General features: G+C 43.0%; 5 protein-coding genes and 1 long non-coding RNA gene across 10 annotated transcripts in view; 2 read left to right on the forward strand and 4 right to left on the reverse strand.

Annotated features, from left to right (window-relative positions):
* The first annotated feature begins 6,462 nt into the window (after nt 1-6,462).
* FGGY (FGGY carbohydrate kinase domain containing) lies at nt 6,463-165,199 on the forward strand. 5 transcript variants are annotated; one of them, XM_075181756.1, is made up of 16 exons: nt 6,463-6,544; nt 18,836-19,037; nt 22,696-22,807; nt 34,888-35,039; nt 42,052-42,140; nt 55,218-55,333; nt 83,296-83,424; nt 87,079-87,182; nt 106,841-106,948; nt 112,688-112,749; nt 122,392-122,539; nt 126,165-126,239; nt 127,999-128,119; nt 135,946-136,040; nt 163,084-163,145; nt 164,846-165,199. In XM_075181756.1, exons 4-16 carry the CDS (start codon nt 34,911-34,913, stop codon nt 164,928-164,930), a joined length of 1,323 nt encoding a protein of 440 aa, XP_075037857.1. In that variant the 5' UTR covers nt 6,463-6,544; nt 18,836-19,037; nt 22,696-22,807; nt 34,888-34,910; the 3' UTR covers nt 164,931-165,199. The 5 variants fall into 5 exon arrangements, with proteins under 5 accessions (XP_075037857.1, XP_075037858.1, XP_075037859.1 ...); XM_075181757.1 differs by lacking the exon at nt 127,999-128,119; XM_075181758.1 differs by lacking the exon at nt 106,841-106,948.
* Nucleotides 165,200-175,101: 9,902 nt separating this feature from the next.
* LOC142098882 (E3 ubiquitin-protein ligase RNF170-like) lies at nt 175,102-196,353 on the reverse strand. Its single transcript, XM_075181761.1, has 7 exons — nt 195,561-196,353; nt 190,785-190,885; nt 185,597-185,672; nt 185,250-185,358; nt 177,449-177,522; nt 177,106-177,216; nt 175,102-176,264 (listed from the first exon to the last, which is right to left on the reverse strand). Exons 2-7 carry the CDS (start codon nt 190,820-190,822, stop codon nt 175,959-175,961), a joined length of 714 nt encoding a protein of 237 aa, XP_075037862.1. The 5' UTR covers nt 190,823-190,885; nt 195,561-196,353; the 3' UTR covers nt 175,102-175,958.
* Nucleotides 196,354-198,472: 2,119 nt separating this feature from the next.
* Nucleotides 198,473-237,850, forward strand: HOOK1 (hook microtubule tethering protein 1). Its single transcript, XM_075181762.1, has 22 exons — nt 198,473-198,658; nt 212,402-212,487; nt 212,732-212,804; nt 213,418-213,468; nt 214,875-215,007; nt 215,594-215,661; nt 218,277-218,339; nt 220,056-220,139; nt 223,879-224,036; nt 224,116-224,256; nt 225,489-225,690; nt 226,687-226,797; nt 227,471-227,558; nt 227,746-227,806; nt 228,680-228,820; nt 230,374-230,467; nt 231,245-231,279; nt 231,364-231,446; nt 231,566-231,666; nt 232,117-232,218; nt 232,937-233,005; nt 233,867-237,850. The coding sequence occupies exons 1-22, from the start codon at nt 198,614-198,616 to the stop codon at nt 234,029-234,031; spliced, it is 2,154 nt and encodes a 717-aa protein (XP_075037863.1). The 5' UTR covers nt 198,473-198,613; the 3' UTR covers nt 234,032-237,850.
* A 4,323-nt stretch (nt 237,851-242,173) lies between these two features.
* PSMA4 (proteasome 20S subunit alpha 4) lies at nt 242,174-248,833 on the reverse strand. The gene is made up of 9 exons (XM_075181764.1): nt 248,723-248,833; nt 246,854-246,922; nt 246,218-246,260; nt 244,868-245,030; nt 244,697-244,774; nt 244,376-244,464; nt 243,428-243,558; nt 243,086-243,209; nt 242,174-242,491 (listed from the first exon to the last, which is right to left on the reverse strand). The coding sequence occupies exons 2-9, from the start codon at nt 246,854-246,856 to the stop codon at nt 242,337-242,339; spliced, it is 786 nt and encodes a 261-aa protein (XP_075037865.1). The 5' UTR covers nt 246,857-246,922; nt 248,723-248,833; the 3' UTR covers nt 242,174-242,336.
* Nucleotides 248,834-260,095: 11,262 nt separating this feature from the next.
* LOC142099997 (uncharacterized) lies at nt 260,096-263,013 on the reverse strand. Its single transcript, XR_012678648.1, has 3 exons — nt 262,627-263,013; nt 260,763-261,209; nt 260,096-260,185 (listed from the first exon to the last, which is right to left on the reverse strand). It is a non-coding gene; the product is annotated as an uncharacterized LOC142099997 (long non-coding RNA).
* An 11,929-nt stretch (nt 263,014-274,942) lies between these two features.
* Nucleotides 274,943-288,358, reverse strand: part of LOC142098885 (FRAS1-related extracellular matrix protein 1-like) — a 125,094-nt gene continuing 111,678 nt past the window's right edge. The window contains exons 30-35 of the mRNA XM_075181765.1: nt 284,654-284,803; nt 281,454-281,716; nt 279,810-279,953; nt 277,899-278,014; nt 276,873-276,958; nt 274,943-275,183 (exon numbers count right to left, since the gene is read on the reverse strand). Of these exons, the coding sequence (XP_075037866.1) occupies nt 274,990-275,183; nt 276,873-276,958; nt 277,899-278,014; nt 279,810-279,953; nt 281,454-281,716; nt 284,654-284,803 (953 nt within the window). The 3' untranslated portion in view covers nt 274,943-274,989. The remainder of the gene's footprint in view (nt 275,184-276,872; nt 276,959-277,898; nt 278,015-279,809; nt 279,954-281,453; nt 281,717-284,653; nt 284,804-288,358) is intronic.

Raw genomic sequence — 288,358 nt, forward strand, 5'->3', positions numbered from 1 at the left:
TTAGATCCTCTTCTTGTTGAGTACAGACGTACCTGCGTGCATTTTCCTCATCTGTTTAAAAATAATCCGCAAATTGCGTTCACTTTGCATTCCTTAATGAATCAGACCCATAATGTCTCTTTCTTTGATTACATGTGTTGTTGTAACTTATTATGGAGATTATGGTTAAAATGCGGCTCTTGCAGTGTACCAGTGGCCTATCACTGGTGTAAGTGCTACACCGGGCTGTTTACATGACATTACCTTAGGCTCAGCATAGGAAGCGCAGGGAGGATTTCAGGTGTGTGGAATCGCCCCCCTCTAGGCCAGACGTACCTGTAGAACATACTTGCCAACTCTGCCGGAATGTCCGGGAGACTCCCGAAATTCGGACACCTTGTGGCGCCCTATAAATAAAAATTATTAATAATAATAATAAAATAATAATAGAATGGAAAGCCAAGTCTTGGGCCTTCAGTTCCAGATTCTCCCCCCAAAAAAAGATTAAAAAATTAAATTGCATTTAAATAAAAAGTCAGAAAAAAGCTTTAATTTCTGGTGTTTTCAATCAGAGGACCGCTGTGGTACTTGTAGTTCCACACATGTTGGCGAGCCCCAAGATATTTTTTAGCTATGAATCTGCAGCATTTTATGATGTAAGACATCTATGTTTGTGCAAATGTGCCTGTTTTATATATAAAAGAGAAAGGTGGGGTGGGGTGATTGGAAATATTGGGAGGTTCCCATGTTAGCAGTTGCTGCAGACCTTCTGTATTGATCTGTCCCTGCTCGTCAGGGATGTATAAATTCAGGTGACGGCTTATTCTTCTTCTGTGTTGCCTTTTCCACCAGTCAAGCGCAATTTATGGGGAAAGCGCATTCTGTGATGCAGTTCAACAAATGCAATTAAAAACATTAAAAGCTACAAATGTGCTCCGGCCTAGAAACCTTGGAGGCCCCTTAAACATCTTGCTATAGAGCACCCAAAATTTCTAGTTACACCCTCGTCACTATGTCTAGGCTTACCTGTGTTTATTCTTGGATACTAAATAAGTCTTGCAAGTTGGTGTTTCCCACTTATTTAGTACATACAAGTAGCCAGATGGGTTAGTGCAATGGAAACACATCTTAAAATTTTAAAAACAATTTAGTTTTTGGCGAAGGGAGATAAATTGGAAAAAGATAGGTTCTGTGGACTGTCATCATCATCATCCACTATTCTGCCCACAATATCGAGTTTATTATTTTGACTGTCAGTTATATTATAGGGAATGAAAACGTGCATAAAGAAAAGTAAAAGTGCCACCTTAAAATTTTACTTAAGGCAAAGCGATGGTTTTGCAGCTATGAGTCAAACACATGAAGTTATGGGCTGGCTGCCCGTGTTGGCAGTTCAGATAATAATGACACATGAATCTATCATCCCCTTCATTAAATCTTGACACATAGCTTTCTTCATTAAGACAGAACTTTGTAGACTTTGAGAATATTAGGTCAGGTCATAGTAGTGGTGAAAACAAATTAAATCTGAAACTACAATAATGTCCGACTGATTATTCGCAGCAGTTTGAGTATGAGTGTGATGAGCATTACTGCGATGTGATAGACATGCTTAGATGGATGACAAGGATGAACATATAATCTCATTCTATGATCAAAGGTGGCCAGATGAGGATGAAAACTTACCACCAACTGATAAGCCTAAATCTGGTTTAAGCAAAAAAAAGCCCCCGGCATTGACCAGTACATTGTACAAGGAAAGAAGCAATGCCTGTGTCAGTGGTAATGAAGATATCGGTGCCACACTTTTCGTGTCTTCCTCTTCCCTTTAGGATGTTACCTCTCATGAGCAGGGCCCTCTTGCCTCATGTTCTCCTTCTGCTATCTGGCATCACCTTCTGTACTTAAAGACTCACTTCCCTAGACCAATTTTCTGGAGCCCAGCCTACTTCACGTTGGACATCACCATCACTCACTGTCCCGTAAATAACTTGATCTGCATTACCAAGTTATCTGTGTGTAATCTGTTAATTAGCAGATGTCTGGTCCTTGTACAATTATGTTTAATACTGTATTTTGTTATGTAATGTATTATGGATTGTTGCTATCTGTGTACTGTATACTACTGTGAATTTCATCTAAGGCTGTCTCTTGTGTGTGACGCAAAGCAACTTTTGTGTCCAGAATCTGTTAACAGGCTCACAAAATAAAATGACATTAAACAACCTATTTTCAGAAAATAGCATGCGAAGTTGTACCTATCAGTGATGATGAAGAAGAAACAGTCACACAACTAGATGCAATTGTCAATCGAGAAGTACATACACGTAAAAATAAATGACCTGCCCCACAAATCACTTCTGAGAATCAAAGTTAAACGCCCTCTCAATCCTGTCCTTGAAAAAATATTATACTCTAAAAGATAGTGTCATTTATCACAAGCTAAGTGAAACCAATAATGCAACACCAGACAGTGCCATGGCTGCTAGTTCACCGTCATGTACAACCTTACAAACAAGCACTAAGAAAGTTAGCAATTGAAGAAGTAAAAGTCATACATTATGTTAAAGGGACAGCCACCATTGCGAGCCTAAATTCATTGTTATGGCATTTTGTTTTCCACTTACCAGAATAACATGGCAATGGTCAAGTATGTAGTATGTACGCAAATGGTCACTCGAGGTCACCAGGAAACAAAGCTCGGATTGTCATCCTTGAAAACATATGGAGAAGCATCACAGTTTTCTTTGGAAGAAACACACACGACCTAACAAACCAGGTGGCACATGAACATGTTAATAGCACATTGGAATAGTTGTACTTGTTTATGGTGAGGTCATTGTCACTTAATGTTTGCAAATATTTTACAGTAAAATTCAAAAACTAGCCTCAGCTCCAGGTACTGACCATCACTGCTGTAAGCATTAATCAGAGGGAAAAAGTACAGCAGGACGCATCTTTGAGCACTCTACCTGTAGTACTGTGATTCAAAAACTAGCCTCAGCTCCGGTTACTGACCATCACTGCTGTAAGCATTAATCAGAGGAAAAGGAACAGCAGGACGCATCTTTGAGCACTCTACCTGTAGAACTGTGATAATCTGTTAAAAAAATATCTATATCCACTTTATAAGCCATTGCTAAAAAAAATATATATATATTTTGAATGAAGCTTTAAGCATCATTCCTGCATTGTGTTGCCTGCAGTTTCTACAGAGATTTTAGATGGTTGATAAAAAACGGGCAGGGCGAATTTAAGCTAGGATTCCACTGATCATAATTTGGCAGCGGCATTTAAAAAATTTGGCAGTAATTTTCACACTTTAAGCCAAAATGAATTGATTCAAATCTAACCGATTTTCTGGGCCTTCATATGACCCTGGTGTTAATCCCTGCCTCCAATGTAGCCCATTCTAAGGTTATGTTCATATCAATTGGAGCATGCAGAGGTTTGGAAAATGTTGTTAGCGCGGGCATGGTTGATACACCGCCAAAATATAGTTTTAAATTATCGCGTATGTATACCATTTGTCTGGGTGAGTGCTTAAAGGAGCTATAAAGGCACTAAATGCCAAAAAACCCATTATAAATAGATGGTGGGGCAGCACGGTGGCTCAGTGGTTAGCACTTCTGCTTCCCAGCACTGGGATCATGAGTTCAATTCCCGACCATGGCCTTATCCGTGTGGAGTTTATATGTTCTCCCCATGTTTGCGTGGGTTTCCTCCGGGTGCTCCGGTTTCCTCCCACACTCCAAAAACATACTAGTAGGTTAATTGGCTGCTATCAAAATTGACCCTAGTCTGTCTCTCTGTCTGTCTGTATGTTAGGGAATTTAGACTGTAAGCTCCAATAGGGCAGGGACTGATGTGAGTGGGGTCTCTGTACAGCACTGCGGAATCAGTGGCGCTATATAAATAAATGGTGATGAAGATGATGATGGTAGTAATCCTGTAGGCAGTGTTGTGTGTTTTGGGTTAGAATGCCTGAAAACTACGGCAGACAATTGAGTGACAGAGGGAGCCTAGCCAATAGCAGGTTAAAGGTCGGAGAGCTCTCTCTTCACTGTGATCAAGCTCTTCATCCTTATACAAGGTGCTGTTCCTGCCTGCAGGGTTCCCTGTGTAATGGTGAAGAAACTACTGAGAGAGCACATTTCATTTAGAAACGGAACGATCTGTACTCTCAAAGCATAGTTGGCGCACTGGATTGCACCACAATAATCCCCCACCTTCTTTTTATTTCAGGACACGGGGCAGGGTTAAACATAAATGTTTCATCTGATTAATGCTCGATTGTGTTGTTAGGCTAAAAAGAAACATGATCAATCTGTAAGTAAACAATTTTTCTGTACCCAAAAAAGTCCACTCCCCCATTCAATCTAGGTATTTACTCTGACACTTAGAGCCTGGTTTACTGTTGGACGGGAGTCCCTGTTCGCCGTGTAAAAATGCGACTTTCGCGAAATTGTCAAACTGTGCAAGAAAACAACGTATCTTATACTCACATCCCGTTGTGTTTGGAGAGGTGGATCAGGTCGTTCACGTGTAAGTTCAGCACAGTGGGGGCTTGGAGACAGATGTCAATCACGGCTCTTACAGGTTTTGACTTACACAGAATACACATTTCAGGAAGTGTATCTTTATGTGCCCCGTAGGCCTAGTGAAAGTTTTCTGAATTGATGATGGGCACATGTTTGCGCAGGAGATATATCATACTTACCAACTCTGTAAAGTTGGCTTCCAGGAACCTGCCGTGGGAGGTGTCCGTGAGGGAGGTCGGGGCGCCAAAATCGGCCAAATGCAGCGATTCACGTAGAATTGCGGCATTTTGGACCAAATTCTGCTTACTTCACTAGGAAGTGGGCAAAATTCGGGAGATTGCCATACTATCCCGGGAGTCCGTGAGACTCACCCAAAATGTGGGAGCCTCCTGGACATTCCGTGAGAGTTGGCAAGTATGAGATATATAGACACTAGGTTTAAAGTTGCACGTTTCCTAAATACAGGAATAAAGTCTTAGGGGTATATTTACTAAACTGCAGGTTTGAAAAAGTGGAGATGTTGCCTATAGCAACCAATCAGATTCTAGCTGTCATTCTGTAGAATGCAATAAATAAAGGAAAGCTAGAATCTGATTGGTTGCTATAGGCAACATCTCCACTTTTCCAAACCTGCAGTTTAGTAAATCTAGCCCATAGAAATGTAAGTGTGCGGATGCTTTTTTGCATGTACACAAAAATGTAAAAACGCAAGTACATGGGGCATACGCACGTCCGTATTCAACAAGGAGCGGATGTGAGGATACGTCTGGTGATGAATACGGGTCTAGGTCCGCTCTGCTCTAACAGACAACGCACTACGGTATACGGTCAATACATATGTGGAATATAAAGTCCCAAAAGAATGCACAGAAAAAAAGAAAAACAATTCAATTTATGTCACCTGTTTATAATAATATAGTCATTAATGAGAAATCCTTAAAAAATAAAAAAAGTTTTTTGTACATGAAATATATTTATTAGAATGTGATAAATGTTTACTGTACATAAAATGCATTTTTACAGTTGTTCCTGATAGCAAACACATGTTCTAGCATGAGATACGACTGAAAATCAGGTACCGTTAACAGGCTCAAACCTTGAATCGGACGCTGCTGTGTGCGTTCGAACTTGACACGACTTACTGTACATTGACAACGTGCTCACAATGCGCAACGTATCGGCATTAATACTCCTTAATGAATCAGACCCCAGGGGGTAAATGTATCAAGCTGAGAGTTTTCCGGCGGGTTTGAAAAGTGGAGATGTTGCCTATAGCAACCAATCAGATTCTGTAATTTTGTAGAATGTACTAAATAAATGATAGCTAGAATCTGATTGGTTTTTCAAACCCGCCGGAAAACTCTTAGCTTGATACATTTAACCCCATGTGTTTATTTGATGGAACAACCCTTTTAATATCATTTAAATGATTCAACCAATGATACTCTGTGACACCACATACATCCTAGACAACAGCAGATTTTTCTGTGTGTATAAAAGCAATCAAAGAGCCGTCATGTTTTGATAAACAATTTAATATGTATCACAGTTTGCAGTCTCTGCACCTACACAAAGATAACACAAATATTTTATATTATTATAATGCCTGATAAAAGTGGATAAACACAGGTTTCTCGAGGACACGTCATAAATAAGATAGTCTTATTTATTATTAGCTTACTTATATTAGTTCAGATTACCCCTAGACATGTTTACAAGGCACGTGTTGGTGTATATACAAATCAGACTTTTGCTGTTGAGTGTTTAATACAGGGAGACAATGTACACACAAAAAAACCCTGTTCTGCCTAAAACACAGGAATGAAGCAGGGACAGATTGCAGAGTAACTTCAGACTGCCTGGTACTAAGTACAGGAAAATCCTGAGCCAATGGGTGGTTATGTAAAACTGACCAATCAAAAGCGATCTTACACAACCTGCATTAAGGCAGAAATCCTGGTTTGAGAGGAAGCAGACAGAACATTATTGCATTCTGCTGTGCGAGCAACAATTCTGTGCTGCAAGTAAGTGTTTACTGGGTAACACTCCCACTGATTCATTCAGATTTACTTCCATCAAATGGTACAAACCAAAAACTTAGACTAGGAAGCTCTACACTGTAGCAACTGTAATGCCACTTTTATTTTAAAAGTAAAAATGTATACACTAATTAGTAGATATTTTTTATATATGATATTATGGGTCTGATTTAGAGGAGAACACAGAGATGCCTGGTTTGGTGTGAGCAATGGTGCCTCTGCGCATTTGCGTTTCCACGTCTGTGCTTTGAGTTGCGCCCCCCTTGAGACACGTGCAACCTAGCGTCTAAATGTGTCTGGCGTATAGAAGTGACAATCTCCAACTGCAAACGGTTTCTTTAGGTGCAAAAACTACATCTCGTAGCAGACGTATTTCAAGAACTGTGTTAATAAGTTGCAAAGCGGCGAACTCAGCTTGTGTCTGTCATCCGAGCACCAAAACTCATCTTTATGTTGCGTAAATGCGCCTGTTAATCTGAATCAGGCCCCACATGTACCAGTTACTAACAGACATATTGTTTTCATCATCCTTTATTTATAAAGCGTCAGTATATTTTGCAATGCTGTGCAATAATATCCAATTAATCTGCAAGTGCGTCTCTGGACTGTGGAAGGAAATGGTTAAATTAACAATAATATAATTGTATTTAGGTTTTAATCATTGGAAACTGAATCATGCTTCCCAAAATATAATGCTTAGACTAAGTTAGGTCCCCAGGCTGAAAGAGAATAGTTAGAGTATATAAACAAGGGCAGCACGGTGGCTCAGTGGTTAGCACTTCTGCCACACAGCGCTGTGGTCATGAGTTCAATTCCCAACCATGGCCTTATCTGTGTGGAGTTTGTATGTTCTCCCCGTGTTTGCGTGGGTTTCCTCCAGGTGCTCCGGTTTCCTCCCAGACTCCAAAAACATACTAGTAGGTTAATTGGCTGCAATTAAAATTGACCCTAGTCTCTCTCTCTATCTGTGTGTATGTTAGGGAATTTAGATTGTAAGCTCCAATGGGGCAGGGACTGATGGGAATGAGTTCTCTGTACAGCGCTGCGGAATCAGTGATGCTATATAAATAAATGGTGATGATGATGATATATCCACATTGTCAAACTGAGGAATCTGCAAAATGATAACTTTAGCAAATGATGTGGTGGTGTATTGCTTTTAAATTTAAAATTTGCAGACTTTAGAGTTAGATATCTCTACTAGAGGGTGTATCTTACCAACTACTTCAGGTAGGCAGGGGGTGCATTAAGAATTAAACAAAAAATCTGTAAAAGGTGGTTATATCCTTAATGCCCGGGACAGGCTTGGAACAAAAATTACCTTGATTTTCATGCCTTAAAAAAGTGCTTGGCTACCAGATACTTTACAAGAGCCACGTGTTGTTTACCTCTAACCTTCAGAATGGCCAAACATTACCCTTAATCTCAGAATGAGATCTGGGAACGACAAGGCATAAAGCAGGGATACTCATTGGCGGGACATAAATTGGGGATGAGCTGGGGCCGCAGGTGGAGGCTCGGAGGTCTGACAACTTAATAAAGTAGTGTGATAGGTAGGAGGCCGACTGAGGCCTGGCAGCTCACCTGCAATCTACCAGTCTCTGGTATACCAGCCTTTCTGGAAAATGCAAGGTTGTCAGTCTGTACCTGGTACATTGCAAATCCATACAGATCATTATAGTACGTCCTTCTAAAATGAGGTACAGGGAATTTGGGTCCAAAAATTCTCCAGTCTTCAAAATAACTGGAAACTTGGGCTTTACTCAAGTCGGAGAGCCGCAGGTTTGCGTAAATGAGCCCGAGAATGATCGTCTATAATAGAATCCTGTTCTATGGAATACAGTATTTGATGTTTGTAATAAAATATTGTATTCCAGGCATCGGACAATTTGCTGAACATCTCAATACTACATCTTCTGTCTTCTAACACCACTCTCACCCGCCCCGTGTGTTTGCTGTCACCTGGCCGGCTGCCAGGTTAGACATGTACATATTTAATATTGACTGAGACTTAAAAAGGCCCCGTCAATATTGACTTTTTATTACACCGCTTGACTTAAACTCTTTCAAGGGATTCTTTGTATCTTCTTAGTTGAGAGGCAGATAAACGTACATTTTCAGGAAGAAATTATTATAGGCGGGAATCGAGGTGTGTTTTGGACTAATATGAACCTCTACTACGCACTAGTAGTGACACGCCTGTCCCATAATTCATTTTCTTGCGATACCCCTGTGTTTAAAAATATTTTCCTTTTTGGCGCTGTGACACGGTGTCACACACGGTGCCCTCCCTGTACTCCAGCTCGGACCAATCATTAAGATTGAAGAGGTAAAGGGGAGGAGGAAGATGTGTCATGACCTGTAGGGGCTTTTAACCCTTTGGTGTCTGCTATCATGCGTCGGAAGAGGAAAGAAAAGTCACGGTTAAACATGGTATTAATAACATTTTTCTGTGCTATGTTCTGTGAGTACTTCCATACTGCTTACTACAAGGGAAAAGTACATACTTGCCAACTTATGTGGGCGTGCAGGGGGCGGGGCTCAGAAAATCACATCATTTTGTCCCCGCCCGCGACGTAATGATGCAAAACGCGGCATTTTACAGCGGGGGCGGGGCCAAACATCGCGATACCCGGTGAATCACGGCATTTTGGACCTAAATCTGCCCACTTCACTAGGAAGTGGGCAGATCTAGGCGATTGTCACACTCTCCCGGGAGTCCGTTAGACTCACGCTAAATGCGGGAGTCTCCCGGACATTCCGGGAGAGTTGGCAAGTATGGAAAAGTATGAATATATTCTATTAAAAAATAACCAAAGTGGTATGTGATGGTGATGAAGGGAGTAGCTATAAGCTAAGCCTACTTTTGAAAAAATAATCCCCCCCCCTCACCCACAGACCCCCTTACTCCCCTCTATCTCTCCCTATCCTACCCACCCCCCCCACACACACAATCTTTCTCTCTCACCTCATTCCTCTCTCTTTATCTTTCAGCCCTTCTCCCCTATTGGTCTGCCACACTGGGGAGAAGAATAATTAATGACTTACACACTGTGCTGGAGAGCAGCAGCCATTTTCTTGTAGACAACTCCACGTCTTCCTGTCTCTGGTGCTACAAGAAAATGGCAGTTGCTCTCTAGCAGGAGGATGTGTGCTACAAGGAAATGGCCGCCATTCTCCAGCAAACTCCCCAGTGTTTCCTACATGGCTTCGCCCACCATTTCTCCGGGCAAGTCAGTTTTTGTAGCTTTCATGTTAAATTTATAATTTTATGTATGCACCCCAGTGTTTTGACTACATATTTTGATAGGGAATTTGTACAAGGAATTTTGAGGTTTTTAAAAGGAATTATCGGGAATTTTGAATTTGAAACCAGGAAATCCAGGATTTGAAAGTAGAAACGCTGGAACTGACAAAGGTCAAATAGCTAAATCCGAGTTGGTGTGACATCACTGGCCCCGCCCATGTGTATGAATCAACCAATCCACACAGAGCATTACTTCAAATCAATTCTGCTAAGCTGTCAATCACTGCCATCAATACACTGCTAGTTGAAGACAGAGGGTAAATTGCAGACGATGGTTCACCTTTAAAATGTCCAGATGCTTTCAACCAGCAGGTTCACGTCAAGTGCACATAATTTATGGCTTTTTTCCCCACAGATGTGGCATAGAAACCCATTGTACAAATTTAATGAATTAGCACAAGGACAGATAGAACAGATAAAACAATAATTCTGATAGATAAGTGATCTGTATTGACCGCATCTCCATTTGTGTCAGACTGTGTTTTGCATGCAGACGAGATCGTGTTCCACCATTGCTGTCCTTTAAACAACCTCTGTGGCCCAGAATGCACTTAACATGCACACAAGCCGAACGCAAGAATTGATTAATATTCCCCTGCAGTTTATTCCACTGTTAGAATTTAAGAGTTGCAGCTATGGAAGGCTGACAGGCCAATCTTAATTAAGATTCATTATACAGAGTCTTTCTCTAAATGGAGGTCAGCAAGGCTTGTTTTGATGTCAACGACTGGACCGTTCTTCTCTGGCTTTCAATCAAACTGTAGACGAAAGAGAGTACATTTCCAAATTGATTTTTTTTTTTTTTTTTATAAATTGCTTTCACTGTCCAATGTCTTAAGATGAGAAAAATGAAAGAAGATGTTGAGTGTTTTGCGAATCCTCAAATGCATTGCTCTTTGGGGTGAATGAATTTGAAGGCCCCCTCACCCTCCCTTTTTATTTTAAAACACTCGGCGATAATGCTGTATACACCCCTAGTGTATCTGGCTAGTAATGTATAACCTGAGTATTGTTATTAGAGATGGTCACTGACCCCCGTGTTTTGGTTTTGGATTCGGTTTTGGATCTGGATTACCGTCGTGTTTTGGTTTTGGTTTTGGTTTTGCAAAACCGCCATTGCGTGTTTTGGTTTTGGTTTTGGTTTTGTTTGGTTTTGTTTTGCTATTTTTTGGGAAAATCCATGTTTTTGGGCCTAAATTAACCCAATTTAGTGCTCCAACTGTTTTAGAGACAAGTAATCTAATTGTTGAGGTAATAAATCATCCAAAAAAACAGTTTAATTCTTCGTTGGTAGGCCTATTCTACACACAAAACAGATTGTCTTCCTCTCCATCTATGCATATTGGCAATGCAGCCATCGTCTTTGAATGTATATTACACCCTACACTTATAGTTAAATATGTAAAGAAATGGAAAAAGCCAGTTTGGTTTCTGTCTCTCAAGGCCCCCCTCCACTTGTATAAAATAGCAAAAAATTCAGCCATTATAGACTGTACAATATTAATTGACATGGAGAAAGCCAGTTTGGTTTCTGTCTCTCTAGGCCCCCCTCCACTTGTATAAAATACTAAAAAATTCAGCCATTATAGACTGTACAATATTAATTGACATGGAGAAAGACAGTTTGGGGTCACTCTGTCTCTCTAGGCCCCCCTCCACTTGTATAAAATACTAAAAAATTCAGCCATTATAGACTGTACAATATTAATTGACATGGAGAAAGACAGTTTGGGGTCACTCTGTCTCTCTAGGCCCCCCTCCACTTGTATAAAATACCAAAAAATTCAGCCATTATAGACTGTACAATATTAATTGACATGGAGAAAGCCAGTTTGGTTTCTGTCTCTCTAGGCCCCCCTCCACTTGTATAAAATACTAAAAAATTCAGCCATTATAGACTGTACAATATTAATTGACATGGAGAAAGACAGTTTGGGGTCACTCTGTCTCTCTAGGCCCCCCTCCACTTGTATAAAATACCAAAAAATTCAGCCATTATAGACTGTACAATATTAATTGACATGGAGAAAGCCAGTTTGGTTTCTGTCTCTCTAGGCCCCCCTCCACTTGTATAAAATACTAAAAAATTCAGCCATTATAGACTGTACAATATTAATTGACATGGAGAAAGACAGTTTGGGGTCACTCTGTCTCTCTAGGCCCCCCTCCACTTGTATAAAATACCAAAAAATTCAGCCATTATAGACTGTACAATATTAATTGACATGGAGAAAGCCAGTTTGGTTTCTGTCTCTCTAGGCCCCCCTCCACTTGTATAAAATACTAAAAAATTCAGCCATTATAGACTGTACAATATTAATTGACATGGAGAAAGACAGTTTGGGGTCACTCTGTCTCTCTAGGCCCCCCTCCACTTGTATAAAATACCAAAAAATTCAGCCATTATAGACTGTACAATATTAATTGACATGGAGAAAGCCAGTTTGGTTTCTGTCTCTCTAGGCCCCCCTCCACTTGTATAAAATACTAAAAAATTCAGCCATTATAGACTGTACAATATTAATTGACATGGAGAAAGACAGTTTGGGGTCACTCTGTCTCTCTAGGCCCCCCTCCACTTGTATAAAATACCAAAAAATCCAGCCGATATAGACTGTACAATATTAATTGACATGGAGAAAGCCAGTTTGGTTTCTGTCTCTCTAGGCCCCCCTCCACTTGTATAAAATACTAATAAATTCAGCCGTTATATACTGTACAATATAAATTGAAATGGACAAAGGCAGTTTGGTATCTGTCTGCATCAGATCCTCTCTCCACTAGGAGTAAAATAGAAAACTATTCAGCCGTTATATAATCTAGAATATAAATAGAAATTGAGAAAGGCAATTTGGTATCTGTCTGCATCATAATCATCAACATCATCATTAGCGCCCTCGTCGCCTACACAAATCTCCCCCTCATCCTCTTCTAATTCCAAAGTGGCATCCTCAATTTGGGTATCACCGGCTACACTCGGGCTATTAAGGCACACATCAGCAGAATGCTCACGATTAGACATCCCACTGTTGGATGGACTCTCCACAGGGATTGTTATCATTTGTGAATCAGAGCAAATATTCTCCTGTAATGCCTCACTGTTATCTTGCAGCTCGGCTTTGACGCGTAACAGTAGTTGTGCACCAATTGTAGGCTGGGTAACTTTTTGGGATCTGCCACTAATAGCCAAAGGTGAAGGCCTCATTCTCTCTTTGCCACTGCGTGTGTAGAATGGCATGCTTGCAATTTTTTTTTTATCGTCACTTAACTTTTGCTCAGTTACACTTCTTTTTCGCTTCAATACAGTAAATTTTTTTTTGGTTTTTGTTTTTTGCACTAATTTGAAAACACTCTGTTGTTTGACATCGCCTTGGCCAGATGACGTACTGGGAACACTAACATCAGGACTGGTGACAGAACCTGGTTGCTCATTTAGATCATATGTGGACTGCTTTGAATCCATTCTGAGCGCAAACCACTGAGGAGTGCTAAAAATTATTGAGTAGATACTGCTGACAGATATGACTTTTGACAGCCAGAAATATTAATGCACAATTAGGGAGGACACCCCAAAAACACTGAGGAGTGCTAAAAATTATTGAGTAGATACTGCTGACAGATATGACTTTTGACAGCCAGAAATATTAATGCACAATTAGGGAGGACACCCCAAAAACACTGAGGAGTGCTAAAAATTATTGAGTAGATACTGCTGACAGATATGACTTTTGACAGCCAGAAATATTAATGCACAATTAGGGAGGACACCCCAAAAACACTGAGGAGTGCTAAAAATTATTGAGTAGATACTGCTGACAGATATGACTTTTGACAGCCAGAAATATTAATGCACAATTAGGGAGGACACCCCAAAAACACTGAGGAGTGCTACAAATTATTGAGTAGATACTGCTGACAGATATGACTTTTGACAGCCAGAAATATTAATGCACAATTAGGGAGGACACCCCAAAAACACTGAGGAGTGCTAAAAATTATTGAGTAGATACTGCTGACAGATATGACTTTTGACAGCCAGAAATATTAATGCACAATTAGGGAGGACACCCCAAAAACACTGAGGAGTGCTACAAATTATTGAGTAGATACTGCTGACAGATATGACTTTTGACAGCCAGAAATATTAATGCACAATTAGGGAGGACACCCCAAAAACACTGAGGAGTGCTAAAAATTATTGAGTAGATACTGCTGACAGATATGACTTTTGACAGCCAGAAATATTAATGCACAATTAGGGAGGACACCCCAAAAACACTGAGGAGTGCTAAAAATTATTGAGTAGATACTGCTGACAGATATGACTTTTGACAGCCAGAAATATTAATGCACAATTAGGGAGGACACCCCAAAAACACTGAGGAGTGCTACAAATTATTGAGTAGATACTGCTGACAGATATGACTTTTGACAGCCAGAAATATTAATGCACAATTAGGGAGGACACCCCAAAAACACTGAGGAGTGCTAAAAATTATTGAGTAGATACTGCTGACAGATATGACTTTTGACAGCCAGAAATATTAATGCACAATTAGGGAGGACACCCCAAAAACACTGAGGAGTGCTAAAAATTATTGAGTAGATACTGCTGACAGATATGACTTTTGACAGCCAGAAATATTAATGCACAATTAGGGAGGACACCCCAAAAACACTGAGGAGTGCTACAAATTATTGAGTAGATACTGCTGACAGATATGACTTTTGACAGCCAGAAATATTAATGCACAATTAGGGAGGACACCCCAAAAACACTGAGGAGTGCTAAAAATTATTGAGTAGATACTGCTGACAGATATGACTTTTGACAGCCAGAAATATTAATGCACAATTAGGGAGGACACCCCAAAAACACTGAGGAGTGCTAAAAATTATTGAGTAGATACTGCTGACAGATATGACTTTTGACAGCCAGAAATATTAATGCACAATTAGGGAGGACACCCCAAAAACACTGAGGAGTGCTACAAATTATTGAGTAGATACTGCTGACAGATATGACTTTTGACAGCCAGAAATATTAATGCACAATTAGGGAGGACACCCCAAAAACACTGAGGAGTGCTAAAAATTATTGAGTAGATACTGCTGACAGATATGACTTTTGACAGCCAGAAATATTAATGCACAATTAGGGAGGACACCCCAAAAACACTGAGGTGTGCTACAAATTATTTAGTAGATAATGCTGACAGATATGACTTTTGACAGCCAGAAATATTAATGCACAATTATGGGGGACACCCCAAAAGCGCTGGGGAGTGCCAAATATGAAGAAAAAATAATAAACCTCTATCCTCCTCTCTGCACTAGCGATTTTGGTTAGAGCAATTGCAAGAACAATATGGTATTCTCTGTCCCTGCTCTAATTAGCCTATGACTACACCCTGCTCTCTCCCTCTGTCAAATGGCGATGGATTGCTGTGGAGGCGTGTATTTATAAAGTTGAAGTATCGCGAGAACCGAGTCCCGAGATCCGACGACGTCACAATGACGTTCGGCCTCGATTTGGATTCGGAATGGGCGGGAGAGTACCGAGCTGCTCAGCTCGGTACTCGGATACCCAAAGTTCGGGTGGGTTCGGTTCTCGGAGAACCGGACCCGCCCATCTCTAATTGTTATAGAGCAGAAATGGTCGAAAAAAAAATCTCCCAGCACGCTAGGGGTCTATTTATGAATTGATGGCGATATTGCTGATATAAAAAAATCACTTATCGCTTTCATTTATAAACATCTCAGATGCCTCAGCGATACTGGGCCGTAGCGGTAAGGGTTAAATGACCTCTTCGTCAGGCTAGTCTGAGGGCTTATCTCTCAACCATCTCGATTTACGCGGGACAGTCCCGATTTGAGGGCTCGGTCCCGCCATCCCCATTGGGGCAGCTCAAATAGAGTATACATATAACAAAGCATTTTTAAATTGATTTTCTTCTACCATCCAGAGAAGGCAATAACAGAAGAAGGATTTCAGCACGGTGGCCTAGTGATTAGCACTTCTGCCTCACAGCACTGCGGTCATGAGTTCGATTCCCAACCATGGCCTTATCTGTGCGGAGTTTGTATGTTCTCCCTGTGTTTGCGTGGGTTTCCTCCGGGTGCTCAGGTTTCCTCCCACAATCCAAAAAACATACTGGTAGGTTAATTGGCTGCTATCAATAAAATTGACTCTAGTCACTCTGTGTGTGTGTGTGTGTGTTAGGGAATTTAGACTGTAAGCTCCAATGGGGCAGGGACAGATGTGAGTGAGTTCTCTGTACAGCGCTGCGGAATTAGTGGCGCTATATAAATAAATGATGATGATGATTGCGGCAGAACTTGTACCGGCGTGATCCTTATTAAATAGACTTCTCTATGCAAGGCGAGACCTGAGGATCTTGCCATTGATGGGATCTACCGCCAGCTGATGAACTTTTCAGAACATACTGAAATTTTCTCGGCTTTATGACTTGTCCGAGAATTCTCTTAATGATTTCTTAACTATTTTTAAACCGCAAGGATTTTGTTTATCGCATATGTTTGGTATTATCGATTTGATTATCATAGTAATTGAATTATTTGTCTATAAAGCACCAGGTTTCACGGTGCGTGTAAGGTTTATGACATGATAGGGGTTTTAGTGCTCTGTGGTCCACCGAGACGTGCATTAACACGCTGAGATTCATCGCCTGGAAACTAACGTATTATGTTGCCAGCCAAGCAACTGCATTTAATGAAGATATTGCGCAACCCTTCTGAAAGAAAGGATGAGATAAGATGATAAATGATCATTTGCTTGTTATGGAAGCAGTTTATGTGTCATGCAGCAGCGTATACGAATGTTGTACTACAGGCGGGGGACGTTAGCAAATGCATCGAATGTTTTCACATTTCAGCAAAACAGAATGTTACAATGGAAGGGTTTTATAAATGAAACATAAATATATACATTTACATTAAAGAGGAACTATACAATTTTAAAAACAAAACATTATATTCTGTGTCATTGAAGAGGAAGTAGACTTAAAAAAAATTATTTACAAATATATTATTTTTCATGTGATGAGCATGTGTTTTGTGATGAAATTAATTTAAATATTATATAGTAAATATTGAAATATTTTCCTTCGCTTTCTAATTCATGAGCGAGCGCTCTTCGGGGTTGAGTAAGTCTACAACCTGCTGACGAGTGTGCACTTAGTGCTCTTGCACTAAACAATTTCATGAAAAGTACTGAATTCTGCTACATCCGAGCTGACATCCATGCACAATTGTAAATATAATTGCTCATTTGTTGCTATGGGCTACTGTACATCGGCACTTGTAATAATATCAGAGACTCATAATTGTGAAGAAATAAAACCATCATCCATGCTCTCATCATTTCCCGTCTTGACTGCTGTAACCCTCTTCGCACTGTCCTCCCCCTCTCCCACCCCTCTAAGGGGTATACTCAACGTGGCTGCAAGACTCCTCTTCCTCTCCCGCCGCTCCTCTTCTGCCTCCCCTCTCTGACTCACCCATCAGTGGCTCCCCTTCCCCTACAGAATCCTTTTCAAACTACTTACACTCACCTACAAGGACCTCTCCCACTCCACTGCCCCATACATGTCTAACCACCTCTCCATACACCATACACCCAGTTCCCTGCGATCGACCAATGACCGTCGCCTCTCCTCCACCCTGATCACCTCATCCCACTCCAGAATCCAAAATTTCTCCTGGGCTGCCCCTCTTCATTGGAACGACCTCCCAGGCCCCATTCAACTGTCCCCTAATTTGTGCTCCGTTGAAACGAGCCCTCAAAACTCATCATCATTTATTTATATAGCCCCAACATATTCCGTAGCGCTTTACAATTGGGGACAAACATATAAACTAATAAACAAACTGGGTAAAACAGACAAAGAGGTGAGAAGGCCCTGCTCGCAAGCTTACAATCTATGGGACAATGGGAGTTTGATACATGAGGTTAAGTCTACATTTTGCATTTCGGTCCAGCCAGGCTGCAAAGGTAAAAGTGACTCATAAGCTAAATGATCCTGTCACACAACAATGTTGGTCAGCGGGTTGTTGTCTTGTGTGAAATTGTGTAACGGGTGGTAATAGGGTAATGTAGTGAGGTTAAGAGGGTGGCTGAGGAATATTATAAGCTTGTCTGAAGAGGTGGGTTTGCAGAGAAAGCTTGAAAGTTTGTAGACCAGAGGAAAGTCTTATTGTACAAGGGAGAGAATTCCATAGAGTGGGTGCAGCCCGAAAAAAGTCCTGTAACCGGGAATGGGAGGATGTAATGAGGGTGGATGAGAGACACAGATCTTGTGCAGAACGGAGGTGTCGAGTTGGGAGATATTTTGAGAGAAGAGAGGAGATGTATGTTGGTGCATCTTTGTTAATGGCCTTGTAGGTTTTCCTCAAAGCCTACCAGCCATCCACCTAATCTTCTATCCATATTTGATTACCTTACCCTCACTCTTCCCCCAACTCTTCCCCTTGATCCCCTCATCTGACTCCCTTTGTGCTTCTGGTCTGTTTACCCTCCCTCTAGGATGTAAGCTCTTATGAGCAGAGCCTTCTTCCCTCTTGTTTCTCTACCTCTTCTTCCGCTCCTACGTCACTATACAAGCTATGTTTGGAGTGTTTGAAGTCTTGGTAGTATTTGTTTAATGTTCGGTACTATATTATCCTGTATGGTTTTATGTCTGTCTCTGTACGACGCTGTGGAAATGTTGTGACGCCCTATTAATAAAGGCTAATGATAATAATATATACACATGTAAATCTGTAATCTGGCACCTAATTTGACCCAGTAGCATTACCATGAAACCTCACCCGTACCATTGCTTACTACAAAAGACCTCTAGAAAATTCTTTCATTTAATGCAATCGTTATATTTCATTTGATGATTCATTTGTTACCAGATTAACCACAAATGTTTTGCTTATCAGACCTATTTTTTTGCTTTATTTAGAATGTAGAACGAGAAAAGGGAAGACGCTTCTTACTACATTGGGATAGATGTGGGAACGGCGAGCGTACGTGCGGCTTTGGTGAACCAGTTTGGGGAGGTGGTTGACCAGGCAGAAGAGGCACTGGAGATTTGGGAGCCTCGGCCTGACCACTATGAGCAATCATCAAATAACATTTGGGCCGCTTGCTGTACTGTTTCCAAGGTATTTATAGCGTCTTCACTGTCACAAGCAAACGAAGGGTAGAAGTTGTTGTTATCCAACATAAATAAACGTGGTTACTCCCGAAACTGAGAATGGATTCAGTAATTGTCACCACACATTGTACTGGTAATATATGGCATTATACTGTGGTAGGAAACTACTAGTTCTGCCTGATCAAAAGAATTAGCAATGTGTGCACATCTGTAAAGACTAAGATGCAAATGAGAATTGAAGATAAATATTATTTGGATATAAAAAAAAGCATTTTGGATATTTAGTGACTTAAGTACTCTTAAATAGTGATATTTTGTTGCAGGGTCATTGCTGCACATCAATCTCAGTATTAATACATAGAACACTACGTACACAGTACAACATGAATGCTGGAACTGATAATACGATTCAGTAAACTTCCACTTGTGCAGCATACAGATACCGAGATTTACATACAGAGCAGGAGTAGTGGTACTAGGTAAATGTCCATATTTATAGAAAAAAAGTGCAGTGAGATCTGCATGCAGATAAGGATGAGAAGTTGCACTATTGCAATACGAGCTATTTATGAAAGTGCAAAAGTTTTCTCGTGGCATTGTGGGCCTGATCCCGAGTGGAACAGAAGCAGAAGCATAACTTGCAATTGAATTGTCGCACTCAAGTGTATACGCTGTATTCAGAGTTGAAGATGAGTCCAGGCAGATGCGGCCGCTGGACAACCGACATCCCTCAGAGACTTACTTGCGTACATGTACATATACTAGCTTATACAGCAGGAACAACTATCCGTCGTGTACAAAAAGTATCTTTATTACAACACTTTGGGCTAATTCTAATCTATGGCCGATTGACTACTAAAGTCTCACTAATCATTCGCAAAACCTCTAGTTACATCATCGTCATCATCCGCCTAATCGGCGACAAATAAAAATGCTTTTTCAGTCGTATTTACGACTACGTTCCAGTCTGAATCCGTACGTAATGTATTGAACGCGCCCTTACTGTACATTAGAGCAACCCTTCTCTCCCCCGTCACACCTCTTCAGGCGTAAGGAACCACAGGTAGCAAAAAGTCTCAGGTCTGAATAGCTGCGGTCAGGTACGTTCACTCTGAGTTCGCGCAGCGCAAATAAACCAGCGTACGTCGGCTCCGAAATCCGGCGTACGTCTCTCTTTGAATCGTACCCTGTGTATCAATGTTTGTACAATTGCACCTGATTTTGTAGGTAAAGACGTGGATTTGTGGGCTAAGATTGTGGCAGCTGCAGAGGTCAATGGCCAAAAAGAGACGTCGTTCCTTGGGGGAGGTTTACACATTACGGGTAGTTAAGGCTCCTCCTATATATTCGAGTCATTGTCTTGCTGGGAGCTGATGCTGGTCAGAAGGCGAGACTGCAGTCATTTCTGCTGCTGTGACATCACTGGCCCCACCCCTGTTTATCATGTACACTCTGAGCTTGTGCAAAGCAGGTCTGCCTAGCTGTCAGTCACTCTCTGCACACAGTTAGGGAGACATATTAGGCGCACAGCCTTTTCCTTCCCGCAAACTGACTGAATTCTGCCAGTCAGCCGAAGTGTCATCCAGCCTACACTCATAACGGGACGCACTTTGCACTTTTTCAGGCAGAGCTAGTAGTAGGAGAGTTAAACTCTGATGTGCAAATAAATAGACTTATCCCCCAGTTATAGAATGGTTTCCGAAGACCGTAATATGCACATGCAGCATAAAACGCTCTGTGGATGGTAAATATAAAAAATCGGACATACTTAGGGGTCTATTTGTGAATGACTGAAAGCCCCTAACTCCTGACAAAGCTTTCTACAGATTTAGGGCTTCACCCTATTTAGCAAAGCCCCCTTGGGGGTGACCTCTGTCAGCCGAGGTATCCTTTGCTGCGGCCCCATGAGGTAACATGTCACTGTGATGGCGATGGCCGGGAAACCGAACTGGAAAAAATGCTTATATAATTAAAATAAGAGTTTATATTTAAAGTTTATTTTATTTTATTTTTTTGTACATCTTTATTTTTGTATTTATATTTTGTATCTGGAACAGGAAGCCCAGGCTGGCTCACGCCTGCGCAGATTGACCCGGGATGGCCTGGCCTCTAGCTAGTATCGTTTAGCTGTCCTGGTGAAATATTAATCATAAATTTTGATAAAGAAGCTTTTCTATCACTGCCACAAGCAGATATTTAACACTGGCTCTACATAAATAGACTCTTTGGATTTATTTTATATATTCGCAATTTTTTCTTCACAAGGTTAAAAATGTTCTGTAGAATTAAATGCATAATAGCCATGCAGGCGGAATGTATCCCACTTCTGACCCCATAAACGCCTTACTTACAATGTCACAGATTGACCTCTTCTCCCCTTTGACCCCATTAATATCCAGCTTCCGCTGAGAAACTAGCGGGACTGCGGGGACAGAATTTCCCTGAACTTGTTGGATTTAATTAGTGAGTCCTGGAACTATATAGAGGGCTTGTCACTAACTTAAACATGTTTGAAGCAACTTAACGAGGTAATTGGTATCATTAGCGTAATTGTTTTCTAGCAGACTGTCTAAATAGCCCAGTTCATGTCGAAAACATTTTCCTTGATGGTGAATCTGTCCCCTAATAGACACAAACTTTACACACAAACTACATACAAACTTTTATTTGTTCAAAAACTATAAAAATAGATTAAATACATAGCATTACCTTGTTTGCCAACAAAGACGTATTACACATTTAGTTATAGCAATTTATTGATAAAATATTGCAGGCGTGTCTGAGTAATACTGCCGGGTGCGGTAAGGCATAAAAGTTGTAAATTTAATATAATTTTCTAAATATAAACTATGTGATGAAGTTGATGATGATGATTGACACATATTTGGTCTAGACGTATCTAAATTAAAAGGTGTTGCATATATTAAGGTGATTTCAGGGCAAAGCAAAATGTAAGTACGCTGACGCATGTTTGCACTTACGCAAATGGGCAAGTTTACCACTCAACTCAAAATCACCCCCTATGTGTTTAAAGGACCCATTACACGGAAATGTTCAGATTTGATCCAAAAAGTTGAAATACGCTGTTCGGTGTTACTCTGACATTCTTCTGCAGTTCCTATATGAAGTATTTCCTTACTCCACGCTATTACTGAAGGCTGAAGCTCCTCCCACATCTTGTGTCCTGATAGGATCTTATTCCGATCAAAAATATGTTGCTGTGACATCACAGCCCCCCCCTGTGTATAAATCCACCAATCCGCACAAAGCATTTATGAAAGGCAAGTCTGCCAAGCTGCCAGTCACTCTCTGCCTGCTTAGTTAGAGAAGTCCCTCCCAGAGGGCAGGCGGGAGGAACAGAGACTGTGCAAGCAGTGATTGAGATAAGGATATAATATATCAGTAACTGGATACTCTCAACAGGAAACTAGGGAGGAGCTAAAGGAAAAGAGAAATTTAAACTGAACTTTCTACCTTTATATTAAGTTGTTGTTTTTTTTTATAGGATTATTAATTATATTTAACTATATTTTCTCCTTAGCTTTAATTCCCTTTATTGTTTTATTTTACTCAAACAAGGAATGCGCATCAGATGGGTGGGTGGGATAGAGGGGGGGAATATCTCAAAAAGTTGATATTTGCAGTTTTCTCTGTTTCTTTGACAGAAAGTTGCGCAGTCGGCAGGGACGGGACGGATTCGAGGTCTGGGGTTTGATGCCACCTGCTCTCTCGTAGTCCTGGATAAGCAGTTCCAACCCCTGACAGTGAATGCAGAAGGTATTGTCCCTTTATATTCAGGAGCAGAAGTTATAACTTCATTATAAATATGTAATTAAATACAAAATACAAATTAAGCTAAAACTTTTGTTGTTTTCTTTCTTGAAAACCTAACGGGAATCTTCTCTCCTGCAGTTGTCCAAATGGAAATATCAATTAAGCAATCTGAATATATAGCCGTGACATATCAGTCGTTGTTGTTAACGTTTATTTATAAGGTGCTACAATATTTGCAGCGCTGGGCAGTGGTGGGAGAGCGCTTAGCAAAGACATAGAGGACAACAGACACACGAAGGACATACAGGGAAATAACATCTTAATACAGTATGGGAGATGGAAGGATAAATACAGCACATTAGGTGACATATAGGAGGTGGGGGGGGGGCAAGGAGACGTAGTTGGACAAGGTGGGGACGGATGAAAAGACAAGAGCTTACAATCTAAAAAGGGGGGCATGGGCAGCACAGGGAGGGTGAGACAGAGGGAGGGCAGGGAGGAGTTAGGGGAAGAACAGGTAATCTTTGATGAACAGGTGAGCTTCAATGGAGCGTTCGAAGCTGCGGAGGCTGAGGGGAGAGTCTGATTGGGGGTGAGAGGAGCAGCGCAAGAGATATCTTGGAGGCGGGAGTGAGACGAGGTCATTGGTAAAGGTTTGTGGAGGCACTCCCTAGCAGAGCGGAGAGGGCTCGAGGAGTGTGGAGCCAGGTGAGGTAGGACACCTTGGCTCCCCCCCCCCCCCTTAGAATCCAATCCAGTGTTGGGATTGGCTGAGAGAGAAGACAGAATCAAAGCGGCGAGAAAGGGAAACTAATCTTACCGCGGCATTGAGGATGGATTCTAGAGGGGAGAGGCTGGAGAGATGGAGATCAGAAGGGAGCAGGTTACAGTAGTTGAGGCCGGAGATTGTGAGATAATGAGAGAGAGTGGACGCAGAGGGAAGAGCGGGAGAGATGGAGACCAGAAGGGAGCAGGTTACAATAGTTGAGGCGGGAGATTATGAGATAATGAGAGAGTGGACGCAGAGGGAACAGCGGGAGAAGCTGGAGAGATGGAGGACAGAAGGGAGCAGGTTACAGTAGCTGAGGCGGGAGATTGTGAGATAATGAGAGAGTGGACACAGAGGGAAGAGCTGGAGAGATGGAGGACAGAGGGGAGCAGGTTACAGTAGCTGAGGCGGGAGATTGTGAGATAATGAGAGAGTGGACGCAGAGGGAAGAGCGGGAGAGATGGAGACCAGAGGGGAGCAGGTTACAGTAGCTGAGGCGGGAGATTATGAGATAATGAGAGAGTGGACGCAGAGGGAACAGCGGGAGAAGCTGGAGAGATGGAGGACAGAGGGGAGCAGGTTACAGTAGTTGAGGCGGGAGATTATGAGATAACGAGAGAGTGGACACAGAGGGAACAGCGGGAGAAGCTGGAGAGATGGAGGACAGAAGGGAGCAGGTTACAGTAGCTGAGGCGGGAGATTATGAGATAACAAGAGAGTGGACGCAGAGGGAACAGCAGGAGAAGCTGGAGAGATGGAGGACAGAGGGGAGCAGGTTACAGTAGTTGAGGCGGGAGATTATGAGATAATGAGAGAGTGGACGCAGAGGGAACAGCGGGAGAAGCTGGAGAGATGGAGGACAGAAGGGAGCAGGTTACAGTAGCTGAGGCGGGAGATTATGAGATAATGAGAGAGTGGACACAGAGGGAAGAGCTGGAGAGATGGAGGACAGAAGGGAGCAGGTTACAGTAGCTGAGGCGGGAGATTATGAGATAACGAGAGAGTGGACGCAGAGGGAACAGCGGGAGAAGCTGGAGACATGGAGGACAGAAGGGAGCAGGTTACAGTAGCTGAGGCGGGAGATTATGAGATAATGAGAGAGTGGACGCAGAGGGAAGAGCGGGAGAGATGGAGATCAGAAGGGAGCAGGTTACAGTAGCTGAGGCGGGAGATTATGAGATAATGAGAGAGTGGACGCAGAGGGAAGAGCGGGAGAAGCTGGAGAGATGGAGGACAGAAGGGGAGCAGGTTACAGTAGTTGAGGCGGGAGATTATGAGATAATGAGAGAGTGGACGCAGAGGGAACAGCGGGAGAAGCTGGAGAGATGGAGGACAGAAGGGAGCAGGTTACAGTAGCTGAGGCGGGAGATTATGAGATAACGAGAGAGTGGACACAGAGGGAACAGCGGGAGAAGCTGGAGAGATGGAGATCAGAAGGGAGCAGGTTACAGTAGCTGAGGTGGGAGATTATGAGATAACGAGAGAGTGGACGCAGAGGGAAGAGCGGGAGAAGCTGGAGAGATGGAGGACAGAAGGGAGCAGGTTACAGTAGCTGAGGCGGGAGATTATGAGATAACGAGAGAGTGGACGCAGAGGGAAGAGCGGGAGAGATGGAGGACAGAAGGGAGCAGGTTACAGTAGCTGAGGCGGGAGATTATGAGATAACGAGAGAGTGGACGCAGAGGGAAGAGCGGGAGAAGCTGGAGAGATGGAGGACAGAAGGGAGCAGGTTACAGTAGCTGAGGCGGGAGATTATGAGATAATGAGAGAGTGGACACAGAGGGAAGAGCGGGAGAAGCGGGAGAGATGGAGGACAGAAGGGAGCAGGTTACAGTAGCTGAGGCGGGAGATTATGAGATAACGAGAGAGTGGACGCAGAGGGAACAGCGGGAGAAGCTGGAGAGATGGAGGACAGAGGGGAGCAGGTTACAGTAGTTGAGGCGGGAGATTATGAGATAATGAGAGAGTGGACGCAGAGGGAAGAGCGGGAGAGATGGAGGACAGAAGGGAGCAGGTTACAGTAGCTGAGGCGGGAGATTATGAGATAACGAGAGAGTGGACGCAGAGGGAACAGCGGGAGAAGCTGGAGAGATGGAGGACAGAAGGGAGCAGGTTACAGTAGCTGAGGCGGGAGATTATGAGATAACGAGAGAGTGGACGCAGAGGGAACAGCGGGAGAAGCTGGAGACATGGAGGACAGAAGGGAGCAGGTTACAGTAGCTGAGGCGGGAGATTATGAGATAATGAGAGAGTGGACGCAGAGGGAAGAGCGGGAGAGATGGAGGACAGAAGGGAGCAGGTTACAGTAGCTGAGGCGGGAGATTGTGAGATAATGAGAGAGTGGACGCAGAGGGAACAGCGGGAGAAGCTGGAGAGATGGAGATCAGAAGGGAGCAGGTTACAGTAGTTGAGGCGGGAGATTATGAGATAATGAGAGAGTGGACGCAGAGGGAACAGCGGGAGAAGCTGGAGAGATGGAGGACAGAAGGGAGCAGGTTACAGTAGCTGAGGTGGGAGATTATGAGATAACGAGAGAGTGGACGCAGAGGGAAGAGCGGGAGAAGCTGGAGAGATGGAGAACAGAGGGGAGCAGGTTACAGTAGCTGAGGCGGGAGATTATGAGATAATGAGAGAGTGGACGCAGAGGGAACAGCGGGAGAGATGGAGAGATGGAGGACAGAAGGGAGCAGGTTACAGTAGTTGAGGCGGGAGATTGTGAGATAATGAGAGAGTGGACACAGAGGGAACAGCGGGAGAAGCTGGAGAGATGGAGATCAGAAGGGAGCAGGTTACAGTAGCTGAGGCGGGAGATTATGAGATAATGAGAGAGTGGACGCAGAGGGAACAGCGGGAGAGATGGAGGACAGAGGGGAGCAGGTTACAGTAGCTGAGGCGGGAGATTATGAGATAACAAGAGAGTGGACGCAGAGGGAACAGCAGGAGAAGCTGGAGAGATGGAGGACAGAGGGGAGCAGGTTACAGTAGTTGAGGCGGGAGATTATGAGATAATGAGAGAGTGGACGCAGAGGGAACAGCGGGAGAAGCTGGAGAGATGGAGGACAGAAGGGAGCAGGTTACAGTAGCTGAGGCGGGAGATTATGAGATAATGAGAGAGTGGACACAGAGGGAAGAGCTGGAGAGATGGAGGACAGAAGGGAGCAGGTTACAGTAGCTGAGGCGGGAGATTATGAGATAACGAGAGAGTGGACGCAGAGGGAACAGCGGGAGAAGCTGGAGACATGGAGGACAGAAGGGAGCAGGTTACAGTAGCTGAGGCGGGAGATTATGAGATAATGAGAGAGTGGACGCAGAGGGAACAGCGGGAGAAGCTGGAGAGATGGAGGACAGAGGGGAGCAGGTTACAGTAGTTGAGGCGGGAGATTATGAGATAATGAGAGAGTGGACGCAGAGGGAAGAGCGGGAGAAGCTGGAGAGATGGAGGACAGAAGGGAGCAGGTTACAGTAGCTGAGGCGGGAGATTATGAGATAATGAGAGAGTGGACGCAGAGGGAAGAGCTGGAGAGATGGAGGACAGAAGGGAGCAGGTTACAGTAGCTGAGGCGGGAGATTATGAGATAACGAGAGAGTGGACGCAGAGGGAACAGCGGGAGAAGCTGGAGAGATGGAGGACAGAGGGGAGCAGGTTACAGTAGTTGAGGCGGGAGATTGTGAGATAATGAGAGAGTGGACACAGAGGGAACAGCGGGAGAAGCTGGAGAGATGGAGGACAGAAGGGAGCAGGTTACAGTAGCTGAGGCGGGAGATTATGAGATAATGAGAGAGTGGACGCAGAGGGAAGAGCGGGAGAAGCGGGAGAGATGGAGATCAGAGGGGAGCAGGTTACAGTAGTTGAGGCGGGAGATTATGAGATAACGAGAGAGTGGACGCAGAGGGAACAGCGGGAGAAGCTGGAGAGATGGAGGACAGAAGGGAGCAGGTTACAGTAGCTGAGGCGGGAGATTATGAGATAATGAGAGAGTGGACGCAGAGGGAAGAGCGGGAGAAGCTGGAGAGATGGAGAGATGGAGGACAGAAGGGAGCAGGTTACAGTAGCTGAGGTGGGAGATTGTGAGATAATGAGAGAGTGGACGCAGAGGGAACAGCGGGAGAAGCTGGAGAGATGGAGAGATGGAGATCAGAGGGGAGCAGGTTACAGTAGTTGAGGCGGGAGATTATGAGATAACGAGAGAGTGGACGCAGAGGGAACAGCGGGAGAAGCTGGAGAGATGGAGGACAGAAGGGAGCAGGTTACAGTAGCTGAGGCGGGAGATTATGAGATAATGAGAGAGTGGACGCAGAGGGAAGAGCGGGAGAAGCGGGAGAGATGGAGACCAGAAGGGAGCAGGTTACAGTAGCTGAGGCGGGAGATTGTGAGATAATGAGAGAGTGGACACAGAGGGAAGAGCGGGAGAAGCTGGAGAGATGGAGGACAGAAGGGAGCAGGTTACAGTAGCTGAGGCGGGAGATTATGAGATAACGAGAGAGTGGACGCAGAGGGAAGAGCGGGAGAAGCTGGAGAGATGGAGGACAGAAGGGAGCAGGTTACAGTAGCTGAGGCGGGAGATTATGAGATAATGAGAGAGTGGACGCAGAGGGAAGAGCGGGAGAAGCTGGAGAGATGGAGGACAGAAGGGAGCAGGTTACAGTAGTTGAGGCGGGAGATTATGAGATAACGAGAGAGTGGACACAGAGGGAAGAGCGGGAGAAGCTGGAGAGATGGAGGACAGAAGGGAGCAGGTTACAGTAGTTGAGGCGGGAGATTATGAGATAACGAGAGAGTGGACGCAGAGGGAAGAGCGGGAGAAGCTGGAGAGATGGAGGACAGAGGGGAGCAGGTTACAGTAGTTGAGGCGGGAGATTATGAGATAATGAGAGAGTGGACGCAGAGGGAACAGCGGGAGAAGCTGGAGAGATGGAGGACAGAAGGGAGCAGGTTACAGTAGCTGAGGCGGGAGATTATGAGATAATGAGAGAGTGGACACAGAGGGAAGAGCTGGAGAGATGGAGGACAGAAGGGAGCAGGTTACAGTAGCTGAGGCGGGAGATTATGAGATAACGAGAGAGTGGACGCAGAGGGAACAGCGGGAGAAGCTGGAGACATGGAGGACAGAAGGGAGCAGGTTACAGTAGCTGAGGCGGGAGATTATGAGATAATGAGAGAGTGGACGCAGAGGGAAGAGCGGGAGAGATGGAGGACAGAAGGGAGCAGGTTACAGTAGCTGAGGCGGGAGATTGTGAGATAATGAGAGAGTGGACGCAGAGGGAACAGCGGGAGAAGCTGGAGAGATGGAGATCAGAAGGGAGCAGGTTACAGTAGTTGAGGCGGGAGATTATGAGATAATGAGAGAGTGGACGCAGAGGGAACAGCGGGAGAAGCTGGAGAGATGGAGGACAGAGGGGAGCAGGTTACAGTAGTTGAGGCGGGAGATTATGAGATAATGAGAGAGTGGACGCAGAGGGAAGAGCGGGAGAAGCTGGAGAGATGGAGGACAGAAGGGAGCAGGTTACAGTAGCTGAGGCGGGAGATTATGAGATAATGAGAGAGTGGACGCAGAGGGAAGAGCTGGAGAGATGGAGGACAGAAGGGAGCAGGTTACAGTAGCTGAGGCGGGAGATTATGAGATAACGAGAGAGTGGACGCAGAGGGAACAGCGGGAGAAGCTGGAGAGATGGAGGACAGAGGGGAGCAGGTTACAGTAGTTGAGGCGGGAGATTGTGAGATAATGAGAGAGTGGACACAGAGGGAACAGCGGGAGAAGCTGGAGAGATGGAGGACAGAAGGGAGCAGGTTACAGTAGCTGAGGCGGGAGATTATGAGATAATGAGAGAGTGGACGCAGAGGGAAGAGCGGGAGAAGCGGGAGAGATGGAGATCAGAGGGGAGCAGGTTACAGTAGTTGAGGCGGGAGATTATGAGATAACGAGAGAGTGGACGCAGAGGGAACAGCGGGAGAAGCTGGAGAGATGGAGGACAGAAGGGAGCAGGTTACAGTAGCTGAGGCGGGAGATTATGAGATAATGAGAGAGTGGACGCAGAGGGAAGAGCGGGAGAAGCTGGAGAGATGGAGAGATGGAGGACAGAAGGGAGCAGGTTACAGTAGCTGAGGTGGGAGATTGTGAGATAATGAGAGAGTGGACGCAGAGGGAACAGCGGGAGAAGCTGGAGAGATGGAGAGATGGAGATCAGAGGGGAGCAGGTTACAGTAGTTGAGGCGGGAGATTATGAGATAACGAGAGAGTGGACGCAGAGGGAACAGCGGGAGAAGCTGGAGAGATGGAGGACAGAAGGGAGCAGGTTACAGTAGCTGAGGCGGGAGATTATGAGATAATGAGAGAGTGGACGCAGAGGGAAGAGCGGGAGAAGCGGGAGAGATGGAGACCAGAAGGGAGCAGGTTACAGTAGCTGAGGCGGGAGATTGTGAGATAATGAGAGAGTGGACACAGAGGGAAGAGCGGGAGAAGCTGGAGAGATGGAGGACAGAAGGGAGCAGGTTACAGTAGCTGAGGCGGGAGATTATGAGATAACGAGAGAGTGGACGCAGAGGGAAGAGCGGGAGAAGCTGGAGAGATGGAGGACAGAAGGGAGCAGGTTACAGTAGCTGAGGCGGGAGATTATGAGATAATGAGAGAGTGGACGCAGAGGGAAGAGCGGGAGAAGCTGGAGAGATGGAGGACAGAAGGGAGCAGGTTACAGTAGTTGAGGCGGGAGATTATGAGATAACGAGAGAGTGGACACAGAGGGAAGAGCGGGAGAAGCTGGAGAGATGGAGGACAGAAGGGAGCAGGTTACAGTAGTTGAGGCGGGAGATTATGAGATAACGAGAGAGTGGACGCAGAGGGAAGAGCGGGAGAAGCTGGAGAGATGGAGGACAGAGGGGAGCAGGTTACAGTAGCTGAGGCGGGAGATTATGAGATAACGAGAGAGTGGACACAGAGGGAACAGCGGGAGAAGCTGGAGAGATGGAGGACAGAAGGGAGCAGGTTACAGTAGCTGAGGCGGGAGATTATGAGATAACGAGAGAGTGGACGCAGAGGGAAGAGCGGGAGAGATGGAGGACAGAAGGGAGCAGGTTACAGTAGCTGAGGCGGGAGATTATGAGATAACGAGAGAGTGGACACAGAGGGAAGAGCGGGAGAAGCTGGAGAGATGGAGGACAGAAGGGAGCAGGTTACAGTAGCTGAGGCGGGAGATTATGAGATAATGAGAGAGTGGACACAGAGGGAACAGCGGGAGAAGCTGGAGAGATGGAGGACAGAGGGGAGCAGGTTACAGTAGCTGAGGCGGGAGATTATGAGATAACGAGAGAGTGGACACAGAGGGAAGAACAGATGGATCACACACAATGTAAAGAAACTAAAAAAAATTGAAATGGACACTGGGAAAACATATTGATTATTGAAGTTTTTACTTAAAGGGACTCTAACCTCAAAAACTTTGCTCAATTGTACCTAGTACTATTCTGCCTTGTCTCGCATATTAATCTAACCCACTTTCTGCAATATTATAGGTTCCCTCCTGTACCTGAATAGGCCCTAATGTAATCCCCCCCCCCCCCCCCAAAAGAAATGTTTCCCATATCCCTTGCCACCAGGCCACACCTGTGCTAGATACGTACTGGCCGTTTACTGGCTGTACTCCTTCTGAGGGTCAGAGAAACGGAGCCATCGTACCGGATCACTGGTGTAATCAGATGTCCAGAGTGGACGATGTGTAACACAGGTGTATGTTGGTAAACAAACCCTGACGTTGAATCCTTTTAGATCATAATTTGTAATATAATTTATTAATGTTACAAAATGCACTTACAGTAGAAATCAATATTCACTTCAATATGTCAAACCTCTCATGTACATCTCTCTTAAATAGTTTTTTTTTTCATATCGACCATTTAACATCCCCGTAAAAGGACAAATAGCAGCAACAAATGAAATGTTGTTGGGGAATTTTGCGAAAATTAAATTTCTCGTGGATTGCGTAGTTTTGTAGAGGAGCGAAGTTCCGGAGATAAAACCTTCGAGTTGTTTCACCATTATATTGTATACTCTGCAAAGCTGGTTCATATTTATTCTGCTCAGTTATGTGGCTGATACAAAACTGGGAATTCTGGGTGGAATAAGTATTATAAGGGGAACTCTGCACAGAAGACTAAGATTCTGCAGAAGAAACTTGCAAAGTTCTGCAGCCAAATGTGGTGAATATATTGCAGAACAGTTTTTATAATATTGCATCTAGTTATTGTCCTGAGTTTTCAATACAGCTTTTTTTTAAATTAAAGTGTACTGGAATATGTCCTCCTCCTTTATCACAAACTGCAGAAGACAAGTGCCAGGAACAGAATGTCATTTATTACCTTTAAAATATGCTATTTCTGTCCATTACTAGCCATACCCCTGTCTGCAAATCTACCTATCCGTACAGAGCATTTATGTTACCTAGGACACAGCAAGCCTATTACTGAAACAGGCCTTACACTCCCCAGTGGTTTCAGCTTCAGAAACTCCACCAATCTGTTTGAGTACATATTTTAATACATTTTAATTACCTATTTGTTCAGCTGGCCCCAGTTTTGAAGTGGATAGAAAAACTGTGGCCAATCAGATCATCTGGTCATCTGTCCATTCATGTAATTGTGTTAGTAAGGACAGGGCTGCATGTGACAGGGGCAGTGACATGATGTGAGGAGGGGAATGGAGGCAGCAGGAAGCCATAGACTGACAGTTATATAGTGCAAGGAGCAGGGTCCTCCAATTGCACAGAGTGGTGCTGTGAGGCTCCTGGTGTCAAAAATGTTACAAGTGGTAACAGCCAGCAAATATATCATATGGTGCAGATTTAGAAGTGTCCAGTGAACGGCATTAAGAGTAATTTTGTGTCGCTGAATACCGCAGTCATACAAAATGTCCTGCCACTTGAATTTATAAAGTCAGGGCTCGCTGGCGAGTTTGGTAATAAACAAGATTTTGATATACATTAAAGTGAAATAGTGCAATAATCTGCTCAGTAACGGCTTCAAACAAAAGTACCATATTTTTAATACTAATAATATTGCTAGAACCTGGTTAAATACTAGGGGACTCCTTTAGATTTGGTTGTAAGGCCGTTTGCACCATGCAAAAGCGTGACCTGCATAAGATTTGTTGCGCATTTTAAGCTGAGTATATCTTGCGCCCACTTGCAATTGGAGGCGGATCAGGGGCGTTCGTATAACTAATATAGTAACAGGGCGGAGGCACAAACCAACCACACCCCTTAGAGATGCCTCTGATTTGGAATGACACAAATCTGTAAGATATGACTGACAGGAGGCGTGTCTCTGCCCATCCCATAGGCCTGTGCGAGAATCCGAGGTGATAATGATGATGTAGAACATATCTCTCTGGCGGACATATCAATAGACAAGATTTAAAGTTAAGTGGATCGTAAGATAAATGCAATTTAAATTGTAGCCAAAGAAACGTAAATGGGTGAAAGCATTTTTGCATGAATACAAAAGGGGCATTTTTACTTTTAACTCTCAATTGGCTGACGCAACATCCAATCAGCATTTAGCTTTTCTCTGTCTAGTACAAGGTAACAATGTAATATTTCTGAATGTGAATCACTGCCACACTGTGATGTTTATATGCAGTAGATGGAATCATATTTTGCTGTTTTGTCAGAATTTTTTTGGCACAATTAGAACAGTCATTATTTTGTTAGAAAGATGATCTCTCTTAGAGCTGAGCCTCTGGGCCCACGTCTGGGTTTCTGTAGTCTGGAGAACTTATTTTTACTATCAGATATGTGCCGAGGTGTTGAAAAGTGTTGAGGAATGAGGTGTTGTATCATGTCATTATCTAAACGCACTGATTTCCAGTCTATCAAAATGAAAAATGGATCACTTGTTAACTACTGTTAAAGGACTGATTGGGGTTACTAAAACAATGCAGGCTCTTTCCACCCTCCAGTAAATCTGCTTTATGTACAGTCACAGAACAAGTTCGTACAAGGGGTCACTGATAAGTTTCAGGGGTTATACAAGAGAATATTATTCAGTGCTTCACACATGTATAGTCTACAAGAAACTGACTTCTGAAATGTGGGGGAGTATGGAATGATTAGTTTGTGGTCATATTCTTAAAGCTTCAATTTTATAATTATCGTAACAATTCCAAAGCACTTGTTCATAATTCAGATGGCACTGATTGGCTACTTTGTTTCAGCCAATTAGAGAGGCCCGCTGCTTATGTCTTCAGTTTCCGTCAGTTTCTCATTTTTTTTGCTTTTTTATACTTTATTTAAAAGTTGGAGGAAGGTATAATGTCAGGTTACAGTAAGAAGACTTCATGAATTATTAAGGAGCGTCAATGCCGATACGTCCCGTATTTTACTTAAAATCGCTCTGCGCGTGCCCAGAGCCAGACCATGCACCAGAGAACGCAGCAACGTCCAATTAATCTTTGAACGCAAAGGACCCTTACTACAGGGGCGGAACGGAGAGGCGAATTGGCGTATACACGTAGTCAGTGTACAGTAAGGATGTGCCAAGCTCGATTGCACACAGCAGCGTTCGATTAAAGCTTTGGTCATCTCTAAGGTACATGCTTTTCAGTTGTATCACTGGCACCAGCTACAGGTCATGTGTAAGTGCTGATTACTAGTGAGGACGGCTGTGTATACAGCTAGAACATGTGTTTGGAATCAGGAGCAACTGTAACAATGTATTTTATGTACAGTAGACATTAATAACATCCTAATAAATGTATTTTAGGGAAAAAAACAAAACATTTTGTATGTTTTAATGTTTCTCATTAATGACTATATAATACTAACAGGTGACAACTTCATTGAATAGTTTTTTTTTTTTTCTGTGCGTTCTTTTGTGATTTGATATTCCAGATATGTATTGGCCGTATCCTGCAGTGTGTTGTCTGTTAGAGCAGAGCCGACCTGGACCCGTATTCATCACTAGACATATCTTCACATCCGGTCCTTATTGAATATGGACGTAAATATGTATGTGTGTATATGTATATATTATAACGCGGCAAGGAAATCAATAGATTGTTTCCGGCCTGATATATGTGCATTTTACAAATAATGCACAATACGTTTGTTTTGCGTTCCTTGATGAATCGAGTCGCATATGTGCAAGTATTTTCAGAGTTTAATAAACATAAGAATATATGTACTAAAAGTGCTTATTTGTCATTGTTCATTGAAGTCATGTGACATATCCGTCACCATCATACAGTTGTTGATAATCAATGTTTGCCTTATGGGTTTCACATCTTTGTTGCTCCTGGGATTATATTAGATTCTGTGGTCTCTTAAGGTGACCATAACCGGAATGTTATCATGTGGATGGATCATCGGGCTGGAAGCCAGGTCGATCGGATTAATGGAACCAAGCACGAGGTGTTGAATTACGTTGGTGGTGGGATGTCAGTCGAGATGCAGCCCCCCAAACTCCTCTGGTTAAAGGAAGTAAGTGTCTTAAAGTGGAAATGAATAGAAGCAGCATTGCTCATGTATTATAGGAGAAAATATTTTCTTGTGACTGACTAGAGCGAGGTGGAGCGCGGGATAGACGATTGTAGGGTGCGAGGAAGACATGGGGATGGGTTGTGTAGGCATCCCATTGGCTGAAGGGAGATGAACATTGTAATTACATCCTTTCTGTGCTCTGTCGATAATGGTTTTAATTTGGTTTGTCAATCCTAAGGCTTACGGGGCACATTACGGCCGGAGAGATGACTGATGACCTGAATAGGGCGCTGTGGGCATAAAATATAGAACACTGGAGGACACGTGCATGGTCCTGGGGATAATCATAATTTGCTGGGCATTGAGCGGCATATTGTGTAGGGCTTAATATTTAGGGCACTGCTGGACATAACATGATGGTCATTGCTGAAAGTAATTTTTTTATGTATATCGCCAAGGAAACCACATTCAATGGGACTGATTCATCTCTGTACGCAATGTGAGCACAACTTGCGTTTAAAAAAATACACGTAAATGTTTCCATTTGAATCTGGATGTAAGTACGCTCTGGCTATACGTTACTTGCCGTATGCAGACATACAGAACACAGTGTAGGATACACACAGGTATATGTGTAATCTAAAGTCCCGTCAGAATGCGTGCAAAAAAAAAAAGATTTCATAAAATTAATTTTCAACTCTTATTACTATAATCACAAAAATATCTTTACATCTTCTTAATGTGCACTGTACGTAAAATTGATTTTTATAGTTTCCTTTACTTTCATACATGTTCCAGCATATATACGTGTAGTCATCACTATCACTCGTCATGTACACCTGACCTGTAGCTGGTGCAAGTGATACGGTTAATAAACACGTACCTGAGAGATGCCCAAAGCTTGAATCTGCCACATGTGCATTGCATTGATTAGACAAGAATGGGCGGCCATCAGTCAGTATGTGGCCCTGAAGGTGATTGACAGCTGCCAGGCCGAAATGCAGAAGTCTTCGAAAAGAAGGGTCAACACTGCAAATATTGACTCTTTACATAAACTTAATGTAATTGTCATTAAAGCTTTGACACTTATGAAATGCTTGTAATTTTATTTCAGTATAACATAGCGACATCTGACAAAAAGGTCTAAAAACACTGAAGCAGCAAAACTGTGTGAAAACCAATACTTGTGTCATTCTCAAAACTTTTGGCCATGACTGTAGGTTACTCTGGGATATATGACTAATTTGCTTCTCTCTGTTGGATACTCACATATTTGTACTAATCCCGCGAGAGATCTTACAATACGACATATAGTGACAGACTTCATACCCTAAACACATGCACTTGTCTAAACACTGCCAAGAAGCACTAATTAATAGTAATGACATATTGAATGTGATTATAGATCTAGGATTCACATAGAAAGCAGTAAAACGGTCTATACCCGTGAGGATCTAAATGAAGGACACCAAACAGGAACAACATTTAATTATTGGTTTGTTCTGTTGCTCTTCCTTTGTTTTGTATTGAAAATAAAAATCCATTAAGCCCAGCCTATATTTATATGGACCATTACTATTGTTATATATGTGTAGCTAATACCTAAGAAATGCTATTTCTTGTAAGAGCGATGTCCAATACATTTTTAAATCCATGTAATGGTCATATATGATGTCTTTTATGAACCCATTATGAATTTATTATTAATTTCATATTTCTAAGTCCATAAATATAAGTAATAGTGGTATATCTATTACTGGACTTAATTCCCTTAGCACACTTGGGTGCATGTGTCTGGGCCAGATGATTTCTCTTTCTGAACCTCGTCACATCATCCTAAATAGAACTAATATAGTAATATCTAATGGTGTGAATGACTAATACTTACACAACAAATTTCCTAGCATTTATTGCCATTCAGGGGTCAACTTTTTCTTTATGCTTTTTATTAGTCGTACTTTCTTTAGTAATCCTTTTTACCAATTTTTATTTCTTCTATTTGAATTTTCCACTTTACAGATTTTGCTACCATGTACTATTACACCCCCACTGCTCCTTGCGACAAGGAATCAGCCCTCCCCTGCCTGTACGTTACCATATTCTCCCCATATAAACTGTGCGTACAGTTTTTATAAGCCCTGCCTTAAATGATGCAAAAAAGACCCATACAATTTGCTTGTCATTGCGATATAACTACTTTCCGTCATATAAAGGGGTTAGTCTAGGCCAAGGCAGTGGCTCAACTATTTTTGCAAGGTGACGTCCACAATTGAGCTCTTGGTCGCATCGGCCCTAGTTGCGTAGATGTCGGCTGCATGGCATAGTGCGCACTGTTTCCATTGGCTTATACTGAGTCAGTAAGTGCAGTGTTAGGGCCAGGAAAAGACAAATGCTACACAGCATTCTTCCTGCGCAATGCAAAAAGGGAAGGAATATACAAGACTATAATTCTTTTATGGAGCTTTAATATTCTATAATATTGTGGAGACGCTCAATTCTCTCACAATAGATTAGAATCTGACCTCCCCCCACCTTCTGCGGTTGTAGCAGACGCTAGCGGGCGATGAGTAGACATAAAGTGTGAGTGAGCTTAGTGGCCCAGCCTTCTATCTGCAGCGCGACACAGATAGCAAAATGTACCCTCCAAGAGTGAAACAACCTAACTTAAGCTAGTAAAATTCAATTTCTACGAAAAAATTTGTAGCAGTGTTTAGCAATATTTACTTTAATTTAAAAATGTTAAAAATTTTGAAAAAATTTCAGATGCTTTTATAAATCTCACTTTTTGTATATGTGAAGTGAATTATTGCTCTGGTGGTCGCTTATTTAAACAGAACTGAAAAGATTTTTACAATTATTTTTTTTTTACGGAGTAAGTTTTTTTTCTTTCTTATGCTTGTACTTTTGATCCCATCAAACATCATCTCAGTGAAGGTCAAATGGTAAATAAGTAGCTCCTGCTTTGAACAGAAGTCGTCGTCTCTATAAACAGTGAAATGCGTGACAAGGAGGTGCAGACAGGCTAAGGTCACAAGTAATAACAACACGAAGACACACTTGACAGTTTCATGTTAATGGAGTATAATTAACATTGGTTTAAGAGTGTACATTTTCTAGAAAGGTGGATATCATTTTTTTTTTCCCCCAAGTCCATTTGCTCTCTCCATTACTTAGCCAGAATAAATCAGCTCCTTGCTGCATTCCGGCTGAATGTTAGAGATTTATTACACAAAATGCGTGGTGTAAAGTATACATATATTATGCACTCCCAGCTCTACATTACTAGCAGCTATGAATATCTCTCTTATGTACATTGGCTTTGCAGATGCCGGGGTATAATAATTACTTTGTACAAATGTTTTGCTAAAAATAGGACACACAGTAATTATGATGAGGACAAAGGTTGTAGGATAGTTGATTAATGAGTGATTTAATACACTTAATAACTGTGTCTTGCACATCTGACAATGGTGGTATAAATCTAAACTACTAGTCAAAACATTGAAAGACGTAATGACAACTGGGTTTGATTTCTACACCTCCGAGGCAAACGTCCAGACCTTTAGCCGGCCTGGAAGAGTCACATTACGAGCCTTGTTGAGAGGTCTGGATTAGATCTCCATTCTAGACTAACATCTTGATTCAGGAACATAATACCGCTGGTCTCAGACAGAGGTGTTTTCTATTGTTGATGTTTTATATAATGTGGAAGTGACATTATGTTATTAAATATATTGTATCAGGGGAAGAGTTGCCCTCAATTGTAAAGAGAAACATTATTAAGGATACGTCTATCCAAATATAATTTTATGAGCCGCCAGTACCCCTCCGCTCAGCTAGCAAAACTTTGGGGGTCTCTTGCCAGGGTACCCCACGATCCTGCTATATGGGGGAGGGATTCTGGTGGCTAATTTTACGTGTGGGTTTGTCCATTTTGCAATATTTTTTTGTGCGATATAAAGCTTTCTGAGTGGTTCCTTTAAAAAATATCTGGATTTGGCCAGACTAACTTATCCAGAATTCAGTAAATTCCTGATTAAAGGTAACTGAGTTCTGTGAATATATAAAAGCACGAGATTGTAAGCAAGGGGTTTTTAAACAGGTCATAAGTCTTCTAATATCCGTCATAACTTACAGTAGGAGAGCATTATTTCTTATAATACACAAGTTTTCCTAATGTGATACTAAGGGGTATATTTACTAAACTGCGGGTTTGATAAAGTGGAGATGTTGCCTATAGCAACCAATCAGATTCTAGCTGTCATTTTGCAGCATGTACAAAATAAATGTTAACTGGAATCTGATTGGTTGCTATAGGCAACATCTCCACTTTTTCAAACCCGCAGTTTAGTAAATATACCCCCAAGAGAACTCAGCCATTATCAGCGAGGATGTCAGAACTCACTGTTTATATTCTCTACAGGAGTTTATACAGCTGTGAACAACACTTGAACCATATAATCTACAGCAGATTATTAAAGTTATCCATGTATTATATTTTTACACAATAAATAAGTGTCTCTCCATTTTTCAGAAACGACAGAGGAAAATTAATTTTTAATATTATGATGAAATAGTGAATATCCCTTTTGGGAGTAATGCGATACGTTTCTGGAAAAATATAAATATGTTTTGTGAAAGCGCTGATCTTACACCTCATCTGTCCTGTACGGGTCGGGCTCTCCCCCATAACTGATAGTTTTCTCTGGCAGAGGAACAGAGAAGTCTCAGGATGTATAATAATGTAGCAGACGGAGAGATCTGAAATATTTTAGGTGTGTCGAATTATCTTTAGACCTCGGCAAGGTCCGTTCTCAGGCAGCGTGTAACGCATGAAGCCGCCACATCTCCTCCTCCACGACGGGTATTTTGGCTTAGACAACGCAGAGAGACAGATCTGGAATGGGCCTGATAATGTCCTTCCATCTCACATTCAGCTAATGGGAACTAATATATAAAGATTTAAATACCTGACACTCGTTCCATCACTTTACAAATATATAAAGGCTGTCTGGTTCTCCTCTGCAGCGTGTTTCCAGAGAATTGATGACGATGATAGAGAACAGATTAATGTGCCTCTCCTAATTGCCGCTTCCCCTTACTTTGGCAAAATAAAAAAAATGTGAACAGCGGCTTCAGAGTCTTTCAAAACTCATTGACTATAGTTATAAAACTTTAAAGTAATAAGTGGTGGTTTTAGAACTCTGCTTTCCAATCGAACAATGCCCTGATAGGATTCTGGGGGGTCTCTTTATATTTTAGTTGGGGTACTAGTTGGTTAACTTTACCGCATAGGGACTTAATTCCCTCAGCACACTTGGGTGCATGCGTCCTTTTTAAAAAGCAGAAAAAAGTGGAGTTTGCCATCTGTAATCTTCTTGCCGTTTACCACATCAACCTTGTTTCGCCAAAGTAAAAAGAATTGAAGGTCTTTTCTTCGTATCTTTGACTTGCATCTCCTGATGCCTAGAGGGGTAGAAAGGTGGGCAGGCAAGGGTGGGCACGTTCATGTTATTCGGCTAAAGTAGACCTGGAAGTAGAGGCAGATCATACTTTCCTACTCTTCAAATTGCAGGTAGGTTCTCCCTAACTCCCGGGAAAGTAGACTATTCTCACGTGTCCTGTCCACTTCCTAGTGAACAGACGGGGACCATTGTTGATGCAATTCACAGTGAATCAAATCGTTTAGGTCCCGCTATCGCGGCTTTTGCGCCCCTCCCACAGTTGTCACCCAACCTGTGTTAGATAAAGCGGGCAAGTATGACGCAGATACACCTGTCAAGGGGCGTATTACAGGTGCTGGAAGCTGGTGCAATGATAATGATGACTTTACGCAGAACTATCTAGCCGCTTCTGATTGGCTGATTGCATCTTGACCCCTCCAGTTGACAGCACTTAAATCATTAGCATAAAGTTTATATTATATCAAGTTGTGAACATTTATTCACTTAATTACTTAGTTGAATTTGGACCACTGCAGGAAAGAACATTCCCAATTCAGTTATTAAAGGGGAAAACAATAGATGGTTTTTAATTTAACCTAATTTTATTAATTTAATTTGTGTCTTGTTGTTGTGCTTTTATTTAATTACATTTTATTTTGATTATTAAAAACTGGGCAGACACTTCTCTCTTGTCTATATGTCACACATTACATTATTATATTATAATGTCTTCTCCTCGTGTTTGACAAAATAAACCCCTGTGTGGTAAGGAATTTAGACTGTAAGCTCCAATGGGGCAGAACTGATGTCAATGACAAATATTCTTTGTACAGCGCTGATTAACTGGTGGTGCTATATAGATAAACGTTAATAATACATACAGGCGTCGGCAACGGATATATCATCCAGGGTCGTCTTCCCAGGCCGCAGACCGTGTTTCGGATGCCAAAAGTGTCAACTGCTTCAGAAGCCCCAGTCTTACCCAGGTGTGCTGCCTTATTAAAGCACTGTGTTTTAAAAGATATCCAAATTAATTCACATTGCAAAAATACTGTCCCACAAACCCTCACAGGGCAGGTTTCGGTGACCCGCTTTTGCGTCGCCCTACCACAGAATGCTATTCTGCGCTGTGTTTGTGATTTCACGTTTCTCTGAATTTATAATGTAGGACTAGAGCTGGGGTAATCATCATCATCATCATAACCATTTATTTATATAGCGCCACTGATTCTGCAGCGCTGTACAGAGAACTCACTCACTTCAGTAATGACAGTAGATTAATTCTGCTGTGGGGTGTTGTTAGGGTAAGACCTGGCCCAGCGCTAAGATTTGGTGAAACTAGGCAGTTGCCTATGGCGGCAATAGTTAGGGGGGGCTTAAAACAATGAGTGACATAATGAACATTGAAAACTATTTCTTTACGTAACACCAACATTTTGCATAGTATATATCTTCCAACTGCCAATAGGGTGTTGCTATCTGCTATGAAAACATTCTGCTTTGCAGCGTGTGGGTGTATTTATCTTATGGATTTGAGTTACTTTTTGTCTTATTTTCTTTATTTAAAGAACTTACGGCTGGAATGCTGGGATAAAGCCGGACACTTCTTTGATCTGCCAGATTTCTTAACCTGGAAAGCCACCGGCACCCTCACGAGGTACGTTTGTTCTTTGTTATTTTGGTAATGTCCGTTAAATTCATCCAGTAACTTAATTTGTCCGCTTGCTTTCATATTATTTATTTTTACTATTTATTATTATTATTATTATTGTATTATTTGTCTGTACTTGGCATTTGGAACGTTGTGCGGCTTGTTGTCTTAAAACATAAATTTAGAGGCAGCCTCTGGGGATCTCTCCTGTTCAGGCAGCGTTTATAGGATTATTTGGTTGGACTTTGGTCTTACTCAGGATAAGTGAGCTTGGTTTTGACTGTATTTCAGGTTTATTTAGTGCATGAATGTGAGTGTAGGGATTGTGTACAGTTTCTATAACGCTGTGAAATGCTTTGACGTGGCCCAAAGCGAGCATGTTTTGGCCAAACTATAGTACTAACACCTAATATCTCTACTGTATTCGGTGCATACACCTTCACACAGGTACGGACAAGTTCTGATAATCATTTTTTTCCATCGTTTTCTTCCCAAAGAGTTTCGTGAATATTTTTTCACCCAACAAAACGGCAAAAAGATAATTAGACAATTCTTTGTATTGACCTCAAATGTTTTTATACCATACTTGCCAACTTTTCCTCATTGGCTTCAGGGAGATCCCGGGGGAGGTGGGTGATTGGGGGCGGGGCTTGACGTATCACATCATTTTGGCCCCGCCCCCTAAAGGATTGTCACAATTTTGGCCAATTACAACAGGGGGGGCTAAGATGACATGATACTTGCGTCATTAAGACCCCCCGACACTTATCTATTGCGGGGACGAGAACCGGGAGGCTGTCTTGCTCTTCCAGGAGCCTGGGAGGTCTCCCAGAAATGTGGTAGTAGGCAACTATGCGTTAAAGAAAAGCAGCTAATGAATCTCTAGAGACTGAAATGTCTTTCACATTTGTCTCCGTTACTGAAGTCATATTGTCTTAACTGTCAGTCTTTGATTATATCTTGGTCTCCATGAAAATGGCCACCTCCATAGGCATCAATACATGGACATAGGACACAATTTCCGAACTGTGTCATCATGCCACAGATGGCGAAGCCAACCACGTCTTGTACTGGCTCAGCATCAGGGAGAATGCCAGACTCTTCAGGGGGTGAGGGAGATCACCCCTATTTCAGGGAGTCTCCCTGACATTCAGGGAAAGTTGGCGAGTGTGATTTATACATGTTAGACAAGAACGTAACTGTCATAGTACCAGTGGGTACTATAGAGATTATCGCTGAGGGAGGCCAGCCTACCTTGTCAAAACCCTAGGCGTATAAGAGTTTTTCAGCTTCGAGCAGTATATGGGGGGGAGGGGGGGCATTACAAAACTTTGCTATGGGGCCCCGCATGCGTCTAGTTACTCTTCTGTAATTAGGTTATCTTTTTCCGACGTGAACACACCTAATTTTAACCTATCTTTTATAATTTAACCATACGTACCTACTATTTGGATACTCCGGGAGATCACTTTTGGGGAGGTCCAATGGGCAAGAGATTCGCCTCATCAGGCCACGCCAACAGCCATGATGTTAATGGTGCAAACCATGCCCCACCCACCTTACATGAAAGAGAAGCATGTTCTGGGTGGGTGATCTACTCTGCCAGGAGTCTGGGAGTATCCAGGAGAGTAGGCAAGTACGAATCTAACCCTTAAATTCTCATTAATGAGGTTGTCTGTCTTCACGCCCTCCCGCCAGGGCCGAACCAAAGGTTGTTGGGTCCTCGGGGCGACTCATTGGAGTGGGGAACTTGTAAAAAAAATACTAGGCTGGTTTTTGTAATGTGGTAAATATTGAGAGCAATAATACTATGGCAGTTCATTATTATCAACCAATTGCGCACACTTAAATAGATATATATCAACAATGGGAAAGACGCAGAATGTTTTTATGATATTAGTGTGTTGTCGAGACGGCGCAGCAGCGATAACTGGATGCTATTGTAATATAAACACAGAAATAAATTTGTTGGTACTACCCACTCTCATTGAGTAATGGCCCAAACGCGTGAAACCAGGAGTAACCACACCCAGGATACGGCAGCAGTTCCTAAATTTCTATAAATCGGCCAAATCATTCGATTTCAAACATAAATAACACATATAGTCTAATTTCGCCTACTTGAAAAAATTGTGATTAAAGATTTTAAAATGAGCCTTTTGGTCGGGGGTAGGGGGATTTTGCTTCTAGTGGTCGCCTATGTCCGTCTCATGGTGTTATTTAATAAGTTGTTGTGGCTATTACCATCCATATTGTGCTGTAAAATGTGGTTTAACAATAGGTAATATTGAGTAATTTTACTATTGAGGCAGCACAGTGGCCTAGTGGTTAGCACTTCTACCTCACAGCACTGGGGTCATGAGTTCGATTCCCGACTGTGATCTGTGAGGAGTTTGGTCCGGTTTCCTCCGGGTGCTCCGGTTTCCTCCCACACTCCAAAAACATACTAATTAACTAATTAGATTAATTGGCTGCTGTCAAATTTGACCTTTAGTAGTCTGTCTGTGTGTGTATATTAGGGAATTTAGACTGTAAGCTCCAATGGGGCAGGGACTGGCGTGAGTGAGTTCTCTGTACAGCGCTGCGGAATTAGTGGCGCTATATAAATAACTGATGATGATGATGATTCGCTCTCTTGTATAACTAACTTTTATCTTAGTTTTGTGGTCCATGAAACTCTCCAGACGATGATGAAATTTGATACAAAATACCCGACATTGGATTTAAACTTAGAATCCTGAATTCAGCGTTCCCGAAACTGGACGCACTGTGTTCCAAAATCTGAGATAAATCTCCCATTTATCATGCTATTGATCTTCCTAAAACACTTACCACATGTATTACCAAAAGCTCAGAGATTATAGCATGGAAATCGGAGGTTTCTTGTTATAACAGATGTTTAGAGGTAATAATAAAGCCTCGTACCTCGAATGTCTCGATTCAACCTTTCTCTCCTTGAGACGCCTTAATCAAATTATGAGAATTCTGACAACCGTACGGAATATAAAACCTGCCGCCTCCTTTTTCTTCTAGGTAGATTTCTACCAAGGAATTCCGAGCTGATTAATTTTTCACGTGTGCTGCAATTTTTCCAAGTCATTGTAGGAGGTGAAACTTGTGAGATTTGATTTATACTCAACATGTCTGCGGCCAAGAGAAACATTCATTTCACTGAGGGAAAAGAATCTATAAAACTAAGACTATGTGAAAAATGTTAAAATTAAAACTAAACAGGCGAATTTCATAAAAAAAATCAAAAAAAACTTACAGAGCAAAGTTTCAAAACTATATTTTATTACAAGTGCAGTTATCCATTAATCTGTTGCTTTGTGTAAGCAACCTAGGCTGGCCCCGGGAACAAAAGACATGGCAAAAAAGTAGCTTAAACTACCACTTCGGTCATATCAACGTGTACCCAAGTCAAAGGGGGGATCATCGTCTGATCGCTGTTAGATACAAACTGCGGCAAAAGAAATAAAAAAATGGCATTTCTGATTTTTTTCGGATTTGTATCATGTTTCTCATGGATGATAATTATTTTTCCCTCCTCGAATAACCTAGGCATAGGAACAAGTTATTTTTACAATAAAAAGAAAATGAAAGTTTGTGTTTATGAAGTGTGGAGAGTTGTCGGCTTGTTGGCGATCTAGAAAAGGAAATAGCGGAGAGTTCTTTGTACCCAGGCGGCTACGTAGAGAGTTGAGTATCACAGTACAACTCCAGCACAAGTTATACTTTTCTATACCTTTATTATATCACTGGATACTCTTTACTGACTTGGATCAACGGCATTAAGTACTAAGTACTGTCCCGTGTGCCTCTCTCTATTCTTTAACTTCAAAAGAGGAGTTAAGTCTGTTTTATTAATAACAATAGTTTGACAGACTGACTGTAACTTAATCTGGAGCTGCCCTATCAAACTACAGTCCCATTCCAAGGGAGAGTCAAATCATTATTCACTGACTGTCTGAGCTGTCTCAGGTCTATCTGAGGCCTGGAATTATAATTATACATTTCATTTATTTGTGTATAGGTTTCTGTGTACTTTCAAAGGCAGACCACCACAGGGGCTGTTAAGGTCTAAGGGCCTGATTCATTAAGGATCTTAACTTGAGAAACTTCTTATTTCAGTCTCCTGGACAAAACCATGTTACAATGCAAGGGGTGCAAATTAGTATTCTGTTTTGCACATAAGTTAAATACTGGCTGTTTTTTCATGTAGCACACAAATACTTGATAGCTTATCTGTACACTGAAATTTAAAGTTGATATTTGTGTGCCCGATTTACGCACGTTTTTTTTAAAAAAAAAACACAATATGTTAATTTTCCATTCCTTAATGAATCGGGCCCTTGGTGAGGGTGTTGATGAGGAGAATACCCTGATTTAACCTTTATGTGCTCCTAAGTTGCTTTTCCTATCCCACTTGTTCCGTCCTAGAGATCCGTGGTCCAACCGCCCACTTATATTCTCTGTATTAAATAAATAATGTTAAAGAAAAATAGGTGTATTGTAGTTGTAATGTAAAATGATCGATGTCATTTTTTTTATGGTGGCAGACATGAGATAATATAATAATATAATGAAGGAAGGAGCAGGCTGCCGCCCTGGCAGTTCTGCTACACTAGGCCCCAGCCGGTGTGGTCCTACCAGATATCCTGGCCTGCTGTCAGCCATGACTGCGAACTGCCGGTTTGTGTGGTTATCCGCAAACTACACATACGCGACAGAATGGCGCCTATAAATACGATTCCACGCACTAAGCGATTCTGGAACGCGCTTCATTAACTTCCAATTTATAGCATCTCCGAGGATGTATAAAAAAGTTTTTGTTATGGAATGAAAATTTGTGATGCTGCTAACCTGGAAAGGCTCATGAGAATTCTCACCCCTTACAGCATATTTAATTACCTTGCAAAATGAACTTTTGCTGTTGTACGTGTGCACGGTATGAGACACACCAGTGGTGTTACACTGCTTTAACAAGGCCCTAACGATCCACCCAAAATCTGTGCTTTATGTCACAAAACGGCATTTACGCCGCGGTGCTGCAGCTTTGTAAACTACCCTTCCGGGTTGAGTTGGTCCAGCGCCTGTATTTCGGTGTATACTGTATGTATGATTCCTGTTGTTCTGCTCGTGCAGCCGGACAGGACACGGAGAAGATGGGTAGAGAGGCCGCAGATTACTGGCAGGCGGCCACAAGCACTGCAGCACGAGCCAACGATGAAGTCATTTTCAAATCCGAGTCCCACTAAGCCACGGCAATGAGTCTTAATTTGACAAAGCAAAGGCTACTTGATAAACAGTTAAACAAGGTTCTGTGGGAAATGTTTTCAAGACGAGTTTCGATATCTTGTGAAAGTAATCCGAGCAGTCTTCCTCCTCTCCAACACTCCTCCTCCTCTTTGCAGACTAATGCAGCCCCGTTCAGGCTTTTTCGAGTTGGCCTGTAGAAGCTATGAAACTGGAGAGGGGCTTGTGGTCTTCGTCTATTTTAGAGAAATGATCTCAGGGATTGTGTTTAAAACAAGATCTTGCTTTTTATTCTATTTTATTTGCATTGTGCACAAGACTTTTTATTTTCTTGTAAATGAAATTTAGGGCATGCACAGACAAGTATAGCACAGTATTCCCATTTTAGGAATTTAGGACAACCAGACCATGCGTGGTCTGCCACTAAACCAGAAAGCAACTCCCCTTTCCAACCATGGACATTTCCCAGAATCCTCTCTTGAGAACAAGGGCAAAAATTACCGTTTAATATGCTGTTGTCCGTGGAACTTGCATCAGTTGTATTTTTTAAAATGTTTTCTTACAAAAACTTTAACATACATAAACTATCCTTCTGAATCTTTCATAATATATTAAGCAGTGTTATATTTAGAGAGTTTCATTCCCCCATAACTCCCTTTCACACTATTTTTTATTGAGTAGCAAACAGTGTATATCATTGTCTTTCTTCCAAACAGAATATTGTCAAAAATGTTTTACAGGGTTTATTTTACCAAGAGAACTTGCTGAACTTGTCTAACACTTCATCAGGACGTCAAACTAAACTCTGCTTCATTTAAGGCGTGTTCACCCTGCTGGCAGGATAGAAGGCCAGTCCGCAGCCGGCAGAGACAGGAATCGGCACGGAACACATAATCCTTGTAAAGTCTGTTGCCTTCTATGCTAGGGACGCAATGGAGGTCACTTACAGAGCAGAAAGGTCTGATATGCGGTGGAAAAATCATCATTGGGCGCACATCAATTTGTGCAAGTGTGCCTTGATTTCCGGCAAAACGCGTAGGTTGTGGACCGAGTTGAGAGAGGGGCAAAGTTGAGATTTCATTTTGTGAACTGAGATTATTGAAATGAGATAAAGGGGTAGGAGGGTACATTTTTAAGGGTGTTCCATGCTGTTCGGAGGGGTACGTGGTCTTTTTTACACTGCATTTATATGTTGTTATGGGGATGTATGTTGAGCCTCCATGTTGCACTATGGTGAAACGCGTTTCTAGGTTCACTCTGAGCAGTGTAATAAAAAGACTATGGGCTAGATTTACTAAACTGCGGGTTTGAAAAAGTGGAGATGTTGCCTATAGCAACCAATCAGATTCTAGCTGTCATTTATTTAGTACATTCTACAAAATGACAGCTAGAATCTGATTGGTTGCTATAGGCAACATCTCCACTTTTTCAAACCCGCAGTTTAGTAAATATACCCCTATGTCTTTTCTAAATGAGGCCTTGCATGTATGAGCTTTCATATAGAGGTGCTCTACACATTATGGGGCCTATTTGTTAATGTGAAACGTTAATATCACAACATGGGTCCGTTAATTCATCTTTAGTACAGATCAGTAAGCCTCCTTATTATGGAACCCAATTACAAGTTTGTGATGCAATTTTTAAAGTTAAGCGCAGGAATTTGTAAGTCAAAGTTCTGGGGAGTTGGGGGGTGGGATGATATGACTGGCACGACATAGGTAGCACTGGACGACTACTGGTCCCCCTGGCTGATGGGTACCAGGTAGAAAAAAAAAAGATAAAACATCATGTAAATACTAGTGGCACTACAAGTGCCAGCATGCACTGACAGCCCATGACTGGCATCAGCATGCACATGGATGACAGTGCTAAAATGTGTTGGCCCAATAATAAATTAAATAACTAGTAGTGCACCCTTGATATAAATGAATAATGTTACCACCAATGCAAAATGAGTTAATCTCCTGATAAGCCCCTCTACGTAATGCATGGAGATACATCATCATCATTTTTTTATATAGCGCCACTAATTCCGCAGCGCTGTACAGAGAACTCATTCACATCAGTTCTTGCCCCATTGGGGCTTACAGTCTAAATTCCCTAACATACACACACACAGACACAGACAGGGAGACAGACAGGGAGACAGACAGACAGATAGACACTAGGGTCAATTTGATAGCAGCCAATTAACCTACCAGTATGTTTTTGGAGTGTGGGAGGAAACCGGAGCACCCAGAGGAAACCCACGCAAACACAGGGAGAACATACGAACTCCACACAGATAAGGCCATACATCTCCCCAAGTCCACTGGAACAAACCCCAAGTTCATTTTGTCTCTTTCGAATGGGGAAAGCCCCGTACTACTACCGTGGGCCTAAGGCTACCCCCTAAAATGCCCCTATTGTAATACGCCGATACCTGGTGGTAAGTGAGGATGGTATTATAATGGTACCAGTACTGTATGAAGAATCATTAGTTCTAACAAGTTCCTGAAACGTGAACATTTGTATCTGTGAATGTTAGTAATACGGATGTTCTCCGATATAATGTAACTTGTAGGTTTTGTGTTTTTCTCACACCATAATGCAGAGAGAGAGATATTTATCAACTCATAAACGACTGTAAATATCCCAGCTCAGACTTCAAAGGCAACTCTGCCTGTGTTCTGCAGAGTAATATCATTTAGCCGCCCCCTGACCTCTCCTGGAGCAGATCCCTGTGTTCAGTCTGTCAGGTGCTGGAAACAACCCGCGCAGATCAAGGGGACGGGACTTTAAAGAGCACATCTGAGGCGCTGGTAATTCTCACAGTAACATGGAGGTCACCTGATACCTGAGTTATCTACACGTGTACACCTGAGCCATGCAGATATGATCAATAAAGGTGTCTGGAATCAGTGACACCAGGTTAATGTACAATATCTTGTTCTCTAATAGCTGCTTATTCTATATTCTTCTGTAGCGTTTCCTATAGATAGAACCAACATGACGCACCTGAGCAAGACAATTCTGGGTGTACAACGGTGTGTAAATAAATGATATATTAAACTTGGCGCCATTAATCTGAGATCATTGAAAGTTAGGAGGCTTCTAATAAAAAGTAACATCACCATTAATATTGGGGTATTAGTCTTAAAAATGGTGCATGTCTTACTAGCAATACTGCCACCTGTGGGTCATTCAGAGGTCTGCAGGTACATTGGACCTGATTCATCGAGTATGGCTACGTGCGCTCGAGTTTGGCACACCCCTATTGTAAATTGACCCATTGAGGCTAATTTATGAATCACAAAAAATTGCACATGCGCCCCCACAAGACAGTTTTTGGAAACACCTAAGTAAAATCAGTTTGTTCCTACTTTCGTATGGTTGACAGAAACTGAATGAAAATCTTCAGTTTTTCTCCTAAAACACTACTCTGTTCCTCATTTATGTCTTAAATTAATCATGAGTGTGAGGGTACAGCGGGGCCGTCTGTATTACATGCGACACGTTTTTGTTTAATGGCTTTTTCCTACAGTAGCGTTATTAGAAGGTGGCGGATTCTTGGAGAATAAAATCCTTTTATGGAGAGAAACGGTCTGTGTACTCTGACATCAACCGTCCTGTCTACTACTCTTTTGTTTTATTAATCTCGTCCTGCAAAATAAAAACTCTGTTTTGCAGGTTGGCGTCGAATTAGGCTCACTGACGCGCCTAATCTGTACTCCGCGGAGAGCACCCCTGATCTGCCCAGATCCTCCCATTGGTTGGAGAAAACTTTTGCAACTCCCCACAGATGTCATGATCTTGGCCAACATGGGGGCGTTTGTACAAAGTAGGCGTCTTGAAACTGCATTTGAACTGCAGGATTGATCCATTTGCTTGGTGGTAAATGACCATCATTGTGATCCGGAGAAAGTAATGAAAATATTGTTGGCTCCGAGTAGTTACATTGTAATTAAGAGAACTCCATCATCATCATCATCATCATCATCATCATCATCATCATCATCACCATTTATTTATATAGCGCCACTGATTCCGCAGCGCTGTACAGAGAACTCATTCACATCAGTCCCTGCCACACTGGAGCTTACAGTCTAAATTCCCTAACATACCCACACAGACTCTTTACCTGTGTTTCATATTAATGTGGAACTGCTACTAGCAGGGTCATAAGTCTTTATTTAGAATAAAGTACATGTTCGACAAAATATAAAAAAGCAGGTCATTTTTACATCTACCCAACCACATTTGTCTGCATGGGGAGGATTTGCACTTTAGCGTACTCTACTTATAACGTAGATCGACTGAGTTTCTTGGGATGTGCTGTCTAGCTTAGGACTCCTGGGAGGTATTCAATTATACATTATAAATAAAGCCTGCCCTAGAATTGACTACAAGCCACAGAGTCAAAAAAAACCCAACAATACTGGAAGAGGACAACTGAACATATCCACCCATTCTGTACTCGTTCTAAACATTCTGTGCATTTTAAGGGCATGACCGCTTATCCTGGAGATCAGCATAAATTTCCCTCTATAAAAATAAAAATGTGCAGACTTCGAGAATGATAGAAATTTCGAGGTTGATCCGTTTAGTGATCAACACCCACACGTTATTGAGTAAAATAGAGATTTCTCTATCCCTGGCATCACATATCTCTGTAATTGAAAACTTACAGTGGCTCAAATTCCCCTCCAGCCTGAAAAACCAAATTTCCTCTAAGTGGCAAAGGATTTCTGTCTATTAATCTCCATCTCTTGTCCCTATTTAACTTCGGACGTATCAGTGTATGAACCAGTTATTGGTCGCTCTCAAGATGAAATATATTTGGTGATGTGAGCACATTCCGGGTCATTATAAAACCACAGAGTTGAACAGGCAGCCGCTGCGGAGATTAGTCTGTTCCGTTCAGTACAGTGAATTAAGGGGAAATGTTGTTTTTTTTTCCGCTGACAAGAATTAATGCAATGTATAGCAGTAATCTTAAAGGTTTTCCTAACAAGTACCAGAAGTATTTGAGAACTTGGAAAGTCTTTTAAAACAATTTAATAGGACTTTAAAATACCATTTTTTTATTTATTTGTATTCGTTCTATTCGTTTATATTATCAGTTTATGTTGAATAAAACAACAGCTTTCCAATTTCTGACAAATAATTTATACAAAATATATTGGGGTGTGATTATTCTGAAGCCAGCATAGGATCTCCACTTTTTATTATATACTGTATTTAACGCTCTTTACACTCTTCTCTGTTCCCTGGGCACACTCAGGAAGCAGTCTGGCTCCTCACAGGTGTCACTCAGAGCGAACACCCCTGCGCTCTTCTGATCTTACTCTCTGATACTCACACTGTCTTCTGGCTCCGCCCCTGCGGAACGCTGAACATGATTAATCTCATAGCAGTCGGGCAAAATGTAACATGTTCAGAGTTAAAGGGGTAAAAACTTAGATTGTGACTATGTCTTTCTGTATATTACCCCTCGCATTTACTTCATGTATAATTTCTTATTGCAGCGATAAGAAATAAATTAACGTATCTATTTTGTGGCTCAGTGGTTAGCACTTCTGCCTTACAGCACTGGGGTCATGAGTGCAATTCCTGACCATGGCCTTATCTGTGAGGAGTTTGTATGTTCTCCTTGTGTTTGCGTGGGTTTCCTCCGGGTGCTCCGGTTTCCTCTCACACTTCAGAAACATACTGGTAGGTTAATTGGCTGCTATCAAATTGACCCCTAGTCTGTGTGTCTGTCTGTCTGTGTGTTAGGGAATTTAGACTGTAAGCCCCAATGGGCAGGCACTGATGTGAGTGAGTTCTCTGTACAGCGCTGCGGAATTAGTGGCGCTACATAAATAAATGATGATGATGATTGTCGGATATATAGGTACCCCAAGCTCCTGCCTGAAGAGGGGAGCTAACTTCCCTCCTCGCCCCGCTTTTTCAGCACTCTTGGTTCTGAATATTTTTTTTTATATATATAAATTTTTTAAAATAAATTTGATCCACTTTACTCGGGTAACTTGTAGGAGATAAATAAAGTAAATTAAAATAAATACAGTTACCTGGTTTATTTCCATGCTTGGGTCCAGTCCTTGTCCCTAATAAATTATCCAGTAAGTGTAATCTACAGTCATTTATCACCCTGGTATCATTATTACCCACCTTCTTAAAGAAGCAAAGTCATTCTTGTGTTATAAATGTATACAGCCAAACATACACATACATACATTGTTTAATCTACGGAAGACATCATACTTTTATATAGGATATGTGTATCTTTTTTTTAATTAGTTGTTTGTAAACATATATATTAGGTTGATTTGCAGTAATAGTTACTCAGCGAATTTCTCAAGCCAATACCTGCATCAGTCTGTAAATATGTCTGTCCTGATTTTAGTTTCCCTAATGACTGTAATTTAATTACACATCTCCCATTTATGAATTTCCAGTTACCTATTTGTACAATCTCGGTGGAGCGAGGGGGATGGGATCCTGCAGAGGCTGCAAAATAACCATTAGCTCCTTTTTATGTAAAGACTTTATTCTGATTTTTCTTCATTTGACACTTCGGAACAATGAAAAATGCATGAAGTCAATCTGCCGCTTTGTCTACGCGGCTGTTGTTCATATTATACACAGTCTAGTGAGCGAACTAAATCAGAAATGTTATGAAATGTATAACGTACAGGAATGAAAAGTTAATGTACAGCATATAAGACGAATATACTGTATCTATATTCATAAGAAGGATTGTCACATGTCATCGTATCGTGGGGTCCATTTTTGTCGTTTGCAGACTGTATACTGAAGATATAGGGCCTGATTCATGTCCGAACACAACTTGCAAGAAAGTAAAAAGTGCACGCAACTTGTGCATAGTTTCGACCGTATTCACAACATAATTACACTCTGCCTAAACAGTAGTTGTCGTACGTAGACACACGGAACAAACAGCAGGATATGCAGATGGGTATTTACAGTAAAAGTTCACATCAGAGCGCGTAAAACCTATTTTTATCAAACTTAATAGTATAATATTGTATATAAATATTTTCAAAAATAATTTTCCTTTATTATTGTACTATACATACAATGATTCCTTAAGGCACACAAAACAAATGTATTATGCGGGGTTTTGTTTTTTTAAAAAGGCACATAGATCAGGTATACGTAAACAAGGAGCGGATATGAAGATACGTCTGGTGATGAATACGGGTCTAGGTCCGCTCTGTTTTAACAGACACTGCAGGATACGTCCAATATATATGAGGAATATAAAGTCACAAAAGAACAGGCAGAAAAAAATAAAAGCTATTCAGTTAATGTCACCTGTTAATAATAATAATAATAATAATAATAATAATATAGGGCCTGATTCATTAAGGAACTTAGGCAAGACATTTCTTAAGTCTCCTGGACAAAGCCATGTTACAGTGCAAGGGGTGCAAATTAGTTTATTATTTTGCACATAAGTTAAATACTGCTGTTTTGTCATGTAGCACACAAATCTTTGATAGCTTTATTTTTATACTGAAACTTAAAGTTGATCTAGGACATGTCCTACCCCAACTATAAATCTGTCCCCGCATTTTAAATTTACCTCCCCCTCCAATGCAACATGGTTTTGCCCAGGTGCAAAGTTACTTCTTCTTTTGCCTTACTCTCCTTAATGACTTAAGCAGTATTATCCTGCAAAACCAGACATTGTTTACCTAGTTTTAGACTCAGCTGTTTACTATATAGATATATGTATTACTATGTAGATATTAATGTTTATAAATAAATTATAATAATAGATAAATTACATATATACAATTTTGCATTCCCTTCTGACAGGTCTTTGTGCACGCTAGTATGTAAATGGACGTATTCCCCAGACAGAGGCTGGGACGATAGCTTCTGGAAACAGATTGGACTTGAGGATATTATAGAAGAAAACTTTGCAAAAATAGGTACGAAAAGTCATTTTTTTTAACATTGTCCTGACCTTTTCATACAGTTTCAGAAATGATGTGTAGTCCTATCCCACAAACAGGAAAAAATCATAGGACAGGAAAAAGGGCCATTGTGCACTAAACCGTTATATGACATCACCAAGGGAAAAAATGAAAATTACATTTACGCTCCATCGTGCGAGCAGTATATAGTGTTATACATTAGACAAACGTCTGCAGGAGAGAGCTGGAAACTGGTGTAATTACATTGACATTTGAACGGACATATAGAGATGATGCATTAAGTTATTAATATCATTGCACTGTAGTAAAATTAGGGGGAAAAAGTTGTGCCAGAGGGGAAGGAAGTTGTTAAAGAAAAGGGAAGAAGTGTCTGACCATCTGCTGAGAGCCGCTGCTAAATGTTTAGCTCAGCAATGTCTTGCAGTCTGGTCCGGATTCTGTGATATAAATGTATTATTTCATGGTCTGATTATTTGCAAAGCATTAATTTATTTATTCTGTAGAGATCTGCAGAACATTGCTCTGTTCCCGCTACACCTAGTGTGATGGGCAACGGGCAGCCTCGTTCAGCCTTCACCTGCGGCCCCCAACTCCATCCTACCAAATACTGTCCGGTGTTCACAGAATTTATTTCCATCCTGGTGGACATTCCTATTATTCTCAATATCCCACTGATGCTTTCAGAACTAGTGGTTAAGTTAGTACATTCCAGGGTTGAACGACAAGTAAAAGAATAGCGAGGCCGCGGGGAGCGGAGAGGAGGGGTGGAGTGTGACCACCATATTGTCAGCATAGCGCATTAATGAAAAGGGCCCTAAAATAACTTGGCAACACATTTTGCTCCTCTCAAACAAATGCTATGTGAAGGCGACTCATGTATGCCAGAAAGGAAGTGATTTCATTATATGTTTCCAGTTTATATCATTTAATTGTTTTCAGCTTCTTCTAAACAGTGGATTGCTCTGGTCTGGGAAGTCCCGGAGCCGCTCAGTAACGAGAAATAGATTATTATTGTCAACAATGTATGCAAATTTATTTCCTAATAAATTATTTAAGATTTGTAGGCCCATTTATCTATAGTAATAGGTATAGTAATAGGCACACAGTATGTGACTATAGAATGGAAGGCAGTAGGCTCAGATCTATAGATAAGTTATAGCATACAGTCACTTAATCAGTATTAGTGCAACAGATATAAACTTAACTTATGAAATATAATAAGAAAAACAATATATGTGTGCTCAGAAAATAGTAATAAAGTTAGTTGGTGATGATCCGGAAATAATCATTTTAGTGGTCATATAACTAATTATGTCCTGTATCGTTTTTTGTTTTGTTTCTACTGTTAATCTTAATGAAAGGACATCAGGGGGTAAATGTATCGAGATGAGAGTTTTCCGGCGTGTTTGAAAAGTGGAGATGTTGCCTATAGCAACCAATCAGATTCTAGCTGTCATTTTGTAGAATGTAGTAAATAAATGATAGCTAGAATCTGATTGGTTTAATAAACCCGCCGGAAAACTCTCAGCTTGATACATTTACCCCCAGGGTTCCCTTTCTCTCTTTCACTTACCTCCATTCAACCAGCAGCACAATACACACAACTTTCCCCACTAAAGGCAGTGCAGACCGGGGGCGGGCCGAGACTTTATTTTTATTTTTTTTTGGGGGGGGGGGGGGGGGGGTAATTTAGCATGGTCATGTCACCTTCATTCTGATTGGCTGTTTCTGATTGGCCCCACCCCTTTGAACGCCGTGTTGGCAAATTTAAAAGGTATGATTTTGTGGCTAGCAGGGAAGGGGGGGCAATTGCCCCAAACGGCCCCCCACCCTGGATCCGCCACTAGCGCAGAGAGTAATTCCCCTTTCTATTTATCTGTAGGTCTCCATTTGTAGTCTTAAGGCTGATTTTTTTGTTTTAACCACTTCTTTTTGCAAGTTTAAGAAAATCCTTTTAAAATAATTGCTTAACTTACCGCTTTGCCTTTTCCTCTCTGACCATCATCTGCATTCTCTCCTCTAACTCAACCATGCCAACTCCACCTGAGCGCCTTCTTCTCTGACCTCCGTCACTGCCCAAGATCTTCCTACTTCAAGGACCAGATTGACAAGATCATCATCATCATTTATTTATATAGCGCCACTAATTTCGCAGCGCTGTACAGAGAACTCACATCAGTCCCTGCCCCATTGGAGCTTACAGTCTAATTCCCTAACATACACACACACAAAGACTAAGGTCAATTTGATAGCAGCCAATTAAGCTACTAGTATGTTTTTGGGAGTGTGGGAGGAAACCCACGCAAACATGGGGAGAACATACAAACTCCACACATATAAGACCATGGTCGGGAATTGAACTCATGACCCTAGTGCTGTGAGGCAGAAGTGCTAACCACTGAGCCACAAGACCCGATATGTAACAGTGTCCTCTTTCCCAAACAGTAGGTCATGGTCACTTGCACAGTTGTAGGGAATAGGAAAAGGAAGGATGTAGATATGAGACCTCGGACTAGATCTTATCATATATCCACTTCATACATCTCGCTTCAACTCTAGTAGTTGGAGATACGATTCTTCAACAACAAAAAAAAAATAATTGTGGAGTGTTTGTTGTAGTTTTTTCTTTTGCTCCGTAAACCTTATCTTCAAGCCTTAGAAATATCAGATTTTGTAATAATGACGCTAGAAAGTAAAAAAATTAGAAGTTGCTCTTTGTTGAAACCGAGGTCTTACAGCCTCCCTGCGGCGTAGCGCACATCATGGGCGCTCTCATAGAACTACATTGTATTAACGTAAACGCCTGTGAACGCAGCCGGCAACATTGAATTGGCGCAAGATGAAGAGATCGCTTGTCAGGCGGTGTGTATAGCCCATTCACTTACATAATTTGTTTTACTTTATGTTTAATCACATTTAATAGGCTTTAAAAACACAATGTTGAACTCCTAAGTTTAATGCTTATGTGCACGTGGCCTCAGACTCCCCTCACAGCATTCTGGGATTTTGATTATATACGGCGCAAGTTGCTGCCACAATCGGGCTATTCTGTGGCGTAGGGTCTCTCTGTTTATACTGATTTGTTTGTGTTTTTATAATATGGGGAGAGAGAAGGGAGCCGGGTCAGTCTACCAGCACAGACCTGTGCGCTGCTTTCATCTAAACAGCTGCCAGTCTCCACTTGGAACAGTTTTGAAGTTAATTATTTATGAAGTGTCAGTTAGGGCACAATGCGTTGTTTCTACTACATATTTCAGCTGAATCTGGCGGTCATTGGCTGTGTGTGTTCAACTTTATAATAGCAATGTTAAAATAGAATTTCAGTTTCTTTATAATATAAATTAAGTTATATAGTAATGCTCTGTGTATAATAACACTAGCTGTGGCAGATGGCTGATGGAAAAGCAACTTGGATGTGTAAATGTTTGTATGTATTTATGTTTCATATAGAGATGTTTGACACCCGTATTGTTGTGCACCAGTTTCATATCAGTCTCACAACATTATATGTGCTGCTGGGGATCCTGCTCCTTCCACTTTATAACTCTGTCTGTGGCTTCCTGCTGTCTCCATTCCCCTCCTCACATCATGTCACTGCCCCTGTCACATGCAGCCCTGTCCTCACTAACACGTCACTCATCTCCTGATATACTCTGTGCTGCTGGAGGACCCCGCTCCTTCTACTATATAACTCTCAGTCTGTGGCTTCCTGCTGTCTCCATTCCCCTCCTCACATCATGTCACTGCCCGGTCACATGCAGCCCTGTCCTCACTAACACATCACTCATCTCCTGATATACTCTGTGCTGCTGGGGACCCTGCTCCTTCCACTATATAACTCTGTCCGTGGCTTCCTGCTGCCTCCATTCCCCTCCTTACATCATGTCACTGCCCCTGTCACATACAGCCCTGTCCTCACTAACACATCACTCATCTCCTGATATACTCTGTGCTGCTGGAGGACCCCGCTCCTTCTACTATATAACTCTCAGTCTGTGGCTTCCTGCTGTCTCCATTCCCCTCCTCACATCATGTCACTGCCCCTGTCACATGCAGCCCTGTCCTCACTAACACATCACTCATCTCCTGATATACTCTGTGCTGCTGGAGGACCCCGCTCCTTCTACTATATAACTCTCAGTCTGTGACTTCCTGCTGTCTCCATTCCGCTCCTCACATCATGTCACTGCCCCTGTCACATGCAGCCCTGTCCTCACTAACACATCACTCATCTCCTGATATACTCTGTGCTGCTGGAGGACCCCGCTCCTTCTACTATATAACTCTCAGTCTGTGGCTTCCTGCTGTCTCCATTCCGCTCCTCACATCATGTCACTGCCCCTGGCACATGCAGCCCTGTCCTCACTAACACATCACTCATCTCCTGATATACTCTGTGCTGCTGGAGGACCCCGCTCCTTCTACTATATAACTCTCAGTCTGTGGCTTCCTGCTGTCTCCATTCCCCTCCTCACATCATGTCACTGCCCCTGTCACATGCAGCCCTGTCCTCACTAACACATCATTTATCTCCTGATATACTCTGTGCTGCTGGGTGACCCTGCTCCTCCCACTATATAACCCTCAGTCTGTGGCTTCCTGCTGCCTCCATTCCCCTCCTCACATCATGTCACTGCCCCTGTCACATGCAGCCCTGTCCTCACTAACACATCACTCATCTCCTGATATACTCTGTGCTGCTGGGGATCCTGTTCCTTCCACTATATAACTCTCAGTCTGTAGCTTCCTGCTGCCTCCATTCCCCTCCTCACATCATGTCACTGCCCCTGTCACATGCAGCCCTGTCCTCACTAACACATCACTCATCTCCTGATATACTCTGTGCTGCTGGGGATCCTGCTCCTTCCACTTTATAACTCTCAGTCTGTGGCTTCCTGCTGCCTCCATTCCCCTCCTCACATCATGTCGCTGCCCCTGTCACATGCAGCCCTGTCCTCAGTAAGATCACTGCCTCCCACAAGATCATCTCCTGCTGCTCTGACCATTCTAGTTATGCATTAATATTGCGCTCAGCTTACACTTGCACACCCCTCCCCCATTCCCCCCCTTCAGATGTAAAGGGACGAAAGTAATGGGTGCACGTCCCAGCTGTAAGTGAGGCCCTTTATTCACATTTCCTGTTGATCAATCAGTGTTATTTATATATTCATACTATGAACATTATCATGGACGTCTCCCCCCCCCCCCTCCAGAGTTAAACCCCGGCCTCTGTTTAGTATAGATACAACCACTATTATTACATGACGGATAGGACTACTTTCCAGTAATAAGCTGCGTGTTTGTAGATTACCCCCAAAAACCTACACACATAGAAGGCAGCAATTTTATGTGCTAAACTGATATTTAACCTATCAGTTCACAGAGAACTAGAGACATAAAAATCCAGCGTACAATACGGAGCCCAGACCCCTGGCTGTCAGTGTACAATACGGAGACCAGACCCCTGGCGGTCAGTGTACAATACAGAGCCCAGACCCCTGGCGGTCAGTGTACAATACAGAGCCCAGACCCCTGGCGGTCAGTGTACAATACAGAGCCCAGACCCCTGGCGGTCAGTGTACAATACAGAGCCCAGACCCCTGGCGGTCAGTGTACAATACAGAGCCCAGACCCCTGGCGGTCAGTGTACAATACAGAGCCCCAACCCCTGGCTGTCAGTGTACAATACAGAGCCCAGACCCCTGGCTGTCAGTGTACAATACAGAGCCCAGACCCCTGGCGGTCAGTGTACAATACAGAGCCCCAACCCCTGGCTGTCAGTGTACAATACAGAGCCCAGACCCCTGGCTGTCAGTGTACAATACAGAGCCCAGACCCCTGGCGGTCAGTGTACAATACAGAGCCCCAACCCCTGGCGGTCAGTGTACAATACAGAGCCCCAACCCCTGGCGGTCAGTGTACAATACAGAGCCCAGACCCCTGGCGGTCAGTGTACAATACAGAGCCCAGACCCCTGGCGGTCAGTGTACAATACAGAGCCCAGACCCCTGGCGGTCAGTGTACAATACAGAGCCCAGACCCCTGGCGGTCAGTGTACAGTGCTGAGCCCTGAACCCTGGTGGTCAGTGTACAATACAGAGCCCAGACCCCTGGCGGTCAGTGTACAATACAGAGCCCAGACCCCTGGCGGTCAGTGTACAATACAGAGCCCCAACCCCTGGCGGTCAGTGTACAATACAGAGCCCCAACCCCTGGCGGTCAGTGTACAATACAGAGCCCAGACCCCTGGCGGTCAGTGTACAATACAGAGCCCAGACCCCTGGCGGTCAGTGTACAATACAGAGCCCAGACCCCTGGCGGTCAGTGTACAATACAAAGCCCAGACCCCTGGCGGTCAGTGTACAATACAGAGCCCCGACCCCTGGCGGTCAGTGTACAATACAGAGCCCAGACCCCTGGCTGTCAGTGTACAATACAGAGCCCAGACCCCTGGCGGTCAGTGTACAATACAGAGCCCAGACCCCTGGCGGTCAGTGTACAATACAGAGCCCCAACCCCTGGCTGTCAGTGTACAATACAGAGCCCCGACCCCTGGCGGTCAGTGTACAATACAGAGCCCAGACCCCTGGCGGTCAGTGTACAATACAGAGCCCCAACCCCTGGCGGTCAGTGTACAATACAGAGCCCAGACCCCTGGCGGTCAGTGTACAATACAGAGCCCCAACCCCTGGCAGTCAGTGTACAATACAGAGCCCAGACCCCTGGCGGTCAGTGTACAATACGGAGCCCAGACCCCTGGCGGTCAGTGTACAATACAGAGCCCAGACCCCTGGCGGTCAGTGTACAATACAGAGCCCAGACCCCTGGCGGTCAGTGTACAATACAGAGCCCCGACCCCTGGCGGTCAGTGTACAATACAGAGCCCAGACCCCTGGCGGTCAGTGTACAATACAGAGCCCAGACCCCTGGCGGTCAGTGTACAATACAGAGCCCAGACCCCTGGCGGTCAGTGTACAATACAGAGCCCCAACCCCTGGCGGTCAGTGTACAATACAGAGCCCCAACCCCTGGCGGTCAGTGTACAATACAGAGCCCAGACCCCTGGCTGTCAGTGTACAATACGGAGCCCCGACCCCTGGCGGTCAGTGTACAATACGGAGTCCAGACCCCTGGCTGTCAGTGTACAATACAGAGCCCAGACCCCTGGCGGTCAGTGTACAATACAGAGCCCAGACCCCTGGCTGTCAGTGTACAATACAGAGCCCCAACCCCTGGCGGTCAGTGTACAATACAGAGCCCAGACCCCTGGCGGTCAGTGTACAATACAGAGCCCCAACCCCTGGCTGTCAGTGTACAATACAGAGCCCAGACCCCTGGCGGTCAGTGTACAATACAGAGCCCCGACCCCTGGCGGTCAGTGTACAATACAGAGCCCCGACCCCTGGCGGTCAGTGTACAATACAGAGCCCAGACCCCTGGCTGTCAGTGTACAATACAGAGCCCCGACCCCTGGCGGTCAGTGTACAATACAGAGCCCCGACCCCTGGCGGTCAGTGTACAATACAGAGCCCAGACACCTGGCGGTCAGTGTACAATACAGAGCCCCGACCCCTGGCGGTCAGTGTACAATACAGAGCCCCGACCCCTGGCGGTCAGTGTACAATACAGAGCCCCGACCCCTGGCGGTCAGTGTACAATACAGAGCCCCGACCCCTGGCGGTCAGTGTACAATACAGAGCCCAGACCCCTGGCTGTCAGTGTACAATACAGAGCCCAGACCCCTGGCGGTCAGTGTACAATACAGAGCCCCGACCCCTGGCGGTCAGTGTACAATACAGAGCCCTGACCCCTGGCGGTCAGTGTACAATACAGAGCCCAGACACCTGGCGGTCAGTGTACAATACAGAGCCCCGACCCCTGGCGGTCAGTGTACAATACAGAGCCCCGACCCCTGGCGGTCAGTGTACAATACAGAGCCCCGACCCCTGGCGGTCAGTGTACAATACAGAGCCCAGACACCTGGCGGTCAGTGTACAATACAGAGCCCCGACCCCTGGCGGTCAGTGTACAATACAGAGCCCCGACCCCTGGCGGTCAGTGTACAATACAGAGCCCAGACCCCTGGCGGTCAGTGTACAATACAGAGCCCAGACACCTGGCGGTCAGTGTACAATACAGAGCCCAGACCCCTGGTGGTCAGTGTACAATACAGAGCCCAGACCCCTGGCGGTCAGTGTACAATACAGAGCCCAGACCCCTGGCGGTCAGTGTACAATACAGAGCCCAGACCCCTGGCGGTCAGTGTACAATACAGAGCCCAGACCCCTGGCGGTCAGTGTACAATACAGAGCCCCGACCCCTGGCGGTCAGTGTACAATACAGAGCCCAGACCCCTGGCGGTCAGTGTACAATACAGAGCCCAGACCCCTGGCGGTCAGTGTACAATACGGAGCCCCGACCCCTGGCGGTCAGTGTACAATACGGAGCCCAGACCCCTGGCGGTCAGTGTACAATACGGAGCCCAGACCCCTGGCGGTCAGTGTACAATACGGAGCCCCGACCCCTGGCGGTCAGTGTACAATACGGAGCCCCGACCCCTGGCGGTCAGTGTACAATACAGAGCCCAGACCCCTGGCGGTCAGTGTACAATACGGAGCCCCGACCCCTGGCGGTCAGTGTACAATACGGAGCCCCAACCCCTGGTGGTCAGTGTACAATACAGAGCCCAGACCCCTGGTGGTCAGTGTACAATACAGAGCCCAGACACCTGGCGGTCAGTGTACAATACAGAGCCCAGACCCCTGGCGGTCAGTGTACAATACAGAGCCCAGACCCCTGGCGGTCAGTGTACAATACAGAGCCCAGACCCCTGGCGGTCAGTGTACAATACAGAGCCCCGACCCCTGGCGGTCAGTGTACAATACAGAGCCCAGACCCCTGGCGGTCAGTGTACAATACAGAGCCCCAACCCCTGGCTGTCAGTGTACAATACAGAGCCCCGACCCCTGGCGGTCAGTGTACAATACAGAGCCCAGACCCCTGGCGGTCAGTGTACAATACAGAGCCCCAACCCCTGGCAGTCAGTGTACAATACAGAGCCCAGACCCCTGGCGGTCAGTGTACAATACAGAGCCCAGACCCCTGGCGGTCAGTGTACAATACAGAGCCCCAACCCCTGGCGGTCAGTGTACAATACAGAGCCCCAACCCCTGGCGGTCAGTGTACAATACAGAGCCCAGACCCCTGGCTGTCAGTGTACAATACAGAGCCCCGACCCCTGGCGGTCAGTGTACAATACGGAGTCCAGACCCCTGGCTGTCAGTGTACAATACAGAGCCCAGACCCCTGGCGGTCAGTGTACAATACAGAGCCCAGACCCCTGGCTGTCAGTGTACAATACAGAGCCCCAACCCCTGGCGGTCAGTGTACAATACAGAGCCCAGACCCCTGGCGGTCAGTGTACAATACAGAGCCCCGACCCCTGGCTGTCAGTGTACAATACAGAGCCCAGACCCCTGGCGGTCAGTGTACAATACAGAGCCCCGACCCCTGGCGGTCAGTGTACAATACAGAGCCCCGACCCCTGGCGGTCAGTGTACAATACAGAGCCCAGACCCCTGGCTGTCAGTGTACAATACAGAGCCCCGACCCCTGGCGGTCAGTGTACAATACAGAGCCCCGACCCCTGGCGGTCAGTGTACAATACAGAGCCCAGACACCTGGCGGTCAGTGTACAATACAGAGCCCCGACCCCTGGCGGTCAGTGTACAATACAGAGCCCCGACCCCTGGCGGTCAGTGTACAATACAGAGCCCCGACCCCTGGCGGTCAGTGTACAATACAGAGCCCAGACCCCTGGCTGTCAGTGTACAATACAGAGCCCAGACCCCTGGCGGTCAGTGTACAATACAGAGCCCCGACCCCTGGCGGTCAGTGTACAATACAGAGCCCTGACCCCTGGCGGTCAGTGTACAATACAGAGCCCAGACACCTGGCGGTCAGTGTACAATACAGAGCCCCGACCCCTGGCGGTCAGTGTACAATACAGAGCCCCGACCCCTGGCGGTCAGTGTACAATACAGAGCCCCGACCCCTGGCGGTCAGTGTACAATACAGAGCCCAGACCCCTGGCTGTCAGTGTACAATACAGAGCCCAGACCCCTGGCGGTCAGTGTACAATACAGAGCCCCGACCCCTGGCGGTCAGTGTACAATACAGAGCCCTGACCCCTGGCGGTCAGTGTACAATACAGAGCCCAGACACCTGGCGGTCAGTGTACAATACAGAGCCCCGACCCCTGGCGGTCAGTGTACAATACAGAGCCCCGACCCCTGGCGGTCAGTGTACAATACAGAGCCCAGACACCTGGCGGTCAGTGTACAATACAGAGCCCCGACCCCTGGCGGTCAGTGTACAATACAGAGCCCCGACCCCTGGCGGTCAGTGTACAATACAGAGCCCAGACCCCTGGCGGTCAGTGTACAATACAGAGCCCAGACCCCTGGCGGTCAGTGTACAATACAGAGCCCAGACCCCTGGCGGTCAGTGTACAATACAGAGCCCAGACCCCTGGCGGTCAGTGTACAATACAGAGCCCAGACCCCTGGCGGTCAGTGTACAATACAGAGCCCAGACCCCTGGCGGTCAGTGTACAATACAGAGCCCAGACCCCTGGCGGTCAGTGTACAATACAGAGCCCAGACCCCTGGCGGTCAGTGTACAATACAGAGCCCAGACCCCTGGCGGTCAGTGTACAATACAGAGCCCCGACCCCTGGCGGTCAGTGTACAATACAGAGCCCAGACCCCTGGCGGTCAGTGTACAATACAGAGCCCAGACCCCTGGCGGTCAGTGTACAATACAGAGCCCCGACCCCTGGCGGTCAGTGTACAATACAGAGCCCAGACCCCTGGCGGTCAGTGTACAATACGGAGCCCAGACCCCTGGCGGTCAGTGTACAATACGGAGCCCCGACCCCTGGCGGTCAGTGTACAATACGGAGCCCCAACCCCTGGCGGTCAGTGTACAATACAGAGCCCAGACCCCTGGCGGTCAGTGTACAATACGGAGCCCCGACCCCTGGCGGTCAGTGTACAATACGGAGCCCCAACCCCTGGTGGTCAGTGTACAATACAGAGCCCAGACCCCTGGCGGTCAGTGTACAATACAGAGCCCAGACCCCTGGCGGTCAGTGTACAATACAGAGCCCAGACCCCTGGCGGTCAGTGTACAATACAGAGCCCCGACCCCTGGCGGTCAGTGTACAATACAGAGCCCAGACCCCTGGCGGTCAGTGTACAATACAGAGCCCAGACCCCTGGCGGTCAGTGTACAATACAGAGCCCCGACCCCTGGCGGTCAGTGTACAATACAGAGCCCAGACCCCTGGCGGTCAGTGTACAATACGGAGCCCAGACCCCTGGCGGTCAGTGTACAATACGGAGCCCCGACCCCTGGCGGTCAGTGTACAATACAGAGCCCAGACCCCTGGTGGTCAGTGTACAATACAGAGCCCAGACCCCTGGTGGTCAGTGTACAATACAGAGCCCAGACACCTGGCTGTCAGTGTACAATACGGAGCCCAGACCCCTGGCGGTCAGTGTACAATACGGAGCCCCGACCCCTGGCGGTCAGTGTACAATACAGAGCCCCGACCCCTGGCGGTCAGTGTACAATACAGAGCCCAGACCCCTGGTGGTCAGTGTACAATACAGAGCCCAGACCCCTGGTGGTCAGTGTACAATACAGAGTCCAGACCCCTGGTAATATTACTTCAGTATAACAGAGCAACATCTGACAAAAATGTCTAAAAACACTGAAGCAGCAAACTGTGTGAAAACCAATACTTGTGTCATTCTCAAAACTTTTGGCCATGACTGTACAATACTGAGCGCCATTGTCTTAGTTGGGCCAATCTAATCACAGCAGTCAGTAGTCACTATCTCACTTGCTTCTAAAGTGTAAGTGAAATCTTTCTCTTAGGAGAGCCAATGAACTATATACACCCCAACCAGAGAGCTGCGCGATTCAAAGCTCTGTATAATTTTAAGGTAATATTTTACCTGCAACAGCTAAATGCCACAGCTTGGCCGGAAATGTCTCCATTTATGTGAGCTGTCAACCAGGCCGAAATTGACCTATATTCTTTAACATTGCAGACACTACACACCCACTTTTCCATTACTACTTCTCCTCCTCGGCTTATCAATGTATCATTTTTAAAATGTTAATCCCCAGTGCCTTTTAAACTGTCCGGACTGATATTGTAATATTCCCTTTGGCTATTTGTGGTCAGACTCTTCATACAAAGCTCTGCTGTATGTGTGACCGATCCGCCCCATTCTCTCGTCTCTCCCTGAAAAACACATATTAAACAATCTCCTCTATGCAGCAATATATTCTGCAGGGCGTTAAGGCGCTGCCCGTGGATTTGTTTGTTTTCAATCCAAAAACTTCATTGCAGCAGATGGAACCCTAAATATTCCAGTGTTTGGGCCGGTTCCCAATGATGATATTATACAAATCCGTACTTAAACTAATTCTTTACACTGACTTCCAACATGATGTCATTGGAAGCTGTTACAACTCCACTTGTCGCTATTGAGTCTAATATTAAAAGGAACAGAAAGTATATACTCTCTACATTAACACCTCCGCACAGCCTACAGGTACAATTTGCTTTAACAATCTTCATACATTTCAAATATGATTCACTGTTTATGACCTTTTTTTTATTCAGTGTTTTCTTTGGCTGTTTATTTTAACTGATTTGGAAGAACGTGTTAGTTTACAAGAGGTTTTCCTCTCTGATGAAGCCTAACTTCTTTTCAGGCACTACGGGCTGGGTTCCACTTATTTGGGAGCCTTAATTAAAAATGAATATTCTGCCATCTGGAGGTGAATAGATCTGTTTGTTTTATACATTCGTTTAAGTGATGTTTTCAATGGGGATAGTTTGCAACCTGAAACATAAAAGGTGTAATGTAAAGCGACTCGTCATGTCAGTCGATATTACTTATTACAGGGACACTCCGCTTAACGACAAAAAGAAAATAGTTATGGGCGGAGATGGAGTTAATATAAAACAATTAAAGCATAATCGCACCATTCTCCAGTGTGTCCCCTAATGGTAACGGTCCTGCGCCATACTTAATGCTCGGCCTACTTCAAACAGGGCGAGAGGGTGTCCCAGCACTCCTTAGATCTTGTTAAAAACTTTAATGTATGACTATCGTAGACATAGAAACTAAATATATTAACATTTACTATGGATATTTAGGAGGATTTTTGGGCCCTGGTACAGAAACTTCTTGGGGCCCTTTCATATCCGCCGAAAAGTTGTGGACACACCAGTTTATTGGCTTCTCCCACTAGACTGCATGGCTGCCCGCTGCTTCCTCCTCCAAGTGGCGTAGATCCGAGATTTGGTTTTCCATGTCTACCCCATATTCCCAAAGTATCCCTGGCCTAAAATAACATGTTACATTGTGTCAGCACATAGCGGCATATTCAATCAAGCACGAAGTGCCTCCAGAACAGACTCAAAGGCATTCCGTGGATTTACCCTCACAACCCTGTGGGGATGCAAAGGGAAATCTGTGATGTTGCGGCACTGTATTACGGAAAAAAAATGCACAGCTGCGCGTAGCCCTGATGTTCGGGCCTAATTGAATATGCCCCATAATGTTACATTGTCCTTTTATAGGTAAGAATATAATAGTTATTCAGTAAATCATGGGAAAGCCTGGATGTGGGAACATCTAAGCAGGCGGCAGCTGGACATATATTTCAGTTTAATGCTGGAATATCCAAAAATAAAGAGTATTAAAAGGCTGCTGTAATTCTTATTATTGTTAAAAAGCAGTTGCAATGAGACAGTAACATTTTTAAATAGCAAAATCATTTTTGTGGACCATATCCGTACTTGCCTACATTTTATACATCCCGAAGATCATCATCATCATCACAATTTATTTATATAGCGCCACTAATTCCGCAGCGCTGTACAGAGAACTCACTTGCATCAGTCCCTGCCCCATTGGAGCTTACAGTCTAAATTCCCTAACATACACACTCACAGACAGACAGACTGGGGTCAATTTGCAGACAATTAACCTACCAGTATGTTTTTGGAGTATGGGAGGAAACCCACGCAAACACGGGGAGAACATACAAACTCCTCACAGATAAGGCCATGGTCGGGAGTTGAACTCATGACCCCAGTGCTGTGAGGCAGAAGTGCTAACCACTGAGCCACCGTGCTGCCCAGATGGGAGTTCCCTGCCCACTTCGCAAGAAGATGGCGCAGGATTTGTAAGGGCGGCTTACTCTCCCGGGAGCCCAGAGAATGCCCCAAAATTCAGGAGTCTCCCAGACATTCCGGGAGAGTATGGTTATATCAAGATCCTCTATGTCATTCTACAAGTGATGCATCAAGTTAAACACATTGCCCTAAGGACTTATCCAGATTTGTATTTCCAGTTTGCTTTGTTTTCTGTCCAGACTCCACAAAGTGGAGGACAAAACTTAAAAATCATATCACTGATCCCTATGCTAATTAGCATCATTCAACCACGTGGGCAAATGTGGCACGATAAAGGCTGACGTTAGTGAGCAGGTTACGCTTGGCTGAGGATAAAGTACATGTTGGGCCTGATTCATTAACGATAACACTGAACGTAATGTGCGTTTTAAGAAAAGGAGCGGATGTAACAGACAACACACTGCGGGATACATCCAGTACATATGTGGAATATAAAGTCACAAAAGAAAGCACAGGAAAAAAATATTATTCAATTAATGTCACCTGTTAATAATAATAATATTGTCATTAAGGACAAAACATTAAAAAATAAAGTTGCTTTTTTATAACATACATTTATTAGGATGTTATTAATATCTACAGTGAATACAATACATTGTTACAGTTGCGCCTGATTACAAACACATGTTCTAGCTGTATACACAGCCGTCATCACTAGTAATCGGCATTTACTGGTGTAAGTGTTACGGGTGAAAATCACGTACCTTTGAGATGCCGAAACTTGAATCGGACGCTGCTGCGTGCGCTCGAGCTTGGCACGCCCTTACTGTACACTAACTACAGGCATATGCCCAGTCCCCTCCCCTTTCCACGTCTGAAATGGTAGGATATAGTAAGCGCACTTTGCACTCCAAGATGAATTGGAAGCTGCTTCGTTCTGTGGCGTATGGTCCGGTTCTTGTAATTGTTCGCATTACACGCAATGTATCACCATTTACGCTCCTTAATGCATCAGGCCCTTTAACTCCAGGCTCCAAAGGAACAGTGCCCCCAAGTGGTCACTTTATTCTAAACCTACTATGTGACAAGCGTGGCGTGAAGAGCTGTGATTGGACAGAGCCATGGTTGCTCTGTCCAATCAAGAAGCGACACAGCGACGGTTGTGTCCCAAATCACAGTTGACAATTAAATGGTGTCTGGGGTATCATTGAGGTGCCGTTTCCCTTTAAAAGGAATACTGGGAGAGAAATAGAGGGATGGACAAAAGTGAAATTTTATTTATGCCCAATTTTTTGTTCCACATGAAAAATGTGTGCAACATCGCCAGGCTGTGGTATTACATTAATTTAAAACTTTTATTGCTGTTTGTACAATGGACCTCTGTCTATTGGCAGACAGGTTACTGGGAACAGAACGCTCCCCCTTTTGTCTTTTTTGGCAACATTTTTTTTTCACAGCCTCCCTGCCAACTATAATTATATTACCCATATAGCATCCAAGTTCTGCATTGACAGATAAAGTGCTCTTTCTTAAGCATGTTGTGGAGTTGATTTAGACCCCTACTGCGCCATTTTTTTAAAAAAATATTAGCAAGTTTTAATATCCCACACCTCACTTACATAAAGTAACCAAGACTTGCATTGTTGTCTGTGTTAATGTCTAGTAAATATCTGGTTACTGTGGAAACCACAGGAGAGGTTGAAGATCACGGACACCAAAAAAGTACAGTACGCAGGATGCGCCACATTCACGATTAGACTTCAAGAGATAAAAGAAAATATTTCAGACAGTGCTTTGCCTGGTAAACTGCATCCCCCCTATACGGCTCATTGGAGTTTGATCAAGTTGGAGCTAGTTATTATGAGGTCAGACGGATGAGTCACTTACTTTAAACTCAGTCTGAACTCTGTTACGGTAACGTTCGAAGCATGAGAGAAACTAGTGCACAGGACAAAGGCAGTTTCTCTAAAAAATCATGCCTTTATTTTTACACGCTTGGGCCTTTATTCACGAGTAGACGCATCGCTTGGTGAATCAAGATGGCGGAAACTATGGTACTAGAAACAATAGCTCCTGATGGGAGGGGCATGGTGGATCCTTGTCGAATGCGCGGTAGACAACAATCTGGTTGTGCGCCCAAATGCACAATGAGTTCATTCAATGAACTTCAAAGTTGGGGACTGCACATTTAGTGCTATGTTTCTGGTTTAGCGGCTGTCTGCGGAGACTTTTAGCCCAGCGAAGATACTTGATTTGTACACGTCACCTGTTGGCGATCAAGCGTTGGTGATCAAGCATTGGTCCATTGGTTTCACTCGGACACCTTTTCGCCATTAAGGAGCACTTCATATGATCAAGCGCAATTATATACTTGGAAAAAAAAACAGTGTAATTTAAAGATTAAAATAAAACATTCTGACACATGAAATCTCATCATCATCATCATCACCATTTATTTATATAGCGCCACTGATTCCGCAGCGCTGTACAGAGAACTCACTCACATCAGCCCCTGCCCCATTGGAGCTTACAGTCTAAATTCCCACACATACACACACATACACACACACACACACACACACACACACACACACAGTGAGAGAGAGACTAGGGTCAATTTTTGATAGCAGCCAATTAACCTACTAGTCTGTTTTGGTTCCAATCGTCACACTCTGCCATGCTGATTTAACTCCCCCTTGCTTCCGTTCCTTCACTTACCTTTTCTATCGGCTTCTTTCTTCTCTTCTCTTCTTGTCTTCTGACTTCTTGCTTGCAGACTCCTCTGTGCGCCGCTCGGGTGACGTCACGCCCACCATTCATTGCGGACGGAGCAGGCAGGAGGAGTGCCGATGCCGCGAACAGGTGAGTATTTTTTTTATATTTTTTTTCAAACTACTCTGCTCCCCCCACAAACGAAGAGGGTGGACTCGGTCCGAAGCCACCGGTTCGCCGAACTGACCTTAAAATTAGGTATCCGTTCTGGCGAACCAGTGCGCACTGGCTGAATCCCACCACTGTGTGCGGCCCTTTTGAAGAATTACGCCCATGTGGCCCCTGAGCTGTTTCAGGTTGCCCATGACTGCACCAGACCATACAAAGGGTCCTCGATTGGCAGGCTGATGGTTGACTCTTATCATCAGTAACTGACGTAGTTAAATGACAAGACTACCGAGACCTTTCCACTTTGTTACCGCAGACTGAACTGGCCAGAAGGACGTTGACCTACGATAATGAAAGTATAAAGTTGCCTTAATTGAACTGCACAGTGACAAGTTATTGCCAGAGGTGTCAACAGCTCCCTACACTATGTGGAAGCCGACTCCATAAAAACTGTTAAGATGTCAAAGTGTCAACGACACCTGTCCGCCCCCCAGCAGCTGGGAATCCGCAAGTTCAAGGGCTTCCGTCTGACAGTCTGCGACCTCCCACCGCGAAGCCCACTCAGATCAGGACCCGACCACAGACAGCTGCTATGTAGAATGTGTCTGCTATTTAAACGTGTCTGTGAAAACATAAACACCCTCCTATACATTATGCTACATGGGTCGGCTGTCCCAGAGAGACTCTCTCCTCCACCCGCAGCCACACCAGACAATCAGTAGTCTGCAGACACTTTTAGTAGTTTGCACAAAGCGTCTTGACCTCAATGTCCTTTTCGTCAACTTCTCTTCCCTCCCAGATTACTTTATCTAAGTAAAAAGCAGCAAGGGGCATTTAGGAAGCCACAAGAAGATGCAACCTTGCAGTATGTCATTTTAGGTGTAAATTCGCCTATTTGACCTCCATGTCCACTTCCTACTTTTGGGAAGTGCCTTTGTCCAAACGTTTTGTGTGACCATTGGCGGGATTGGAGGCCGTGATGCAAATGCGCATACCAACAAAATTAAATGTATAATTCCAAAATCCTATTATCACATTTAGGTCATACTTTTAATTTCCCCATTTACATTTTTCTCCTTAAATTCTGCTCATTGGAGTTTATTTCTGTCTTTAATTACACATGAGAGTGAGGCACATTTGTACATTTTCATTTTTTACCGTGGTATTCGTGTATATAAATATAATTTTTCCTATATATTCTGCGCCTTTTTGCCCTGGGGAACCTGTAGAAAGAGGACGACACCCAGTCCCCACCGGCTCAGAAGAAGTTCACAAATTCATTTTTTTTATGGGCCATAAATCCTCTGCGATTGATCGGAGAACTGGGAGCTCCCGCCGTAAATAAGTCGTCTTCACCCCTTGAGGGCTCTTTAAATATCTCATCTCACAACATCATCACATTTATTTATATAGCACCACTGATTCCGCAGCGCTGTACAGAGAACTCACTCACATCAGTCACTGCCCCATTGGAGCTTACAGTCTAAATTCCCTAACATACACACACAGAGAGAGAGAGAGACTAGGGTCAATTTTGATAGCAGCCAATTAGCCTACTAGTATGTTTTTAGAGTGTGGGAGGAAACCGGAGCACCCGGAGGAAACCCACGCAAACACGGGGAGAATATACAAACTCCACACAGATAAGGCCATGGTCGGGAATTGAACTCATGACCCCAGTGCCGCGAGGCAGAAGTGCTAACCACTAAGCCACCGTGCTGCAATATATATATTTGGTTACGATACAATGTGCATTGCTGTGCCCAGTCCACATGCCTCAAGAAAAGCCCCAATTCACCCAGATCCCACATCAGATGAAGCAATATTTAGCCCCCTCCCCTCCATAGGTGCCTCCATCCCGTTACCAATAGAATTGGGAGCCATTGCGAAAAAGACAATACATTGCATTTGCTCCATGGATGCAAATATTTGCAGCTCTGGAAATGACCTTTAGCAGTATTTATGATGTTGTAGCATAGGGTGGAACCACCCTGACTACTCGTCCCTTCATTTAGAAATGTTATACTCCTTTGATCCCCAGATGCACCCTCAGCTCCCATAATGCTCTGGGCTCACAGCCTAGAGGTAAAATCTCAAAAGCCCTCTTAAAGGTTGGACAAGCTACAGTAGGAATGGGTGTCTCCTAAATGGTGGGGCTCCGCAAGTCCAGGGAAGAGGAATCAATGATCGAGACGGCGGGACAGATCCACCACCTAAATTGGGACAATCAGGGGGTATGTTTAAATGGTGGAGATTCCACTTGTGTGCTCCTAGTTTAGCCTTTTCACTCCCACATCCTCAGAGCATACCTGTCTACACAACCGCAATGTCTGGGAGGCTCCTGAGAAGGCACTCTCCCGCATCCTGGGCAGAGGTGGGGCCTACTAACGCCATTCATGTCATTGGGCCACGCCCATACAATGCACGGTTCAGTGACTTGTGACGGGGTGGGGCTACGGTGGTGTAATGGTCTCGTTTTTACGTTCATCCAGGTAGACTTTATATTGGAAAACACCTGCAAATGTTAAATCGTAGACATGTCACACATGAAGCAAAGACTTTTGAAACAAAAATGCGGATCCAACAAGTAGGATTTTTAGGAAAAAAAGTGTGTAAACAAATAATAAAAGTAACAGATATGTAACTATTCAAGCCCAGTGGTGGAAGCGGGAGGTATACGGAGGTATGTCATGCTGCCACTGATTCCACTGCCTTCAATGTAACTAGAGATGCTCAGGCTCGGTTCCTCGAGAACTGAACACACCCGAACTTAGGGGATCCGAGTACTGAGTCGAGCTGGCTCGGTACTTTCGCGCTCCCTCGGAATTGAAAACAAGGCAAAACGTCATTGTTACGTCGTCGATCTCGCAAGTTTTGGATTCCTTTTTATGATACAACATAATGGTGCGTGGGAGGGAGGGCAGACCCCCATTTATCTTTTCTGCCACTGCTGTGTGCCAATGTGTCCTAGATGTGCTAGGAACTGCCGTGTGTTTGTGTCATTGCTCTGTCGCTTATCATCCGGCCAGGTGGCTGCAGTATTTGTCCCAAAGTGTATGAAAGTAATATTGTGACCTGTGAGGTGGTCAAAATTAACTGTAAATGACTTGAAATTAGTGTTATTGAGGTTAATAATAATGTAGGAACAAAAAAAGAGCAAAAAAATACAAAACCATAACACACGAGGGCGGTTTTGCCAAAACCAAAAACACGAAGCTAATCCAGATCCAAAACCAAAATCAGTTCACGGGGGTCAGTGGGTATCTCTAATTGTAACACCATCACATTCCAGTCACTTACATACATACCATAAAACATATATATATAACGTCCATTTCCACCACTGTTTATGGCTGTTGTTCTAAAGTGATAATATGTTGATTTCTGAAGGGAAGTTTAAGGTTTGCCAACTTGTGTAACCCTATCACAGACCGAAATCCCGCAATGCATGTGCGCAAAGGTGGAATCGGACCGATCCTTGTGTACACCCACATCAGGTATATAATCAAAGGTGCCACAACATCACGCTGCGCCCCTGCACTTTCTGCTGTCCATAAATGATCCTCACTGTGTCTGTGTAGACCCGAGACATCTTACTACGTTTATTTTAGTTGTGTAATCGGATGAATTTCAATTTAACGCTTTGTCTGTCTCAGCCAACGTTCCATCGGAAACATTGCAAGGTCTGTACATTAAACTATAGGGTGCGATTTCCATAGACCTCCAAATAATTGCACGGTATAACTTGACCAATGTAACAAAGGCTGGTGATTGGCTGGCTGGCTACCAGGAGGTCGGCCATGATAATAATTAGTATGTTTCTGCTCCACGTTAAGTACACATCCTGTGCTTGGTGTTTACATTCTATGCAGCTGAGTCGAGAATAAATTTGCAGAGGCAGCAGAATGCTGATCCGTCTGTGGAACTCCTTCCAGCTGTGCGGTCGCTTTGAGCATCTCGCTCAAATCCTTCTCTTTCTGGAGATTTCAGTTTGTTGACTGTAAATATTCAGAGCTTATCCCGACTTACAGCAGTGGGTTTATTTCTGAACCCCCCCCCCTGGTCCCCCGGTCGCTTGTGCTGGAAGACCCCAAAGGAGAACCGCACCCGCAGGCATAAGGTGTTAGCTCAGCTCCTACCGCAGGAAGACTAGTGAAACAATGTAACTTAGGCCACAAAACTAAACAGTCTCCTCTTCTCACAGTCAGCATTGCCCCCAGGCCTGCGAGGTTACTGTAGCCCTGGGAAATAGATACTCTGTGTTTTAGTGTGGTTAGTAGGGAAGCATATAAAGATTGCACAATATAGGATGAGAAAATGTTCTGAAATGTGATTCCCAAAGTGGAAATGTACATTAAAGGGCCTATTTAAGATGGTGATGACCTAAATATTCTGTTGTTGCAATAAAATTAGATTTCACCCCAATTCATCAATACATTTTCACCCGGGCAGCTGATTGATTGTCAGCTCCCCAGCCATAGGGGCTAGCAGGCCAGTACAGGTTCCCTCTAAGCATGCCAGCGCACACTGCGCACTGGGCTTCCATTTTCAGAGTCGTGGATTTTTTTTTTATAATAATAAAGTTTCAAATACAAAAAAAATATATATTTAAAATAAATGTAACTTTATTTAAAAAAAAAATGAAAAATACTTTATTTTGCTAATAAACCATTTTTTCCTTGCCCTGATCCCTGACTAACACCATCCTGAGTTGGCATTACTAATCGGAGGACAGCAGTGGCACTTGCATCTTTTGCAAGATCTAAAGGTTTTCTCCTAAAAAGTCCCCAAACTATCATTCAACATTATGGGACGTATGTGCAGAAAACTGGAAATAAAGGAGGCAATGATTGTGTTATTCAGATATCTGTGTATTAAAGTGAAAACATCATCATCATCACCATTTATTTATATAGCGCCACTGATTCCGCAGCGCTGTACAGAGAACTCACTCACATCAGTCCCTGCCCCATTGGAGCTTACAGTCTAAATTCCCTAACATACACACACACACACACACACACACACACAGACAGACAGAGAGAGACTAGGATCAATTTTGATAGCAGCCAATTAACCTACCAGTATGTTTTTTTGGAGTGTGGGAGGAAACCGGAGCACCCGGAGGAAACCCACGCAAACACAGGGAGAACATACAAACTCCACACAGATAAGACCATGGTCGGGAATTGAACTCATGACCCCAGCGCTGTGAGGCAGAAGTGCTAACCAAAACATGTTTGCTTCTAGTAGTTCTGCCAAGTTTTTTAGGCACATTCCTTTGTGGGGGGTGGGAGGGGGGTGTTTTTTCCTCTGGATATCTGTGTGTAAGCTAGAATGAAATGGACCGAGCATTAGAACCTTCAAAGCTAACTGCTAGATGCCTGGTATAGCAATAAGCAAAGATGTTGAAATCTGTTGTTGTACCTGCTCAGACTTAGGTCCCCTTTCACTGGACAATACATTATCATATATAAGAATAAAAACAGAAAATAATATAATAACAAACCACACATCACGGAATATTCACACATTAACCATGTTTGTAATCGCACAATTCCTATATTAAAGGGTCACTTCTTACTTTTATATTAGTGACCCCCTTGATTCCCCCATACCTGACCCTGACTTACGGAGGCCCCTCTAGTAAGTTACCCTACTCTGCGCTGTTATCGTTCTATGATTATGTCAGAACCCCACAGCTGAGGGACCGCTATGTGGGTAGAATTATACAGAACAATAGTGGAAACAGCGTTGGTGATCAGGTGATCGGGAGCCGTGTGGGGATAGAGTGAGTGTGTAATAACCGTTGTATCTTATAATACCTCATGCATAGGCAAACTGAGGGGGGTTTCCCAGTTCCTGGAAACCCCCTCCAAGCCTGGTGCACTGTATAATTGAGGTGGCTGGACCCTGCCCCCACTTCACACGACTCGAAAAGAGAGAGCTGCATGCACCTAACAGTAGTGCACGCAGCATTGCCCATGTATATGATGGGGATAGGAAGAGTTGGAGAGCAGCCAAGCACTGTCTAATATTATAGCCACGCCCCCATGCATGCTGTTCACGCCCACTGGTGGCGTGGTGTGGAAACCTCCCTCTACAAATCCTGCGTTTTCCCCTGTCATGGGCGCTGTTGCTGTGGAAGTACTGAGAGTGCACTGTGGTAGAGTGTCTCAGTGCTACATATTTCGTTGGGATTTTTCTTCTTCTGATCTGTAAACAAGTGTCCTCCATACTGATGGTTCCTAATGGGCTGAATATCAGTCTTCGCACCAGATATGACTCTGCACGTTGCTTTTTGCATCAGATATGGCTTTGTATATTAGACTTGGCATTAGCAGGAGCTGGCTGGGCTGGAGGGCAGGAGGGCATCTGCCCCCTGGTCCGACCCCTTAATGGGCTACTTTGGGCTATGTCACTGGGCTACCTGCTTTTTTTTGCTTTAGAATGCCTCCCGAGCTAAAATTTGCCAGCCAGCCCCTGGGCATTAGATATGACTGCACATTACGTTCTGCAGCTGGTGTGGCTCTATACAATAGTCAATATTGCCAACTCTCCAGGAATATCTAGGAGACTCCCGGATTCCAGGTAGGTATCCCGGACTCCCGGGAGAGTATGGCAATCTCCCGCATCTGCCCACTTCCTAGTGAGGTGGGCAGAATTAGATCCAAAATGCCGTGATTCTCAGGGAATCACCACTGTAAAATGACGCGTTTGCTTCATTACGTCGCGGGGCGGGGGCACAATGGTGTGATTTGTATTGCCCCACCCCCGAAACTCCCACCTCCCCAGGCAGCTCCCGGACTCCAACTTGAGAAAGTCGGCAAGTATGCAATAGCCTTGGCACCAGAAGTGGCTCTGCAGATAGATAATTTTCCATAATTCTCCACATGATTGTACATATTTGAGCAATCTGTGTGGACAAAAATTCAGAAATATGCTGCTGGGTCTTAAATAGGCCCAATTGTGCAAAATACAGTCTGCTGCCTATTATTCAGTAGGTTAATAACCCCTTCTGTTTATGTAACAAATAAGGAAGAAGTCTGGTAAAATTCTACTTTTGTGCTTATTTTACTGGTTTTTATAGGACCATCGCTAATGAGCCGTATGAAATACTCTAGAGGTTTAAGAGATTTTAGATCCTGAAGGTTCAGAAATGACCAGGTCACACGCTGTACTTGCACTTTTTTTTACACTGTAACATTTAGATTAATTTAGATTTTTCTCAGTGACCATTGAGATTGTGCTCAACTGTGAGGATGCTCAACAATGGTACACTTCAATACAAACGGAAAACAGTTAATATAGAACATGACACCATGTTAATATCCAGCCTTCTGCACAAACTATGTTCTTTTGTTTAACTCATAACTTTCAGATGTTTTTCTGGCTCATTCATAGGAAAGGGGGCAAAGCGAAAAAAGTTTTTAAATAATTTTAAAATCCTCACTAAAATCATGTAACCATTCTGTACACGTATGTAAATGCTGATACATTCAGAGCTCTGTTCGCTGGTTCCACAACTCAGTCTGCAAATTTCTGGAAAGCCTACTAACGTACTAAACTGCGAATAATTAGTGGTAAGACCGATAGATGACTTGCAAAAACTGAACTGAGGGTTTGAATGATACATTGATAGGATAATATATTCAGATTCTGAAAGGGAAAAAAAAACATGTATTTGTCGACAAGGACAACAAAGGAAAATCCTAAAGAGATCAGAATTTGTTTCGTTTGATTGGCCCTTCTAAAACCTTTGTGCTATTTCATATGGTGCCAAGCATAATCCTGAATGTATAACTCTTATTTTAACAACACTCTTCTAGAACGTACATTGTAAATAATAGCTGGTGTTTCATCAAAGCTCTGTGTAAAATTACTTTCAGATTTTTCTTTCTTTAACGCTGAAATAATTCTATATCCCTAAGAAACTCCAAATTATAACGCTGGAGAAAATATCTGACACATTATAATCATTATCTGCATATAATCGACAGTATATGTTTGATATTTTATTATTAATTCGTACTCCCCTTATTACTTTTCTCTTATAATGTATCCAGTTATTAATCTGAATTAATAACACCGTTTTTGATACAATATGGCCTAGTTGTTTATTAAATCAGTAATCCTATGACACAATCAGATGTGGTTTGTTTTAATCAGAAATCACTGTGATTAGCTATAAGAAGAATCTTGGTAATTACCCTTTTTCTTTGGTTTGATTCTTCAGGCTGCTATTACAGATTTAAAATCTTGCGGGGCTTGCACAGTGTCTTGTGACTACCATGGCAACCACAGTCACAGGGCGCACCATGTAGTGAGTTGAGAGACTTTGGAACACCCCTCTGAGCTCTGCCTGCACTGTAAAATCCCCCTCCTCCTCCCAAATCTGCCTTCACATGACACCCTGAGAGCTGCGAGTCTGTGTATGTGGCTGGCAGCCATACTTGTCTACAAAGAGATTTTGAAAAGGAAATAATGATTTGTAGGAGGTCAGCTAAGAAAAATGGCGCAATGACTCGGACTTATGCTGTTAAGTAAAAAAAGGATTTAAGGGATTGCTGCGTTAATTGCATTATTTGCAATATTCTAAAATAAAATATTGATAATAAGTTGCTTCATTTATTTTTTCAATTTATATTTAACTAAACCATTTTCCTTTTCTCAGATAAAATGACAAATACAATTCTGGGATACGACAGCTGCAGATGATACTGTTTTAAGATGACAAATTCTGCCGTCCCCTGGACTACAGGGGTCTCCCCATAGACAGGTTAAATTACTACATATCCTTATGTCCCTTTTAACCAGCTGAACTGTATATAATACAAACTGTGTGTACATGATTTATGCTAAAACATCTGGTTCCCAACTGCCTGAGACAGTCTGACCCCATCGTTACACTGAAAGTAATTCATCATTTCAGTACATCAAAAAAAATATGCTGAGTGCTAAAATGTCATTTGTTTTTCATTGGGAAGGAAGGATTATTTCGGTGTATTGAAAGTGATGTTTTATCTGCTCTGCTTTTCTCAATATCATCAAGATCTTGTTTTCTCTTGTGTGTGTCTATGTGTCTATGTGTCTATGCCTTAAAGGGGAATTGTAGTCTGAACCGGTTTAAGGAATAAAAGAAGAGCTTTCAATCTTCATCTTAACATGCAAATTCAACTTTAAAACACTCACTTATACAAATATAATATTAGAATATATGTATTTATTTCCATGTATGGTAGTGGAACGTCTTGGTGGTTTAGGGTGCACTTATAATCAGGGGGGTTGGGGGTAACAGGGCATGGCAAAACAGCAAAATTTGGGTGAGGGATCTACAATGCAGCTCTAGGGGTAGATTTATCAAACTTTCTAAAAAGGAAAAGTGGAGGGGTTGCCCATAGCAACCAATCAGATTGTAGCTATTATTTATCTAGTATATTGTACAGAATGATAGCTAGAACCTGATTGGTTGCTATGGGCAACACCTCCACTTTTTTTTCTTTTTTTTTTTAAAGGTTTGATAAATCTACCCTTTCCTGGGTTCCTGCTCTGCTCTCAAAAGATTGGAGCGTCACTGCTTATAATTATAATTTGATTACCTCAGGTTCTCCAGGGCAAAGTGTTCATCTTAAAATGTGCATTATAGGTCTTCGGGCAATATGACCTATGATCAGCATCTTACATTAGTACAAAACAAAAGTGTAAGATAAGGAAAATATTTAAATAAGTGACTTCGGAATCCATTGTTTTATTTCTGTTAATTTTGTTTTTATAACATTATTAAGGCAGCTTTGTTTCATGGTTTTACTGGGTTTCATTAATGGATGAAGACGATACAGACACCTAAAGTGCTCGTTGGGAGAATATCATTTCTCTGCCTATCCGGATAGAATGCGCCGTGCGACAAATGCTCTGAAAATACTGCAGGCGCAGCGACCATAGTACCTGCTCATCTGGCGATCACTAGAGATGAGAACAATTTTCAAACTGTTTTGCAGGTTATCGGATCATTTTGAATTCAGCTGCAAAATTTGACATGTTTTGCTGGCAGATTATTTAGTGTTTCCCCCACATCACACAGCTGAATGAATTGATGGATTGGATCTTCGTTCCAAGCTCTATTCATAGACTATAAATTCAGCGAAATTCCAATTTATAAATATAGCGCAGAATTGCCATGAAACATCGTAACTTGAAGGTTGGCTAGTCTAGACGTTGCGACTGGACTAGTGATGACCAGGTTTCAAATCCAAGGATCAATAATACTGGTGAAATGGCAGCACGGTGGCTCAGTGGTTAGCACTTCTGCTTCACAGCACTGGGGTCATGAGTTAGATTCCAGACCATGGTCTTATCTGTGTGGAGTTTGTATGTTCTCCCTGTGTTTGCGTGGGTTTCCTCCGGGTGCTCCGGTTTCCTCCCACACTCCAAAAACATACTGGTAGGTTAATTGGCTGCTATCAAAATTGACCCTAGTCTCTCTGTCTGTGTCTGTTAGGGATTTAGACTGTAAACTCCAGTGGGGCAGGGACTGATGTGAGTGAGATCTCTGTACAGCGCTGCGGAATCAGTGGTGCTATATAAATAAATGATGATGATGATGGCATGAAAATACTCTCTAAAATGTAAATAAGCCCTAGGTTGCTTTAATACATTTATTTCCTACACAATGCAATCATTTGACCATGTTTATATATAAGCGTTAGGCATCCTGTTGTTTTTTTTTGCAGCTACTAACGATTACTGCTGTTACTTTCGCCTAGAGAGACCTTAACCAACCTGTTGCAGAGAATGTCTGTTTTATTTCTGGTTATCAGTATGAAGTCGAGTTATTTATCTTCCGTCTGCCCAGGAAACCAAGTCGTGTCTCCAGGATCTTCTGTTGGGAATAACCTGACGTCAGAAGCTGCCAGAGATCTCGGCCTTCCACAGGGGATCGCAGTGGCCGCTTCTCTTATTGACGCTCACGCCGGGGGTCTCGGTAAGTTTTTATGTTAGCCAGAAAGAAGAAATGACACTGAGGTTTGGCAAAAGTAATCCTGGTTATTCCTAAACATGTCAAGATGTGATATGAGGTTGCCAGACATAAGGGGGAACTAAGAACAGATTATTCTATGTGCAGCAAAGTGCGTGGTCTCTGCAACGAAACAAAACTATTTCCAACATTATCCCCAGGATCCAACACTGAGGCTCAAGATGTTTAGGAAGATCTTAGGTTCCTAAATCTCAGGATCTCAGCGTTAAACAGCCACGTCTTACCTGTGGTGCAGGTATAAGTGCGTCTGCTACAATGTAGACACTACCAGAGCACATTGCAGACCCCATTTATCCCTAAGGAAGACGCATCCACCATGCTCTTAAAGCACCTGGATCAATGCTCTCTATAATATCATCATCATTTATTTATATAGCGCCACTGATTCCGCAGCGCTGTACAGAGAACTCACTCACATCAGTCCCTGCCCCATTGGGGCTTACAGTCTAAATTCCCTAACACACACACACACACACACACAGACTAGGGTCAATTTGTTAGCAGCCAATTAACCTACCAGTATGTTTTTGGAGTGTGGGAGGAAACCGGAGCACCCGGAGGAAACCCACGCAAACACGGGGAGAACGTAAAAACTCCTCACAGATAAGGCCATGGTCGGTAATTGAACTCATGACCCCAGTGCTGTGAGGCAGAGGTGGTAACCACTGAGCCACCGTGCTGCATATTTGCTACACGCTAGATTTTAGGTTACGCATATTGTAAGAAGTGTATAACTCTGTTCCTGAGATGCACAATGCTCGCAAAAACAGACACCTTAACTGTGCAAATATTAACTTTATGCAGATATTATTTAACAGTGCCCATTACCCCTTAAGGTCTCCTTGTTCCAATAAAAAAAAAAAAAAAAAAGCAAGTATTAAACTATTCTCACCCCTTGAATAGCTCTAACATTAGCCCATGTCCTAACTCTGCACCTACCCCAAGTTTCTAGGTCTACCATAATTAGTCAGCAAACTGTAAAGTTATTTACAGAGATTGTGTTCTTCACTCCCCAAAACTATAAACCTTCAGCCAGTTAATTCTCCTGAAAACGAGAAGAAGGAATGATTTGTGCATTCTTGAGAAAACTCTGCATTCGGGATAGAATTCATATGGCACCTCATCACCCCCCCTATCCCGCTGGCTGACAGATATAGGGGGCCAGTAATGTGCTCTTTGCCCTGAGCCCAGATATATATCTGCAGTCTCTTTTTATGTTCTAATTTTCTTTCTTTTCCCTCTTCTTTGGAAGGCAGCTATGGTGTGCAGAGGGCGTACCCTGGCACACAGTAATGCCAAGGAGTAAATTATTGCACAAAAAACTGTCTCTGAACCAGCCCTTAGGCAAGTGGATTTCTAGTCGGTAAACTGACATCAACAATTAGGAAATAACTGTTGTGTTTTGCAGTTTAGTCTATACTGGAAAGCAAAGGCCCCTTAGCCCCTAGTATTTTTCTTACTGCTAAGTAACCATGTAAACGACATGGAGGGTACAACCTCATTATCACAATGGCACCATACCCAGTGGGGTGACATTATCTTCTGAATGCTGCATGCTCCGTTTACCTGCGTTCATTGCTAAAAAATACTTGGCGATCAATGGGGTGTCCTGCATTTATCCAGCCGACCGCAAGCGCAATTCCCCCCCGCACGTCAAATGCAAAAACGTTTTGCATGCCACTGGCATTTTCTTAACGCTTAATACTGTACTTTTATGTATGTTTTGGAAACCAGAGTTCTGCAAGAGAACAGAACTAAAATACCATCATAACAGGCTATAAAAACACACCGAATAAAGTCAAACTGTAACAAAGATATTTATAGATCCTTAAGCTTTACAGGCATCGCCTCTCGGCTGAATGGGGTTTGCAGACTTTTCAGCTTCTTTGTGAAGAACTGGGACAGGTTAAAATATACGTGGGAATGCGCTTAAATTATTACAATGTTTTGGGGAATTCATTCCAGAGGGACCTTCAGAAAGTTAGAGGTCTGCTCCGGCTGAGGAGGTGGTGACAGCCTCAGGAAATGCCTAAATTACAATCCTTTTCCAATAACAGAGAGAGGCGAGCAAGCACTATGGTGACTGCAGGTACACACAGGATCCATAGTTTATATAAAGCGGCAGCTTGCAGCTGCGTCTTAGGCCGCGTAGCAGTTAATCAGCTATTTGACCGCAGCTGTTAAACAACTGGTTCTTTTAAATTAATTGGGGGTTATAAAATGCAATGCTTATACAGCTGGTCTCATTAAATCTTAGTTCACTATTGTACGGGCACAATATAATTGTCCAGGCACCGAATTGTGATGGGTTTTTGTAACTGCAATATCCTCCTATGGTTTATACTGGGACAAAATACATTGTGTAAAATATCCAATGGAACGACGGACACAGCCCAACATTAATACCAATATCAAATTGTTTTGTAGGCAACCCGTGGCTCTGAATCTGCTGGGGAACTACAAGACCCAGCATTAGAACGTGGAGCTGGTAGAGCATACTGGGACTTGTAGTTCTACAACAACTGAAAAGCCACAGGTGAAATTACTCCATAACTTTACTATCTACCCTCAACTGCAGACACACAGGGCGCTTGTTTTGCACCCTTGGCAACTTCAGTTTAAGTAGCGGCAGAGGCTGATTTAGATCCATTTGTCAAAAAACAAACAAACACATAAAAAGAGGTTAAAGTAATCTGGGCTCCTCAGTAGAACAAAACAGAACAGAAAACAAGAAATAAAAACAAGTTAAAGTAATCGGGGATTCTCTAGGTCAGGTGTCCTAGGTTGCTTATTAGCTGATCTGATCCCGACTAGCTGTCGTTGTGGCTTGAACGGCTGTAAAAATAATCTCTAGACTGACCTTTACCTAAAACGAATACAACCTTAGCACACAATTAGCAGAGAGGAACTTGATTTCCGCGTCCATTCAAGCTGCAGGGGCCTCAGCTCGAACTGAACTTATCGCAGAATAAGCGCTGGCATGGATCCGGCCATACCGCTTGTGAGAGCAAGTCTCTTTACTCAGAAAATCACTTCTTAGTTGGTCTGCGGATGCTGCCATATTTATATACTGTTCTGTCCCACATCCCAAATCATTGGCGTGAGAATTACATTGTTAACTGTCTTCCGTCATATATATAGCACATAACCTCTCACATCTCTAAGGGCATCATCAGTCAACAAAGATAAGATTGTTTATATAACCCATAGGGGTATATTTACTAAACTGCGGGTTTGAAAATGTGGAGATGTTGCCTATAGCAACCAATCAGATTCTAGCTGTCATTTTGTAGAATGTACTAAATTAATCATAACTAGAATCTGATTGGTTGCTATAGGCAACATCTCCACTTTTTCAAACCCGCAGTTTAGTAAATATACCCCATAGTGTTTTCACATTAGCAAATAATTTGAAGTACATTATTGAATTGTGAACTAAATTCGAAAATGAATATATTTGATATTATTATATATTGTTGAGTACTTCTGTAATGAAACCAATATTAGTGTTTCCCTCAATGTCACTTGTGATAAATCTGTTCTGCATATGTACTTTGTATCTTAGTCTCTCTCCCTGTTTTTTGTTTTTCCTTTGATAAGGAGTGATTGGCGCAGACGTGAGCGGGTATAATCTCCCTTGTGAAAACCAGCCAATCACGTCGCGGCTGGCTCTGATCTGTGGAACCTCATCCTGTCACATGGCGGTCAGTATCCACTAGATAAACTTGTCGCTGCCCCTGTAACTCTGCCGTCCGTGTCCTCAGTTCACCTCTCACAATGCTTTTTACACAGCCGTATCCTGGGTTTATAAAATGTGGTATCTGTGTGTATGTAAAGATCAGCACAGCGGCTGCATTGGACGCTGTCTTAAAACAAACGATCCATGAAGTTCTCTATTTCGATTTCGTGTTATTTTTTTATTTATTATTTATTTATCATCTCTATAAATATCTGGTCAAGTCAGGACATAGAGGGAAACACCGGAAAACCCCAGGACAGTCTGTTTAATTCTGTGTCTTAGGAGTAAACTTGTTTTTAAACATTTAAAAGTACATGTACCTATAGTACAAGTTGGTCTGTTAAACAGGACTTTGTAGCAGCAAGTTGGATGTTTAATGTTTGTATCACTTTGAGGCGTAGTCAACACCACAATCTTCGCGTAGGAGATTGACAAGAGCCTCTCAGCGCTACGCCAACATTTAGCTAGTCGGATTGGCTACATTTTTTGTCACAGGATTCTTCTTAAGGGGAATGGACAGATGTGATTGGCTGTTTTGATAAATGTGATAGATACAATTCTCCAATGGCATACACTTGGGAGTTACATGGGCGCGTTTACAGCTTAAGAGGTGCCCAAGCGTTTTTATGTCGGCTCAAAAAGTCCAGCGCTTTCACAGACTTACAATGATCCCTTTAAACGCTATTTGTGACGTGACCTGTTCAAATATAATGCATTTCAATCAGAGAGTGTTAGAATCCGCGTGACAGCTTCCCCATTTTACTTCTAGAAATAAATGGCTTCAATTTGGAGCATCTAAATGCTGCTTTTCATCTTCATCGTCAGCAGCAGCAGCTCGTTAAACATGGTGGGAAAGATGCCGTGTGACACCACCCTAAGGGAATTAACGAAAGCCACAAAGGGCAAAAATGCGTGTATGCGATTTTTTGTCTGGCTAGCGCGTTCCGTGGCACAGTCCTACACCCAAATATTTGCATGGTTGAAAGAGTAAAATGTTGCTTTATAAAAAAAAAAATCATGAAAATCATGACCAACGATGGAACGATGTCGGGCAAATGTGGAAGTGTGTATGAGGCAACGTAGGCAGATATCTGTACAGTGTACAGAGTCAGGATCTTTTCAGCAGATGGTTATGAGAGATGAAGATCACAGATCTGAAGGTAAATGGTGTAGGTGTGTACACAGGAATCTACATGGTCATCGGGACTTCTGTCGTTGGTAAATTCGTTACAGAAATTACATCTAAAGTAAGATTACATAGGTAGTACCCAGCTTTATATTGTTGCATACATAACTTACTCTGGATTATCACCTTATTAACATCACTCAATTATTTACATTTTTCTAACCTAATAAAATAATAATAAATATATAATATACAATTTTTCAATAGAGTCTGGGATCCTACACGCCGGTGGGGGACAGGTTTAGACGGTCAGCCAGACTTTGTTTGCGTACAGTGCAATAATCAATAGGAGTTCTCACGTCCGTAGGCGTTTGAATGTCAGCTCTGCTTATTTTTGTCTTATTTAAGCTTGGCACAGTAAAGAAGAACACTTGTTCTGCAGAACTTTTCTAGACATGACTGAAACTCACATAAGCATGTCAACTGTTAATGCCTTGCTAATTGTAATTGCTGGTAATACGTGCATCGAGACTGTCTAAATGAGATTTGCGCTACGTCATGCGTAACATTGCAACATTTGCTCCGAGCCATAGACTATTTTTACAGGGCGAACCACGGCGCAGTAACAGTCTGTAGCCGATGGGTTCCAGGATTCTGGGAGAAGTTGCATATTAAGTTCCATGGCTGGTTCTGCAGTTAGTTCCCTCTTCTACAGCTGGATCTATAGGCAGTGATTGCACTTAGTGTAAAGAGCTCTGTTCCAGCGACAGGGATGTTTAATTCATCGTCGTGGCAGTTCCTTGGGATTATAAAGGTTACATCAAATATTATATGTATGTACACATGCTGATGAGTATGTAAAACATGTTTATTATGCAACGTTATACATATTTACTGATTGTGCTGTTGTAGGCTTAGAGCAAAGTGCCAGGTGGCACAGGAAAGTAATACTTAGTGCACAGTTTGTGGTACAGCCTCATTTGCCAGAATAGACCCCCAAAGGTGAGATATATTATACAGCCTCAGTTATAACTCATATATAATATCCCCATTTGTCCAGTATATTTCCATATACCAAGGACGCCCTGTCTCCTGCACCCTCTCCATATGGATACCAAGGACTCCCTGTCTCCTGCACCCTCTCCATATACCAAGGACGCCCTGTCTCCTGCACCCTCTCCATATACCAAGGAAGCCCTGTCTCCTGCACCCTCTCCATATACCAAGGACACCCTGTCTACTGAACCCTCTCCATATACCAAGGACACCCTGTCTACTGAACCCTCTCCATATACCAAGGACACCCTGTCTCCTGAACCCTCTCCTTATACCAAGGACACCCTGTCTCCTAAACCCTCTCCATATACCAAGGATGCCCTGTCTCCTGAACCCTCTCCATATACCAAGGACTCCCTGTCTCCTGAACCCTCTCCTTATACCAAGGACACCCTGTCTCCTAAACCCTCTCCATATACCAAGTATGCCCTGTCTCCTGAACCCTCTCCATATACCAAGGACGCCCTGTCTCCTGAACCCTCTCCATATACCAAGGACACCCTGTCTCCTGAACCCTCTCCATCTACCAAGGACGCCCTGTCTCCTGCACCCTCTCCATATACCAAGGACGCCCTGTCTCCTGCACCCTCTCCATCTACCAAGGACGCCCTGTCTCCTGCACCCTCTCCATATACCAAGGACGCCCTGTCTCCTGAACCCTCTCCATATACCAAGGACTCCCTGTCTCCTGAACCCTCTCCATATACCAAGGACACCCTGTCTCCTGAACCCTCTCCATATACCAAGGACACCCTGTCTCCTGAACCCTCTCCATATACCAAGGACACCCTGTCTCCTGAACCCTCTCCATATACCAAGGACACTCTGTCTCCTGAACCCTCTCCATATACCAAGGACACCCTGTCTCCTGAACCCTCTCCATATACCAAGGACACCCTGTCTCCTGAACCCTCTCCATATACCAAGGACACCCTGTCTCCTGAACCCTCTCCATATACCAAGGACACTCTGTCTCCTGAACCCTCTCCTTATACCAAGGACACCCTGTCTCCTGAACCCTCTCCATATACCAAGGACACCCTGTCTCCTGAACCCTCTCCATATACCAAGGACTCCCTGTCTCCTGAACCCTCTCCTTATACCAAGGACGCCCTGTCTCCTAAACCCTCTCCATATACCAAGGACGCCCTGTCTCCTGAACCCTCTCCATATACCAAGGATATCCTGTCTCCTGAACCCTCTCCATATACCAAGGACACCCTGTCTCCTGAACCCTCTCCATATACCAAGGACGCCCTGTCTCCTGAACCCTCTCCATATACCAAGGACACCCTGTCTCCTGAACCCTCTCCTTATACCAAGGACGCCCTGTCTCCTGAACCCTCTCCATATACCAAGGAAACCCTGTCTCCTGAACCCTCTCCATATACCAAGGACGCTCTGTCTCCTGAACCCTCTCCTTATACCAAGGACACCCTGTCTCCTGAACCCTCTCCATATACCAAGGACGCCCTGTCTCCTGAACCCTCTCCATATACCAAGGACGCCCTGTCTCCTGAACCCTCTCCTTATACCAAGGACGCCCTGTCTCCTGAACCCTCTCCATATACCAAGGACGCCCTGTCTCCTGAACCCTCTCCATATACCAAGGACGCCCTGTCTCCTGAACCCTCTCCTTATACCAAGGACACCCTGTCTCCTGAACCCTCTCCTTATACCAAGGACACCCTGTCTCCTGAACCCTCTCCATATACCAAGGATGCCCTGTCCCCTGAATCCTCTCCATATACCAAGGACGCCCTGTCCCCTGAATCCTCTCCATATACCAAGGACGCCCTGTCTCCTGAACCCTCTCCATATACCAAGGAAACCCTGTCTCCTGAACCCTCTCCATATACCAAGGATGCCCTGTCTCCTGAACCCTCTCCTTATACCAAGGACACCCTGTCTCCTGAACCCTCTCCATATACCAAGGACGCCCTGTCTCCTGAACCCTCTCCATATATCAAGGACATCCTGTCTCCTGAACCCTCTCCATATACCAAGGACACCCTGTGAACCCTCTCCATATACCAATGACGCACTGTCTCCTGAACCCTCTCCATATACCAAGGACACCCTGTCTCCTGAACCCTCTCCATATACCAAGGACACCCTGTCTCCTGAACCCTCTCCATATATCAAGGACATCCTGTCTCCTGAACCCTCTCAATATACCAAGGACATCCTGTTCTTGGGCACCCCTTCCATGGGACCCATTTCTCCTCCATCCCCCCAGCACCTGCTCCTCTCTCCTCTGACTTGTTTAATATAAAAATAAAATAAGCACCAAATTATATAGATTTTATTTTTATAGTAGCCTATATTTATTTATCACTGAAACCCTGATTTTGTTTGCATGTTGAAAAATAAATAAAACATAAACAGAATTGCTCCAAAAAATAAACACTAGCGGTCTGATTTATTAAGGCAGGTAAAACAAACGGAAATTGCGTTGTTTTAAAAAAAAACGCAGATAGTTCGGGCATCCGCATAAAGATGTTGTTGAATACGGGTCTAGGTCCGCTCTGCTCTAACAGACAGTATACTGAAGGGGGCGCCCTATGATTGTCATCTGTTAATAATATAGTCATTAATTATAAAATTGTTTTTATTAAAAAAGTTTATTTTCCCCAGTGTTTTTCACTCCCATACATTTATCAGGATGTTATTAATATCTACTGTACATGAAATATATTTTTAGAGCTGCTCCTGATTACAGACACATGTTCTAGCTGTATACACAGCCGTCATCACTAGTAATCAGCACTTACACCTGACCTGTAGCTGGTGCAGGGGATACGACAGAAAATCACTAATCTGAGCGATGGCCAAAGCTTGAATCAAACGCTGCTGTGTGCGGTCCAGCTTGGCACGTCCTTACTGTACACTGACTACGTTCATACACTAAGTTACCTTCTTGTTCTGCCCCTGAAATCAAAGGTTGTAGTAAGGGTCCTTTGCACTTGATTTGGACGTTGCTGCGTTCTCTGGCGTATTGCCCGGCTCTGGGCATGTGCAGAGTAATTTTACGCAAAATACACTATGTATTGGCATTTACACTCCTTAATTAATCAGGCCCTGAATATTTTCCAGTATATTATAGAGCCCCAATTGCCAAATATATTCTGCATACCAAATTGCCCAGCATATTAGCAATCCATGAACTGCCCAGCATATTATATAAACTCCTTTGTATATCATATTATATCAATTCCAAATATCCATTGGCTTCTATATTCTGCTCTGAAAGGGTTTACAAATCCCCAAAGTCCTGCAAAGAAAAGCCAACAAGAGCCCCTTCTGCAATGCAGGCCATGGATCTGGAAATACATATTTTTAAAGAAGAAAAATTCACCCCAATCCCTGCATATAAATCCATTGTCTTCTGCATTATATTACTGTACTGTGCAGGTTGTGTACTATATTTTCCTAAGCTCTGTAAATAACGTCCAGGCCAGCTCATATGTTTCATACTAAACGTTGGCATTAATTAATTAACAGAATGAGTGGAACGGGGGGGAAGAGGGGTGGCAGAAGTTGAGAGTGAATGTATTTGGTTTGGACTAAACATTGAAGTTTTCAGCCAAAATACAGTCTGGCTAGTTTATAAGAACATAACCTGGTTATGATGTATATGGGAATCATTATAGAGTGGAGGGCAGGAAGGGTAACTGAATGTGAGTTTATTAACCACATCATAGCTTAGAATGGAATGACAAAGTCACATTGAAGTTATTGCTAAACCCTAATTGGGGAATGCTACAATTTCTCTGCTTAATGTCTGATTTAGTCACTAGAAGCTGGACGTGATGAGAAGTCTGATGAGAACCGTGTTGTGTAGTATACTCAAGTAAATGTTGTGTTGTTATTATGTTCACCTATTTTTTAGTAAAGTTTGTAATGTTTCGGTGTTTGTTGTTGCTCTACACTGTAGTGCGCGATGTTATGAGAAACACTGTATAACAAGGTAAAGTATTTGGATCTCTGTGCTGGGAAAGATGTGGAGCTCAGAGGAGATTGCAGAGGTCCTAGGCATGTGGTGTTCTTGTGGGGGGAATGTAGCTATCCCTGGGGTATAGCATAGGTGTGATAGTGGAATAGAGTTTAGTGACAGTGTGCCAGGCTTCCGTGATAGGAATAAAGGACCTCTCACAACACAGCCAGGGTGATGCATGTACAGCCTGGGAGGGGGTGGGGGGGTTTGTAAGATGCCGCAGTGCTGGACAGTGGGGATAACAGGACATACATAATACAGGCACATACAAGGAAGGCAAAATTATGCAGACATGGTATCTCCCCCTAGAGATAATTTCTCTCTTTGCTAAGTGGACCTTCAGTGAACACAGAATTCTTAGACAGTGGATAAAATATCATAAACATTACAACGTGCTACATGCTTCATTTGTCGTCCGTTATTCGTGTAAAAAAAAATCTATAAGTCAGGACATGCAGCTTATAAGAAAAACCTGCTGTCACCACCAAACATAGCTATGGCAGCGAGTCCATGCACAGTAGAGGCAGCCATCTTGTTGTGGCCTGAACCATTATTTATGAGAATCCTATCTCGGTGACATTACAGAGGCATTAGACGTTTTAAACTTATTTGCCTAATCCTCTGCAATGTCTGAAGGCTCATGAATTTCGGGGAGTTCCCCCAGACTTTCGGAAGAGTAGGCCTCTCTCCCGGATCTCGCACCATATTCTTGGGAAGTAGGTGGAGCGGAGCCGTAATGATGTGATTCGCTACAGATCATTTTGTCATGACCCCACCCCAGGCTGCGCAGTGGCGGGAGCAGGGCTGTGAGGACACAGAACGAGCCATCATGCTACCCGCAGTTGCCCCTTGGACCTCTCCTATGGGATCTCCCAGAGAGGAGGTATATAAAAGTAGGTAAGTGTGATTTTAACGTTCCAAACTTTTAACCTATACATTTCTGAACGCTAAAGTGATCTTTCTGGTACAAACATTTCATGTACTAAATTGGTTCCCTTTGAGTGTTGCACAGTCACCTCTTAATCAGCAGGTGACCAACGTTCCCAGAGACTATAAAGAGAGGGAGGGAGATGAATTATGGTCTTACTGTAGCGGCTGAGTCTGTGGTTAGGCTGGTGTTATCCGGGCATTACATTCAGCAGGTACAGTGAGTTCTAGTTAAAGAGCTACAGAAGCACCTTTGTGCGACGCCTGGGAAAGGGGAGCTGTGTGAAAACCTTGGCCCGCCTTTGTTGTGGTTTTGGCATCAGAAAACAGCCGACTGTCAGGAGGAATTTCAGGAACATTAAGCAGAGGAAAAGCTCTTATACCCCGGACTTAAGTGGGGAGAGATCGTACAGCTCTGACTTATGTTAGCAGAAAACCTGGACACCCTTAAATGTGTGCAGCCCGTGCGTCTTTGCTGGAGTGAAAGGCTTGTTTACAAGTAAAAAAGTTTATTCCTATTTATTCTGTTAACATTTGGATCCCAAGAAAATAATGATTGGTAAGGGGATAAGTGCAGTACAGTTTCTGCATATGGGGCCGAAGACATCAACAATTACTATAGGCCATCCAGGTGTCGCAAGTGCCCCTCCAAGGGGTCAAATATGCCCCCCACCCCCGGGACCAGAACATATTCTCATCTGTGGTCATGATTTTGATGTCACAGAGTGAGCGCAGTCACACAGTCTATGTAGCAGGTTAGTGTGTGATTGGGTGGTGATGTCACAGCGCAGTCACACAGTCTATGCAGCAGGTTAGTGTGTGATTGGATGGTGATGTCACAGCACAGTCACACAGTCTATGTAGCAGGTTAGTGTATGATTGGATGGTGATGTCACACAGTGAGCGCAGTCACACAGTCTATGTAGCAGGTTAGTGTGTGATTGGGTGGTGATGTCACAGCGCAGTCACACAGTCTATGTAGCAGGTTAGTGTGTGATTGGGTGGTGATGTCACAGCGCAGTCACACAGTCTATGTAGCAGGTTAGTGTGTGATTGGGTGGTGATGTCACAGCGCAGTCACATGGTCTATGTAGCAGGTTAGAGTGTGATTGGATGGTGATGTCACTCACTATTATATAATGTATATAATGAAGAGATGTTGCCTCTTGACTACACAGAGACAAAAAACAAAAACTGATATGTCAGTCCGGTGCTTCATAATAGCAGTGAAAACATTGAGGGTGATATCCCAACAATTTGCAGTTATCCATAGCAACCAATCACATTTATATTATCATTAATCTAACTTGCACTCTGCAGATGAAAACTAATTGCTGATTGGTTGCTATTACTGCACATTTTTAGTAAATTACCCCCATTGCTTGTATGCTGTAGGGAGACCTTGTCTGCATTTGCTATTTAAGAGAAGTGTCTGCCACCTTTTCTATAGCTGTCATTTTTAACTTGTCTTCAAGTTCTAGTTTTATTAATAGTCTGCAAAGTCTCCACCGTGTTATGTTTTTATTCTTTTTTTTATCTGGGATTTGGAGTCCATGACAAGTTGCTTCGTGTGACTGTGAGAGGCTCAGTCTATGTTTTGACAGCGACAGGGGAACACCATGGCACTACTGCCAACTCTGAAACCTAAGTCCTGGGTATAGTTTGGAGCAAGTGTTGTGTGTGTGCCCCGTGCATTCATCCTGGGGTGTAGACAAGCTGGCTCACGGTGTTCTTGTAATGTGATCTTTTCAGGCTCGTCCTGCCCCTTGGCGTGACACTCTGTCCTCTGCTCGTGCCATCTTAATAACGGAGCCAATATCAGCTGATACATTTACCACATGAGAACCATCTCCACGTACTTTAAACAAAACAAGTAAATAAGTAAACAAAAACAACTGTCAACGTTGGCTAACGACGACGCGTCTTTGATAATGCTACGGTTATTTGGTGCGCCCATTTTGTTTCTGAGCGTGTAATAACTTCAACATCCCATGACAAGTATACTAAAGTTTAGGAGCTGAAACTGAAAACCTGGAATAACAGCCCTGTGTCATTTCTCCTCATCTTCAAAATGTCATTTTCATCATCTGTTCTCATACGCTATATATTAATATTCATTGAAGATGAGCATTTAGAATACAAACAGTGACACTGTAATCATGATGCGTTGTAAGGTACTTGTGCAGGATGTTCCTAGCACAAACTGTGGACGGTTCTAGGCTTCCTATAAGTTAAAGTGGCTCAGTGGTTAGCACTTCTGCCTCACAGCACTGGGGTTATGAGTTCAAATCCCGACCATGACCTTATCTGTGTGGAGTTTGTACGTTCTCCCCGTGTTTGCGTGGGTTTCCTCCGGGTGCTCCGGTTTCCTCCCACACTCCAAAAACATACTGGTAGGTTAATTGGCTGCTATCAAAATTGACCCTAGTCTCTCTCTGTCTCTGTCTCTGTCTCTGTGTGTGTGTGTGTGTGTGTGTGTGTGTTAGGGAATTTAGACTGTAAGCTCCAATGGGGCAGGGACTGACGTTAGTGAGTTCTCTGTACAGCGCTGCGGAATTAGTGGCGCTATATAAATTGATGATGATGATCACTTTGGTTCCCATTATAGGTTTATTTCCTAACCCAGGTGCTATTATAATTACTGTTCCTGGCATTTGTATTGTCCTTGTCGCCCGCCCTGACCTTGTGCTTTGTTTGGACCTTGAACTGTGCTGATTTCGTACCATTTTGTACATAACCTTCCCTACCTGACCTTTCTCGCCCTTCGTTGGTCGCTAGTAAGCTATATTGGTCAGCGACTATAGCTACGTTTACGAGACCTGGTTTTCAATTGAACACATTACATTTTATTGGACAGGAGGCAATGCCTCCTAGTCTGGTGTTAGCGGCTTAATTATTGGTGCCACTGGTGACCATTAGATTAGACAATGTCACGTTGAGGCTTGTAGCGCACCAAGATCTGCCCGGACTGTGCCGTGTGTGACTCGCAGCAAAGCTTCCTTAGAAATAATTGCAAACTGTTGGCCCCATGAATATACAGAGCTTAGTATTTGCTTTAAATGGGAACTGCACACAAAACTTAAAATTTAACTTTGGGAGAAGCTCACAATAATATGGAATTGTACGTAACTGGGCTTTAACTTTCTAATACGGCGGGTCCCCTGGTGTCTGTAAGAGTGACACTCGCTGCTCTCCCGCTGAGCAAGTTGTCAGTTGTCCATCTCATTCAGGTGAATGGGAAATGTTCGGAGGAGGGGCTTTGACAACTCCACTACCTGTTTGAAATGAGCTAGCCAGAAAAGAAGCAAGGAGCGTATCACTGGACGATTCCAGACATCCAGAAACCCGTCAGCCCCGGGCCGGAGGAATATGAAATATCCAGTTTCATCATTTAACTTTAAGAACTCCACCCAAAAATTAATACTCCATTTCTGTTAGAGTTATCCTTTTAATGACTGTTCTCCTAATATTTCAGGCTGCACCACTTATATAATGCTAAGCATCACAGCACCGCAGTCTGCTAATTGGATATAATTGGTTATTCCCCTCAGCTCATGAGTAACCTCTCGCTACTATCATGCACAGAAAGGCAGTTAACATTTTTATATCGAAGCACATTAGGGGAAGTTAATCTATTTATTAGTGTGGAACATACTGTAACTGAACGCAGCAGATAATGATCCCATATTACCGACAAATAGCTTCTGGACAGCTTAAAACCCTGAGACTTACTCCAGGAATCCCGGCTAATTGATCTGCTTAAACTGAGCAACAACCGCCTGAAACGAAACCTTTTATTGAGGTTCTCGCTCCAGCCTCGGATTGATCCATTCGGCCCAGAAATGACTCAGATAGGGTAACTGGAATAGGTCAGCGGACACATTAGGATTGCTGGAAGTGACTCCTGCTCAGCACGTGGCTTTGGCCAAATGTGTTTCTGTAGATTTTATTGCAGATGCCACGTGAATCTCTTGGCAAGATCTCCGACTTCAAAATAAAAACATCTTTTTTTTTTTTTTCGTTTTGGTTTTCTCAGAAAGCTGCAGAGAATTCCCAGCAACGGCTTCTGTACATTTACTGCTGCATCCTGAAGCGTCCACTGTGCTCATTACCTCGTAAACTGAACAAGAAATATTTCTCTTTAAGATGCTGATATTCAGAGATCTGCTTAGGTGAGAGCCTAGACCGGCTGTATACCTTTGTCTGCCAGGACGTGCTGGGACATTTAGTTCCACAACTGCCGGAGAGATACAGGTTTCCCTCCTCTGTTATATACTCATAAAATAATGTCACCTTTTTTAAGAACTATGCAGCATCATAAATAAATACAAATGATTTTAGATTGGGCAGCATGGTGGCTAAGTGGTTATCACTTCTGCCTCACAGCGCTGGGGTCATGAGTTCAATTCCCGACCATGGCCTTATCTGTGTGGAGTTTGTATGTTCTCCCCATGTTTGCGTGGGTTTCCTCCGGGTGCACCGGTTTTCTCCAACATTCCAAAAACATACTGTTAGTTTAATTGGCTGCTATTAAAATTGACCCTAGTCTCTATCTGTGTCTGTGTATTAGGGAATTTAGACTGTAAGCTCCAATGGGGCAGAGACTGATGTGAATGAGTTCTCTGTACAGCGCTGCGGAATCAGTGGCGCTATATAAATAAATGATGATGATGATGATTGTACACATTGGGCCTGATCTTCAAACGTAAGTCTGGTACTTACGCCAATGACCACAATTCCATGTAATTCATGTCCGAAAGCAAATGACGCTGCCTATGAGTTGAAGGGGCGGAACCGGGTTGGAAAGCAGTGGACGGACGTAGGCAATGTATAGATGCGGGCGATCCAAGTTCAGGGTCTCTCTTAAGTACATTCTTTTTAGTCCTATGATTTGCCCCAGCTACGGGGCAGGTGTAAGTGCCGACTGATAGTGATGACTACACGTATCCATACCACATATAACACGTATTTGCAAGTAAGATAAACTATAAAAATGCATTTTATGTACAGTATGCATTAATACCATCCTGATATATGTATTTAGTTTGGTTGAGTTTTTATTTACTTTTTGCATGCATTCTGATGCGACTTTATATTTCATATAAACATGTGCGTTTCATGCACTGTGTTCTGTCTGTCTACATACAGCAAGTAGCGTATACCCAGACCGTGCTTATACCCAGATTCCAATGTAAAATATCATGAGACCCGCTTGTATTTCAATACGGGCGTACGTGCATGCAAGTTATATGCAGGTTTTTTTTAAATGCAAGTTCCATTCAGGTTACGCCCCAAAGTTGAATCAGGCCCATTATCTTAAAAGTAACCATTAATAATAAAAGTGACAGGGGTGTTTTACGTTTCCTTTTGTCCAAACAGTTTGGCAATCTTTGTTGCAGTGATTTAGAAACAACGTGTGCCAATGTCCATTAATGTCTCCCAAGAACCCATCTCCCGGTCTAAAACACAAATATGCTGAACATCAGGAAGACACAGAAAGCCGATTATATTTCCCTCCTGTGTTTCCAAACTATAAATGTTTATATTGCAGACTTGTTTATATTTGTAATATAAAATGTGGCCTACGAAATACATTTTTAATCAGAGGACTTACATACCTAAGACCATCATTCATCATCATCATCATCATCATCATTATCTATTTATATAGCACCACTAATTCTGCAGCGCTGTACAGAGAACTCATTCACATCAGTCCCTGCCCCCATTGGGGCTTACAGTGTGAATTCCCTAACACACACACACACACAGACTAGGGTCAATTTGATAGCAGCCAATTAACCTACCAGTATGTTTTTGGAGTGTGGGAGGAAACCAGAGCACCCGGAGTAAAACCCACGCAGAATTGGAGAGAACATACAAACTCCTCACAAATAAAGCCATGGTTGGGAATTGAACTCATGACCCCAGTGCTGTAAGGCAGAAGTGCTAACCACTGAGCCACCGTGAACATGTAGATACAATGTCACACATATGTACAGCCATGAAAAGACATTAGCCCCTTTCAGATCTTCTGCATAATTGCATATTTTCCGCAGTGAATTCGATCAGGTCGTTCTGTGGACTGTAGCACTAAATAGAGAGGAGAGAAAAAATTACATGAAGGTTTCATGTGACAGTTATTCAAATATACAACCTTCAGGTGTAGAAAAGTTACTGCGGGGAGGATGAGCCGCTGTCTGAGCCGTGCACCTCAGCCTGGACAATAATAATAGTTGGTTGGTCACCCAGGAGCCCAGATTATTAAAAAATCAGTTATCCAAATGCCAGGTTTAGCAGCTCGGTCATGGCCGATTTCTTGAATGACAGGTGGCGGAGTATTTCATGCCAAAGTGACTTCTCCTCAATTGGTGTCTGTCCACCCACCAACCTATATAATTACCAGTCTTATAAGGACAGGGGGAGAGGAGAATAGTGGTCTCTAAAGTGTCTAAATGCCCAAATTATTTTATAAAGCTTTTATAAAGCTGGCCATGCATTGCGATTCTGACAGTTATCTAGAGCATAGACAAACCGAGGGGGGTTTCTAAGTGCCCGGAAACCCCCCTCCATGCCTGGGGCACTGTATAATTGAGGTGGCTGGACCCTGCCCCCGCTTCACACTGAAAAGGGAGAGCTCTGTGCACCTAACAGTAGTGCACGCAGCATTGCCCATGTATATTATGGGGATAGGAAGAGTTGGAGAGCAGCCAATCACTGTCTAATATTATAGCCACGCCCCCATGCATGCTGGTCACGCCCACTGGCGGCATGGTGTGGAAACCCCCCTCTACAAATCCTGCATTTGCCCTTGTATAGAGCCTCGCATCGGGGTCACTGCTCATCACGTCAGTTGCCAGATTGGTCAAGATCCGGCGATCAGCAGTTAGATTCTGAGGCTTCAATGAGGTGCAGTCAGAGACCTATTAGCCAACGTGCAAAAGTTTGGGAGAGTCAGCGGTCAGTTTTTTCAAGAAGAGCTGTCAAGGCATAACATTGCCCATGAATTCACAAAGAGCAAGATCAACGGATCTCCAGGTCAGTGTTCATAACTCAGAAACACACTGGGTCATAAGAAGACCCATGACAGAATATTAAGGTGGAAACACTGACATAGGCACCATTATGTCTGGAGAAGAATGAATACTGCGTTCTATAGGAAGAACCTCATACCGGCGGCCAAGCACGGTGGTGGTGCTGTCATGGTTTGCAGAGGCTTTGTTGCATTGATCCGATTGACTTGCTCTTATTCAAGGATCTATGAATTCTGTTCTGTATCAGCGGATTCTACAACAGAATGTCAGCCCATCGGCCCGTGAGCTAGAGCTGAACTGCAGCTGGTTCATACATCCAGACAATGATCTGAAACACACAAACTAGTCTACATGAGAATGAAGAACAAGAAATGTAAAACTTTGGAATGGTCTAGTTAATGTACGGATTAAGCTCATCCTGCTGTGCAGGACCTCAGATGAGCAATTCATGCTTGAAAACCCAAATATCATGAGTTTGAGCAGTTCTGCTTGGAGGAGTGGTCATAAATTCCTCCGCAGCGCTAGGATGGACTGATCCAGAACTACAGAAAACATCTGTTCGCAGTTATTGCTGAGAAAGGTGTCACAACCAGTTATTAAGTCCAAGAGGGCAATAACTTTTATGTGCTGGATGTTACATAACTTTCTTTAATAAATTAAATAAGTATCAAAATGCTGTGTTATTTTTTACTCCAAGGGGTCAGCTTTATCCAATATTAGGTTTTGGTTGAACATATAATAACATTTACTGTTAAAAAATATGTACTAATATGTACATTAGGATGTAAGCTCTCAGGAACAGGGCCCTCTTTCCTCGTGTTCTCCTTAAATGATTCCATCACCCTCTGTACCTCTTGGCTGCTTCCTTAGCCCTGTTTTCCTGAGCCCAGGCCTACTTCACTTTGGACAATACCATCACTCTGTAATAACTTAATCTGCTTTACCAAGTTATCTGTGTGTAATCTGTTAATTAGTGGATGTCTGGTCTTTGTATAATTATGTTTAGTCTAGTAATATATTATGGATTGTTGCTGTCTGTGTATTGTATATTACTGTAAATGTCATTTACGGCACCGCAGACCTTTTGAGGTGCCCTATAAATAAAAGATGATAATGCTTATGAAGGAGAGCAGTTTTTGACAACATTGTACTTAAAGGAAAGCTCGAGGCACCTGATAAAACCACAACCATCTAGTGCCTGAGACAGTATCCTATCCCCTGGTGTCTTCTCCAAGCACAGTAGCCTGGAAAAGATTAAACGTGCACAATGTGCATTGAATGGCTATCAGTTTACCCGAATGGCCAGTTGCCACTATACGTGTCCGTCAGCTGTGTCAGCGCCTGTTCAATGCCAACGTTATAGTTTCAAACTTCTTCAGACTTTGATTCCTGAAGAAAGAACAGTTACCAACGCCAACCTGGGTGAGTAGCTGCTGACTATCGGGGCATTAGAAAGCCTGGATGTTAGGCGCTGTCCCGTTTTCCTCTCCTGCCATGGGACAGGCACCTTCTTCCAATAATGGCGTGTATTGTTTCCTAGCAGCAGGAATCGACTTACGGATCTTCTATTCCCATTTCTGCGCGTGCGAGTCCCATTGCTAGGCAACGGGGCGAGTCCCATTGCTAGGCAACGGGGCGAGTCCCATTGCTAGGCAACGGGGCGAGTCCCATTGCTAGGCAACGGGGCGAGTCCCATTGCTAGGCAACGGGGCACCTCTTTAATCCTTGTATTGGTAGTCGGTTTGCCGTGACTGACCGCCAGTACCTTTGGACTACCTATTTAAGGAAGGCTCTGGAACTGATCCAGTGCCAGGGTATTAGATCACTTCTCATGTGATCTGGTGTGGTTCCTATGCTTCAGTTCCTTAGTTCTCCATGGAAATGATCCATTGTAAGAAATCCTGGTTCTGACTACAGCTGGTTCCTGACTAACCTTCTGTCAGATGACTTGGCTCTGTTAGGTTCTCCTAGTTCTGACTACAGCCGGTTCCTGACTACTTTCTGCCTCACGTATTGGTTCCATTTGAATTGTCCGGTTCTGACCTCGGCTACCCAGACTGCTCTTCTGTTCTCTCCTTGGTACTTCACTGTCTGTTCTGGTTCTCACCTGGTATGTCCACCACTCTATACTTGTGACTCCAGCTACCTCGCTAGTGACTGGCATTGGGGTCCGCAACCTGCACATTCGATGTAGCTAAGCCCAAAGCCCCTTGCAGAGATTCCTGGTGAGGCGTGTTAGACTACGCTCCTCTTTGTCCAGTTGCGACAACTACTTAGCAGGTACACGTCCAGTCTTCCTAGCGAGTTTGTGACACTGAGTTCTACTTTACCTTTTGTCAACTAGTGAAACTGTAGGTACCCCAGAAGAGCACCTTATTTTCTGTAACTAGTTGTTAAATCGAATGGTCATTTACTGACTTGGTCGACCAATCGTCCTTTGTTCAAGACGATAAAAACATATTTTTATGTGCTGAGCCCATGTTGTGTAATATACACTTCCCAGAATCACATGACTTTGTGTAAATAGAGAATTTGAAAGTTTACATTAAGGACATTGCAGCATTATTAGTCTGACAAGTTAATAATCCATTTACAATCATTGTTTGTAATTGCAACCATCTCTCTTGTTACATCTAATTGTTCTTCTAGTCAAAGGATTTCCAGAACAGCATTGCTAAGCAAAATACTACTGTATCAATTATCCTTGACCCCAAAGAACCCCCTGGAGTACTGGACATGAGGATTTGATGTATTCTGGGAAAGAGCCTAGTTTCTTTTGTTTTCTAGGCATGGATTAAATGAGACTATACTGTTTGCAAGTGAGGGTTCTAGGCCAGCCTTCTGCTCACAATGTTCTGTAAGGGACCTGGTGAGAGTTTGATGGACTTTGTCGGGTAAAGAAAGGCCACCAACAACCGTTGGGTAAATATGGTGGCTTTGTAGTCTCTTACTTTGTATGGTCATCAAAGTATACAGTTTAACATTGCTCACGATCTCAAGAGGAACATGAGGGGGTAAATGTATCAATATGCGGGTTCTCCAACACCCGCGTGTTCAGCCTCTTCCGCGATTAAATTTCAAGCGGCGCTGCATTGTAAAGGGTTAACTTCCCTTTACAATGCAGCGCCGCTTGAAATTTAATCGCGGAAGAGGCTGAACACGCGGGTGTTGAAGAACCCGCATGTTGATACATTTAACCCCAGGAGTGTTTTTAGGGATAAGGTAATACAAACCTTGGGGAGAGGAGTGAGGGGAATTCTAATGAGTCTTTTTAACGTAGGGATGACCTTCCAGAAAATGTGAATAAGCAGCAATATTTAAGGTGGGGAGATATGAAATGACCAGATACTTTGGTGCTTAGAGTATGTGAGGGATAGGAGTTGTTTAGTTAAGAGTTTAGGTTACATCAAAATTAAGTTAGTCCTTCACTGGTTGTCTAGGTCAGTGATGCGGCTTGTTAGAAGGTGATAAGTTTGAAGGAATAAAAGACAATTACATTTATTCTTTCCTCAATGTATCTCGTCAAGAGGGTTGGACAAAACAAAGCAGGATTTTTAATAAAACTGTCAAGGATAAGGGGATAGGAGAAGTACTAGAGGAAAAAGGAGAGGCAGAGGTGCAAAGTGGGGCAGGAGATGGGGAGGGGGGGATTGAGAGTCTGTGTTTACATGTTGCCTGGAACGGAAGAGCCATGAAGTCTGTACCATGGGGTTCCTGTCTCGTGAAATTTATGAAGGGTGTCATTATACTCCATGGACGTAATGAGCCATAGTCTATTTATCAACTCTGCCTTGGTAGGAGCGCCCGTTTCCAAGCTCGGGCTAGTAGTAGTTTACAAGCCTGGCTAACCTGTAGTAACAGATGGTCAGTTGGTCAGCTTACAGATGGGGCTGCTTTGTTGAGGAAAAATATTGCGGGGTCCCTGGGGAGACGAACAGCTGTGAATTGGTGGAGAAGGGTCAGAGCAGTACCCTGTCTGCCACAGCCTCGCCAGCACCTATCCGACGTGGCTGGGAAAATACGGTGGAGCGTGGCCGGGACTAGGTACCATCTCAAGTAACCTTATAAGTCGCGTTAATGGTAGCCTTAGCCACACGTTTCTGAATTGCTGACCATCCCTCACCAACCAGGGCCACCCGGAGGTCCTCGTCCCATGCCTCCTTATGGGGATCTATGCTTAAGTCCAGCGTGAGGAGAAAGCGATAAACGACTGATATACTCCCTCTACGACGTGTTTGGGGATAGATAAAGCTACGAATCTGTGGGTAAGAAAAGTGCAGAGATGATGGGAGGCCATGTCTCACCAATAGGTGTGTTATTTCCAAAACGTATGTGGATAGCACAAGATGCATTCTGAAAAACACAACAAAAGAACAAATGGAACACTACCACAACGCTAGCAAACAATAACAACAGCGGTAGTGGGGGTGTTGACACTAGAAACAATGGTTTCTATTGTCATACCTATTTGCATGCAATTTACTTAATTACTGGCATTAAACATATGCATTTTGCTTCTAAAAATGGTAGTAAAACCCATTTCTTAAAGCTGGTCGAGATCGGACCCCATTAACACCAACAGTTCCCATACACAGAGCTCTGTTCAACATAAAAAAATAAATTGCGCAAATCGGGGCGCACAGCGATTCAAAACCTGTATTTGTGCTACGGAGCAGCCGTTTCGCACTTCATATATGACCTGTGTAACTGAGGTCTCTGTCAGTATAGATATAATGTATTAATGTATTCACAGTGAGTTATTTTTACTTTGTCTGTTACATTGTATCACAGCTCATCATGGGCGGTCTAAGGCTCTCTGCAGCCTGTGTCTGCTACCTAAGGACAGCATTAAATGCTGAAGTGTGTTTAAATTGATCCATTCCAGTGATTGGGGAATGCATTTTCTTTTTAAGAAAGCTTTTAAACATAATTGGGAAAAAGTGTCCAATATAAACACTTACGGATGGCATTAGCCAAACTAAACAATGATTTCAGACTTGGATCTAACTAACCAGGGGCCTTTGTATTGTAGACCAGCAAGGAGTTGGCTTCAGATCATGTCATCCTTATATATTGTAGTTATATAGCTATTTATTACACTGTATATTACAGTATATATATGAACTGAATAACGTGCACAGTGCAGCCTTGCAGAATATTAGAGATCAGTATAGATAGATAGATAGATAGATAGATACAGGTATATATATATGTATCTCTCTCTCTCTCTGTGTGTGTATATATATATATATATATATATATATATATATATATATATATATATATATATATATATATATATATATATATATGTGTGTGTGTGTGTGTCAACATCGTATAGTATTAATAAAAGCATTTAATAACGTAACAAGAGCACATTTTACTTGCTGACTCATATTGAATGTATCTGCTCATTTCAAATCATTTATTACATTAATATCGCATCCATTAATAATGTCATTTTGACTGTTTCACTCTTGCAGATCAGTGAGAATCCCATATTTGTACCTGGTGTCTGGGGTCCGTACTATTCTGCTATGGTTCCAGGCTTCTGGTTGAACGAGGGAGGACAGAGTGCCACCGGAAAACTAGTGAGTGTGTTCAAATGTGTCTTGTATTACCCTGGCAGCTTTTACCACTTCCAAACAGTTGGCACTTAGAGATCCCTGAGCCCTGGCGCTAATCTCGTACCAGTACCCACCTCACCTGCCTGTACCCAAGCTAACATCAACCAGTATATACAACCACATTGTCCAGTTTACAATACAACTATCTTTGTTCCCTCTATGATAGAGCTCATATGGTCCAGTATATAATCCAGTGTCCACTAAGTAAAACAGTTCCTATAGTTTATTATACAATACAGTTCCCATAGTGCATAATACAGTTTGTATGAACTTAGTTGTTGCAGGAACTGAATAGGAAGCACCTGCAGTATTATAGGCAAAGAGCAGGCGAGTAGCTTGTAACTGGAACTGCCCGCAGACCTGATCCTAGCACATTAAACAGAGGAGATTAAACAGAAGTGGTGCAGGGTCATTTTGCTGGATTATAGCCCTGATGAATGTGCATGAGCTCTGCAGTCTGGACCCCATTAACCACTGCAGCCCCTGCACTACTGCTTCCCAGGGTTCTCTAGAATCTATGAGCGGAATACACCTACATTGAAATGCAACCTTCTCCTTAGGTGCCCTCGTCTTTTAGGGATTTCCTAAAATATTGTATGTATGGACAAATAAATGATCCATCAGGTGCAGATTAATATATAATCTGTCACTTCCGTATATCTGTAGTTTCTTTGTTTTTGTTTAAACTATGGGCCTGATTCATGCCTGAAAAAAGAGCACGTAACTTGTGTGTTTTCTGACTGTGTTCAAATCCAAGCGGTTTCGATGCGTTTCGGGTTAAATCCGGGTGTTCGTGCGCTCTGTCTAAACATTACGTGCCGTATGTAGGCAGACGGAGGAGACTGCAGGATACGGACAAGTGTCTGTGCAATGTAAGTGCACACGCGTACAAAGAAAAATCTGTTCTTAAAAAATATAATTAACAACTCTTAAAAATTTAATAACTAATAAAAATATGGATTAAAAAAATATATATATATTTTTTTTACATTAAGTTCATAAATTAAGGTGCTTTTAATGCGTACTGTACATACAATACATTTTTATGGTCTATCTTACCTGTATTCATATGTCCTGTGCTCTAGTGGCACACATTTGTGTACTTTTCAAGACTATGCCGTGTCTGCCATCGCTGTTAGTCGGCACTTACACTGCTCTGTAGCTGGTGCAAATGATACGGCTGAAACCAAGCGCACTTACGGCAAACTCAAGACATGAGTCAGCGGCATCTGCTTCGGGAACGCTGTTCTCTACATGGACTACGTTAGTCCGTTACTTCTTTCCTCCGTTCCCAGGGCCACCATCAGGGGGGTACGGCCAGTACAGATGTGAGGGGCCCGGACAGACTAGGGGGCCCAGACAGACCTCTCCATCTGTCCGGGCTCCCTGGACTGTCCGGGCCTCTCAGTCTGACCGACCATGCTGCCCCTTCTTATCTGCGGTGCTGCAGTTCCCAGGCTCTGATAGGCTGGGAGCGCGGCGCGGTGACGTCATCACTGTGCGCCGCACTCCCAGTCTGTCAGTGACCGGGAGCTGCAGCTTCACAGTGGAGAAGGTAAGTTAATTGAGTGTTCATTTGATAGGGGAGGGGCAGATAAAAGAGGGGCACATTAACTGTGATTGGGGGGGAGAAAGGGGCACATTAACTGTGATTGGGTGGTGGGGAGAGGGGCACAATAACTGTGATTGGGGGGGAGAAAGGGGCACATTAACTGATTGGGGGGGAGCACATTAACTGTGATTGGGGTGGGGAGAGGAGCACAATAACTGTGATTGGGGTGGGAGAGGGGCACATTAACTGATTTGAGAGGCACAATAACTGTGATTGGGGTGGAGAGAGAGGCACAATAACTGTGATTGGGGGGGAGAGGGGTACATTTACTTTGGGCGGAGGGGAGGGGTACATTTACTGTGATTGGGGGGGGGGAGGGGTACATTTACTTTGGGCGGAGGGGAGGGGTACATTTACTGTGATTGGGGGGGAGGGGGGTACATTTACTTTGGGGGGAGGGGAGGGGTACATTAACTGTGATTGGGGGGAGGGGGGTACATTTACTTTGGGGGGAAGGGAGGGGTACATTTACTGTGATTGGGGGGGAGAGGGGTACATTTGCTGTGATTGCGGGAAGGGGAGAAGAGGACATTTACTGTGATTATGGGGGGGACATTAACTTTGGGGGAGGGGAAGATTTACTGTGATGAGGGAGTGGGGGGAGGCATCTACCGTGATGAGGTATAGGGGGAATGTACTATGATGAGGGATATGGGGCGCATGTATGGCGAAAAGGGAGGGGGCACATGTATGGGGAGGGGGGGCCCTGCCAGATTAATTTGTACTGGACCCCACAGTTTCTGATGGCAGCCCTGCCCGTTCCGATCCTCAATTTGTAAGTGTTATTTGTGTTCAGATATGAATTGCATGCAGTTGGGTCTATTAGCGTAATGTCTGTTTCTGGACATTCACAGAGCTGTGCGCACGTCCAAACGTGATTACATGTGCGTTACCTCTCCCATGGGCCGGTGGCTGCAGGTATCTTCCACCCCCTCCCCTCCTCACCCGTCTTATGGTCTTAGAAGACGTAGAATCCGCTGTGGTTATTCCCCCTTCAGGATTTTTTTGTTAAAATGCCAAGAACTGGGCTGTGAATTGATTGCTGCAAATGAATTTCTTGCATAAAATATAGACCGTTAGTCACGCAGGTTAGATAATCCGTGTGACTCAGATAGGGACATGTGCACAAGCCGTAGTATCTGCATCATTCAGATATTGATTTGTGGTTACAGTGATTAATGCAACGCACGCTGACACCTTTCATCCAAACTTATTTGCTGTTTTCTTATCTGTCTCGGAGGCTTAAATATAATGTCATCATTTTACCATTTGGTTTATTCAGGACATAAAAACATATAAATATATTTCCTGTAACTGATTTATAGCATTTGGATGAAAGGATAACTCCCCCCAAAATAGTTTAGAGATAAACCCCCTTTTTCTCCCAGCCAGCAGAACTATGTCTGTGATCCTTCTTGTACCTGTACTTCTATAGCGCACCAGTGTATATCTGAATGTAATACAGCTTACAGTGTCCAGTATATAATAGTCACCATTGTCCTGTATATAATTCAGCTAGCATTGTTCAATATAAAATCCAAACATTAGTCTTCAACATATGATAGGGCTCCTATTGTCCAGTATATTATACAGCTCCCATTGTCCTGTATACAACTTTCTCTGGCCATTATATAATCTCCCTTTGTCCTGTATATAATACATCTCCCAATGTCCAATACATACAATTCCCACTGTTTAGTATGTAATACAGCTCATGCTGTCCAGCATATAATACAGCCCCAGTGTCCAGTATGTAATACATCTCATGCTGTCCAGTATATAATACAGCCCCAGTGTCCAGTATATAATACAGCCCCAGTGTCCAGTATGTAATACATCTCATGCTGTCCAGTATGTAATACAGCTCATGCTGTCCAGTATATAATACAGCCCCAGTGTTCAGTATGTAATACATCTCATGCTGTCCAGTATGTAATACAGCTCATGCTGTCCAGTATATAATACAGCTCCAGTGTTCAGTATGTAATACATCTCATGCTGTCCAGTATGTAATACAGCTCATGCTGTCCAGTATATAATACAGCTCCAGTGTTCAGTATGTAATACATCTCATGCTGTCCAGTATGTAATACAGCTCATGCTGTCCAGTATGTAATACAGCTCATGCTGTCCAGCATATAATACAGCCCCAGTGTCCAGTATGTAATACAGCTCATGCTGTCCAGTATATAATACAGCCCCAGTGTCCAGTATGTAATACATCTCATGCTGTCCAGTATGTAATACAGCTCATGCTGTCCAGTATATAATACAGCCCCAGTGTCCAGTATGTAATACAGCTCATGCTGTCCAGTATATAATACAGCCCCAGTGTTCAGTATGTAATACATCTCATGCTGTCCAGCATATAATACAGCCCCAGTGTCCAGTATGTAATACATCTCATGCTGTCCAGTATATAATACAGCTCCAGTGTTCAGTATGTAATACAGCTCATGCTGTCCAGCATATAATACAGCCCCAGTGTCCAGTATGTAATACAGCTCATGCTGTCCAGTATATAATACAGCCCCAGTGTCCAGTATGTAATACATCTCATGCTGTCCAGTATATAATACAGCTCCAGTGTTCAGTATGTAATACAGCTCATGCTGTCCAGCATATAATACAGCCCCAGTGTCCAGTATGTAATACAGCTCATGCTGTCCAGTATATAATACAGCCCCAGTGTTCAGTATGTAATACATCTCATGCCGTCCAGTATATGCATTCTTCATCTCAGAACCCACCTTGTTTGCAGTGTCACACAACCAATACCCAGACACTTAGGGCCTAATTCATCAAGGGACCTAAATGGCGATTTTGTGCATCCAATCTGCAAATTTACTTTGCGCATGCCCAGAAGCGGACCATACGCCACAGACTGCAGCCATGTTCAATTCATCTGCAAGGGTAAAGGACACTTACTACGATTTTAAGAAGGGAAAGGGGCGGGGAAGTTGCCTGTAAATAATGTACAGTAAGGACGTGCCAAGCTGGAGCGCTCGTAGCAGTGTCTGATTCAAGCTCTGGGCATCGCTCAGGTACGTGATTATCGGTGGTGATTACTAGTGATGACGGCTGTGTATACAGCTAGAACATGTGTCTGTAATCAGGAGCAGCTGTAACAATGTATTATATGTACAGTAAACAGTAATAACATCCTAATAAATGCATTTCATGGAAAAAAAAACCAAAAAAAAACTTTTTTTTAGTTTTAATATTTTATCATTAATGTCTATATTATTAACAGATAAACATTAATTGATATTTTTTTCTGTGCGGTCTTTTGTGACTTTATATTCCACATATATATTGGACGTATCCTGCAGTGTCTGTTAGAGGAGAGCGGACCTAGACCCGTATTCATCACCAGACGTATCTTCACATCCGCTCCTTGTTGAATTCGGGCGTGCGTATACCTGATTTATATGCATTTTAAAACGACCGTACACATCGCGCTTAGTATGCGAATCAGACCCCTAGAATCCTTCAACTGCCAGCGGTTTTGATACCTGCCAATATATCTGACCATTTCTATTTATCTGGCCGGCCTTGTTTCGGCTTCACTGGGTTTGCGGCAAGATGTTCGAGGGATCAAGCAGTGGCCATTACACTCTGTGCGACAACTATTGGCCCCCGCTCATCGTCGGGCCCCGAGGCTGCTGTGCACTCTGCAATGGTGTTAATACCATCAGTATATCTGATCTGACCCAAATGAAGGACAGGTTACACCAGTACAGGTGGGACTGACAAGTGCAATAGGTCCCGGCATTGATCTTACCTCCTTCTACCAAATACTTTCTCAACAGAATTCAGAATGTTCACATTTACATCTGTGACTGATACAACTATCTCTCACTTATAGGACGCATCCTGACTGTAGTGCTCTTTACCGTTAAAATAGATGTAACTTTCCAGCAGCGCGTTCTGCTGATGTAAAGCAAATCTATGTAAATTAATTTAAATGGCTGCTCCGCCGTGCCTTGGTAAATTGTATTCTGGATGGATAAATAGATTATTTGCATTAAGCGAGTGATGACCGTTCCACTTTATTCCATTTGCATCTCTGTCTCTCTCCTCCTTTTAAGATTGATCATGTTGTACAGAGCCACGATGGATTTAGAGAATTACAGAAGAAGGCTGAAGCCAGGTCAGTGCCGTTTATTTTAATGTTGCTCCCCCCCCCCCCCCACACACCCCCCCCCCCCTTCCCCGACTACTGGAATCTCTTCAATTTGTCATTACTGTAATGATAGAAAGCAGCCGAGCTTGTACATCAGCTACACAATAGGAGAGATCTGCCAAGATATCCGTGTCTCTAATTACTTTTGTCTCCTACTGATTGAAAGCTTTTTGAAAAGAAAAAAAAAATAACTTGGGATAATATGGGACGAAGATCAAAGGCATAAAAAAAGATTATGTTTCTAAATGCACCAACAAAATATTTCCCCTTAGGCTCTAATAGAAAAAGCTGAGCAGTGCAGGTTAGGAATAAAGGCAGCAGAAGTCTATAGCCGCCCTGGTGATCTGGCTAGCTGAGCCTTTTATTGGCATCTTGTAGCCGACATTTGACAGTCTTCTACAAAAGCAGAGATCGGGGGTGGGCAGCTTAAAACCTAGAGATCAACGTAAAGGTCAAAACAAAGATTAGTCTAATGAACCTAGGTCCATACAGAGGACAAGGGGTTATCAGTTGTGAATGGAAGAAAGAAGGTTTCAAATGAGCATAGGAAGGGTTCTTTACTGTAAGGGTAGATAAGCTGTGGGTTCCTGACCACATGAGCTACTGGTGGCAAATTCACTAAAATGGATAGGATGCATTACTTACAGGAACATAGCAACTGTGGCTATAATTATTAGAGAACATTATGGGGATGATTAACCCAGGGAGTTTATCCAATTAACATTTCTGGGGTCAGGAAGTAGTTTTTTTTCCCCTGGGAGGCGAAGATAGCAACGTCACACTGGGGGTTTTGTTTTGCCTTCTTCTGGATTAACAAAATTAGAATTTATAGAAGGTTGAACTAGTCTTTATTCAATGCTAATAACTATATAATGATGTAAAATGTATGTAAAAGGTTCTGGTCCAGTCATGATGAGAGACACCCTCCCACAATTCTGGGACTCTGGACATGCCTTCTTTTCTGATCTCCAGCATTCTGAACACTGTCAAATACAGAGAAAATTTAGGAATAGTGGAAAAGCCCCCATCCCCACTTACACAACAGCGTACACTAAAGACCACCCCCACTTACACAACAGCGTACACTAACGACCACCCCCACTTACACTACAGCGTACACTAAAGACAACCACCCCCACTTACACTACAGCGTACACTAAGGACCACCCCCACTTACACTACAGCATACACTAAGGACCACCTCCGCGTACACTAAGGACCACCGCTACTTACTCTACAGTGTACACTAAGGACCACCCCCACTTACACTACAGCGTACACTAAGGGCCACCCCCACTTACACTACAGTGTACACTAAGGACCACCCCAACTTACACTACATCATACACTAAGGACCACCCCAACTTACACTACAGCGTACACTAAGGACCACCCCCACTTACACTACATCATACACTAAGGACCACCCCCACTTACACTACAGCGTACTCTAAGGACCACCCCCACTTACACTACAGTGTACTCTAAGGACCACCCCCACTTACACTACAGTGTACACTAAGGACCACCCCCACTTACACTACAGCGTACTCTAAGGACCACCCCCACTTACACTACAGCGTACTCTAAGGACCACTCCCACTTACACTACAGCGTACTCTAAGGACCACCCCCACTTACACTACAGCGTACTCTAAGGACCACCCCCACTTACACTACAGCGTACTCTAAGGACCACCCCCACTTACACTACAGTGTACTCTAAGGACCACTCCCACTTACACTACAGCGTACTCTAAGGACCACCCCCACTTTCACTACAGTGTACACTAAGGACCACCCCCACTTACACTACAGTGTACACTAAGGACCATCCCCACTTACACTACAGTGTACACTAAGGACCATCCCCACTTACACTACAGTGTACACTAAGGACCATCCCCACTTACACTACAGTGTACACTAAGGACCACCCCTACTGGAACGCTTTCTGAATTGTTCCAGTGTGTCTAACTTTAGCATGCACTATAATTGGAACAGAGGAGGTGTGTTCACCATACTGATCATAGCTCTCGTTGTTACCGTGCATTTTACAAATGGCAGAATTTATTACCTAAATTGTGAGGGTGCTTATAGCTCTAAGAGTGCCCACAGCTCTGAGGGTGCCCAGCTCTGAGGGTGCCCAGCTCTAAGAGTGCCCACAGCTCTGAGGGTGCTCACAGCTCTGAGGGTGCTCACAGCTCTGAGGGTGCCCAGCTCTGAGGGTGCCCAGCTCTGAGGGTGCCCAGCTCTGAGGGTGCTCACAGCTCTGAGGGTGCACAGCTCTGAGGGTGCCCAGCTCTGAGGGTGCCCAGCTCTGAGGGTGCCCAGCTCTGAGGGTGCTCACAGCTCTGAGGGTACCCAGCTCTGAGGGTGCTCACAGCTCTGAGGGTGCCCAGCTCTGAGGGTGCTCACAGCTCTGAGGGTGCTCACAGCTCTGAGGGTGCCCAGCTCTGAGGGTGCTCACAGCTCTGAGGGTGCCCAGCTCTGAGGGTGCTCACAGCTCCGAGGGTGCCCAGCTCTGAGGGTGCTCACAGCTCTGAGGGTGCCCACAGCTCTGAGGGTGCCCAGCTCTGAGGGTGCTCACAGCTCTGAGGGTACCCAGCTCTGAGGGTGCCCAGCTCTGAGGGTGCTCACAGCTCTGAGGGTGCCCAGCTCTGAGGGTGCTCACAGCTCTGAGGGTGCTCACAGCTCTGAGGGTGCCCAGCTCTGAGGGTGCTCACAGCTCTGAGGGTGCCCAGCTCTGAGGGTGCCCAGCTCTGAGGGTGCTCACAGCTCTGAGGGTGCCCAGCTCTGAGGGTGCTCACAGCTCTGAGGGTGCCCAGCTCTGAGGGTGCTCACAGCTCTGAGGGTGCTCACAGCTCTGAGGGTGCCCGGCTCTGAGGGTGCTCACAGCTCTGAGGATGCCCAGCTCTGAGGGTGATCACAGCTCTGAGGGTGCCCAGCTCTGAGGGTGCTCACAGCTCTGAGGGTGCTCACAGCTCTGAGGGTGCCCAGCTCTGAGGGTGCTCACAGCTCTGAGGGTGCTCACAGCTATGAGGGTGCTCACAGCTATGAGGGTGCCCAGCTCTGAGGGTGCTCACAGCTATGAGGGTGCCCAGCTCTGAGGGTGCTCACAGCTCTGAGGGTGCCCAGCTCTGAGGGTGCTCACAGCTCTGAGGGTGCCCAGCTCTGAGGGTGCCCAGCTCTGAGGGTGCCCAGCTCTGAGGGTGCTCACAGCTCTGAGGGTGCTCACAGCTCTGAGGGTGCCCAGCTCTGAGGGTGCCCAGCTCTGAGGGTGCTCACAGCTCTGAGGGTGCCCAGCTCTGAGGGTGCCCAGCTCTGAGGGTGCTCACAGCTCTGAGGGTACCCAGCTCTGAGGGTGCTCACAGCTCTGAGGGTGCCCAGCTCTGAGGGTGCTCACAGCTCTGAGGGTGCCCAGCTCTGAGGGTGCTCACAGCTCTGAGGGTGCTCACAGCTCTGAGGGTGCCCAGCTCTGAGGGTGCTCACAGCTCTGAGGGTGCCCAGCTCTGAGGGTGCTCACAGCTCTGAGGGTGCTCACAGCTCTGAGGGTGCTCACAGCTCTGAGGGTGCCCGGCTCTGAGGGTGCTCACAGCTCTGAGGATGCCCAGCTCTGAGGGTGCTCACAGCTCTGAGGGTGCCCAGCTCTGAGGGTGCTCACAGCTCTGAGGGTGCTCACAGCTCTGAGGGTGCCCAGCTCTGAGGGTGCTCACAGCTCTGAGGGTGCTCACAGCTATGAGGGTGCTCACAGCTATGAGGGTGCCCAGCTCTGAGGGTGCTCACAGCTATGAGGGTGCCCAGCTCTGAGGGTGCTCACAGCTCTGAGGGTGCCCAGCTCTGAGGGTGCTCACAGCTATGAGGGTGCTCACAGCTCTGAGGGTGCCCAGCTCTGAGGGTGCTCACAGCTATGAGGGTGCCCAACTCTGAGGGTGCTCACAGCTCTGAGGGTGCCCAGCTCTGAGGGTGCCCAGCTCTGAGGGTGCTCACAGCTCTGAGGGTGTCCGGCTCTGAGGGTGCTCACAGCTCTGAGGGTGCCCAGCTCTGAGGGTGCCCAGCTCTGAGGGTGCCCGGCTCTGAGGGTGCTCACAGCTCTGAGGGTGCCCGGCTCTGAGGGTGCTCACAGCTCTGAGGGTGCTCTGGGTCTGTGCAATTAGTCTTTAAGTCCCAAACCACAAGCTCTCCATAATTTAAACTAAGTTCATTTCTAACCAGTAGATCATCTCCATAATACTGTTTAAAAGCAAAAAAAAGTATAATTTATTTATATAAGTAACTAGAAGAAAAACTGAACATGACGGAACTTTGAAAGAGAATCTAGAAGATAAAAAAATTAAGAAAAGTTTAAAGTATTAAATTACAAGCTGGTTCCAAATGGCACAGCATTTAAAATGATGTGAGCAGTGATGTGAATTAATTATTTTAATTTCTTCCAAGTGTACTTCATTCTGAATGTTATACTTTGATAGGGCGCACATGTTACCTTCTAATTGGAAAAACATGTCTGTAAATGAGTGCATTCAGAGAATAAATATACATCTGCGGAGAGGTCAGATGTCAGGGGTATAAGCACATGCCAGATCCCCCCGGGGGTTTCATTAGTATGTGGCTGTGTGTGCATGTGCGGCTAAATGAATATTACCGTTTCACTTTAGATGAGACAATGGCCAATCATTCGTCATTAAGGTTTCATGGCGGCATCGAGCAGGGGAATCGCTGTAAATGGCCGGGAGATTCCTTGTGCATTAACTCCTAAATACTTCAGAAGAGAAACTGTAAACATTCTATATGGAGCAGTGCAGCACATCATGTAAATGGCAAGGATATTACAAGTCACTGGGGTCCTCTGTGACCATATAAAAGCCACAGGCTGAGTGCTTTTATACAGGGAGAATCGGAGGTGACTTTTTATACCCTCAACCATTTACAGCAGGGGGACATTAATTTTTTTTTACTACACTGATTTTTTTTAAGGGGCATTGAAATGATGATATCACAATTAATTGTTTATGCAGATATCGCTTACAGATTTTATATATATATATATATATATATATATATATATATATATATATATATTGTATAATCAGAATTTGTGTACTGTTTATTGTAATTTTGGACATTTTACTGGGGTCTGAAAATCGTTTTGTCATTATTTCTCCAGTACATGTGTGTACCCTGAGCCACTCACTGCAATAGTTATACCAGCACAAAGTATTTCAAGAGATGAGTGTGCTGACCTTACTAGCAGGAAGCCACAGACTGAGAGTTATATAGGGGAAGGAGCAGGGTCCCCAGCAGCACAGAGTATATCAGGAGATGAGTGATGTGTTAGTGAGGACAGGGCTGCATGTGACAGGGGCAGTGACATGATGTGAGGAGGGGAATGGAGGCAGCAGGAAGTCACAGACTGAGAGTTATATAGTAGAAGGAGCAGGGTCTCCAGCAGCACAGAGTATATCAGGAGATGAGTGATGTGTTAGTGAGGACAGGGCTGCATGTGACAGCGGCAGTGACATGATGTGAGGAGGGGAATGGAGGCAGCAGGAAGCCACAGACTGAGAGTTATATAGTGGGAGGAGCAGGGTCCCCAACAGCACAGGGCAGTGATGCAGGAAGATTGTGGCATCAAATGCATCTTTATATGAAAGTAAGTTCATATATTAAACGTTTTGTTACACCGCACTGCACATACAATTTATGCACCATTTCTTTTACACTCAAGCTAACAATCTATTTTTTTAGTGCCTGGAGCACAGTTATTAATGGGGACTAAAAGCAAAGGCATTACAAATCTGCAGATCCTTTGAAGTCTTAAAAGCTAATGTGAAAGTGCTGGAGGGCACAGCAGAAGACGTACAGGCTGCAGCAGGGCGCACATAGTAAGCAGAAGGATGACAAGTATAGATGGGCAAGGTGCGGAAACTGTGATCACAAACACTACAATGAAAGTTGGCACAAACAGGGTCATTCTACCAGGGGGTGCAGCAGGTGAAACAAACGCAGTATACATGTGGCACAATTATGGAAAAGAAACTTGCAAACAAAAATAGCGTATCTGCTCCTTAAGCTACGAGCAAAGAAGCGTATCGGAGAAAGTTTGTGTGCATGAGTACAGTATAATGTTACTGATGTTCTCTGTACAGCGCTGCGGAATAAGTGGCGCTATATAAATTAATGATGATGACTATAAATAATACTGTTGATAAGTCAGTCATTATCTTATCATCAATTTTTTTTAAATAAATAAATGGTTTTGTGCCCCCCCCCCCTTTCCTCATAGCTTAGGCTGGTAGCCGCCCAATCGAGCAGACAATCAGCAAGGAGTCCCCCCAAAAAAGCTGCTACCAGCATTAGGCTATGATAGGCTGGGCTGGTGACACCCTAGCCTGGGGCCCCCATGTAATAATGTCCTAGGCTGTTCAGCACGGGCCTGCATGCCCCCCCCCCCCCCTATTCCCAGAAACAAAATAGACTGTTCTCTTCCCACACCCCTGGTGCGGTGGGTCTGGGGTAATAAAGTTTACAAGATTAACCATATATTTTTGCTGGTGCTCTACTGGTCCCAGTAAGCTCTGCCTAATGTGTTTGTAGAACTGCAAATGCCAGCATACCCTGGCATCCAGGGCCCGAAGGGGCTTTTGGTGGACCTGGAAAAAATGACAGTCAAATAAATAAACACACTATGAACAAAGTTTTTTAATAAAAATAAAAACACCCTTACACACCTTTGTTCAGCAATTTATTTCTCACTTAAAAAAAACAAGGAGCCGCAACGCGAGTGTCAGGCTCTGAGCCTGTCACATTAATCAGTACTGAGGGGCCTGTCTCTGATTGGTCAGAGAGCAGGAAAGCCACTATTTATTGGTTAGTAATGAGCTACATTGATACAGTGTGGATAATTGATATAATGGAAAGCCGTACAGAAAGCAACAACTGAGAGGTGCAAGAGAAACTGACACAATGTGTACCTGGGACCTGGCCTCGGTGCATTTCTTAATTAGGGACTGTTGGCTGCATGTTTATGGGTGATAGGATTGTGAATCCTGAGGGTCTACGCAGACAATAAATACATCATATATCTTTCCTGATTATATTGGATTACTACAGGAGGTGTTTTGACATTTTCCAAGCAATAAGCTTTAAAAACTTACAGCAGACCTAGTAATACCCCATCTAAGTGGGCGTTAATAAGCTTTATAAGAGTTCAGTGACTTCACAATAAAATGTGGACTTATAGTCACATCCTCTGGTCTCGTCTTCCCACAATCACGGCCAGGTGCAAAAATGTGTAACTGTTGTCAAGAACATTCTCACACAGTGCAAAGAAATGGGAGAAGATCCAGAGCTGAGATATCTGCCCTACAGAAACACTATAATTAAAGGGAGGATTTCAACTGCTCAGTTACTAATGGGCAGAAGATAGCAATCTCTGATCCCAATGATAACAGAGGAGTTACTGTCAGAGATTGTCCCTTTGCTATATATATGTAAGGAGAGAGAGACAAAGTACTTCAATAAAACTGCCGTTGTCAGCACTTGACCCAGGACAAGAACTACGATGCAGAACAGATGGGAGAAATTGGCTACCGGCAACCGAATCACCACAGTCTTACTACCTCAGACCGCCAACAGATACGGGGAATCTGATTCATCTGAGGCCCAGAGAGGCAGATGTACCGACCGACGCTACAGAGATCAGGGGAAAGAGTGAGGAGCAGCAGGAATTACCACAAGAAAATGCTCTTTACTCAAGTGAAACTACGCAGGATCAGGGCAGTGTCGAAGAGCAGAACTCTAAGGACATTTTCTAACTTGGTCCAAGTGTTTTCCATAATGTAGCACAAGCTGATAAACCTCTGACAGGGGAGGTGCTATCATTAAGGGTGCCTAACATAGGCTGTGTTTTGAATCCCCCCACGACACCCCCACGTGGAGTTCCGGCCTCTGAAATTAAGGAGCAGCGTCTTCATTCATGTGAAGGAATATTGGGCCTGATCTCCCTCAATGCTAGTGTAAGAAACATCAGGGATGAGGGAGGAATGCCAGATGGGGGCTCATTCGAGCTTGGGGTTTGTGGCCCCTGGGGCCCCCTGAGGGGTTGAGTCTGCCCTGACCACTAGGGGGGGTGGAGAGTATCCCGTGCTGGAGACTTTTCAAACCCAGAAAATGTGAAGAGCTTATAGATTACAAAAAGTAGCACATAAAACGAAATAATTGAAGCTTTAAGGAATAATATACTTGAATGTAACTCACTATCATCATGGTTTTTTTATAGTCCCCCCCCCCCCCTACACACACAAAGACACACATAGCTTCTGTAGGCTGTAAGATCTGGGCTAACTTCAAGGACCCCCCTAGTTTAGCTATGTAGAGCCATTGTATTTGCCAGTAGTTACTGTATTGTTGTTACGGTGTAGTTAGAATAAATTTATTCAATGCAGAAACTTAACAGAACAATACACTAAGGTCAGGAGGAGATGACTCTGGGATTCAAACCGGCATCTCCCCCAAGTGTCTTGGTGTTATTCTTTCACACTCTTTCACACTCTTTCACACTCTTCGCATCTAACCACAGAGCTAAATATTTGATACATTGTAGCAGAAGGTGACCTGCACTAGGTTACCTATGCTTCATTGTCAGAACTCCTATTTTTACTCAAGGAACCATTTATACGTTGATCAGTAGATGCTACAAATCTCCATCCCAGACAGGAGACATCGGGTGTCATATACACCGACTGTGGTGTTACACCTCGTGTCTAGTTGTATTTAACCATCTTAGATGGTGGGGGAGACTTTGCCGAACAAGGGTGGATCTGGGAGTTCTATGCAAAATACTGCAACATTTAGTTTTGTGACATGCCTAAAATTCTACCTAAAATTACTCTTTTATTTGTAGCTGGATCTCATCCTTAGGATAACTGTCCTTTTACCAGCAGTGTAAGTTACAGCAGAACAATTCCAGAAAAAGATATTTAAAATATTTTGGAGGGTAAAAGGAAGTTTATTTTAATATAGGTTTTTTGTTTTGTTTTGTTTTTTTTTTTTACTTTTTAAAAACAATTTGTTAAAAATTACATTTTAGAACCCGATTTTCCGACGCATTAAATAATCTGACATAACGGAGCTTCCTGTGATTTGGTTCCCAAGTGGATTCAAGACACCTGAAATTACCAACAACTAACAAGTTCCAAACTACACCTAATTGTTTTGCTATTATTAGTAATAATAAGGACTCATTCAGACCAGCGTTTAGTAGGACTCGGCTTATGCAACGCAAACACTCCTCCGATAATTGCACAGGTTTGGGGGTCATTGTTCCTGGTATTAGCTCCCCTCTGCTGTATAAACGAGCAATGGAGGGAAATGGGGGTTAGCCCCAGATGCCAGGAAATTGAGCAAACTCTGACTAGATGATCGTCTGAATGAGCCCTAACTCCGGTCCCCACCTGTTCAATAATCACTGATTACTGCTGGTCTTTACTGATTATTAGTGCACAGAATTCTAATTAACGCCCTGGATTGTTGTGTTTTTCTTCCCTCCCACAGACGGACAAATGTTTTCATTACATAAAATAACTCTTTATTTTCATCATTCTTTCCTAGCGGCCAGCACGTATACACGTACTTAAATCATTACCTGGATCAACTCGGGGCGTCCCGGCCGGGAGGGGTCCTGGCCCCTGGCCTACATGTTTGGCCAGATTTCCACGGTAACAGATCCCCCCTGGCTGATGTCACCCTAAAGGGAATGGTAAGAAATAACGAGAATAAATCAATATGCACATTACACTGACAGCTAGCACTGAAAATATAAACTGTGTTATTATTGATTTTATCCCTTATTATACTGAAACATTACTCATCTTTAAAGATGATATATAATATAAACATCTATTCTTGGTGAGCAAATCAAGGGTTCTTATTCAACGTTCTTATACTGGAAAGACATACAAATATACCATTATATTCCGTGATAATCTGGAGTGCGGGTCAGTTTGGAAACAGAAATAAATCGCTGTGATCCTGGGCTCAGAACTCTCCTTTGTTCCCCAAATACAATCTATATTTACAAACTGTTACATACTGTGACACGGGCAGCCTTGTGGTGATGCACACACGAACAACGTCTTGCTTATTTTTGCTTTTCTTTATTGTCAGTATGGCCACGTAATCAACAACATAAAGTTCCGCAAACATTCTTATGACCCTAGTGCTAAGTAGACAGAGACCAAGACCCTAGATACCGGCCACTATCTGGCATCAGTCACCCATGAACAGTGAAAAAGACAGGTTTACACTCCTCCCCCAGCCCTAGCTTGATACAGGTGACACTCCCACCTTGGATAAAAATATGAATTGATCAATAATCAACGCGTTATACACAGTTGCAGCTAAAAGATTCCCAAACAACTGTACATCGGTTGTAAATTCAAATGGATAACAAACATAATAGAGGACACTCCCACCTTGCCTTTAAAAGGAGTTTGCATCAGATTCTCTGCTTGATTGCTCTCACTGCAGACACACCCTGTTAGCTGAGTAAAAGATAACTCTAAACCACTTCAAAATCTATAAGTTAAATTACACTCTATACTATTATTTTGTCACACATATGTCCTCCATCTGTATATCTTAAACTTGGTGCTCTGCTGTACAAATGTGTAACATTCTTAAGAAACCTAATCTTGACCCCACTTCTCCCTCTAACTATCGCCCCATCACAAATATTATTTTCAGATTAAGTGATCATTTTGAAATAATAATGATGTTTACTCTGGAATTAAACTATCTAAAAACAAAACAAAAAAAACATTTTCTCCCATCGGACTAAGTGAATTTGATGGCAGAACACAAAGTTTCTATAATATTCCCACTAAATGACATTAATAAATGGAGTGACTGCCTGAGATGTCCCCCTTGTCCCTGTCTGACACAGCCAGCTGTTGTCTAGAGAGACCATTAGCAGACAGCGTGTTTAAACCTGTAGGGTAGAGCGCTCAATAGTGTAAATGTTTCTGCTAACTGCACAGTACAGGCAGGCAACGGGAGACTGTGCAGCTGTTGTGGAACTAAAAGTATCAGCATGCCACAAAGCGACTCCTTTACTCATAATTCCACAACAGTTGGAGAAGCCTCCGGTCGCTCAAGTGTCCTCTAAGCGGTGTTGGTTACATGGAGCTAGTAGGGTATTAAATGATCTAATAATTATTTGGGAATATAAATGGTGAGATTGTTTAGATCAGTGACAGGCCCTCTAAACTTCAAAAGGGCCGCACATTACCTGTAATCTCAGTAATATGATAAAATAATACATTTAAGCAAAGAAAGAGACACCTATCTGTAATAACATCAACATTTTACACAAGTGTTACACGCTATCACAAATCTGACACTAAAACAGGAAGGAGCTGGGGGACACAGTTGAAGCCTTGGGGGACCGCCTGTTGGCCATCATTTGTTTAACTTGTACAGTTAGTATTCATGGGAGAGTTTGACAATAACCATGGTACATTGACCTGCAGGAAGTAAAGTAGACTATGAATGAAGCATAAGCGAGGGAATGCTTTGTGCGTACACTGTACATTATTATATTTAAACGCTGGATGCATCAACACTAGAAAAAGTCAGATCTGGGCCTGTCTGACATTTGGATAAAGTGTAGTGAGCTTAAGATACATTCTCCATCCTGTAAACGCAGGGAATGCTGATCATCATCATCATCATCATTTATTTATATAGCGCCACTAATTCTGCAGCGCTGTACAGAGAACTCACTCACATCAGTCCCTGCCCCATTGGAGCTTACAGTCTAAATTCCCTAACACACACACAGACAGACAGACAGGGACGGAGAGACTAGGGTCAATTTTGATAGCAGCCAATTAACCTATTAGTATGTTTTTGGAGTGTGGGAGGAAACCGGAGCACCCAGAGGAAACCCACGCAAACACAGGGAGAACATACAAACTCCACACAGATAAGGCCATGGTCGAGAATTTAACTCATGACCCCAGTGCTGTGAGGCAGAAGTGCTAACCACTAGGCCACTGTGCTGTCAATTACATCTGATTATATAGTCTTAAACTGGGTGCACACTATAAAAATTACTTCAGATGCAATTTCTGTAGCGATCTCACCAAGAAAGTCCCGATGATCGTGCAGATTCCTGTGTACACACCTACACGATTTACCTTCAGATCTGTGATCTTCATCTCTCATAACCATGAAAAGATCCTGACTCTGTACACTGTACAGATATCTGCCTACACTGCTGGACGTGAGGGCATACACACTGCCACATTTATCCGACATCGTTCCATTGTCGATCGTGATTTTTAGGAAGTTTATAAAATCAAATCAAATGATTAAATCTGCTTTGGTAAGATAAAAGATGTTGTGGGAGTGTACACACTAATGCAATATCTGACCAAACCGTTGTGAATCATGTGACCTGTCCGATAATTGCATAGGTATGTACCCAGCTTTAAGGTATGTACAAAGGTATCTTACCAAACATGCCTGAACAGAACGTGGATGCCTGTACAGATATTAAAGTTCTGTGTACCTCTCAGGTATTTACTTTCCGATTGCTCCAGCCTATTGGAGGGAAAAGGGGCGTGTTACGAATGTGCTGCCTCTGTGAAATAATTGAAAGTAACATACATACATGATCCCACACGGATGTTCTGTAGAGTTTTATAATGTTCTCTCTAGATAGGATACACTGTTTTATACACTGTTGTACAGCTCATATACATTCTGTGGACTGAACCAATCATACAAATGGCGCTGTGATGTCACCAGTCAGTACCATCAATGGGCATGAAATAAACAGGGAGGCTGGCACACTGGCAAATTTTAACCCGGGGGGGGGGGGGTTCCTAGTGCCTGGAAACCCCCCTCCAAGCCTGGGGTACTGTATAATTGAGGTGGCTGGACCCTGCTCCCGCTACACACAGCTCTGCTTGAAAACAGTAGTGCACACAGCATTGCCCATGTATATTATGGGGATAGGGAGAGTTGGAGAGCAGCCAAGCACTGTCTAAAATTATAGCCACGCCCCCATGCATGCTGGTCACGCCCCCTGCCGGCGTGGTGTGGAAACTCCCCTCTACAAATCCTGCGTTTGCCCCTGGGGGGGGGGACTCGGCTCAGCAGCCTTTTAGGAACATTTTAAAGGGAACAAAAAAGCAGGTATCTAAGTAACCCAGCCCAAGGTAGTCCACTATGGGACCCAGCCCTCCCGCCCAGTCTCTATGTGTATGTCAGGTACACAGAGAAATTAAACTTACACATAAATCTACACTGAAGCTTTATATCACAGGCCTACAATGATTAAACCCAACCCAGCGGTTTTATATTTATTTTCTTTCCAGGTGGTCGGATTAACGTTGTCGAAGGGCCTGGACGATCTCGCTCTGCTGTATTTGGCCACGATACAAAGCATTGCGGTGAGATGATACATTGTTTATGTGAAGTGTGTCTCTTAATTGTATTTCCTTACTAAAGTGGAACGATGAAATATTGTATATTATTTACAATTTGTAATAACAAACATAATGTAAGAATCTTATTTACTGGGTAATAATAAAGTCCTGCTTATTGTATGTAAATATATTTATCATGCTATGAACAATACGGATTTGACATGTAAGGTTCAAAGACAAACAACAATCCCATTATTAGATGCTTATTCCTGAGCTTTCACTGACCTTGATGAGGAATAATATTAAGAAAACTATTATAGATCTCTAATGTCTGTGTTGCAGCTCGTAACAAACATTAAATATTAATATTACACATATTAAGTAATATAGGGGCTCTAGAGTGCCAGGGGAAATCATTTGATTGAAAATATTGATCCTTCTGTAAAATGTGATATTATTGCTGAAGGCTTCAAATTGTAAAGTATTTCGGAGTCAGCTGGTTTGTGAAGTTCCCAGCTCTGCATATATTAAGGGGCTGCGTTATTTTAAAATGAGTGTTTTTATGTTTTCCCCACAATATTAGTCTTACCCAGGGCTGGAGCCTGCAGACGCACAGGGGTTAGTGCTCTAAGCCCCCTCTCCAATCACTTGCACAAATCCTCTGGTCGCCAATTGTCAAATAAATGTATTGACAGTCGGTAAAAAACGAAGCATTGCGTTCACCCGTCAGTAAAAGTTGGCTCCTTACTGACATTATAATAATAAACTCATGTCACACTAATGATTTTGATATTTTGTAGCAATGTGACTTCTTTTGTTGCTGAGACCGATTTTACGATCAGTTATGGAAGTAATTTGATATATTATGACGATCTGTCCATAATGAGAATATTTTTTATATAATTGACAGTAAAAATAATTTTAAGGATTGGCCAACACAATCCTGTAACTTTATTATGTGTTACAGAGCAGAATATAATACAACAGGTAATATTATGTATTATTAGTATTATTCAGGTAACGCTCTCAGACGCTGTCCTACCCTTCATCAGGGTTAATGCTCTGTCAGGCCTTAGCTTTGATTAGATTAGCTAACGCATTGCTCCCAACATTTATCCAGGCAAAATAGGGACAACATAAACCCAGTCCCTGAAACTCCGCCAGTTCACCCAAAACCTGCCCAATCCATGGCCACTTTCTGATAAAAGCCCCACCCACTTTCATATAGGCTCCGCCCCTTTCCGAGTCCGTAAATAAGGACAGTCTTGCTAAAATTGGGACTACTCGAGAAGTATGCCATTATCTGTTTGGTGGCTAGAGGTTACTGTACATGGCAACATGTTATTAACGTGTATTTGTTGCTTACAGTAGATGCAGACATTTTAAGAGGACAAAATCAACATTTATTTCACTATGAAATAGCGACAACACAACGCTATTAGTGCCTCGTGCCTCCGTGATGTCATCAGTGCCTCGTGCCTCAGTGATGTCATCATTGCCTGGTTAATTTATAAGGCTGCAATGACTTGAATACAATGTCAGTCTATAGAAGTAAATTACAGGCAGCGAATTTCCATTGTCACAAATGAAATCACAGAACGCTGCTCTTTGCAACTCGACATGTGTTTCACTCCGAGCGTTTTACCACTTTCTGCGGTTTTCTGTGTATACGTTCGAAATAAATAAACAAAACGAAAAAAAAAGATACTTTCAAATCCTGAAACAAACCCTGAACCACGATCCGTTATTCTCTCGTGATCCTGTTTTCTGTTTGGTTTTGTAGTTTGGAACGAGACACATTTTGGAAACAATGAAGATTTCAGGGCATTATATCTGCAGTTTGTTTCTATGCGGAGGGCTGAGTAAGAACCCCCTCTTTGTGCAAACACACGCTGACGTTACAGGTAAGTTGTGGGGCCGAAAACTGGATGATACATTTCCAAGGTCAAAGCTTATTAGCTTCAGTCTGCAGAAATCAATATTCTTATAAAGTGTCAGTATTATATGTGGGATAATGTACCTCCTACTGTAAATAAAAATCATATTATAAGTCACAGAGGAATTTTGGGACCATATAAAGGCACCTAAGTGACTTCTAGTATCTGTAATAATTACAGAAGGATGTGCACTATTCCTTATAATATACAGGTTGTCCTATCTATTGTATATATGATTTTCCAGAAGTGATAAAATCATAAGCATCAGCAATTACAGAGATATTATTATATTCTTTATTTTACTTATAAAGTTCCAGCATACTCTGCTATTTAGTTGAGAGAGAATAAGTTTATTTATAAAATCTGCCGCGTTAATGCTGTTCTGTGACGTTATACGTCTGGTTCGGCACACATGCGAAACGCGTGGAGATGCAGAACAACGTGGCGGCCTTTACATATGCGCAACATTTAGCGGACCCTGCTAAGTGCAAACTGGAAACAGGAATTTACCTAGTTACGCAGCCACGGGCCAAAATACGAATTCATTTTGCGGGATGTGAATAGTTAAAAAAAGACTCATGGGGTGGAGGAAGCTCATTAAGGTGCGGAAATCCATTGTTAGCGGAGGCTGAAAAGCATTTTTCTCCCAACAAAATTACTTGTTTTTATTACATGAAAAGACCATTACAAAATAGGTTTTACAGGTTATTATAGGGACCAATTCAACCGAAGATCTCCTGTGTATTATTTGTAATGGTATAAAATACTGTTAAATGTTTCTATATATTTTATATTCAAAGCCAGACATACTTATCCTTTAACGTACACCTGAGTTGAGCAGAGTTTCAGTAACTTAAATAAACCTGAAACTTATGACAATATCCTAAAGTCGAAGCTGCATAACGGTCTCTGGTGCCCAAAGTTGAAACTTTTCCAGGTCGCGCTCTTAACGTATATGAATAAGTTTCCCAACGTATTAATGAAATGTTTCCATTAAGTGATTCAAAATAACATTTGTTGTATCTGGACCCAGTTCTTGAGCATCTTTGGTGCTGGTAACGCCAAGGTCGTGGGTTAATGATTTTACCAACGACTGAAAGTCTGGATCAAAAGCTTTAATGACCAACACACCTCAATCTATTAAAAGCAGAACGAAGGCATGGAACGTCCAAGGTTTCCATCATATTAAAGTTGACCTGTCACCTGCACACAGCGGAGGCAGCCATTTTGTGGGCGGGGCCAATGCTCATGACAGTGCATTCTATCAATCCATCAGTGATGTTGCTTCATCCCACACAGTGACTACCCCACTGAGTGTATCTGATGGGTGAACACTATACAAAAATTAAACCTTCATTGTAGACTTTACTTTGAATATATTTGAAGTGACGCAGCTTTGTCCATTATTTTCCCCGCCACTTATATTTTAGACATAGCTCCATGCTTCAATACTGTCATATGGGCTGTTGACTGTATATTAATGCAGAGAATGTATTTAACCGTAAAAATCTGTGTAAAAGGTCATGTAAAATGTATGTCGTCCTAAATAATAGATTTCTATTTTCCCTGAGAGATCGTTCCTGGCTCTCCAGAGACCGCCAGACACACGATAGAGCTGAACGTACAGTAAAACCTCCCCCCCTTCCTGCTGGAAGTGGAATTACCCTGTAGCACAGGTCTGCACTGTGTACAGGGAATGAGAGGAACGAGGGGTAGACTTGCTACGGTGCCCAAATGTCTGTCACGCCTCTAAGGATAATATGGAAGTTGGGCCCATAAGGATAGTTTTCAGCAAGGGAAAGCAGACGCTGGTATAATTTCAGAATACATCTCATTATCCTTATATCTGCAGCATCAGTAACTATAGAAAACAGATTTGAATTTAATAAATTGGTAACTGTAATATTAAAAGCGACATAATGTATAAAATACCCTCAAAAGTAACCCAAATGAGTTTATCTTCGGTCGCCCAGACCAGTGTGCCCCTTGAATTCACAATGAGTCAATGTTCTGGTACTCAAAAAACAGTGTTTTACAATATAATGTATTATATTTCCAACAATCAGGGAACCCCAAATTCACATTCTGTAACTGTACTTGATTGTGCATCTGACGTACATCCTCTGGCTTGTACCATTGTATGCCTATAAATGGTTAATAAACATGGCCTATTTTTCTACATATATTTATTTACCTATACAGTAATGAGTTTTTTTGATTTCAATGTAACATCCTAAAATCCACCTCCAACCAATTTACATGGACCACAAGTTCAGGAACTCCTGTGTGCACCATTCTTTTCGCTAATAGAGCATTGTGTTCCGGACTAACGACCTCTCTGAAACGACATGTCGCTTAACCAAAAGTCCAGCGCCAATAAAATATTAAGCTATGTGTTTTCTCAAACCATTGGCTTTACGTGAGCCCAAAAGTTATGCCAACTCTGCATGTTTTTTTTTGTTTTTTTTACTATTGTAGACCTAAAACAAAAATAAACTGTTTTCTAATAAATTTATAGGGTGGGAATATTGGTTCAATCCACATTGGCTTCTTCCACACAAGTGACAGGTGCATTTAAGATACAGGCCGAAATGAGCCTCCACTTAACTTGTATGATTCAGATTGTACCGATCAATTGTTGGCATTACTGCCTCTAAATAAAATACAAGCTATTATTACAGTATGTTTCTAAGTAACCCTTATCAGTATCCCATCTGTGTTATCTCCTCCGCACGTATCAGACTTTTGCAGAATCTGCTGGAATCCACTTTGCTCCGTTCAGTGGAATTTGAGCAGAGATGTGGAAAGTATTTTTGTTTGCTAGGATACAGAGATAAAACATTGGTCTATTATGCTTTAAGCGGACAGCCCTAAATGATGAGCCAGTGTAAATATGCAGCTCTCCAGTACGGGGATTCCCTTCTTTCAGTTTTTTTGTTTTTTCTCTTGGCCTCTGAAGAGATGTCAGGAGTTTATCATCAGCAAATGTTTCTATCTGGTTTATATTAGGAGTAATTACATGGGGCGCTGGTCGCCATGGAAATGTCACAATTTACTGCAGGGGAAATATTTTATTTTCCGTCCCCATTTCAGGTCTGACTGAAACAGAACAAAACTGTCTAATGTTCCTGCTTAAACAGCCAGATGCTGAGCAGCTGAAGTACAGGGGGCTAGGACTGTCATACCTACCGACAGCGCCACTAACCGATGCGCCTTCAACGCCACAGGGACAAGCGCTGCATTGAAGGGGTGTATCTAGGGGAGGAGGCTGGGAGTGGTCTATTTAGGAGAGGAGGCTGGGGGCGGTGTATTTAGGGGAGGAGGCTGGGGGCGGTGTATTTAGGGGAGGAGGCTGGGAGTGGTCTATTTAGGAGAGGAGGCTGGGGGCGGTGTATTTAGGAGAGGAGGCTGCGGGCGGTGTATTTAGGGGAGGAGGCTGGGGGCAGTGTATTTAGGGGAGGAGGCTGGGGGCGGTGTATTTAGGAGAGGAGGCTGGGGCGGTGTATTTAGGGGAGGAGGCTGGGGGCGGTGTATTTAGGGGAGGAGGCTGGGGGCAGTGTATTTAGTGGAGGAGGCTGGGGGCGGTGTATTTAGTGGAGGAGGCTGGGGGCGGTGTATTTAGGAGAGGAGGCTGGGGGCAGTGTATTTAGGGGACGAGGCTGGTGGCGGTGTATTTAGAGGAGTAGGCTGGTGGCGGTGTATTTAGAGGAGGAGGCTGGGGGCGGTGTATTTAGGGGAGGAGGCTGGGGGCGGTGTATTTAGAGGAGGAGGCTGGGGGCGGTGTATTTAGGGGAGGAGGCTGGGGGCGGTGTATTTAGGGGAGGAGGCTGGGGGTGGTATATTTAGGGGAGGAGGCTAGGGGCGGTGTATTTAGGGGAGGAGGCTGGGGCGGTGTATTTAGGGGAGGAGGCTGGGGGCGTTGTATTTAGGGGAGGAGGCTGGGGGCGGTGTATTTAGGGGAGGAGGCTGGGGGTGGTATATTTAGGGGAGGAGGCTGGGGACGGTGTATTTAGGGGAGGAGGCTGGGGGTGGTCTATTTAGGGGAGGAGGCTAGGGGCGGTGTATTTAGGGGATGAGGCTGGGAGTGGTATTGTATTTAGAAGAGGAGGCTGGGGACGGTGTATTTAGGGGAGGAGGCTGGGGGCGGATCAGCGCAGCATTGAAGGGTGTATATAGGTTATGAGGCTGGGGTGCGGACTATTTAGGGGAGGAGGTTGGGCGGCTATTTAAGGGAGGAGGCTGGGGGCGGTCTATTTAGGGGAGGAGGCTTGGCGTTCTATTTAAGGGAGGAGGCTGGGGGCGGTGTATTTAGGGGAGGAGGCTGGGGGTGGTGTATTTAGGGGAGGAGGCTGGGGGTGGTGTATTTAGTGGAGGAGGCTGGGGAGGGTGTATTTAGGGGAGGAGGCTGGGGGCGGTGTATTTAGGGGAGGAGGCTGGGGGCGGTATATTTAGGGGAGGAGGCTAGGGGCGGTGTATTTAGGGGAGGAGGCTGGGGGCGGTGTATTTAGGGGATGAGGCTGGGAGTGGTATTGTATTTAGAAGAGGAGGCTGGGGACGGTGTATTTAGGGGAGGAGGCTGGGGGCGGATCAGCGCAGCATTAAAGGGTGTATATAGGTTATGAGGCTGGGGTGCGGACTATTTAGGGGAGGAGGCTGGGCGGTCTATTTAAGGGAGGAGGCTGGGGGCGGTCTATTTAAGGGAGCAGGCTGGGGGGTGGTCTATTTAGGGGAGGAGGCTGGGGACGGTGTATTTAGGGGAGGAGGCTGGGGGTGGTCTATTTAGGGGATGAGGCTGGGGGCGGTGTATTTAGGGGATGAGGCTGGGGCGGTGTATTTAGGGGATGAGGCTGGGGGCGGTGTATTTAGGGGAGGAGGCTGGGGGCGGTGTATTTAGGGGAGGAGGCTGGGGATGGTGTATTTAGGGGATGAGGCTGGAGGTGGTGTATTTAGGGGAAAAGGCTGGGGGCGGTCTGGTTAGTGGAGGAGGCTGGGGATGGTGTATTTAGGGGAGGAGGCTGGGGATGATGTATTTAGGGGAGGAGGCTGGGGACAGTGTATTTAGGGGAGGAGGCTGGGGACGGTGTATTTAGGGGATGAGGCTGGGAGTGGTCTATTTAGGGGAGGAGGCTGGGGGCGGTCTGGTTAGTGGAGGAGGCTGGGGATGATGTATTTAGGGGTGGCGGCTGGAGGCGGATCAGCGCATCATTGGAGAGACATATTTAGGGGAGAAGACTGAGGGGCGAACCGGAGTTTATGAAGAGCTGGACACACCCCTGTCCTAATTCCAAAATCCTACACGCCCATGCCTAGGAAGGCAGAATGCTGTGATTGACTTTTTGCTTTCATTTATCCTGCCGGCATCATACATCAATGAACATTTTTAATTAGTGCAGAATACTTTTATTTATATTATATAGGTTGAAAGCTTTGGATCTCTGGTCCATGGAGCTGAGCAGCGAAGGAAGAGAATCAGTACAAAAACCAATCAGCCTCATTTACCATATGGACCTGCGCTGCTTCCTTATTTGCACCTAATTGTCCCCAGGTGCATTTCGCGCTCCACACCCACTTCCTGCTCTGTGGAAACAGCTCCGTAAAAGGGGGATGTGCCCAGCGTTGCGGGTTTGTGGATGCTCTGGAAAATGCTACCTACTTCCCCCTTCATTAATATACAGTTTTCAGCTTATATACTGGTTTATTGTCTCTGAATCGTGAGAGTGAGGGGATGTTGGAACCCTATTACATGTGTCACTTTTTATTACATTAGTGTAAGTGCTACCTCAATCAAATAATTCCATCTCGTCCTTGTAAATGAACCTAATGGCTGAATTTCCGTATCTTGAAATCTAAGTATCAATCTTCTTAACTTCCCAAATGTTCCTTGAATATAATGGCCTATAAATATTTTCCCATTAATGTCCTCGGCACCACCCAATACAGAGGCAGCGATAAAACATTAATACAGATTTCTGCAGCTGTGGTTTGTGCCTGAACGGCTCCTGAATTTATGTCTGTGGACATGAAAGCAGAGAGCAGACACAACGCGTCTGAGCTGAGCAGGTATTAAGCCGTTACATTTATACAGTGTGGTCACAACCTGCACCTGCCTAGCGCGCCATTGTTTAGTGACCTTGTCTGCGCCGCCTGTTGATGATGTCATCGCCTTTTAAGTCAAAGGCCAATAGACATTTTCCTAATTTTTCAAAGAGCTCATTAAACCTTTAAGTACAGTACAGCGTTGTTGTCCTGATTAATTAGAAGCTGCTTCTGTGAAAATAATTTCCTTGGCGTTATAGGTCATTGGAGTTAAATGATGCTCAGTGATTCACTAGGTATTTACAAAGGCAAATCATGTTTGTCCGTGGTGTGTAATGGCAGTGTAGCGTGAAGTCCCAATGATGGCACTTAATGAGCTCCAGACACTACGTACTAGATAGAATCAGTGAAATTTGTTGCGGTTGGGAAGGAGGGTGATACAAGAGAGGGTCAGTCTGTAAGTATCTCAGGATAACGCCGGCTATTATATGGTTATAATATTTGTCTCTCCCCCTTTCTCCTGGTATCCAATTTCATTCCTTAAGTAACACTCATAGAAATGCCGGATAAAGCTTGAACTTTATTCAGAAGTATTACACACGTCTAACACACAATAATCATACCTACATAAGCGGTTACACATATTGCTCTTTATTATCAACCATTATAGACTCTGTGTGACTCCTGTTATGCTTGTAACAAACACTTCCCTCAAGATCACAGGGTTATCTTATACATTTTAAATTGTAAAGTGTTACATTTTACCCACTGTCTGCAAACACAGAGTAGACAGCAAATTTTTGGGTTGAGCCTATGTCCATATATGTAGCTTATCACTTCACTAGGAACCAGTGACATCACTGAAAATGCAGCCAATCCATTCACTAGGAACCAGTGACATCACTGAGAATGCAGCCAATCTATTCACTAGGAACCAGTGACATCACTTAGAATGCAGCCTATCCATTCAGTAGGAACCAGTGACATCACTGAGAATGCAGCCTATCACTTCACTAGGAGTCAGTGACATCACTGAGAATGTAGCCTATCCAGTCACTAGGAACCAGTGACATCACTGAGAATGCAGCCTATCCAGTCACTAGGAACCAGTGACATCACTGAGAATGCAGCCTATCCAGTCACTAGGAACCAGTGACATCACTGAGATTGCAGCCTATCAGTTCACTAGGTGCCAGTGACATCACTGAGATTGCAGCCTATCCATTCACTAGGAAACAGTGACATCACTGAGAATGCAGCCTATCACTTCACTAGGTACCAGTGACATCACTGAGATTTCCGCCTATCACATCACTTGGAACCAGTGACATCACTGAGACACTTTGTTTTGTATTGTTTTGAAAATTGAATCACCTGACACATTGGCAGGGTACGTTATGACACAATTGTACTTATATTAGTGCATTTCCCAAGGAGGCCTTCAAAATGAAACTTAGTTTTAGTGACCCTTTCTGGGCTTTGATTTTTTTGAAAGGGTACAAAAGAAAATATTTTATGTGGATGAGTCGAGTCATCAGTTTACAATGTTTTGATAAGATAAAATAAATTAAACTTAGTGGTTGATGGACTGTGAAGTCTTTACATGATTCTGTTCTTGAGTTTTCCTTCATTTGCTGTTTATATTCCTTAAATATCTCAATAAAAACAAATTGCACAAACAAAAATTAAACTGTAGATTAAAAAAATAAATAACAGCAATTGGACTCTGATGGAAAGTGTGTGTCTGTTGTGTGTAGGCCTGCCAGTCATCTTATCCAGGGAGGTGGAGTCTGTCCTTGTGGGCGCTGCCATCCTCGGAGCCTGCGCATCAGGGGATTTCACATCCATTCAGGTAAGTTCCCTCACAGAACGCTAAATGTTTGTGATGTCTGCGTACATAGTCGTATGTGTATAGGGAGTTGGTGATGCCGGATTCACTTGGGTGTCTAAATAAGGCAAAATGCTGCTGTATCACTGAAGGACCACAATTTCTGCTTCCTGCCATATAGATTGTAATCCATTTATAAACAGTTGGATATATGAAAAGTGTTTCATACAGAGGTGCGTTTGACACCACAATCTTCCCAGTTCTATCCAGCTGGAAGTCCTTGCTCCTTCCACTATATAACTCTCAGTCTGTGGCTTCCTGATGCCTCCATTCCCCTCCTCACATCATGTCACTGCCCTGTCACATGCAGCCCTGTCCTCACTGACACATCACTCATCTCCTGATATACTCTGTGCTGCTATGGACCCTGCTCCTTCCACTATATAACTCTCAGTCTGTGGCTTCCTGCTGCCTCCATTCCCCTCCTCACATCATGTCACTGTCCCTGTCACATGCAGCCCTGTCCTCACTAACACATCACTCATCTCCTGATATACTCTGTGCTGCTGGGGGACCCTGCTCCTTCCACTATATAACTCTCAGTCTGTGGCTTCCAGCTTCCCTCCTCACATCATGTCACTGCCTCTGCCACATGCAGCAATATCCCCACATTAATGTACAGGTCACTCATTTATTCAGCTTTGAACATTCCAAAAGACCTGATTGGCTACAGTTTGCTGTGTACCTGCCCACTTCAAAATTTAGGATATATGGATGAGCAAAATCTGATTATTGAATACAATAAGGAGTTCAGACCCTATTTAAACACACTCTAAACACAGTCAATTATAATTAAACATTCCTGTTGTGATAGGAAACTCAATTTTGTTTTCCACATTTCTGCTGACACCTAATTATAAATAATTGGGGAATCCCCCCCACTGTACAGCGCTGCGGAATGTTGTGGCTTCCTATAAATAAACAAAAATAATATTTATCGGACTGTACAGAATACGTTGGTGCTATATAAATAAAACATGATATTATTATCATTATTACAGTTTTGCAGCATAGTTAATCTCTTAACATTGCTCATTAATAATATATATATAAATGTATTTATTATGTATGTTTCTGGCTACTATTCCTGCATATACGGGGTAACCTGCAGTGTTTTCTTTTCTTTTCTTTTTAAATTGTGGTTGGTTTATATTTTATATACTAATAACAAATGTGTTTTTTTGAACTTCTAGAGGTTGCGTAAGTTTATACATCTGGTTCTGGATATATAATATAATTGTGTACGCGATGTAATGTTAGCTCTGGGAATATCGTCTACGTTCCCTCTGTGTGTTTCTTTAATGCTTTGTTTATGTTTGGCTGCTTTCATCTTTGAGGTTACTCTTTTCTTTTCTTTTACGCTGGTTAGTATAAAACCGCTGCAGTTCTGTGGCGTAGAAGAGAAAGGTTCATTCGTAGGGTACATATGGCAGTTAGTGGTCAGTGAACACGAGTTTAACTCGATGGACGGTTTTGTATTGAAGCTGGGGCGCAGTGTGAACAAAACATCCCGCAAACATCATTCAGTGGTTTATAAGGTGAGTTTGGTCTGAGCACCTTATAGGAGGACACTTCCGAACCGCATCCCAATCGCCTGCCTCCTGGTGGTGTATACGTTGGTCCTGCGCAAACACTGCCATCTATATCTGTATAGCCATGAGAGTCAGTAGAGATCTAGGTGTAAATACACAGATTGAGATGCCTGATGCTTTTGCTGGTGAACATTCAGTTGTCATCTCCTGCACGTCCTCACTGTGTGGGGATCGAACAACTGGTCGCCAGCAAGATCATCACAGCAGCACAGACTATTTCAGGAGACAAGTTGTCTGACTTTGTGGGAAGCAGTAACCTGTCCACTGGTGATTATGTGGCTGAGAGTTATATAGTGGAAGGAGCAGGGTCCCCCAGCAGCACAGAGTATATCAGGAGATGAGTGCCGTGTTAGTGAGGACAGGGCTGCATGTGACAGGGGTAGTGACATGATGTGAGGAGGGGAATGGAGGCATCAGGGAGCCACAGACTGAGAGTTATATAGTGGAAGGAGCAGGGTCCCCAGCAGCACAGAGTATATCAGGAGATGAGTGATGTGTTAGTGAGGACAGGGCTGCATGTGACAGGGGCAGTGACATGATGTGAGGAATGGAGGCAGCAGGAAGCCACAGACTGAGAGTTATATAGTGGAAGGAGCAGGGTCCATAGCAGCACAGAGTATATCAGGAGATGAGTGATGTGTCAGTGAGGACAGGGCTGCATGTGACAGGGCAGTGACATGATGTGAGGAGGGGAATGGAGGCATCAGGAAGCCACAGACTGAGAGTTATATAGTGGAAGGAGCAGGGTCCTCCAGCAGCACATAGTATATCAGGAGATGAGTGATGTGTTAGTGAGGACAGGGCTGCATGTGACAGGGGCAGTGACATGATGTTAGGAGGGGAATGGAGGCAGCAGGAAGCCACAGACTGAGAGTTATATAATGGGAGGAGCAGGGTCCCCCAGCAGCACAGAGTATATCAGAAGATGAGTGATGTATTAGTGAGGACAGGGCTGCATGTGACAGGGGCAGTGACATGATGTGAGGAGGGGAATGGAAGCAGCAGGAAGCCACAGACTGAGAGTTATATAGTGGAAGGAGCAGGGTCCCCAGCAGCACAGAGTATATCAGGAGATGAGTGATGTGTTAGTGAGGACAGGGCTGCATGTGACAGGGCAGTGACATGATGTGAGGAGGGGAATGGAGGCAGCAGGAAGCCACATACTGAGAGTTATATAGTGGAAGGAGCAGGGTCCCCCAGCAGCACAGAGTATATCAGGAGATGAGTGATGTGTCAGTGAGGACAGGGCTGCATGTGACAGGGGCAGTAACATGATGTGAGGAGGGGAATGGAGGCATCAGGGAGCCACAGACTGAGAGTTATATAGTGGAAGGAGCAGGGTCCCCCAGCGGCACAAAATAGTTATGTGAGGCTCCTGATTCAGGAAGATTATGGTGTCAAGCTCTTCAGTCAAACTTGTTATTTTATTTAGTGTACTAGAGAACATAGGCTGAGATTACTTACTAAAGCATCAATGAATACTGAATACAGGTAACAGTGATGTATTTCCACCTTGACCCAACGTAACTGGTTCACATTCAGCTCATGTTTTCTCTATCTACCTAACTGTATTCAGTTACCCCAAACAATTACCCCTCCCCCATTTTGACAGAACTGTGTTGATTATTTTGTCCCCGTTTTGTACTTTTTTACTGTTGGGAGTTATAGAATTGAGGTTTGTTTTCTTTTTAATTCACTATCACAATTGGAAAACAAAGTTTGAGAATGGGAGCAGATAATTGTAATAAAGTTAGTCTGTAAAACGTGTTGGTGAGATTGAGATGAAACATTGGTATCAGCTGTCCTCACACGGCACATTCAGAGTTTTTCATGCCTTTTGCCTGCTGCAAATACACTCAAAAGCTTTTTTTATGCATTGACATAGATTTCCGTCCATTTGAGGTGAAAAAAAGGTGAAACGTGCGGCATGCTGTGTATATATAACTGACACTGTGCAGACATGACCAGTGCCATCAAGGTGCTCCTTTTTTCATTGGCACTTACAGCAAACCAGTCACCTACACACAGCTACACGATAAACTGGTATCAATATTCATGAGTATTAATGAGAGTATGAGAACATCTCTGTGACATCATCAAACTCTAGGACACAGTGTAGATTTCAGCACATTGGCTCTGATTGAGCATATACAGGGCATTCAGCCCACAAGACAGCCCCCACCAACAGATAATTGAAATAATGCTTCAGGTGTTATAGTACAAAACAGTGTGGGTGGATGTACGACTTCATAACTGATTTTATCAAGAATGCTATGTGTTAATATTGCAACTAGGCTGCTATTCAGGCTGTTCTCCCCTTTAATCCATGTGTTAATTACGTATTAAAACCACAATGAAAGTGTAAAAGTTTGTTTTCCTTCTGTGTTTGTGCAAATTAATTGCTGGTGCACCCGTTTAATGTCCCTAGAACATTGCTGTCAGTAAATCAAATGTTACGGTATCGTTAACAGGAATCTGGACGACCTTTGATTAAGGCTCGCCAATAGTTCCGTACAACTACTGAACTGTACAAGGGAGGGGTTCTGGCTGAGGAATTTAATATTTGTTTTATTCATTCTTTTAACAACTGTAATTATGTGTCCACTCTTCAGACACGTATTACTGCTGCAAATCACTTGTTGAGACTGTATGCCCAGATGCGTTGGCACACTAACGGCTTTGCAGCTGCTGAGGAACTAGAAGTTTCAGCATGCCCTACCAGCCAGTAGCAGGGAACCTTAAAGCAGCTTGTTTTCATACAGGGTTTTATTTCTGATTTACTTTTGGAAACTTTGATACAAAAACTCTGTACAATGAAAGAAGGATACAACTTAAACAAAAAGATCTTTCCAACTTATTTAATGTTGACTTAAGAGCCACAGACGATTAATTACAAGCGCTGTAAAAATAGGAACTCGTTATAGGAAAAAGGTTGGTTTTTTTTTTGGGTTTTTTTAACAAACCACAATATAGTTGTAGAGGAACATCTCCATTTAATTCCGGAGACTCTTTCCGTTCAACAGGGACTTTGCTACATCAGTAAAATAAATTAGCGCCACCATATCCGCGCCCCACTTTCCTTCCACTGACTCAGAGGGAAGTTTGCTATAATAGACTGTAACACATGAAGAGGGAACAGAGCTAAGTGTGACTAGTTTTGGACAGGAGAGAACAGAACGTCGCTGTAGCTGCTCTTTGACAATATTAACACCTGACGTTCAGCTCCTGAAACTTCCTGACTCGATTCTCTAACCAAGGATTGTAAATGACTCCATAATGACAGGAGTCGCCCAGAACCTGTACATCGCCTTAGGGAACATTTTCAATTACACAGATGTCTTCAGAACTTAATTTCATATAATTATTGTGATAACAGAACACAATGTTATGTATCCTTAGACTGGGAACAAGCCCATTAATCCATCAATGATACAAATTGACACTATTATATGGAAAGGTTTCATTAAAGTACCACAGAAGGCTTCTATCTGTGCATTTCTTACGTTAACCATTGTCTGCTTGTTTGAAAAGAGGCTTTTTACCATCACACGACTTTCATTTATTGGCTTTTCTGCAAACCAACTTTCAGCTGCCCTCTGTGCTCTTCACCAAGGCCGATATATCTACTAGTCAGTTGTTTATCTCCATTGCTGTAAGATACCGCGCAGTTTAGCTGTACTCTGTTCATTGTTTGCAAGTGTCTCCAGGGAGCAGCTCTGTATCGTAACCAAAGGCAACAGAACTGTGCCTAGATGATATATATGCTTTGGTGAAAAGCAGAGAGGGAAGTAAGAAAAATAAATCAATGCATTTAGTTACAGTTGCAGAAGGGCGTATATGATCTGATACACTAATGTTGTCTGACGGAGGAAACTGCTTTTAATTGGCTACTCTTTAAAACCTTTAATGTAGGAAATGGTATTAGTTGTGCATTTATTTATGTATTTTGATCCTCTGGCCCCTGTGCGAATTATCAACAGAACATTGTTACAGACCATTAATTTGTTGGTTATCATCCCAATTCATTTTTTTGTGACTTTACCACTGACGACATTAAATGTAGGGCTAACTCACAGCTCTTCATTCCTCCATCTTTCTATCAGTGGTGTTCAGCAAAGTGTCTGATAACATCTCAGAGACTCTTACAAAAATAAGACAATTTCTTGCAGTATCACTTGTAGCCAACAGGTGGTAGTACTGAGTCAAACCATTCTTAATTATAAGACCCTTGCACTTTTGTAGTAAGCTATAAACTATTTCAGGTCAAGGTTACTATAGACTGAGTTTAATGTGTGTTGTTGACATATATGTGTTTGCATTGTAGAGAGCTGTATATTTTATTAATTTAGTTTCTTGTTAAAGTGAAGTCCTACCCCTAACATCCCCCTCCTCCCCCAAAGAACCTATTAAAAGCCTGAATCTTTCCCTATGAGCCCTGGGGCAGACGTTTGCTGTAATGTAATGCAGTGTTACACAATGAGTATGGTGTAACAGTAAATAATCAGTTCTGTTACACTGACATTACACAAGGCTTTCTCTCATTTTATAACTGGAGGTGGATTTGAGTATGTTCCAAGCTGTCAAAAAAAAAAGTCAAAATAAGTTCATAGGTGACTACAATGTTACCTGCATTTCGTGACTTTATTATATTGTTGAAATAAAGTTTTGCGAAATTCCTCTTCCCTGCACCCCACACAAGTTATAATGCAGAAGTATAAAACCATTGATCGCTTTGCATTCATCTAACAGGATGTTGAAAGCAGGAAAACCAGAGTCATCCTAATCACACCGGATATTCATAGAAGTAGTAACCACACAGATACCTCAAACCTCATTCAGAGATCAGGGGCTTGAGCTCCAGAAATCAGTATTCTCTTCAGGCTGTGTAGTAAGCTCATTGAGCCAGTTAACATACAAAGCAGCACGTCTAGTATGCTAATGAAGGCCACTGCCACTCCCCTGCTCTACAGTCGTATTCTACACCAGTGAAATGTGAGGACTGGGAGCTGGGACTTGTTCTTAATAGCGGTGACAGGTCCTCATTGTAGAGGCAGACAATTTTGTGCATTAAATCTATATAAGTGAGGCAGCACTAAACCCCCAGCTAGTGTCTAATGGTACTGCCCATATAATGGCTGCCAGCATGTGTAGCTGAAAGGTGCACTTTAAGCACCATTGAGGATGGGAGGAGCAGGAGGGGGGGGGGGGGGGGAGAGGCTTAAACTACCCCGTCCTGTATAGATAGCTGCGTATAAACCAGTCACCTGATGTGACCCTCTAACCTTCAAATGTGCCTCACATTATACTTAAATTTAGTAACAAATTGAAACAATATGTGTAGTCACAAATTGCATCAATCTGTAATAACGTATCTGCAGCATTTTAATGTAAGATAAATGTGGTAAAAGCTATAACAAGGAATCTGACGATCTAAAGTAACTTGTGGGTGATGTTGTGCCCTATAACAGAGAACGTCTGTCCACATGTGTAAGTGTAGCCACAAATGATACCTAACTGGACCTGCCCAAACATCCCTTACCCGGCTTTACTGACGTAAGCTGGAACTACGCTGCTCTTTCCTCGGAGGATGGAGGTAGACTGTGCGGTGAAGACTTCATGTTCTTCCTCCTGTTGCTTCGTGACCTCCCTTTGTTGTGCCCAGGAGGTCACAGGATGTGAAGTTGCCCAGTCTGGGCAAAGTATAAAATAAAGTTCAGTCTTCTTCCCTGTTTACAGACCCGCTGAGCTTCACCCATTATTCAATAAGAGATTGGGCTTGTGGTGGAACCTGGCGGGGCATAAGGTGGAGAATAAAAGCTGGGGCCAACAGGTCATAAAGCAGAGACAATGACCAATGGGGTATAAAGCGGAAGGAGCCACAGGAGCTCAGGTTTAGGCTTAGGGGAGTGCAGTTGTCGGCTTGGGGGAGTACAGGTGAGGGCTTGTGGGAGTGCAGGTGACGGCTTGTGGGAGTGCGGGTGACCACCTGGGGGAGTGCAGGTGACGGCTTGTGGGAGTGCGGGTGACCACCTGGGGGAGTGCGGGTGACCACCTGGGGGAGTGTTGGTGACGGCTTGGGGGAGTACAGGTGAAGGATTGGGTGAGCGCAGGTGACGGCTTGTGGGAGTGCGGGTGACCACCTGGGGGAGTGCAGGTGACGGCTTGAGGGGAGTGTTGGTGACGGCTTGGGGGAGTACAGGTGAAGGATTGGGGGAGTGCAGGTGACGGCTTGGGGGAGTGCAGGTGAAGGATTGGGGGAGTGCAGGTGACGGCTTGGGCGAGTGCAGGTGACGGCTTGGGCGAGTGCAGGTGAAGGATTGGGGGAGTGCAGGTGACGGCTTGGGGGAGTGCAGGTGAAGGATTGGGTGAGCGCAGGTGAAGGATTGGGGGAGTGCAGGTGACGGCTTGGGGGAGTACAGGTGAAGGATTGGGTGAGTGCGGGTGACGGCTTGGGGGGAGTGCAGGTGAAGGATTGGGGGAGTGCAGGTGACGGCTTGGGGGAGTGCAGGTGAAGGATTGGGTGAGCGCAGGTGAAGGATTGGGGGAGTGCAGGTGACGGCTTGGGGGAGTACGGGTGAAGGATTGGGTGAGTGCGGGTGACGGCTTGGGGGGAGTGCAGGTGACGGCTTGGGGGAGTGCGGGTGACAGCTTGGGGGGAGTGCAGGTGACGGCTTGGGGAACACAGGTGAAGGATTGGGGGAGTGCAGGTGAAGGATTGGGTAAGTGCGGGTGACGGCTTGGGGGAGTGCAGGTGATGGCTTGGCGGAGTGCAGGTGAAGGATTGGGTGAGTGCGGGTGACGGCTTGGGGGGAGTGCAGGTGACGGCTTGGGGGAGTGCGGGTGACAGCTTGGGGGGAGTGCAGGTGACGGCTTGGGGAACACAGGTGAAGGATTGGGGGAGTGCAGGTGAAGGATTGGGTGAGTGCGGGTGACGGCTTGGGGGAGTGCAGGTGATGGCTTGGCGGAGTGCAGGTGACGGCTTGGGGGAGTGCAGGTGAAGGATTGGGTGAGCGCAGGTGAAGGATTGGGGGAGTGCAGGTGACGGCTTGGGGGAGTACAGGTGAAGGATTGGGTGAGTGCGGGTGACGGCTTGGGGGGAGTGCAGGTGACGGCTTGGGGGAGTGCGGGTGACAGCTTGGGGGGAGTGCAGGTGACGGCTTGGGGAACACAGGTGAAGGATTGGGGGAGTGCAGGTGAAGGATTGGGTGAGTGCGGGTGACGGCTTGGGGGAGTGCAGGTGATGGCTTGGCGGAGTGCAGGTGAAGGATTGGGTGAGTGAGGGTGAAGGATTGGGTGAGTGCGGGTGACGGCTTGGGGGGAGTGCAGGTGACGGCTTGGGCGAGTGCAGGTGACGGCTTGGGGGAGTGCAGGTGAAGGATTGGGTGAGCGCAGGTGAAGGATTGGGTGAGCGCGGGTGACGGCTTGGGGGAGTGCAGGTGATGGCTTGGCGGAGTGCAGGTGAAGGATTGGGTGAGTGCGGGTGAAGGATTGGGTGAGTGCGGGTGACGGCTTGGGGGGAGTGCAGGTGACGGCTTTGGCGAGTGCAGGTGACGGCTTGGGGGAGTGCAGATGAAGGATTGGGTGAGCGCAGGTGAAGGATTGGGTGAGTGCGGGTGAAGGATTGGGTGAGTGCGGGTGACGGCTTGGGGGAGTGCAGGTGACGGCTTGGGGGAGTGCAGGTGACGGCTTGGGGGAGTGCAGGTGAAGGATTGGGTGAGCGCAGGTGAAGGATTGGGGGAGTGCAGGTGACGGCTTGGGGGAGTACAGGTGAAGGATTGGGTGAGTGCGGGTGACGGCTTGGGGGGAGTGCAGGTGACGGCTTGGGGGAGTGCGGGTGACAGCTTGGGGGGAGTGCAGGTGACGGCTTGGGGAACACAGGTGAAGGATTGGGGGAGTGCAGGTGAAGGATTGGGTGAGTGCGGGTGACGGCTTGGGGGAGTGCAGGTGATGGCTTGGCGAAGTGCAGGTGAAGGATTGGGTGAGTGAGGGTGAAGGATTGGGTGAGTGCGGGTGACGGCTTGGGGGGAGTGCAGGTGACGGCTTGGGCGAGTGCAGGTGACGGCTTGGGGGAGTGCAGGTGAAGGATTGGGTGAGCGCAGGTGAAGGATTGGGTGAGTGCGGGTGACGGCTTGGGGGAGTGCAGGTGATGGCTTGGCGGAGTGCAGGTGAAGGATTGGGTGAGTGCGGGTGAAGGATTGGGTGAGTGCGGGTGACGGCTTGGGGGGAGTGCAGGTGACGGCTTTGGCGAGTGCAGGTGACGGCTTGGGGGAGTGCAGGTGAAGGATTGGGTGAGCGCAGGTGAAGGATTGGGTGAGTGCGGGTGATGGCTTGGGGGAGTGCAGGTGACGGCTTGGGGGAGTGCAGGTGATGGCTTGGGGGAGTGCAGGTGAAGGATTGGGTGAGCGCAGGTGAAGGATTGGGGGAGTGCAGGTGACGGCTTGGGGGAGTACAGGTGACGGATTGGGTGAGTGCGGGTGACGGCTTGGGGGGAGTGCAGGTGACGGCTTGGGGGAGTGCGGGTGACAGCTTGGGGGGAGTGCGGGTGACAGCTTAGGGGGAGTGCAGGTGACAGCTTGGGGAACACAGGTGAAGGATTGGGGGAGTGCAGGTGAAGGATTGGGTGAGTGCGGGTGACGGCTTGGGGGAGTGCAGGTGACGGCTTGGGGGAGTGCGGGTGATGGCTTGGCGGAGTGCGGGTGACGGCTTGGGGAAGTGCAGGTGACGGCTTGGGGGAGTGCGGGTGATGGCTTGGGGGGAGTGCGGGTGACAGCTTGGGGCGAGTGCAGGTGATTGCTTGGCGGAGTGCAGGTGAAGGATTGGGTGAGTGCGGGTGACGGCTTGGGGGAAGTGCAGGTGACGGCTTGGGGGAGTGCGGGTGACAGCTTGGGGAACACAGGTGAAGGATTGGGGGAGTGCAGGTGAAGTATTGGGGGAGTGCGGGTGACAGCTTGGGGGAGTGCAGGTGATGGCTTGGCGGAGTGCAGGTGAAGTATTGGGTGAGTGCAGGTGACAGCTTGGGGGAGTGCAGGTGAAGGATTGGGTGAGTGCGGGTGACGGCTTGGGGGAGTGCGGGTGACAGCTTGGGGGAGTGCAGGTGATGGCTTGGCGGAGTGCAGGTGAAGTATTGGGGGGAGTGCAGGTGACGGCTTGGGGGAGTGCAGGTGACAGCTTGGGGGGAGTGCGGGTGACAGCTTGGGGGGAGTGCAGGTGACAGCTTGGGGAACACAGGTGAAGGATTGGGGGAGTGCAGGTGAAGGATTGGGTGAGTGCGGGTGACGGCTTGGGGGAGTGCAGGTGACGGCTTGGGGGAGTGCGGGTGATGGCTTGGGGGGAGTGCGGGTGACAGCTTGGGGCGAGTGCAGGTGATTGCTTGGCGGAGTGCAGGTGAAGGATTGGGTGAGTGCGGGTGACGGCTTGGGGGGAGTGCAGGTGACGGCTTGGGGGAGTGCGGGTGACAGCTTGGGGAACACAGGTGAAGGATTGGGGGAGTGCAGGTGAAGTATTGGGGGAGTGCGGGTGACAGCTTGGGGGAGTGCAGGTGATGGCTTGGCGGAGTGCAGGTGATGGCTTGGCGGAGTGCAGGTGAAGTATTGGGTGAGTGCAGGTGACAGCTTGGGGGAGTGCAGGTGAAAGATTGGGTGAGTGCGGGTGACGGCTTGGGGGAGTGCGGGTGACAGCTTGGGGGAGTGCAGGTGATGGCTTGGCGGAGTGCAGGTGAAGTATTGGGTGAGTGCAGGTGACAGCTTGGGGGAGTGCAGGTGAAGGATTGGGGGAGTGCAGGTGACGGCTTGGGGGAGTGCAGGTGAAGTATTGGGTGAGTACAGGTGACATCTTGGGGGAGTGCAGGTGAAGTATTGGGTGAGTACAGGTGACATCTTGGGTGAGTACAGGTGACGGCTTGGGCGAGTGCAGGTGACAGCTTGGGGAGCGCAGGTGAAGGATTGGGGGAGTGCAGGTGACGGATTGGGGGAGCGCAGGTGAAGGATTGGGGGAGTGCAGGTGACGGATTCGGGGAGTGCAGGTGAAGGATTCGGGGAGTGCAGGTGACGGCTTGGGGGAGTGCAGGTGAAGGATTGGCAAGAAATCTTTTTCTACTTGCTGACCCATTTTAAGTGGGTCACCTCTATGGGGTGTGTAATTTATTGCTTAAAAAGAATATTCAATTACACTTTACTTCTGATAGAAGCTGGAGTAGAAAGTGTGAGTTTGAACATTGCTTTTTAATCATCGTATGCAGAAACGTAATGTTTGTGTTCTCAGACATTTGCAGGATGTCGCTGCCTAATCCCCCACAGATAATAACTTGTAGTGACCTATAATACTGTGGGAAGCGTTAGTCTTCTATCTGAACTGACCCTTAGTAAACTCTGTCATCTGACTTGGTGAAATGACATTAAGTTTGGATTGGGCTGAGGGGACCGAGCCTCCTGTATCCATCTAACTATCAGTTTCATCTGTCAGCAGCTTCAAGAGGTGGGAAACGGGGGGGGGGGGGGGGGGGGGCTTCTATAGTCAATGCAACTTGTCACAATACCAGCCCCCTCCCTTAATAAATCCATGATACTGCTGACCCCTTCAAAATTAATAGCCGAGACATTTAATTGGTTTGTAAGAAAATGCAGACAGCTCGGAAAAGATGGACTTAAATGCCCTTAGCTGTTACATGCTGCTCGTATGGTTCTGTCCATAAAGGTATTGTACAGTGTTTGTTGTGTCAGGAAGTCTTTTAAAGAGACGCTAACCCCCAAAAATCAAAATGTTCAGATTTGACCCAAAGAGGTAGAAATACATTGTTGAGTGTTAACCCGCCGTTCCCTGCAGCTCTGTCATAATGTAGCGTATTATCCCACCCCCAATACACACTCACACTCACTCTATTACAGACAGATAAAGCCCCTCCCACATCTATTGGGCAATGTCTTCATGGAATCTGAGATAGGTCAACAAGCTGGGACACCAGTCATTTGATCTGCATGGTTTTTTGGGGGCTCTAGGTGGAAAATTGAAAGGGACTCTCACTTTATCAGCCACAGTCCCGCTTTTTGGAATTCACTAACATGAGACGTATCTGTTCTTTTTAAGGTATTTTTCTAAGGAGCTAGTTAGTCTTTATGCAAACGCTCAGTACTTTCTATCACACAATTAGATTTACCCCAGATATTTACCCCGCTGTATAATCTAGTTCTCCTGTGTATAACTAAACTGTGCACTTCATGCAGCACAGTCCTGGGGCAACATGTACCGAGCTACTATTTGCCTTTTTGAGTGATTTTATTGGGCGAGTTTTAACCCACCGATGTATGAAAGTGAGAGTCTATAGTAAATCGCTAGTAAACTGATATAACCAAAATTGACACAATACAAATCGCCCTCCCTACTTCTGGCCATTCTAAGAATACAAATCGCCATATACATGAAACTGTGATTTTGCAGACCGCCCGAGATTGCTGTGAAAATTGCCAGAATGGACACGCGGCTGGGCCGAAATGTAAAATGTAGACTTAACCTCATGTATCAAACTCCCATTGTCCCATAGATTGTAAGCTTGAGAGCAGGGCCTTCTCACCTCTTTGTCTGTTTTACCCAGTTTGTTTATTAGTTTACTATGTTTGTCCCCAATTGTAAAGCGCTACGGAATATGTTGGCGCTATATAAATAAATGATGATGATGATGATACACTATATGGACAAATGTATTCGGATGCTTGACCATTGCACCAACAGGGACTGTAATGACATTGTATTCAAACACATATACTTTAATATGGAGTTGGTCCCCCTTTTGCAGTGATAACAGCTTCCAATCTTCTTGGAAGACTTTCCACAAGATGTTGGAGTGTGTCTGTGGGAATTTGTGCCCATTCGTTCTGTAGAGCATTTATGAGGTCAGACACTGATGTTGGGCGAGAAGGGCTGGCTCGTAATCTCCGTTCCAGTTCATCCCAAAGGTGTTAGATGGGGTTGAGGTCAGGGCTCTGTGCGGGCCAGTCGAGTTCTTCCACACTAAACTCCTCAAACCATGTCTTTGTAGTCCTTGCTTTGTGCACTGGGGCACAGTCATGTAGAAAAGGGCCTTCCCCAAACTGTTGCCACAAAGTTGGAAGCATAGCATTGTCCAAAATGACTTGGTATGCTGAAATATTATGATTGCCCTTCACTGGAGATAAGGAACTAGCCCAAACCCTGAAAAAGAGCCCCATAACATTATCCCTTCTTCACCAAACTTCAAAGGTGGCATAATGCAGTCAGGCAGGTAACGTTCTCCCAGCATCTGCCAAACCCAGACTCACCCATCTGACTGCCAAACAGAGAAGTGTGATTCGTCACTCCACAGAACACGTTTCCACTGCTCCACAGTCCAGTGTCGATGTGTTTTACATCATTCCATCCGACGCTTGGCATTGGTCTTGGTAAAGTGAGGCTGCATGCAGCTGCTCGGCCATGGAAACCCATCCATTAAGCTGCCGCTGCACAGTTTTGTGCTTACATTAATGTCAGTGGAAGTTCGGATCTCCTCAGCTATGGAATCAGCAGGGCGTTGGTGACATTTACGCTTCAGCAGTCGTTGACCCGCTCTGTGATTTACGTGGTCTTCCGCTTCGTGGCTGAGTTGCTGCTGTTCCTAAACGCTTCCACTTTCTAATAATATCACAGTTGACCGTGGAACATCCAGCAGGGATGAAATTTCATGAACCATCTTATTACAAAGGTGGCATCCTATCACAGTACCACGCTGGAAGTCACTGAGCTCTTCAGAACGACCCATTTTGTATCACAAATGTTTGTACATGGAGACTGCATGGCTGGTGCTGGCTATTATACATCTCTGGCAACGTGTCTGATGGAAACACCTCAATTCAATAATTAACAGGTGTGGCCAAATACTTTATAACATCATGCTTTTATATTTCTGTTGAATCTCAGGCAAGTCTCTGTTTCTGATGAATCTCCAATGAGTTTGACTAAACCGGTGGGATAGGTGGTTATAAAATCGAAACACATCGCTGGGGATTGAATTTTGGAATGTCAAAATCACAGTTTAATACATATGGCGATTTGATCTTAAGCAATTTGCAGCAATTTGAAATCGCTGAAAAATCCCAGCTTGTTACATTTAACCCCCCCGGGCTGTAGAACTGAGGCGCACAACATACCAATATGCCTACAGTCTTAGTTCAGGGGTAACTTTCTGGGCTCCTTCATATAGATGATGTTGCTGTACCCCTAGACTTTTCTGTCTGATTCCCGCTTTCTACATCTCTGCTTCCTGTTGGTCTGGACAAACCACCACCTGTTAATGTAAATACACTTGTTACATAGTAACAAAATATATTTGTTATGCTGCTGGTGTCTCTTTAAACAGATTCCAGAAGAAAACAAACGCTGCTTGTGTTCCTTGAGTGTTACTGTAACCACTGGATATCCACTCTTGTGTTTTTCTAAACTATTTCTATGAACATATATATACCAGTCTATAACACAGCATATTTATGTAAAAACAGTTTACTGGCTTTCCACAGAAATGTTATAATAATAATCAGTGTCGGACTGGGGCATGAAGGGCCCACCGGGGAACTGCAATGCTAGGGGCCCACCAGAGGGGGTGTGGCCAGTCATCATAGAGGCGAGACTAGACGCTAGAGGGGGAGTGGTCAGCCCACGAAGGACAGCTAGCACCATAGTGTAGTATATAAAGAATGCAGTGTGTGTATAAAGAGTACACAGTCTGACCTGCCCCTTAGATTGGGCAGAACAGTCACCATAAATCGGTATTGTCCCACTAGACCAGGCTTGGCTAACCTGTGGCACTCCAGGTGTTGTGAAACTACAAGCCCCAGCATGCTTTGCCAATATATAGCAGCTTATTGCTGGAAGGGTGTGCTGAGACTTGTAGTTTCACAACACCTGGAGTGCCACAGGTTAGCCAAGCCTGCACTAGACTCAGAATTTTTGACAGACTGTCCTACCTGTTGTTGTCACTTTTACCACCTGCAGCTGCTGGTTTCTTTAGTTGCTGCTTGTCTGGATCTTGGAATGTTGAGGGCCCTATTTGGAAAAAATAATGGGTACATTTAGAAGATTCCAACCAGCCCTGGCATTAAATCAATAGGACCAACAATTAATACTTAGGCCTTCCTCCAGCCACAACATTAAAGTTATAGTATTCCCATTTAATAAACCTATTTCCCTCCCCCCAGACAGCCCCTGCAATAAATCGCATTTATGTATAATACGTATAATAAATATACCTATTTCCCGCAACCGTCACTGCCATTAAATAATTCATATTCACATTTAATTAAAAGCCCCCAAACCACCCCATCTTAAATTAAATTGTCCCACCTTCACCCTACAAAGAAAATAGCACCCATTATTTAGCTACCACCTACCACACACACATTACATTGCCACAAGCCCGCTGTGCCATCACACACACATTACTGTGCCCCTTAATCACCATGCTGGGCCTCCTTATGATCAGACTGCGCCCTCCATGCTGTTTTTGCCCCCCCTTCATCACCCTGTGTCATGCTGCTTTTGTTTCCCCCTTCTCCTGGCCCCCCTTAACTCTGCCATCATGCTCCCCCTTCACTCTGCCTTCATGCTCCCCCTCCACTCTGCCTTCATGCTCCCCCTCCACTCTGCCTTCATGCTCCCCCTCCACTCTGCCTTCATGCTCCCCCTCCACTCTGCCATCATGCTCCCCCTCCACTCTGCCATCATGCTCCCCCTTCATGCTCCCCCTTCACGCTCCCCCTCCACTCTGCCATCATGCTCCCCCTTCACTCTGCCTTCATGCTCTCCCATCATGCTCCCCCTTCATGCTCTGCCATCATGCTCCCCCTCCACTCTGCCATCATGCTCCCCCTTCACTCTGCCATCATGCTCTCCCATCATGCTCCCCCTTCATGCTCTGCCATCATGCTCCCCCTCCACTCTGCCTTCATGCTCTGCCTTCATGCTCCCCCTCCACTCTGCCATCATACTCTGCCTTCATGCTCCCTCTTCATGCTCCCCCTTCATGCTACCCCTCCACTCTGTCTTCATGCTCTGCCTTCATGCTCCCCCTTCATTCTGCCTTCATACTCTGCCATCATGCTCCCCCTCCACTCTGCCTTCATGCTCCCCCTTCATGCTCCCCCTTCATGCTCCCCCTTCACGCTCTGCCTTCATGCTCTGCCTTCATGCTCTCTTCTTTCTTCCATTCCCTCACTTACCTTTTCTATCTGATTCTTTATTCTCTTCTGTCTTCTGTCTTCTGTCTGCGGCGCTCCTCACTGAATGTCGGGCGTGATGACGTCACGCCCGGCATTCAGTGCGCACGGAGCCAGCGCCGCAGACACGCAAGGTTTTTTTTGTTTTTTTTTGTCTTCAGTTACTCGCTCCCCCACCAACGAAGAGGGGAGCGATCAGGGTCGGGGCCTACCGGGGGATAGACCGGTCCCCCGGCGGGCCAGTCCGACCCTGATAATAATAATGTCTGTCAATGCGCTTTTCTCCCCCATCTCTATACTGTGCAGTGGTGAATCATCAACTATTTTGAGAAGTTACAGATCCATTAATACTGTGCTGTCATCCACAACTGCTTAACCCCTTAGGAGGTACATGGAGATGAAGAAGCAGAGCATGTTTGAGATACGATAACCCTAATCCTTATTACAGTGCTCAATATGTATTGTTCTTGCAGTGCTGTACGGTGTGACACCATATATATATATATATATATATATATATATAGAGAGAGAGAGAGACTTATACATATATTTATGCTGCTTCTGTGCTGTTTGCAGCCTGTTGTAAAGCTGCTTTGAGTACAGAAACCAAGTATGTCCTAGTGATCATTCTTTAGAACGCATTCTGTCATCGGAATTTTGAAGGTGTGTATGACAAAGGGTCTGAGCCCCTTTATTCTATACAATTTCCAACGTTTGATCGTCTTGTATGTCTTCACTTTTGAAGTGGGCGGGGATAGAACAACCTGTATCCAATCAGAAGATTGGCATTTTGGAAATGGTACCAAACAGACCATTCAGTCAATCCCCATTGCCCAGCATGTCCGTATTGTGCTAGAACTATTGCCCTCAAATTGCCCTATTTACTCAGGGTAAATGACAAATGTGGGCAGGGGGTATGTTCTGCCCGTGTGATGCGGACCTTACCAGTGTCCACTGCCATAAAACAGATGTCTATACAACACCCCAAACCTGGAGAGAGTTTGCTTTTAAGTTCCGTGCGCAGTATTGTTCTGTACTATGTTTTGATTGATTAATATTTTCATACTACACAAGTTTTTGTTTTTTTTCCACCAACAAGAAAAAAAAAGCTGATTTAGCTCCTTAGTTGTAAATCTTGTGGCCTTGACGACATAAACAGATGACTACTTAGGTGTTTTTATGTGTCATTTGGGGCAAATATAACATACAGGTTAGAAATGAACAACTGTATTTCAGAGGAGATGTTAGGACCCAGTTCTCACTTTTTTTTTTTTTTTGTTTTTAAAACATGTTTCTCTTTCCAAAATACATATAAATTACAATGTGCCAGTTTCAAAACAGCGTTGCAAAACTTTTTTATTTTTATTTTGCAGAATGATATTAATTTTGTTACAGCGCCCTCAGTTGGAGACTCTTGGAATTACAATAATTTTAAAAAGTGCAGTAGGTCATAATTTTTGCTTTAGATCTTTAGAAAAGATGCTGAACTATGTGTAAATGTGCATTTAATAATTTTAATATAACAAGTATGATTTGAGGAACTGATTGTGCAATGGACAAAATAACTATTAAGTTACACTGTAAATGCTGGGACAAATTTGATAGCAGCCAATTAACCTACCAGTATGTTTTTGGAGTGTGGGAGGAAACCGGAGCACCCGGAGGAAACCCACGCAAACACGGGGAGAACATACAAACTCCACACAGATAAGGCCATGATCGGGAATTAAACTCATGACCCCAGCGCTGTGAGGCAGAAGTGCTAACCACTGAGCCACTGTGCTGCCCACAGTGCAAGCATGGAGGAGAGAGCTGCACGTTTCCAATCTCATCCATATTTGCCTCCGTGCAGTTCCTTTCATCATCACCAGTTATTTTATTATTATTATTATTATTATTATTATTATTATTATTATTAGATATTAGCGGACATTATGGGAGGTGATTACTCCAAGGAATGTATCTCATGCATTTCGTTTTTGGCCCGAAGATTAGATTTTTCTCCCCTGAGAGGCTTAACTGCCATTTGTCACACCAAGAAATTTGTTTTCCCTCTGGATCATCACAATTTGAATTTACTAATGGTTAAATTTGATGGGCCTGTGGTTTTTTTTAACCTCACTACCTATTTAAAGTATATATCCATAATAGATGAAACTGTCTGAATTGCTGAGTTAAGCAGTAAAATAATCCCCGTGAACCCTGCTGTGCTCTCAAACTATATTTACCAACGTTTTATTCGGTGAGATTTTGGCCATGAATTTGACAGCAGATAAGAACCACTTGGCCCATCAATTCTGCCCATTGTTTAACCTATGGTAACCTCAGACCCTATCTGATCCTTAGTTCTTTGTAAGGATATCCTTATGTCTATCCCAAGCATGTTTATATTGCTCTACTGTATTATCCTCTACCACCTCTGATGGGAGCTATTCCTCTTATCCACTACCCTTTCTGTGAAGTCATTTCCTCTGAACCTCCTTCCCCCCAGTGTCAGTGCATGTCCTCGTGTTCTAATACTTCTCTTCCTTTGTAGAATGTTTCCCTCCTGCACCTTGTTATAACCCTGGATATATATGAACATTTCTATCATGTCCCCTCATTCCCTTCTCTGCTCCAAACTATACATATTAAGATATTTTAGTATTTCCGGGTAAGTTTTGTGCTGTAGACCATGTACCATTATAGTTGCCTTCTTTGTACAGTCTGTAATGTATTTATATCCTTCTGGAGATGCGGCCTCCAGAACTGAACACAGTATTCTAGATGAGGACGTACCAATGACCTATACAGTGGTATTATTACTTCTTTATTTCTGCTACTGATTCCTCTCCCTATATAACCAAGCATCTGACTTACCTTCCTCATTGCTTTGTTACATTACTTACCTGCCTTTATGTCACCTGAAATAGTGACTCCTAGATCCCTTTCCTCCTCAGTAGTTACCATTATAGTGCCGGTAATACTATATTTAGCCTTTGGGTTTTTGAGACCCAAGTGCATGATTTTACATTTTTTGACATTAAACTGTAGTTGCCACTCTCTGACCATTTCTTTAGTCTACCGAGATCATCAACAATGCAGGAGTACAAACACTAGCAGCATTCCAATACATATTTTCCAGCAAGACTATCAGGCTATTAAATTGATTGTCACCCACAGGTGTCCATTTCTTAACAATTCGATAAAAATCTGTTGGATTGAATGATCGGATCATAATATCTGTGTTCAGCTTTAGATATTTAGCACAGTGATACTTTACTGCCACCCATTTAGTTTTACCTTCAGATCTGTGAACTTCATCTCTCATAACCATCTGCTGAAAAGATCCTGACTCTGTACACTGTACAGATATCTGCTTACACTGCTGGTGGTGAGTGCCTACACACTGCCACATTTGCCTGACGTTCCATCGTTGATCGTGATTTTTTAAAAAAATCTGATGTGCTTTGGTACAATATAACATGATTGTAGGAGCGTACACACTAATGCATATATGATAGTGCTTAAAGTAGCAAATATTTGGGCAATTGTGCACCTGTTTTATGGAGTATATTTGGGATAAATGCTCTATTGTTTAAAAAACAGCTTGTGCTTGGAAACAATGGACTCAGCATGTTCTGTTTACGTTAGAAGCAGCTGTAGGCTTTAAATGTCCAGACCATCACCTTGTCCCCCTTCCTCTCTGTAGTGGGCTCCTAAGACCGGCTGCGTGAGCTGATTACATATTTACAAAGGCGAGGAGGGGGGGGGCTTCGCGGCTGCTCGGAGTTGGAGGTTAGGACAGGATTATTGTTCAGATGCTTTATTGAATCAGCACAACCGTGTGCCTGAGTGTGGAACCAGACTGTAATAAATTAGGCTTATCGCTGACGAATCAGGGCATAGAATCCATACACTCAATCCATATAATCTGCTGGAGTTATATCAGTGAACCCCGAGGCATCCGTACAACTCTCAGAATGTACTGACAGCGAGGGACAGAACAGACAGATCCCAGGGGGGATTAGCACTGAACTATATCGGTACGTTAAGAAACAGGCTCCCAGATCTGTCAGAAAATTGGTGATAAACGACCAGGTGATTAAACTGGGGGTACAGTATGTGTAGAACACAACGATTAATCACAATGGTTGTCATGGCGACATGAAGAGGAGACACTTAGCAAATGTCAGGTAAAAGGTTCAATGTAATCAATGCTGATGCTGATATTTTCATATTAGTGACCAAAATCGTTGACAAATAAGGCATCTAGGGCTGAAATCACATTTCAGTTGTCGCTAACAATAAATTGGCTGAAAATTAATGTCATTTCACTTTTCAGCTTCAACAAAAATACTTTTGGCGAGCCGTATCGATTGTTTTTTCTTTTGGTAAATCCCTTTAGTAAACTGTAATTTACAGATACACTTTCACAGAACACTTTTGTTTTGCAGCTTAATGTCCCTGTATAGGCCTTTTAAACCCCAGAACATTTTCACATAAAGTGTAAATGTAAAATACATTAGTGTTACTCTAGCATTCCAATGCAACTTTAAAAAAAAAAAATATTATGTGGTATATTTACTAAATTGCGCATTTGAAAAAGTGGAGATGTTGCATATAGCAACCAATCAGATTCTAGTTATTTATTTAGTACATTCTACAAAATGACAGCTAGATTTTGATGGTCGCTGTAGGCAACTAAGAGCAGTGTCGGACTGGGGCATGAAGGGCCCACCGGGGGACTTCAACGTTAGGGGCCCACCAGAAGGGGTGTGGCCAGCCATAATATAGGCAAGAACACAGTCTTGACCTGCCCCTTAGATTGGGCAGAACAGTCACCAAAAATCGGGATTGTCCCACTAGAATCACAACATTTGACAGACTGTCCTACCTGTTCTTGTCATTTTCACCCCCTGTGGCTGCTGGTTTCTTTAGATTCAGCTTGTCTGGGTCCTGGAATGTTGGGGGCCCTATTTGGAACAATAAATTGGTACATTTAGAAAATTCTAACCAGCCCCGGCGTTAAATCAACAGGACCCTCGATTAATACTTTGGCCTTCCTCCAGCCCCAACAATAAAGTAATAGTATTCCTATTTAATAAATAAACCTCTTTCCCTCCCTCAAAACAGCCCTATCAATAGATTAATAGCATTTACATTATTATTATTATTATTATTATCTTTGACTTATAAGGCGCCAAAGGGTGCAGCATAATAAATATACCTATTTCCCACAACCGTCACTGCCATTAAATAATTCATATTCACATTTAAAAAATAGACCTCATGCTTCTCAAACTCAGCCCCACATTCAATTAATAGCCCCCAAACCACCCGTCTTAAATGAATAGTCCCCACTATAAAATCAAATTGCCCCACCATCACCCATTAGTTAGCCACCACCTACCACACATCATCATCATCACCATTTTTTTGTATAGCGCCACTAATTCCGCAGCGCTGTACAGAGAACTCACTCACATCAGTCCCTGCCCCATTGGAGCTTACAGTCTAAATTCCCTAACATACACATACACACACACACTAGGGTCAATTTGTTACCAGCCAATTAACCTACCAGTATGTTTTTGGAGTGTGGGAGGAAACTGGAGCACCCGGAGGAAACCCACGCAAACACAGGGAGAACATACAAACTCCTCACAGAAAAGGCCATGGTCAGTGTTAACCACTGAGCCACCGTGCTGCCCGATATGAGATATACTGAGCGCAAGCTTATTGCCATACAGCTGGTACCATATATAATATGGGTTATACCAAGAGCAGGGTTGTTTTTTCTCTGATTTTGTGAGTTGAGCCAATATTTATGACCGCTTATCAATTCCTGAGGAAGCAGTGATACCAGTGAGGCACGAGGCACTGGCTAAATGCATTGGTTCTTTACAATGTACATTGACCTATGAATGACCAAAAACAACGCACATATTAGTGACACATGGAGATATTCCAAACACTCCCCAGATGTGCGGGACACGTGATACGCTCCTGACAGCAGCCAGCATAGGGCTTTATTTACTCTCTAATGCAGTGGGATATTGTAAAATATCTCCAGATGCAAATATTTACAGCCCTGTCTCCATGGAAACCACAGTAAATATCCACATGTCGGGGATCCGGCGGTCCAGGAACGTGAGGCGTAGATCAGTCAGTTTATTGGAAACCTCGGCTGATCACCTCGGAGTGACTGCAGGAGATTCCCAATAAACTGCTATTTATCACTCAGACAAAACATGATTCACATATAATAATATTATAAATGTTGATGATAATTACTCCTTATAACATATTGCTCATCATTCAGTTGTCTCTATGCTTTCCCTCTCTACCCTTATTTATCTTCGGTGTTCACAGATGTTTCCAATGTGCAATTGTAGTAGCTCCTCCTTACTCTCTTCATTGTGATTGGCTGCACCAGCTGCGACATCCAATCACAGACCACTAACGAAGAGTGCGCCAAATCAGATAACTGCCCCGTGGTGAGAGACTGCGAGGGAGAGATGAAGTGCAAGGGTGAAAAAAAGCAATATAATGGGAGAAAGTGTCTAATGTAATAGTGGTTATGTTTTCACATGTGCTGTAGGGTCTCACCTTTAAGTCCGCAATGACCTTGCGTAGTCAAAATAGGACTTCTGCCTGAAAATGGCAGTTAAAGACACAGAAACACTCTGTTATTGCCATTTGTCTGGACGTGGGAGTGGACCTGTTTATGCCAAGATCCTATATAAATGGACATTCCACAGCGCCTGCTCTTCGCAAAGCCCCCCCAGAGACAGAGAAGGCACAAAGGGAGCACAGTGACCCCAACACCCCCCAAGAGGATGATATTTGTGAACAAGAAAGTTTTACACTCAGTGGTCTCTCTCCGTGTAAAGCTGTTTACAGAGGGATCAGCGGGGATAATTGGGCTGTTTCCAGTCTCCGCTGGTAGCTGAAGTAGTCTCTTATCACAGAAGCCTTGTTCACCTCTTTGTTTCTGCTTAAACCACCACATTACAAGGACCAGTTTGAAGTGCTGAATAAGCCCCATTATGCGCCGCGGACATTAGCGGGGTGTTGTTCTGCGCTGACCCCTCTTACTGGCTACTAAACGCTCCGTGTTTATTTATAGAAGTGCTTTTGTCAAGAACTAAGAAAGAAATGATTTAAAAAAAGGATCTATCGGAATATTTAAGGATTTTTGCAAAGAATGATGTCTTTGTGTGAAACTCTCAGCTCTCGGCCCCTAACAATGTGTCCCTATGTAGAATTTAATATTTAACCTGGACGTGGGTGTTAATAGGGTCGTGTTATGTTTAATGAGCTGTCACAAGTGCCGTGCGTCATGTTCAATCGCATATCCAAGAAATCCAAAACATAAAATAAACCATCGCAGAGACCTTGACATTAGCATCTACTGATTCACAGTGTATGAAACAGAAAACTGATCATTGTGTCATGTGAGCCCCAAACTGCAACAACAACTGGACTGAATCACGGATTTGTACCATTTTCATTTCTGTTTTGCACTTTACTCTGCATGATATTCGCCCACACATTTAAATTGAGAGGGGCAGAGAGTGCAAAATAGAGCAGGAAAACAAATGATGGCTTCAGTTGTCTAACTAGGCAGTCTTAGATTGCAAGCTCTTCAGTTTACTGAGGTCTCACTCTGTTCTTGAGGCATTTTGTTGTCACTATCCATCCAAGACCTATTATTTCTACCATTGCTTTACTTGATGCAACGATGGGTATTTTGCTGGAATAATTTTTTATATAGGAATTCTACATGAAAATGGCAGTTGAAAACTCCGAAACACTCTGTTGCTGTCATTTGGCAGATATCAGAGGTGATTTAGAGTTGGATGTAAAAGATGCCAGTCGCAGTGATATTTCTCCTTATCTATAAGCTTGATGTCATACATAACAATGTTACTGCCTGTATGTACATTTGTACTGAACCACTTCTCTCATTCTATATAGTAGATGTGATTATGATGGTATGTGTTATTCTGTGTGTGCCCAATTCCTATTATACCACACAGCAGTGCCCCCTGATCATATTATACCACACAGTAATGCCCCCAGATCATTTTATACCACACAGTAATGCCCCTAGATCATATTATACCAAACAGTAATACCCCCAGATCATATTATACCCCACAGTAGTGCCCCCAGTTCATATTATACCAAACAGTAATACCCCCAGATCATATTATACCACACAGTAACAAGGGGCAAACGCAGGATTTGTAGAGGGGGTTTCCACACCAGGCCGCCAGTGGGCGTGACCAGCATGCATGGGGGCAGGGTCCAGCCACCTCAATTATACGGTGTCCCAGGCTTGGAGGGGGGTTTCCAGGCACTAAGAACCCCTCCCCCCCTCGGTTTGTCTATGCAGTAATGCCCCAGTTCATATTATATCACACATTTTTTTATGTATGACCCACCTCTGCAGTCAGTGAACGTCTTCAGTTCCGCAATGGAGGAGCTGCTCAGTTTCGGCAATGTTCAGATGCTTTAGCGAAGCAGCTCCGGCTGCCAGATTACACTCACCCGCGAGCCACTTCTGGACCTGTGCTGGGGGTGCCGACCCCTCAGCTAGACAATGGAAGGAGCAGGTCCCCGAAAGAGGAGGAGGGTGACTTAGGGCCTCCCGAGAATGAGCTGGTTGGGGAACAGTATAAGTGGAGGTGGGGTAGCACAGGTCTTATCTGGACAGATAACAGAACACTGGTGGTGCTTCCAGTAGGCTGCTTGCAACCGGCTCTGTCACAGAATGGTATATAAATGTTTATCTCCATATAACTCCATTAGATAAATTATATGGAGAAACTTTAAAATCAGGGTTAGTGCCTTAAAATGTAGAAAAGAATTGTATTATAATTTCTGGGGGCAGTGTACACATATATATATATATATATATATATATATATATATATATATATATATATATATATATATATATATTAAAACAATGTGGAAAGACAACGGCGCTCAGTGCAGACACCAATGATCACGTGTTTAAAACCTGTGCTCAAAATATTAAAGTCACATACATTAGGCTGCTTCCCTTTGATACATCAGCTTGCAGATGTACAATCTAAATACACAAACGAGAAAAAGAAGCGCCAGAACATAGTGTGATATTGCCAAGTCAGAGCAGTGATCAGATTAATTATCAAATTATCCTCGTACCAGATAAATAATATAATTTCGCTTATCTGAGACAATATCCCTCTGCGAACTCCAGATCCTTCTTATGCAGATTAGGGTATTCCAAACTAAAACTCAGATAGAAAATAGCAAACAATAGTGTAGTGCGTTTTTAACAAAAGTGAAACATCATTTAATTCATAAAATTGTATCCATAGACAACAAATCAATGCCCGTACATTGAATAAAATCAATTCAAGCTTATCATTCATCCTTTTGATAAAGTCTAACAGACGAAACGCGTCAGGGATCTTTTTGAGGTGCACTTGTTTTGACTCATCAGCTGAGGACGCATTGTCACCTGCCTGAGAGGGCTGAGGAATCATATCTCCTGTCGGTATATTGATGTAAAGGAGCCAGGATCACCGGTATTTGGCGAGATCTTTACTGGACAGTGGATGATCACAGTGCACAGATAAGCTTGAATTGATTTTATTCAATGTACGGGCATTGATTTGTTGTCTATGGATACAATTTTATGAATTAAATGATGTTTCACTTTTGTTAAAAACGCACTACACTATTGTTTGCTATTTTCTATCTGAGTTTTAGTTTGGAATACCCTAATCTGCATAAGAAGGATCTGGAGTTCGCAGAGGGATATTGTCTCAGATAAGCGAGGATAATTTGATTATTAATCTGATCACTGCTCTGACTTGGCAATATCACACTATGTTCTGGCGCTTCTTTTTCTCGTTTGTGTATATATATATATATATATATATATATATATATATATATATATATATTCCATGGCCACATATTACATGTATAAATGCTCTACACCCCACGGGCGGCTTCTGAGAGCGGATGAACCAGTGTGGAACATTTGTCTGACATTTCCTGTCTTCATGAAAGAACTTATTGTCCTTTGATGTCCTCTATATGGTTAATACTAACCAGTAATAGAAACATATCTAACATTTTATAGTCTCCATTGAGAGCAGCATTATTACTACATGTATCTGGTTTTCTCTGATTCTGGTTCCCCTACACTAACAGGAGGCCATGCAGAAAATGGCGAAAGTTGGAACGATCGTCCTACCAAACCCTGAACACAAAAGGTAACTTTTATATGAATGTGATTCTTTTCCAAACACATTTTATTATAACATCTGTTTTGAATTAACAAATTATTACAAGAGTATGATAGCAGTGATGAGAGTGAACTACTGGTCTCTAAAATGCTTCATTTGGACTAATTTTCTCATAAAAAAAACCTCCCTATTTCTCAATCACTGAAACTAATGAACTGATGTATAAAGCATGGGCGCCACCTGCTGGAGCATTGTGTAATGACATGCACTTTTATATTTGTTTTGTAAAGTTTTATACTTTTTAACCCTTCATAACGAAGTCAGTTTCTAAGCTTAGGGTGCGTTCGATTCTAAGAGAATTACTAATATTTATTTTTTTTAGTTTACCAAAGTAAATTTCATATTATTTCTCCCAGGACAAATAGGATTTTCTTTCTGAGAGATATTGGAATAAATATAATTTATTTTAAGCTAAAATCACAGAAGTTGGGGGGGGTGGGGAATATGCAACTTGAGCCAAAGTTAATGAGAAGATTTATTCACTAACACATCAATGGCAGCAAGAAAATCCTATAGTACTTATCAGAGCAGAGGTGAACATAGGAAGCTCGATGGCCGTTTTGGTGCTTAATACACCTTCTGTTGGGGCTGGTTGGCACCAATAAGCGAAAGTTTGGTGGATATTGTGCACGTACGTGGCCTGGCTTGTTGGTGTGTGTGTGTGTGTGTGTACATGTGTGTGTATGTATGTGTGTATGTGTATATATATATATATATATATATATATATATATATATATATATATATATAAATATTTTCACAAATGAAATAATTTGCTGCCAATTAATTCTATTCGAAAATATAATTTATTTAAATAAATTAATAAAGCATTGTTTCAATTAATACCTTCAGTAATCACCATCCAGATATGGCAAAGACCTATCTCCGGCGAAAACCCTAATTTTTGCCAGAGATGGGGTTTTTCTGGCATTACAAAATGCCAATATAAAGGAGACAGTGTGGGCTGTATGTAATAGAGTTTCTAGTGGTAGCAGATAGGAGATTCTTAATACAACTCTGTCCTGCATCACCCTGGGATTACTCATTGCTGGGGGAAGTCCTTGTGATGTAACTACAGTGATGTCATAGGATTTCCTCTTCCAATGAGGATGCAGCACGTAGAGTTCACTCTGAGCGCTGTTTAGAACGGGGGTACCGGGAACCAAACTGGACAGCTCCTGCTGAGGCCAGATCTGTGAGCGCACTCAGAAGAGCGCTGACAACATTTTCTGACACTGTTATAAAACTGCAGTGTAGACTTAAGAGGTCACAGTGCTACTATTGTAATCCAGTGGGCAGACAGCAAGTACTAATCCCACGCAAAACTGAACCTTCAGTTAAGTAAACCATGTATACATAATATTATTTACCTATCAGGACAGGCAGGTCCCCCAATGTCTGCGGTTGTCTGGTGATGCCCTCCTGGCTCAGCCATAGATGACCAGAACTCTCCCTTGGCAGCTGCATTCACTGGTTTAAGTCTCGTTCTGGCGCATGAGCAGAGCGCATTTGCACAAGATACCGCACATAAGTGGCCTCACAATCCTTGATGAATCAGACCCTATGTTTATATAAGTATTCACACCTCTCATGAATAATATTTGTATTATCATATTGCATACTTAGAGTCATGTATGTGTGCATATCTCACGTTCTTTGTTCTGCAGATTTTACGAGAAAAAGTATCAGGTGTTTCTTAAATTGTACGAGCACCAGAGGGAATACCAGGCTATTATGGAAGGAGATTACTGAGACGACCCCTCATTGTTTTGTTAGAAGACTTCAATCAACAAAATGGAACTGATTATATTTAATTAAATATCTTAAGTATGGCTGTGCAAGAATTTGTATTAACTGTGCAAAGAGCCTAGTACTTTACAAATGTACAACATGGAGAGCATCACTGGTGTATTATACAGCAAATAAAAATGACTGCTACATTTTAAGGGCATCGACTCCTCTAGAGGGCTGCACGTTAAGACTATTTTTTAATTTTTCTTAATAAATATAAACAACAAGAATATATTTTATGTTTTATTTATATTTCACCAGTAATTGGAGATTACCACTGTGGTACAGTAAGTCTCCAGTGTTGTTACTATAGGCCTTCAGCAATGAGGAACTTCCCAAAAGCACTTAAGAATAACCAGACAGACAGCATCAGCCAGACAGCATCAGCCAGACAGCATCAGCCAGACAGCATCAGCCAGGCAGCATCAACCAGGCAGCATCAACCAGACAGCCAGCATCAGCCAGACAGCATCAGCCAGGCAGCATCAACCAGACAGCATCAGCCAGACAGCATCAGCCAGGCAGCATCAGCCAGGCAGCATCAACCAGACAGCATCAGCCAGACATCATCAGCCAGGCAGCATCAGCCAGGCAGCATCAACCAGACAGCATCAGCCAGGCAGCATCAGCCAGGCAGCATCAGCCAGGCAGCATCAGCCAGGCAGCATCAGCCAGGCAGCATCAACCAGGCAGCGTCAGCCAGGCAGCGTCAGCCAGGCAGCGTCAGCCAGGCAGCGTCAGCCAGACAGCGTCAGCCAGACAGCGTCAGCCAGACAGCATCAACCAGACAGCATCAGCCAGACAGCGTCAGCCAGACAGCATCAACCAGAAAACATCAGCAGTACCCACTATGCTGGCAATAGCTGTGATGTCCAGTAATATGTACAGCAGCAATGCCTAGTAATATGCCAACAGTAATGTCCATCAATAAGGCACCAACAGAAGTAATACCCACCAATATGTACAGAAGTATGAACAATGCCCAATAATTGGACTTTGGCCCCATCGGTGGGGAAAGTGACTCCACAGACTAATAACTTCCTATTGTTCCACGCGGTGACACTCATCCTAGACTGCTCAAGCTGTGTGCGCAGTCTATGGCGGGACCAAGTAGTGGCTGCACCGGGGCTCAAGATGCCTCTCTGAGGCGCTGACTTTATAATTAATCCCCAGTAATAAGCCACTAGTAGTACCCAATAATATAATTTATATAATGATAATATAATAAGCCACCAACAGTAGTGTCAAATAATAGTCAGCGGTAGTTGTGATGTAACATACAAAATGCGTAGCCGCGATGTTCATCCCTAATTGAATATGCCCCATAATGAATAACGGTTTCCCCTACTCATGGGTAGAACAAACCGGTCACGACCATCTCTCTACGGTTCAATCAATGGACATCTATATAAGTCCACAGGAGGAGAAACATTGCTGTCACCATGAATAAGCCTTTTCTAAGTCAGACATTCTGACCATCATAATCTGTTCCCTGCCGGAGCGATGTCCACCCGCGTTTAGTAATTGATTTGTTGATTGGGAAAATACATTCAGGAAGAGTTCTCCTGTTCTTCTACCTGCAGCCACAGCTTGTGTCTGGGGTACGTTTCAGTATCTTTTCCCTAAATAGCAAAAGTAAAGTGTCTCAGCCCATTTCCCCCCATTCAATCATGGGAAACAATCATCCTAGGCCCAATATCAGGCTTCCATTGTCGCCATAAAGGAGAGTCCTAAGGACTCATTCATACATAAGCTCTGGGAAAAGGCTCAAAATGCACAAAAACTTGGACACACTTTCGGTACATTTATTTTCATGCCTTTTTAGCACATTTTCTACAAATTGCATTTATACCAATACACTAAACTACACTTCATTTATGTAAAATAGCACAATGTCTCTGTTAACAGTTTAGAGCGCAGCGGTATGAGATAGACCATTAAATGCTAATTGCAAAGTGCATTAATAACGGAGGTTTGTGAACAAACCTAAAGAGCGTCTATCACAGGCTATCGGTGCTCTAAGAAGGCAAGAGAACTCTGGTACAACACATGTAGTCTGTTCTTCCAAGTGAGTTTCTTGACCAAGTTGGTACTAAACTTTCCTGGATCACAGAAAACCTTTTTAAATACACACTATATTAAAAATTACTTCAGATCCAATTTTTGTAACGATTTTACTAACGACTGACAGTCCCGTGATCGTGCCGATTCCTGTGTACACACCTACACGATTTACCTTCAGATCTGTGATCTTCATCTCTCATAACCATCTGCTGAAAAGATCCTGACTCTGTGCACTGTACAGATGTCAGCCTACACTGCTGGTGGTGAGTGTGTACACACTGCCACATCTGTCCAACATCGTTCCATCGATGATCGTGATTATTAGGAAGTTTATAAAACCAAATCAAATGATACAATGTGCTTTGGTGTGATAAAACATAATCGTAGCAGCGTGCACACTATAGACAATATCTGACCAAACTGTTGTTTATCGTGTGATCTGTATGATAACTGCATCAGCTTAAGAAATCCTCAGATAGCGTAATTGGTAGGAAAACAACTCCTCTCCTAGTGGTAGATTCAACCCTTCCAGCTCCAGGCATGATCAGTTACACTCTGATATATTTTATTTTTTATTAAAGATGTTTTCAGCTTTTCATGACTCTCAGGGTATATTGATCAGTCACCCGTAGTGTGATGCGGAGGGAAAGAGAGGTCTACACTATCTGCTCCCAACATGGGATTTACTCTCTCACACTTGTAAGACTTATCCCAGCTTGGTAGTGTAATTCCCCTGGACAGGAGGCAGATCTGACTATTGCTGTCTACATGGGAACCCTTCCCTCCCAATTGCTGCCTGACTTGGGGTAGATGGTTTTCCCTGGCAACCATTTATCCAGAGCCAGCCAAGCAGCTCCGTCATGTAGAAGAGCTCAGAAACTAGCAGGCAAATTGGGATATCATAGATCTCTGCTGCTTTCTTGCACAATGAAAGGAGAACACAGACTTCTCACAATAATCATGAGACACAGAGCCAGAAACTACAGTGACAGTAAGAATCTAATTCCAAGAATGCAACATAATAACAATAATGGAAACTATTTTTATGCAAACTGGCCAGATCCCCCTAAGCAGCTAAATACGGTTATAAAAGGAACATAACGCATATGTGTATTTGAAGAGAAATAATCCACAATGTACAGTCTCCAGAACCCACACGTTGGCCGACGGCCAGCGGGAGCCTGATCTGTTCCACTGGTATCTGCAGGAATGAGACTGTGCCAGTTGGACAATTACTGGGAAAGGATGTAACTGTCAGTCGACGGAAGATGCCCACTGCCCGGACCACAGGCTGCCCACTACACTGAGAAATGTGACAGCATCAACATTGACTTTCACCTCGCTGGATAATTAGTATCACAGAACACTATGGATAAAAAGTAACAACATTAATGTCAGTTCCTGTCCTGGGTCAGTCTGTGCTTATAAAACAAACAAATCGCAAATACTGTGTTTTAGCCAAAATGTTTACTCACCACCTCTATTATCTAAATATCACTGAAATGCAGCTGAAACCACGTTCCCTCCACGTTCACAACTAGGGAGGCAAAAATGTTACAAAGAGAATTAGTAACCAGCTGTCCCCTAAGTCCAAGTTTTATAGATTTCTTCCTGAAAAAGTCTATTTGTCAATATTGATCAACAGCTCAATAATATTTCTCATAGTCTGTGTGTTAGATACAATTATTACCAAATAGTTTTATTGTCTTGGATTTATCAGTTATTGAAGAGGAGTAGTTTAAATGTGGATAAGTATGTTACGATCAAACTCAGCAAACATGACATGCTGAGAATTGTAGTGCTCCAAAGAACCTGAGATAGAACCACGAGTGACTGACTTATACCAGATCAGCAGCAAAGTTCCCTGGAATCTATTGCAAAATGTTGGCAACTATAAATAGTTTTTTATATTACACCCAAATAACCGTTTGCAGGCGCCATATAGGGAGCAGCTAAGACAATGAGTAACGTCTGCAAGCAGAGAGGAGCCTCACCTGTATCTTTAGGTAAGAACTTCACCAAACATGCAACATTTAGATAGATGCCGGGACATAATGGATAAAATCCAGCTAGAATGTGCAATTTTGCTCCTTGGAAAAGCTACGTTGTGCTGCAGTGGAAGTAAATTTAAATTGTGCAAATTAAGCCGCCCAGTATATGTGGACTACATGCAAAAGCAGCCAGTATTTTGCCCAATTGCACAAAAAATCGCATCCTTGTATTGCAGCATGGTTTGTCCAGGTGAAAGTTTGCTTCCTATATCTGAATTTGATCCTAACTAAAGACTTAAAACATAAATTTACTGATATAAAAAATCTCCAGTTGGAGAATTGTCTTAAACTTTGACATTTGAACCGTCAATAAGAATCTCATTGTGCTTGATTCCATATATGTATCCCAATCCATCACAGACAGTATTGCTCAGTCGTTAATGTACATCCACAATAGATATTTGTTGGAGAATAACTGGAAGCATCAGAAACATTTGTAAATTACCTATTTCCTTGAATGGAATTTTCCAAAATTCTAACTATAAGCATTTTTCTTAGAGAACATTTTCCACGTTTCTGGATGTGACAGGTGAGGGGAAAGATGTCTGTGGCGATACTAGAAAGAGAGACACACATCTGCCTGGGCATAGCCCATAGAAAAGACTTAATGCTTTCACTTCCAGTGTTTTGTTACACATCGGTGTAACAAGCATACAAAGTGCCCCCCACTTTACGGCCAATCATTTGCATCCACGTGGAAACCCCCCAATCATCCACCGGTATGTGCTTTGAAGTTTGAAGATTTATTTATGTGAAAAAGCACCATGACTTTCAGGGGCGCACCAAGGATTGTCGGAGGGGGGGGGGGTTTCTCCGTTTTGCCAGCGCTGTCCTATACAGCAGCCGCGGCGCTGTCTAAGAAGCCTCTGCGGCGGTCCTGTATACGATATAGCACTGCCGCGGACGCTTCTTTGACAGCGCCGCGGCTGCTGTATAGGACAGTGGCCACTTAGTTAGCGCTGGGGGGGGTTTCTAGAGACTCAGAAACCCCCCCCCCTGCGTGCGCCACTGACTTTACAACTTCTTTTATCATATTTGTCATGTATTTTTACATCTTTATTTACATTTTGTATAATTTTCTGTGACCTTATTTTGCACATATGCTTGTGCGTATCCTGCACTCTTTTCTGTGTGTCTATATACGGCACATATGTTTTGGCAGAGTGCACTGACGCTCATATTCAAATCAAAACACATCCTGAGATCCGCTTGGATTTGAATACGGATAAAATTGTGCTCAAGTCCTGTTGCCTTTTTTTTAACCGCAAGTTGCATTCGGACTTGAATCAGGCTCAACATGCCTAGGCAAGCACCAGCATCTCCCTGACCACAAATTAGATTTAAATCATGCTTACTACAATGTAATTGTCATTACGGCAGTCTTCCCTCTCGGCTGAGATTAACAGCTGCTATTATGCTGTTATGGACGAGAAGTCTTTTGTTTCACACATAGGGCAGGAAGAGGAAAGGAACTTGGATGGATGTACTCTGGGTGATCTCTATAATGTGGATGTCACCCCCAGCTCCCACCAAAGCAGGTGTCTCCCCTTCATGCAGGACTAGAATGTGGACAGTACAGGATTTCCAGCTTATGACGGGTCCCACCGGGAGGTCAACGGTCGATGCCAAAAGTACACGAGGTGGTAGGAAAAAGTCTGATCATATCGCATGTGAAAATGGGAGTCTGTGCAAGTCTCATATTACCTTACATTCTCTAATTTCAACTAAATTTGGTATAATAAATGCTGCCATGGGTGTAAAGAAAACCCCCAAATCTTAGGCTGAAATGTGCACTGGTTTTGAAGTTAAATGCCTTTAAAGTTGCACTTTTTTAATGAAAAATTTGCTTTTAATGTTTTTTTACATTGCTTTTGTAGCTCACCCGCTTGAGTGAGAGAGTTGGGCAAGGTCTTAATATATTAAACCTCTTTTTATGGGCTTTCTTATGATATATAACACAGCATTGTGTTTCAATAAAAAATTAAAAATATAACATTTTCAAATCCAAATTTTGATTTTCTGAAAAACCCATATTTTTTTATTTTTTGAAAAACATCTCAAAAATTGTTCATACTGTTGTTAGTAAATCCTCAAAGTTTTATTTTGGTGATCATGATGGGATCATCTGCTACAAGAGCTTTTAGTTTCGAGTGACTCATGAAAAACTGTATTTATTGAAGCGCTACACATCTGAGAAAACCAACAAAACAATATTTTTCCAGCTCACTTCATTAGGGGAATGCACGTTCCTCTTCAGGTGTGTTTGGGGACGAGATTCTGCAGACAGCACCTGCTCCCACTTCTGCAAACTTAAGTGGAAAGATACTCTACGTGGAAAGACACATCTATTGTGTTGAATATGCCCGCCTGTTATAGGGACAGGTAAAGTTTGGGTGGGCTTTAATTATTGATGAAAAGGCCCTTGGTAAATAATTTAAGCCCACCCAAACCTTACCTGACCATGGACCATATGTGTCACATTTGAAATAATGGAGTGTTTAATTACAGTGGAGCATCAGACTGGGAGATGTGTACTGGGAGCAGAGAGGAACAGCAGCTTGGAGCAGGGGTGCTGGGAGGGAGATACCCAGCAGACTGGGAGCAACACTGTACTCACAAAAAGAAGCCTCAGTCACCCGGCCAGGCAGAGAAGAGAAGTCACAGCCCATGAGGATGCTGCTGATCTCCACAGGTCAGAGGATCAAGTGATGGGCTCCTCTAATCAGAGCTCAGCACATGCTCCTCTCACCCCTCAGCAGGGTCTGATGAGAATTATTTCCCAGACTCCCCGGCAGCCCAGTCCGAGCCTGCTGTGGTCTTTAAATTGGTTTAGATAAGTAAAGAAGTATAAAGATGGAGGAAAGTGACAGGTACCTTATTGTTTAAACCCATTTAAAAAGGCTAATCATACCTCTAATAAGAAGGGGTTGAGAACTGGACAGCACAGTGGCTCAGTGGTTAGCACTTCTGCCTCACAGCACTGGGGTAATGAGTTCAATTACCGACCATGGCCTTATCTGTGTGGAGTTTGTATGTTTTCCCCGTGTTTGCGTGGGTTTCCTCCAGGTGCTCCGGTTTCCTCCCACACTCCAAAAACATACTGGTAGGTTAATTGGCTGCTAAAAAATTGACCGTAGTCTGTGTGTGTGTATATTAGAGAATGTAGACTGTAAGCCCCAATGGGGCAGAGACTGATGTGAGTGAGTTCTCTGTACAGCGCTGCGGAATTAGTGGCGCTATATAAATAAATGGTAATAATAATAAATAATAATAACTGTTTCAGAATGGATGTGTAAATTATTTTCTATAATGCCAAAAGTTGCAAATGTTTGTGCCGGCTGCAGAAAACAACTTTGGACACTTCGAAAAAAGAGCAATAGGGTCATTAATGAGCTCCTCAAGATAATGTAGTTTCAGTTCCCACTTGCTGACATCGGAGGCCGCAGAGCCATAACTTAGAATTCTAGCGCCCTGGGCGAGAAAGACAAATGCCGCCCCCCTAGCACTCAATTTTAACCAAATTAATCTAAAATATTCCTAAATTGCGCTCCCCTTCAGCGTTGCGCCCTGGGCGGTCGCCCCTTTCGCACAGCCCTAGTTATGGCCCTGACGGAGGGTATGTAATTGCTGTCTATGACAACAATGGTGGCTTGCATTTATTCTAGAGAAAGATGAAAACATTGATGAAGTGTAAGTGACATTCCTCCATCCAGCCCGACCATCGCCATCTTTATCATACACAAGGAAGCCGGACGTCTTCTGGATCACTATTGTACATGTTCTGTGTAAGGTGAATCCCTTAAATCCAACAGGTGGAATGTACACCCTGTCTGAAATGGAAATACTGAAAACAAATGAAGCCTTCAGCCAGTTCCAACCCATCCAGTAGCACCGTCCGTCCAGCACCAAACGGTAATGATCTGTAATAAGCTTCCTTATAATATGTGATGGACATGAAATTATCACAAATGTTTTAAATATTTCAGTATTTAAAATAATGTGTCATTGTACATAATATACATCAAAGGGATTGTTTAAGGAACATTAAAAGTAATGGACAGGCCTAGATAGTTCTCATTTTCATTATTTTAACAAACAGTCCAAAACTGAAAGCTCTTGTGGCAGATAATCCAATCATGATCCCAAAATAAAACTTTGGAGATTTATTAACAACAGTATTAACCTTTTTTTTTTATTTATTTTTTTTAAAAAAATAAAAAATATGGCTTTTACTAAAACATGATGCTGTGTTATAAATCATATGAAAGCCCATAAAAAGAGGTTTAAAATGAGACCTTTCCCAACTCTCTAGCTCAATCAGATGAGGTACAAATGCAATTTAAAAAAAAACGTTAAAAGCAAGTTTTTTTGTTAAAAAATTGCAGCTTGAAAGGTGCATAACATCAAAACAAGTGCACATATCAGCCTAAGATTTGGGGTTTTTCTTTACACCCATGACAGCATTTATTATACTAAATTTCATTACAATCTGAAATGGACAGTTTGAAACCCTGTGTTGATTTAATATAGAATGACCCTCTAGTAAAAAATGGGGCGTTCCCTGGGCTAACTTGCAAAGAGCTCCAATGTTGTGTTCAGATTGTAAACGAAGTGGAGTTTATCAGCTCAGAAGTCATGAAAACTCAATGCCCACTTCATCCACTTTGCTTCTCCCACCGTGCAGGGCTTCACTGAGAATCCCTGCTGGGAAAACATTGTTTCCCAATGCTAATGCCGACTCCATTTCTGACTGCACAGTGGTGGCAGGGAGTGAAACCGGAATACTGTGGGAGCCTTCCGATATGGACTAAAGACTAAAAATGACCTGAAGATCTAACCTCCTGCCGCCCCCCCCCCCACCCCATCCAGGAAACAGAAGGGGACAGGCATTAAAAATATTATTACTTTATTATAATTATAATAAAGTAAATGCTTGTATGTCTGTACAACAAGGGGTTTTTCTTATATTTAGCATTGGGAAATGGAGTTTCCCCAGCAGAGCGTTAATTAAACAAACAATATTTATTCTTGTGCTTAGTGATCCGTTATTAAAGGAGGTGTACCACAGGGGCGGAGTAGGCAAAATAACTAGTATTCCTAAAATAAATGCGTGCTTGCCCGTTGCCTATTAGCTCTTCTGTCTTATCTCACAGGTAAGAAGTCTTAGGACATCTGAGCTCCTCGGTAACAGAAATTATCTGTACGGATTGGTGGTTCCACAGACGTGACCAGAGATTTCAGAGGCAGATTGAATGGTAATAACTGACACACTGGGGGGGATTCAATTGACCGTGAGTTTTTCTTTTAGCGCTGCAGGGGAAAAAAAAATCCACGTGGGTTTTTAACTGCTATAGCGACCGTTTTTAGTTAGCGCAGCGTTAAAACTCGTGCAATTCAATTGAAAAGGAGGTAATGCTGCCCCCGCACGTTAATCATTGGTGTTTGTGAGTTTTTAGGGGAGTGAAGGGGAGTGTCTAACGCGGTCATGTATAACCAAAAAAAAGGACTGGCTACATTTTCATACATTTGATTGCATTACACAACCAATCTATTTAATAATATCTACACTACAGTACTTTCTTTAGCATATTTTTTTATTTCACTATTTTTTACTATAGAATCATCTATACCATGTCAAAACACATTAGTACCAAAAATATACATAAATATATTTAATTAGTGATTTTTTTTCTTTAATGTTTTTTTTTTATCATTATTTTTTAAAAATAACACACTTTGCTTTTTATCAAAGCTGATCAAGAAAAACTCACTTGCTCCGTCTTTACTGCATTAGCCTGCTTATAGCTACTGAAGTGATAGTATTTTTTTGTTTACTGTTCAGTAATGTTTTACCCTGTATTGTCTACTGTTTGTGCTGTGTACAGCGCTGCGGAACTCTTGTGGCGCCTAACAAATAAAAGATAATAATAATAATAATTCAAAGCAGGTAACAAAACAGAGGACAAAATCTAAACTAAACTTGCAACTTTTTAATGCAAAAAAACTTACATGTGCAACGTGTAACTTGACTGGAAAATAAATATAGTTTATGTACAGACTTTCTGTAACATATATTACATTCAAGTAAAATGGGGTTTGAGCAGATATTATATTTATAATATCCCCATCTCTTACTGAAACAAGACAATTATGAAACAGTAATTTGTTGGACACGTTCTGAATAATGAATTGAAATAGGGAAACGAATAACGCCCCATTTGTCCTGGTTGTATCATTACACACAAAACCGCTGCGTCTCGTATTGTGTGTTACCAAAATTCTTTATCACAATTTTATTTACACTTTCAATAAGTCTAGAAATCAGCCTGGAAATCTAAAATCGGTCATATCATCACTGGGGATAGTGAAGTCCAAGATTTGTTGATATTTGTCCGAGTTTCATTGTAGTCCTAGTATTTGTGGGACGTATTTAGTAAAAGTCATAGCTGATTCTGTAACAAAGATCGTTCCTTTAGCATAGGTAAACCAAGGGGGGTTCCTAGTGCCCGGAAACCCCCCTCCAAGCCTGGGGCACTGTATAATTGAGGTGGCTGGACCCTGCCCCCGCTTCATACGGCTCTGCTTGAAAAGGGAGAGCTGTGTGCACCTAACAGTAGTGCACGCAGCATTGCCCATGTGTATTATGGGGATAGGAAGAGTTGGAGAGCAGCCAAGCACTGTCTAAAATTATAACCACGCCCCCATGCATGCTGGTCACGCCCACTGGCGGCGTGGTGTGGAAACCCCCCTCTACAAATCCTGCGTTTACCCCTGCTTAGAGTTCTTCTCAGACAGCGTCTATAATACATTCATTGTATCTGAGATTGCAACACATCGGTACTGAGAATCACAATGAGGCAGAAGACATTTCCGGTCAGGATTCGGACAAGATGCTCTGCGTGGTCGTCTGAACTATGGTTATCCCTTCCGACTGGAACTGTTGGCAAATGTTAATCATGCAGATTAAAAGCAGAAACACAACAACGAGGTCATCGATGGTGCTGAGGATCCCGCACAGAGGGTCTGTGATGACATCTAGCGGCGGGGACAAACACATGATGGCGCCAAAGGAGCAGACCACTATCCTGAGACAGAAGATCCAGACAAGTCCGCCCATCGTGAAGATCCTCCTCAGTGCCAGGTGTGCCAGTGATGGCAGGTCACACAGGTAGTCCGTCAGCTGGGAGAGAAGCAGGACGCATTGTGAAATAACCACAGATTTCTTTTTAAAAGACAACTCGACAAAAAAATAAACAGCGGATATGAGTCAAAAAATATTATGTTATATTTACTGGCCATTCCCTTGTGTGTGGGTTCACAAATGTGTGCGGTATATTTGTTACAATGGAGAACGTCAGCACACGTACGTTTCCACGGCTACAATTTGATTTACACGTAAAGATATCATCAGCAATTCATAAACTGGCACCTGGATTATGGATGAGCGAAATAAGCAACAGATCTAAAGATACGTGTGAGTCAAAATAGGGCGCATCTCAAACGGGTGTGATTAACTTGCATCTGCACGACCTTACTGTACTGAATGTACTCATTAATGCCCCCGTTCCGCCTCTCAAGGGCAAGGGGTCCGCAAGTATAACACACATTTGTCTCAGAATACGGGCAGACGTTGTGCAATGACAAACTATACACTAGACGCAATTTTGCGTTGCACAGATGGACTTGTGTGCAGCACTGAGCATGCATGAGATTTTTAGCTGCAAACAAACGGTTTATTTCTTTTTCCTAAATATATATATTTGACCGAGAAATGCAGAAACATGGTGTGCAGTATAGAATTATCGTTACTGATTTTGAATTTTATATGATTCCTACTTTTAGAAGATATAAGGGGAGGGGGGATCTATGCATTTCATACTCTATGATGATTGTTATATGATATGATATAATATAATCACTAGACCTGTCAGCTTAAGGTTTAATTAGAGTAATATTAAAGAGCCACCCACAAGGAAAAGAAATGCACTGTTTCTACCTAATATATATAATGATATACTTACAGGTCGCGGTTTCCCAGAGAAGCGATTATTATAATGTCTGATGTCCTGTACGATCTCTTTACTCATCTTATCCTGCTGAACGTCATCAAGATCATTGTAGAGGATGTGAACCTATGAGAGGGACATGATGACAACTTGTTAGGACACTTCTGCAGCGCTAAGTACTAGGATTGATAACAATCACTACAGATAAGAGATTAGGGACGTGGTACGCAGGATGCCTGGGGCAGACAGGTGAGTGGCATTCATAGCGGGAATATATACACCCTCTACTTCATTCTGTATCCGATTTTATTCCTGAAGTTTGGTCAAATAAGAGCAGATTGTAAAAGACAGTAAGTACCTTTTGTCTGCAGAGGGGGCAGCTAATGGCCCCCAGCCAGGGGTCATGCTTCCAGTACTCCATGAGACAGGAACCTAATTGATACAAAGACAACAGTCCATATTACAACTTCTGCTTTCTGCAAATAAACAATATTTAGTCAACGATGTTACACTCTTAGTAATAGAAAGAAGATGATTATTGTCACAAGCAACATTTTGACCACTCTGCCTCTAAAGGAATTGAACTCCCCTTTAGTTCCTGCCCCCCCAGGTGTAGGGATTTGGTAGGGATCCATCTCCTGGGACCATCCAATCAGGTGGCACAAAACGCTTCCTGTCCTAAGTGATCACATGACTTCTGTACTGATTCCAGCTGGGTTCTCTTCACTCTATCTATGTTCCAATCTACTGTCGCTGAACGTAGACAAAACGGGGATTTAAAAAACGGTATATAGGTTCCTGCAAGGACTAGGAGCCCCTCTGAGTAAATTTGGATAAGTGAGTGAAAGGATGGCTATTAGGAGGATGAGGGGGTTAATGAAGAATGATGATGATGATGATGATGATGATGAAAGGGAGTTAATGACTGCGGGAAAATGAGGGGTTAATAAATGATTAACGTCAATAACCACAGCCCCTGCCAGTGGATGAGAGGGGGGAGGGGGGGTGCAATGCATATCATACAAGGGGGACTGGAGATGAAGTGAAATCATAATGGGGAAGGTGGGTGATTATATTTATATTTATAATGGAAAATATTATTTATTATAAGGTGGTAGATCAGGTGAAACCATTATGATGCCGGGGGAAGGTGAGAGTGTGATGGTGGGCAGTTATTAGGATGGGGTGGAATCTCCTGGGTGCACACCCTAAGGAGATGTACTGGGTATCTCTATGGTGTTATTGAGCATGTATGTAAGACAATGAGATGGGGAACAGTCAGCTTATAGGTAGATTTGTAGCAATTTAATTCTAAATGACAATGTGTCCTTATTGTTACGCATACAGAGGTTTCATTTTTGCATGAGATATTAATGCTTCATTTCCTGCCAAAGGATATTCCAATTGTTAGACAATCGGTAGATATCCCAGGATGTTAGGGGTTAAGCAGCGTGCAGATCTACACTGGTGCCTGCGTTTATTCATGACAAGCGGGATACTGACCACCATCCCAGTGAACACATGAATACATATTTGTAGCTGGGTTTCCTGTCGGTTTCCTGGACATATGTTTCGGGATCAATGAGAAAATGAAAGGGCAGCTGAGCAGGAATTAGAACAAATTGCCCGAGACGTTTCCTGCCCCCCATTTGTGACAGTGTACAAGGTATACAATGACTTATTCACTTGGCTGAGAGCCTGCCCCAGTTATTATTTGTTGTAATGAGGCGGCATTGGGCCAGATCCCCGGGCACTTCCTGCGGAGAGCTGCCCAGCTGGCTCCAACGTTTACCAGGCAAACACAACCTCTCAGTAGCTGTTTCCTCCACTGTCCGGCCTGTGCCCATAAGTGCCTCGGTTTTAAGAGCTTACAATCAATTACTTAATACATGGAGACTATTCTACATGTCACTTCCTCTCAGTCATATAACAAATGACTTCTATCTATAGTATCTTTGTGTAAGTTCCGTTAGAAAAATAATAAATGTATTTAAAGATAAATCTAACCCCCAATGGAACTTTTATTATACACGAGGATGCTACTATATATTTCTGTTATACGGGGGGCACTATTTATATTTTTATTAATAATGGGGGCACTAATATTTATATTATTACTAATGAGGGACCAAGCAGTTAATTACCCGGGTACCCCCTGGTCTTATCAGGACAGGCCCAGTACTACTAAACCGCAGGGGCAAACGCAGGATTTGTAGAGGGGGGTTTCCACACCACGCCGCCAGTGGGCGTGACCGGCATGCATGGGGGCGTGGCTATAATTTTAGACAGTGCTTGGCTGCTCTCCAACTCTTCCTATCCCCATAATATACATGGGCAATGCTGTGTGCACTACTGTTAGGTGCACGCAGCTCTCCCTTTTCAAGCAGAGCCGTATGAAGCGGGGGCAGGGTCCAGCCACCTCAATTATACAGTGCTCCAGACTTGGAGGGGAGTTTCCGGGCACTAGGAAACCCCCCCCCCCCCACCCCCTCGGTTTACCTATGTGTGTATGTATATATATATATATATATATATATATATATATACACAGTTGTGACTGGGGGGGTATATGGGGGTATGTCATAACACAACTTCTCCTACCGTCTGCATTGTAAAATGACCAACTTACAATCACATTACATCTTTCATTCCGCCACTTCTAAATGTCCACTTCAACCACCACCTGATATGTAAGCAAAGATTCTTCCTGGATCCATACATTAAACAGATTCAGTCTTACGTAAAGAAGTCTCTGAACATGTTGCCATATTTCATCCATTTTCAGCACAGACTATCTGCAGTGGTCGCTGATATACAGATACCATGGGTAATACGCAGCAGTGCGGCAGTCTAGCGGGCAGCAGGGGGCGCTGTGCCGCGCTGGTCACACATGCACCATCTGTAGCAGTTTTGGCAAAACTGAGCTGAGGGTTTAAAAATAGCCAACAAATCAGGTGTTGGTTTTGAAATCACAATCTCCTCGTGGACATGTTTAGGTCAGGCATTGCTGGGCATAGCGCCATGGAGGCAAGGGCTTCAGGTGATGCAATAAGTAAGCAAAAAAAGAGATAAGCTTTAACCCTTACTCTGCTAAATGGTTTACAACAGTTGAAGGCTGGTGCAACAGAGAGCAAGCTCATGGTTATATGGCAAAGTCATTATTTGCACTGCAATTGATAGGAATATAAATCTGCTGCTGCAGGACAGAATGACCTTGTCACGTTACCTGTAAATGTTAGGAAGGAGTAAAGGAGGAAGTGTGTGATTTTACCTCCTGATCTGCATTCTCTGCCAGGTAGAGGCACCGTCCTGCCATATTGCAGTGTTTTTTCCCCCCATCTAATCATGTAAAGTAAATTAGTGTCTAATATATTTTGTTTTATTACGAGCTGACATCTGATGATTATGGAGGTAGATTACAAGCACGAAACAGCCAGGGTGCAAAATCGTCTTTGGTGCAGCGCTTAAACTGCAGAGGAAGACGGAATGTGCTGATGGGGCGTGATGGGATCAGCTGGATGTAATGAGAGCGCTCCTCGCTATGTACAGAGTAGGGGAACTGATGCACATAGTTTTGCAGAGCGGTACAAAAACAAGATTATATTTTGCGGAAATTTAGTTTTAGTTTGCAAAGAACTTGAAGTTTGTCATGGGAGATAAGGTCACTAAACTTTTATTGAGGCACATTTTGAACCTCTCAGTTTATCTTTTGCAAACTGGGAGGAAGTTGAACCTTAGCCAAGCGCTACTGTTCAGATTTTTCCGCCATCCCACAAGCGCTAGACGCATCTCTAGCTTCCGGAGGCGTATTTCGAGAGTGTGAATTGCGCTGATAGGACCATCTAGAATCTAGATGCACCGGGGCAAAACCAACAAATTTTGCAATCGCAAAGAGGACCTGTGTTCTCATTGTAGATAACATTCTCATTGGTGTAAACCACCAGGGGCTAGATTTACTAAACTGCGGGTTTGAAAAAGTGGAGATGTTGCCTATGGCAACCAATCAGATTCTAGCTTCCATTTATTTAGTACATTCTACAAAATGATAACTAGAATCTGATTGGTTGCTATAGGCAACATCTCTACTTTTTCAAACCTGCAGTTTATTAAATGTACCCCCAGGTGACCACCAGGTGGCGATCCAGAGCTTCTTCATTCAACTTGCAAATTAACTGAACAGTGTAGTTTATAGACACAATTCATATGCACTGAGACACAATTTAGTATAACTATTTGATGTGACAGTTGACAAAAAGAAAGGTTGGAATGGCGCTATTAATAAAATTCTCTGGGTAATTGTTAATTATATGGGCACCACTTGACTCCAGATCCTCTGTAGCTGCCTGCCACCAGCACTGTGTGCAGGTTGATATTATGAACAGACAGAGTCAGACGTGCGTGACAAAGTGGACTGACATGATGCTTGAGTTGGGGAACAGAGGCAGAACCAGGTGACAAAGAGATGGAGGGAACACAGTGATAAGCATAATGACAGGTGGGCGGAGTCCATGTCTCAGAGTGGTGCCCCTATAATTAACAAGTGCCATCCTGTATTTTCCTATGTGATTGCTCCCATTGTACTGTACACTTTTAAATTTGTATCATCCCTCCCTAATCCTCTGCTTGCCCCTGCCTCGCTCTGATCCGTCCCCACGCACCTTGAGGTCAATTCTGGGTTTCATATGGGTGATATGGTAATAATTTGCATTATCATTTAAGATGGCTTTATCAAAATCCTCACAAAGGTCCTCAATTAGAGCAAATTTAGCTAAAGGGTGCAAATGTTCACTGGAACAAACCACGATGCGATGTAAGGGGTGAAAACACAAGTATTTTGCAAGCAGGTAAAATACCCGTTGCTTATGCATGTAGCGCTCTGGGCAGCTTTATTTAACGCTGTTATTTACGGTTGAGCTAAGGTGCGCCCCCCTCTCAACTTCAAATCTGTCCAAACAATTTATATTTGCAGCACAACATGGTTTTGCTTATAAGAAAATCTGCACCTTCTAGCACCCGACGAGCATGCATGTGAACACGGGGAGAACATACAAACTCCACGCTGATAATAACTGTACCCTCTGTTATATGTCAGTTATATACTAATTGAAATTGGAAATAATTAGCACAGATTTCCCTCTGTGTTTCATATTTTTCATGATTGTAGTTTCTATTCGTCTTGCGTATAAAAGTGAATTAATAGACAAATCCTCTCAAAATAAAAAGTAGCTGATCAATACTCATTATCTACTTAGTACAATGGCTAAACTTATTAGTTACCTTGTTAGCACATAATTATTACACAACAAAACATGGCCTACTAAATAAAACTGTATTACACAACTTTTTTTTTTTTGTTTAATGATAATTTTAGTTTCAACAGAAGCTCCTCAGATTTATTTAAACTTTAGTACCTCTCATATGTTGCAATAAATCAATGTTTCTAAATCCACTAATCAAGGGCACGGGGCGTGTCATGTTTACCTACGGGACAATTACAAGCACAGATAATAGACCAGGCCTATGGGATCTGTAGCTTCTGACTGATGAGGGTAACTCCTAGCAGGACAGAATACAACTGTTCTGATACGCCTGGTTACCTCCTACATGATGCCATATCACGTTCAGACCCATAGGAAAGAATATGAGCAGCTGAGTTTCAAGTTATTTCAGGTGTTTTGTGACCTGCTAGCGTCTAATCATATCCTGTGTGTTATATTTTTACAAGGGAGGGCAAGAGCTGAAGAGCTTCCAATTAAACATCTACTTGTAGTCAACGATTTATTGGCTTTTATTAATCTTGTACTGCATACCACATAAAAAGTTTATTTGATATTTTGCCCATAATTTTCCTTAATTATCTTATATAGGAGACAAAGGTAAACTGACGGCTTAAATTAACCCCTATTCAGTCATCATTATATTGAATTAATGTGTTTATTGTGATCGCTTGTCCTTTACAGAGCGATTGTCACATTTTCTGCAAAAAGTGGAGTGAGGGTTGTGTACATCAGAGGAACCCCGACATTAACTCAAACTAGTTCCTGCACATTGCTTATATCAGATGTACTGACTTTATATAATCTGCCTGCTGTGATGTTAAAGTCACCTACACCTTGGAGGCAGGAATTTTCTGGGCTGAAACAGTGTTCACAAGAATGCAGTCTATCCATTTCTAGGAACCAGTGACATCACTGAGAATGCAGCCTAACCATTTCTAGGAACCAGTGACATCACTGAGAATGCAGCCTAACCATTCACTGGGAACCAGTGACATCACTGAGAATGCAGCCTATCCATTTCTAGGAACCAGTGACATCACTGAGAATGCAGCCTAACCATTCACTGGGAACCAGTGACATCACTGAGAATGCAGCCTATCCATTTCTAGGAACCAGTGACATCACTGAGAATGCAGCCTAACCATTCACTGGGAACCAGTGACATCACTGAGAATGCAGCCTATCCATTTCTAGGAACCAGTGACATCACTGAGAATGCAGCCTAACCATTCACTGGAAACCAGTGACATCACTGAGAATGCAGCCTATCCATTTCTAGGAACCAGTGACATCACTGAGAATGCAGCCTAACCATTCACTGGGAACCAGTGACATCACTGAGAATGCAGATTATCCATTCACTAGGAACCAGTGACATCACTGAGAATGCAGCCTATCCATTCATTAGGAACCAGTGACATCACTGAGAGTGCAGCCTATCCATTCACTAGGAGCCAGTGACATCACTGAGAATGCAGCCTATCCAGTCACTAGGAACCAGTGACATCACTTGGAATGCAGCCTATCCCTTCACTAGGAACCAGTGACATCACTGAGAATGCAGCCTATCCATTCATTAGGAACCAGTGACATCACTGAGAATGCAGCCTATCCATTCATTAGGAATCAGTGACATCACTGAGAATGCAGCCTATCCATTCATTAGGAACCAGTGACATCACTGAGAATGCAGCCTATCCATTCATTAGGAACCAGTGACATCACTGAGAATGCAGCCTATCCAGTCACTAGGAACCAGTGACATCACTGAGAATGCAGCCTATCTATTCACTAGGAACCAGTGACATCACTGAGAATGCAGCCTATCCAGTCACTAGGAACCAGTGACATCACTGAGAATGCAGCCTATCCATTCATTAGGAACCAGTGACATCACTGAGAGTGCAGCCTATCCAGTCACTAGGAACCAGTGACATCACTGAGAGTGCAGCCTATCCAGTCACTAGGAGCCAGTGACATCACTGAGAATGCAGCCTATCCAGTCACTAGGAACCAGTGACATCACTGAGAGTGCAGCCTATCCACTCACTAGGAACCAGTGACATCACTGAGAGTGCAGCCTATCCAGTCACTAGGAACCAGTGACATCACTGAGAGTGCATCCTATCCAGTCACTAGGAACCAGTGACATCACTGAGAGTGCAGCCTATCCAGTCACTAGGAACCAGTGACATCACTGACCTGATGTAACAATGACTCCAGTAACAGCCACCTGTGATAAGAGCTAGTGACTATAGCCACAATTAGAGCATGAACTGTGCTGGCAAATCTGGTAGATAATTAATATTATTCTTTAATTCTAAAGCACCAATATATTCTGCAGCATTGTACTAATAGGAGATCCAATGATAATACTACAGGATCCTACCTTGTAGGGCGTAACTAGGGCTGTGCGATAGGGGAGACCGCCCAGGGCGCAACACTGAAGGGGGGCGCAGTTTAAGAATATTTTAGGTTTATTTTGTTAAAATTGAGGGCGCCATTTTTTGTTTCTTCCCCCAGGTGCTCTGCTACTATGATACGGAAGATCAGGGGCCCTGCTAACTTCTCCATACACTGAAGATTCTCACATATATAACTCAACAAGAAAAGCCTCTAAGACACTGCACCCACTTCCTCAAAACTATACTCAAGTCTCATAATTTTGGGATGGAGCGTCTCCCAGCCATGACTGTAATGTTGTTAATATCATTGTCACCAAATGCTGCAGGCAGCTGATTGTCACTGTAAGATTTAAAGGCCAGATTTGACTCAGTCTATAAAAACAAACCTTTCTCATCTTTCAACCCAGTTTAACAACAAGCGACGATGCAAATAACGCTCACATAGGAGGGATGACGCAGCGGTATTGTTACTCACCACAAAACAAATGTCCGCAGTTGGTCTCTACCGGGGAAGTTGCTGTCTGAAGACAGACCGGGCAGTTTAAATCACTGTGGAAATGAGACTGACGACATTTATAAGTCTCCTGCAAAATTAAAAGGAAGGATTTAATAACTGGAAAAGCTGTAGAATTACATACCACTGCCCTCCTAAAATGAGTTTATGGATCATAAATAGATAATGGAAGATATGATTTTTACCCAGCTAGACATAGTAGAATAAGGCTTCAGGACTGGGCTACGTGCCCTGAAAACGCTTTTGTGTTTAGCCAAACAGCTTAGTACTGGATCCCAATCATCAGAATCATTTCATTGTACACTCACTTTATGGTGGGTTGGGGGGAACAGCCCGTTGTCCTTTCTTTGGAGATTCGAGTCCGGTTCATTCATTGTACAACACCTGAGAATATAATAATACATGCTTAGCACAGTGTATCATATGTCCATGCTAGAAAACACTGCAAAGAATTGGAGAGTAACCAGGTACAAGGAATTTACTGATATTAAAAATAAAATAGTTTTATTGTTGCTTTATTTTGCACAGGAGGAGCAATATCTGATGTGTTTCTGTGGGAAATATTGTTCTGTATTATGTATGTCACTCTCCAAATCTATAATGCCATAATAATGGATATTAAATAGTCATGGACATTAAGAATTGTTATATAACGAGGCAGTCCTTTCATGTGTATTTATACAGGTGTAAGCACCTCAGCAACATTTGGATACATAGTGAGATACATTGAAACATAAACATATACATATAACAAAATACTAAAACAATAAACAGACCAGGAGGTAAATGTATCAAGCTGCGAGTTTCCGGCGGGTTTGAAAAGTGGATATGTTGCCTATGGCAACCAATCAGATTCTAGCTGTCATTTTGTAGAATGCACTAAATAAATGATAACTAGAATCTAATTTGGTTGCTAAAGGCAACATCTCCACTTTTCAAACACGCCGGAAACTCGCAGCTTGATACATTTACCCCCTGGATGTTTTTCCATTTAGATGTCAGACAGGTATATTGGGAGCTAACAGAGGTGTTCAGCCATGTGTATGAAACCTAAAATAGGAACAGATTAATGGGCCTATTTCTTAAGCCTTTAGCCAGGCGGAAACAGCTTTTTCCACGTGGTTTATGGAATTTGTAAATAGCATGGTTATTTAGCAAAAGCCTAACGCAGGAGATATCATAGATAAGTATTGCATTAAACTGCACACACGGAACCTAAAGACTCCGGATCAGAACCCAAGGTAGAGTCATCGACTGAAACAGCCAATCATCGCCACCCAAGAGCACAAAAATCAAGTCGTTATGTATGTAGAAAGCGTCTGCGGACATCCACTATCCTGGGACTGCCTCCTATAACCTGCAGGCTACACACCTTAAAGCAGGGGCAGGCTGAACTTGGGGGGCATCTGCCCCCTTTGCCGGTCCCATAATGGGCTCAGTCACTGGGCTACCTCCATTTTTTTCCCTTTAAAAATGTTCCTAAAAGGCTGCTAAAATTGGTCCACTAATTCATGCACTTAAGCAGAATCATAACATCACAAAAGGGCAACAAATTGTGTTCCCTTGAGCCCACCCGTATAAATATTCACATATTAAGGCACGCAGCATCGCGAAATTAAAAGAAGCGGCAATTATGCAGCGCCAGCGTCTTTTTTCTGCATTCGTGACCGTCCTGTGTATACTTCTCTTTTGTGTATTAATTTCTGCAGCTCTGTGTTTGTGTATATACCGGTGGAATGTGAGTAAAAGTGCTTCCCAGTATTTATCACTATGTGCACACTTTCTCCAGTCCCATATTCTGCATCAGAGCCCTCGCCACGGCCGGCCTACGTTATATGACAGTGCTACAAGTGACGAATCGGGTTGTGCTGTGTATGAAGGTGTGTTGGGGCAGTACAAAGGTCTGTGTATACATATAAGAAAACTTGAGATAAAAGGAGAAAACCCAGTGACCTAGAGGTAGATAAAACCGGCCCAGAGAAGTTTACAAACAGAGCTCTGCCCTCTACAACCCCAGTCAATATGAACAGTAGCAGATTAACACTTTTCTCTCTCTACCTTCAATTATGCATGCATTATATTAAAGACTTCTATAAGACCCAACATAAATGAATTCCTGCAGATTGAGGGGACTGTGTATTGTTTGCTGTGTATTGTTTGCTGCAAAATAAGTCTTCATGTGAATGTAAAGATAGCCATATCCGATCACATGTCCACTGTAGGATTACGTAAGGTTGTTTTAAAAGTTATATGCATGTCGGTAATGTGAACGTACCATCTATAAATGTCAGAATAGCAAACCACCGTATACCAGCGCACTTCCACCACTAAAACTATTTTATAACTACTAAGAACTATGATCTGCATATTCCCACAGTTCCTCTGCAGTGAATATCTTCCATTACAAAACTTGCTTCTTTTTACTCTAGATTGCAAGCTCCTGTGAGCAAGACTCTCTACAACCCTTGTGTTCGGTGAATGTTTATTGTATGTGAGTTGTATTACAATTCCCGTAGTGTAGAGACGTACAGCATGATTTGGTGCTGTGTATACTGAATAATAATAGACATGGAAGGATGTACATGATATCTAAGCTCAGCAGGTCTCATTTTTTGGTAGAACGTTGTTTAGAGCAGATTATTTTCACCTGACCAAGTAGATAGCTGTTGCTTAGGTCTGTGAAATTTAAATGTTGGTGTTCAACGGCCTTTCAGGTGGATTACTAATATCGGAAATCCCCCCAAACCATGAAATATTGTTTTAATAATCTTATTGGATTAGTCCTGTAGAACTAGGAGGGTTCAAAGACACCGGGATTCGAAATATAGTCTCTGACTTTTGGGAAACTGTTCCCTGTCAGCAATCCTAAGTTCTTCTCTGATTGTAGAAGAATAGGATAAGGAGAGGTGTAAGACACAGTGATATATATATATATATATATATATATATATATATATATAACACTTTAAAAATAAAACTGTGACAGGGACGCGCAGTTCCGATAGTCCGGGGGAGCTGGGATTACTGCAAAAAAATACTTTTAGCTGGAGCTACAGTCCCATTTCTGGCCAACAGGATGTAGAGCCGTCCATCACAACCGTATATTTCATTCATTTGCATTCCTTTGATCTAGCACTTTAATCAGAATTGTTGAAACAAAGTTTTCCTACCCAACTGAGCTTACAGTCTAGTTTTTTCGAGTCTAGGACACGTGGAAACATAGTCCCTTGCTAGAGGGGACGGACAGTGGGATTCGAACCATCTAGTTTCTCAGTATTGCTGTTATATGATCACTGCTTCTCTGTTATATTTGTGAAATGCAATTTTTGGCGGCTATACTACAGAAACATTTATATGTAACAAATTATTATCTGGAGGTAGCCATAGGGAATCCAGCCTCATGCTGACCAGCCTGGGGCTCGTTGTCATCATGGCGGGGCATAGACAAAACGAGGGGGAGGGTGGGGGGTTGCTAGTGCCTGGAAACCCCCCTCCAAGCCTGGGGCACTGTATAATTGAGGTGACTGGATCCTGCTTCCGCTTCACACAGTTCTGCTTGAAAAGAGAGAGCTGCGTGCAGCTAACAGTAGTGCACGCAGCATTGCCCATGTATATTATGGGGATAGGAAGGGTTGGAGAGCAGCCAAGCACTGTCTAATATTATAGCTACGCCCCCATGCATGCTGGTCACGCCCACTGGCGGCATGGTGTGGAAACCCCCCTCTACAAATCCTGCGTTTGCCCCTGCAGGGGGACCCTATTGCGGCTTCCCCTGCTATAATGCCACCAGGGCTGGTTAAAGGTGAATCGGGGGGACCCTACGCTGTTTGTCCCCTCGATTCTCATCCAACCAGCACTAGGCAATCACAGTGTCAGTATTTTATGTGTGTCGGGAAAATTGAAATACTGGTATTTAGCCTTTTTTATGCCAGTAGAATAAGTGACAAAGCAAATATTATAAAGAGTTTTATTTTATTTTTATTTTTTTTATTATACGTTAGATTAAATATCTTTTTCTTTTTATTGGCATTAAATAAACCGGTAAAATCACACATAAAAAAAATGAGTTCCCATAGTTAATTTTACCAAAAAAATGCAGCCCAATCAAATTACCTAAGAGCATCATTGCCTCATAGATTCTAAGTCACCTTTACTGTAAAGCAATGAGTCACAGGACAAAATGTGCACGGTGCATTTGCATAGTTATCTGTTGTCCCTATTTTCAAGGGACGGTCCCACGGTTTAAAGATTTCCCCTAGAATTGTCCCTGAAAAGATCTAACTGTCATATTCAATTCGTATTATTACAGATGTGAGATGCTACTTTTTCACTGTTTGCTCTAATGTTCTGGGCTTTGTAAGTAAATATTTATTACAGGTAAGGATTTATAATGAAAATAATAGATTGCAACTATCCAAGTCATGATAAGTGTTGTAGTGTTGACCTGCCTAGATGTTACAGCACGTAGCTGCTGATATGTCCATCAGCCACGTGTCCATGGAAATGACTTTCAAATCTTGGCAACACTGCATTTGCACTTTGTATACAAGAGACAGGTGAAACGTGTAGGGAGGGTTTTCATTTATGGTCTAAACACATGACTGGTAATTATAGCTTTATTACATGCTACTTACCAGCTGGGCAAGTTCTGTGGTTTGTTATGATAACATGAATTGATGCAGAAGTAAACTGATCACATGGATAGTTTCTTGCAATAACAATAAATGTAAACTAACATTTGCAGAATGCATGTCCTATACTTGCAGAATATATGTCATATACTTGCAGAATACATGTCCTACACTTGCAGAATATATGTCCTATACTTGCTGAATATTTGTCCTATTCCTTCTGAATATATGTCCTATTCTTTCTGAATATATGTCCTATTCTTTCTGAATATATGTCCTATTCTTGCTGAATATATGTCCTATTCTTTCTGAATATATGTCCTATTCTTGCTGAATATATTTCCTATTTTTTCTGAATATATGTCCTATTCTTTTAGATAAATCTATGAATTTTCATATTTGTAACGTTAGAGAGTGCAGTGACAGAATTCTCCAGTCCTATAACTTCTAAATGTGATCCCTACAGGTATGTTAAAAAAGTTTAAATAACCTCACCTTTAGTGACTTCAAAATAGCTTAGTTTAATTCTCAGACATTGAACCAAAATCAACTGTCATTTGTGTGTTCTATAATTAATTAGGGACAAGCTTTTAACAACTCACACTGCTACAATTAAATTTGAATGTACTAGCATTGACACAATCACGTATAACTTTTTACTTAAAGCAGAAAATTGATACTAAAACAATTTTGACTGTTACTCTAAAAAATGTTAAAATGCTATTTTACTATAAATACATTATTTATTGGATTACATTTTTGATGTAAGAGAATATTTCATTAAAGTCATTACTCAGGCTAATGCACGCAATTTGAATATTTAATTACAATTAGCTATCTTCAGTGTTGGTGAGATGTTTCCTACCTGGATTGCAGAGGGCTGCAGGACGTGTAGTTGAGCATGTTGCCTGTATCACTGAAGACAGAGATCTACTGCTTTACTGGCGCACAGACCTACACCGCAGGCTGTTAAATATTAAACCAGTGTCAAGGTTTTCATAATAAAACAAAACACACAGAAACTAGGTTAAGGAAATGATTGCAAGTGAATGAATTACACATCAGGCTTAGCAAAAACTTTGGAAGAATATTTTGGGACCCAAAAAAAAAATAAAACAAACTAGTCTTTAGCAATATTGTTAAACTCATTATCAATCATTAACTTGATCATGTTCATGGCACAAGTATTTTTGGTCATATGACATTTGAGAAGTTCTCTCACTGCCTGGTGGGTGCAAGTTTGTAGAACAATTATAGTTTAGCAAGTTAGCAATTAACTAATTCAGCTACTTCCATTGAACTGATAAGGCTTTGAATTTCCCGGTTTCCTCGTGAACTAAATGATGTGGAAACAGGTAGATGCATATAAGTTACACAATCCTTACAGCAATTACCTAACTGTGAGACGTGTTGGGTGAGCTATGGCAAGGCTTTGCTGCAATGACAGCAGTCCAAGCAATCTCAATGTAATTATTCCGGTAGCAGTCAAATTTAGCAATATGGGAAAGTTACATATGTACAGGCAGCTGCCTTAGGTAGCAAATTTTGGGGGCAGCAAATGCAGAAAATCATTTTAAAAAAATGCTAATTTTCTTATTTGACAAGCCAGGATTTGCTCCAGGTTAGCAACCCAACTACATTTGCACAGGGTGGCTTAAGATACATGAACGATATAATGCGTGGAGACAACTTCTCCACCTTTTCTGAGGTACAGGTGAAGTTCGATACACAAGAATTTTTTTTCAATTTTTGCAACTAAGACATTATCACAGCACTATATAGAATGGTTTGACTTCCAGGCCTTTCACCACTTTTGAAACCTCTCAGCCTAAGGCAGGCCTCAAGGAAGAGGATTTCCATGTTGTATGCTGAACTTAGATCCATATGTCAACCCCAAGGGGCTCTCCGAATTGGCTTGGGAGGTGCACCTGGGAGAGGCCTTGGATATTGAGGACTGGGAAGAAATTCATGAAAAAAAACAACCAACAGTTCCATCTGTGTAAAACGTGTATAATGTAATATACCGTGATATTATGTACATAAAACCCTGTCTAGTAGACTCTGGAGATGCTGTCTCGTAGAAGGATTGTTTATTCATATTTAATGGCACAGCTCTAAGCTTTGAGCCTTCTAGTAGGGTATTAAAAGCTCGATTAACTCATTGGAGACTATTTAATTCTTGGAGATGTGCTGCCAAACAACAATGCAATGTTTGTCTGCTCCTCATAGAGGTTCCTGCACAACACTATGGTGCAAAATCCGCAATGTCACATCACTACAGAGTGCTCACGTTACGAAGGCACAAAGCGGAACAGCGCCAAGAATTAAATCGACCCCCTTGAGGCTTGATATTTCTGTCTCTCACAGGTTCCCGATGGAGTTTAGGACAAGGGTCCTTCATAATTCACGAACGCCTGGGAACCTTTAACATCATACTTTAAAATCCACCCTTTATTCTGGTGGATCTTCCCCTCTCCCACCCAATCCCTAATAAGAAGTTGGTAGGTAAGTATTAATTTATTACCTTGCACTGCAGAAAAAAAGGGAGCACAATTATTTATTATATAAAACAAAGAGGACACAAGTATTTATTTTATTTTTCTGCTACCCACCGGCATTCATTTTGAGCTATCTCACCTGTCATAAAAAAATATTTTTTCCATCGTTTTTTTTGCCCTTCTTACCGGCGGTTTGACAAAGCGCACATTCACATTGATAAATGTAGAGCTTGAATTTTCTACATTGCGAAAATCGAGGCAGGGATTTTAAAAGTATCGCTTTGTAAAACAGCGCTTTAGAAGCGATGTCGGAGTGGATTTGGCTTTAGTAAATCTGGCAGATTGAATGTCGCTGAAAATCCTCCAAAAAAACCTCAGAAAAAAAGCGTTGGTTTCTAAAAACTGCACTTCAGAAAATGTCACCATGTGCCAGTTTTAATACATGTCGATTTTCTGTGTGTGTGATGCTTTTTATTACACGTTCAGAGCACACCTAGAAATTAATTTCTCTGCCAATGGCCTATATTCTCGGCAGAGAAGCCCATTCAGCCAACTGTAATAAAACAGCCCCCAAATACAGTGCACTGATTAAAACCAAACAATAAATATAACACGCAGATTGCCCGCTTGACGCAACGTGATCAAAGGCGTCATTCCTTGGTACCCCTCTTCACCAGCAGCCAATCACAAGCAGCCAGTGTGGGAAAACAGTTGTGATTGGCTGGGTGGTGAACAAAAGACCCGTTTCCTCCTGGCTAGAGTCATTTCGAGGCAGGCCGTCATTATTTGATTTTTTTTTTCCCCCATGTGCACTAGGACGGACAAAGTGACTCAAGATCATGAACTGGCTGTACTCCAATGATATCTGAACCATGACAAATTTATTTTGCTCATCTTTAATAAAGGAGAATTATCAATCATTAACTGGATCATGTTCATGGCACAAGTATTTTTTGATCATAATAAATATTTTACAGCCCCCCGAAGTAGAAAGCATTTATAAGTATTTGCCAGGGCATAATACTACCTAGACAGGAGTTTATAAGAGTTGTTTATGTTTGCACTAAATATCTTATTCCAAGACTGTCCAGAAGGGGGAGACCAAGATCAGCCTGCCATACTTGTGTATATAGAGAGCTACCCTGACAGCAATTATTTATTAGGAGTCCATATATAACGTTGAGAGCAAAGTTTTTCCTCTTGTATAAATCTAGCTACATGTTGTGACTTAACTAAGTGTTAATTTTTTTACAGCTTCCAGAGAAACAACATTATAATTGAAATACTCCAAAAACATACTGGTAAGTTAATTGGCTGCTATCAAATTGATGTGTGTGTTAGAGAATTTAGACTGTAAGCTCCAATGGGGCAGGGACTGATGTGAGTGAGTTCTCTGTACAGCGCTGCGGAATTAGTGGCGCTATATAAATAGCTGATGGGGAAATACGAATCAACTTATATACTAATAAAATATATATATATATATCTAATATATAAATGCTTAGTGGCGTCTGTGTGTGGAAAATAAAAACCAAGTTGCAGCGCCACCTGCTGGGCAGAGTTATACACTGACCTACTAAATTCTTAGTGTGTGTGGGAAAAAAAATTCAAAAAGGGCTGAAATTTGGTAGGGCTCAAACTCATTTTCGTGAGGTAATTTTACCTCATGAACACACATTAAAAAGGCCGCTTGCGTCGGGAAGTAACGATCATCCCCTGAGGAGGCCTGGTCTAGGCCCAAATGCATGACAAGAACCTTTTTAAGACCTTAAGTATCTTGATTTGACTAGAATGCATGAGTATCATGCATGGGTTAACTTGTATATATATATATATATATATATATATATATATATATATATTTATATCTATAATATAAATGTCTAGTGGCGTGTGTTAGTCTGTCTGTGTGTGGAGAAAAAAAAAAAACCTAGCTGCAGCGCCACCTGCTGGGCAGAGTTATACACTGACCTATATATTTCTTGAAGGAGAAGTGACAGTGGGGAGTGGTTGGTGGTTGCCGGGGGTGACAGTGAGGAGTTTTGTAACACCTTAAGTAGCTTGATTTGACTAGAATGCATGAGTATCATGCACGGGTTAACTGACCTACTAAATTCTTAGTGTGTGTGTGGAAAAAAAACCTCAAAAAGGGCTGAAATTTGGTATACTGACATTATTGACGAGTTGAGGGGTCAAACTCAATTTCGTGAGGTAATTTTACCTCATGAACACACATGTGTACAGTGGCGGATCCAGTGGGGTGCGATCGGGGCAATCGCCCCCCCTAGCAGGGGTTTGCTGCCGACGGCTGCACAGTATGTGCAGGTCCGTTTGGCAGTGACAGTGTGCTGCCCGGCTGCTCTGATTGTGTTTTAAACACACTGTCCCTGCCTGTCACTGCCGAGCGGACCTGCACATACTGTGCAGCCCCCGGCAGCCTCAGAAGTCGGAAAGGGGGCAGGGCCTAAATCGCCCCGCCCTAACATCCCCCCCGGGGAACAAACATTTTCTAGATCCGCCCCTGCATGTGTAGCGGCGTGTGTTAGTGTGTGTGTGTGTGTGTCTGTGAAAAAAACTATTTTCTCAGAAAGGGCTCATCCGAATGACCTGAAATTTGGTATACTGACATTATTTGACAAAAAAATGCATGAGTATCATGCACGGGTTAACTTGTATATATATATAAAATGAGTTGGATGTGTAAATTGTTTGCTAAATTAATACTAGCACCAGGGACAAATTCAGACGGGGGTTTCCATTCCACACTGTCAGAGTGTATGAAAGGGAAGTGGATCATTTGAGACAGTGCTGGGCTGCTCTCCATGATTCATCTCTCCCCATCCCCTTAAAATACACCGGCAATGACAGCCAACTGTCCTGATTCTGGTGGGGCAGTGCCAATGTTATGCCACTGTCCCACTCATTCAGGACTCTGCCAGGTTAGTTGGGATGGATGTCCTGCGTCACACTGTACTGCTTATTAAACGCAAACTGCTTTCATCTAACGGTGGTGCATGTTGCTTTCCATTAACAAAGTCCTGACTGAGCGGGATAGCCACACAAAATCAGGACTGTCCCAGCAGAATCAGGACAGTTGTCAGATGGCGCTGCCCTCTCCTACCTATTCTTGTAGTTGTCACTACCTGCACTTGTTGGTCTCTTAAGCTCAGTTGCTGCTTGTCTGTATTCCTAGAGGGGGGGGGGGTACTCAATTCAGTTCCGCCGAACGTCACGGTTGCGCACTTTGTCCGGTACTACGGTACCTGAAGATTGGGGGTTTCTCCTGACACCCCTATGTGTGGGGGGGCAAAGAAAAATCCGTGATGACATATCGCCACAGAGTACCCTCGCGACCGTTCCAGAGGCGCTCTGCGGCTAATTGGATACTCCCCCCCCAGAATGTTGGACCCCTGATTGGCAAAAAGGGAGATACATAAAATATGGAAAATCTAGCAGTGAGTGAGCCCATTTAGGCCTCCCTCCCTCAACCACTCCAGGGTATAAATACATACTTGCCAACTCTCCCGGAATGTCCGGGAGACTCATTTTGGTTGAGTCTCACGGACTCCAAGGAGTGTATGGCAATCTCCCGCATCTGCCAACTTCCTAGTGAAGTGGACAGAATTAGTTCCAAAATGCCGCAATTCACCGGAAATCGCAGCATTTGGCCCTGGCCCCGCTGTAAAATGACGCAAACATCATTACGTCATTACGTCACGTGGGTGGATCCAAAATGAGGCCCCGCTGCACGCACGCCCACCTCCCCCAGGAAGGCTCCAGGATGCCAACTCCAAAAAGTTGGCAAGTATGGGTAATTATAGTACCCACATTTTGTAATTAGGCCTCCCTACCTGAAACCAGCCAGACATTAAATTAATAGCATCTACATTTAATAAATAGATCTAATTCCTCCCTACCAGTCCCCTCATTAAATAAATAACATTCATAAGTAATAGACCTAATTCCCCCCACCCTGCCCTGACATTAAATGAATGGTACTAACGTTTAATAAATACACCTTTTCCCCCCAAACAGTCCCAATATTAAATATTAGTACTCCTATTTAATAATTGAACCTATTTCCGCCACAAATTGGCCTAATATGAAATAATTGGTATTCACAATAAATAGCCCTCCTTCTCCCTAAACTCAGTCCAACATTAAACTGATAAGCCACAAACCACCCTAATTTTCCTTCACACCATCTTAAATTATTAGTCATTACTATGACCCCACTATTAAATTAAATAGTCCTCACTGTGAAATAAATTGCTAACCACTAATAAATTAATATTTCCCACTCACTATAAACTGATTACTACCCACCCTCACCAGTAAATTAACACCCCAGGTGCAAACGCAGGATTTGTAGAGAGGGGTTTCCACACCACACCGCCAGTGGGCGTGACCAGCATGCATAGGGGCGTGGCTATAATTTTAGACAGTGTTTGGCTGCTCTCCAACTCTTCCTATCCCCATAATATACATGGGCAATGCTGTGTGGACTACTATTAGGTGCACACAGCTCTTTTTTCAAGCAGAGCCGTGTGAAGCCAGGGCAGGGTCCAGCCACCTCAATGATACAGTGCCCCAGGCTTGGAGGGGGGTTTCCAGGCACTAGGAACCCCCCCCCCCCCCCTTGGTTTGCCCTTGCACCCAGCCCCCACCCTTATTACAATAAGCCCTCAAATCCTAGGTTGGCATTGTAGCGGAGATGGGGCTTAATGATTAGATTTGCACCATCAAGACCCCCTCCTCCCGTGCAATGGCGTGAATTTTGGCAAATCAAAGGCGTCATTGGGCTCCCTCGTGCGCTTGTCACATGACCTCCCCTCCAGGTATATTCCGGGGATGAGGTTTTAAAATTGGTCAAGTAGGTGGCGACCTCGGAGGTTAAGAGGGTGGTTGAGGAATTTTATATAATTTCAGCCGCCACCTTCTAACGGCAGATGAACCATACCTACCAACTTTTAAATGTAGGCCACCAGGAAATCTGGGGGGAGAGATGGGTTCAGCGAATCGCATTATTTAGCTCCGCCCCTGCAACGCAATAACGCAGACGTAATTTTACCGTGTGGGGGCAGGGCCAAAATAACGCGATTCCCCGAGAATCACGTCATGGAGGCTCCAAATCCTGCCCACTTCACTAGGAAGTGGGCAGAGACGGGAGGATGCCCTACTCTCCCGGGAGTCCTACCGGAATTCAGGAGTCTCCTGGACATTCCGGGAGAGTTGACAAGTATGAGATGAACTCTTCTGATAATTTGGGGAGATCGCAACCCCATAAAAATCCTAAACGTGATCTATCCAATTTGATCCAAGTATAGTTTTTTTTCTTTTTTGCATAAGCTGCTCTGAATTTTATTTTATTATATTTAACTTTGATTTGTGAACAATATGTGAATATCGTATATTCAGCAATTTGTTCTTGTCAAGTATCACTTATATGTAATATTATCAATTAGATTGATAGGTATTAACTTTTTTTTTTCTGAAAAAGGAAATAATTTAAAAAATAAATGTTTGTATGTTCCCATTAAGTAGTTTTCACCATCACTGTGGACACCTGTCAATTATAATGAAATGTAGACAACTGTGTGAGAACTGTTTATTGTTTCACTTATTACAACAAGTATTTATATTATGAGGTAAATAATGTTAATAATGACAGCAATAGTTGGAGGAGTTTAATAATGAAACCCCACAGCCCCCACATTCATGGGTCTCCCCCCAATATCTGAGGCGACCGCTTCATGTTCTATTCGCCTCACGTATAATCTCGCAAGGCGGGAACGCCAGCGGACACCGCCTTATATACCCCCAAATCCAATCACCTGCAAGGGATTTCGCTTGACGAAAAGGGATTGGCCCGAACTTGGCTCCGGACCAAATGATTGGTCCTCAGCTGGTGACAATCACCTGCTGCAGACCTTGGGGGGCGTAGCCCCTCCACCTGTCATCCGTTGTGGGAGTAGCTAACACAGCGGCGCTAGGGGGCGTGGATTAAATGCGCTATTCACGTAGGAGACTTACGTCGTCATGGCTCCGTAGATCCCATTCAAGAGACGGAGACTTACGTCAAACAAAGGAAAGAGGCTGCGTTTACCGTCTAGCGCCCTCTTCCCTGCTTCCCTGTTCCCAGGTGAGGTCAGCTAGATCGGGAAGACAGAGGAGAGGAAGTAGTGACAAGAGAGAGATGGCCGGGAAGGAGAACGAGCTGTGCGAGAGCCTCATTATCTGGGTGAGATGGGGGCAGTTGTTAGTGACGTCATATGTGGGGGGCATGGGGGGGGTCTATGGTGTATTTCTATTTATAGGGGTCCCTCAGATCATGGGTGTCCTGTACACACTACATCAGCCTTATCCTTTGCTGCTGCACATTAATATATTTAATAATTCATGAGTTTTGGTGTCTCTTTGGCATTATTGTTCAGTATTCATGGACATTATTCAATTATAGTATTATGCAATGCACATTATTCTTTTTATGACTTGCATATCAGATGTTTTGATTATGCTGCAGATGTAGGCAATCTGTGGCTCTTCAGCTGATGTGGAACTACAAGTCCCAGCACAGCCTGGTACTAAAGCTGGCTACACACTACAGAAATTTCCACCAACTTTTTATGCCGAGCGATTTTACATGCGACCGATGTTCCGATCGCTCGGTCCATGGACTGCACACACACTAGCGTTGTTTAGGACGATAAAGGGAAGAGCGGACGTCCCTTTAGCGGCTTTTTACAGCCATGTTGTCGTGAGCAATGACTGTAATTTCGCACTCACTATCGTGGATCGGTCGGAAGTTTATACACACTACACAGCGGAAACGAGATTGGAACGAAAATATTAAACGGTACGACCAACCAAATGAGGCGACAATCGTCCATTTGGGCAGACTTTCGACCATCGTGTCACTGCACACACTGACCCGACTTTTGAACGAGCGGTCGTATGTCGGCTGATTTAGTCGATTATCGGATGAAAACTGTGTAGTGTGTACCCAGCTTAAGACTGACACAGTTCCCCTACTGTGGGCTTTAATACTGAAATTGTTAAATTTATTTTTCATTAATCCTATATTAATCAAATCAGTTTTTATGCAAATAAACTAAGTAGACTGTGAATAAAAAAGTTGGGTATTTTATTACACATAACTCCCCCCCCCTTAATAAATTGTCAAGAATTGCAGCAATAGGCAATGCCCGGGCATTTAACGTTCTAGTTTTTCTAAAGTATTTATTTCAATGGCTTATTAACCCCAAACAAGAATTTCTGCATGACATTGTTTTGCATTTATTTGTTTTTACATTTTATAGGATTGCATGTCCTATAGATTGTCAGCTTGCGAGCAGGGTTCTCTTACCTCTCTGTCTCTATGTATTACCCAGTATTGTCTTATTAATGTTTGTTCCCAATTGTAAAGCGCTACGGAATTTGCTGGCGCTATATAAATAAATGTTGATGATGATTATACAGTGTTTTATGGTTGATAATATATATGTTTCTATTTTAGAAAGACTTAACCGTTATATTTACTAAACTGTGGGTTTAAAAAAGTGGAGATAACTAGAATCTGATTGGTTGTTATGGGCAACATCTCCACTTTTTCAAATCCGCAGTTTAGTAAATATACCCCTTAATGTGTTTGTCATGTGATTGCACTTTTGATGGCTTATTACAAATCTGTCACAGAAATAAAATGTAGGGTATACTATGAAGCTTATTCAGTAATGGTCCTTCGCCTGTTTTCAAACTGTTGATTTTATGGAAACTGTGTCTCAGAAGAGCAAACATCATTAGCTAAGTAGTATAATCGCATTAGGACATATTTACCTGTACTTTAGGGAGCTGTGGAGCAGTGGGCTGAATAATTAAAGGTACCACAGACTACCTTGTGAGTATGGTTACATACTGTCAAAAATGGTGCTTATATGAAATTATAAAATATAAAGACAAACTGTGGACTAAATTTCACATATGTGTATATATGGTTGCGAACCATCAGTATATTATACATACACACCCAGCGGCATTTTTATTATTAGTTATTATTTTATTTGGGACTTTGTACCCACTGGTAAACAAGAAAAATACTTTGTGATCTCAAAGAAATACAAAACCACATCTATGAAGCTTTTTTCAGCTGTGAGTCTACGGGCTCCTTGTATTAAAATGGGGCGATATGTATGATTTTCCATCGCTGTTTATCACGGAGATAGAAAATCACAAGTTGCCACAGTTTACTGTTAAAATATTGCTGAGGTAGCAAAGTGTTTGTTAATCTACCGCTTCGCTGGATCGGTCTCCGGGTATCTGTAGATGCGTTAGTCGGCTAAAAATAAATTGATTTAATTTATAAGAAAAGTAGTTTAGTTTTAAAATATTCCCAATTGAAAAAAATATATATAAATAATTAAAAAACATTTTGTTTTTTATAATACTCTGTCGTCATCCTGAGATGATTATAGCAGAAGAAGAATTGCGGCTGTACTTGTTCAAGATTGTTATCCATAGCCTTCTCTGTATTTCAGAGATAACTAAGTATAGTTATAAGAAAAAAATATTGAAAGAGCTTACAATCTAAACAGTGAAATGGAAGGGCTACATTGTACCTGTTTAGAATTATATATTTGTTATTATTTTCCAATTGCATAAGGTGTAAATGTGTGTTTAAATTCATACCAAGTTGTTTGGTTACTTTTTAAGCCATATGCACTCATGTTGGACTAACGTAGCTTAATACCGTATTATATTTACGATTGAAGCTATCTAAATTCCACCTTCATTGAGAACACTCGTAGGAATGTCAAAGGCAGGATCTGTTGAATAAAACTGTCTTTAAATTGAGTAACAGAGCTTAGTGCTGTAATGTGTGACAGGTCTCCGCAGCAAAGACAGATTAATAACTTCTGTCACCTAAGACGTATAAGAATAAGATTATATTTCAGTGCAAGCATTAAAAACCTTAATAATAAGCCACAACCAGTTTTTAGAATAAAGCTTCATGAAGTGAGAGGTTAGTACACAGCCAGCTTTTAGCATGGGTCAAATGATTGTAACATAGACTGGAATTTATATCCTTTGATGCACATTTTGTTGGCAGTAAATTAGATCGTTGATATAAAGAAGGAGCTTGTAAATAATTGTGACTTGTGTTTGTACCTGTAAATAATTTATATCTTGCTATTGATTATTTTTATACACCAGTCTATTTACATTTATTAGCATATAAACAAGCATTTGTAAACTTGCCTGATGAAGGGGCCTCTGTGCTCTGAAAACTAGCAAATATAAACATTTATTTTGGTTAGCCGATAAAGGTATCACTCCTATAATACTTTTTTTCTTTTTTGACACAAAAGTATTCAACATCACACAGCATATAAACAGAAAAGAGTTACAGGAAGTAGTCGTTATATCTACCTGCAGACCTAATTAGATGTACAGTTGCCATGCAAATTATTCACCCCTTTCACATTTTAAATTCATACTTGGAAACAAAGTTGATTTATTCAGGAATACACCTGAATAAATCCTGGAACAATCAGTTCTCTTTAGAGGGTGCATAATTAAAAAATTGGAATCCACCTGTAAACAATTAAAGTGTTTCAAATAATCCAAAAATAAATACACCTTTGTGAGAGGTCCCACAGTTGGTTAGTGCTTTTCCAGACATGAGCTTCATCGTGAAGATTAAATAAGATTCAAAGCAAATCCGAGAAAAGGTTATTGGATTGCACCAATCGTGGGAAGGATATAAGAGGATTTCAACGACTTTTAATATTCCCTGGTGCAGTTTCATAATAAAGGAATGGAAAGAATATGGATTCTGGAATTTGTCTATAGGAAGGGAATTTGTTTGAGAGGCAACAGGAGGGGGGCACTACAAAAATATACACTTTACGATGGGTAATAGTGATGAAGAAAACTCACATGAGTGCTTGCTGGAGAGCATAGACATAGGGGGGGGGGGGGGGGGTAAATACTGACGTAATCAAACATTGCAGCTAAATCAGCTTCTCCTTGAAGGGAGGTGGGGGTGGAATGTATTTATGTAATAAATTATTGCTTCATTTGTAATAGTACTAGTTGTATTTTTTAGTTGACATTACAGAGTATTTTATGTTTATTAGTGGTAAGAACTCTAAAATAGATCAGTTTTGATTCCTTGATATACAATATGAAATAAGAATAATATTAATACATTTTACAGTCACTGTAGTAAATGGTTAATTGATAGTGTTGCGTAAAAAGAAACCATGATTTACTGATGTATAAAATAATAACAATATGTAATATTTACAGGTTCATGTTTTTATAATGTGGTAAAGTAAATACATTGCCTTTATTGACATTCATTAAACACCCTGATAGTAAGAGTATTTTATATCTCAGTTTTAAACATCAATTGTTAAATTAATTTTCTCTATTTGTCGTAGTACGTTACCATGACTGGTGAACATGTGTTATTTCTTGTTGCATTCATGTCAGATATAATTTAGGCTGTTCTGGGGCAAACGAACTGCGTAGTACTAGGAAGGTTTATCTAATAATGTGTATATACTTGTCACGCTCTGCCGCATTATACCCACTGGTGTGTTTGTCAAGCGCAATTGTGTGTGACACGCGGTTGTTAATATAGTTTTTTCTCGCCTTTCTGAGGACGTTGGAGGTGACCTAGGAGTCCTCATTGTGTTCACTTGTATTAGCGCCAAGTGAATGGTTCAGGGGGCGTTCTGAGAAGCACAGCGCGGCCAAATGTGTCTGGACATGGGGTTGTCAGACACGGGGTTGTCAGACACGGGGTTGTCAGACACGGGGTTGTCAGACACAGTCATTTCCATTTTTAAACCTGGTTACATGGATTCCACAGATCTTGCCTTTAATTAAAATAAATTCTGATGGGGTAATGTGCCGAAAATCAGCGAGTTTACTTCAGATTTATACATTTACCTCTAAGTGTAATTTCTCTAGTGCTGGTTAGCGCTGTTTTGGGGAACTTGAGCTGCAGTAGTCAACATGGTATTTAGTTGTAAAAATAAAGACATTTTCTACAGTGTCTTTAGCTTCTGTAAGTATGGAGTATGCATTAGGTGGTCGGTGTTTGGTATTACCAAAGGCTGCTAATCAGACCACTATATAGTGATATTTTAGAGAGAGGTCTTAAACAGTAAGTACTAGATTTACTAAAGGGTGGTTTGATGAAGCCGACAGTTTTCGGCTGTTTTTCCGGCGGTTTTAAAACCTCCAGAATGAAGATTTTTAAAAATCAACCAGTTTACAAATAGCTGTCCCAATTTTTTTTTTTTTTTTACAAATAGCCATCCGGATTTTTACAATGATGAACATACAAACAGCCGGATTTACTAAGCCGCGGTTTGCAAAACCGCCATCCAACAGCCAAAACAAAAGAGGTGGTTGTGAGCGGCGAGATTGCTCCAACTGCTGGTGTCTGAGCTATCTGGCCATTCAGAACATTAGAGGAGTCAGAATTTGCATTTAAATTATTGAGGCAATCATTATTTATAGATTAAGGGGCAGAATTAATTGATAATTTACTTATGGGTGCAAATTTTCTCTTTTTTTTTATTTATTTTTTTAACATTTTATTTTTGAAGAGTCAAACGATACAAAACATTAGGATACGGATATAACAATGTCACATATCATTTCAACAATACAAGATATATAGTAAGTGCAGTAGAAAAAAAAGGACATTGATGTTAACATTTTAGTGTTGGATGGCTCTGGTTTATATGTAAGGAGGAAGGAGATAGTAGGAAGAAGAGGGACAGCGGGACTAGAGCCGTGTAGAGAGAGAAGTGGGAGAGGAAGGATTTCAACCTGAAGGTCCGAATCTATAAACGCATCAGGGGAAGGAAATGAGCTTCTCTTGGTCACATAAAGGGAGAGTGAAAGTTGAAGAAAGATAACTACGGGGACCAAATGTTATTAAAGGATTTAGAGGAGTTGTTGAGAATCTACTAATGTTCTATCAACGAGAAGCAGCAATCTCGTGAATCACACACCAATCATCAGCATTGAGGGCCTCTCTCACAGGCCAGTTCATGGGGGTCATTCTGGTCCTGGGTGGTCAGGGAGAGTTCTGAGTAGAGGGTTGATATTAAACTTGCCGTGGAGGATTGACGAAGACAGAGGGATTCAAAAGAGGTGAGTGGTCGGGCAGAGAGTCGTATTTGGTAGGGACCGCAATGGCATCCTGTCAGTAGGGGTGAGGTCATCCAAAAATCTGACACCTCAAGAATGCCATGCGGCGAACACGGTGGGCATGAGGCTTGGGGGAAGTCTGGGGAGTTGAAGAGTGAAATAACCGGGGAGGGTTGAGGAGATATGGTGTATTTCTGAGAGGCCATGTCCCAAATTGTCAAAGAATGAGAAACGTTTACCCCGACCAGATAAGTTAGGAGATTGTGAATTGGAGAAATTTAAACACATGGGAAGGGACAAAGAGGGTCTGAAATTGATAGAGGAGCCCCGGGGAGAATGTTCATTTTGATTGTGTTAATGTGACCTATCCAGGAGATGAGACAGTGGGACATGTGGTTAGATCTGATTTAATTTGGGAAATTAGGCGGGGGAAGTTGGTTTGGAAAAGTTGGTGATATCGTTGGGTAATGTAAATTCCAAGGTATTTTATTTTTTTGGAGCAAATTTTAGTTTCCATTATAGTAAGGGGACACTAAGATCGTGAGGGAGGGGAGAGAGAGAGAGGCAGTGGATATGTGGAAGTTTAAAACCGCCACCAAACATGATTCTTAGTAAATCTAGCCCTAAAGGTCATTTACTTTGGGGAATTTAATTGGCCACGTTACTACGGTAATTTTTTACCGCTGATTTTTGCTTGCAGCTCCTGCAATTATTGCAAAATACTCATTTATGTCTGAAATAGGGCGAGAATAAACATCAGGGCGATCTTAATTGCATTTTGTCACATTTGACTATTTTATTTCATTGCTAGAATTGCGCCTATAAGTGCACTTATGTGTAGAAGCACGGGGGCGGAAAACGTGACTCCACACTCCATTCCTGATATGTGCGTCACTTCCAGAGTCGTATAATTCGGACAGTACCTAAAAAATTGGGACTATTAGGAGGTGCTAGATCTCCAGCATCCCCAGTGATGTGTGAAGCAAAGTAATTACTTTTTTTTTTTTTTTAAATAAATAAATACAATTTCTTAAAGCAAAGTGATTTGTGAAGAGAAGCCGGCTCTGTTGGTCGATCACTAATCTGCATGCACCCACTTTCCTGGGCATGCACAGAGCGAGGTCACACAAGTTACACAAACTGTGGTCGTACCCGTCTATGTCCACCTGCTACATGGGCAACACTGCTTTACACTCCCTCTTTCTTACCGTTTTGTTGATGACTTCCTATGTGAGATATGAGCTTTGGTGCTGAATTTGGAGGTATCAGTAAGTGACCTGTGACCGCTGATTAAGAGGCTGTTTGCATAACGTATCATTTATCAGCTGACCTTTAGCGCTCAGTTTTACCACACGCGCTCTTGGCTCCGTTGCTCCTGGTCACAGATTACTTTTCTGGCTTTTTGAACATGTCAAACATAATAAAATTAATATGGTGCAAAATTTATATGGTTCATATTTTGCTTGTATCTTCAATTTACCTTGAAATGTCACTCACACACAGGTGAGCAGCGGCTATATAGAAATATCTGGTGCTGGGCCAAGTGATTGGAGTAACGTGAGGGACTGTAACAGGATCAGAGGACGTCCGCTCACTGCCCTATAGCTGCCATCTGCAACCAGATTTTCCCGCATTCCCAAAATCATCCACCCTACTTAGATATCATTTTGTTGGTATTACTCTTCTTTGGGGACATTCCAATATGGCTTGTGAGCAGCGCCATCTTTCCTCCTTGTCTTTCTCCCTCTCTGATTCATCCTGCTCTCTCTCTCTCTCTCTCTTCCCGTCTCCCTCTTCCCCCCCCCTTTCTTTATCCATCTCTCTCCCTCTCTTATTTCTCTCCCTCTCTTATTCTCTCTCTCTCTTTTTCTCTCTCTCTCTTTTTCTCTTTCTCTCTTTCTCTTCTTTCTCTCTTTCTCTCTTTCTTTCTTTCTTTCTTTCTTTCTTTCTTTCTCTCTTTCTTTCTCTCTTTCTTTCTCTCTTTCTTTCTTTCTTTCTCTCTTTCTTTCTTCTCTCTTTCTTTCTTTCTTTCTTTCTTTCTTTCTTTCTTTCTTTCTTTCTCTCTTTCTTTCTCTCTTTCTTTCTCTCTTTCTTTCTCTCTTTCTTTCTTTCTTTCTCTCTTTCTCTCTTTCTTTCTTTCTTTCTTTCTTTCTTTCTTTCTTTCTTTCTTTCTTTCTTTCTATCCCCTCTGTCTCTCTCTATCCCCTCTGTCTCTCTCTATCCCCTCTGTCTCTCTCTATCCCCCTCTCTTTCTATTTCTCTCTCTATCCCCTCTGTCTGTGTATGTTTCTCTCTCTCTCTCTCTCTCTCTCCCTCTCTCTCTCTCTCTTCCCAGTGCACTTCATGTTCTCATTGTAAATGAAGCAGCTTTAATTAGTTATAATATCATTTTAAAGAAATATAACCAACTTCCTCAATTCACCAAACTTAAACTACAAGTCACACTGCTCAAATCTTGTCTATTTTTTGCACTGTTTGGTCAGTTTATTTCATTTTTCAATCCTACCATAACCCTGTAGTTGACGGCTTGGATACAGCAATAAGATGGAAGAATCATATATTGATCTGTCCATGAGAAATGTTATGTTACCAATAGAACAATGTACTGCTGGCCTAGGAGTACCCAGGTTAAACACGTCACCAGCTCCTAGAGGCTGCAATGTTGCGAGTATTGATGCAGCCAACAACATGGTCTACAACATGGATGCCACCACAGTGTGTGACAGGTTCATTTAAACGGCCATCTATAATCTATAACCTACTGTAAGTGGATCCAGGATGGACTTGCATTTTCTTTGTTGGTATTGTATACAGTAGACAGGGTTTCTCAACCTCCGGTACGTGTATTCCCGGGGATATCTCGGACAAATCCAAGGGTGCTTCAGTCTGTTAAATTTCCCCAAGCTGAATATGTTAGTAATTGTGTCATAACCCCCCTGCCCACTCTGTGATGCTGAGCTGGGCATGGCGAGATGCCTCCATCCGCGTCACTGCGAAACGTCCCCACCCACCTTGCAGCCCAGTATGTGGGTGAATTGCCTGCTCTCTCGGGATCCTCAGGGTCTCCCCGCTAGTTTAGGAGTTTTTCAGACATTCCAGGAGAGTAGGCAATAGGGACTTTAATATTTGTAAAGAATAACATCTACAGGGGTACTTATTTACACATATAATTGAATATTTGGACAACATATACTAACGTAAAGGGGTATGTGAGAAGAGAACGGGCTGGAGTTCTGTAAGAGGGAACCTCTTGTATGTTTATACTTATCACACGCTAATTGGATACTCTAATTTAGTCACTGACTAATGTGATCGCTCCTGGTTAATATGATTTGATATCTGATATGGTATTTAGTGGCGGTTTGTCAGAAGGATGGATTTATACACAGTTCAGATTCCTCAGGATTAGATAAAAATGTAAAGCTGTTAATGCAGTAATTTCCATATGTCGCAGTCTAACTAACAGCGCTGCTAGTATGTTACTGTGTGTGTGATACACCAGAGACCAAGGAATTCAGCTATATTTAGTCCAATACAGCCATTCAGTAAATACTAATACTTAATTGAATCAGCTTTGTAGGCTTAATCCAAGGTATTTTTTCTTGCAAGGATTTGTTTGACTGTAACTGATTAGACCACAGTAATGTCCTTTATGGAGAATAGCTGACTGTTCTCAAGGATAATTAATATAAATATTTCCCTGTATAACTGGTTTTCCGAATGCTGTATACTCCATTTTGTGCAAGTAAAATACATTGTTACCGGTCCGCAAGCATTCCCTGTTAAAAATTTGGCCAAAACAGGTCCAAAATAATTTGGATTGTTGGCAAGTATGATATAGAGGTGCATTTAACACAGCAATATTCCTGCATTAGTGTGACAGGAGCATCACACCCCTACTCTGTGCTGCTGGGGGACCCTGTTCCTTCCACTATATAACTCTGTCTGTTGCTTCCTGCTGCCTCCATTCCCTCCTCACATCATGTCACTGCCCCTGCCACATGCAGCCCTGTCCTCACTAACACATCACTCATCTCCTGATATAATCTGTGCTGCTGGGGACCCTGCTCCTTCTACTATATAACTCTCAATCTGTGGCTTCCTGCTGCCTCCATTCCCCTCCTCACATCATGTCACTGCCCTGTCACATGCAGCCCTGTCCTCACTAACATCACTCTCCTGATATACTCTGTGCTGCTGTGTACCCTGCTCCTTCCACTATATAACTCTCAATCTGTGGCTTCCTGCTGCCTCCATTCCCCTCTTCACATCATGTCACATGCAGCCCTGTCCTCACTAACATCACTCTCCTGATATACTCTGTGCTGCTGGGGACCCTGCTCATATATAACTTACCTTGCAGTCTTTCCTGCTGCCTCCATTCCCCTCCAATAGCTGCACTATAATGTAGCGCATTTATATTTTGATGAAACAGAAAACAATATATTTGCTGCGGTGAATGTTTTTTTATATCTGGGCAGGCTTCCCAGTTTATAGCAAATCGATTGCTGGTTACTAGGTAAAGGGCAATTATAACAAGTGAAGATATAGTTCCTTTTGTTATAAATGTTTAGTATATTTTAGTTCCTTTCAGAGGAATGTTTCAGAAAGTTATTACAGCTGGAGGGGAAGGACCATATGTGGGTTTGCAAGTCAATCTCTGATTTTGAATAGCAGACATATGACAGATGACAAGAAGCTTCATGTTATATACAGTATATATAGTTCAGGACATTGATTGATCTGTACCTGATCTAGTAGTAAAGACATTCCCTAGCGCTTGGTCAGTCACATAGGAATTTGCCAGGTGATTCCTGTGGCATCTCTAAAAGTTACATAGATATGACCTCTGCATCTGTTAAATAGTTTAAACTACTGTGAGTAAAGCTACGTTCACATTGAAGACTCGTAGAACCAGTTCTGACAAATCCTGGGTGTGTTTACAGCCTGAACGAATGTGCAATTTAAGTAAACTGCTTCTAACTAAGTCATTTGGGCTCCTGAGTGTGAATTCATTATTTGAATATTTTCTTTGTCTGTTTGATTGGATTATTTAAACCAGAAGTGATTTTACTAACCGCTCCTGACATGTGATAACTCTGATTTCCATGGACTAAGAACACTGTGCAGTTGCTGTAATGACTATATGGTAGCAGAATTAGGCAACCCACCAGCTTTTCTTGATCTTGAACTACAAGTCCCAGCCTTCCTTGCTCGCTCTGCTGTACAAATAGCTTCAGTTTCTGGGGCTTGCAGTTTCTTCCTTGTACTCCAATATCTGAAACTTTCTATGTAATATTACTAATATCCAATATTATCTGTACTGTAAGCGAGTTTTTTTCATGAGTGTGTGTGTTAGCACAAGCAAACGTGTGTCCTAAAGGAAAACCAGTCCTTCCCAACATATATAAAAGTCACCTGTATAGTGGCCCTTTTACGTCCAGCAGACATATAACACCTTTACCTCACTGTGATATTTTGTGCTTCTAAATAGCTGCATAGAACTTGCACCTGTTCCTATCTGAGACCTCTCGCATCTCCCTATATACCCTTATCAGATGGACTTCTCTTAAAGCCGCAGTACCACCGATGGGAAAGATGTTACTAATGTGCCCCTCCCCCCTCAGTAGGAACCCAGGGGCCCCCTACATGCGGCTACTTGTCTGGGGGCTCTGCCAGTTCTATAATGCAGAACAGTTTAGTTAACCACCCATTATGTTTTTCGGCCAGTAAAATCTTTTCCGTAGGTGATATTGCAGATGTAAGAGCGTTAGCTGCACACAGGTACAGTAGCTGTGCTTTATACACTTAGATTACCTCCTACTGTATATTTGAATGCAGGTTTTTAAATTAATCAGTTTACTGTTACTATACTGCTGTATGTCTGAATCTGTATATATTTCATACTTGCCAACTCTCCCGGAATGTCCGTGAGACTCCCGAAATCCGGGTAGGTCTCCCAGACTCCAGGGAGAGCAGACAAGTATCCCGCAAACTGAAATTTACTCGCCAAGATGACACAATTTTTGGTCAATCACGTCATTTTGGCCCCACCCCCTGCAACAAAATTACATTTTTGAGGCGGGGTGGAGTCAAAATAACACGATTTACTGGGTCCCGCCCTCCAACCACGCCCCCTGCCCGGGATCTCCTGGAATTCACTATTGAAAGGTTGACAAGTATGATATATTTTATTGTGTCTATACTGTACATTTGTAGTCTTAGCCAATATTACACCTATCAGTTCAGCAGTAGCTAGTACTGAGGCCTCTGTGATATTACTGCTCCCAGGCTGCATTCCCATGAATAGTCCACCCCACAATATGGCTGCCTGCATAATCTGGGTATAGTTGCCAACACCTCCTGTCTTGTCCGGGAGACTCCAGAATCAGAAGGAGACCTGCCGGCGCCCCGGAAGAGCGCTTGCCTGCCTGCAAGGTGGGCTGGGGACATGTCACACTGATGCTTATCGCATAGGTGCCCACTGCAGGAGACTCCCGAATTCTGGGTAGGGAGAGCAGACCACTCTCCTGCCCACCTAGTGACATGGGCAGGATGGGAGCCATCTCCGTGAATCGCGTCATTTTGGCCCTGAACCCTTGTGGTAAAATAATGCTCTGTCCTCACTTCCCAACATCAAAAAGTTGGTAAGTATGACATATCAGGCCCCACCAATATCAGTCAACACCAAGTGCTCAGGGGTGTAATGGCACAGTCAGCATCATCATAACTGTACTCATTGACATCATCAAGCAGCGACCACCTCCTTCTGTACATCTGCCCCTATAAAAATAGGCAAGTCTGACATTATCCATCTCCTACCTTTTACCTGTACTTAAAGGAGGGGTATTCTAAATAACCATCGTGACGCTCTACACTGTACTTGTAGTTACAGTTTGCTGGTGGTTGGTATTTGAACTTGTGCTGTAATTGGTAATTATTAGATGTGAGCATTAAACATTGCTCCAATTTGCCTCTACTCAAACGGTTAACTTTAGTATGAAGAAATATGTCTTGTTACTTCCTCTGGATGGAAGATAAGAAATGTTTGCACTTAGAACCCTGATAAAACAAGCCTGTGTTAGGTGGCTTTTAAATAACGTTTACATAGCTGTGAAACATCATTATACCAAGCGACTGCGCACAGAACCTGAGATCTGGAACTGGCAGATATGTTATACTGGATTTACACCATTCTGTGCATGTACCGATCTATAAGGGTGCATGTTAAATGCATAATATTAAAGTCAGTGTGTACAAGCTCTAAGCCCATCATGTCATTATGGGGAAGGATATTTATAAACAAACTTCTACAGGTAACTGTGGTGTTGTCCATAGCAACCAATGCAAAAATTTGTAGACTTTACTAGGAAAATTACAGAATCTGGTTGGTTGCTATGGACAACATCTTCTGTTCTACACAGTTACCTGTAATTCTGGTTTCATTTATTTTGTATCTTATCCCCTGGCAACACAAATAAACAACTGATGATATGGTGACATTGATGAAATACACGAATGGAAAAGCCAATTTACTAAGGTGACGTTGGGAAAAAGCCTTTACCAATGTGAACTTGTTTTACTTGAGAAGCTGTGCTTATTTTTATTGTTTATTTTATATTATTTATTATTTTTATTTAAATATTTAATTGTCACAATATTTACATGTTAACGGATGAATATAATTACCTAATATCTAATCAAAATGCATGAATGATATGCCTAGTGTTGTCTTTGTTGCAATCTCCTTTCAGTCTTCTATCCGAGAGTCCTTTTGAAACCGTCTAACCCTATTTTGTTTCCCTTGCGACAGTTACAGACGTTTAACACCAGCTCTCCGTGTCAGAATATCGGGGACCTAAGCAGTGGCGTCACCATGGCTCAGATACTTCACCAAATGTAAGCAGCACCTCCGCTTCCACCAGCCGTATACCAGCGGTTCTGGTCATATCACCTTACACTTACCCCTCTAACAGTGACCACTGTGATGCTCCTGTTTATGTTGTGTATTATTGGTTGGTGAATCGGAATGATTCATTTAATCTGGTTCCAACACATTTGTCTGATGTCTCACTTTACTCCAGATTGTATTTTCTATAATGTGTCGTATATAGCTGGTCTCACAGATCTGTTCTCTCCGTAGCGATGGCTCATGGTTTGATGAATCCTGGCTGGTTCGTATTAAAGAAGATGTTGGAGATAATCGAAGGATAAAGGTATTTATAACTGTTGGTTAATTGCCTTTTATTTTGACAAGAGTGATGCAATGCTCTGTTTTTTTTTCTTGAGCAAAGCTGGGTAAACACTACACAGTTTTCATCCAATAATCGGCTCAATCAGCCGACATACGACCACTCGTACAAAAGTCGGGTCAGTGTGTACAGAGACACGATGGTCGAAAGTCTGCCCAAATGGACGATTGTCGCCTCATTTGGTTGGTCGTACCGTTTAATATTTTCGTTCCAATCTCGTTTCCGTTGTGTAGTGTGTATAAACTTCCGACCGATCCACAACAGTGAGTATGAAATTACAATCATTGCTAACGACAACATGGCTGTAAAAAGTCGCTAAAGGGACGTATAAAATTTGACACCAGGACCTGACTCAACAAAACCTTGAGACAATATTTAGTGTTCATAATTTTTCCATTTGTGATATTTAATATAAATAAATGTTGTAGGTCAAACAGACATTATTTTGCCACAATCTGTCTTTACATAATTATTTGAGGATAATTCTTCTTTAGAGGTGAATGAATGACCTTTGTCTGTGTTCATGTTAATGAGCCGTTTGTTGGATTGAGGTTGAACTTGTCTTTTATTTGCTTAGATCAATAATCTGAAGAAGATTCTGCAGGGAATTGTGGATTATTACCGTGAGGTAAGACAAGTGCTGCTCTAGTCCAGTAAGGATATCTCCTCTCTGCTGTCTCTCTGTAGATTGCTGCTAATAGAATGTGCCGCTCCTGCGTTGTATACAGCAAATCCCTCAACATTTCTGTTATACGGATAGGAAGGGCGTCCCTTCTAGGCAGTCCATGAGAGCCGCAAAACCTTATGTATACCCCCCAGCATTTATAGAAGTAAATGCCGGGATTAAATAAAACCTGCACCTAATCTACCCATACCCCTCTCTGATCTACCCGACCACACCCACTTTATGTGTAGCGTGGGCAGGGCTCCGCCTCCTTTAAGTTAATGCCTGATGACTAACAAGGGCCTTGTGCCGGCAGAGCATCCCTAAATTCCCCTTCACCAACCCTGCCATCTCTTATTTAAATAATCCCTTCCTGTTTTTCCATGTGGGAGCCCTTGCTTGGGGCGACCTATTTAACAAGGACGGTACTTGTTCTGTATCGTCATTTTTAGGATAAAGCGTTTTCTATCCTGTAATGTTTAAATAATAATTTAATTATTAAAATAGTTTGAATAAATTTTACAAACGTGGTAAAAAAAATAAATCCAAACCATTTTATATAATGATGTTTTGTTAATACTTCATTTAATTTTCTTATTCATTCAACAAATGGCACTGAAAGCCCAAATTAGCGCATGAACAGAATGATGGTGACTGGCAGTGCTCTGCGCCAGTAACACTCGGCTGCCATGGCCATATTTTTTTATAAACATTGGCAGTGTGGGTATAATAATACAAAGGCCCCCAACCGTTGAATAATAACTGTTGTCCCCTGTTAATCGGTGTGTTCTTCTCCTCTCTCTGGTCTGTGTCCCTGAATGATGTCCCCCAAACACTCCTTAGTCTCTCCCTTCTACCAGTGATCCCGCACTAGAAACAAAGAAACCTAAACAACAGAAAGGAACAGACTGGTCCCCACAGTTTGTCCGTTGTCCACCTCATTGTTCTGTGATGTATATTTAAGTCCATATAATTCCCCATGCATGGTCTACTCCCCCCTCGTTCCTTCTCCTTGCCTCATGTCACCATGTGCTGCAATCACTGGACCTGTCAGTCATGCTCAGGGTTTAGAGGCCATAACCTGACAGATCAGTGTCTGGAGACTGACTAGAAGCACAGAGAATGGCCGTAGGCAGAGTCCGTGCTGACACGAAGAACATAAGCTGGGCTCAGTCCCTGGTGATGAATACTCTGATGTGAGAGTAACGATAGGATGTGACAGAAACATCTGTGAGCTCTTCTGCTGTGATACTGTAACATCAGTGCCGTTCTGTCATCCCACACTCCACAGCCGCAATGATTCCACCTCTCTGTCTGTGATTAAACCCAAATCAGGATCTGAAGTTGTGGTTATTCTTCCCATGTCCTAGGTATTATTTCAGCACATTGAGGAATACCTCCTCCCTGACCTCAGCCAAATCGCAGAGCACTCCGACCCCAGAGAGATGGGGCGACTACTGCAGCTCATACTGGGGTGCGCTATTAACTGTGACAAGAAACAAGGTACAGTCTGTAAGAACGGGGGGGGGGGGCGGGGTGGCAGCATTTTCCCCATCACCCAAAATTTATAATGTCATTCCATTGCCTCAGATTGAAGCCTTAATCATTTGACCTTTGCTTTAAACTTATCAAACTAGAAGGAGGTTCTTCCATTCCTGCAATTGTCATTTGTTATCAGCTGCGCTGTGATTTCCTGGAAGTGTTGTGACGGTTCTATAAAGATAAATAAATAGAGGATCGTGTTCCCAAAATCAGGGAAACATATTTATATCCTTTACAGGCCATGAATTAATGCTTTATATGTGCAAATCACCATTACCCCCAGCAGTACAACACACTACAGTTTTACTTTGCATACCCTGGCCACACACGTTGCGTTCTCGCACAATTAGGTCACACACGGGCATTGGCTGGTGGCACTGGCGCTTGTGCCGAGCGGCAGAATCAGCCCGTCAACAGGTGATTACGGGTCACCTTATCTCTTCTTATCTGTTCACATTTAGGGTAAACATTGACCAACTCTGTTCAAGATATTCATAATAAAGTACTAGGGGGTTTCTCTGAATTAACTCTGTTTTGTTACTTACAGAACACATTCAGACAATAATGACACTTGAAGAGTCCGTACAACATGTAGTAATGACCGCCATCCAAGAGGTAAGGATACACGTCATATACATGTCATTTATTATTGTATCCGATACAGACCACCCAGAACATAACCAGTGACCAAACTATCTTACCCATTACCAGGTGCTCACTACCAGTCCAATGACCATAATAGTATGTATATGCAGTTATACTGTACACAAGAGTAAAATCCATGGTGACCTCTGCTCTGTGACTTCTTCCTGTGTATTAACCCTACCAGGGGATACTGTCCTGTAGGCTTCAGCTCCTGGGGCACTACAAGCTCATTGTACCATAAATAGCATTATTCGTTCAAATTCACATAATGATTTAAGGCGGTTTATAGCTTAGAGTTGGCAGAGATCATATTTGGTTCTACAAATCACAGCCAGTGTGTCCTTGGCAATGCCCTATATCAGCCCCAGGGATAGACATCTTGCGTTGGTTTATGTTGGTTTTGATTATAGAGGTGTCTGCTATAGTGAAAACCAGATCTAAGCCAGTAATTGCAGGGTGTCGCCTATATGGGGTAGAATGTGTGTATGCAAAATTCAGTGTGCCCTTAGAGACCTCTGTCCATTTAGCAGGGTGGCGATACAGTACCCTCTTGGTAAAACAAGCCCCAAAAAAATCTAAATCGCACTGAGTATTAAAAACAAAACACTGCCACCACTATGATTCTGTCCCAGATCTGACCCTTTTGGAAGCCCCAAACTGCTGTCACAACATAGCTTAATCAGAGTAACTGTAAACTAAACAATTCCATCTTTAAATTTAGCATGTTAAAGAACAAAGACTTTCTGACATGTTAATTCTTTAAGAACACAAAGACAGAACATTGTTAAATGTGATTTAATATGATCTTCACAATACTTATCGCTGAAAAGTACTTATGAAAATGCAAATAAACACAATAAATGCAGATTAGACTCAATCTCTAGCAAAATATGCAGCCTGGAGAAACGGTAGAAAAGGACGGTTTTCCTGAGAATTTTTATATTCCACTATATCTGCTATAATTTTCTGCACATATAAATATGAAACATGATTTGGTTATATTGATTTCTGAAATTGATATATTATTTTATATATTTATTTTATATCCTTATTATTCCTATTATGACATTGCTTTCAGAGGATACATTTTATTTACAGGGTCCTTCACAAATATTTATAATCGGATGTATTTTTTTGATCAGTTATGTTTCTCATAAGGAATATAGAGTGAACTTGTTTTAGGCAGAAACTTCAGATTCAGAGGGCTTGTAAACTTTGCCTGAATGTTCTCCCTTCTCATAACAAGAGTTCAAAGAGATCAGCAATAGGCAACAAGTGACAAGAAATGGCCATTTAGACTATAACACACATATTCTATATGTTTGTGGCATATTTTTAGGCTATACCGGTGACATAGAGGGCACCATGTGCTTGTAGTCTCCCTGTTATAGTGGAAACCAGGCCAGGCTGTTTAGCACTGTATGTGTTGTGTGGAGGGGGCATCTGCCCATTTTATAATTATTTATTAAATGCTTTTTATTACATAGTGCAGTATCTGGTCTGAGCAGAGGTTACTCCCAATCACTTACAATTCTCCACTATTCAGGCAGAGATGTTTTTTTTTTCTGCAAGTGACTGACAGTTGCCACAGCTGTTGTTGAAATATATTAATGTAAGTAAACATAGTAATTTGATTCACAAATTACAATTTCCATGCAGTGTGTACTTTTTCACTTATCTGTCATGCGTAGTAAGATTCTCTCAATTTGCCATCTGGTGGTAGAAAAATGTATTGCAGGGAATTTCACTATTCTGTCTTTGGAAACACTTTTGACACTGTGCCATGTGTTTCCTTAAAGTGGCAGCACGCGGAAGTTTGCCTCTATGTAACAGAGTTCACCCTATTTACTCTAAGTGGGATAAATAACTTTACACAGCATTTTAAAGTGCACTTGTCACCTGCAACAGAATTTTTCCAATTAATTTTTTTCTATTTAACATGTAACCCCCATTTGATTGTAAATATTTACCAAGTACACTCTGAATCAGTGTTTCCCAATCCAGTCCTCAGGGAGTACGAACAGTGCAGGTTTTCCAGGTGACGTGATCTAATTATTGCACCTGTGGATCTGTTACAATGTATTAGTCAGTAATGAATGCACCTGTGCTCCAGCAAGGAGATATGGAAAACATGGCCTGTTAGGGCTCTCAGAAGACTGGATTTGGGAAACCCTGCTCTAAAACGTATTCATTTATGGTAATTACCCCCTAATGTGTGAGTAAATGCGTGCCAAGCTACTCATTGTGAATTTGCATACATACAGGAAACCTTTTTGTAGGCTGAAGCAATGTTCATGAGGATTGAGCAATCCGCTAGGAAATCTTGACATCATTGATGCATTTAATGCGGATATATTAATGGCAACATTTTATACGCCCATTATTACACTGAATATTTGTTTAACCCACAAAAACAAGTAATACTAAGTGACAGCGTATAGTTTAGCGACGGACAGAAAATATTTATAGATTTTTGTGACTTTGGTAAAACATTGTTTTATAACAGAATAATATGTTTTGAATTCAGATTTATTAATGGCCAGTAATGCAATATTTGTACAGTCTTTGTGTAATTTATCTTCTAGCTGATGAGTAAAGACTCCATAGACTCTCCAACTATCGAGTCGCCCGGAGACCTAGAGCATCAGGTAATGTTCTGTATTGTCACTTTTATCTCATTGACGTCAGTCTTCATCCCATCATGTTAGGCTGAGAAGGTGCATCAAGCACTGTGTGCCAGAATATACCGGTACTAGTTATAATGAGATTCTCAGAACGTTTCACCATACAGGATCTATATGTAGTAATCAATAAACAATACTCTGAATACAGATGCAGAATATTGTATCACATCACCGGTATCATTTCAACATTTTATGCTACATTTAATAGTTATGTAACTTTCTGGAAATTAAAAAAGTAGGAATTTAGATCAAGAAATAAATGTAGAACAGGGAAATGTATCTAAAAAGGATTTAAAGAGGATATAAGTCATTGAGTAATTCTGCTTAGGTGGCTAAAATGTTTCATATGGCATCCATAACTCCCGCTATCCTAAATAGAATTTATACCAGCATATCTAAAGGCTGCTATGGGTGTCGTAATACCCAGTCTTATCCATGTATTTTTTTATCCAGATTTAGTGGCAATGTGATAAAGTGTTCTGTCCATTGACGTACAGATTTACGCACAAAACGTAACCCAGATTCACTGCCATCACTTTTAGATGCTTGTCAGAGTAACCTCTGGGAAAAACAAGCCATTTAAAATGTTAAAAGTGTGGCCAAATTGAAAGTGATCCATCTGTTCAGAACTTTTTTCCGGCATCACTGGAACCCGTTAGTGGGGTGAGAAGATGACCGCGCACACAGGACAATAGAGGTCACCTGCCCTCATCTTCTGACAGCTTTTACCAAAACGTCTGATAACGGATCAATCGATCTCAATTGGGGGTGTGTAATGTTATGTCAGAGTGTGCAATTACAAATATAAACAATGAACTTAATATTGGCACAAAAGTTGCAGAAATCATTGGTGACGCCACAGAGGCTGCGGACAAACCTCTAGAAGCACCGTTGCTCTTCTAGAATATAAATGTTGCCGTAGTCATGGTTCTCTAGGTTAATACTGCAAAGCTCCTAAACAGTTACTGATAACTTAAGCACCGTCTGTAATGATACTTGGTCTGATAAGCTGCTATTCTGTTATCTCGCTAATGTTTATTTAGTAAATAATTTTGAAGAAAACTACTCTATAAATTATTATTTAAATATGCTGCAATATAACTAATGATCACTTTTAACTTGAAAATAACAATAAAGTTTTTAAAAAAAGAAAAAAAATCAGATGCCCCACCCAATGTGAGAATGATCTGTGTGTATATAGCCTTGTATAACTACACTCAGCCGCTGCTGATGTGTTAGGACTAGTTTGGAAATAGTTACTATTGGCACAGATCACATTGCACCTCTCCCTGTCTCAGTCACACCCTGGCTTAGTCCATAGGAAGACATGTACAGGTACACAATACATATTCCCACACACAGCACATGAGTCACTCCGGACAAGCTTTCCACAACGCTTGTTAAAGTCTGTCACTGCCTGCCCTGTGATGTCACCGTCTGTGGTTATTACAGGTTTAATGTCACGTTTTATTAGGTTTCCCAAAGCCACTGATAAACGAAGCACTGGGCATTAGCTTACTAGTCATACTAATAACACCTGAATATCCAGCTATATATATTAGTATATAGCTTAGTGTGTGTGTGTGTGTGTGTGTATATATATATATATATAATGTGTGTGTAAGAGGTAACGATTAATGGCTTCTCTGTGTCCTATTTCATACCATAATCCTATTTCAGATGAAGAGGACGCTGGAGTTACTGCACGAAGCCGTAGCGGAAAAAGAGGAACTGAAGCAAAGATGCCAAGAGCTGGACCTTCAGGTGAGGTTACCTGGATTTATCTTCCCCGAGGCCTCCTCCAATCATTGGTTGTTCCAATGTCCAGACTGTCACTGCCGTAACCCAGACTCTTCCTAGTAAGGGTTACTCACCGCTGAGATCATTGTATAATAGTCCTCAGTGTTTCCTCACTGCTGAGACCACAGTCTGTCAGGTTCTTCAGTCCCTCTGCTGAATGCTATACAGATTAGTCTTATACTGCCCGACATTTACTGACAAGACTCTGCCAGGACCAACACTAATCTCTGTCCATGAGACGGTTATTTACCACTCTGACTTCCCCTTTACTAACGACTCAGTCTCACTGTGGAACACAGCGACTATCACTGCTGAGATCCCCTCTGGTTCTATGGCGTCTGCGGAGTCCTAAAGTGATTACTGCTCCCCCATTCTATCCTGAGATCACCGCTGATTCTACTGAGCAGCTTTGCTGAGTCCTGAACTGATTACACTCATCATTCCTGAGATCCCCACCAGATCTATTGTGTCTCTACTGATCCTGAACTGATTACAGGCCTGTATCATTCCTGAGATCCCCACCAGATCTATTGTGTCTCTACTGATCCTGAACTGATTGCAGTCCCGTATCATTCCTGTGATTCCCACCAGATCTACTGTCCCTCTGCTGAACCTGAGCTGATTACACTCATCATTCCTGAGATCCCCACGAAATCTATTGTTCCTCTACTGATCCTGAACTGATTACAGGCCCATATCATTCCTGAGATCCCAAACAGATCTATTGTCTCTCTGCTGATCCTGAACTGATTACAGGCCTGTATCATTCCTGAGATCCCCACCAGATCTACTGTCTCTACTGATCCTCAACTGATTGCAGCCCCTCGGTTATTTCTGACATGTCTACCATTAACTTATAACCACTGAGAACCTATAACCACTGAGATGCACAATTATTGCAGCTCAGACCCTCCACAGTAACGCTGGAGACCACCAGCCCTCACAGCCTAGACCCCAGGAATCACAGTTCGGAGTCACACCAGTAACTGCTTCTCTTACACAGAAGTTGTCGGACATACAGAGGAAAGATAGAAAACCAGAAAACCTTTCAGATTCTAACAGATTGATACATTGTATATACAGAATCATTAAACGAGTCCTGGAAATCTATCCAATCTGTTCTAATGAAGCTGTAACATACGATGTGTCTCATTAAAGAAAACACTATATGAATATCAGGATTTTATTAACCAGCTACTGTATATTTGTGTAATTGCAGTACTATGTAAATAGGAAGATATAGATTTCTTAAAGTAAAGTCTGTTCCATGGTTTGACTGTATATATACATTGTAGCGTTGGAATCATGTGGCTGGTTAATGAGTAACGTAACAATCAGACATTCTGATCACATTGACCAATACTGCTGGCCTTGCTCCCACGTCTCCTGCCAGATCAGTCGCTCCGTATCTGCTGGCGCGGCTCTGGTTTTATAACATTACCCGTTACGTCAGGACGCCGGTAGTTATACAATCTTCACCTACAGCGAAGCCCTATATTACTTACACTATAATCTCCTTTACAGCAAGGGGTGAACCAGGCATCCAGGCCGCCCGTATCAAGTGTTCTTTTCACAATCTGTAATTGGTATTTGTTCCCAGCAGTCATAAAGGGCCAGTAAACCCACCAAAATAAATGTTATATCCAACCCTCCCTGTCTCTGTAGTTATCCCCATATGCCCCCTCTATTAGGGTTATTTACAGTTCTATCAGAAGGGGTCACTAGGTAGCTATACATTGTAGACTCCGTTGACAAGTCCTGCGGGGTATACGGACGGGCGCACCGTACACGCAGAGAGCGCCTCACATGACTCCTTCAGTGTAGCAGTTGCCATCCCATTTTCTAATTGAAAGACTTGAAGAGCTTTGGACATTCCAAAGATGTTGTGGTAATAATGTTTCTCACTGAAGCCCTGGACGATGTGCGTGAGAGGAGAGGGGTGTAATAATGGTGACAGGGGGGAGTTGAATATAATCTATTTTTGGAACGTTTAGTGGTACTATAATCTGAGCCCAAATAGGGGTTCTAAGCTGAAGTCACCTACACAAACGGCAACGGCAGCTATTGCTGTATAATAATTAGATCATTTTGGGGAATGGAGTTGTCTTTCTAAACTGGAATGTTTTCCTCAATAGCTGGAAACCTTTTTATTTGACTGCGTATTGTTATTCAACAATCTCTATACATTTTAACCATTTGAGATACAGTCTAAAGGTTGGTGATTCATTGATAGATTTAGACCAAATTATCCTGAAATCACTGTGTTTGTGATCCTCCGGCGGCCACTAATGAGGACACAGAACGACTGGAAGCCTTTATCATTTAAATTGTTTCTGACTTAAAATGTGAAAGGTCCGTGGCCCCAATTGTGATGCGCGTGTGATCATTGGCCCTATCGCAGTATTGTGGCCCCATGGATTTTTTCCTGTTCAGCGTAGTCCTTTGGGCAGATCGGGTATTTTATAGTCACTATCAGTAAATTTACTGTATGATGGCGGCCATGGTACGCTGGTCATGTGATACACCAGGGCTGAAGCATGATTGGCTCACATGTGATATTGTGACTGTTAAATATAAATACAGTGTATGTTACATCAGTGTTTCATAGGGAAGTTTAAATCCCTTTACTAAGATATCGCATTGAAACTGGAACGTCATCTGGATCTGTTTAGTGAATTAATTCTTCACCAATTTATTTGTAAGGTTTCATTCCTCACTGGTAACACTGAAGATAATGAGTAAGGTAGGTCTGAGGCCAGCGAGCCTTACTGAGCGTTCCAGGATCACTAACCTCTAAGATATATCTTATATACAGAACCATTAGTAACAATCATTATTATATACCTTGTGTCACATAGTCAGGAGTTTTATCACACGATATATCCAATAAGGCTGTGATAGCAGGTGAAGGATTTTCCCAACGCACCTCAGACTTCCTGTGTGTAATCCTATTGAAGGACATAGCAGGAAGTCTTGCAAAGCTTTAATCAGCTGATAACTGAAAACAGCAGCTTGTACTCAGCTGCATAGCAAGTGTAAGTCAAGTCAAGCACATTAAAGGGATTGTTCACCTTCCAGTGTCTTTTTAATGTATTGGCTCTTACCTGCCATCTTGCAACTTTCACTTAATACATCTCTTTATCTTCCTGGGTTTTGTGTGTGTTTTAGCTCTGTAATGATGGCGTATTCCCTGGGTAAGACTGAGCTTTCCTGCTCAAAACCGTGACTACATAACTAATAGTTGCAGGAGGGTGTTATAAAAGCAATAAGTTAAAGTCATCAGAGGGTAGAAAAATCCCTTTAATTCCAGTTTTGTTTTTTGTTTTTTCTTTTTACGTATATTTATGATTGTTACAAAATGGCTTTTTATATCGGATCAGTTTGTATGTTATGTTTAGTGGCCTATTACACACTCTGCTCTTTGTGTGGGTCTGTACCAGCTCCTGTCTCTGCTACACACAATTGTCCAGCTCTTATCACACTAAACCACTGTGCGCCCCCAGGACTTGGCTTCTCCTTTCATGCTGTAAATATAGAGAGTTTGACATCCAGCCCGATCTCTGTGTGTTCACATCATAGTTACAAAGTCACAAATTGCCCCCATGTCTAAGTGAAATATAGTGTAAACTCCTCCTAGGTGGCTCAGATTGAGTATTGTAATTATTGTGTATATTCATCGCTGCCGATGTGTCTGGCTCCTCAGGTGGCGGGCCTCCAGGAGGAGAGGAACGGCCTATTGGCCGAGAGCGAGGTCCAGAACGAACGGTTAAACCAATTGGACCCGTTTGACGAGTCCAGCACGATGGTGACTAAGAAATATTTTCAGATACAACTGGAGCAGATTCAGGAAGAAAATTACAGGTACCGATAGGCGGAGGACGGAGGGGCCACGCGGGCGCCTCTCACGCTGGGTAACGCTTCAATCTGTTTCTGTTGTCAGACTGGAAGCGGCCAAGGACGATTACCGCGTTCACTGCGAGGAGCTGGAGAGACAACTGATCGAGACGCAGAACAGGAACGATGAGCTGGCTAGTCTGGCGGAGGAGTCCAGAGCGCTGAAGGATGAGATAGATGTCCTCAGGTATTCCTGCTATAGTATGGGCTCCGCTTATAGCAGTGTTGGCTAACTTGTGACACTCCAGGTGTTGTGAAACTACAAGTCCCAGCATACCCTTCCAGCAATAAGCTGATGTATATTGGCAAAGCATGCTGGGACTCCAGGTGTTGTGAAACTACAAGTCCCAGCATACCCTTCCAGCAATAAGCTGATGTATATTGGCAAAGCATGCTGGGACTTGTAGTTTCACTACACCTGGAGTGTCACATGTTAGCCAACACTGGCTTATAGCAGCGTTTTCATGTGTAGACAGTGTCTTGTAACTACTATTTTATAAAGGAGGTTGAAGGTGTCAGTTTGCCGAGGCTGTACCTGCACAGCAAGGACCACCCCGAAAATGTGCCCTCTCTCCACCTCTCACTTCAGTGATCTCCCTCCACCACTGAGTTCTCTGCAGTGAAGGTCGTACTCTACAAAAAGTGTAAAAGTCGTGTTTTGAGGATATCCCCCCTTTATACCTCCCATTGTTCCAGGTTCCAAAAGATGGACACTTTGGTATGAAACCTGTACCCTTGCCACGCCATTAGCAAAATGTGTCCCTCTCATTTAATATTATACACCTCCAATTAATGTAAAACTCGGTAAATTAATTGAAAGCACTGTTATGACAAATGTGTCTGCCTGTTCTTCAGAAAGAAAATTACTCAAGCCACACAGGGAAATCCTTAAAACTTGGCCAGTTAGGGTTACTTGAATAGAGGCTGATGGGAGATGCGTGTAAGATACACGATTGACGATATTTTTCCTGCGCACAAAATATATCATTGTTGTAGACAGCAGAGGTGGCGCGGGACAGAGATTAATACGGTTACGTTACAACGTTACCCTGATTTTATATTAAGGTGTTGCTATTTCTGCAAAGCTCCCCTTTCACAAAAGTCTTTTATATCATCAAATGATGCGTTTTGTTATTGGCAAATAAAACTCACTATATTTCTTAATGAATGGGTCACCCTGCTGGATTTGACCTGCTCAGAGTGGGATCCAGTGCGTCAGACGCCGCAGAATCCTTTTTTTGTCTACTAAAAGGTTGCCTTATTTATTGACACTTGTATTTTATTTTAAGATGAAGCCAGAGTTATCCCGAAATAATATTTCAGGCAAACCCACATCATTATGCTGTGAGACGATTTGCTAATCTGAATTCCTAGGTTAAACTAGGATAGGAACCTAAATGCTGAGCATTCTCCTTGTAGAGCTACCGCAGATAAAGCCACGAAGCTGGAGTCTAGCATGGAGTCGTACCGCAAGAAGCTGGAAGACTTTAACGACCTGCGCAGACAAGTGAAGTCTCTGGAAGACACAAATCTGATGTACATGCAGAGTACCGTGAGTCTGGAGGAGGATCTAAAGAAAGCCAACGCCGCACGCGCTCAGCTAGAGACGTATAAACGCCAGGTAGGCCGTCTCTAGTAATATATTTATATATACTGGGCATTCAGTGTAACAAACTGTACAGAGAATCCCTGCCAGAGGGTAAAGTTAGGAAGCTGTGAATTTCCGTCGGGTTTGAAAAGTGGAGATGTTGCCTATAGCAACCAATCAGACTCAAGTATTTATTTAGTGCATTCTACAATATGACAGCTAGAATCTGATTGGTTGCTAAAAGCAACATCTTCACTTTTCAGACCCGCCGGAAACGCTTGATACATTTACCCTCCTAATGTTCAGAGAATGCAGCAATAAGGTGCAAGGGAATCTGGGTTCTAAGCATTCATCTAAAGTTTCAATATTAGCCCAAATCCCAAACCGAATCTCGGATTTGAAAATGTCTTTGTTCACAAACATGAAATTCCTGGAGGAAGTTATAGGAATAAAAAGCTGGACGAAAGTAAATTCTTCAGAAAACGGTCCAAAATGGATTTAAATATACTGCAAAATATATATATATTGAAAGCAAAAAAACAAGACCAAATGTAATAAAATAATAATAGCTGCCATCACTGAACAGTTACTGAAGGAAAGACAAAGTATACATTATATTCTCTAGCTTTATCAACCACACAAGGATACCTGTACCCCCAGAAGGCTTTAGGGTCTGGTCATTTGTAGGACAGAAGTTCTAAGTTTAAAGCTGATTGGGGCACACTTAGAATTGCTTAGAAAATAATGTCACATTATGGCCAATGTGAGCTTGACTGGTATCCTGTGCAGGGGCTAAAAACAGAACAGGGGTCCGAGCGATTTCTTTGGAGCTCTCAGGGCCTGGAGAATGGACCCAGAGTTTTTAATCAAATGAATTAAGAGTCTTACACTGCGCACAGTTTATATACAAACGTCGGCACTGATGGTGCCCAGTGTAACCACACAGGTGGAGCCCCCATATTCCTGCCACTCATCACCATACACCGTTCTCTCACATCTTGTTCCCTGGTAATCTCACGTTCTCTCTAGGTCCAGGATCTACACAGTAAACTTTCCATGGAAACCAAGCGGGCCGACACCCTGGCGTATGACATGACCCGACTCCGTGAGAAGCAGGATGCTCTGATGAAAGAAAAAGAGGTAACAAAAATCAGGGACCACGAAGTCTAGTAACATATGTAACACTAAAGCCAAATTATAAAATCAATGGGGCTTCAATTAGCCGCGATGATCAGTGCGCATTTTTTACAGTAATACGGTAATGCAGCATTGCAGATCTTCCTTCACAACCCTATGGAGGGGCGAAGGGAAATCTGCGATGTTGTGTCCATTCCGGAGGCACTCCATGCATGATTGAATATGCCCCAATGTGCTGAAACTAAACCAGTTAGCGATCTACCCCAATATTTTACCGCTTCACATTAAAATGAATCAATCATACATCACCCCAATATCTTACTGCAGCACCTTCAAAGGAATCAGAATCTTTTTTACACCACTACAATATTTTTGCCCAGAATGTTATAAATTAAAGCTTCTCCCGTATGTATTGAAATGAATTGGTGTAAATGTGAGGATGAGTTTGAGGGTAGGGGCGTTATATTCTGCTCTGTCTTCTGCATGAAATCTTTGGCTCGTGCGTGGGTTGCGGATTATGACACCTAATGTTCTGTGCCTCCATCTATAGAAATCCGGCCTTGTTCATTGATAAAACATAAAAATTATCAAGTTATTCTGCTAATGTAGAATCAGTGACCGTCGTCCAGTCAGTGCTGGTATAGGAACATATATTAAACAAATTACTTCTTTGTAGAGGCTGATCAGCCAACGGGACACTCTGAAGGAAACCAATGAGGAGCTGAGATGTTCCCTGGTACAGCAAGATCACCTTAACCAGTCTGGTAAGATGTCGAACTGTGACTATTGCACATACTGCACAGTAGGGGGCGCTTTACGGTCTAGCGATCAGTATTCTACAGTGATCCTGTTTGAATTCTCTATCAGAATAATGAGATGCCGTTTACTTCTGTTCATTCACATTAATCTACTACCTAATAAATCACTCACATCATCTGTGTATTTATTTAGGGGACTCTGGTATCAAAAGTCAGGACAATCTTGCTGCGGAACTTCTTCCCGTGGAATATCGGTGAGTATCTCCTCTGTGTGTCTGCATCCAAAAGTAAGGTTATAGGAGCAAAGATAACCAGGTCAGCACCAAACTGAGGAACCTTAAAATCTCTACTCTACACAATATTAGGTGACTAAATATCCCCCCAGAAATGATCCAAATCTTTATGCCACTAAAATCTCTGCTCTACAGCAAAAAGGTGAAAGTCTTAAGCTGGCGATGCATAAATTGGAGCATGTCGGTAACAAATGATTAGAAAATAAGGATGAATAAAATGTTCAGAAAAGAGATCTGATGATTAGTCTTTTACCATTGAAGGACGTGATCAATAAATTAATAAATCATTAAATATGTGGTTGTCTCTCGTCTGCTGAAGATGACAGATGAATAATACATCCAGCAAGAACTGGGTTCAAAGTTTTTTCTGATTGCCAGGGCTAATGACGATGCAGAGTTGTTATATCGAAGGTGTAATGTTATAAGCAGCACGGTGGCTTAGTGGTTAGCACTTCTGCCTCACAGCGCTGGGATCATGAGTTCAATTCCCGACCACGGCCTTATCTGTGTGGAGTTTGTATGTTCTCCCCGTGTTTGCGCAGGTTTCCTCCGGGTGCTCCGGTTTCCTCCCACACTCCAAAAACATACCGGTAGGTTAATTGGCTGCTATCAAAAATTGACCCTAGTCTGTCTGTGTGTGTGTGTGTGTGTGTGTGTGTGTGTGTGTTAGGGAATTTAGACTGTAAGCTCCAATGGGGCAGGGACTGATGTGAGTAAGTTCTTTGTACAGCGCTGCGGAATTTGTGGTGCTATATAAATAGATGGTGATAATGATAAGATACAGAGTGACTTTTGACCTATGAGAGATGATTAAATGAGGCGTTTTCCCTGCAGAGAGATGTTCATTAGACTTCAGCACGAGAATAAGATGCTGCGTGTGCAGCAGGAAGGTTCAGAGAACAAACACATCGCGGATCTGCAGGTGCAGCTGGAGGAGAAGCAGCGTAAGATGAGCGAGCTGGAGACCGAGAACCGGTAAGTCTACGCGGCTCGTGTCCCTCTCATTGCATCATTCAGTAATGGCGGAAAACACCGGACAATGCACACGACCAGATCTGATAGAGCCGCGCTGCTTTTGTCAGAAGAGTCCCGTTAAAACACTTGAAGCGTCACATGATTGCCCTAGGATGGCGGAACAGGCTGCCTTGTTTGTGTCGTGTTCTTAGTTTAATGCTGTCTGTAAATAGATAGAAATATAGAATGTACGGGCCAATAAGTCTTAATCTTGTGTGTCTTTTGTTGTTGTTTTTGGGTTGTGTTTTGCTGAGATTTTTTTTATCTTAGATATACAGTGTGTTAAAAAAAAGTGATGGGGAAGTTTTTTAATCCATTTTATTCTCTTTGCTGCTGACATCTAGTGACCAAACTTTAGAACTACACCTTCCTTCTAAATCCTTTTTTACTTAGTTTTTTTGTTTTTAATCGATTTTATTATTATTCTTTTTTTTATTTAATAAAATACAGGAACGTTTCTTTTATAACACCTATGAGTGCATAGTAATTGTATACAATACACACAAACAATGATATAGTTGGTAGGGTGTAAGCATCACATTAGTGCTGTGTTGCTAAGGGCACAGCTGCTATCAATCTCTGTCTCGTTGACGCAGATATAATTAACAAGATATATTTTATAGCAGTAACAGATTGTCATAAACTCACCTCCAGAGGTGAAGTTCATGGATGTAATCTTAATAAACTCTAGAAGCCTTGGCTGCCGTATCCCGCACGATGTTGCAGACACCCTGGTCTGTTGCTGTTGATATTTATATCCTCCATTCATATAATTCAGTAATTCCCAGTATAAAGTTTGGCTCGAGGGGGCGCCCCATGATGACAGCGGAGGGGGGGGGAGCAGAATAGGAGGATGGAAAGGGTGATATTGTCCTTTGATGTTTGCACATATTACATTGTTTATTCATACAACATCCTATGTATCCTCTAATGATCCTTCTCTCAGGTGACCAGCAGGAGGTTCAAACAATATCATATAATGCTCCTTATCAATGTCTAAACTTTCTATATATGATCCGCATCCAGCACAGAATGTGCCTCCCCATTCTCCATATCTGCCAGAGTTGCTTTTCTGTTAAGGTAACAAGATTCCAGTCACCTTTATTTAGTTCAGAAACGAGTTCTTGGAGATTATTTTCCTCTACGTTTAATTAAACACATATTGTTCCTAGTTTTTGCACTTTGACAGGAAACCGCTTTTTTTTTTATTATCTTCACATAGACAAAGGTGTCATGTAATACAGACCAGTGATCCCGGCTCTCATAGATTGAGGCTGAACCATGCAGGATTTCAGCAGGAAAACAGCACATCCTGATTTTTAGTTGTGACACGGCCTAAACCGACCCTTAAATGTAGTGAATATAGAGCTGCCCAGTACGTACCCTGCATACCCCCTGCATGGTTTTCTTGTCTGCAAATGTTGCACCTAACTCTAAATTGCACTTTTCAAAGTTTACATGACAGGAAGCTTCAACAGGGATTTAATTCTTCACCCTCTGTGTTTGCTGAACAGGCTGAACCTGGGTCGCGTGGAGGAATTACAGCTGCAAATTGGGGATCTGCAGAAGACGTTACAGAATGAAGGGGCGGAAGCAGAAGAAGCCGGAGTGAGTATCTCTTTATGTCATCTCTTCTACTGCTAATAATATGTCATTCATGTCAAGGTTCATAGTAGATGTTACATTAATAACTAGAACGCCAGCATTTATGTTTAATATATGTTTGGAAAGCCCATGGGAGGAATAAAATATAACTATGATGTGTTTATGTGAATGCATAATGTATTTTTCCCTTTGCCTTGCTGCGGCTTACTGACATTGAGTTGCGGCTTACTGACATTGAGTTGCGGCTTACCGACATTGAGTTGCGGCTTACTGACATTGAGTTGCGGCTTACTGACATTGAGTTGCGGCTTTACTGACACTGTGTCACCATCTGCTCTGTTCACCCTCCCTCCGCTTTTTATATACATTTGTCTATTTCCGGATGTAGTGTTTTCTTCATACCCACAGTAATTACAAGTACTAGTGTTTCTAACGCCAGCAGAACACAGGTAACTGGATATGACATTAGGAACCGTTGTTACCATATCCATTACCTCTCGTACTAGTTACCTTTCCTGGGGTTGCAGTTGCATTCTGCTTTGCTGATTGCATCACGTTCTGTCCACGTGTGTTTTTGGCAGGTAAAAGCATTGTAGAAACCTGCAAGTGACCTCCAAACACTAATGAAATTGCTAGTAACATATTCATGGAAATGTGTTTGTGTTTGACGTGGTGGTAAAAGAAACACCTAATGCAATGTAGATTTATTTTATTATGATTTTATTTACCTTTTATCCCCCGTTGCAGCTGTTTGAGACTAACTCCGTTTTCTTTCTCTAGTCCAACACATTGAAAATACAAATTGCAGCACAAATGTAAGTACGAATTTGTTTCTCCATAAACTACGCGCCCCGTAATGGTCACATGGAACAAATTGTGACCTTTTAATTTCTTCACAGGGAAAAACTGAAAGAGGTTAATGAAGCTCTAGAGACTAAGAAGGAGCAGCTGGATGATATGAAGCCGGATGCAGATCAGAGTGGTGAGTCTCGCTGGTCCGTTACCCTAGGGTGACTAAGATTGGTTTTAACACGTCCCGGTTCTGGTCGTCACGTGCTGTAATGAACCAATTCTCCGCCCATCTGTGTTCTCCTAATATAGCTCAAAAAATCGAATCGCTGGAGGCTGCGCTGCGGAAGAAGGACGATGATATGAAAGCAATGGAGGATCGATATAAGGTTTATCTGGAGAAAGCAAGAAATGTGAGTGTAAAGTGTCCCAATGTCGGAGTATTGTGTGTACGGGTGTTGGGTTTTGTTTTAGAATTAATTAGGTCTAGTGGGTGAATATGATTTTAGTGATGGGTCTTGCAAACTGTTGCTCTGGCCTGTCCATGTTTAGATTTGACCATGAATAGTTCACTTAACGTTCATATTCGCAGATGGAGCAGGATTTATTGTACTGTGCGGCTCAAGAAACCAAAAGCAAAGTGATTTCATTGTTCAGTACTGGGCTCCTATGCCCGAGTAATGCCCTGAATGTGATGACTGATCAGTCGCTCACCAAGCAGTGCACTAAAGCCGACTCCATCAGCACAACTCCATCCTATGTGATATAACTGGCTTTACTGTACACTACACTGTGCTGGATATAAACGTGTGACCTCGGCTTACTGTGAATAACCGTAAATGGTGTTTTCTGAATCTTTCTAGGTAATAAAGACTTTAGATCCTAAGTTGAACCCAGCCTCAGCGGAGATCATGTTACTGAGGAAGCAGCTGACGGAGAAAGACCGCAGGATCGATGTGTTGGAGGTACGTCGTTGTGCTACAAGTACTCTCTTGTACATCCTAAACCATGTCTTTGTTATATAGCAGCGGTCGCTCACCAGCTGTTGTGGAACTACAAGTCCCAACATGCTCAGCCAGCCAGATTGTTTTATAAAGTGCTAATGTTCTTTGCAACACTGAAAACAGAATGTTTCAGACTAAGGGGCAAAAACAGGTGCCCCCTACATTGTGCCCGATATATTAAAGGAGTTACCAACAGTGTATTGCTGGTATGCTGTTACTGTGGGAGCCTATTACCAAGTATTATCATCACCATTTATTTATATAGCGCCACTAATTCCGCAGCGCTGTACAGAGAACTCACATCAGTCCCTGCCCCATTGGAGCTTACAGTCTAAATTCCCTAACATACACACTGAGAGAGACTAGGGTAAATTTTGATAGCAGCCAATTAACCTACCAGTATGTTTTTGGAGTGTGGGAGGAAACCAGAGCACCCGGAGGAAACCCACGCAAACAAGGGGAGAACATACAAACTCCACACAGATAAGGCCATGGTTAGGAATTGAACTCATGACCCCAGTGCTGTGAGGCAGAAGAGCTAACCACTGAGCCACCGTGTTGCCCTAAATCTTACATTTACAATGTATTTACCCGCTGCGTGTAGACTGTAATGTTGGAGTCTCCACAGACGTTATTTAAATGTCTTTTTCTCAGACAAGTGATTTCTTTTCTCCTGCAGAAGGAATGTCAGCAGGCCAAGCTGCGCGAGTACGAGGAGAAGCTGATAGTGACTGCGTGGTATAACAAGGTAAGTCCCAGGGACTGGCTCTCCGGTACCTCTCAGAGAGCGGTTTATTAAGTGGCGGGAGTTCTCCAGCTGCCTCTCGTCTGTACATCGTTTATGTAAAGAGTATTAAGCGGCTTCTAAGTCGTGAAATCCAGTCCATGCGTCCGGACACCACCCAGTTACTTCCAGTTATAGCCGTTTGGTTCCCAGACTGTGATAATGTCAGACGCGTATCACAGTGTGATACGCGTCTTTAATATTTGACATTTATATTATAAAACGCCAACTTTATTATGAAGTGATTAAATAATGTAGCAAACGTGCCGTGAAACCAATCCAGACTTTAGTGCTTCGTAAATGACCTTAGTACAACAAACAGCGCAGACGCACTGCACAATACTCCCGCCGCGTGACAGACATCTCAGCGTATAAGTGATCCAGAGCGCATCCGTGCCGGAGCAGAAGTCTGCACACCATCTAGACACAGATATGAGGACCAAAGCTTCGTAAATGAGATTCCCCCCCCCCGCTCCTGCTTTAATTTTTAGAAACAGCGATGATTAAAATTTAAATTTATCAGACCTAAGAAGGAAAAATGAAGGTTTTCCTCATAGCAACCAATCAGATTCTAGTTATCATATATCTAGTACATTCTAGAAAATGAGAGCTAGAATCTGATTGGCTGCTATGGGCAACACCTCCACTTTCACCTTTTTGGAAGGTTTAGTAATCTACCCCTTGAAAAATACATGAAGCCTTTTGCTGTTTTGTGTGTGTGTGTATAATGGCAGTGGTTACAACGGAGCATTCATCTCCACACCCTAATCTCTACGTATGTGCATGTACAGTGGAAACTGTATTGAGAGGATTTTGGTTTTGCAGAGCCTTGAGCACCAGAAACTGGCCATGGAGTCTCGCTTGGCCGGACGAGGAGGACGGGATCCTGGGGCCGGTTCCTCAGGAAGATCCTTCCTGGCCCAGCAGCGCCACGTGACCAACGCCAAGAGGAACATCGCCGTCACCGTGCATTCCGCCTCTCCCAATTAGAGCGCAGAGGACACGTACTCACTGAAGTGCACTTACAAGTATTTTACAAAACCCAGGTAGTATAATGAAAGAGAAGGCGATGCCGGTCATCGGCTCGTGTCTCCCCCTAGTGGCCGTTTTGTCACGAAATACACTAGACATGTACAACCCAGGGACTAAATCAGAGTCCATGTTTGTTTGTTTGTCTTATTTTGTTCTGTTCTTCAGAGGATTTCTTAAAAACAGTATATATATATATTTATGTCTTAATATGTTTTGTATATAAGGATACTGAGAGAATGTATTTTAACTCTACTCGTCACTAGTTTTAGAAGATATTTTAATGAGTACCTGTCGCCTACGCACCGTGCTGGGTCACTGGGAGCTGGTGACATCACTTCCATGAAGTCACTGCTTCCTAGTAATCTGATAGGCTGCATTTCCCAAACATTGGTTCAGCGATAATAATGGCCGCCTCCGCCGTCTGTAGGTGACAGGTACGTTCCACTTGGGGAGGGATAACCGTTTTAACAAATATATTTGTAATTTTTAACATTTTAATGATTAAAGTCAGCAATATACATATATATAGGTATCTGTTGAAGCAAATCATTACGAGAATACGAGAGACTATTGTACGGATATATTTTGCATACTACAAGTATTGATTACCGGAGGCAGTCCTTTCAATACACAAAGTATCTCTAGAATTGTATTTTTAAATACTTTGTGTTAAAACTGAATGTGATTTTAAATGTAATTTATTACATAGGAAAAAAAAAGAAAATGGTTATATTTAATTTTTATATGATGAACGTCCTCTTCCATAAGCTTGATGATTTCTCCCTAGTAATTTAAGTGAGAAAGTCCTTGGTTTAATCAGCAAGGAGAGGAACTTTAAATAAAAATGCCATTAAATGTTTGTTATGGCCACTAGGTGGCACTGTTGCATTAAGTCCTATGTGTTTAGCTCATCCCACTCATATTAATGGGAGTCTGTCTGCTGCTGCCTGTATCCATTCTGATCCACTGACATTTGCTGTGTTGTATTCAGCGTATGTTACACTCTCGCTGTATATTGTGCCTGTGTGACGTCTGTTGTGTGTACACATAGCTATTAATGATTAAGTTAAAATATATTAAAGCAATACACGCCAACTCGAGATAGGTAGGAGCCTCTCTTTGATCGTTCTATAGTTTAAGATTTAATGTAGGTGGCAGGCGCCATTTCACAGGTCTCTGTTTATAAGAGCAGCCATTTTCCTGGAGACCAAGATCCTATTCTACTGAGCTCAGTACGGAGATAGAAATTTGTGAAGCTCAGTTCGGTGCCTCGTAAATAAAACGACAGACCTATGAATTGTAAATCAGAGGATAGAAACCTGTGGCTCACCAGACTTGGAGGAACTACAAGTTTCAGGATGCCCTACCAGCCAGGTTATCTAAGCCTGCTATGGACAATGTCTCGGCCACTGAGCTGCTGTAATGTGATAAGATGATATAAAATCTGTGTTATGGTTTCATTCATAACCTTGGGGTACAAAGTATTTTTCACTAAGATGAACGATGGAAAGTAAAAAGTATAATAATATTATTGTCACTTGGTCCCCTTCTTGTTATGTGCAGTATAAAAACATTACAGCTATTTCAAGTGTGATGTTGTCTTGTCTCATCTATTAATTAACATGTAGCTGAGTTTGTAATTGCTGATGAAGTATTAATATTATCATCACCATCTATTTATATAGCGCCGCTGATTCCGCAGCGCTGTACAGAGAACTCACTCACATCAGTCCCTGCCCCATTGGAGCTTACAGTAATATCCCATTTATACAGAACCTTTATAAATAAAACCTCTTTATATTACACAGTTGGTAACAATATTCAGTTTATCCTCGCAGCCCTCAAACGCACAATATTTTATTACTAATATTTTTATAGCGATAGAGTTCAGTTGGGTCATACGTAACATTTTTATCGGTACTAAATTGAATATTTTTGTACACTGAAATGATTCATCTTTATAAAGAAGCCCCAGGGGTAGAACGGAGAGCATCAGATGGACATTAACATTCTCCAATAATAAGTTTCTATAAGGGGCAGCCATGTATTTTAAAGGTTGTGTATAGTGACTCTTTAGCTGTGGAACTAGAAGTCCCAGCATTCTCGTATAGCCTATGATGCTACCATATGAAGCGCATTTAGCTGAAACTGACACATAAGTTTAACTCTATTTTTAATATGAAGTTTGGTAGCTGATTTTATAGTAAATCGTTAATTTGGGAGAAGTTCTTTAGCAGTTACAAGCCCCAGTTATTCTTCAACATTATATAAATCTATATTATGGTCTTCCATCATAAATGCAGATTTCCTTGTTGTGATAAATAAATGTACCTGAAATTCTCTGTAAAAGACTATTTGAATGATGCTTGTACTTAGTAAAGCAAATGCTTTATTTTCCCCTTGTGCATTAGTTCCATGTAATAATGATTGGTTTCCATTCACTCAGACAAAACGTGTTTATCGTACACTATCTGTTCTAGACACAACCCCCCCCCCCCCTCCCCCACCAAAAAAACCGGACAAATTTGTGGGCAAAACATTTCTTCCTAATGCAGCAATTCTTTCTGTGATGGATGTGGAGCAAATGATTGATGATAAAAGGAGCTATAAACTCCTTTTGATGTTACTTCTACTTATCTCATGAATTACTGTATATGATATGTACAGTGGTGGCGGACTTTTTGTTCTCTCAATAGCCGTGAGAATGCAGCCTATCCATTTACTAGGAACCAGTGACATCACTGAGAATGCAGCCTATCCAGTCACTAGGAACCAGTGACATCACTGAGAATGCAGCCTATCCGTTCACTAGGAACCAGTGACATCACTGAGAGTGCAGCCTATCCATTCACTAGGAACCAGTGACATCACTGAGAATGCAGCCTATCCATTCACTAGGAACCAGTGACATCACTGAGAGTGCAGCCTATCCATTCACTAGGAGCCAGTGACATCACTGAGAGTGCAGCCTATCCATTCACTAGAAACCAGTGACATCACTGAGAGTGCAGCCTATCCAGTCACTAGGAACCAGTGACATCACTGAGAATGCATCCTATCCGTTCACTAGAAACCAGTGACATCACTGAGAGTGCAGCCTATCCGTTCACTAGGAACCAGTGACATCACTGAGAATGCAGCCTATCCATTCACTAGGAACCAGTGACATCACTGAGAGTGCAGCCTATCCGTTCACTGGGAACCAGTGACATCACTGAGAATGCATCCTATCCATTCACTAGGAACCAGTGACATCACTGAGAATGCAGCCTATCCATTCAGTAGGAAACAGATATCTATGAGGCGCGAGGCACAGCCTTAGCAAAGTCTTGTTTCCTAGTAACATGAATGTAGGTCCAGCCCACACAATGACTGTGTCCACTACTTCTTGGCATCTAATACACTCTAAGAAATGATCCTACATGTTAGTATGTGTTGTATACAAACCAGTCAAGCTGACCTCTGATTGGTTACACTGGGGCTTAGCACAGTTATGTCATTTTAAAGTTAAGTCTTTGCATGTTTTTGTGTGTCTAATGATCATCTACATACACTGGAAGCAGCTACTCTGTATGATGAACCAATAAATCACGCAGCTAGGAGCCTGTGACACACACCGTGCCTCGTGCCTCAGAGGAGGCTCCTACTGATAGTAATATTGGATCAAGGAGAGGTAACACTTTGTGTCCAGCCCTTTGTCTTAAATGTTATTTTACTTATTTGTGGTTTAAAATAAATAAAGTATTAATGTATTTTTACACTACGCTGAAGCTATAACGATGTTGTTTTGGGTCTGTTCATTCTCTGGAAAATATTTGCATTCACTTGAAATATAACATTTATAAAATAAGACCTGTGTGTGACTCCGTTGATGTATAATGTACCGCGATCAGCAGCATAATCCTATACAGAGCGATGCTCCACGTATGTGAAGTGTAGAACTACTGGGTATATTATAGCAGACAGCGGACGTGGGGCGATCGCAATCTGTACAATGGTTCTTACAATGTCTGTATAATGTTACACAATGTAAAAACTCTTTAGTTACCTGAGCTGCTGCAGGTGAGAAGTTCAGGGGGGAGGGTCTGTGACAACTCCCAAGTAGGGCCCACCCCAATAAGGTTGATCTTTAGACTAATTGAGGGACCCCCGGAAATAGTTTTTTTGGTTTTGGGTAGAATTAGCCTTTAAGGACAAGCCACCCACAAATAGTACAAGCAGGGTAAAAGTCTACATAAAGACGCAGGTGAGCAAAACCGGACAAGATGGCGGCATTACCGAGGTGCAGAAGGCTGCATATACAGAGGAGCGTGGAGTGAGGTCAGCACCTGCTGTTGTGGGGTCATGCTAAGTGCTAGTATTGATGTGGAGTACGATTATTGAAATAAGATGAAGCACAATTTTACTTCCATTCTCTAGGGCAGGTCTCCCAACCTGTGCATTGCCAGCAGATAGCCAGCCGATAGCTGGCAAGGCATGCTGGGACTTGTAGTTTCACAACACCTGGAGAGCCACAGGTTGGTCAGACCTGCTCTAGGGGCTTTGAGGACGGGGGGACATGGCCATTTTCACTCCGCAAAAAGACTCAAATTTTGCACCAGTTGACAGCTGGGGTGTTCGGTCAAGTTCCATATTTTTAGGGGACACATTATTAGGAGCACTCAAAGCCACGTGAGCTACACAGAGTGGTGGCACAGAGACAGCCCCCGCATCCCCTCACTCTAAGGATTCATTTACACCAATTGATGTTTTAGTAGAAACTCTATAAAGTATAATTTAATGACATGATGGGCAGGTGAAGTCGGAGGTTGGACTTTGACGTGACTGTTACACCTTTGCCCAGTGCACTGGTCCGTTTTCCATCCGAGTGCCCTCCTAGTTTGTGGGGGGGTCCTTATAAGAGGCCGACACGTTGGGCGGAATTCAATTGGCCGCATTACTGCCGAAAGTAACTCGGCCCGCACACTATTAACCGTTAATACGGTAATTTAAACAACGGCTTTTGCTTGCGACTCCGAGCAGAAAGCAGGATTCAAATTACTGTATTAACGGTAACAGGTTTAGCGCTGCGGTACTCTAAGGGTCAATGAATCCCCCCTTTGTGTACTGTGCAGAGCATCCAGGTGCAGCGATAACACAGGTGTATCCCGTGTGTCTCGTTAATAAGCCTTTAAGATGTTACCGGTTCTTTGTCCGCTAATTACTGTTTCAGATTCAGTATCTGAGCAGAGCTGGTTGAGATCGTGTTGTCATTGTTCGTAATTTATCCAATTTCATACATAGACAAATATTTACAGTAATAAAAACCTGCACAGGAACATAGATGGAATATTTTTCCCACAATGTATTAGGTGCAGACCTTCTGTCTCTGAGGTTAGAGCATTATGTGGGATTATTATTTTCCTATTTTTATGCTGGGACACATTCACAGCAGTGTTAGAAAATACAAGGTGCTACTAACATTAATTTTAATGGAAACCCCAACAACGGATTAAAAAACTTAATTTTTAATACCACGACAGGTAGAACATCCCCCAATTTAACTCCGGAATCAGTGACCATGTGGTAAGTAGATTAGTGGCAGAGTCGGTGCACGTGGAGGTCTATAGACACTGGCAAGTTAATTTGCTGTGAACTTGCTCGGCTCTGAAATGAGTGCAACACCAGTAGGGAAATTAGATTGTAAGCTCCACTGGGTCAGAGACGGATGTGTCTGATTGCACATTGCTGTGTTATATGTCGGCACTATATCAACCATAAGGTAATAATGTTACAGACACCATATTCACAGTGGTTTGTAAGAGGAGTCTTACAGACACATCTATTCCTGCTTTTTAATTTTCCTATCTCTCCAGCAAACGGCTTTTCCAGCTTTTCTGATAATTCAAATTAATAAATATGAGACTTGTGAAGCTCCTTCTGTTTTTTGCTGTAAACAGAGACCGGGGCAGATTCTGAATGTAACGCAACTCACTCACCTGCTTAATAGAGACTATCCTCAGAGGAACACGCTATAGATACACGTAGCATTGACGGATCGTGCCGGACTAACCTCAGAGGGACACACTAGATATATGTAGCATTTACTAGGCTGTCTCGGACTATCCTCAGAGCAGTGCACTATGGATACATGTAGCGTAGCACTAATCTGACACGGACTATCCTCAGAGCAGTGCACTATGGATACATGTAGCGTAGCACTAATCTGACACGGACTATCCTCAGAGCAGTGCACTATGGATTCATGTAGCGTAGCACTAATCTGACACGGACTATCCTCAGAGCAGTGCACTATGGATACATGTAACGTAGCACTAATCTGACAGGGACTATCCTCAGAGCAGTGCACTATGGATTCATGTAACGTAGCACTAATCTGACAGGGACTATCCTCAGAGCAGTGCACTATGGATTCATGTAACGTAGCACTAATCTGACAGGGACTATCCTCAGAGCAGTGCACTATGGATACATGTAACGTAGCACTAATCTGACAGGGACTATCCTCAGAGCAGTGCACTATGGATACATGTAACGTAGCACTAATCTGACAGGGACTATCCTCAGAGCAGTGCACTATGGATACATGTAACGTAGCACTAATCTGACACGGACTATCCTCGGAGCAGTGCACTATGGATACATGTAACGTAGCACTAATCTGACAGGGACTATCCTCAGAGCAGTGCACTATGGATACATGTAATGTAGCACTAATCTGACACGGACTATCCTCAGAGCAGTGCACTATGGATACATGTAACGTAGCACTAATCTGACACGGACTATCCTCGGAGCAGTGCACTACGGATTCATGTAGCGTAGCACTAATCTGACAGGGACTATCCTCAGAGCAGTACACTACGGATACATGTAACGTAGCACTAATCTGACACGGACTATCCTCAGAGCAGTGCACTATGGATACATGTAACGTAGCACTAATCTGACACGGACTATCCTCAGAGCAGTGCACTATGGATACATGTAACGTAGCACTAATCTGACACGGACTATCCTCAGAGCAGTGCACTATGGATACATGTAACGTAGCACTAATCTGACACGGACTATCCTCAGAGCAGTGCACTATGGATTCATGTAGCGTAGCACTAATCTGACACGGACTATCCTCGGAGCAGTGCACTATGGATACATGTAACGTAGCACTAATCTGACACGGACTATCCTCAGAGCAGTGCACTATGGATACATGTAACGTAGCACTAATCTGACACGGACTATCCTTGGAGCAGTGCACTATGGATTCATGTAGCGTAGCACTAATCTGACACGGACTATCCTCGGAGCAGTGCACTATGGATACATGTAACGTAGCACTAATCTGACACGGACTATCCTCAGAGCAGTGCACTATGGATACATGTAACGTAGCACTAATCTGACACGGACTATCCTCAGTGCAGTGCACTATGGATTCATGTAGCGTAGCACTAATCTGACACGGACTATCCTCAGAGCAGTGCACTATGGATACATGTAACGTAGCACTAATCTGACACGGACTATCCTTGGAGCAGTGCACTGAGGATTCATGTAGCGTAGCACTAATCTGACACGGACTATCCTTGGAGCAGTGCACTATGGATTCATGTAGCGTAGCACTAATCTGACACGGACTATCCTTGGAGCAGTACACTATGGATTCATGTAGCGTAGCACTAATCTGACACGGACTATCCTCGGAGCAGTGCACTATGGATTCATGTAGCGTAGCACTAATCTGACACGGACTATCCTCGGAGCAGTGCACTATGGACACATGTAGCGTACCACGCATCGGACACGGACTATCCTCAGAGCAGTGCACTATGGACACATGTAGCGTAGCACTAATCTGACACGGACTATCCTCGGAGCAGTGCACTATGGACACATGTAGCGTACCACGCATCGGACACGGACTATCCTCGGAGCAGTACACTACGGACACATGTAGCGTTTACCTGAGCGTCCCAGACTATCCTCGGAGCGGTTATACCGTGCATATAACCCATCTGTAATGGATGTTTTGTATGTGTGTGTAAAACTCTGGACTCTCAAAGTGCTAAAGACCAACATTTCATTCCCAGACAACAGTTTAAGAAAAACCAGCTGCAGTTTTATTTCAGGAGCAAAACAAAAACCCAACAAATATGGTGAAAATTCATTCAGTATCAGAATCTTTGATGGACATCAGTGATTGACAGGTGAAGAAATAGGAATTTTAACAGGAAATAATATAAACCGACATTTTCACCATTTATTTGTCTTTCTCTTTTTGTTCCTTTTCTTTCTTCTCCCGCTCTATCTTTGCTTCTTCTGCTTCGTGAAGTTTTATTAATTCCTCCACTTCTTTCTGTTTCAGGACTCTGATCTTAGTCTTCCCGTTCTCGCGCGTTAATGTGGCGATTTCAACTAGGACAAGAGGAATAGAAAATGAGTACAGAACACTATACTATATACACTGTACTACAGACACTGTACTACAGACACTGTACTACACACTGTACTATACGTGACTCTTACACTGAAGTATAATTTACTGTCACTGGGTGCAATTCACAGAAATCATTTTACCATTATAAAAGTCTTGATGTTGTAAATGGACATATAAACAAATGACAACACTTTCTACACAGATGGGATTGTTTTTACAACTAGCGTAAACTATGTCATAACATATATACACACACACAGTATATGATTAAAAAGGCACATCCATATATTTTATGTATTAAATAAAAAAACTTTTTTCTAGCCTATCTACTTGTGCGCTGGCAAATTCAGCTGACTTGATTGGCCATGTACAATTCTAGCCTTACTAGAAACAGAACACATACCTAGCGTCTGTAATAATTCCTATATATCCCCATTAACTACTTGCTCTGGGAACCACAGATGGGGAAGACGTCTGGTTAATATTCTTCAGCGTAATTAATGTATCAATGCTTAGGAAACAATGAAGATTAAATAGATAGAACCCAAATAATTAGAGTCCGCTGTTCTCACCTTTCTCCGCAGACAGTTTGCTGACATCCATGGTTTTATTAAGTACTTTAACAGCCAGCGCCAGGGCTGATTTCAGGGTCATGTCTCCTTCCTTGTAGTCTTGTTTCAGCATGGAGACCGCTGCCTGCAACCACAGCAATCGTTTCATTGTCAGCGATTGTGGATCACAAAGTAAAGTGTTATCGATCAGTTCTATACGTTAATTGTCAACAAAATAAAAAACATCATTAAACAAAGTAAACCCCTATTAGCCCTTACATTCATCTGTCTGGCTACTGAATAACATGATATAAAACAGCGGTAGAGAATGAAACACATAGAAACGATAGAGGGAGTTCTTACCGCGCTGTTGTTCCCGATACACGTAGCTTTCCAGCCTCCGTAATTCCCACTTGGATCGCTCTGATACAGCTGGAAACCGTAGTGTTTGTCCCATCCGATGTACAACAGAGAGACGCCAAACGGACGCTTACCTGAGAGAGAGAAGTGACGGAGGAACGTATGATAAACAGCATTTATATACATATACAAAGACATATCATCAATTTATATAGCGCCACTAATTCCGCAGTGCTGTACAGAGAACTCATTCACATCAGTCCCTGCCCCATTGGAGCTTACAGTCTAAATTCCCTACTATAGACACACACTCACAGACAGATATATATATGGGTTCTATTAAAATACAGCAAACTGGTCTATTCAGTAACAGGATTAGAGGAAGTGACCACATCGGTACAAGACCCAGACGTCTGCTGCTTGAGATCACGGTTAGGTGGAGCAGGATTATTTATAGTGGACGATGACCGATATAAACCAGCTGCTATTATCGATATATTACGTTTTCCATGTCACCAACATACAATGCAGCTATTTTGGGTGCAATGTCCTATCACTTCACCAGATCCATCACCAAGGAACTGTCTTCCAACAGACTTAACTGAAAAACTGGTTTAGCGCAATATGGCTGCCTACGCCAAGCGCTTCACCCACCAACGTCTAATGACCTGAAAGGCTGCATTCAGCCCAAATACAGACGACTTCTCTGTACGTGGGCAACCGATGGATTTCACAGGGTTCAAGATTCCACTTCCCCTGTAGTATAACGATAGTTAAATAGACTAACCACAGAGGATTGTGGGTAAGAGTTAAAATGAATATAGACATATATATATATATTTTTTAAACTTTCCATTTAATTTAATGTTGATGTGTTTTCTAACACACGCAGGAACCACAGTCTATCCAGCTAATTCAGAATCACACAGACACGCAGAGAAGGCAGATTACCTCCGAACTGTGTGTACGCTTGTTTAATGTCGCACAGGGCGGTGACCAGCTGCTCACACGGGATCGGCTCCTGGTACTGTAACAGGTACCTGGGGGGAAATATGGACACACAGAAAGTTAAACCAGTTATTCTATAGAACAATACTCTGCCCTCAAAACAAAAGGGACCAATTAATATAAAAATGAAACACTTGCTAACAAGTTCCCCGGCCTTCACACTACGCTTTAATATAGGACACGGAGAGCAGAAAGCACACAGCCTGCGTTATTATATATATTCCACGTAACGTACATTTACCAGCTCAGTATTTCCTCATTTACCTCTGAGCAATTAGTCGCAGTTCGTTTGTCAACACGTTGGCGTCAGACGTAATCCCGGCTACACTGCAGGCCATGTCACTGAAACACGGAGACACGAGAGGTTTAGAGACTGCGCCCACCTACCTCACGAGAGGTGGATGTTGCACATCAGACACTGATCGCAGAACTCACTCATTCAGTTTATAGATCTTCTCGGAAAAGAAAACCTCGTCCAGGAGTTTGTGGATGTTCCTCCTCTCGGCTGCCAGCAAAACGCCGTCGTTTGCCAAAATCCCCAAGCAGGTGCCCGCGTGCCCGATGGCTTCCATGGCATACTCCACCTGATACAGGCGGCCTAGGGAAGAGAGTTTATTCAGCGACACCACCATATATACAAATAACCGTCCTTAACGTGACCAGGTCCAATTACACTTTGTACCCAATATTGTAGTAGGCAGACGATACAGACAAAAAACACTTTGGGATCAATATATTAAAATAATATCAGACACTGGATTTATTTTAAATAAGGGCTCATCCACACAAGCCCCATTCTCAGAAATTACTCGTGTTCCGAACGAAACGCACGACAGGTAAACGCTGGAAATCCTTCATCCTTAAACCACGTCACGTGTGGCAGTAACCACACACAGCACATTATCGGGATCAATAGATCACTGGGTCGTGGTAGGAGAAAATTCTGCCAATACAGCAAATATTTCACATGTTCCCAGAAAACCTAACTCAGCCCATCTCATACCCAAACGTATTAACACATAATTAAATGCTTTCAGGAATTATGGGGATAATTTGACCTTCGATCTGCTACCATTTTATGAAAACTCTATAAACAACCCTCTGTAGATATACAGCCCATACACAAAAAGCAGAGCTGATCTGTGCTGTATCCAAAGTCAGCAAAAATAAACAAGTTTGCCTGGATGACAAACATCTTGGAGCAAAACACCGACAGATAGAGCGATGTATTTAGTGAAAGCTTCAGAGGCCGTGTAAGGAATCATTCCAAGTTGTATTAAGGCTGGAAGTACCATTACTCCAACTGAAATATAAGACTGACCACATACTGATACAGAGTAAGGGTAAGTCGCATTACACGTTATATGGGGCACATTCTAGTCTTATTGCTAATCAATACCCTCCTATTGTAAGATCAGAGACTAAAGTTACAAAGGAAACTTTCCCATCCTTCCTCTTTCAGTTTTCAAACAAAGTAACAGACAAATTGGAGTAAATCCCATCTGAACATGGGAGCATTAGAAATATAAATAGTGGATGTTACGATGAGGCTTTTTATAGGGGCAACTAAATAATATTTCAAGGAAATCCAAGTTAGTAGAAAAGCAGCAGAATGCTGGGCGTCTACTGCAGCCGGCACCAAAGTGAAAGAGAAAGTAATCTCGGGATCTGTGCTGACATCACGTAGGAGACAACTTTCATTTTGTTTATAGTGGTAAAAAGTCTCAACATTAACAGTAATGAGGTTGCTGATTTATTTTCAGGACACGAGATGATAAAACTTACCCTCTGGTGAGAATATAGTGGTTCTAGAATCATATCTGCGAGACTGTCAAGACAAAGATATACAGAGAATTTAACGGACATCGCAGAGAAAAGAGCATTAACAATGATCATCATATAGAGTATAAATACAAAGTAGCGCAGTGTTACTAGGACTTGATGCAGGTTGTTGGATTATCCAGAGAGCACTGGATCAAACATTGAGGGTAATGAACTTTGCTGTCTAATGTAAAGTGCAATCTCTAATCACATAATACTACACAGGTGATGTTAATAGATCTAAAAACTCATGTAAATAATATCTGTATTAACAGTGAGCTCTGATGTCACCACTTTAGTGGTCATTAGGAAAACTAAGCTGAATATTGCATAAAAAGAGGGTAGGGGGTTGGAACACTAAATGATAAGAGTTAGGACCTTGTAAGTGGTGTATGGCTCACACATATACCTGTTATTTATGCAACTAAGATATCTGCTTGTGTTCCTGGATTTAATTGAGGGCTTATTTTCTGGTGGGCAGAGCTTTGTACGCTCTCTTCTAGTGAATATGACTTCAGGAATAAATAGCTGCCTTCCTGTGCGCAGGAGACCGATACACTACACACAGTATATATACACAGCGCTAGGATATAAACTCACCATTTTGGATGTTTAAAGTTTTCTTTCTACTATGAATCTTTTCAGCTCTTCACTTTGAGCCGTCTCGTCCTGTAAAAAGAAAACGTTGTCACTTTCTATCACATAATGTGAATACGTCAGCGCCCACATGAGACACACGGGGTGTTGCACAGATGAAATATATAGCATGCAGGACGGATTGATATTGGATACTGCACTCGAACATGACACGGTAACTGGACACAGGAACTAAACTGTGTATCTTAATTATCCAGCTTTGATAAATCACAATTTACACAGTCTACAGATAAGGAACAGACATAAAGAATTGTAGCAATCATACGAAGAGAAGTAGCACTGAGTAAAAATAGTTAATATGAAAAGTGGGCAAAAGTTTAAAAACTGGGACTGGTGATGGTTAAAGGGACAGTTGAGCAATGGAAAGAGAAGGCACAGAGGCACTGGCGATGATGGTACCCAGTATTGGGGTCACTGAGGTTAGTGGGAACAGGAGTACAGGTGACAGGGCATTGGGCACAGAGGTACAGTTGATGGGGCAGTAGTAATAATAGACGATGACTGTACATTAGTGGTAATAATAGACAATGACTGTACGTACAGAGTAGTGGGAACAGGGGCAGTGGAGACATGGGGCAGAGTAGTTGGCACAGGCTGAGTACTGACAAGATACAGAGTAGTTGTTAGATGACAGTGTAGTGGAGTCAGAGGACATTAGTGATCACAGGGGTAGATACGACAGAGGGCATGGAGTATTTGGCACAAGGTGAGTGGCGATTATGGTGATACAGACCAGAAGTGATGACAGGGGGGCACAGAGTAGATGTGGCAGGGACTGTGGAGACAGAGGGCAGTAAAGATCAATGTGACTGGAGCAGGGGTGAGAAGTGCACAGAGTAGTTGCCACAGGGGCTGTAGTGATCACAAAGGACAGTAGGCACCGGGGTAATGGAGTCATGGAGCGGTAGTGATCACAGGATGGATTGTGACAGGGGGCAGTGGTGACCAGGGGTAGATAAGAGAGGGCACAGGGCAGTTGGTACAGGGGCAATGGTAACAGAGGGTAATAAGGATCACATGGTGATATAGTGGAGTCAGGGAACAGTAATGATCACAGGATGAGTTGTGACAGGGGGCAGTGGCAACATGGACAGAGGTGACACCGGGCATGGAGCAGTTGGCAGAGGGCTAGTGGTGTATGGGGTAGAGAAGACACAGGCAGTAGGCACAGTGGTAGTGGACTCGGGGATAGATATGATAGTGGGCATAGGGTTAGTGGAGTGAGTTGGCACAGGGCTAGTGGTAACTGGGGTAGATAAGACAGCAGGTGGTACAGAGCACAGGGGTAGATATGACAGTGTAAACTCGGTAGTTGGCACAGGGTTAGTGGTGTATGGGGTAGAGAAGCCAGAGGACACAGGGTAGTAGGCACAGTGGTAGTGGACTCAGGGGTATATGATAGTGGGCATAGGGTTAGTGGAGTGAGTTGGCACAGAGCAGACAGCAGGTGGTACAGAGCACAGGGGTAGATATGACAATGGGTACTGGGTAGTAGACACAGGGTTAGTGCAGTCACCTGGCACGGAGCAGGGGGGCACAGGGGGTAGATAAGACAGCTGGCACGGAGCAGGGGGGCACAGGGGGTAGATAAGACAGCTGGCACGGAGCACAGGGGTAGATAAGACAGGTGGCACGGAGCACAGGGGTAGATAAGACAGGTGGCACGGAGCACAGGGGTAGTGGAGTCAGGGGACGGCGGACCGGCGGGATAATGCAGTCATAGCCCGGAGCTCCCCCGGGGGTATATGCCGGGTTACTGTCCGGAGCCCCCCGCACACTCACACTCACACTCACTCTCACACTCACACTCACCGCTCGGCCGGGCAGCTACGGGGAGATGAGAGGAAACAGGAGACACAGATACCGCTCAGTCACTGCACACAGAGCAACATGGCCGCCTGCGCATGCTCACTGCGCCTGGTCACGTGGTGGGCGGGCGGAAGTGGCTGCGGCGGCAGCCATCTTTGTTGTGGGAACTAGATGGAGTTTGCCAATATCTGTGACTTTCACATAAATATGGCAGCATGCATTAAGGAACTTTGGATGGTTCATTTTTACGTATTTGTAATTTGAAACAGAGCTGTTCTAATTTTCACTGCCAGGTGAAACAGTTTGTCTTCCTCTACTGTATATCACAATTGTTTGAAAGGTTTAGCCCCATTTAAATATAGAAGATTATATATTCTTGTACTGTAAAACAAGTGACTTTATGCATACAAACCAACAGTCCCAATTTTTCAACTGAAAGGGTATTGGCATGTAGGAAAATGTGAGGTTTGTCTGGATCTGCTCAACACTCAGGTACTTGTTTCCTAATTATACTCTTAAGCAAAATCCAGCAGTTTGAGTAACTCACAAAACACCAAGGTCAGATCTGAAAAATTTATACAAAATGTATTGTACACCGATGCACAGTAATTACAACGAAAAATAGCTGTATCAAATCAATCTAAATGACAAAGGCACTAATTGTTGTGATATATACGAGACATATATAATTATTCATCGGATTATTTTGCTTTATGTCAGTCTCGTGCTTACAGTGCATCAATATTCTACAAACAATATAATAATTGCCGTCCTGTAATTCAGATGGTTTCTGACTATAGGTGTTAAGTTGAGCTGTGATTTCTTCACTAGATCAGTTTAACAGAAGTTTGATAACTTTATATTGGGATTCACATAACTCTTCACTGGCCAATAAGGAACTAGTTCATCCATACCAGGGGCAAACACAGGATTTGTAGTTTTGGGTTTCCACACCACGCCACCAATGGGCATGACCAGCATGCATGGGGGCGTGTCTATAATTTTAGACAGTGCTGGGCTGCTCTCCAACTCTTTCTATCCCCATCAAATACACGGGGCAAGACACCTCAAGCATACAGTGCCCAGCCTGAGAGGGGGGTTCCAGGCACCAGGAAACCCCCCATGGGTGCACTCCTTCATACAGCAGACTGAACTGTGTGCATGACAAAAAAAGACAGTCGTCAGCGCTTATCCTTAACACTGCATATCTGTGTGTATCTAGCAAAATGAAAACATGAGATATTAGTTCTTTTTTTGATCGAAACATTTAAGCCTGCATCTCAGCGTCAAGGGCACCTCATTGTATGCAGGTCCTACACTGACCTATATGCTTTAAACACCATTATAATGCAATTAAAATAAGATGCACTCACCTCCCAGGTATAGAGGTTTACATCTAGCAAGAGCTGGCTTGTGAGCCACACCCAAATGTGCTTTAAATAGGCTTGATGGACAGCTGCTATGACGATAAGGCAATATTTTGAAAGAAAACCAGAAAAAATCAAGCCTGCGCTCGGTATATCCCATATTATATCTGGTATTTTATTTGCATTTTAATGGTGTTTAAAGCATATGGGTCAGTGTAGGACCTGCATATAATGAGGTACCCTTGACGCTGGGATGCAGGCTTAAATGTTTTGATCAAGATATGAACTAATATCTCATATTTTCATTTTGCTAGACACACACAGATATGCAGTGTTACGGATAAGTGCTGACAACTGTCTTATTTGTTTTGTATACATATATGGGCATTTATATTGCCAAGCAGCTGGTACCATATATAATATGGGATATACCGAGAGCAGGCTTGTTTTTGCTCTGGTTTTGAATCGGGTGCATGACATGGAAACAGCAAGAAATCCAGGGACTGAAAGTTTCCAAAGATGCAATGGTGAAATAATGAGGATCGCCCTTCACAGTAGATCAGTCGTCTGTGGTCACCAAATGGGCAGCAAGTTAGGTGCGATCTGCAAATAACATTTTGGGGGAATAAGTCCAGCAAGTTTGTCACTAGTTTAGAATGTTGTGTGATGTTCAGTGAAGGGGGGGGGGGGGGGGGATTCCTCTTAATTTCCTGGCATATTCTTTTGTCTAACACAAGTTTTGTTTTTTTGTTTCTCTTATTTTTTTTGTGGGTAACGGATGTTGTTGTCCCTCTCGCTGGGTACCATTTCAATCTGCCAGCCTCTTCGTCTAGACTAATGAACATTATGTTTTCACACCTTGGAAGTGAGATTCTATCCAGAACGGTAACATTTTGTAGAGTTTCCTGAGCCAATGTATTTTTCTCTCATTTGCAATGCTAATACCAATTAATGTGATTCAAAGTAACGAAAACAGCATCGTTCTATACAAACATGAAACTTCTGCAATGACTGACAACTGCCGTAAACAGAATAAATACGAGATAATATCGCTGCCAGTCACTCTCTCGCCCACTTGAGACACATCTACAACTCTTTCAGGAAGAGCAGCGCAGAGCGCAGGATTACGCCGTCCCCTGAGCTGAATTTTTTCAGAGCTTCAGTGATTTTCTCCGGGCTCAAAGTTAAATTATAGATGAGGTTGAACTTGTGAATGACTTCCTTAGCTCTCTCTGTTTCTACTAGACCTACAGAAAGGAACAAGATATGAGTTTAGGGATAATCACTGGGACAGAGTGTAACAAATCGCTGCAAACTATTTATAAACATAAGTACGCTTTAGATTTGCAAAATCTTTTCTTATGCATGTTCAGTGCGCAAAATGCGCCTAAATAAGCCTCTTAATGTATTAGGTAGCCAGTGGAATTGGAAGTTAAAGGATCTGGGGGTATATTTGCTAAACTGCGGGTTTGAAAAAGTGGAGATGTTGCCTATAGCAACCAATCAGATGCTAGCTCTCATTTATCTAGCACAGTCTATAATATGATAGCTAGAATCTGATTGGTTGCTACCATTCTACTCCACAGTGTGACTAATTTTGAAGACTGATAGTTCTCCAAATGTGATACAATTTAATAATCTAATAAGCACATCAATATTCAGCTCATGTGCCGTGTGTGGGGGAAGGGGGGCTACACAGCTTGGTTTGAGGCCCCTCACCTCGGGCCCCTCAGGGACCCCGCGGATACGGCAAACTGAGCATACCAGATAAGTGATCATTTGGCCTTTATTTTAACCGAGTCCCTTACAACATTTATTAAATTAAATTAATTTTAATTGTATTTATGCAATAAATACATGTATGTAGGGCATTATAGATTGATTTAAATGGAATAAATACATTTATCTCACAGTTTATATATAACTTTCCTGCATTATTTTCTTTATATTCAGTTATTGGATCCCTTATCCAAAATGCTGTTCCGGATAAGGGATTCTCATGTAAACTTGTGCACCACATTACTGTGCATTTTACATTTTCATTTATGTTTCTCTCTTTGCAATTATAAATTCAAAACGACCTTCTATCTTATCGATTCTTTTTCTTTCTTTTTAATTTTGACCACTTTTTTTTAAGTTTTTCGTCAATTCACCGCTAGGATGAAGTTTGAGCTTTAGAAACAGGAACATCATTTAATTGCAGAGAGGCCTGCATTTATAAGGGAGACGTTAAAAATACATAGTTTCGGTGATGTATTCAGTCTACTGTGAATAAATTACCGGTGTCTTTTATCTGGCAGAGCTGAAGAACAGTTTCTAGCTTGTTGAATCGATCAATCCAGTCCTCACGGTCTTCAGAACTCCGGCGTTCAAAGAGATGCAAAGCAGGTTCGGTGACGGCCCGGGCGTCCCACCGAGAGTTGGACTTTTTGCTGGCCGAGTATGAACTTTCTGAAGTTTCTGAAATATCCTGTGAATAACATTGAGTAATGTAATCCTTATCTAATCTATGTCCACTAACGGTGTGTGGGCTGTGATTGACAGTGAGAAAATATGGCAACATCATCATCATCATCATCAACATTTATTTATATCGCGCCCAAAAATTCCGTTGGCGCTTTACAACATAAAACAAAGCTTTATTTTAGGGGGTTAATTTGGAGGAAAGTACTCATTAGGTGCCCTCTTTCTGTGTGTTTTTCCTACACATTTATCCAGACATATTGGGAAAAATTGAGGCCCCTGATCAACAAAATCCACACCCCACTGATCACACAAAACACGCCCTAGTACACCCGATCGCTCCCACTATCTGACCAATCAGGTCACTGTATGCATAAGCCCCGCCCATTCAAAGGTCCACGAATCGGAACTGAGCCTTATGAAGGGATCACAGTATCCACTCCAGGGGACTCGGTCATTCATTCCACGAACCCCCATAGCTCAGGGTGGAGAAGCGGCACCAACCCTCTGTGGAAGTCTAGGTGTGGGGGTTGGTTATTATTATAATCAGGAACTCCACGCTCTCTGTTTCCTTGTGGCTTGTGTTGGAGAAACAGACAGCATAGACTCTGCCCCCCAAAGGGCTTGTTTATTAGGGAAGGGGGCTATGCTGTCTGTTTTTTAATGTTATTATATCTATTAGATTTTGAGTACCTGTAAAACCCCACAAAGTGGACCATCAATAGACGTATGGACAGTAAGTAAATGTAAATAAAAAATATTGAGGGTATGTAGTTACGTTGTTTGTCAAGGGGAGCTGAAATACCATTCATGGACTCCAACTGAACACTGCCACCTAATGTCCAAATTATCATGAAAATAGTAAAGAATGCTCATGTCTGATTAGATAGCAATTAATTTTCCAGGAATTAGTTTCACCCAAGTACCATTCTCACTCAAAAAAAGACACAATGTATATATGTGAAGCAGACTTACCCTGAGATCAGGCTGGGTTGTACGGTCTTCCTGCGTCCTGATGAAGCAGATATCTTCCTTTTCTTGATAAAAAAAAAACAAAAAACATTTTTTTTAAACCAATATATTTCCACCTAGATGTTAGTGGTTGATTTGAAGCTCTCCAGACCTGTCTAGTGTCACCAATGTCTAGGGGCGCTCCCAGATTATGTCATTTTATCCGTGAAATGTTCTTACAGCTGATCAACTGTGAATGCAATTCTCAGTGCAGGTTCTTAATCTGACTGTGGGGACATCTGCTCAGTACCACTTCTATTGTGTTCTGCTGCAACTCACCTGCCCAGCACTTGATGTGCCTAGACTCACCTGCCCAGGGTATGATGTGCCTAGACTCACCTGCCCAGCGTATGATGTGCCTAGACTCACCTGCCCAGCGTATGATGTGCCTAGACTCACCTGCCCGGCGTATGATGTGCCTAGACTCACCTGCCCGGCGTATGATGTGCCTAGACTCACCTGCCCAGCGTATGATGTGCCTAGACTCACCTGCCCAGCGTATGATGTGCCTAGACTCACCTGCCCAGCGTATGATGTGCCTAGACTCACCTGCCCAGGGTATGATGTGCCTAGACTCACCTGCCCAGCGTATGATGTGCATAGACTCACCTGCCCAGCGTATGATGTGCATAGACTCACCTGCCCAGGGTATGATGTGCCTAGACTCACCTGCCCAGCGTATGATGTGCATAGACTCACCTGCCCAGCGTATGATGTGCATAGACTCACCTGCCCAGGGTATGATGTGCCTAGACTCACCTGCCCAGCGTATGATGTGCATAGACTCACCTGCCCAGCGTATGATGTGCCTAGACTCACCTGTCCAGGGTATGATGTGCCTAGACTCACCTGCCCAGCGTATGATGTGCATAGACTCACCTGCCCAGCGTATGATGTGCATAGACTCACCTGCCCAGCGTATGATGTGCCTAGACTCACCTGTCCAGGGTATGATGTGCCTAGACTCACCTGCCCAGCGTATGATGTGCATAGACTCACCTGCCCAGGGTATGATGTGCCTAGACTCACCTGCCCAGCGTATGATGTGCCTAGACTCACCTGCCCGGCGTATGATGTGCCTAGACTCACCTGCCCAGCGTATGATGTGCCTAGACTCACCTGTCCAGGGTATGATGTGCCTAGACTCACCTGCCCAGCGTATGATGTGCATAGACTCACCTGCCCAGCGTATGATGTGCATAGACTCACCTGCCCAGGGTATGATGTGCCTAGACTCACCTGCCCAGCGTATGATGTGCCTAGACTCACCTGCCCAGGGTATGATGTGCCTAGACTCACCTGTCCAGCGTATGATGTGCCTAGACTCACCTGTCCAGCGTATGATGTGCCTAGACTCACCTGCCCAGCGTATGATGTGCCTAGACTCACCTGCCCAGCGTATGATGTGCCTAGACTCACCTGCCCAGCGTATGATGTGCATAGACTCACCTGCCCAGCGTATGATGTGCCTAGACTCACCTGCCCATCGTATGATGTGCCTAGACTCACCTGCCCGGCGTATGATGTGCTTAGACTCACCTGCCCAGCATATGATGTGCCTAGACTCACCTGCCCAGCGTATGATGTGCCTAGACTCACCTGCCCAGCGTATGATGTGCATAGACTCACCTGCCCAGCGTATGATGTGCATAGACTCACCTGCCCAGAGTATGATGTGCTTAGACTCACCTGCCCGGCGTATGATGTGCCTAGACTCACCTGCCCGGCGTATGATGTGCCTAGACTCACCTGCCCAGCGTATGATGTGCCTAGACTCACCTGCCCAGAGTATGATGTGCTTAGACTCACCTGCCCAGCGTATGATGTGCCTAGACTCACCTGCCCAGCTTATGATGTCCTAGACTCACCTGCCCAGCGTATGATGTGCCTAGACTCACCTGCCCAGTGTATGATGTGCCTAGACTCACCTGCCCAGCGTATGATGTGCGTAGACTCACCTGCCCAGCGTATGATGTGCCTAGACTCACCTGCCCAGCATATGATGTGCCTAGACTCATCTGCCCAGCGTATGATGTGCCTTGACTCACCTGCCCGGCGTATGACGTGCCTAGACTCACCTGCCCGGCGTATGATGTGCCTAGACTCACCTGCCCAGGGTATGATGTGCCTTGACTCACCTGCCCAGCGTATGATGTGCCTAGACTCACCTGCCCAGGGTATGATGTGCCTTGACTCACCTGCCCAGCGTATGATGTGCCCAGACTCACCTGCCCAGTGTATGATGTGCCTAGACTCACCTGCCCGGAGTATGATGTGCCTAGACTCACCTGCCCAGCGTATGATGTGCCTAGACTCACCTGCCCAGCGTATGATGTGCCTAGACTCACCTGCCCAGCGTATGATGTGCCTAGACTCACCTGCCCGGCGTATGATGTGCCTAGACTCACCTGCCCAGCGTATGATGTGCTTAGACTCACCTGCCCAGCGTATGATGTGCCTAGACTCACCTGCCCAGCGTATGATGTCCTAGACTCACCCGCCCAGCACATGATGTGCGTAGACTCACCTGCCCAGCATATGATGTACCTAGACTCACCTGCCCAGCGTATGATGTCCTAGACTCACCTGCCCAGCGTATGATGTGCATAGACTCACCTGCTAAGCGACAACCTGTCCCTGGAAATTGAACTGTGGGTAATTATGTTGTAGTTTATCACTCGCTGCTCTGATCTGAAGGACAATTGATACAATGTGTTGTGATTTGCAATCCAGCATCAAACAAGCAGATTATTTGTGTCTGCATGTAACGAGCGATGTAAATGCCGGGGATGTTATTTACCAATCTTTTTTAAATATCAGTTGTCAGCAGCTTTTCCCAAGGAGACGTTAGTGTGATTTATGCAGAACAGGACAGATTGCAATATACATTTTTAATGACAGGAATCACAAATAGTCGGCACCAATAAAGGATGCTCACAGATCACTTGACAGATGCATCTTCGAGCAACAGATGGCTTAGGGGTTCAATCCCAGATTAAAGAACTGAACATATTTCAGTTCTTATACAAGTGGCACAGATCACATTTTTGTGTGAGAGAGTCAGAATCTGGTTAGATAAAAGCATCCATTCATCTGTGGGAAACACAAGACTGTGGACCCAGCAGCTAACACTCTCTCCACCGTTCAGCAGGCGGGGGTGGGATAGGTTGCCGTCATTTAACCCCTAGGGAGCTGATCCAAACACATGGGGCACAATTCTGTGAGATATATTTGCATTTTTCAATACTATTTACATCAACAAACTTCTGAATGTTACTAAACCCTCGTCCACGAAAGAATAGCTTGTGTTATATTGAGAATTACTGAAACAACGGGTCTTATTAGAAACATTTTTACCATACGAGTTAAAATTATGTTGCAAAAATTGTGTCTGTTGAGTCACAGTTATCTCATAAGACAGAAGTATTTGTACTTTAGGCGAACAGATGTGTATACGTGCGCCAAAAGATAGTGTAGAAATGCGGCTTGAATTGACATTAGTTATAAATGCTATATTTGCATTACCCTGTTTTTGCAGAATATAATGCAAACAAGGGTCATAGACACAAAAGAGAACAGTTTTGACAAAGGGAGTTATAAATTTGAAAATACAGTTTTCCATATAAAATGCAATTAACCCCAAACACCCCCAAATCCGAACCACTTTATAAATTCATTATGAATCTTCCTTCCTGCAGTAGTCCAACTGGCCGATAGGAAATGCAAATAGACGGTTGTAACTTGACGTAATATAGTCGTGATGTAAATGAATGAAGTACTTTCAGCCAATCAGAAGCAGCGAGAAAGTGCCACAGTTGTCATCATCATCACAATCTATCGTTACACCAGGCTTCCAGCCACAAAAGATACTCCTCCTAGGAAGCGTATCTGGGGATGCGACTAAGACTTATTTATTTATTTATTAAATAAATCATTGAGAAGTTGTTTACCAAATGCTGCCATATTATTGTGGAAGTCTGCCCCACATTCCGAGTGCAGCAGAAATGCCTCTTATTCAGGCAGGTAACTCTTCGCCTCTTTGTGATTGGCTCTGCAAACCAAGATGGAGGATTTTGAACCATGGGGGTCCTATGTCAAGGACCACACAGTTGGAGAGAAAGTAATCCGCAAGCCCTGCACTGGATTCCTGCATAGATAACAGGGGGGAGGGAAGGCGCACATTGAACCGATGCAGCGCTAGTGTTTACCCGCAGCATGGGACCGCTACCGTCCCGCTAGTGGGGGGGAGGGGGTGTTAACTAAAAACTAACTTTTGGGAGTAGATATGCTTTCATTATATTTTCATTGCATTATCTTTCTGTAGTTAAAGGATTATTAGTGCAATAGCTGCTTACACTATATAGCGCTTCTAAAACAAGAGCAGGAAAATTCAGTAACATTGCTCAGAAGTGCAAATATTCACTAAAACCAGAATAGCCAATCAGTAATGAGCTATTATCTGTCTCATGCAAATTAAGTGATGAAAATAAACGTTTGATTTGTGCATCCCACAAAACTGCTAAATCTTATTTTTCCACTTAAGTGTAAAACTGGTCACACTCGGGCACCTAGCCTGCAAGAAACACCCCCGAACCACCTGACTCCTTTGAGCAGACAGTGCGAATTTTGCACTCCTGTAGACGCCATGTTGGTCCACAAATCACTGCTCCTACCTGTCAAAAACGGGTTTATTGGCTCAAAAGACGCATTGTGTCCGCAAAAAACATTTTAACTGCAGTATTATTCCTTTGCATGTTTTTAAAGGACCCTTGCAGAATGACTGACAGCTTGGCAGACTTGATTTCCAGAAATGTGCTGTGTGGATTGGTCAATTTATTGACAGAGACAGGGCCAGTGATGTCACCGCAGCTGGAATAACTGCATCCTTAGCTGCTTAATTTGTATCAGATCCCATCAGGACCACTGTCCTAGAGATGGAGGAGGAGCTGCAGCTGTCTGTAAGGAGTGGGGGGAGGTGATGTTTACTTTATAAAAGCCGCAGGGGAATGTTGGGGTAATACTGGACAGCAGGGGTGGAACTAGCCAACGGTGGGCTCTGGTGCATGGAGGAGAGAACCGGGGCCCCCGACCCTCTGCATCTGCCATGCAGCGGGCCCCATTATCTCCATTGGCCCCTGATTCACCAATGGTAGTTCCTCCACTAAACAGTGTAATTTACCTCTATGGTTCATATTTGAACATTTTAATATTGGAGTTTAGTGGTTCTTTAGTCAATCATTTGTGAATTCCACTCATTCCATTTCATTTTATTAGACATCAGATTCTTTTTTTTCCCCCTCTATTTACCTGTCTCTTCCTGTTCAGAAGGATTGTTTTCATTTTCAGGTCCATATAACAAATCCACAATGTTTTTCCATCTGTAAAACAGGAGAAATGTATTTTAAGGGTTTTAAGGGGGCAGTGGATCTTCCCAACCAGTGATTCCCTCTAGGTAGCGGTGCTATGAAAGCCTCACCCCTGGAGAACTGGAGGTACCCCGAAATATTCATTATGTGTCAATGGAAAGACGGTAAGCGAGAGATCCATGGGGTTGGTGGGTTTTTCTCATTGACACAAAACCTTGAACGCACTGGGGAATTTTCTAAAAAGTGAAAGTGTCATTCGATATTCCATATATCCCGATTAAATCCCAAATACTTTGAAAATACTTTGAAAATATGTATTTTTTTAGTTCAGTATTTGACACCATGGGGTATATTTACTAAACTGCGGGTTTGAAAGAGTGATGTTGCCTATAGCAACCAATCAGATTCTAGCTGTCATTTGATAGAGTGCACTAAATAAATGACAGCTAGAATCCGATTGGTTGCTATAGGCAATATCTCCACTTTTTCAAACCCGCAGTTTAGTAAATCTAGCCCCATATTTTCTATACATCATTTTTCAGACTAGCAGGAAATTCTCTAGAGATGCATCAAAGTGCAAACTCGACCCTTTTTATTATCCCTGCTTGTAATAAAAAGCATTTTTCTAGTTTTTACCTAAAATGAGTAAGGACATAGAAGTACAGAAAGTTACCCCAAGAGGCAAGCTCTTACCTGGTGCAAAGTGCTCTAAAAATGTGTCTTTATCACCCCGTATCTTGTCTTAATAATGTTGCTCTGCAAAAGGAATCTTGTTTCTGCACCGTTCTGCAAATTGCTGCGCACCTGCTCCGTATCTCTGACTCCACCCAACCCAGCGCTAAATTTGGCTTTTCCACAGTAGCCCCCGTCTTACGCCTTTAACCCACGCACCTCCAGCGCACGCACTTGCGCAATTTCAGCTATCACTTTTTCCACTGACGTTTGGCTGCACTTAAATGTCCTCCAATGTTTCACCTCAGCTGTAGCTGAGAGTAAAACCCAGAATGTAGAGGAATGATGAGATCACTAACAACTGAACAGATTATATTAAACAATTCAGCAATAAAAGTAAGGCAGGGAATAATAAACAGAAACATACACAGGTTCAGAAAATTAAATGGTTGTTGATTATAAATAAAGCTGAATATAACGCCAACTTGCCGTATTTTGCCCCGGTCGGTGAACGCATTATCTTTCAGGAGAGATGGCAGCAGTGAGTGGGGTACAGACGCCCCGTGAGACTCGCAAACAGTTTGAAACTTTAAAATAAATAGAAGGAAGAGTATTAATTATTATTTGCAGAACTTGCCATTTATTCCACGTCTATTGTACTGTACAGAATAATCAATCAATTTATGATCCGAGTACTGAAGCCGTGAGGTACAGTCAACAGTAGACCAAAATGTCCCATTCTCTACAAACCAACATAATCCAGAACTTAGACTGTAAGCTCCAATGGGGCAGGGACTGATGTGAATGAGTTCTCTGTACAGCGCTGTGGAATTAGTGGCGCTTTATAAATAAATCATGATGATGATAATTATAAGCTATAAACAGTGGCACCAAAGGATTGGGGGGGGGGGGGGTCACAAACCCAAGCCCAGGACTCTCTTGGAGGTCATCGATGTTAGATTATGGTACGGGTGGGTGGGATGACCACCTGAAGCCCATCTACTATAGGCTGAGAGATGGACTGGCTTTGACCAATAGCTTCTAGACGGTCTCTCTCCACGGCTTTTGCCGAGGCAGAAAATGTAACCTGGGGCGACCCAGCTGCACTGGGGTCTGTGGTTCCTCTTGTGGCCCAAGTTATAAGAGACCTACACAATCACTTACTGCAGTACTAAGTATTTCACCAGTGGAGAATATTCTAATGCAGACAGAGGCAGAGATATTTGTTTCAACGTGAGTGTCCTACATCTAGTTCAGCCCAATTCTTTTTACCAAAGTATCCCAGTCGGCCTCATTAGAACCTCTCTTGGACTCAGTGATGGGTCAATACGGATAAAATGGAGAACATTCCTCCTGGGTGGGATGAGTATTTCTGTATGACTTTGTTGAATAATGGTAAATGAAAGAGTTGCACTTAGACCCTGTTGGATCTGTCATAGGGACAGGTCACATAAAACTGGAGTCTTTACTTCGGAGACCGGGAGGAGGCCACAGGACGACCGGTCCATTCTGAGCAAGCTCTGCCTGAAGGATTCTACGTCGTATATTCCTCCAAGGAGCTTCCTGATCTCTGAGCCATTGTTCTCTACATCTTTATTTCTGACTGGGCATCTGTGAAAAAAAATGGCTTAATACATTAGATTATTAAATTATCCATTTGGTGATGTAAACCACTATTTAACATTACTATATAAGGTAAGCTGTGTATTACTGAGCTGAATAACAAATATAAAATAACCAGAGTGTTTATATGTAACTAAATATGTCCACCATGCTCTCTATCACTGCTCTGTAGATTGTGTTGTTAGAAGGGAGGTTCTTTTTTTAACAGCACATACATGGAATGACTAACAGGCTTGCAGACTTGCTCTGTAGAAATGCACAGTGCACGTCAATACCCAAACGCATGAGGTTCTGGCCATTTGACCTAAGGGGCAAGTGACTGCACTTATGTCTAATTGGGCCACGCATGTGGCTAAATCCTATAGGACACAATTAATGTGGTTAGATATTAAACAGGGCTTGGACGAAGATATTTATTTTTCCTAATAGATTGATTGTAACTTTTCTTAAACATTTGAGGAGGAGAAGAAATAGGGCAGACGTGGGAGAGAACAGGAAAGTGAGGATTACGGAAGAAAGTAGAGGAAGTGGAGGAAGATAACAGGGATAGATGGCTAAAAGTTTATCATTAGATCAGGCTTAGCCAACCTATGGTGTGAAACTACAAGTCCCAGCATACCCTACCAGCTATTGGCTGGCTGTCTACTGGCAGAGCATGATGGGACTTGTAGTTTCACAACACCTGGAGGGCCACAGTTTGGTCAATCCTCCATTAGATATTTCCGTCATTTTTAAGAGGTGAATTCTGTTGTCAATCATTTCTCCCAACAGTCACAAGACAGTGACAATTTTCAGAGGTTAAAACATGACATGACCTGAAAATCAGGAGCGTTGCCCAAATTGACACAGATTTTGTCATTTGGAATCTTGCAAGGACCTGGTCGATGCAATGTGATTTCTGTAATATATTCCCATTATCAGCTGGTTATTATATATAAATATCATGTCTGGGGCTGAGTGATTGACACTTAACACCAAACAAAGATTAAATTAACGAACTTCCAGTAACCAAACTTTGTGCTTGGTTGATGTCATTGGTTCCTTGTCAGTGAGGGGCGTGGCTGTAATGAACAAGTTTTTGGGGCAACAAAAAAGTGTCTTGATGTCAGTGTATAATTGAGTTTAATTTACATGATTGGCACATCTAATAATTCTTACAATGACAATATTTGCTTTTTAATGTACACACAACTCATACATTTGTGTACTTTGAATACGGCATGAGATGATCTTAGGCGTGGCACACCGCGCGGCTGTGATTGGATAGGATATTGTGGGTTCGGCCCACAATAACGACAGTTACATTGTAAGAGAATTATGTTTTGCAGAAATTGTGTTTTATTACGATTCACCTCTAAATATCTTTCTCCAGTTTATAGACATTAAATAAAATGATAACACTTACGCCTCCGATTTATTCGCAGGATATCGAACATATTTGCTTCCAATAATCTTTACAATCATCTCCGGCATCGTATCCCCGACTGGTCGAGGGTTCTTTAGGTGAGACATGATTGAAAACTCCCAGCAAATCTTCTGCTCAGGAAACCGTACCAGGATGTAATATTTTGGCGTTCTGGTACCTAGAAAACATTCTGCTTGAAAACATTTTCTAGCCAGAATTAAACAAATGCAGTGAATAATGATATTTCATTTTTAGAAGGATTGCAGATTACAATGAGCCCCATGTAGGAGGGGGTCCTTTTGGATAGATGTGTTTTGTCATAAAGTCAAGTCACGCTGAGTGTCACGAATTCCATCATTAAACAATTTCAAAACACACACAAGTGGGTGGGGCCTGTTTTTTGAGTATTATCATAGAGAAGTAGGATTCCTGCACAAAACAGTTTATCCCAAACCAGACAAAGGTGCACAGTTTTCCAGATGCTCCTTGCTCCACTCAATCTTTTTAACACAAGTTAAAGTGACCTTCGATAAACTCTCAAATTTAAGTAAAACCGCTGGTTAACATCCGCACACTAAACGTGGTCTAACTTGCTTTTGAACTTGAGTTTTTAAACCCAAATCAAACCCCAGTGGGTACCCAGCCTACAGGCGCACTCCCCACCCCATGAAAGTTCTTTAAATAACTCGTCCCACAAAGTAAAATCTCATCTGGGTGCAGTGTGAGTATCGTTGCTGTGATCGGTCTGCATTTAGCAAAGAAGATCCTGACCCGTCCATCTTCTCCCATCAGCCCCACCAAAGTGTTGCACCCCTGCATTCGCCGTATTGATTCGCTAAGTCTTGTGCTTACCTGCAAAAACGGAGCAATCATTCAAGTGAATGGATTTACGGAGGTGTCCTCAGTTTAACTGCTTTGTAAATAAACCTTATTGAGGATTATGGAGACTTCTGGTCCAAACTTCAGAACCTTATGAAAGTTGACGTATCTCCATCGTGCTCTTTGAATCAAAAGTAAAGTGTAAGCTCTAGTGAACAGGGAAATGGAGCTGTAAAGTAACAGTGCACGGCACCTGGTAAGATCAGGGCCGTAACTAGGGCTGTGCGACAAGGGCGACGGCCCAGGGCGCAACGCTGAAGGGGGGCGCAATTTGGGAATAGTTTAGGTTAATTTGGTTAAAATCGAGGGCTAGGGGGGCGGCATTTGTCTTTCTCGCCCAGGGCACTAGAATTCTAAGTTACGGCTCTGGGTAAGATTGTATGGAATGTATGCAGAATATCAATAATGAATTTATCACAACAATACTCGTCTCCCTACCTCTCCGGCTGTACATCCAATCACACAGGAGCAATATGATCGTAGGATTCTATTAATGCAGTTGTGGCTCATTCATAATCCTGACGTTTCACACAAACCTCAGATTCAATATAAGTAAAGAACTGATACAATGTTTCCAGTGGAACAGAACGAGGGATAAAATCTCTTCCTTGTAACAGCGACGTTTCCTCTCTCATGTAACTAAGGAGATGGGTGAGGCCTCAAATACACAAACTGCAGCCAGACCAGAAGATGGTGACAGGATCCCTTATCTAGTACATATGTACAGTATACATGTGATAAATAAATATACTGTTTGTCATTGTGCTACTTGTTCTGTTTATATTGGATTGTGTTTGTATTCTGTGTAAACTGCCAGTATTCCAAGCATGTTGCATATACTGAGGTCTGTATACTAGTGACTGGTTAAGCTTTGTACACATTAACGTTAGCTTGTTAAATGTGCTTTTTGGGCTGATTGCCCAAAAATAATATAAGTCCACGGACCTCATGTTCTGGGTGTCAGGTGCAATTCTTACCATATAATTCTTATATTCAATGCTTTTTTAATTTTTTGTACCTGCAATATTGGCTTAATTGGGGCTTTTTTTGTCATAGAACGCTCAGAACAGCGTTCCGGCACCTTTTTTCCACGGGTTTTCAAAGTTTAATGAACTTCTTAACATTTTATTTTATTTTTCTCTGCGGCCCTGCTACAGTGCAGCACCGCATCGTAGTGTGTGTCCTGCTTCCGGCTCCGGCAGCGTCGCTGCCAGTGAGAGGAGCCACGATCAAGCATAGAAGCAAGAAAAGAAGGTAAGTACAGACTACAGAAAGCAGGGGACAGGACGCAGAAAGAGAGGGCTACAGAAAAACGAGGGGGGCAGAAAGAGAGGGCTACACAAAAATGAGGGGGCAGAAAGAGGTGAGTTCCGGCACCTTTTTTCTTACAAAAAAAGCACTAAAAGCACTGGGCTTAATAATATATTAATATTTTTACACTCTTCTTCCACTAGATAGCAGCAGTGTCTATGAGTTTGACACTGGGTAGTTAAACAGGTATTATATGAAGTAACAGGTTCGGTACAAACAGGTAACATTATTTGAATAGTTTTTTTTCTATGCTTTAGTGAGTTTATATTCTATGTATTTACGTATCCTGAAGAGTCTTGTCTAGTAGGGCAGAGTAGACCTACACCACGCCCCGTGGTGACTTTGTCTTATAGATTCCGGACTTGTGAAGATTCTAAAGCAAACGTACCATGCTCACGATGCGGGAGGGGAAATAACTGGAATGGAAAGACTACGGAAAGAGTTGGGTGGAATGGAGAAATGATGGGAGGAGGTGGTTGGAATGGAGAGATGACTGGAGGAGTTGGGTGGATTGTAGCACTGTTGGAAGGAGTTGGGTGGGTCGGATAGATGATGGAAGAAGTTTGGTGGGTCAGAGAAATGATGGGATGATGGGAGAAGTTTGGTGGGTGGGAGAGATGATGGGAGAAGTTGGGTGGGTCAGAGAGATGATGGGAGGGGTTTGTTGGATCAGAGAGAGTATGGGAGGGGTTGGGTGGATCGGAAAGCCAAGGAAGGAAAATAAGTGGACTGAAGAAACAATGGAAGGAGTTGGGTGGATTGAAGAAATTTTAGGAGGAGTTGGTTGGAATAGAGAGATGGTAGCAGGAGTTGGGTGGGTTGGAGAGATGATGGAGAGGAGTTGTTAGAGGGATGATTGGAAGAGTTGGCTAGAGATGTTGGAAGTAGTTGGGTGGGTCGGAGAGACAATGGGATAAGTTGGGTGGGTCGGAGAGATGATGGGAGGAGTTTGGTGGGTGGGAGAAATGATGGGAGGGGTTTGTTGGATCAGAGAGAGCATGGGAGGAGTTGGGTGGATCGGAGAGGCAATGGGATAAGTTGGGTGGGTCGGAGAGATGATGGGAGGAGTTGGGTGGATCGGAGAGGCAAGGAGGGGAAATAAGTGGACTAAACAAACAGTGGGAGGAGTTGGGGGATTGGAGAGATGATTGGAAGAGTTGGTTGGATTGTAGCGATGTTGGAGGAGTTGGGTTTTTCAGAGAGACAATGGGAGGAAACTTACATGAATTGTTATTGGGTTTTACATTTTTGCATGTTTAGACACACATTATCTAATGAAATAAGTACAGCAAAACTTTCAAAACACAAAAGTTAAGCCTGTGTCCCCTCACTCTCATAATTAATATAAGACATAAAAAAGAGTTAACTTAGACATATTTTCAGGCAAAATGTATATCTGAGTGGAAAGCAGGGTGGTTGGGGTGGCCTAGCACTAATAATGCTCTAGGAATCCCCCAACAACATGGATAGGAGAATTCTAAGTGTGTGTGTGGGGGAGGGGGGGGGGGCTGTGCTTAGGGTAAACCTAGAGCTAAGAAAGATTACAGAGTATAATGAAATCCAGCTTGACAGATAAAAAGTTTGTAGCCCAAAAACTGTGCTGTGCTTAGTGTCCTAACAATTCTTACTTCTGTATTTTCTAGGACCCAGCAGCCACAGGTCAACGTGTCTCCTGCGCTGATCATTTGGCAGTCTGTATTTACACCCCTCATTCTCGCTATTTCCTCTCTCATTCCTCCTCTCTCCCCTTTTTCCTCTCTCGATCTACCACCACCACTCGAGCCCTTGGTAAAGAGAACTTGGGGTAAATGTATCAAGCTGAGAGTTTTCCGGCAGGTTTGATAAGTGGAGATGTTGCCTATAGCAACCAATCAGATTCTAGCTGTCATTTTGTAGAATGTACTAAATAAATGATAGCTTGAATCTGATTGGTTTTTCAAACCCGCCGGAAAACCCTCAGCTTGATACATTTACACCCTTGTCCTGCTGTTACCATCATGTCAGCCATGTTAGCCATTTCCAGCTTATTGGGAATAAATAATGGAGGTTTGTGAGTTATTCACAATTTATCTACCTCACAACTTGCATTCCAGTGTTGAGTCAGTGTTGATGTAACGCTCCTGTGTGGTATCAGTGTCACAGTTGGGTAATTACTATTTGTGTGCACGTTGCAGATTGTGGGTGATGTCTGTATTGCAACAGATAAAGAGGGAATTAAATGCGTCAATGTAAATTGTAGTATTTTATTCTGTAACACTCTATAGGACATTTAGAGGACTTTCCGCCTCGCTTATCCGGCTCACACTTTTACTTATAATCATTTTAATAATGTAACACATTGTAGAGTCCATTTTTGAGCCTATAATTTAGCCTGGTAACTTGGAAACTCACAAATGTTAGCAATGTAGAGCTCATTCGTTCTTAACACAGATATACAATCATATATGGATTTGTTGATTCTGCTTTTGTATCCCAGTCTTGTGTTGATTTTGGTGATTGCGCTGAGCATTTCCTCTATGCTATGTTTATTATATGATATTATTTTTATTATTATTATTATTATTATTATTACCTTTTATTTATAAGGCGCCACAAAGGGTCCACAGCGCTGAACTTGACATATATAGAAAGCAGCGATACATAACACATAACATGATACATGAAGAACAAAATACAAAGACCAGACATACTGAATGACTAAATATACAGGTAACACAGTAATGTAGATTATATTATATAAGGGACAGTGAGCGAGAGTGATGGTAGGAATTAGTGGGAAGTAGGACTGAGCTTAAGGAAACAGTGCTAGGGAAGCAGCCAAGAGGTACAGAGGGTGATGGAATAGTAGAAGGAGGATACAAGGAAAGAGGGTCCTGCTCCTGAGAGAAGTGAGGGTGGGAGAGACTGTGCGGTGTTGTGCGAGGGTGAATTTGTGCAGAGGTGTGCGTGGTAGAAATGATGCAGAGGTGTGACGGGGATGTGCGGTGGTGCAAGGAGGTTGTGCAGTGGTGTGTGTGGGAGTATAGTGAGAGTAGTGTATGGCTGTCAGTGAATGGAGACATGAAAGGTGTGTGAATGGTCAGTAACAATGGTTGAAGCCTTGGCGTGGTCTTACTGCTCACATGGAGGATATCCATCTGCTAATTCAACATGTATGTGTGGCTGGAACATCAGTACGGGTCACAGGTACCCGGAGCTGGATCACGCAGCAGCAAATAGTTACTAGATTCTGGGCAGACTCAGATGTAGACAACTATGTATTGTCTGCAAAACAGCAAAGAACAACAGCACTCAATATATAAAAGAATTAACTTCTACCACTAAAAACACAACATTAAGGAAAAAAACTATAGTTGTATGCCTCCAACAATGGCCATGTCCCCTTCCGTACAGGGCCCAAACAATAATCTGCAGATGAGAATTGCAGAGCACTTCAGAAACCGAGCAAAGAAGCACAAACACAGCGGATTAGACACTTCTAGTGATAATGATAATTGGTTCTCCTACATGAATTCATTTAGTCATAGAATAAAATAGTTTCTGCCCAGCTCACAACTGTGTGATATCCTGCAGTGTGATATAAACGCAGTTTACTTGCCAATTGGCTTTTTAATCATTTACAATCTACAGTATTGGGTATGAGGAAGGGGTTGACGTCTCCATGGTACAGCTCCGCCCTATCCCACACTAGGCGGGACTATGCCCTTTATAAGACCCGGCATGCCCAGGACGGAGGCGACTAAGAGGGAGGAGTGTAGTATGTTCGGTTAGTCTGTACCACGCTCTGTTGGTGTAAATTCTGTTTGTATTCTATTATAGTCCGTTATATTATATTACGGTCACTCTCATCCTTCCTCCTACCTCCCGTAGACATCAATCACAGGGCCCCATAGCAAAATTATGAAGGGACCACTATATTATAAAAAAAACAACATGCTGAGCAGTTGGTCAATTTACAATGAAATAAAAATATAGAACATTGTCAGGGGCTAAATCTTATGTTGCCAAAACAATCTGTGCGTTCCACAGTTGGTTTCCATGGTTACAGATGTTGCCAAGGAAGTTCAGTTTTTCACAAGCTGTCAAATAGCATCAACAGAGTGTTTCTGAGCTTTCAGCAGCTGATTTCGGGGAGAAGTCCTATTCCCGGCATCTTGAGCTAAACCAGTAGAAAATGATGAGCATTTGGAGATGCAAACATGAACAAGTACTAACTGCGAATGTCAAAAGCTGCTGTGAGTGCGGGCATTTTACAAAGATATGAGAACAACATACCTTGCACTAAAGACTTACTGACAACTGTTGCAGGGGCAAATGCATATATATATATATATATATATATATATATATATATATATATATATGATAAATAAACAAAACGAGGCATAACGTAAGCTGCACATTAAAAACCCCACATTAATATTAAATCTCCTGTAAATATTTTTTTCCTGACCATGATACAAAATAATATAATACCTTATAAAGTAATACTACAAAATGAATACTAATCTCTTACTAACATCCGAATAAATAACAAAATGACAATGATTGTGTCAGTTACTCCCTTAGTGCTTCACATCACTCTCAACAGCCAAGAAACTGCAGGATTTCTCTACAGTCACAGAAACACTAGAGCCAGAAGTGAGAACAGTCCTAGCACCCATTATATTGAAGCCAAAGTTCATTGAAGCATAGGCAGATCCCCACACACACATGGGACTGCAGACTGTTATAGTTTTTAATTCAAACAGGAGGTTCCTAGAAGCTGTTTCCTCCTTCTAAACCACAGAACAGCGGTGATTTAAGTGTAGGGGGGTTTCTGGCCAACCGTAGCCTCCCCCTATGAGCACCCCTGAGTTGGGAACTGTGTTTGCACTCTCTGCAAAATTAAACTTTCTCCCGACGTTGATGTTTAAGGGGGTCACCTGTCCGCACATCTCATCCCTTACACAAACTCCCATAAACAGAAGCCCACCGAAAAAGTACACAACATTCATTTAGCCCTTTGTATGAGAGACATTGTCATTCTTAAACACAAATAATGAATTCCTTTAATTTTGCATTCCCCCAAATCTTGCTGTCCTAGTGGGCTGCCTCCTTATAAGCACACCCCTGAATCTGACTTTTCGCAGTGCCCTAAGAGCATTTTTTTTCCCCAATGAACTGTTATTCATAAAACTTATTTAGTAATGTATTAAAGACATGACATAGACACTTTACATAAAGTGAAGAAATGCGAAGTTGGAGAAGCTGTTTCTCCGGTGACTGGTAGTTTGAGTAACAGCGCAATTAAACCAATAACTCGGAATTTATCACCGGGCCCAACGACGCCATCTTCACACAGCGCCGTCTATTGCTAAATTATAGTTCTAAGATTCCGCTCAGGATTGGGGATGGGGATTTATATAACCCTCCAGACGGCGATACACGTGTAGAGGATTTGTGTTATGTGAGATTATGGCGCGTGATACGGCTCGCTTTTGACCTTTTCAAAATTCTGCAACACGATGGACGGAACATTTCTATCTTGTCTTTTTTATTTACAGTTTTACTATTCTGTCGGAGCCAGGGGGGTAGTATAGGGGGCAATAGGATAAATATAAAATTACGCAGCACAGATCAGTAATCAATTAATAGCAGCTGTAATACGGGAGCACATGTCATAACGTGGATACATAAAATCAATATATTATATAATCATTTCCTAATAAGGCACAATCTCTTAGCTGCAGTTTAATAGCTTAGTGTTAGACACCTACTGATTGGAAATTGTGTATCAATAAACAATAAATATTTTAACACAAGTAGTGGATTTGTTGCCGCCATTTTTCTTCAGTTCACTAGGAAATAAAGACATTTTGAGGCATGAGGCTCTTTGGGCCTCATTTAGAGCTGGACACATTTATGCACTGAATTTACACAGAAAGTAAGAGACACAAAAAAAGTCAGACTTCTGTGTGCATGGTGAGTCGGATGTATCTCGGGGTGCATGCCGTACGTCAGCCTCCTGCATGTATATACTTACATCCAGCGTCGAGATGCGGCATGATATAGTGAGCAGTAAAAGAAAATTCACATTACCCTACGTGTACACGATATAATTGTCACGAGCCGCGGCGCTACGCGGCGTCCTGGCAAGAACTAGCAGCTGGGCGTGTGTTTTAGTTTCTGTGCTCTATTATTATCCTTGTGGCATAGATGTAGGAGGGTGTAGGGACAGCCTCCAACACCAGGGGGAGCTCTCATATGATTTAAACTGGTTCACTTATATTTTTATACATGCTTCCTGGTTATGTTATCACCTATGCTAGTTCTAGCCAGTAATTAATTAGCTGCCTCCTGAGGCTGATTGTCAGCCCTGTCCTCCTCTGTCCCGATTGGCTCTTAGTACTATTTAAGGCAGTGAGATCTGAGCCTCACTGCCGGTTATAGCTTCCTGTTTTCAGTTCTGCTGCCTGCTACCTTGTGCCTGTGTTGGTGTTTCTACCTCTGATTGATTACCCGTGTATGACCCTTGCCTGTTCCTGGACACTGAACCTGTGCTTCCGACCCTGATCTATTGCCTGGACTCTTACGCTGCTAATTTGCCTCTGACCTCGGCTTGTTTACTGGTTTCGCTGTCTGCTGCCGGCCCTCGACCCTTGCTGGGATTCACTCTGCTGTTTGCTCCTACACAGTATCGCTGGGTTCTCCCCAGTCAGTGCACATCTCACGACCCTCTGTTTGTCTGCGGCCAAGTCTGTCCCCACCACTAGGGGCTCCAGTGAACACCAGACTTTCAGAGCAGACTCCGGGATTTGGCGCACTGGCTGGAGGGGTTCCTAACAATAATAATATAATGATGTGTCACGTACTCAGGAGAGATTATTGTCTTGTAAGCTTATTACTTAATGTGAGTCACATTTTCCATATAAAATATAATGACAGTGGAAGCGTTGATTAAGTTATACAAATAGACGGCTGCAACTTGATACAATGTGGGAGTGAAGCGTTTGACTTGGCGTGTTTACCGCTCTGTCTATCAGCCAATCCGAAGCAGCTGACAGTCATCAACATCATTGTGTATTTGCCACTAGCTCTCCCGCACCTGCAGGAAATAATCTTCCTGTAAGGAAGATCTGGGGATACGTCTATGTCTAATTATGTTGCTCTTACGTGAACGCTTAGTGTAGTCAGCTGACCGCACGGACCAATAGCTTTCTACGGTCACTGGCTGCACCAGACGTCAGATTTCGCTCGACAGCCCAGCGCTCGGCTTGATAAAAAGGGTTTATAGAATTTGAGATATATTTGTTACAGGCCACAGGATTTTTTACCTATATATTTGAAATATATTTGCTAATGACAAGCTGGCCACTCTAATAACAGTGTTAGATCATAGCTACAGACCGCCCAGGGGGGAGCTGTATTTTTGTTTGAATGTTATTGCTATCCTGGCAACTAAATAGAAGGCTATATACCAGAAATACATTGTGAGCGTTATATTTAAGGTGTTAATGTCACAATGTATATGTATTATTTTGCTGGTTCACTACTGGCACTAGCAAGCCGTGAACTGCTTGGGCATGCTGGCGCTTGTAGCATAGGCAAACCGAGGGGTGGTTTTCTAGTGCCTGGAAACCCCCCTCCAAGCCTGGGGCACTGTATAATTGAGGTGGCCGGACCCTGCCCCCGCTTCACACGGCTCTGCTCGAAAAGAGAGAGCTGCGTTCACCTAACAATAGTGCACGCAGCATGCCCATGTATATTATGGGGATAGGGAGAGTTGGAGGGCAGCCAAGCACTCTCTAAAATTATGGGCACGCCCCCATGCATGCTGGTCACGCCCACTGGCTGCGTGGAGTGGAAACTCCTCTACAAATCCTGCGTTTTCCCCTGTGTAGAGTGTTTGCGGTTAGCTGAGGCGCAGTTCGACCTAGTTCTTCCGGAACCGAATTTAAAATGTGACCCGGAAGACGTAGTCTCCATCTGTGATTGAATCGCTCAAACTTTCAAAAGTTAAAGAATTTCCAGCTATTTTTCTAACTTTGACAAACTAGTATGAAAACCGTTCTAAACAACGGTTTGAACATCTCTCGTCAGGACCAGCTAGTGTTAGACAGAGGGTAAGATAACTGGCTAAGGGGTAACTGCGGTCAGTGCTCGCACATAATGTACTTTGATGACATTTCCTGATACCTCACGTCCAAAATTACCAAAATTATTTTTACTTTGATGCTTTTATTCAAAGCCGCCACTTCTCAATAACGGTTCAGAGATGACAGATAAATATTCAGATGACAAACACAATGTTCTGCACATCAGACACCGGAGAAGTTCCCGGCAGAAACTACTATTTAAATCTCATCTGTCCACCTCCTATCATCTCTGTTTGTGATATAATTTTATTAAATACACTGATTAAACAATACAGTATCCACTCCTTGGTCATCCACTCCCAGAATACATTAAGTCAGATAGATGAGATTAAGGTTTTCTCTCTTCTTGGTTAACGTGACCTTTTAAAATGCATCAGACATAAATTTGCATCGTCACCACTTCTGAAGATCTGCATACGGTTCCCTGATGAATACATAATGAAGCTTATATATCGTTCTATGCAAACCGCCCTTACCAAACACGTCTGGGGATCCTGCGTTAGTTCTGCATAATGGATACACTTTATATAGGCCTGTAACGTGTTTTATCAAATTAAAAATTGTTTTCACTGCTGATATATTTAACAACAGGTAAGAGAGTTAAACTCTGTCACCTACAAACTATGGCAGGAGCCATTTTGGAAGCCGAACCAATGTCAACAAGAACGCAGCCTGTCAATTCATGAGGAATCGGCGACGTTGGTGAGGTGTGAGGCAGTTCCTAAAGAATGGATCGGCTAATGCTCCTGAAAATTTGTGCCTCGTTCCTCAGTCCTGGCAGAAGACAGTTCCTGTATTTACCACTGAAAACATTTACCTCACAAAGTTTATAGGTATATGATAAACATAATAAGTAGGGTTATCCATCCTGTATTGTTTCCAGAAGTGCCAGAATTGTTCAGTTTTTTTATTCAGATGTCACTCATTGAGCACTGCCATATAATTGTAAATGTTTGTCCCACGTGCCGACTTAGATCAATAAGCAGCATTGCTAGCAGTACTGTGGGTAGCAATACTCTATAAATAAAATAAATCAGAAGTGGGAATTTCTGTGAACGCATTTTCTTTATTCTCCGCCTAAACAACACCGCAGCAGCTACTTAGAGAGATTCACGGTGATAGCGCCCAGCCTCAAACGCTGATATTGTATAGTTCTAAAACGCCCTCATTTCACCTTCATGTGTATGAACAGATCCCTCAAATAATATTATAGAACAAATATAACATTCAGTATTGCAATGCTAGTATTCCAGGAATTAAATAGAAGATGTACAGAACATCTAAAATTCCCAAGTCACTTGTTAGTACAAACGAAACCTTGATTGTTCTTAATAATGGTGCACTGAACCACAGCAACCAACCAGCAACGAGGGTTTATCAGACAAATTAAACATGGACAATGAAATCAAGCATCTGATTGGTTGCTGTGGATCAGTGCAACTTTTGGACCTACATGCAATAAATCTATGTCCTTAGATTTATCAAACTTTCTATAAAGGAAAAGTGGAGGTGTTTCCCATAGCAACCAATCAGAGTCTAGCTATCATTTTTGAGAATGTACTAGAAAAATGATAGGTGCAATCTGATTGGTTGCTATGGGCAACACCTCCATTTTTCCCTTTATCCTTCTACCTCTAGTGTTGGGGCCTCTGATCAGTTGATCCACCGAGAATTCTTGGATCCAAAGTACAAAATGCCTCCAGACAATGTAAACTAACATACCAGGATATTGCTTCAGGGGAGGAAATAGCCAAAGTACGACTACAAGGCCGTAGTTTGCTATTCTGAGGAAAATTCTACAGAACACAGATTTATTGCTCCCAGCCTCTCATCATATCATGCAGATTTGTGTGTTATCATAAAAACGACATCAAAATCCTGAAACACTGAGGAACGGTTGCATTAAATGCAGGTATTGTGCATTTTGCTACAATGACACATCAGGGATGGATAATAACACACCCATAAACCCTCTCTTTACTACGCTGAAAGGTTAAGCGCTAGCACCATTTATTTCCGAGAGGAGCGGTGAGTCCTATAACGGGCGGCAGCAGACGTATCTGTGTTTGTGGCTGCAGTTTCTCCTCACCCAATCCTTTCTTCTCCAAGCGAGGACACAACCTTCTTTCCTTTCAGTCAAAGAGGATTCTGTCTGTTTTAAGTTACTAAAAGTCCAAAGTTGTCCGTTCGTCCACAGCCAATCAGAACGTTCTCCCGTTGACTTCAACCCTAAAAATTGCCAGACACTTAAAAGTCACATATTATGGGTAAAATATACCTTAACTGAATTAAGGTTTTAAATTTATGTTATCTGTTTATTAGTTTCAGTAAAACATACATACATGTCATTCTGTAGTCTGATCCAATTTCTCAGCCTATCAGCACCGAATTAATATCTATTACTAAATACTCTACAAAGCTCAGAGCCGGCAGCAATAGAACAGCGCCACCAAGTGGCCGGACGTGTTCGGTACACTGTATAAAGATCAGCGACAAGGTAATCTCTTAGGAAAATAAAATATTAAAGACAGCTAAGAAGCTACAAATAGGCGGGTCCTTAGTATATTTGTTTTTATTAGTCTATTTTTGTGTGATTGTCCCACTTTGAGTAGTAAGTACATAGCTTAAAAAGATGGTGTTGACTGCGGGTGTTAAAAATGTTGTGCTTTTTGGTGGGAGGAGCTTAAAAATTCCCCATTGCAAAATTTGGAGAATTTTCCTAATAGGCTGCTGAGTCGAGTCACGCCCCCCCTGGACTAAAATTTGCCAACCTTCCACTGGCCACGGGACACTAAAACTGCCCCGATGTCACCTTATCCTTCTGACTTATTGGAGACATGAATGAGGACAATACGTTAGAAGAAATATATTAAGGTTGTCATTAATTAAGGGGCTGGTACAAACATAAACTGGACACTGAGGGGACAATTTTATATTTTCCGGTATTCTGGAATGCCCTCGCCACTTCTCAAGAGCAGAAATTGGGCAGGTACCTGTGTATCTAAATTGCAAAGTATTTTCGGAAAAAAAGTGGGATGCTGCCCGTGATTGGTGGATCTCCTGAAACCACTTGTCAGATGCAAAATTCAACATTAAAAATAGAAATCTAGGAACAATTCTTGTGTCAATTTATAATGTTAATAGTGTTGTACTGAGCTGGTGCAGAAATGTATTAAGAGATAGCCTGTAATATATAAACAAACAATTCAAAACATATTATGAAAACAAAACTAAAAAAATCTAAGTGTACTATAAAATAAATAGACACAGTGTAGTTAAAAATGAATATTTATATCAATAAAATCAAGAGTATGCATGCAAACAAATTCTTGTAAATTAACATGTTAATTCTCCTACATTATTAATTAATTTACTAATTAATGACTAAATTAATAATATTGGAGAATTAACACGATCCAAGTTTTCTCTTTTTTCCCATCTAACCTTTAATGTTATATTATACATTGTCAAATGTATACTGATATTTTAATTTCCTATCGCTACTATATACATGGTACTTGATTCTATAAGAATTTAATACATTTCTGCATTAGTCCACTACCACATTATTTCCCATTATCAATTGACAAGGATTGCGCCTAGGTACCTGTGAATATATACGGCGTCATATAGGCTCACTTGCGCATAGGTGCTCTTAGTCCACAGATTTGGCGGACAGGACACTGCCTTTTACGGCCTCTAAAACTTTCACAGCTTCTAAAGCGTCAATCTTACCTGGCAAAAATACAAATCTTGCCTAATTAGATATGGGAATGACATCTGGATTTTGAAAAATATAACATAAAAGAATTCTTACACTTTAATCACATATCTACGGTATATGATATCGAATATATGGAGCTATAGTACAGACTAGTGGATTGCACAGACCACGGTATGTTTGTTTTCCTGTCTTACCAATCCAAAACGGCTTTTTGCCGGCAAACTTCCAGAGCCACCTCATGTCCGATTCTGAACGCACGCTGATTAAATGGCTCTTTGGTCTGGAATGAACAAAACACAATCACATCGGAATATGAGAGTTCTGAATATCATTTTTAGGTGGTTAAAAACTATAGGACACAATTTACATTCAGTCCCATTAACCGCGACCACCATTCAAGAATTCGTCTAAGAAAACTACTGTGTTTTTTATGAAACTGTGTCAGGTTATAATTAAGTGAGGAGTTTGGCGCTTCTAATGGGCGGAATTAGAGCCTTTTAACACATCCATAAAAACATCTAATTTGTAACTATGTTTGTTTTAAACCATGCACAATGGTTATGGTGTGAACCCATTCATACATACTTCACTCATACGTATAAATCCCGGCGTTAGACTAAATCTACGCTCTTCATGCATGGCTCTGAAGTCAGCATCAGATAATATTGGTTCACTAAGACCAGGGGGTAAATGTATTAATGTCCGGATTCTTCAACTCCGGCGTGTTCAGTGTCTTCGGCAATTAAATTTAAAGCGGCGCTGCATTGTAAAAGGGAAGTTTCTCTTTACAATGCAGCGCCGCTTTAAATTTAATCACCGAAGACGCTGAACACGCCGGAGTTGAAGAATCCGGACATTAATACATTTACCCCCAGGACTAATGATGTCATAAAGCAGGACAGTACGACGGTAGAAGTGCAAACCGAGGGGGCGGGGGTTTTGAGTGCCTCCAAGCTTGGGACACTGTATAATTGAGGTGGCTGGACCCTGCTCCAGCTTCACCAAGCACTGCTTGAAAAGGGAGAGTTGCACGCACCTATCAGTAGTGCACGCAGCATTACCCATGTATATTATAGGGATAGGAAGAGTTGGAGAGCAGCCAATCACTGTCTTATATTATAGCCACGCCTCCATGCATGCTGGTCACGCCCACTGGTGGCGTGGTGTGGAAACCCCCCTCTACAAATCCTGCGTTTGCCCCTGGTGCAGATGCTACTTACGTTTGTGCGCAGTCACGCTCCGCCCCCTCCCAGGTGGACTTTTGAAGAGCGCTGTGGTAGTAACAGTGTTTGTGGTGAAGGGTCCACCCCGCGGGGCATTTCCTGGGCTTCCTATCCTACAAAGCAGAATCAGAGGGTTGATGAATAAAGTGATATATGTAATGGAAGCAATTCAAGAACATAATCTGATTTATTGTGTTCTGCACTTATAACGCCAGTCTGCAAACTATAATCTAACGGGGAGAAGAGGCGGCTACTTACACCCTGAGACAATGTCACGCTAGACCTCAGTACCCGCACTGCAAAGTCTGTCTCACAAACCGGGCCTGGTGCATAATGTACTGTAACCCGTAGCAACAAGAGGTTGGTTTTCATACAATGACAGCTATAATCTGCCTGGCTCCTATAGGTTACAGCATATCTATACACATCATTGCTGATACTACAAACCGCAACTGTGTATCACGTGTAGCATTTGATCTGACTGTCGCCATTAGTAAGAGAGATTTGCATTTATAATTCATGATTATATAGCTTGTTGGTGCTGAGCAACAGGACAGTCTGGTACAATTATAAGAATGACTAATAATATAAGAATTAAATCTTTATCATCTACAAGACACGTCCCCACAGGCTGCAGTCTCCTTATATAAAGCTGCGTTAGTACCTATGATACATTGCACCTAATGTGGCCCCTCCCTCCAGCTGGGGGCCAATAACAATTCATTACATAAATATTAAAAGCAGAAGTCAGCTTTTGCAAAACTTCCCGTCTTTCTAATCCGCCCCCCATGTAGCAAGTCGCGGGAAGAGGGAGTCAATCATCATCATCATCACCATTTAAATAAATATAGCGCCACTAATTCCGCAGCGCTGTACATAGAACTCACTCACATCAGTCCCTGCCCCATCGGGGCTTACAGTCTAAATTCCCTAACACACTCACACTAGGGTCAATTTGGTAGCAGCCAATTAACCTACCAGTATGTTTTTTGGAGTGTGGGAGGAAACCGGAGCTCCCGGAGGAAACCCACGCAAACACAGGGAGAACATACAAACTCCACACAGATAAGGCCATGGAACTGAACTCATGACCCCAGTGCTGTAAGGCAAAGTGCTAACCACTGAGCCACCGTACAATCCACCTCTTAATGGAAGAGAATGGGTGCAACTACTGGGGGAGCAGACACTGGGGTGAATATGATGATATGGGGCAGATGATGATATGGGGGATTGACGGGGGACATGATATGGGGGGATCATTGATTATATGGGGGTTAATGATGACATGGGGGATTATAGATGATATGGAGGCACACATAGATTGTAAGCTTGCGAGCAGGACCCTCTCACCTCTCTGTCTGTATTACCTAGTTTGTTTATTACTGTTTTTGTCCCCAATTGTAAAGCACTACGGAATATGTTGGTGCTATATAAATAAATGATGATGATTATTGCTGACGATATAGGGAATTGATTATTACACAAGGGTTTGAAATGATAAGAGGGGAACTAGACAAGCCTCTTCGGTGGAGCCAGACATAATTTTTAATGGTGCCCCTGGCTAGAAACTTTAGGGCCCCTTTAAATTTTGTTATGGGGCCCATCAATTTCTAACTATACAACTGTGGGAGAATGATGAACTATCTCTCCCTATGTGTGAGCACAAAGCGCAATTGGCTATCAGAAGTTTTTGTCTTTCGGTAACAGCGTGCGATCTAAGAATCAGGCAAACTTCCCGTTAATAGCGTAGTGAACGTCTCCTATTATGACTAGTGACACGTATGGCAGCACCCAGGACCCCCTGGACCCAAGATAACATAGTAAATCAGTCTTTATCAATTCAGTGACTGGTGCAATTCTACATTGTGCAAACTCTGCTGTTAGCCATTATTAATGTGACGTGATTACCAGTGTCTGCTGCGTCTCATTACTAGACTGGAGCGCAGAGTCCGGGGGTACAGAGTCCTGCAGGGGGCGCTCCTGAGCCTCAGCACCGACCAGCCAGACATCTCCTCTCCTACTGGTGGATTGAGGTCCGATGATCCCGTGATACTGCAGCAACAAAACGCAGCAGCTTAGAGACAATGGGGGACATTTATAAACATTGTATCAGATTAGTGTAACACTAGCAATCACATTCTAAAACAATGAATCCTTTTTCTTGTGCAGTTCAGAAAATGTTAGTAAATATGACTCGCTGCTATAGGCAACATCACCTCTGACGACGCACGAGTCCCTAAATACACAGACATAAATGCACATACATATAATGATTATTGATTAAACAATCAGGGTCTGATTTACAGTTGCATTTGCGTGATGTAAACACGGCCTTTTGCAGCAAGTTTGTCACCCTGCGCATCTGCCCAATTTGCTCCCGTATTTGGAGTTGCGCTTCTATACATGCGGCCCCTTGCATTTGGAGAGGTGGATCGGGGCGTTAACGTGCACGTGCAGTACAGTAAGGGCGTGCAGATAAGCTCGCCCCTTAGAGATGCGTTTTATTTTGAGTTACATAAAAGGGTGCAGGTTTCAGAGCTAATAGGGTGATTGCCGCATCTATACATTTAAGGAACCTTAAAGCTGCATTAATACCTAATCTTTAAATGTTCCTCACCTGCTCCATACCCTCCCCAGAGGAGGTGTAGAGGAGCCGAACGACCAATCAGCAGCTGCAATCACTGGTTTTGTCAAGGTCTCTGATTCTGCCCCCTGAAGCCCAGGGAAAATCAACTGGGTGGTCCTCTGGAGAGGGGGTGGGGGGCAGGCGTGTACCATCTAATAATTAGGGGGCAATACAGTTTTACGGTGTGTGGAAGTCCAAATACAGACGTGGAAATGTAATTGCACAAACACATCTTTACTCATATGCAAATAGAGCATCTGTAGGAAGTCAGGAAGTCAGAGCAAATTATTCCTCGATCACAAAGTACAGAGCCGTCCGCCCTGATAGACAATATGGCGGCTCCTTGTCGGCAAAACCTGAGATTGCAGAACTGATTTAAATCATTGTAACTGTTACATTTACTCTCATTAATAAATGACCCTTACGTGGAGTTTTTAAAGTTACGGCGTTCATTCTTTGCATAGTTATATTTTAAGAATCGTTGCAAAATACATAGTTAAAAAAAAAAAAACAGATGTTGCCAACTAGCTAAATGCAGAAAGAAATTATCTCTAAGAGCTTCATCTTCCTTAATATTGAATTATAGGAGACCTAAATATGCTTTTTTTTACCAGTCCCCTCAATAAAGGTCTTAATCTCATCACAGAGCTCGTGTCATCTCCATCAGACTGCGCTAATTAAATAGCCACCGCGGCCCAGGCGCTCTTAAGAGGGAATGTCAACTGCGAGCTCAATTTATTTTAACCACTTACCAAACCTGAAGCAGCGTAATTAGATAATTAGATTTGTGCAATAATCCATATAAGTTTTTCATTTGCTGGGAAGAACACTATCAATTAAGAATGAGTTATAACTTCTCATTTATTCCTAGAGTTATTAATGCTTTTTTTTTTTTTTTTCGCTTTAAGAAAGGGAAATGAACATACGATAACGCTGCTTTCAGGGAGCGACAGCTGTTGTCCGGGCCCACGAGAAGGTAGTCCGCTTCCGGAGTGATAATGATGGCTTCTAGAACGCTCGGCTGCCCGCGTATTGGGCAGTCGTATCTGAGTGATCTTTGGAGATGAAGAGATTCCTGCATCTTCAGATTTCCCTCTATCGTTGCTCACGTGTTGTCTCGCAGAGCCGGCCATGTTTCCTAGATGTAAGGACACCTCTCTTGTGTTCGAATTTTGAGCTTTGCATTGACCTGTTTAATAATAAAACAAATGTTATTGCTTCATACAATAAGTGACAAGCTCTGTGTCATACGGGAGTACTCTGGGTCCAAGCGTGAGTTTACAAATGTGTTGTTCATAGGGAATCCCCTTGCAAAAGCTACACGTGTAAAGTGTCCAGCAATGGCAACATATACATAGGGGCAACCCATGCCAGGGGATGGACGGGCCTCTGATGTGACTGTTGGTACCAGGGTGTGGTCCACACGACCATCGTTACCATTAGGAAAAAGACTGAGAGAGTGGCTCAGCAGATGTAAAACGATTTGCAAGGAAATCAGTCTATCCGCTGCGTGCAAAATAGATTGTAGGGGTCTGATTTTGGGAAGACCAGTAAGGAGGGAATTGCAATATTCGATGCGGGAGATGATAAGTGCATGAATAAAAGTTTTTGCAGCGTCTTGTGTGAGATATTTGCGTATTCTGGAAATGTTCTTTAGATGTATGTAACATGATTTAGATATAGAGTCGATGTGCGGAACAAAGGATAGTTGTGAGTCAAGGATCACACCTGGGCAAATTGATGTAACTATTTCACAGATGACCAACAAGGATGCTCCCAATTATAACTTACACATATCTTTAAGATACGCCGGTTATAATGTATATCTTTGTCCTATGGGCCTGGGGCAAGTCTTTGAGATACATCTATACGCTAAATACAGGTAAATTAGAAGCACAAGATTAATGACCCTACTGACTGTACACTACACTACACTACTTCATGCAGTACATATTATATTATATGAAATATGACTACATTTATTTTGAAAAGTTAGACAAATAAAATGAAAAATGCACAATAATTATAATAGGTTAATATGAAGTGCTGGAGCGATACAATGTAGCAGAGTTTGGGCTTTGTGGATGGAAAATACAGTCAGGGTGGACAGTATCGGACTGTGGCATGGAGGGTCCACAAATAACTTCAGATCTAAGGGCCCACTGCACAATGGAGATCAATATATGTTATGAAATCCACACATCATTCTCCAACTCAGGCCTGACCAACTCGAATGTTGTGAAACTACAAGTCCCAGCATGCCTACCAGCAATCAGCTGGCTATCTTCTGGCAAAACATGCTGGGGCTTGTAGTTTCACAACACCTGGAAAGCTACAGGTTGGCCAAGCCTGCAGCAAATAGACAATAATATACAGTATAAACATATGTCTTCATTTTTTTAAGACAGAGAGAAATAAACTGAGTTTTTCCTAAATTTCCCACAAGACCGACGTAGCCCTCGGCACCAGATAAAAACAATGATTAACCAGACCCACAGCGTGGATAAGACATGCGCTGTTGTTTAGTTTGAGAAAGTCATCATTTTACATTTACCTCCCCCTCCAATGCAACATGGTTTTGCCCAGGTGCAGAGTTACTCCTTCTTTATACTTTGCTCTCCTTAATGACTCAGGCCCAGAGGGAAGATATATTCAGTATCACTTGTGTCCACCGGGTGTCACTCTTGGTCCAGAATCCGACCTCTCCTTCCTTCCCGAGCAGGAAACCTCATGTGCCAGCTCTTTTCCGCAGGACGCGGCTGTTTACGCTGACATTATGGTTTGAATTATATCTCGTTGAGCATATCAAAAGCAGCAAGTGATTCTAATCCCTTTTAACCCAAACACTGTAAGATGCAGACCATTCCGCACGTCACCATAAAGAAACAACAGGTCTGCGGAGAGTTAGGAGGTGACGCGTCTCTAGGACGCAATGAAACGGCGCAGGGCACAGTAACGGTCGCAGGTCATGCAGGTGTAACTAACGCCTGGCAATTATTTATTTTCATTTTTACATTTTTTCTTCTTTACTACTGACAAGCAGGGTCTTAGCAAATGCTGCAAGAAATCATTTTTCAGGAACAAAGTAACTTTAAGAACTATAGCTCCATATGTCCAGATCATATACATCTGATTATCTACTTGTACACTGCAGAGGGAATATGTGAACTAATGGATGGATGTAGAGTTGGCCACGTTTGTGCCCCAAACTGCAAATGCAAATTCGTGTTCATTAAAAAAAGCCTCAATTGCGGGTATATCATCATCATCATCATCACCATTTAATTATATAGCGCCACTGATTCTGTAGCGCTGTACAGAGAACTCACTCACATCAGTCCCTGCCCCATTGGGGCTTACAGTCTATATCCCCTAACATACACACACACAGACAGAGAGAGACTAGGGTAAATTTTGACAGCAGCCAATTAACCTACCAGTATGTTTTTGGAGTGTTGGAGGATACCGGGAGCACCCGGAGCAAATCCAGGCAAAGACGGGATGAACATACAAACTACTCACAGATAAGGCCATGGTCGGGAATCGAACTCATGACCTCAGCGCTGCGAGGCAGAAATGCTAACCACTGAGCCACCATGCTGTCCAAAGCTGCAACTATTGCGAGATCCGTGCAAGTCGGCACCAGAAGGATATGCGGCCGATTTATGCCAGTCATTTGTTTTGTTTGCAAAATATGTAGTCGATTTTAGGCGTTAATAAAACTTCAAACTTCTTTAATGCAGGAGAAACATCTCCCAGTCTCAATCCATGAAAAAATAACTTAAACACACGCACAAAATCCTATTATACGCAGATGCAAGCAAGAAAGCACCAATCAGTATCAGCGGAGTATTCAAACAGCCAATCACAAGCAGTTCGTGATTGCTGGTGACAATCAACCTCTTAAGCGCCAGAATCAAGCAATCTTCATATTCACACATATGTGTGTGGTCACTTTTCTGTGTTTGTGCAGAGAGATTTCACGCAAGATACACAGCGCAATCTGGCATCAGCCCCTATTTGTCCTAACAATATCATTGTTGTTTTTTAATCTCATTTGAAATTTTCTATTATTTGACAAAGGCCACGAATTTTAACCCAATAATCCTTCCAAATCCATCCTCACCTTCTCTTGGATCCACGATTTCCACGGTGGCTTCGCTGTTCTTCCCCAGAACGGCGTTCTTGGGCGTCCTCAGTAATATTTTAAGGAATTCGTGACTTTCTTCCAAGCCGTCGTTCTTCAGATAAATATTCCAGACTTTTGTGGAAACACCTAAATGTGAGAATAGAAAATGACAGATAATTTTGTGATAGCAGAAGCCGTGTCTGCTGTCTGTATATTTATCCTACAGCGATTCTATCTTACATCCTATTATGGGTCCTAAGTGTGATTCAATAGTGTAGAGTTTCCCAGCCGTTCTGACGTTGCGTCACAGCTACCGGTACATTTACCGCGACACGTGAATATTAAAGTGTGCAATAAGCAAAACCACGACCGTAAATATATTTATGTTTAATGAAAATATAGTTACCTAAAATTCCTTAATGCTAAACTGTGGCGGGTCCTTAAAGGGCACCTGTTACCCCACAGAGGGGGCAGTCATTATTTAGGCTAATCTAATAGGTGTAATAATGCAGCCTATGGATTCATTATTATTATCCAAGGATATCACTGAGGCATGAGGCATGAGGCACAACGCTGCTGCTTTAACTCTGTGCAGATAATTGCTGCACTTTGAAGGGGTTATTCATTTGACTCTAAATTTTACAAAGGCCCCCTCTTCCCATTAACAGCATAGTTGGCAGCATTTAAATATATTTTACAAGGCCACGTTGGTGCTGAGAGCATTCACGGGTACGCAAAATATTGTCTTGACAGAACTGGAAAGACTACAGTCCTCATCATGGCTTGTCTGGTGAAAGTGATAACAGTGCATGTTTTTTGCACTTCAAACACTCATTTTCATTTTCTATAACTGTGAGTCGATAGTAATAATTGCATCTAACATGCAAAGAAGGAAAAAAATATTTGCAGTTGGACAAAAGTGAAAAACAGGGACATTTTCAGTGATTTTTTTTTTTCCAGGGGCAAATTTTTAACCTGGAAATTAGGAAAAGTTGACTGTAATAGGTCCTTTGGGATCCCATCACGTACATGTAGCCAGGATCTCCGCCTTCAGTGCTGCTCGGGATACCCTTTACAGGGGCAAACGCAGGATTTGTAGAGAGGGGTTTCCACACCACGCCACCAGTGGGCGTGACCAGCATGCATGGGGGCGTGGCTATAATTTTAGACAGTGCTTGGCTGCTCTCCAACTCTTCTTATTCCCATAATATACATGGGCAACGCTGCGTGTACTACTGTTAGGTGCACGCAGCTCTCCCTTTTCAAGCAGAGCCGTGTGAAGCGGGGCCAGGGTCCAGCCACCTCAATTATACAGTGCCCCAGGCTTGGAGGGGGGTTTCCAGGCACTAGGACCCCCCCCCCCCTCGGTTTGCCTATGCCTTTAAGTATTATAGATGTTCTAAGACTTTCAATCCTTCCAGCATTTGGACCATTTGTGCTTTCAGTGCATTCTCTGCAAACTAAATCATTATATATCTATCGAAGGTTGGAGCAGGGTAATGTTCGGTAGATCTTAGCAAATTAATAGCATTTTACTGTAGCAATAGTAAATTACTGACCTAAAAATGACTGAAAAAACATATGTTGCATGATTGAGATATTGCTCTGTACATTTGTCTATGAAATTAATCTTTGAAGAAAACAGTAGTAAAGCAATTATTTCTGGTTGCGTTTTTAAGTAAATGTAACCTGCACAGATGTAATTTTATAAAACGGTCGATTTAATGTTGTTTCTAATGAAACGCCTTTAAAAACCACAACCTCTAATTGAACGCTGACCCTGCGCAGGTTTCAAAGATTTGATTTACGGGAACATTTTTATTTTGCTGGAATTCATCAGGAGGAATAAATTAACTCCGTAGCGGTAACTGGATTATAAATTAATCGTCAGCTGTTGTGTGGAGAAATAGGGGCACAGGAAGACGCTGCAAACTGCATCTCTCTACTAGTGAGCAGGGATGTACACATGAGCGGACACACAGTTTCACTCCCCTATTGAGCTTACAATCTAATTTCGTGCATAAGACATTTATGACGAGCGTATGCAGTATAAAATGCGCGTTTTGTGGTTCTATTATGTATGCAGCAGTGTTTCTAAACGTGTTCTGCACGGACCCTGTATTCACCTACTGTGCAAACTGATTTCACCACACAGTGAACACAGACAATGGGGATTTGCAGCAAAGACGCCAAAGTCTATCTACCCATAGGGTGTAAATATTTTAAAGGTCAATTAAACCCCAGTATTAAAATTTCCATATATGAACCATGACAGTAAAAAAACATTATATCACATTCATTCTAGTACACCAAGAGGTATATTTACTAAACTGTGAGTTTGAAAAAGTGAAGATGATGCCTATAACAACCAATCAGATTCTAGCTATCATTTTTTAGAATGTACTAAATAAATAATAACTAGAATCTGATTGATTTAGGGAATTTAGACTGTAAGCTCCAATGGGGCAGGGACTGATGTGAATGAGTTCTCTGTACAGCGCTGCGGAATTAGTGGCGCTATATAAATAAATGATGATGATGATGATGATGATTGGTTGTTATAGGCAACATCTCCAATTGTTCAAACTTGCAGTTTAGCAAATATACCCCCAGCTGTCTCACTCCTGGCTAGGGGACTATCCCGGATGCTTGGACTATTGGGAGTTAGGACCTGCTTGCCACTGCTTTGCAATGCCACTAGTGCACATATTTTCTGGACTTTTATTGGTGAAAGAGGGGTCTATCGTCCTAGAAACGCCCCCAGAGCACATGACATGTCTCCAGTGAGAGGTATTGTCTAGTGTCAAACTAACACTGCCCCTGTTTATGAGTGCACCAGCCGCACAGTGCGTTTCTGCAGAGCAAGATTGTACGTCTGACAGTCAGTCTCTGTCTGCTCTTTCAGAAAAGAATCTTCGACTACAACAACCTGCTGCAAGGTGCAAGGATGGAAGGGAACATGTTAGACATATTTAGTTAAAATTAAACTAGTTAACTTATTTCATTATGTATATAATTCAGCTCAGTTACATATATCCGTTGATATATATTTAGAGGGGTTTTTCACTGGCGTTCCACGTGTGCTATATTCCCCAAACCCTACCCCATCCTTCTCTATAATGTATAATGGTATTTTGGTGGAGGTCCTGTGCCAAGGACAACAACTGTTTAACTAATTGACTAATTTAATCTAAGTTAGTGGCTTTACTTGCCCTTGTTTGTTGTGTATATTACGTTCCATTAAATGAAATGTATTAGAGATGTACTAAAAAATTAAAAACAATTAATTGTTATGATTATGTTGGTTGTTTAGAGCTTTATTGTAGCCTACACGTGTCGCTGTTGGTATAACTGTTCATGATGAGGTTTATTCTAAGACTTATTGTAAAGCTTTCTCTAGCAACACTGAAACTGTTGGACCAATTTATCGAAGGTCAATAGGCCTTTTTTTTTCCCATCATTTTAAAAGGTATATAATTAATTAAAATGTAAGTTATTTAAAGTTGATGGTACAAGATTTATTTAAGAATTAAAAATAAAAGAGGTAAAATAAGAAAAGAAAACTTTTGAAATTTTGTTTCAAATGCCCAAAATTTTTTTTAGCTTGACTTTGTGAACCAATTCCCCGGTCAACAAACTGGGGAACGTGATTGGCCAAGCAGCTGGATCTCATCAATAAAAAAAAAAATCACTTAAATTTGC

The sequence above is a fragment of the Mixophyes fleayi genome, chromosome 8 (assembly GCF_038048845.1).
Source record: "Mixophyes fleayi isolate aMixFle1 chromosome 8, aMixFle1.hap1, whole genome shotgun sequence".
NCBI classification, from domain to species: Eukaryota; Metazoa; Chordata; class Amphibia; order Anura; family Limnodynastidae; genus Mixophyes; species Mixophyes fleayi.

Coding starts and splice junctions, on each gene's coding strand:
- FGGY (XM_075181756.1), top strand. CDS start 34,911: ATGTGGATGGATCATCGGGCTGGAAGCCAGGTCGATCGGATTAATGGA. Junction 83,425..87,078: donor CGCTCACGCCGGGGGTCTCG/GTAAGTTTTTAT, acceptor TCCTTTGATAAG/GAGTGATTGGCGCAGACGTG. Junction 126,240..127,998: donor CCACGATACAAAGCATTGCG/GTGAGATGATAC, acceptor TTGGTTTTGTAG/TTTGGAACGAGACACATTTT.
- PSMA4 (XM_075181764.1), bottom strand. Junction 243,210..243,427: donor GTATCGGGAACAACAGCGCG/GTAAGAACTCCC, acceptor CTGTGGTTGCAG/GCAGCGGTCTCCATGCTGAA. Junction 242,492..243,085: donor CAAACTGTCTGCGGAGAAAG/GTGAGAACAGCG, acceptor CTCTTGTCCTAG/TTGAAATCGCCACATTAACG.
- LOC142098882 (XM_075181761.1), bottom strand. CDS start 190,822: ATGCTCAACTACACGTCCTGCAGCCCTCTGCAATCCAG. Junction 185,359..185,596: donor TCCCCCCAACCCACCATAAA/GTGAGTGTACAA, acceptor TTAATTTTGCAG/GAGACTTATAAATGTCGTCA. Junction 177,523..185,249: donor CTGCGGACATTTGTTTTGTG/GTGAGTAACAAT, acceptor TGTATCAATTAG/GTTCCTGTCTCATGGAGTAC.
- HOOK1 (XM_075181762.1), top strand. CDS start 198,614: ATGGCCGGGAAGGAGAACGAGCTGTGCGAGAGCCTCATTATCTGG. Junction 198,659..212,401: donor GCGAGAGCCTCATTATCTGG/GTGAGATGGGGG, acceptor CCCTTGCGACAG/TTACAGACGTTTAACACCAG. Junction 215,662..218,276: donor TAATGACCGCCATCCAAGAG/GTAAGGATACAC, acceptor TTTATCTTCTAG/CTGATGAGTAAAGACTCCAT.